Raw genomic sequence first — 239,849 nt, 5'->3', positions numbered from 1 at the left:
CACATAGCAATAGATAAAACATTCCTTATTCTAAAAGTGCAAAATAAGGAAACACTTGCTTTTGTTTTATGGGAAAGATTTAATTAAAGAAACTTTTAATTATTTCTGTAATGTAGAAAATATTTATAATTCTATCTGCATAAAATGCTAAGCAATACAAAGTAACTTCGTAGCAATGGAGATTCAGAGTAGGCAATTTTATGTGTAGTTAGAGTAAATTCACATGTTTAGCTTTGCTAATATTAGATTTCCTTCCTTCCTTCCGTCCTTTTCATTCAAGTCACCACTGTTGACCCTGGTGACTGCCTTGGCAAGTCCCAGAAATTTTCTTGGCAAGATTTCAGAGGTGGTATGCAATTGCTTCCTTCTTAGGGCTGAGGGAGAATGACTGGCCCAAAGTCACTCTGCTGGCTTTGTACCTAAGCAGAAATAGAACTCACGGTCTGATGCCTACCAAACCACTCTACTCTTTTTTTATATTTACCATTAAAGTATCATATTGGTACATGAGATCCCTTGTTTAATTTAGGAGTCTAAAATTGTAATTTTCAATTGACTGTTACATTCTGCCTAAAACTGAACTAAATCTAGACCTTCAATATTAAGTAATTTAGTAATTCTATATTACTAGATCCCATATATTAATTAAATCATTGCTAATAAATATATATGACATGTATGGGTAATCCTGGCTACCAAGACATATGTTTTTGCATATTTCCTCTCAAAATCACCCATTTTCAGCAATTATGATTAGAGGAGACTCCAGTGACTTCTGCAAAAAAGATCGAGGGCTTCAATTTGCCTGCCTTGCTCTTTATCAATTCTTTCATAGGACAGAAAGCCTTTTATTGCTTTAGAAATGATGGACAACGCAAAAACATGGCAACACAATATAAATAGAATCATGACTGTGAAACAGAGCCAGGCATTGATGATTTTATATTTAAATGATTTACAGCATTTTGGCTAGGGGATGGAGTTATTGCTACAATGAGTGTGTTTGCCTATTCCATCAAGAGCAGGCCAACATTGGAATCTGAGTCTGATTTAGAGTGACAGAAACAGAGCAAAATGTACAAACAGAAACACCCCTTGTTATTAAATTAAAAGGCAATATTATGCCACAATGATAAAGATGTAAAAGATGCTTCAGAAAGCAGAATCAGCCAGGCTACTAATGTGGATGGACCTTAATAAAATTGAAAGTAAATTGAGTTACACTTGCAGCTTCATTATGTGCTCCTGTCTAGATTTTTAGGCTACCTGAACACAGACGAGTTCAAATATTGACTTTTTCAGTTTATTATAACATGCTATCCTGAATTTTTCAGCTATATCAATATCGCACTACTACTGTATTCTTAATAATTAAAATGTTTTCATTCATTTTGTGAAGCATCACTTATTTTTATTCTTTTACCAAATGGAATATTTAGCATGCGCTGAATAAAGTTTTGATTTTGTTATTTGATCATAGCATCTAGAAAAATCTAATTTTCTTACTATATGACCAGGTGGAATGTAACTAGAATTTTCTTTACAGAAAAAAAATGGAATTATTCAGTATAACATTTCAAATGACAGATAAAACCTGCGAACTCATTAAAATGTATAGCTTATCTCCTTTATATAAAAATGTTCAATCATTGTTATCTATAATAAGAATCATATCAGAGGGTGATATAGTTACATATATGTTGCCATACATCTACAGTATTATTTTGGTTTCTGTTATACAATCACTTGTGGAAGAATAACTTCTATAGTAGTGCTTTCATTGATGATAGTTATTCCATTTCTTAAAGGCAATATTCAGAAGTTATAAAATAGGCTTGTGTACAATTCACAAGCCTTTGTGAATTGTAGTGGGTTACAAGAACTATCACCTGTGCCTAAAATAAGAAAGGTTATATTTGCTATTCAAAATTATATTACTTTTGAGTGTGAAATGTCTATGTAACAATCAGCCCATTGGCAGTTATATGAGTTTGTTTAAGAATCTCTAAATCAGGAACCATTGCCATATAGAATGGTAGTTAATTATAGAATTACCTGCTGTTTGAATGGTTTTTTAATATTCAATGATAACCCAAATTGTCAGTATATTTATTGATTTCAAGTGTATTCTTCGGTTCTATAGATTAAATGCAATAAAAAGGGCAAGATCTGCTTTATCTCTGAGAAATAATGATCCCAGATGCAAGAATCAGGGTGAGAAAATGGTTCATTTTGAGATTACAGTTCACTTTATTTTTTCAACAGTTCAGCTATTTAAATGCAGTTGTAGAAAATGTTTGCCAGTTTCCTCAGAACATTATAGATTCCATTTGACATTTATGATATTGCGATGATGTCTTTTTTTCCTTCATATCTCTACGGCAGAGGAATCTGGAGAATTTATGTGGTCTAGGAGAAAAGACATAAAAGAACACATCTTAATTAGATGTGCACAATTCCATAGATTTGAGAACCACATTCCAGAACCAAAGGCTATAGATGGGGGTGTTTGAGGGTAAAATAGATGTTTTAAGTTTCTGAAAGATTTATGGGACCAAGAATATTGTTTATGCTTCCCAGAAAGCTACAAAAATGTTCCCAAAACCCACAATTTTATTTGTACAGTACCTTCTCTAGGAGACATTAGAAGTTTAAAAAGAGAACCATTCCTGACATATGGATTGATGTGACAATTTTTTTTCATTGTAATACAGTTAAGACAGGGCTTATCCTCACATCCCTATAAATGCAAGATGAGTATACCCCAATAACCAATTTTTAAAAAATTTGTTGTATTTATGACTATCAATTTCATCTCCAGTTGAGAATTGAGGTAGATTAAAGTTGTCTTTAACTGTTCTGGTTTTAAAGTTGGCCTTCCTTCTTCCTTGGTACATTTTTCTCCAATGGATGCAATGAAGCATGCATGAACAATATGGTTGCAGCCATTGCAGCATCCCTGTGGGTATTCAATAGGTGTTTGAATACCTGGCAATTGACTTGCAATTATGATACTTGCAGTATCCCACAGTTATGTGATTGTTTCTGATCTTCCCTCCTGGCTTCCTGCAAGTCACTCCTGTCCCTGCCACTTTTCTGCTCACTTGCACACCTGCCTGCACTCCAAAGTGCCTGCTTGTAGTACCTGCCCTCCCACCCATGTTTCTAAGTACCCACCCATGTCACCCACCCATAGTTCTCATCTTGCTGGCCTGCTTACCTGAAAGTCCCATGTGAAGTCTTCAGTTAACCTGCATGAGTTAACAGTTAACAGTTAACAATAAGAGCCTTGGTAGTACAGGGGTTTAAGGCACCCTGTTATTAAGCTTATTAAGACCAGCTGCCTGCAATTATTGCAGGGTTCGAATCTCGCCAAGGCTCAAGGTTGACTCAGCCTTCCATCCTTTCTAAGGTAGGTGAAATGAGGACCCAGTTGTGGAGGCAATAAGCTGACTTTGTATAAATATACAAAAGGATGAAGGCTATTGCTGAGCACATTGTAAGCCGCCCTGAGTCTTCGGAGAAGGGCGGCATATAAATCAAATTAAAAAAAAAAAAAACAGTTGTGTTAGGTTGACACTTGGCAGAATGGGAAACCAAGCCAAGGAGGTCCATCAATCATTTTCCTTAACTTGTAGTGCATTAAAATAAAATGGACAGTGCCTCTTGCCAGGCTTGTGAGGGCAGTGCAATTTATGTCAGCATACTTTTCTTCAAACTCATAGATTGGAAGATAAAACTTGGCCATCTTACTGGTGGGCCTTCATGTCATGTGTAGACACAGCTAATTATTCAAGTATTTGACAGAGTAGCTGGTGTAGTTTTGAATACACTATTGTATTCAAAATTGCACAAGTACAATTTTGAATACAGTAATGAAGTGTTTTTCTCTCCTACCCTAAACTTGTGTTGATAATGGAAATGTCTCTTCCAAGTTGATTGAACCTAAAAAAAAAATTGCCCATTTCATTTGTGGAGTAATATCTTCACTTTAGTAGGTCTTAAATCATGATCTGCATATAAATTCAAGGTTGACTAAGCCTTCCATCCTTCCGAGGTCAGTAAAATGAGAACCCAGATTGTTGGGGACAATATGCTGACTCTGTAAACTGCTTAGAGAGGGCTGTAAAGCACTATGAAGCGGTATATAAGTCTTAAATGCTATTGCTATTGCTATCTGACTGCTAAAAAGCTACCAATAGTGTGCAATTCAAAGTTGGTTTGTTGTTTTACATAGTCTGTTTTATTTTCTGCGTTTCATTTGGTTGTGCTTTGATGAATTAAGGCTTTGGATTCTTCCAGGGTTTTTTGGATTCTTTCAGTACATTTTTAGTTTTTATAGCTGCATGATACTTTATTTCACACTTTCTTAATGCTAAATCTGGATTATTACCAAGGTGTAAAATTAGTTTTTGCAACATCTATTTGAAAATGATACCTTGGTTGCAGATATATCTGCTTAGCAATTCTGTCACTGGAGCAATTCTGTTAAAGAGAGATGTATCCTCTCTCTTTTATTGGAGCCATAGTAAAGATACTAAATGATTAAGATGATGATGATCCAGCTACTGTTGGAACACTTCAAGTTGATTCCTTTTCTTGCAAAAGCAAGAAAGTGTTCCTACAAGGAGTAACAAGTTTGCAACCCTTTATTGATGCCTGTTATTATGCACTTACTAATACCAGAAAAATGTCTTGCAGTAACATATAGAATATTGTAAATAAACAGATTTGAAAATAGTGTTACAATAAAATGTGTGAAATATGTGAAACTATATGTGAAATATGTGAAAATATATAAAAATCCAAACAAATTGTTTAGAAGTTGGAAGACTAATAGCTATAATAATGTTAACAAATAATTTAAAAGTCCTGATGATTTTGTTAGCAATTAAAAATTTGTGATTAGCAATAAAAATATTACTTTCTTTTTCTTATTGGAGTATCAATTATTTTCTAATTCGATGAGTTTCTCCTGAAGCTTTGAAACAACCCTCCAGATCTACTTTCTAGATATATTAATCTGATATTATTTTAAATTGAAAGAAGGGTCAACAGAGAGAGGGCTACAGAGATTTTAATATATTTTTATTTATTAATTAAATTTATTTGACACCCCTCTCCATATTGTGTGCCTCTGGGAAGCTTACAATACTGTATCCATTCATTCTCTAGAACAGGGATGTCAAACTCGCGGAATGCGGGCCAGATGTGTCACGTGCTGGCCCCACCCTCACCCAGTTTAACGAAGGGGGGGGAAAGTCCCGATACGTCACGTGACACCGCCATGACAACGTGAGTTTGGCACCCCTGCTTTAGAAGTTTCCTGATTCCGTGAAATATTAAAAATTGGATCATCATTCAAAGCAGAATTTATAGTCAGAAAAGGTGTCTCTGCCCACTGTATACAATCCTTCCCTTTGCTCCACAAATCATATCATATCCAGGATGATATTCCAAGTCCCCAGGAGTGACTTATGTATTTTATTCACTTATTAATAACATGTATATAGTCACACTTTTCACAAAGGGTGAAAAGGGGGGGGGTTGCCTGAAGATGAGCATGTGGAAGGTCTAAAACTGAATTCCTTCCACTCTTGCTTCAAATGAGCTAATATTTTTGCAGATTTCATGGTAATTATATTCAACAGGGTGCAGTAACTACTTGTTATTATTATTTTGACAAGTTTTTTAAAATGGGTGAAATATGAATCTGTCTTTTCCAGCTAATACTTTTACATGCATTGCAAATTGATCTCTGGTGGGATCCTACAGGAGGATGAATGCAGAGGAGCTGGAGCTGCTGGGTGATTCCAAGTACAGGAACTATGTAGCAGCTGTTGACAAGGCTCTGAAAAGCTTTGAGTACTCTAGTGAGTGGGCTGATTTGATTTCATCTCTTGGAAAGCTAAATAAGGTATGATGGGAAAGGCCCTCTGATCAAGGGGGAAAATATGCATTGGAATAAAAAAAACTTGAAATTCATTTTATTGTTATAGGCTGTTGTTTGATGAAATTGGAGTAAAATGTTCTGTGTAGTTTATATATGTCATTTTATAATTGTTACACCAGACAAAATCTGACACTTGTTTTTATATAGTACATATTTATTTATTTATTTATTATTTATTTATTTATTATATTTCTATACCGCCTTTCTCCCGTAGGACTCAAGGCGGTGTACAGTCAGGAAAAATATAGACACACAAACATCATAAAATTGCTAATTAAAATTATTACTTAGTTTGGTCAATTAAATAAAACCCAGAATTAGATCACATTTAAAAAATCATTAAAAGGAAAGTAAGAGCAGAATTTATGCCTGATCTTTGGGGGTGATTCTTTCCACTCAGTTGCCACAATATAGTGTATTCTATTCAGGAAGAGGTCTTACAGATGCTTTAATGCACTGGGCAGGGAGCCTGAGGGGGCGAGGAAGTTAATGAATGCACTTCTGCTAGCATGACATTAGTGTAAGTAAAAATCCTACCTCTGTACAGATACAGATCTCAAATAATAGACTATTTTTGCATATTATTAATATGTAAATAAATATTTGTATGTAAATGTGAAAGAAAGGAATGAAAGCCAGTTTGCTAAATAAGAACTTTTGAGCATCTACAGTCAAGAATTGGTTTTCTTACTGCATCATGATTTGCTTGATACCATATATTCAGAAAATTTGCTTTCAGGCTTGTTAATCCGATAAATCGTTTTCTGACTAAAGCTTTTGCAATACCTTCCAAGAGATCTAACAATGTTTCTTGTCAGGTTCTTCAAAATAATGCGAAGTACCAAGTTGTACCTAAAAAGCTGACCATAGGGAAGCGCCTTGCACAATGCCTTCATCCTGCCCTGCCTGGTGGGGTGCATCGGAAGGCCCTGGAGACATATGAGATTGTTTTCAAAATCATTGGCCCCAAGCGCCTGGCCAAAGATCTCTTCTTGTACAGGTAAGTAAAATTACATTTCAATCGAGGTCTTATTTTAGTCAAACAGCTTTTACTGTAATAAAATTTTCTACATACTCCATATTCCATACTGCATACTCCATACTGTAAAACCACATTCTCAATGTGTTTGATTACAGTTCCCATTGTACTGAACTGACAGTTATATAAACATCAACTAGAAATTTACAGATTGAAGCAAGCTCTCTCTCTCTCTTCCTTCCTCCCTCCCTCCCTCTCTCGATTTACCAGACCTCATTCAGTGAACCACTTTTTCACTGTGATTCATATCAATTATATAATTGCACAAAAGTATTTGCCTGGAATTATCATATTGTACACTTTGATTTAACAGATATTTCAAACACATCTTCTCCTTCCAATTAATCCACTTTTCACTCTATAGCAGTGGCCCCAAACCTTTTGGGCATCAGAGACCAGTTCTGTGGAGAGAGGTTTTTCCACAGACTGGAAGGGGGTGGGTGTGGTTTCAGTGCTGCCTACATCTCGCAGATGGGGCTTCACTTGTTTGCGTGTCCCATGGCATGCCGCCCTTTTGCATGCTGCAGACCTGTGTCGTTCACGAGCCAGGGATTGGGGACCTCTACTGTATAGTATATTCATATATTTTGTGTGTCGGTGACTATATTCATATAGTACTCTTAACCAGAGCAGTTTAAATTGCTGCTCTCAACCAACAGATGAAATTTGGTTAATGTTAAACTTTCGGGACTTTATATGGCATGTTGTGCATCTTATTCATTAGCTTATGATTTAATATATTGTGCAAAATATAAAATATGAATTTTTCAATAACTATGTATTATGCAAGCAATAACTACTAATATGGCTATAAAAGAAAGCAGCCTAATACATGATTTTATAATTAAATGATTCTACAATTCTACTATTAAGTGAGCTTATATGATCAGTTACTGTGTAGCGATTGTCTAACAGAAAAAGAAAATTGAGAGGTTGTTTGTAGTCTTTTGCACTGCAGTTATTATTGGAGTTACTCAAATGGATCTAAAGTTGCACCGTATGCAACTAGAAGCTCCATTCTATGTACGGACTGCACAACCACAATACACGTTACAATATATCAATGAACTGGTATACAAAGCAGTTTTGTGTTTCATACCTGTGACACTGACCTCTGTGTTTTTTGTTTTGTTTTGTTTTGTTTGCTTGTATATTTCTACAGTTCTGGCCTATTTCCTCTTCTTGCTAATGCTGCAATGTCTGTTAAGCCAGCATTGCTCAGCTTGTATGAAATGTATTACCTTCCTTTGGGCAAAACATTGAAACCAGGCCTGCAAGGGTTGTTAACCGGGATCCTTCCTGGTTTGGAAGAGGGGTCTGAGTATTATGAAAGGTAAGGCTGAAGAATAATGGAATGTTATTGTTACCAAAACTTATCTTCCTTGTTTTAATTGGTTATGATATGAAACTTAACTTTCTGAAGGAAAAAAAATCAAAGATTTTGGTGCATAAGTCTTTAAAAAACTATTGGAAGTTCCAGCTTCCACATCAAACTGTTTTCCTTCTTTCTTGTATTCAGATTCTGTTTGATTGAACTGGGAAAAATCTGTTGTGCCTAACTTTTATAAGAAACAAAAGGTTCAGTCCCGATTCATTATAATTGATGCAGGACCAGCCAAGCAAGAAAAGCCACCTACGTGTAGTTACTTTAGCATTCTATCTGAATCATAATTCATAGTGTATTCCACCTCGATATCTATTGTTTAGAATTCTGGATTATTCTAACATTTAAATTGGTCACAGATTTGTTTCCAATAAGAAATAGTTCTTAATCCTCTCAAATAAAATACATTATGCATCTGGTTCTAAAAAGATACAGGAGAATTTCAAAGGAAGAAGTTAATATTAGCCCTACCTTCCCAATACATTCCACATGAAAAAAGCCTTCTCTAGACGCATCATTTCTTGTTTGCTTTGAACCTTCCTGGATTTTTATTTTGTCCTTTATTGTTGCTTGTGTTCCAGAACTAACACTTTACTAGAGAAAGTTGCTGCAGCAGTGGACCAATCAGCTTTCTACAGTGCATTGTGGGGTAGTCTTCTTACTAGTCCTGCAATTCGGCTGCCTGGCATTACTTACGTCCTCTCCCATCTAAACAGGAAGCTTTCTATGGAGGATCAGCTCTATATCATAGGCAGTGACATTGAATTAATGGTAAATGTTTATGAAACCATAATGATAACTCTTGGTTCTTTGCCTTCCTAATTTTTTTGATGTAATCATTGCATAAAGAAACAATGTCTATATAGGAGCCGTGGTGGCTCCTATATAGACATAGTAATATTACTAATGTTATAAGTGAAAGGCCACTCTCAAAGCAGTTTCATAGCTGGAGACTTGTCACAAATAACGCCTTCTTCTGTGCTCCCTCCTGCCAAATCCCCCAGTAAGTGATGGTTTCCTCTTCATATATGTCCCACGGATTACTGGGCAATTCCCAATACTATTCCAAGAATGCAAAGGGCTTATTAAGGACCTATATTATACAAATTTTGATTACTTTGTTCCTTGGTTATATTTGACTCATTATTACAAAACTGAAGAGTAAAAAATAATTGTTTATTTATTGAGTGAGACTCATGTTTTAGCTCACACTTGTACAAGGACAGGAGCACTTCTTATGAATTATTTTCAAATTGTGCATATCTTATTACTTATAGTATTTTTGGTCTGAGAAGGGGATACTTCTAATAGTTCATATATTTTCCTTGCTGGTGAAATCTCCGTTCCTTCTGAATCAGACCTTTGGCACTGAGCCAGTTCAGTTTATTGATTTCTCTCTTACAAATGGCTTATTTCCTGATTTATGTAATGCAGCTATCCTTTTCCTCAACAGCTTTTGGGCATCCATGTATAGGTTTATATACCGGCATTTACAAGCCAAAATACAGTCTACAGAAACAGAGGAATGCACAATTAGGTGTATCATTCCATGCATAGAGAGAAAATTGGAAGAAAAAATTGTCTGAATAGGGATTACAAGTATCTAATGTTTGCGTAAAAGTGCAGTTTTTAGAAAAGTAATTAAATAGCATTATTAATCTGTGCTCCTTTCTAATGGCAATTTCATTTCAGGTAGAAGCAGTAAGCACTTCAGTGCAGGATTCCAGTGTCTTGGTACAGAGGAGCACACTTGATCTCATATTATTCTGTTTTCCATTCCACATGAGTCAGGTAAAGTACTTCCGAATCTTTATTGAGTGAAGTACTGATATGTTACCCACAAATAAAAATTTCAGTTTTCTTTTGTTCAAATTTCCCAAATCTGCATAATATTCTAGTGGGAAACAGCAACTCTTCAGTTGCTAGACTTCTATCTCCTGTATTTAAAACTTCCTTTCAAAATTCTATAGATGCATAGCATATTGGAAATCAAAGAGTTCCTTCTTCTTCTGGTGGCAATCCATTGTATCTTAAAGAAGACAGCTCTCATAAGACTGCTGTGCTTTGGAAATGGCATTCCAGAGCCATGCTTTTTCATGGAAAAATATAATCCTGTTTACTCCAGCCATCCTGCTTCTTAGTCACATTTCTAGTATAAAAATGACACTACAAATTCTTCAAAATTGATGCTTCATAATGTACAGAAAAACATGGGAAATGGCTCTTATCATTAAAGCAGATGAATCTTTTTCTAGGTTGCTGTGGCTGCTTCAGTAGCTGCTTCTTATATAACTGAGCATGTTCGACCACTTTACATTTTATAGCACGTTGTTTAATTTCATTTCTGGAAATTTACTGTTGAAAACTGCTTTTGGTATTTTGAATCAGTGTCTGTGCTTAGATTATGTAAACTTGACTATTCAGGTTTGCTTTAACCTTGTGGGGTAAGAAGAAAAATATGTCTTTTCTCATGCTAATTATTTTTAAGTCTTGTACTTGGGGGCTATGATATTTTCATCTATATCTTGTTACTAAAGATAAAAAAGATGCATTCATATTTCAATTGTAGCCCATATAAATTTCTATTGGTACTTGAAAGTGAAGTAGAAAATCATATTTCCATCATATAATAAAGTTTTTGAATGCGACACTTGTTTAAATGTGACATTCCCAATTTTAGGCAACACGCCCAGACATGATCCGAATTCTTTCAGCATCTCTTCATGTAGTGCTACGCAGAGACATGTCACTCAATAGGAGGCTTTATGCCTGGCTTCTAGGTAGGTTATAGGATTTATATATTTATTTATATCTATGCATATATCATTTGTATTTGAAATGTGCAATCTGCTTTTCAATCTGCAAAAAATCCTAAACAAAAGTACGGGATTTTAATGAAAAATCAAAGAATACTATTTAACATATGAACACTAATGCAAAATAATTGAATCAATAAGAGCCATTGGTATAGTGGTTGAACAATAGATCATGAGGTCTAGTCCCGCCTTAGGCACAAAGCCAATCACTTTGTCTGAAGCCTAGGAAAAAAGAGATGACAAGCCACTTCCAAAACTTTTGCCAAGAAAACCATATAGACTTGACTTGGTAGTCTCCATGAGTCAAAAATTGATTCAAAGGCAGGCACATGTGCACTTCCACACAAACACACACACACACACACACACACACACACACATATATACACACACCAGTTTTTGTTACTAATAGAAAATATAATAGGCCACGTAATTTCTAATCATCTTATTGTTGGGAGATGGCTGCTGTAACTGTTTGCAATTGGAGCTACATATTCTGCAAATTTTCTGTTTCATTATTTTCAAAATCAAAAATAGTTTAAAGAATGCATTTAAAATTTTCACAAAAAAATCATCATTAACATATTTAGTTATCTTCCCAAATTAAATTTGTGCAAAAGAGACCTTATTAATAGTGAAAAACTTGCTTGATATGGTAATTATTCCAGTTCCAGGTTCTGCTTTCTCTACACAGACTTTAGAGGTATAATTTTTGGATACTTTTATTAGATTAGCCTTTCCCAGTCTGGAATCCTCACAGAAATTGACTATGCTGACCGGGAATAATTCCAGCATATTTGGTGGGTGCTAGGTTGAGTGAAGTCTCTTCCAGATTTAGAATTGTTCCTAGCTTTTAACTGGGAGACCAACATTGTCAGGTTTGTTGGGGAGTCCCAATGGTCCTCAATACTCTGTCAGTATCATTTCTTACTTTCTTCCCTCTGACATGCCTGCTTCTTACCCTCCTCTACCACTTCATTTACTGAGCCTAACCTTTTTAATAGAGACTATTGGGTTTGCTGTTCAGACATAAATTTATCCCGTTCCTAGAGGGTTCCCCCCCTCCCCCATTCAGAAATAACAGGGGAGTGTCACTGCAGCTGTGTGGGTAGTTAATGGCTCAGATTGTTTGGTGCATGTAACACCATTGCTCCCATAGTTGCATTGGCTACCAATTTGCTTCCAGGTGCTGGACGTCACCTTTAAAATCCTACATGGCTTGGTACTTACGGGATCATCTCTTCCCACTTGGGAGACTTCAGTTCATTCAAAATGCAGTCTCTAATTTAATCACAAGACTGAACCAAAGGAGAATAGAACTCTTGGATTGAAACAACTCAGAATTTCTGAGCTCATTTCTGATGACAAATCTAAACAATAGTTTTAAAGATTATAAAATGAGGCCTTGTTCTGTAACCATGTAAATTAAATGCTTTCTCATGTTCAGCCATTTCATGCACAAAGACTTCCAGTTTCGAAATACCAATCTTGTATTGAATTATGTATATGGTAGCTAGATTGATTTTGTCAACAAGATTTCCATTAACTGGCAATAACTTGGAAATTGTATGTGCTTGTGAGACAATATACAGGTAGTCCTTGACTTACATCAGTTCATTTAGTGACTGTTCAAAGTTACAACAGCACTGAAAAAAGTGACTCCTCTTCACTCTTACTACTACTACTGTTGCAGCATCCCTGTGGTCATGTAATCAAAATTCAGGTACTTGGCAACTGAGTCATATTTATGACGGTTGCAATGTGCTGGGGTCATGTGATTATCCTTTGCGACCTTCTGGCAAGCAAAGTCAATGACTAAGCCATATTCATTTAACAACTGTGTTACTAAGTTAACAGCTGCAGTGTTCACTTAACAACTGTGGCAAAAAGATTGTAAAATGGGGAATAACTCACTTAACAACTGTCTCGCTTAGCAATAGAAATTTTGGGCTCAGTTGCAGTCACAAGTCAAGGACTACCTGTAGTTTTATAGTTTTGTAGTTTTACTGTGGTTGTAATGCACCCAGAGTTGTGCTACAGAATGAATTGCCATACAAATATATTAAATAAATAAATACCCCACAGTTCAGCTGCCAAGAATGTCATGAGTCTCTGTCTCTCCCTCCCTCTCCCTCCCTCCCTCCCTCCCTCCCTCTCTCTCTCTCTCTCTCTCTCTCACACACACACACACACACACACACACACACACACACACACACACAAAGAGGGGAGATGTCTTATGGACTTATGTACATGAACAATATCACCTGTTGGGAAAGATGACAGTGGATTTAGCTCTTCTCCCCAAACTATTTTTTATTTGATGTATTGATAGCATTTTTAACTTACCTTACTCCAGAGGCTCTAGGCATCATGTAAAATAATATAATACAAAGCAATACAATACAACAATATGATTTTATATTCATATAATATTTAGCAGTGTAGTTCCTTAATTTGTTGATCTGAAGCAGTTCCCCATTATATGTCATCTACAGTCTTATTATTCTCTATAGTACATTTACATATTGCAGGATTTTTGTAAGAGTTAGGGCAAAGTAATCCACAAAGCACCTTTAGAATTCAGATACTTTACATGTTCATAAATATATGGGTGCATGTGCATTTTGCAAAATTGCTACTATTTCAGTGACTTGAATCCTTGTGAAATAAAAGCATGGAGTCTTCATAAAATTAACTTTGGCATTTGGGAATCTTTATAGATAAAAAAAGCCTTATATTTTGCTCTTATTAAATTGGTTTCCTTTTATTAAATTTAACTTAAAATGGTCTTTCCTCTTGCCAACATTATTTGGACGGCAAAATGGTGAGTTCTCATAACTCAGATCTTGTGCTCCCTGTTCCTTGTTCTTGGTTTGCCTAAGCATAGCATTGATTGGGCTTTTGTTTTTATTTGCTTGAAGGTTTTGATAACAATGGGGCTATTACAGGACCTAGAAGTACACGAAATAGTAATCCTGAAGAGCATGCAACATACTACTTCAATACATTCTCTAAGGAAATGCTAGTTCAGGTAATACGTTTATGTATGTTGGGCAGACAAAGATATATCTGTGTTGTATTACTTTCTGTGTGCTGAAGTTGTTCATCGTGTGCTTTTTTGCTATAGCATCAGGAATAAATCTTGGCAAATCAGATTAAACTGAACATGGATTGTCAGTTATGTAATGTGATATATAAAGTATCCTTCTCCCACAGAATAGTCTTAGAGTTGTTGGGATACACTATACAGTTCAGTCCCCAAGAATGCCATGAGTGTATTCAAAATACACCTACACCAAAGAACAGGTTCTATAAACAGAAAAGATGAACGCACAGCAAGATCTCCTACTGAGGAAGATCATGATGGATTTTGCTCTTCCCCAAATATATTTGTTAGATTTATAAACTGGCTTACTGAAGAAGTTCTAGAGTAGACACTGCATAAAATAACCAGACTACAATAAAAATAGCAATATAATAGTATTGTAATAACTATTACAATAACAACAACAGTACCAACAATAATGGTGCAGATCTTTGTGTAGCTGTTTAAATATCATAGGACTACTGGAAAATCCAGATCTTAATTATTCTATAGGAAACCATGAATGAGGGCCAAACTTTCCTGGGGAGTAAGTTGTTTCAAGGGAAGGGAGCTGTCAAAATGGCCACCTTCTCTGTCTCATGTAACTTTTAGCAGGCACTTTATTCAACCAGATTGGGTGGGCAGAATTCACTTGGAATAGGTAGCTTCTAAATTACACAGGCCCTGAGACATTTAAGACTACAAATATTAATCAGTACTTCATATTGCACTTGGAAACAAACAAATAACCAGTGCAGCTCCCAAAACCGAAAGATAATGTGGCAATGCCATGATTATCCAGTAAGCATCTAGGCAACTCCATTTTGCACCAGTGGTAGTTTTAAGGTGGTCTTCACTGACAGCCCTGTGAAGTGTGAATGGCAGTAGGGGAGGCACAAAGGAAAAAGGGAATAAGTAACTGTCTTCCACAACCCTTTCTTATGTCATATTCCTTCCATGGATTTCTTCCCATTAACCAGATTTATATGTGACCTTGTATTTAGCCTAAATTCTCATAAATGCATAAAAATGCTTTGATTTTAAAGTATCTTCTCTTACAGGCTATGGTGGGAATTCTGCAAGTCAATGTGCATAGCGAAGAGAGCACATTGATGCAAGATCTAAAGCCTTTTCGGATTCTTATCAGTTTACTGGACAAACCTGAGCTAGGTAACTAAATATTAATTTGTGTGTTTGAGCATATGGCAAATGTGGAATTAGACTGGATCCTAGATAAAAAAAAACTAGCTTGGTCTTTCCAAGTACATGTGTTCATACATTATAAATGAAACAGTAATCCTGATTTTATAGTCAGCCTTTCCTCCTAACCTCTTGTCGTCCAAATTACTGCTCCTTTTGTCCTGTCTTCAAATGCTGTTGCCAACCTATTACCGTGTAAATTGGTGGTGCAGAGTTATTGTCATAGAGTAGAGTAGAAAAGTTGATGCTAGTCCAGGGGAGTGCTGGGAAAGATTAAAACTGTGCTTATGTAACAATCATGGGAAATTATTAGGGGATCTAACAACTGTCTAGCACTGTAGGGATGTAAATGAAGCGAGATACATCAGCAGGAAAATTTGGGGTAAACTCTCAGTAAAAATACACATCATATAAGTAATACAAGAAAAATGGCACTAGGGATAACCAAGATTGTAGATTAAGTACTGATGGTAATATGCAAATGTTAAGAATTCATAAAACAAACACAATGATAGGTATCCTATTAGTGCATTGTACTTCCAATACCAAAATATCAATTTTCAACAGTTTTCAGAGCATTTTTATTCCAGCTATTAGTGTAAAAATTATTTTGCCCAGTCATTTAGTATCATAGGTATCAAGGTTGACTCAGCCTTCCATCCTTCCATGGTCAGTAAAATGAGGACCCAGATTGTTGGGACAATATGTTGACTCTGTAAACTGCTTAGAGAGGGCTGTAAAAGCACTATGAAGTGGTATATAAGTCTAAGTGCTATTGCTATTGCTATTGCTATTGCTATTGCTATAGTATTAGTGACATAAGTGCCTGAAATAAAATGTATGTAAACACTTTGCAATTATGTCAGTGGACCCTTTCACTTAGCACACTTAGTAATTACATTTAGTAATTGAAATCAATGAGACATAAACTAGTAAATATTCATACAGTGAATGCACAATTATTTGTTTTCCTTGTAAGAATCAACTTTATAGTGCAAATATTCTTTTCTCAGCACTTCAACTGCAGTAAAAGAAAATATGCTGATCAAATCTCTTCAGGATTTCCGGAAATTTGTTAATAACAATAAAAATACAGATAGTTTATCAATATAATTGCAATTCTTTCCCTTGTTCTTTAGGACCTGTAATATTAGAAGATGTATTGATTGAAGTATTTAGGACATTATACACACAGTGCAAAGCGGAACTGGATCTTCAGATGGAGTCTTCCTTCAGTAAGGATCATACTCAACTAAGCAGGTGATTAGGAGGAGGGGGGTAGAAAGAAATTGCTGCCATAACCCTAATCATTCAGTTTCTCCCAGGAATAGAATGCTGCTGTTAATTAGTTTTCTGCGAATAGCCGGCTTCCATGCTGATTTGGAGTGGGGGGAGGAAGTATGCTGAAAATTGGGGAGTGATCATTGTGGATTTTGGACAATTTTTCCTGACATTTTTCCTCCTTGGCCCACAAGGAGATTTGCCATTGCCTTCTTTTGAGATGTGTTTTGATTTCTTACTTGAGTCTGCAGCTCCGATATTTCCAGGTGGTCCCCAATCCAGATATTAACCAGACCCCAGTTAGCTTCTGAATACAAACCAGATTAATCAGGTTACACTTACACAGTAATGGTTGGCTAATATTATAAAGTACCCTAAGTCATTAGTAAGGATCCTACTTCTCTCTGGTTTTCTGCCACCTTATTGTGCTCTTTTGGGCTTTAATGCTTTGCTACCACTGCTGGTATTTCCTTTACTTCTTGTCACTTTCATGAAGTTAAATGAATGTGGGACTGCTGAAAAATTGTTATCAGCAAAAGAGTATTTTTTTTCAACTTCTTCAGCCACTTTCTTACACATGAGTTCCAGGAAGTTCGTGGCGGACAGCAGACATTTTTATTTTGCACACTTTATTCAATGCTTTTTTTTAAATATAGAAGTATTATGAAATGTCCTATGTGGAAAAGATGGTAAAAGTGAAAGAGAGCCAGAAAACTCGGAAGGAAAGGATGGTGATATCATGAAACTTTGCTGTTAAGTAACAAAGAAATACATTTGAATTAGGAATATAGATGGTTGACTATGTACATATTTCACTGAGCTGTTGTGCTTTTCTTTCAGCAAATTGAGGGAAAATAAGAAAACAGCAGAGCTGATTAAAACTGCCAATCTTCTGTTTAATTCTTTTGAGCCTTATTATATGTGGGACTATATAGCCCGTTGGTTTGAAGAATGCTGTAGGTAAGGTACATTTCATAGAAGTGTTTTTATATTACTGTTGAAAATGTATATTTTATAAATCATCATCTCCATTTTAGCCATTGTCTATCTACTGTAGCATGAAGGCCTCTTCCGCATGTTTTATAAATAGGGTTTCATATTCGTTGAGAAAATAAAATAATTGGTTCATTTCTTATCTGAAGGAAAGAAAAGCTGCATAATTCCAAATATTCACTGTGATCTGTCTTTTAGAAGGGACTGATGCAGAAGGTGTTACTTTATTCTTTTGAGAGAGTGTGCACCGACCATGCTATCACATAATTTCTGTCTTGATGATCTTCAAAATAAACTTGACTCTAGTGAAAGGCATTGGTTTTAGGATATGTGAAAGTCTGTTTGTCTGCTTAATCTACAATGATCCTTTCAGATGCACAAGTTAGCAATCAGTGCTGAAGGTTATGAAGCATGATTCTGTATAGGGATCTTTTTCCTGGGGAAAAAAAATGACAGGAGGTGATTTTTAACTTCCTGCTAAAACATTTATTTATTTATTTATTTATTTATTTATTTATTTATTTATTTTTATTTTTTTTAATTTGATTTATATGCCGCCCTTCTCCAGAGACTCAGGGCGGCTTACAATGCGTTAAGCAATAGCCTTCATACATTTGTATATACCTGCTTAGTAGGGCTTTCGGCCCCCCCTAAGCGGTGTTCTTTTCTATACAAAGTCAGCTTATTGCCCCTACAATCCGGGTCCTCATTTTACCTACCTCGAAAGGATGGAAGGCTGAGTCAACCTTGAGCCTGTTGAGATTTGAACTTGCAGTAATTGCAGGCAGCTGATTCTACTTAACAGCACTTTAGTCTGCTGCGCCACCAAGGTGCAGCATTTTGCCCTTTGAGAAGTTGTTCTGGAAAGTTAGGGAACTCTGCAAAATAGTGAGTTTGTAAAGGGCAGGAGATTCAGCCTAACCCTGGAAAATAATAATAATGATTAAACAGAAACACAAACTCTCGTGTTGCTTGTTTCAAATTCTGATTTAAAGAAATATATTTGAAGAGTTATTTTTCTGTTTGAAGCTGAAATACAGTTCTGTTATTTACACTGCTGCTTTATCGTCGTTTATCGGTTGATTTGATTTGTAGGGCTGTCCATTTTACCTAAGTGACTCTGAGTACCTTACAACAACTAAAACAACAATCCAATAAAAAAACAAGTTAAAAACTATAATGCAAATACATAAATAAATATGCTATTTAGTATACTGTCTTTGGTGTAAACCGCCCAGAGTCCTCGGAGAGTGGACAGCATAGAAATATGAATAATAAATAAATAAATAAATAAATAAATAAATAAATAAATAAATAAATAAATAAATAAATAAATAAATAAAACATTGATAAGCCTTTTAAAACAAAAATAACCATATTTATAACATAAAGAGTTATATTTTATATATAAGAGTATATACCTTATATACCTTTTTTAGTCTTTTTTAGTTTTTTAGCTTTTAATTTGTCAATGGGTTTTAATTCGAACTGTTTTAAATTTGGGCCAAAGTATGTAATTCTTTTAATAATTTTAAATTTTGTATTGATATGTGTTTTAGTTCTGGCTGTGCACCGCCCTGAGTCCACTAGGAGAAGGGCAGTATACAAATTGAATAAAATAAATAAATAAATACCATGTTTATTACATTATAAAATAATAGTTTAAGAAATCATTAAGACATCTACTTACAGTTTCTAGTCCTGCAGATGCTGTGCTACCAATGCCTAAACTCTGCTTGAATTCGTAGGCGGACTCTGCATGCTCGATTACAGGCCGTGCCTGGAGGTGCTAGTGAACCTGCTGAATTCCCTCTTACCAACTTCTGCCTTCTGGTTGATTTTTTGTTGGATATAGTCTCTTTGGTAAGATTCCCTTTGTTCATTTTGACTATAGTCTTCCTAATAGTTGTCTTTTGTTTTATAAAATAGATGGGCTGGAGAAGTCTTTGACTTTAAATCAGATAATAAACAATATTGCAGGCTCTGAATGCATTAACAATTAGAGATTATAAGGTGGAGACTAGACTTCTTTACATGTAGTATCTGTTTCACTTCTTGTCACGGTAATTTCTCTTTTTCCAAATTTCTCATTACTATTCTGCTTTGACTGTAGATTAATTTTTTGTTAAATCTGCTAGATAACAGTAGTTCTTTTGCATGTATCGCAAATACCTGTTGGATAACACTATATATTAATGGAAGTTCTTGAAAATGCTTTTTCCCTATTATCTTTCTTTTATCTTCAAATTCTTTGCTTTTTCATTTCAAAGCCTACTAGAAGTATGAGAGTGCTTTGTCAGGTACGGAATTCTTACTGTTTTTTCAATTAAAAACAATCCTTTGCATGCACCTCTGACAGTATACATTTTGTAAAATTCCTTGTGAGAAAACGGAAATTGCTGTATCAGACCATCCTTCCTGAACTGTCAATTTCCATTATTAACCTGTTTTCAAGTGATTATTATTAACAGAATAAATAAAATATTTATAATATGTGAATAATTTTTCATATTTTCAATGAACAATATATTGATTTGAGAAGAAAGAATCAGCCAGATAATGTTTTCATTGCTTTAAAGAAAGTCTAAGAAATGCATGAGAATTACTCAAAAGTCATCACTTCTAAAATTCTTTAAAAGGTTGTGCTGATTTCTTTTGTGTGCTAGAATATGTTTATTTATGTATATTTATCTGTACATAGATGTGAAGAATGTGTGTAGGATATACAGTAAGTCTGTATTTCATGTAAGTTTTCTGAAAAGAAATAGAATACCTTATGCCACCAGACTTGAAATTTTGGACTTAGACAACTTAGAACTACGCCACCTTCGATCTGATCTAAGCGTAGTACAAAAAATTATCTGCTACAATGTCCTACCTGTCAATGACTACTTCAGCTTCAACAATACACGAGCACACAATAGATACAAACTTAAGGTAAACCATTCCAAACTCGATTGCAGAAAATATGACTTCAACAACAGAGTGGTCAATGCCTGGAATGCACTACCTGACTCTGTGGTTTCTTCCCCAAACCCCCAAAACTTTAACCTTGGACTGTCTACTGTTGACCTCATCCCATTCCTAAGAGGTCTTTAAGGGGCGTGCATAAGCGCACCAGTGTGTCTACCGTCCCTGTCCTAATGTTTCTTTTTATTTGTATCCATTTCATGTATTCATAATTATGTTTATACTTATATCTGTTATCTAATACATGCTTAATAAATAATAAATAATAAATAATAAAAGACCCTCCCTTTCCTTTTATTCTTCTGACATTTTCTCAGTTTTCACCTGGCTCCTAAAGCCTCCGTCAGTTCAGGAATTTTTTGAATGAACTAAACTGTGTTGAGTGGAACTGAGAGGGAAATCAGTCAAAGCAACACAGCATCTGTTTCTGTTGCTCTTAAAGTCCCTGTTTTGGAAGGTGTCCATGCCTGTCTATTTGCTTTGGCCCCTCCAGTCCCCAGTCCCCCTTGTTATAACCCATCAGATTTAGTGGGGTTTTTCTATATTAAAGAGAAGTCTGGAAATGTTATCTGTCTTCTGGATTAAGTTATTAATATAATTTAATATATTACTTCTTTTTTAAAAAAAAAACAATTTCTGGAATTTGCACATTTACATTGTAGTTACAATTCACTAGATTAATAAAAGAGGGATGATTTAATAATGTGCTTTTTATTTTGTTTTTAGGAAACCTATATTGAAATACAAACAGAACACCTGCCTCAGCTTTTACTTAGAATGATCTCTGCACTGACAAGCCATCTTCAGACACTCCACTTGTGTGAGCTGACCGATTCCTTGAAACTCTGCTCAAAGATTCTTAGCAAAGTTCAACCTCCACTGTTATCTGCCGGTACTGATGGTATTCTACAGTTACCAAACAGACACAATGTTCTCAAAGAATGGGAAGAGAAAAAGGTAACTCTGCAAATGTTCTTGCTTTGCTTAAAGATTACAGAGTAGCTTTATATATATATATATATATATAAAGGTAAGTTGTCAATTTAACTATTATTCTACTGTTTGAAAGTCAGTGATCTTCCAGAGCAGAGATGTTAAACTCAAGGTCCGTGGGCTGGATCCGGCCCGCAGGGTGCTTAGATCTGGCCTGCAGGGCCACCCTGGAAACACCAAGGGACCGGTCCACAATGCCTCTGCCAGTGGAAACAGAGCTTCGTTTTCACTGGCAGAAGGTTGCAGGAGGCCCTTGCAGCTGGAAACAGAGCTCAGGAGCCCGTTTTTGGTGGCAGAGCGCTCGGGCTGCCACAGATACCTCTGACACAAGTGATGTTGAGCTGGCCACGCCCCCTGATCACACATACCCCGCCCCCCTGAAGTCAAACAGAACCCTGATGCGGTCCTCAATGAAATCGAGTTTGACACCCTTGTTCGAGAGGAATAGGTAGGTTATCACTATCTCTGAGATCTTATCTTGTTTGTACATTTTCTGTGCTAAAGCCTGTCTTGGGTACTCTTATGTTCCCCAGCAACATAGCTTGGAAGCTTGTTTTCACTGTCTCTAGTAACAGAAGAAAGTTTAGAAGTCATTGCCTGCCCTTACAGCCAATAGAGCAATACCACATTTCCTTGAAGCTAAAGATAACGAAACCTTAGTATTGCTAACCTCTTCGGTTTTCAATGTCTAACATTTTGAAGTTACAGGGAAAAGTAGGAGAGGGGAGATAAAAATAATTTGGGGGGGGGATTTGAAGTGTATACAGAATTTATTTTGTCAATAAAAATTGAAAATAACATAATAACAGCAACAACAGTATGCATAATCTGACTTGCTCATAATTATTTTATATTTGAACTTATTAAATATAAATATCTAATTTAGTCAGATAACAGTTATGATTACTGATGGAATATATTTTTAAATGTTAATTTTGTTATAAATGGAACCATAAGTACAGGCCTGGCCTATTTTAATTTTGTCAATTCATAAGTTGAAAAACAAAGTTGAAGACAGAAGAAACTATTAGCAGGAAAATAAGACAGAATTATATCATAGCCAAGAGCATTTCATTTAGTCTCTAGGCAAAAATCAGATCAGGCTCTGAATCATTTTTTTTTCTCTGGAGAAAATGTCGATGGCTCTGAAGCCACAAATATATCTGGTTCTTGAACTGCACCACTACTTGTCCTCTGTGTATAGGAATTGTACTGCTCTGCTGTATTATATAAAGGCCTTCCTTTTATTAGTTAATATGAAACCTTTTCCAAAAGCTTGTTTTGGCAAGCTTTGTTGACAAAGTGGCCTGCAAAACCGAAGGCAAACTACATAAAATTATATGGAGAGATAATCACAATAATGCATTAGTACTAAACAGAACAGAAAAGCTTCAGATTTAGTAAATGAGCCATGATGGCACAGTGGTTAGAATGCAGTATTGCAGGCTACGTCTGCTGATCATCAGTTGCCAGCAATTTGGCAGATCAAATCTCACCAGGCTCAAGGTTGAATCAGCCTTCCATCCTTCCGAGGTCGGTAAAATGAGGACCCAGATTGTTGGGGGCAATAGGCTGACTCTGTAAACCACATAGAGAGGGCTGTAAAGCACTATGAAGCAGTATATAAGTCTAAGTGCTAGTGCTAAACACTTCTGTAGATTCAAACATATAACTTTAGATGTAATTTGCTATCAAGGTGCATCGAATAATTTAATAGTCATATTCAACTTGATTCAAATAGTTCAGACTCAAAGTTTCTCATACACTAGAATTCAGTGAGATTTTACTTAATTTATGAGCCATTAACTTCCTTAAGGAAATGTTATCAGCCTACTTCATGTTATTCTAGAATGCAGAGACCACATAGTATTGAACAGGATTGCCTCAGTCTGAATTTTATGTGGGACTTGTAAATTGAAAGTGAGGATCATTAAAGTTCTAAAATAAGTTGTAGAAGTATACAATAAGAAAAAAAATAGACTTTTGCAGTTGCCTTTTACTTGTGATCTAAAAAGAGAGAAGGACCACTTTATCTGCTATTTAAATCTTAATCTTCTTCTGTCTTGAGTAGATGCCCCTTGTTGCTGTAGAAAATCCCAATGATGTATTTGAGGATGGAGAAAATCCCCCAAGCAGTCGATCATCTGAAAGTGGATTTACTGAGTTTGTACAATACCAAGCAGATACAACTGAAGAGATTGACAGGATGTTGAGTGGGGGTCCCGGAGTACCTGCCATCCCCCTTATGGGCAGTGCCTCCTCCGAGACAGAGTCTGCCTCAACAGTGGGTTCAGAGGAAACCATCGTACAGCCTCCGTCCAAGTTGACCCAAGGGACAGGATCTCGAAGTGGGAAGACAATGACAATTCAAAAGACTGCAATGCAGTGCTGCTTGGAATATGTCCAACAGTTTTTAACCAGATTTATCAACCTCTACATCATTCCAAGCAATTCATTGTCTCGGCCTTTGGCAACAGGGATTCAGGAGGACCTTGTAAGAGGGAAAGGAGAGACTGCACAGTGCACAAGAGAGTCCCAAGGAGATGCATCCAGAGGGAAAAAAACAGCTAAGAAGACAACACCAAAAGAGTACCTCTCTGCATTCATTGCTGCATGTCAGCTCTTTCTTGAATGTTCAAGTTTTCCAGTTTACATTGCAGAAGGAAACCATACCTCTGAAATCCATCCAGAGAAAGCAGATGTTGGTGAGTAATGATGTGTATGATAGCTAATGTTTTTTTTTATATATATTTGACTGAACCTTGGGATTTGGCGGGAAGAGGGAGATTATTTCTACATTGCTTTTCCCCCCTGCTTTATGTAAACAAAGACAAACAATGTTTCCTTTGAATGGAAACTAGAATAGAAGAGAGATTCTGAGGCTTAATTTTGAGAATCAATTGGAAGTCTGCTCCAGACTAATGTGTATTTAGCATATTAGCATCCATCAGAGTTCACATGACATGACATTGAGTTAAGTGCACATCTTTACATTTTAGTGCATGTTTATGACATACTGACATTGGTCAGATTTGCATAACACAATTAATCAAAGAAGTATGTTGTTTGGACCTGCTAATCCACTCAAGCATAATTTAATCTAATTGTTAATCAAACTGTTTTCCCCTGTTTAGGGCAAACCCAGAAACCTAGTCAACCAGTTATTCAAGCCCCAGACACTCAGGTCTCTCTCTAGAAATGAAACAAGGTGCTATATTACAAACATTGCTGCCACAACATAGTAGCTACAAATTATGCCTTGCAATAGACTGATTGGCTGCAGAGTCCAAGCTACACTTTTTAAAAAAATATTTGAATTTATAAGTAGCCCTGCTGTAGTGGAATCTGGATGGCATACATCAACTGCTAATGGGTGACCAATGAGTAAGGGTTCGTTCACATAATGAAAAGCTTTTGGGTGATACACTTGAAACTAAAACTTTTCAATGGAGAGGAGGAGACTAATAATAGTACAGTTTTATTAATCTTTAAGAAATCTAGGAGTTTTTCTTCTTTGATCATGTTCTAGGTTAACTTCAGGGATTTCCAGATGTGAGGACTTCTTTTATAATTTTCCATGTTGACTTAGAAATTCTTGTGGTTGAATCTACACAGTCTCTGAATTGTGGAAAGCTGTTCTAGAGTCTTAAAAATGGCTACAGTTTCTTCTCCAAGTCCATTCTTATATGTGACATCTGATTCTGTTTTTAATACTATATAATCAGTCTGGGTTTTTCTTTGAACTCATGTTCAAGTTTTAACATCAGTATTTTCGGCCATTTAAGTTTGTATACTTTTTGCTATACAGTATATGTTGTGCTTTGCTTTATTATCCAATATTGGCTTTGCTTTTTCCAACAGATTATAGTTGCTGTATTTGCAAAAGCTCAATGCACCATAATGTTATGTGTCCATCATAAACCTGAAATGAAATAAAGGCATTTTATGCCTAGGTCTGAAAATTCATATAGACCTATTCATATAGGTCTGAAAATTCAGACACAATCCCTCCCCCAGCTACACTTTTGTTTTTAATAGCATCTGTAAATCAGAATGCAGAATGTCTTAATGATATAAGTAGAATAGTCCTCGAGTACATTCATTTGCCCCATTTTACTTCTCTCTTCTATATTGTCGTTTCTTCTATGTTTAATCTTTACATATCACAAATTTAGATGCTGGTCACATACTAAGAAGCTATTTTAGATAGGACAACATGTCTAATGAATAGTTAATAAGATTTTTTTTTCCCTTTAATTACTATCACAAATGGTTTTTGGGTCGTGAGTTTCAAAACCGAAGATTTACGTGTTAAGGTGCTAGCAAAGGTACTATATGAAAAAGGCATAATTAACCGTAAACAAACTATTGTCTGATTAGAATTCTCTAAGCTGAATGCCCTTTCCATCTTGCCCTTCATTAAAGGTTACCAAACTGAAAAATTATGCTGCTTCTTTCATCATCCATCCCATTAGGTATCCCAAAACTATAAATGAAGTCATATAGCGGTGGTGATAGTTGAGTAGATAAGCAAGAGGGAAAGAATATTATCCAGATGTAAATGAAATATAATAAGATGTAAATATATATATAATGCATTTATATTTGTATACAATACAAATATATTTCTTTTTTTTTCCAGATTGTGAGCAAGAGCAGCCCCTTTTGTGGCTCCAGACCCTTATGAATGCTTGCAGGCAAGCAAATGATTTTGGTGTCCAAAGCATTACTATTTCTTTAATAATGGACTTAGTTGGATTGACTCAGTCAATTGCTGTGGTCACTGGAGAAAACCGGAATGGTGTAGAAACAGCGCAGCCTTTGAGTCCAAGCCAGGGAAGAGTAGCCGTCGTTATCAGACCTCCTCTTATTCAAGGCAACCTCAGATATATGGCTGAAAAGACGGATTTTTTCAAGGTAGGGGAGATCATTCATAACGTTTTTTTAATAGTTAAGAGCTGATTTGGAGTGCTTGTATTATCAGCATCAAGAACAGTACAGGTAGTCCTCAACTTACAACAGTTCATTTAGTGACTGTTCAGAGTTACAGCGGAACTGGGGAAAAAAATAACTCATGACAATTTTTCACAGTTATGACCTTCGTAGCATTCCTATGATCATGTGATCAAAATTCAGATGCTTGGCAGCTGGTTCATATTTATGACCATTGCTGTATCCCAACATTATGCGATCACCTTTTGCGACCTTTTGACAAGCAAGGGAAGCCAGGTTCACTTAACAACCAGGTTACTAACATATCAACTACAGTGATTCATTTAACAATGGTGGCCAGAAAGGTCGTAAAATGGGGCAATACTTATTTAACAAATGTCTCACTTAACAACAGAAATTTTGGGCTCAATTGTGGTCGTAAGTCGAGGACCACCTGTATCTGTACCATTAGGTAAACAAAATTTCCCTTGGTTTTTCTCCCTCGTCCTGTCCTCCCACTTTCCATCAGAATCTCCAGAACAATTTCTGAGGATTCATGGGGAGCTGGAGGAGAAAGGGTCAGGAGGAGAATCACTCTGATCTCCTGTTCTGTGGAGATGATGATGATGTGGATGATGATTAAAGCTGTCCCTTTCCTTGATAGTGCACAATTTTATTCTATTTTTTTCTCCACATTAAAAATTATTACTATTTTACTGACTAGATTTATCAGAATAATGTTGCTGAGATTCAGGATTAAGTATAATTCCCTAAGAAGTTTAGTTGGAATACAAAACTTTCTAGTTTGAATTACCATTTCACAAAGTTTACTTCTGGGCTTTATATAGGCTTGGGTAAAAAAACATATGTATTGGGGCTTTTTCTTCCTCTGCTCTTTGAAAAGTCTTGCCTCTGAATTGGCAGTGGGATTGTGGAATACTATAGGACAGTGATGGCTAACCTTTTCTAGACCGAGTGCCCAAAGCATGCGTGCGCCCGCAAATGCACGCGTGCGCACCCAAACCCCCAAAATGCAATGCACATTCGGCCCACCGCATGCGACCCATGCATGCACATGTGCTCCCCGCACATGCCCCGACACCCTCACGTGTTTGTCCCCTGCATGCGCCCCGTGCATGTACACAGAGGCCCCCTGCATGCACCCCGTCCCCTGCGCATGTGCGACAGAGTCCCGAAGATCAGCTGGCTGGCAGGAGGCGCGTGCACATGTGCGGTGGTGCTGAACTGGGACGACGGCTCACGTGCTCACAGAGGGCACTGTGTGCCATCTCTGGCACATGTGCCATAGATTCGCCATCGCGGCTATAGGATGTGACATGAGGAGCTGAAGTAGGAGGGAGTTGACTGAATTATAGATGCTGAATATTTATTGTTTGTTTATCTGTTTGTATCTCACTCAAGACATCATACATGAGTATCTTATCATATGCAATCTTTATCACATCAACTCTGCTTGAAAAATGGCTAAGGAAGAAATGGTTTGTCTGAAGTCACAGAGAGCTCTATAATCGAGTGAGACTTTCTCCTGATCCTTTGAGTTACCTTAGCCATTATGCTGGTTTTAAAGCATTGTATCAAAAGTGCTTTCCCCTTGTGTCAAAATGCAAGGATGCATTTAATGTATAAGAATGCATTGCGTTCAAGCAGAAATGTTTACCACTTTTATCAATAGCTGAAATAGAACATCCAAAGGATATCACTAAATGGTTACTCTGATGAAACTTTTTTTAAAAACCAAATAGTTATGTGATTATTCCGTTTTACTTTCCAAAGCACGTGGCATTAACTTTATGGGACCAACTGGGTGATGGGACACCCCAATACCATCAGAAGAGTGTGGAGCTTTTTTTCCAGTTGCATAATCTAGTTCCATCTTCTAGCATTTGTGAGGATGTTATCAGTCAGCAGCTGACCCACAGAGACAAGGTAAATCTCTTTTTTTTTCTGAGTAGTATCCTCTTCTAATTTCCTTTCCCATGTTTATTTTCTTCTTGCAACCTTGATTGCTCTTCTAATTTTGTTCTGCTACAGCATTTAGTTTACTTCTTAAATGGATAATTCATGTCATTTCTCTCTTTTTTTCTCTTCCCCACTCCAGATGGTATCTGAATAGTTTTATTCATTGTTTATATCATGGTATGTTCAGTATGAAATAGTTAAAATAACAGTCTAATTTTTTATGTATTACAAGATCTCACCCTTCTCGTGTGGCAAAGTACTTGCAATCTGAGCTGAACAGTTTATAATGTCAGTCTCACAAGAGTGTCTGAACATTCTCACTTCAAATTTCTTTCTGAATAATATATTTAGAATCATGTACTGCTGAAATGAAATTGTGATAGTTATTTTTTTATTAGGATTAGTGTTGGAGTTGTTTAGAAATGCCTTGATCATTGTATTAATGCAACTGATAGGAATCTTATTTTATTCATTTATTATTATTTATTATTATTATATATCCTGCTTTTCTAAGAGTTTGAGATAGCACCCATGTCTGTATTCAATTTCTGCAACAATCACTCTAAGTATGTTCTACTGAAATAGGGTTATTGGTCCTAGCTTGTTCAAACTCTAGTAAATTTTATCATCTAATGAGTCCTTTATGAAGGCTATTGCTTAATGCATTGTAAGCCACCCTGAGTCTCTGGAGAAGGGTGGCATATAAATCAAATAAACAAAAACAAAAACAAAACAAAACAAATGAGAGTTGGACTTGGATTGTACCTGTCCAGATCTAGCACATTGACTGCTATGTGAGACTCATTGTTTTCTGTCTTGGAATTTTAGGTGGGCATTTATTGTACGAGCATCCATCCAACCTTCCTGTAGGTCCCCATGTACCCTTTGACTGGATCCTCCAGTCCCCTTCGGAGCAGGTTTTTGAGGGTGCACGAGGGGAAGAATTAGCTCCTAGTTAAATATACTGATGTCAGAAATTCTTTCAGCATAAATCAGGGTGGATTTGATTTAAATCAAGTTGATTTAAATTACAATTTAAATCATGATTTAAATCACTAGTAAAAAGGCTTGATTTAAATCAACTCGATTTAAATCATAATTTTTAAAGAGCAACTGTCATCTCTGCTACTCCTTTGACCCGCTGTTGACTCACCGATAGTCCCAGTGTTGCAGAATATACAGCCTCATGCTACATAACTAAGCTCCATTTCATGCTGAATAAACTAAATTATTTATGTATCTTAAATAGAAAACTATCTTACGATAGATTTTTACTCCAAAAGTTTTTTATTAAAATAAATTCAATAAAAATAAAAAAATCCGATTTAAATAAAAAAAATCCGATTTAAATTAAAAAAATCTGATTTTTTTTATTTTTTTAAAAAAAATCATTGATTTTTATCCACCCTGGCATAAATGGACCAGTTGAATACTGTGTAGGTCTTAAAATTGTAAAAATAGCTCCTCAACCTTGGGAGGTAGTGAGGGGGCAGGGGGTGATGTCAGTCTGAAATGTGTATAGTGTACCTTTCTTCTGCTTCAAAGATAAATTGCTGCTTGTGATATAGTTTTGCTCCTTGCCATTTCATGAAATTGTAATTTTTAAAATTCTTGATGACTACAGCAAGTAAAAATTCTTTTTGCGTTTCATAGAAATACAGTTGTAAACCACCAACAATGCTCTGGATTGGACAGTTTAAAATTATTATTGTTCTTGTTATTCTTTCAGACTGATAATGAGGAAAGAAATACACTACTGCTATATTGATTGTTACTCATTTAGACAATTTTCTCTTTACCCAATTTGATGGATTATATTAAGAGTGAATTTATTTGTTCCTTCGTTTTGTAGAAAATCAGAATGGAAGCTCATGCAAAGTTTGCAGTCCTTTGGCATCTCACTAGAGACCTCCATATTAACAAATCCTCATCATACGGTCGTTCATTTGACAGGTTAGTTGCATAGATAGTTGAAATAGAAAATTATTAACTATTATGTAATAAAATCATATATTTATTTTTCTCTAATAGCGAGTTCATGCTTATAGAAGTTTCCAGAATAGAATAGTTTTGAAACTTTAAAAAATTATACTCTGATAAATTGATATTGTAGTGAATAAATATTCTTGGGAAAACAAGAAAAGATAAAGTTGATGGCCAAATTCAGTTTCAGCTTATCAGAAATAATATTTATTATTTACATGTACATAACAGTATATGGAAGTTTGGCCCGACTTGAAGTAGAAAAAAATCTGTCACAATACCTGTTTTAAAATTGCTCCTATATATGACCTGATAGAGAGAAAGAAATAAAATATTTTATGACAAACTAGCAATGACATATAAAGTGACTTCATCTGATCTAATAGTACATGATCAAAACAATTTCAAAGTTCACTCGTCAAGTTGCTATTTAAGTTTTAGAAAATATTTAATATGAAATTAACCTGTATTACTTGGGGAATAATTTCTGAAAAAAATGTTAACATGGGTAGCCAACTGTGAGAATTTGCTGTTAATTTAATTTCATTGCCTCTCCAACAGCATGATGCTTTCTATTCTTACCAATCTTTTTTACTGGTATTCAATAGATCTGATTCTTTTCTGAATAAGACATAATCTAAGATGTATTGAAAATTTTAGTACTGATATTAATACCTCTTTGTCCAGGCAAAACAGTAACATTTCTTTATTTTTTGAGACATTAATTGTTGCATATCAAATCATATTCAACAGACTTTTATTAGGAGTAATTTTTTGTGTAACTGGATCTAAAAATATTTATAGTAAATTAAGTGTTTCTGAAACTGATACTAGCCAATAGAAATGCAATTTTTTTTGCATTTTTCAAAATTTGGAAAAACAATTTTCCTTTAATAGAAGATTGCACCTCATACAAAGATCACCTCATACATTTACACAAAAATTACCTTTTTATAATGTTTTATAGATATGTACAGTATATAGGAATTGCATTTATTTTAAGACTATTAACCTTACTCCCAAAGGTAAGATTTAAGGAATGTCATCTATTGACATGGAAAGAGATCTCCTTACACTTTTTATTCATATTTCAAGCTTACTTAAAATATAAAAGCCTCTAATGTTGTCTTTGTCATGTGACATACATCTGGCATATAGAAATGTGCCCAGTGAGTAGTGGAATATAATTTAATTTGTGTTTTAAATTTTGTGTAACATTACATATATTGAATTTCCCTTGAATGAAATTCCCTTATTTTTTAAAAAAATAGTATATTTTAGTTATTCTCCTAAATAGGCAGGTGACAGCCACTGAATATATCTGGAACTTGCCTCTCCTTACACTGAACACCATTGGCTTGACTAATATATTCATTAACTGATCTCATCCATGAAGTATCTAGTACAGGGCTGTTAAACTATGGGCCCATGGGCCAGATGCGTTACGCGCTGGCCATACCCAATGACTGGTTTAGCAAAAGGGAAAAAAGTCCCGATACGTCATGTGATGCCGCCATGACAACATGAGTTTGACACCCCCGATCTAATAGGTCTGTCCCCATTTCCCTGTTGGAAGGGGCGGGGGGGGGAGTTTTCCACTAGATTAAGGACTGACTTTGACGCAAAAGAGTGGACCCCAAGAGCGTTAGTGTCATCAGGTCAAGAGAATATTTGGCTTTCCCAGCTGGAGAAATTGATCATAACAAGAGTTTCAAAGCTTGTATTTTTTTTTTCTTTTGGCCTGTTATTTTAATATGGATTTTTCCCCCCCTCCTCAGGTCCTTATTTATCATGCTGGATAGTCTTAACAGCTTAGATGGCTCCACCTGGTCAGTTGGACAGGCCTGGTTAAATCAAGTCCTCCAAAGGCATGACATTGCAAGAGTCCTGGAACCTTTGCTTTTGCTGCTTCTCCATCCAAAAACCCAACGTATTTCTGTTCAAAGGGTACAGGCTGAGTGGTACTGGAATAAATCTCCCTGTTATCTGGAAGATGAAAATGAAAAACATTTTATGCAGAAATTTAATAGTAGTGGTTGTAAGTACCACCTCATTAAGCACTGATTTATCATGATATCCTCAATTTGTTATTATATTTATATCTTCAGTTTTGGTATTATATCGATATAATGTAGCATAAAATAGCATTTTATATTTTATACTGTGTTTAATAACATTTTGTATCATAGTTTTTTATTTTACATTAGTGTATTCATGTTGTTTTATTTTTTTACATATAGACTGATATAATTATATAATTTGAATAGTTTGGTTATCTGGAGCTAAAAAATACCACAGGATGACCTGCCAAAAGTGTGCAGTTGCAAGTATGATAATATATAAATAATACCTATTATAAGGCAATATCCTTTCATATCCTTTTGTTCACTCTTCACACTGGCAGAGTTTTCTGTGGATTTTCTCTTTTTATGTTGGATATAATCTCATATTTAAACAGATGTTAGATCCAAAGTTCTACAGATCTTTCCTATATCCGTAGCAATCAAGGATTTCTCTTTCATTTCAGAAATGAACACTAATACTGTCCCTATTGCAATGCTTGAATCAACAGAGTTTTACTCTAGACTCAAAATACCTACTGAAGTGTAATTTAAACACTTCATTCCTGTTGGGCTCATATTGCAATATTAACTTTTTAGTTTACATCAGAATGAACAGCTTAAAGGTGTCTTGCAGAAAAAGGTATTATATGATTTATGATAATAACTTCTAAATGACTATCCAATTAAGAAAAATACTCATAACTACTTGTTTTTCTTTTTGTTAAGCATTCATCACAATACCATCAAGTCAAGAACATGGGATGGCAACTAAAGAAAACACTGAAAAGCAGCTGGGTTTAGACGAAATGGAGAATTTTAGTCTTACGGTCAACCCTTTGAGTGACAGGATCTCTCTCCTGAGTACTAGCAGTGAAACTATTCCTTTGGCTGCCTCTGATTTTGACCTTCCTGATAATCAGATAGAAATAATGCAAAGTTCAGACTCTGGCTGTTCCCAGTCATCTGCTGGGGATAACCTCAGCTATGAAGTAGACCCCGAAAGCCTGACACCCCCAGATAGTTCTCAAAATTTGAAAGGAGATTCATTAGATGAAATAATACAGCAAGTGGTCCTTGACCTGATCTGCAAGGTAGTCAAGGAGCTTGCAGAAGATCCACGGTCAGACAAAGATGTATATCCAGAAGATACTTCAACTACATTAAACACTTTAGATCTCATTGAAGAGGTATCCAAATGTGAAGAACCAAACCTTCTGGACAGCCAGAGTAGTTTGCTTAGCAATGACAGTACTCAGCTACTATCTCTCTCATCTGAGACTGGGCTTGAAAGCATTTCTAATGAAATCTCCAGAAACAGTTCATCACCCTGCATCTCAATAAGCCAACAGTCTCTCAGTGACCAGACTTTCACTGCCCCAGAAGAAAAGTCAAGGCAACGAAGTCACAGTAGCATCCAATTCAGCTTCAAAGGGAAATTGCCGGAAAAAATGTCAGAAAAGGAAACCATTGTGAAAGAATCTGGTAAGCACCCAGGAGCAAAGCCCAAAGTCAAAATAGCAAAAAGGAAAGATGAAGAAAAGAAGAAAGCACAAGCTGAGAAGCTGAAGCAAAGCAGTGTTTTCTTCAGTGATGGCCTTGACTTGGAAAATTGGTATAGCTGTGGAGAGGGTGAAATCTCGGAAATTGAGAGTGATGCAGGGTCACCGGGGGCACGGAAATCTCCCCATTTTAATATACATCCTTTATATCAACATGTCTTATTGTACCTCCAAGTATATGACTCCTCAAGGACCCTGTATTCTTTCTCTGCCATTAAAGCTATCTTGAAAACCAACCCTTCTGCTTTTGTAAATGCCATTTCCACCACCAGCGTCAATAATGCCTACACCCCCCAGCTTTCTTTACTCCAGAATCTTCTGGCCAGACATCGCATATCTGTCATGGGCAAAGACTTTTACAGCCATATCCCAATAGACTCAAACCACAGTTTTCGAAGTTCCATGTACATCGAGATCCTCATCTCTCTGTGCTTGTATTACATGAGGAGCCACTACCCGACCCACGTGAAAGTCTCTTCGCAGGACCTGATAGGGAATCGCAACATGCAAATGATGAGCATCGAAATCTTGTCCCTTCTTTTTGCCGAGCTGGCAAAAGTGGTGGAGAGCTCCACCAAAGGGTTCCCCAGTTTCATTTCAGACATGCTGTCCAAATGCAAGGTCCAGAAGGTGATCCTGCATTGTTTACTGTCCTCTATCTTCAGTGTCCAGAAGTGGCACAGTGAGAAGATGGCGGGGAAAAATATAGGGACTGTTGAAGAAGGTTTCTCCGAAGACAGTCTGATCAACTTTTCTGAGGACGAGTTGGATAATGGTAGCACTTTCCAGTCACAGCTTTTAAAAGTCCTCCAACGGCTCATTGTTCTGGAGCACAAAGTGATGACTGTGCCTGAGGAGAACGAGGCAGGTTTTGATTTTGTGGTAACCGACTTGGAGCACATCAATCCTCAACAGCCAATGGCTTCCCTTCAGTATTTACACTCCCAGCCCATAACCTCCCAAGGCATGTTTCTTTGTGCTGTAATAAGAGCATTACACCAGCATTGTGCCTGTAAAATGCATCCCCAATGGATAGGATTAATCACTGCTTCTCTGCCTTACATGGGGAAGGTGCTTCAAAGAGTGGTGGTTTCGGTGACCCTACAGCTTTGCAGGAACCTGGATAATCTGATTCTGCAATACAGATACGAAATGGGTTTATCCGACAGTAGGCATGTATTTCGCTTTCTCTTTTTTTTCTCTTGGCACTTTTTTTTTAAGGGAATTTTGTGCATTCCAAAATTTCAACAGATTCATTGTTGTTTTTAGGCCTCTTTGGATGGCATCGGTTACTCCACCAGATATGATACTCACTCTATTGGAAGGCATCACAACAATTATTCATTATTGCTTACTTGACCCATCCACACAGTATCATCAGGTAAACCTCCTTAGATTTTTCAGTTAGAATTTTTTTTTTGTTCCAGCTATCAACGTGCTCTTATTTATCCTCTGCCCTCGTTAATAACTTGTTTCAGCCTGTGCATTGTGCAAGCCAGTCCATTGACCCTGAGAAATAACTCTTGAAACAGAGAACCTTATTTGGCATATTCTGAACTCTTTATGTCATTATGCCATTGATTATGTATGTGCAATTTATTACTACATTGCGAGATCTTGATCTCACACCAAATCTTACAAGAGCAATTTTCATTTACATTTTGAGTATATAAGTAGCGTTATGAATACAGTTTGATATTAAAGCATTCTTTTATGAATTACAGAATTTGAGACATTGCTGAACCCTATTTCAACCTTTAATTGAAACTGAATTCAGAATTTCAGTAAATTATAAACAGATAATTTCTCTTGATAAGATCTGTTTTGATTTGGAGGAAGTACTTCATTTTCCAATTTAAACTTGGTAACAATTATTGTTAGAATTGCATTGCATCTGTATCCTACCAGATCTTGAAACTAATTTCATACTATTGTTACAAACTGGCCTGAAAATAATTCTGGTTAGCATGTACTGTAGTTCAGTGATGGTTTAATGCTGCCTAAAACAGAATGTGGGGAGGGGGAATCAGGTGGGAAGAGAGTGTGAAAAGGGAATAGGATTCCTGTAAATTAATATCCTTGATGATAATTGATTATGTTTTCATCTTCCTTTTTACTAGCTTCTGGTTAATGTTGATCAGAAGCACATGTTTGAAGCACGCAGTGGGATCTTGTCTATCCTTCACATTATCATGTCCTCCGTCACACTTTTGTGGAGCATCTTGTACCAGGCAGACTCTTCAGAGAAAACAGCTGCAGCAGCTGCTGCATCTGTAACCACAATTAATCTTGGGTCAACAAAGGTTAGAGCACCAGAGTTATGTGTACAAATGATTTTGTTTACTAGTGTATGTAATACTTGAATAACAGAGGCAGTTTGGTATACTGGTTAAAATATCAGATTGGAGGCAGGAAGTTCTGGGGTTTAGAACTCGGCACAAAGCTGAATGACTGAATGACTCCAGACGAGTCACTCTCTGCTCTAGGAAGAAAGCAAGGGCAGACGGCTGCTGAAAAATCTTGTCAGGAAAACTCCAGGGACTTCTCCCAGCGCTCACCAGGAGTCAAAAACCTGCCTTGAAGTCACATGCATATTTTCTTTTTAATCCTTGAATGATCAGTGCCAGGATCTTGACAGGATCACAATATTTAATCATTCTTCCAGCAAACATCTAATGTCCGTATACTGTACAATGTAGTTTGTGTATGTACAAGAGAGGACTACCAAGTGATCCAATAATGGGATTTTGTTTTTCATTTCTAAAACAGTTGTAACAGATATTTCTTCTTATGATAATCTACATAGTAAACCCATTTAAAGGCAGATGTTAATATAGTTGATCAAATAGCCCCTATAGGCAAAACTTCCCTCAGTTCCATATAGAGACCTTTATGATTCAAGGGCTACAAAAGCTAAAAGTACATATGCAAAAAAAAAAAAAAAACACTGACACATTTCACCAATAAAAGAGAATATTTGTAGCTCGGGATTGAAATGAGGAGTCCTTGGTGATCTCTGAGCTTGATTGTTTTCTCGCAGACGTTTCATTACCTAAAGGACTAGCACTGATGATGTTACATAGTTTTGGTAATGAAATGTCTGCAAGAAAACAACCAAGCTCAGAGATCACCAAGGACTCCCCAGACATTTCACCAAACTGTACATTTGTGTTAACCATACTTTACCAATATAATAATGATTTGAGCATAAAAATCTCTCTCATGGTTTTGACCCTCTGGTACACTTCTACTTTCTCATAGTGTCTTTTCTATTTTATAGGAACAAATAGCAATAGATATTATTTTTTTTAGGTGTCATATCAAATTATAATGCAAAACATATTACCAACTGTCTTCTTTCTGATCCTGATTTATTTCTAACTGCAGAACATGATTGTTCATTAAGACTTCATGTCACATCATGGTTAAATTTTCTCAAGTATATTTTCAGGAGGCACTTGGATTGTGCCAGAAAATTCATCAGATTTGCATAGCAATAAAGAATTCAAGACTTTTAAAAAATAGTGCACAGAAATAGCTTGCCCTAAATTATTTTCCTCTCTCATGTTCCAAAAGAGAAATGGTCCAAGTTACATTTCTCAGTATTTTCTTTCATTGTATAACTATATTGCTTTGGATGAGCTGTTAGGTTCTCGTTTTGTTTTGCTTTAAATTTAGTATACTTTATGTATTACAGAATTTAAGACAGCAAATACTTGAATTGCTTGGTCCAATTTCAATGAACCATGGTGTTCACTTCATGGCAGCTATTGCATTTGTGTGGAATGAAAGGAAACAAAATAAACAAGCTTCAAGGACTAAGGTATGTTAACTGATTGACTTGTTTAAAATGTATTCAGCTTAAGAGTTTCCTAAGTTTTATTTAGTAGGCTTATTTAGCTTTGTTTGTTTGTTTGTTTGTTTGTTTAGCTTAGTACACAGATTGAGATACTGTGCCATACTAAAATAAAACGTTTGTGATCTCTGGGTATGAAACTATGAATCTGTTGGGGTTCACTGAACTGTTGTTAGGATCGCAATTATTGAATACAATCAAATGCATAACAGTAAAGTTCCTTCTCTTTACTAGGTCTATACTAGGGGTCTCCAGACTTGGTAGTTTTAAGACTTGTGGACTTCAACTCCCATAATTCCTCAGCCAGTTAGAGCTGTTAGAGTTGAAGTCCACAAGACTTAAAGTTGCTAAGTTTGGGGACCTCTGGTCTATACCGCCCAACCCAGACAGGTGATGCCACTTCTTGATTCCACAAGTATTTGCTTCCATTAATTTGCATCATTTTTAAAAAAGGAAAATTCTTTCCACTTTTTATGACTTGAGAAATGTCAGGATACTTTGAGGTAGTCAGTGACAGCCAATCTGAAGAAGTCTTACAAGACACAAAGAGACAAAGATGCCAATTGCCATAAGACGCACAGAATAAAGGAAATTCTGTTATAAAATGCCACAGAAGTGAGTGAAGTTATGCTAAAGAGAAACATAAAACAGGTTGTCTGGTGGAACAAGGAAGTAGAAAAGACTGCAAGTGAGAAAAATGCATGTAAGAGAATGACTGCTTCAAAAAACAAGGATGAGAAAAAAGTGTTGTATAAAGTGTGTTTAAAGAAAAAATAGTTGCAAAAAATGCACACAAAGAGAGCCAGGAATTAAGAAAAGACAAAATACAGAGTTATTTTGATGGAATAAAACATTTGTTTTGGGAGTGGGTGAAAAGGGTTAAACAGGGAACTTCTAGAGGAGTGAATCAAATTTAAAAATAAAAGTGTTAAATGATTCAAGATGAAATTTAGAATGACAAATGTTGGAAGGAGATTTATATTGGAATAACAGTGATATGGTAAACTATGGAGAAAAAAAATGAATGCTATAAATCAGTGATGGCTAACCTTTTTCTGGATCGAGTGCCCAAAGCACTCGATCCAGAATGCAATGCGCATGTGGCCCCCACCCCCACGCATGTGCCCTGCCCCCCGCATGGCTGCAGTCTAATTCTTACAAGTGTCTTTGAAATGGTCACTGAAATTCAATGTCAGTGGTGGTATTTTACTTATCAGGTGATTCCTAGTGCCAGTGAAGAACAACTGCTACTAGTGGAGCTGGTTCGTTCCATCAGTGTTATGAGAACTGAAACTGTAATGCAAACAGTGAAAGAAGTCTTAAAGCAACCACCAGCTATTGCCAAGGACAAGGTATGACACCAATAACAATATTTTAACAGTTCACACAATTTAAGTATAGGTAGTCCTCATTTAGCAACCACAATTGGGACTAGTGACTCAGTTGTTAAGCAAAATGTTCATTAAGTGAAGAATCATGTGCTTGCAACTGTGCTTAGGCTTTTACTTCAACTTTGCTTTACAGCATCAGAAGGATGCAACCCCAAGTATCTGGGTGAGTCCAAAGACCAGGGAAGGTTTCCATAATTCAACTCATAAGGAAGCTGTATAAAAGGACAAAACGTAGAGCCCTTTTCCCCCACTTCCCTGTCCTTTGGAATGCTCTGGGATAATTAGAAAGAAAAGACTTGATGTTTGTAGTTAGATTCATTGGAGAGGAAGGGATTACAAGAGAGTAGAAGGCACACAATGAATGCACATCAAAAAGAATGCACCAGTATCAGCTATTTGCCTAATAGGCTTCTAGCTGCCAGCTACAAGCTGCTTTGGAGGAAAACTAAAGCCTTTAATGTGAAACTGTTTAGAGTCTTGTTAATTTCAGGCAGCAGCTGGGAGGATTCTAATCAACTAATTAAGGTCACAGAACTGATCTTGTTATCTTGCTAGCACTTTCTAGCACTATAACGAGGCTGTCAAACTCCTGGCCCGTGGACTGGATGTGTCACGCGCTGCCCATGCCCATGCCCGGTTTAGCGAAGGGGGGGAAGTCCCGATACATCACATCACACCCCCGTGACAACATGAGTTTGACACCCCTGCTATACACATACATGCAGGAAAATGACTTTAATTAAACTTTATATTAGCTGTTGTAATTAATTAGTTAAATTACTATTGTAACTACTGTTTCTTGCATTAAAAATTCATTAATGAAGAATAAAGAACCAGTTGTTTTTGTGTTTTGTAATGAAAATGGGTTTTATTTTAAAAATAACATATTATTTTGAGATGAACATGGTTGTTCTTCTAGTTTTCATAAACCTCTTGCTTTGTTAATAAGTATAATCTCCCTTTGCCTTTCTCCTGAGAAAATTGTCTGTTTTTGAAAGAATACATTGATTCGTAAACCCAATTTTCTGTAGACAACATTAATATTACAGTTCCAGAAAAAGAAGAAACTAAGGAGAAAATCTCTTTAAAATATTCATAATTGCTCATATATTTTCTTCCGTTCAAATTTGACAAAATTGTGCTCATTTAAAAAAAAAGTCACCGCAAAATTAGTTATCTTTTAATTGCAGATTGACAGCTACTTGTAGACTTGGAACAGTAATGTGTATTTCTTAACTTTTTTTTAACAAAATTCTTTCTAGAAGCATCTTTCATTGGAAGTCTGCATGTTGCAGTTTTTCTTTGCGTACATCCAGAGGTAGGTTTTCTATTCTAACATCCCTTTTAATAGTATCAAATTATTTTTAGAAGGTCACATTTGCGCAACTGTTCTGTTAAAAGTCAGAGAATTCTGAGACATTTGATTAAAGCATTAAGGAAGGAATTGAACTGCCGAATTCCAGATTTTAGAATATTAGATACTTGTTTAAAAATCAGAACGTCCATCTGACTAAGGAGCTTCATGTATTTCCTCCTTAGCTCTGTATGCTGACTTTATACTTTGATCATTAACTGTAAAAGTACTTTAAAGCAATTATGGCAACATCATTTCATTTACTCGACCCTAGACAGCCCTTCTAAACATAATAATGAAAATCCTTTGGATATAATTCTATGACTTTTTCTTTCCTGTAGAATCCCAGTCTCCAATTTAGTAGACAGCTGGGCCTCTTTGCTGCTCCTTCTAAAGGATTCCATACCCCTCGGCCTTCCAGCACCAGGGCAGTTTCTAATACTTGGGTGAGTCATTCTGTGACCATAGAGACCGTTGATTTTTTTTTCATTTTGAAAAATGCTAGGCAAAAAGTATCTATTGAAAAATCTTGCAGAAATGTTGGTCTTTTGTATTGAAAATTAGATCACTACTTAATAATTGAGTGCAGTTTTTAATCTTTCAGTTGTAGGGAGGACTAGAAACTTTCAAGACATTTGAAATCTTGAAAGTGTCATGGATATACTTATCACTATGGCTAACTATAGTACAAACCTTTCCAATGTTCAAAGTGAGAATGGCAGGGCTGAATCTTGTTGCTCCTTTAGCTTAAAACCTGTTCAATTTCATGAGTTTAAATATGAGTTGAAAGCATTTGTCATAGGAGCAGGCAGAAATCCAAAATAGCGCTAGTCAGAATTGATTTAAGACCAGTTTTTTGAACCCAAATTATTTAGGGAGTAATTTTTTATCAGGTTATCCCAACCTTTGCCAAAAGGAAGGAAAGGTTGAGAACCACTGGATTAAGTTATAAAAATTTATACCCCACATTTATTGCTAAAATCAATCACAGCATCTTTTCTTAAGTTATAGCTTCTTAAAGATGTCCAAGTGTGGAAGCTAAAGGGCTGTAAATATGATACTTGGCTTAACCCTAGCCGTCTTTCTACGAGTCTTCCCTTCTATTCATAGGCTTCTGAAGCCTCTCTTCCCTTGAAATCCCTCTTTCTAAAACTTGAAGCAAGACATTTATGTTTCCCTTTTCTTTCTTGTTCTTTTAAAGTGTGTTAAATGAGTTTATTATGAAAAATCCAAATCTGGACAACAAGAAGGACCAGAGAGATCTACAGGTAAGAAATCTATAGAAACAGTGATTATTGGATTCATGTATGATATGAAATATAGGGATGTATAAGGAGCCTGGTGGTGCAGTGGACTAAACTACTGTTAAAGTAGTATTTATCTGCCAGCTGCCTGCAATTACTGCGAGTTCAATTCTCACCAGGCTCAAGGTTGACTCAGCCTTCCATCCTTCCGAGGTAGGTAAAATGAGGACCCAGATTGTGGGGGCAATAAGCTGACTTTGTATAAAAAAGAACGCTGAAAGTCCTACTAAGCAGGTATATACAAAAGTATGAAGGCTATTGCTTAACGCATTGTAAGCCGCCCTGAGTCTCCGGAAAAGGGCGGCATATAAATCGAACCAATAAATAAACAATAAAATAAATAACAGCGGTCCGTGCGCCTTTGGCGTTTAGTCATGCCGGCCACATGACCACGGAGATGTCTTCGGACAGCGCTGGCTCTTCGGCCTTGAAATGAGATGAGCACCGCCCCCTAGACTTGGGAACGACTAGCACATATGTGAGAGGGGAACCTTTACCTTTACCTTTTATGATATGAAAAAGAATGTAAAGTCTGGAGGCTAATTACCAAGAAAATACTTGTTTTGTTTTTCTCACCCTGTTTTATTTTTCTGAAATCCTGAATCGCTATTGAGTTCTCTTTTTCAGAATAGCTATCTTCTGTCATAAAATGCTTGCTATGCTGATGCTGATTTTTTGTTATGTTTCAATTTCATATGTCATGTGATTTATTTTTATTTTAGAAAAGATCACTGTGTCAATGACATTGTCAAAGCCTCAGTTAGGTTTATGTATATTTCTAGTTTACTGTGCCACAAAGTAGGTTTTCACAACTTAATTGAATTGGTTTTCTTTAGAGAGTTCCAGACACTTTAAATCTCTTAAGCATTTAATATTCATAATTGTGTTAGATTTTGTAATTAGAAATAGAGACTCGGGATGTTACCAGGCAGCAGCACATAATGGCATTCCACAAAGGACAGTATTGTCTCACTGAGATTATTCATTACTTTGAAGAAGAGAGAGGCACTTGTTAAATCAAGGTATAATGTATATTATTCATAAGAATTTTTCTTTTACTTCTGTTTATTTGCCACCTCACCAGGATGTAACACACAAAATAGTGGATGCCATTGGGGCAATTGCAGGCTCATCCCTGGAACAGACTACCTGGCTGAGGCGAAATTTAGAGGTTAAGCCTTCTCCCAAAATAATGGTTGATGGAAACAACCTGGAGTCTGATGTTGAAGGTGACTTTTAGTTTTCTTTGTTCATCTGAATTCACCTGACTGGAATTACAAAAGCTTTAACTAAATATAATTTGGAGCAGGAGTGTTGTTCATTAAAATAACTTATCACTATGGTTTAACTCTAATACAAATCTTTCCAATATTCAAAATGAGAATGGCATGGTTGCATCTTTGCAAACAGCATTTCTTTCTTTTTCATGTGTTTAATTTAGATATGTTGTCTCCAGCTTTGGAAACCTCAAGCATAACTCCATCAGTTTATAGTGTGCATGCCTTAACGCTGTTGTCAGAAGTAAGTGTTTTTGTAGTTCCTGATTTTATACATAATGCAACAATAGATAAAACATTATACATTTCTTGAATTTTTTTGCAAATACTTAGTATCAAATGGATCTTAGAAGTATTTATGTTGACTCAAGGGAAAATTATTCTATGATTCATAGACATGAAAATACTTTCTGTCCTTCATTCCACCTCTCTCTCTTTTATGCTTTTTTTGTCTGATTTTGGATGTTAGATGTACCCTGGAGCAAAAACAAATGTTTCCTGTTTTCATTATTATGAACAGAAAGAGATGAAATAGGAATGTGAAGGCGTTTATGCCATCAATGAAAATAATTCTGCAATTATTATTTTTTTTGCTTTGTGTGAAATTATGCCAAAGGATAATTGTGCTTAGTCCTACTATCATTAGGATATTTATATGCCTTTTATTCCACATCAGTCCTATAACTGGGATTAATAATTAACACTTTCTGTTTTAAAGATGTTAGCTATAGAAACCATGATTGAAATTGATTTAATTGAAACCAATCATAAAAAAGTAAAATCTTCTTTGACTCAAACTCATTTTTGGGTGGCTTCATGAGTATGCCCATGTAATTTCCCCAGCAGTGGTTGGAAGTGACTTACTTCTGCCTTCCAGTATTTTTTGTAATTCCCCAGTCTAGCTACAGCTCTGGCATTTCGGTCTTCATCCAAGAAAAGGAGTTGGACAAGAAGATCTAAGTCCCTTCCAACTCTATTATTCTGTGACAAGAACTGACTTAAATCAATTCCTGCTTAGATTTTAAGCCCATAGAAGTTATTGTTAAGGATGGTTGGGTAGTTGAGATGGCACAACAAACATTCATTAATGCCAGCAGAATCTAAAGTATACATTTGGGAAACAGTTTGTTTACATTCTCCATGTTTTCAAAAATTTTAACGTATCTGGCATCTTCTCTAAAATGCATTTACCACACATTCTATTTCCAAGCTTTGTAAATACATTCTCATCTTTATAAAACAATGCAAGGGGAAAATAATACATATTAGGGACTAATTTAGGTCAGTGCCATGCCTGTAGGTATATGGTTGTATATTCATTGACATGAAAATGAAGTAGGCTTTTACATCATTTGTGTTGTATATATAATTCTATAAATTCACATTTTGAAGTGTGTGTGTGTGTGTGTGTGTGTGTGTGTGTGTAGAATATTGGAAATCATCCTTAATCTGTGTTTTTACTGAAAGAATGAAAACATTCTAAAGAGTAACTCATAGATTGATAAGGAAAGTTGTGATGTTTTTTCTGTCCTGTTTTAGGTTTTGGCTCATCTTCTGGACATGGTTTTCTATAGTGATGAGAAGGAAAGGGTTATTCCTCTTCTTGTAAATATAATGCACTATGTTGTGCCTTATCTTCGCAACCACAGGTATTTTTGCAAAGTATTACAAAAAGTCGCACAGTCCCCCTTACCAGGGGGTGGGTTGTACTTATCTTTACTACCAGTTCGCAATGGGGCTGCGCGCGTTCTTTTGCTTTGCTTGCACGTGCGCACTTCTGCGCATGCGCAGAAGCTCCCTGATGATGTCAGGGTCAGTGGGCGGAGCCTCCTGTCAGTTTTACTACCGGTTCTTGCAAACGGGGCAACCTACCACTGCCCCTTACCCTATATTTTGTCCTCTAATCCAGAAATAAATAAGATCACATGAGGCCCCAAGATGAGCAGAGGAGAAGTGCAGAAGAAAGTTGGAAGCAAGGGAGGGAGGAGCTATTAGTGACAAGCCATAGTGGACAGGGCTGCCTTGCATTTTATCAGCAACAATAATTCTGAAATCATGTAAAGCTGGTGTTTTCAGATTGTTTTTCACAGAAACATTCTGTATTTATAGTAACGTGAGATGGGGGGGGGATTTCTTCTTCCAGTGCCCATAATGCACCCAGTTACCGAGCCTGTGTCCAGCTCTTGAGCAGTCTAAGTGGATATCAGTATACCAGGAGAGCATGGAAGAAGGAAGCTTTTGATCTCTTCATGGATGCCAGTTTCTTTCAGATGGATGCTTCTTGCGTAAATCAGTAAGGCTTGTTTGTTGCTCTTATTTGAAATCAGTATCAGGGAAATAAAACTAAATATTCCTATGAAACAAATAAACACAAACCTGATGGTTGTAAAATCGGGTTAGTCACATGGGTAACCTATTTTATGACTGTCATGACTTAGGCTGTAATGGGATGACTTGTAAATTGAACACTACTTGTACACTTGGGTACCTTCCCTCCTATTCACGACTGCTGAAGCCTTAACTTTGTACAGTCCAATATGTTTTTCTGATACATAGTGCCAAATTCTGAGAGAAGGTTGTAACAGTCATTCTTTCTTTTTGTTTAACCAAAAATAAATAAAATACTACACTTTTATTTTTTAAAAAATTATCATTTTTTTCTTCTTATACTAGTTGGAGAGCCATTATGGACAATCTGATGACACACGACAAAACCACTTTTAGAGATTTGATGAGTGAGTTTAACTTTTTTTGCTCTGTGTAAGATCCACGGTTAGTTTTTGAGCGGTGAAGTTTGGTTCCTTTGATGCTCGTGCAACAGTCTAGTTCAAAATTCAGCCAGGAAGCAAGTATTGTGGTGATAGTTGCTGCAAGTTTTCCTTCTCTTGAAATGTTAGCAAACACTTGACTGAGCATTCACTCTAAAGTTATGTTAATTTCCACCCAATGCCCAATTGATTATTGCCATTTGATTGTGGGTGTTTGATACTCTGTTATATATAAGACCACGAGTAGTACTGTATCTAGGCAATGATTTAAAGTATTCTGATTAGTAACATTCATGTAATACCTAAAATGATCTTCCAAAAGCTTATCTCTCTCCCAAAGCATTGCCAAAATTGCATCTTTTCTTTTTTAGCTCGTGTGGCCGTAGCTCAGAGCAGTTCTCTCAACCTGTTTGCTAATCGGGATGTTGAACTAGAACAGCGTGCTATGCTCCTGAAGAGGCTGGCCTTTGCCATTTTTAGCAGTGAAGTGGATCAATATCAGAAATACCTTCCAGATATACAAGGTAATTGCAATAGCAATAGCATTTAGACTTATATATCGCTTTACAATGCTTTTACAGCCCTCTCTAAGCGGTTTACAGAGTCAGCCTATTGCCCCCAACAATCTGGGTCCCCATTTTACCCGCCTTGGAAAGCTGGAAGGCTGAGTCAACCTTGAGCCGGTGGGACTTGAGCTGCCAAACTGCTGGCAATCAGCAGTCAGCAGAAGTAGCCTGCAGTACTGCACTCTAACCACTGCGCCACCATGGCTCATAGGACCACCATGGCTCACAATCAAGCTTGTAACTTCATGAATAAAAACCATGGAGTTTTATTGGCAATATTACACAACTAGTTTGCCCATGTCATCTTCGAAGGTGTGTGTGTGTGTGTGTGCGCGTGTGCGCGCGCGTTTTAGTTTCATATCTATTTTACTGAACTGATGCTCTTTGATAATCTTCCATCCAAATACCAACCAGGTCCAAGTCTATTTAACTTCTTATCCCAAACACGATCAGCCATGTGCTGCTACTTGCTTAGGCAATGTGGGATAAATAAAACTCTAAAAGGCTTCATTCCAGCTGGTCACTACAGTAAGCCAGTGATGCAAGTCAAATGGATTTCCTTTCTATTCACAAATCCGGTTCAGTGAGTTTGAAGACTTTTGAGAGCAGGGGACCACAGATCAGGAAGGGGAAATTCATTGCTGCTTTTTTGCAACAAATCTCTTGTCTCAATCTGACATTTAAAAAATAATAATAATAATGCAAATTTGTGTTAGAGTAGGCCTATTTTGGAGCAAAGTGTCCTGAATCACAGTTTTAACTTTTGTTATCTTTTTGCCTCATAGTTTAGATCCGTGAGTATTTAAGCTTGGCTAAAGTCTGTTGCATCTTTAAGTGTTCCACTGCGTGAAATTAATTTATATCATTAAATACAGATTCTTAATGGATTACAGATATTTGAAGCAGGTTGCAGCTCTGGATATTAGCCGTGGTTGTTTTCTGACAGATCCTTGTAACCTTTTCTGTTTTAGAAAGACTGGTTGAAAGTCTCCGCCTGCCCCAAGTGCCTACCCTTCACTCCCAAGTATTCCTGTTTTTCAGAGTTTTGCTTTTAAGAATGTCTCCACAGCATCTTACCTCACTTTGGCCTACTATGATCACAGAACTGGTGAGTTCCGCTTTGTATCCACAATTGGGTAAAGAAGACCATTTTTTAAGAAGACCTAAGAATTTCTCCATATTGGTTTTAAGCTATCCAGGAGATTGTTAAAGATAACAGCCCATAATTTCCCCTGAATCTGGGCTGCTTCTTCTTCTTTCCCTTCTGAATCACTAGGGTGCTTTCATCAATGAACTTCTTGTTATTATAGAATGTAGCCATTTCTATATGGATCAATATCATTACCTTATCTTAACATTTATGTTCTGCTTTCATCCGAGAGTTGAAAGCAGCTTTGCTGGATTCCGTTGTCTGCTCATTTTATACCCACAAGAACTCTGTACAATGAGTGTGCCGAGAGTGACCAACTGATCTAACATTCCCCCCTCTCCCCCAGTGAGGTCCTGTCAGTGAGAAAGGGCTTGAACTGAGCAGTCAGAATGTTAAACATTATGCAGTTCATCCCTCTTGCACAACATGACTTGATCTTCAAGGTAGCGCAGTCCAAGGGCTGCCTTTCACAACTGGGGACGTGTAGGGTTGCATTGAATGGGGCAATGATGTACAGTGGTTTAGTGGTTGACATTATATTTAATGCTGATATCTCCCTTTAGTATCCCAAAGATGGAAAGACAGAATATAAGGTGGGCTTTTTTTCTGTTTATAAACAGTATGTGCGCTTTGTTCTTTTTACCTTCAGGTCCAAGTATTTTTACTTATGGAACAGGAGCTCACAGCTGATGAAGATATCTCAAGGTAAAGTCACTGTGATTTGCTCACTCTTGTTTGCATAGTAAGTTAAATGCTATTGAAGGATTTTCTGATATTTTACATGAACTTTATTTTATGCTAAATAGGTGGAAAAAACTTTTCCATCCAGACTGAATAACATAATCTGTGCTAATGATAAACCACAATAAAGAAGTCGTTCATCCCATTTTCACATTACTCAACCAAATCTGACTCGTGCCCGGATTACAGGGGCATCCTGTCAGAAACATCAGGTTATTTTTAGCCAAGGACTCCGTATTATAAAATGAAGAAGAAAAGCTAATTAATTGAAATGTATTTATTATAGTTATTTGTGATCTTTGATAAGATTATAAAAAGCAAGGCAAAAGCCAGCTATGTGATGGGTCTTTTTTTTCTGTCTGGTTTAAACTCTTCTGCAGATTGCTAGCATTGTTGATTCAGAGCCATATTCAATGTCTGAACATTAGCAGTTTTGTCAGAGTTTGTGCTTGCTTGCCTCTTGCCTGTCTTCCCCAGAAACAGAAATAGTCATGCAGCCAACATAAACACATATTCCAAATACAATTTATGGTTTTATTTTGTATTTTCATTAAGAATTTGGGAGTGATTCCTCCCACTTCCTATCATTCGAACCATTTTGTATTTTGATTCATTTTGCTTGGCTCCTGACTTGTGGAGTTTTCTTTTGTATATAGAGTTCTAAAACCTTGTCTGTGACTTGCTGCTGCTTCTAAAACTCATATAGTTTTGAACAAATTAGTAGACAATTACCCCTTTGGTTTGTGCTTATGATTTTTAAGCAGATGGTTAGCAGAGATGCCTGTCTTAAAATAATTCATTGGGCCAGCATTTCTCTATTCATTTGTTCCCTTATTTTATTAATTTGTAAGTTCATCTGCCTTGCCAATGGTAACATTTCTTCATTTTGTGAACTCCTTTCCCATATGTTCAACTGCGAAGTGATATACCAAAATTCATTTATCAGTAGTATTAAAGCTCATTTACCCAAAGGAGAGTTCAAATATAACATAGGCTTACTAATTTTGTAAGGAAAATACTGTTATGATGTAAGGCCGGTATTCATTTGTAAAGCAGGCCAGCAGCTTTTATATATTAATTTCATTTGGTTGCAGAACTTCTGGTCCATCTGTTGCTGGGCTGGAAACAACATATACAGGAGGCAATGGATTTTCTACATCCTACAACAGTCAGAGATGGCTGAATCTTTATTTGTCAGCTTGTAAATTTCTGGATTTGGCCCTTGCGTTACCTTCTGAAAACCTTCCTCAGTTTCAAATGTAAGTAAAACCCAGAAATGCTAGAAATATGTTTGATGGGAGAAAACTGTTCTGAAAGGGATGCTTCTTTTTGTGGAGTCATGAAAGAAGCTATCTTCTGCCTTCTAAGGATGTCCTCTTTTTCTGTAAAGTAATATTAGAAAAATAATTCCCAATAGTTAGAAGGCGAATTTCAAATGAATGTTAGAAAAAATTCCCATTAGTAAATAACTGCAATCAGTTATTGGGGTAAATGGCACACATCTTTATTCACCATGTTCAAACAGAGGCTTGACAGCTATCAATGGGGATACTTTAATTTGGTTTTCTTCACAGAGAAGGGGATTGCATGTAGTGGCCCAATTGTCCCCCTTCAATTCCACGATTGTATAAAGCCCCAATAAGCACAGCTAGGGATACTTTTGAAACAAATCCTTTACTGCCATTTCACAAGAGATACAAAATGTTGTCTTGAAAAATAGATCTTCCAATCTGATAAAAGTTGTTACGTATTAATTAAGCGTTATATTTTTCTCTGCATGTTAGTGCCCTGGGTATCAAAATAAGCCTGGATGTAGCACTGGATATGAATACTTCCAGGAATACAGGAGTAGGGATTCTTTCCAAATCTTGCTTGCTGAATATGCAAAATAGTTCAGAAGTGGATTTGTTTTTCCTCTTAACAGGTACCGGTGGGCCTTTATTCCAGAAGCCTCAGACGATTCCGGGTTGGAGGTGCGAAGACAAGGCACCCACCAGAGAGAATTCAAACCATACGTTGTGCGATTAGCAAAGCTATTACGAAAAAGGGCAAAGGTATTCCATTTTTTTAAAAAAATCTGGTTCAGGTACTAAACTATGGGTAAATTATAACTGCTGTTCAGATTCTACGGAAATTTTAGAAAACTAGAATTTACATCCATGCGCACCAACAAGGCTGCTCTTCCCCCTTACAGGCTGAAAGTTAGACAGTAGCCTGAGTTATTGTAGGGAGATGTATATAAAGGATAGGATAATTCAGGGCCAGGTGTGATTTTTAAGCCTTGTAGTATTTAAGACTTACACTACACAACTTCATTCCCCCCTTCCCCCATCATTTAGTACTTCATTAAAATAAGAGGAACAAGTTTAATTGAACCATTCAGTGGTCTCAGTTGGAATGATTTGCTTTTTAACGATTAGACGAGTAAGTACTACTGACTTCGATGAGAAAATTCAGTTAAAGATGTTTCGTTATCTTCATTTGCAAGTTGGTAAAATCAATAAGTGCTGGCTTTGATGGCTGGTGAAAATGTGTAGAGGCTTTAATTTGGAAAAACGTACCAAGTCTGGTCCTGACTCTTGTCTTGCTGCTTACAGAAAAATCCAGAAGAGGACAGCTCAGGGAGGATTCTGAACTGGGAACCTGGCCACTTGCTCCTGACCCTCTGTGCTGTCCGCAGCATTGAGCAGCTTCTCCCCTTCTTCCATGTCCTGAGCCAAGTCTTCAACAGCAAAGTCACCAGCAGGAGCATTGGCCATTCAGGGAGCCCCATGCTTTACCCAAACTCTTTTCCCAACAAAGACATCAAAATGGAGAACCAAAAGACACTCTCTAGCAAAGTGAGGCAAAAAATTGAAGAAATGGTTGAGAAGGACTTTTTGGAAGGGGTCATCAAGACATGAAATGTAAATGGCAGAATCTTTTATCTTATGTAATGTTCATTTCAAACGAAACCACTCCATCCTTCCAGAGTATGTAATTTCCTTTTTCATACTTTGTATGTAATGTAAACTTCAAGGTTGTATTTAATTTAAATACTGTAAATAAGTTCTGGATGTGGCCTGAATCAAGTTGAAATATCACTGGCACATATTGATTATGGTGCCTAATATTTATGGTACATTTTGTTTTTGTCATCTTGAGGTCTGTCTTTAAGAAATCTTACAATAAAGTTGCACATTTTTCTAGTTGTATGTCTTTCTATGCACCTAGGCCGCTGCACAGGATTTACTTTCTAAAAATGGAATGAATAAGTAGTTTGAAAATAGTAGTTTGAATATTTTCATGAAGGCATTAATCATCAAGATTTTCTTTTTACTAAATTATCTTCACCAACAATGCTGGGTTCCTGGTTCACAAGCAAATAAGTGTGACATGGCAAACATCTTCAAACATGCACCCAAAATATTTGAGTGCTTCTACAGAATGTTGTTTCTCTGGGAGATCTTGGAATGCTACACATCTTCATAACTTACAGCAAACAAGCTTCTTTGCTGTAGCTTTCTTTCTGGTTGTTGTATATGGTGGAAATTGAAGTCTGCTCTTAAAATGGTACAACATTTACTCCAGCAGCCGCTTTTCCAGCTGGCTTAAACTGAAAGTCCCGTCAATCTCAGCCAGTCAGTCCACATTTTGCCTAGGGATTATAGGAACCTACAATCCAACTCTAGGATTGCCCTGTTTGAAATTTTCTGAAAAGCATTTTGAAGTTGAAATTTCCAAGGACAGGAAGCAGAAAACTCCTAGTGGTTTTTTTTTTTTTTTTTTACAATAATAAATGTTGAGTATGTCTCAGCTAATAAAGATTTTATATGACAGAATTTCATGATTCAGATCCAAGTGTGATGCTTCATCAAACAGCCTTGGGTGGGTCCCCGAATCCGCCAGCTAAATGGTAGACAGCCAAGCAGACTTCATGGGCGAGTTTATCTGCATTCTCCTAAAGAAAAAAATATGAGACTAAAGTAAATATAAAATAATCTTAGCTAAGGGAACTTTTAGATGTACCAGACCTGTAATTCAGATTTTTTTTTCTGAAAGAATCTGTTTTGCTCGCTAGTTCAGAAACCACATATGGCACAGTCTCTCACTGCTCATCACTATTAAGGACTTGGAGTCAATTTTAATTTTGTGCTGTAGTGAAACAATTCTAAATAACTCATAATCCTGGGATACATTCCACTATGAAGAGCAGATTTTAAAGAAGGATCTTTTAACCAAAAATGAAGCTTTGAAGAGAGGCGTTAAACACCCTGTTCCCCCATCTGTTTTTATTCCATGTTTGTATTTTTTTTTTACAAAACGTACTTAAATAGGAAGATAACCTTCATAAAAGTAAATGGAGAGTATAAATAAGGACAGGTTTCTTTTTAGAAATGTCCGTATTGTGCTCCATTACAGTTTTCTGAAATTGTTGAACTTGACAGATTATTATCAAATTTCTCTCCGGGTTCCCAATTTTTCCATCAAAAAAGCTGCTAGAAACAGCAGATCTTTCATAGCCTGAAAATATTTCAGAAAACCAAGGAAAGGAAAATAAGATTTTGAGCAAGCAACAAAACCGTCTTCATTTCTCTTTTCCCCAATAAACTTGAGAAGAAATGGAAAGGAGGATGGTAAAACTTCAAGAGGACTATGTATTGTTGCTTGCATACCTATAGATTATATTAATCCATCTAGTTTGAAACTTTCTGACAGAAAAGGACTTCCTTGCATGCTCTAGAAATATTTCCCAATTTACTGCACAAAGACACTAAATCAGGGGTGTCAAACCTTGAAAACTTTAAGACTTGTGGACTTCCAACTCCCAGAATTCTGGGAGCTGAAGTCCACAAGTGTTTAAGCTGCCAAGGTTGGACATCCATGCTCTAAATGAATCACATCCATTCTGACCTGGGAGTCAGCTTCGGCATAGACTCTGACTATGTCTTCTGTTCCAGATGGACGAACAAATGCCCGAGCCAATTTAAACTTCTGAATCAGATGGTCGATTTTTTCTTGCAGCCTTGGAGGTGCAATTGCTCGTCTTTCAGCATCTATCGTGCTGATGACCCGTCTATCAGCAACCTGCAAGTCAAAGTAAAACCAAGCAACATCATCTGACCTGCTAAAATTGCAACTGGTTGTATCAATTCTCCACCGAGGAGAAACCAGGAAAGAATTAAAATGAGCCGTGGTGGCACAGTGGTTAGAATGCAGTACGGCAGGCTACTTCTGCTGACTGCAATTTGGCAGTTTGAACCAGGCTCAAGGTTGACTCCGCCTTCCATCCTTCTGAAGTGGGTAAAATGAGGACCCAGATTGTTGGGGGCAATAGGCTGATTCTTCAGCTGATTCTAAACTGCTTAGAGAGGGCTGTAAAAGCATTGTGAAACGGTATATAAGTGCTATTGCTATTCAACTCTGAGGAGTGCTACGACCTTTTAATCAGAGGTTCTATATTGCTCACATAGCAGCTGGCTATGCTTCTATATCTCCTTCCCGATGGTAGGAGGACCAGGGTGAGAGTCGTCCCTGACAATTTTCCTCACTCTTCTAAGGCAGTGAGCCCTAGCGATCTCATCTAGTGGTATCGGGACAGCCCACAATGTTTTGTGCTGTGCTCACCACCCTCTCTAATGTTTTTCTATCTGCGGCTGTCAAGTCGGCATGCCATACTGTGATGCAATAAGTGAGGACGCTTTCTATTGTGGACCGGTAAAAGGAGGTCATCAGTTGTTGTTCCACCCTGTTTTTACGCAAAACCCTAAGGAAATCTAAGGAACCCTAAGGAGTCTTTGTTGGGCCTTCCTGGCCACCTGGATCGTGTTGTTTTTCCAGGTGAGGTCTTCGCTGAGATGGATTCCCAGGAATTTAAAGGAGGAACTCTCTCTACACAGCCCCCCTTGATGTAAAGCGGGGCAGGTTCCTCTCTCTTCCTCCGGAAGTCCAACACCATCTCCTTGGTCTTGCTGATGTTCAGGTGCAGGTTGTTTTCTAAGCACCACGTGGACAGTTTTTAAACCTCCCCACTGTACGCTGTTTCGTCTCCACCTGTAATAAGACCCAGTAAGGCTTCCAGGTGATAATCCCACAGTAGATTCTGTCATTTCTTTTTGTCCATCACACCGTCTACTAGACTGCTGAGATGAGTAAGCTATTCAGAGGACTTATTAGTTCAACTTCTCACCTCTTACAGGAAATGTACCATGGACTTTATTTCTCTTCCTCCCTGCAGCCACAAATGACATTAGTGGGTTTTTTTTTCCTCTGCTCTTTCCATCTCTGGATCACTTCTTCCCAGAATTTTTTTTCCCAATTTTTTTTTTTTTTTTTGAACAGATGGTTACAACCCGTTTAATTCTGATTTCCAACTAACCTTCACTTTGAGCTGTCGGTTTGGGAGATCCGTGTACAGAGCATCCCACTGTGCAATTGTGAGGTTCTTCAACACCAAGATGGCTTCGATCACAAGCATGTCAGAGAAACTGTCACCAACCGTCTAGTGCATAAGAAAAGAAAAAAAAGGAAAGAAAAACAGATGGGAAAAATCAATCTCTTCCACGCTTGGATAATTGAAAATCTCTCATACAGGTACTTTGTAAAACATTAATGATTCTAACTCTGGTCCTACTGTCAGATCTCACTGTTTTCCTAGTACTAATTACTGGATCTTGCTTTGCAAATGAGTTAAACTGGTATTAAAACTGGCTCAGATTATGGTAAGAATAATGCATGTAAGGAGCTTTTGCCTCTACATAATCTATTCCTTAGGTCAAAATAGCAATAGCAATAGCACGTAAACTGCTTAGAGAGGGTTGTAAAACACTGTGAAGTGGTATAAAAGTCTTTATATTACCGCTTCACAGTGCTTTACAGTACTCTCTAAGCAGTTTACAGAGTCAGTCTATTGCCCCCAACAATTTGGGTCCTCATTTTACCCACCTCAGAAGGATGGAAGGCCGAGTCAACCTTGAGCCTGGTGAGATTTGAACTGCCAAATTACAGGCAGCTGACAGTCAGCAGAAATAGCCTGCACTACTGCACTCTAACCACTGCACCACCGAGGCTCAATGATACTATAGATTAGAGTTGTTCTTTCTCCAATTTGTTTTGTTTAACTGATTATGCATGTCTGCTTTGCTTATTGTTCACAAAAAGTTTTTGTTTGAAGGAACCTAATCTACAGCAAATGCTTCTGAGACTAAAATCCATACAAAAGTCTTTTAGATGCTGGCTTTTCCTGATCACCAAAGTGTAACCATGCTCCCGTATTGTTTCTCCCACTTCTGCTTCAAAGATCTGCTGAATCTGAAACCAACTTTTGAAAATATAGTCACCCTTTTAATCGATGGAACAGAATATGGTTTAAGTCAGTTAACTGATTCAAACCACACCAGTATTGAAAAATGGCTACGAAGCTATTACAGATAATTTCCAATACTTACTTAGGGGAAAAAGAACCCTAATACCTATGGGACCTTACCCTGTTTTAAAAATAGATCCTACCATTCTCTCCAAAATGGTTTCTTCGAGCCATTTCCCTTACCTTTACAAAGTTCTGCAGTACAGTAAAAGCCTTGCAGATTCTCCCAATAATAATCTTCAACTGAATAGGGAACACTAAGAATTTTAAAAATTAAGTCTGCACTTATATAAGGCATCCCAACTAAGGATGGATATATAGGGGTATAAGAACAAGGACAGGTTTTGTCTAAATGGTGATTCCCTATTTGCCAACTGGAGATGGTACACTTTTGAGAATTTTAACTGATTTTTTTAAAAAAAGTAATATATACTCCATAACTCAGATGGAGCCTAGATTGTTAATTTACTTCAAAATACATCCACGGGGATCTTTTCAAGACTAAAGACTTGGAACAGCTTTGAAGTGGTAGTAGTGTCAAGCTAGCTTTGCTGATTGAGAAAGCTAATCAGGATCTTTCCTTGGTGCGTATCTGAGAAGACAAGAAGTATAGACTAATTTGGGAAACAAACTTACATCTGGGAAGAGGACAATAGGAAATCTCTATTTTTACCAAGGAAACTCTATGAATAGATACTGGTGTGCAATTAGGAGCCAAATTTGACTTCAAGACAACTATAGACAAGCTTCTGTAGTTAGTAATAGACCAACATTCCTACCTGATTTATCAGATCAATTGTGTTTTCAAGCATCTTTGCAGCTTCTCTTTTTTGGATATCTTTTTCTTCTTTTGCCTGGAATCTTATCTTATCCTCTGCAGCCTTACTAAACAATACCTTGAAAGAAAAACACAAAGGACAATCAACAGAGGAAAAAATGGAAGAGAAACACAATCAACATTCTCTCACACGCCTTGGGCTCAAAAAGAAATGCTTCATTGGTTTAAATTTAAACTCTGATAAATGGCTCTAGAGCAGGGGTGGGCAAATGTGGCCCTTTTACAACCTGTGGACTTCATCTCCCAGAATTCCTGAGACAGCTTGGCTGTCTCAGGAATTCTGGGAGTTGAAGTCCACAGGTTGTAAAAGGGCCACAGTTGCCCACCCCTGCCTTAAAGGGAGTCTTCTTCAAGAAGAGGAGGGAGAGAAGGGGGATCCGGGTGGGTTTTCGTGACCGCGGTGCAAAAACCGACTTGCATTTTCTGTTATCCCCCCCCAAAAAACTTGGACTTTCCCAGCGAATCCTAAAAGCTGAGCTTTTATAATAAACCTGCCTGGTTTATTGTTTTCATGCCAGCGGGAAGAAATGCTTTGGCTAGCCCAGTTCTTTGATCCGCCTTGGCTGTCTCAGGAATTCTGGGAGTTGAAGTCCACAGGTTGTAAAAGGGCCACATTTGCCCACCCCTGCTCTAGACTCCTTTGGGTCAACAAATGGCATACTTACTGTGCCATGACCGTTTGCTTCAAAATAAATTCCAATATCAAATTCCTGGGCCTTGTGATGCAAATGTTTCACTCCTGTTTTGGCACAGTGAACAGGCACCTAAGAAAGACAGACACGATGTGATGGGTGTATAATTCTGCATTACGAGCAACATAATCTTTGAAAAGTTGGAACACGGAAAGACAGCATTCCCTCAAGGCTCAAAAGAGAAACGCCTGACAGATGATAAGAAGCGCATTACACCAGTGAAACTGATCACCAACAAGGGAGCCTTGGGTGGATTCACACATTCCAAAACTATTGAAACAATAAAAAAAAGCATTTAAGAACAATAAAAATCTCCAAAAGAAATATACACAACAGCCAAGATAGTTAACCGGTTAATAATAAAACCAAGAAGTCAGTCCTTTAACACATTCAGGGTCCCAGGATCAGGAACACAGCCAAGTTTTTAAAGCTTTAGGAAAGGCTAACAGGATTAGGACTGAATGAAGGCAAATGTCCCAGGATTCAATAAGGGTCGGTCACCGGGACCAGAGCAGGGGTGAAATGCTACCAGTTCGGGTGAACCAGTAGTAAAAAAAGTAAAAAAAAAAAAAAAAGGTTCAGACGATCACCACTGTGCCGCACAATCGTCAGAACTTTTTTTTTATTTTTTAAAGCATTTTTTTTACCTATTCACCCGAACTGGTAGTAAAAAATGCTTTAAAAAAGTTTTTAAAAGGTTCCGAAGATCACGTGGCATAGCTGATTGACAATTGACAATCAGCTGTGCCATGTGATCATTGGAACCTTTTTTTTTACTTTTTAAAGCATTTTTTTACTACCGGTTCAGGCGAATAGGTAGTAAAAAAAAATGCTTTAAAAAGTAAAAAAAAAAGTTGACCATGCCTACCCAGTCACATGACCCTCCCGCACCAAGCCACGCCCACCATGCCACAGAACCGGTAGCAAAAAAAATTTCATTTCATCACTGGACCAGAGGTTTAGTCTTCCAAGCTTTCAGACTTGTGCTGGAGCCCATCCTCAGGGAACTTCTCTCTAGCAGACTGTGTTAGAGAGAGGTTCCCTGACAGGGTCTCTTTCTCTCTCTCTCTCTCACTGGTAAAGGAGAAATTCCCTGAGGAAATTCCCTGGGCTCCAGCACATGAGTCTGAAAGTTCGGAAGACTAAACCTCTGGTCCCGGTGCCCAACCGAGATTGGATTCTGCAGGATTAGGACCATTCTAATCTCCAAGGGGAGGATTTTCCACAGAGTAGGGGCTACTGCAGAAAAGGCCCGCCGACACTTTTTGGCTGAGGGGATCAGTCTGCCAGATTGAATTGGGGTAGATAAAGATCTAGCAGAAATGTGCAATAGGGAAAGCATGCCTAATGCCAGCGTTGATTAGGTTTGCAGGTGGATAGCACTCTGTACAAATCCAAACCATTTGGCTAGTTAAGGGTTAGTGGCATAACCAGGTTAAGTGTGTTTTATGAATGCAGCCACAGAACTTTAGAAAGATAGCCAGCAAAAAGAGAGGGGATTTCTGTTATCCTACTTAAATAATCAAATAAAACCAAATAGAACTGATTTTCTAGTAAGTAATTGTGCCCAAGCGATGGCATTCTCATTGTGCTGCCTTCTCATCAAGGAACAAGCCATGTTTTTGTTCCAAACTCTCGGGTAGTCAAGAGCGCGTGAGTAAAAATGGAAGCAACTTTTGGGATTTTTTTCCTAAAACTTTTCCTAAAACTCCAAATTATCAGAAAGCAGCACACATAAGGATCGGTTTAAAATATATTACATACATTTTTTTTATTTTTATTTTTTTATTTTTATTTTTACAAAAGTGATACTCATGAAATTCAGGGCTTGGAATACACAGGGAAAAATCAACAACATCAATGTTTTATTTCTTTTAAAAAGAAAAAAAAAAAGCACCCCAGCTGTCTTCCACCTGCTGTCTTCCAGATGTGTTGCAAAGCATCGCTGCCAACCCCAGGCTACTAAGAGTAAAGCTGCAAGTCCAGCACATCTGGAAGGTAGCTTGTTGGAGGAAGCTCTTCTAGGTTCTCTCTAGGTAAGCATTACACAAAAATTGGTTGCAATTAAAAACCTCCCCACCCTCACCCTATCCCATGTTGATGTTTCAGCCATGGTCATTTTGTTTGCTTGCTTAAGACTGGAAGAAATCAAATTCATACCTTCATGGTTTGTTCCAGATAACCAGTAGAGCTCCCATTGGCATACGCTGTTTGTATTACTGCAAAAGATAAGGTTTGTCCGGCCTGAAGAAGCAGAAAAAGGAACATTCCACAAACAAGACTCAACTTCACAAAAACTGCATGGATCTTTTCCTTTGAAGTTTAAGAACTTAAGTTTACAAAGAGATGGAAATATTTTCTCTCCTGATCTTGAAGATCAAAAGCAGTGCCCCTCCCTTTTTGGGTGGAAAAACATGTTAATCATTAACCAAACCTACTTTTAACATCAAGATTATGCAAAGAACTATTCCATCATTTATTAATAGTACAAGCTAGGTTTCAGGGCATACATTAGATTCCTTTTTACAATTAACATTGTTTTTAGATTTTATCGTAAAACTATGATTTAATAAGGCCATCTGGAGAGGAAGTGTGTCATGAAAGCCAACCACTTGTGATTATATAATTTAATACCATTAATACTAGTGGTATTGATTGAGTGGTGCAGTGGCCTAGAGGTGGAGGTCTCGCCCCACAATCAGGACGCTGTGAGTTCGATCGTAGGTAGAGGCAAATATTTTTTCTCTCTGGGCATGATGAGAATATATCTGCTGAATATAACTCCAGATTGGTGACAGGAAGGGCATCCGGCCAGTAATCACTCAGCTCATTCAGTTGCCCAGACTCCACCCCGCAAGGGATTATGAGGTCATTAAAAGATGATGATGATGATGATGAATACTAGTGGTATCGATTATGTCAAGTGCATGTACTACTTCAGAAAATGATTGACTATTATTTGTGAAGTGAAGCCCCAGCTACAGTTTAGTCTGCTCCATCCAATTTCCCCTGAATGAGGGACTGTAAAATTAAAGTTTTACTGCAAGTTGCCTGTGAAATAAACTAGTCTGAATTTATATGTATAAGGTGGATTGTTTGGTTTTGGTTTAATGCAATTTATAAATCTGTTTTTAATCAGCTGAAGAAATGGCCTACCTGACCCCATCAATAATTCTGCTATGCTTAATTTTCATTGAAAACTAAGAAGCAGCCAATTGTTGCCTTTTGCAAAACACAACACAGCTCCCACCTCCCATCCAAATAGTAGTACTATACTTTGAGGGGAAATAATTTACTGCATTTTTCTTAAAATGAATTCTCAATAATTTACTGCACTTTTCTCAAAAGGAATTCTCTTATCTCTTTTTGAAAAAATAGGCAACTGTAGAAATTGTTAATCACCATACAGTTAATATTATACTGCTATACTATGCTATGCTATGCTATGCTATGCTATGCTATGCTATGCTATGCTATGCTATGCTATGCTATGCTATGCTATGCTATGCTATTCTACTATACAGCTACGTTTAGGAAAAAGAAATAAGAATCTTTTACAATGGCATTTCATTTGCACACTCTTTCCACATAGAAGATATCTCAAATATACAAGTGTTTGTGTTCACTGTGCACAGGGAAGCTCTATTTGTTCATCATAGTAGAATAGAGTAATGCTATAACCAAAGGAAATCGATTACCTTTATCAGAAGTTCTTTAAGAAAAGTGCTGATTAGAGTTGCTATTTTATCTCCATCCAGAAGATGGAAATGGCCAGCAGTGTCTACATAGTAGTAAACAATTCGGTCAGCATCACCATCCAACGAGCAGCACCTCTCACCAGGATTCATTTGTAGTCCTAACAAGCAAGACAGCAATGCAGAAGTGTTCATTAGCAAGAATTTGGAGGGTAAAGGCTATGGCAGGGGTCTCCAAACCCTGGTCCATGGACTGGCATCGAGCCAAGGCATTTTAGAAACCAGGCCTTACAAACAAGCGAAGCCCTAACCAGGCAGCATGCAAAACCACAGCCTTTCCGGTCCGTAGAAAAACCGCTCTCCAAGGAACCAGAACCTGGTACCCAAAACGTTGAGGACTACTGCGTTATTGTTTTTACATACTTCCAAAATAAGCTGCCAAATTAAATCAAGAATGGGCAATATATTTAGATGACATTCAGCATCTATCTGCCCTACCCAGTGTGGTCAATGCAAACAGGTGGAGTTACAACCAAGCAACCTTTAGAGAAATGTTAACTGGTCTCTTTTGAGTTGTATAGATAGTCAGGCACAGATATTCTTCGCACTGCAAAATAACAATTTTAAGTTTCTCCTTCTACCACAAATCTACCAAAGGGTCAGAATGTTAATAAAGGGGTACAACTGATCTATTGAAGGAGTTTGCCTCCTTTGCATGCCCAGAAGGGAATTTCTTCAGCAGGATGCATGAATGGAGATGGCATTTTTAGGATTTTACTTCCACTTCAGTCTCTTGCCAAAGAAATTCAGCTCCCTTTGGCAGGCAGCTTTTTCATCCACCCCCAGAAACAAGGAGGAGTCCTCTTCAGGAACAGTTTGCAACTTTTCCTGACAGTTTCTCCACCGACTTTCTGGGGAAGCCAACAGAGAAGACTGCAAATAGTAATCACATGATCACCAGGCGTTTTGATGACCAGTCATACCTACCAACAGGTTGCCGAGCAACCAAATCATGGTCATGTGACCAGGAGATAGTAGTGCAATGTTTTGCAATGGCTTTCCAGAGCCACTGTAATCCTGGACCTTTGTTAAACATTAAGTCAAGGACTACTGGGTTTATAATTAAATAGGTTCATTTTCATCTGGCATTTTCTGGTATCTTCTTGGCCAAAGAAATGAATTGAACTCGCATCTAGCAAGGAGGACAAGTTGACTTTTTCTGGGAAAGGCTTCTGACCAAAGCAAAAGGAATCTGCTAAGCCTGTAACTCTTTCCCCACCCAAATTCTGAAAACAATTGGGGCTTGATCAATTTTGCCTCTTTAGGCAAAATATATTGTAGAGAAAAATCACTTTGGGGGATAATGAGATTGGATTGTTTTCTGAGTTTCTTACAAACCTTCTTTCCTTCAAGTTATATTTTTAGACCTTTTTTTCCCATCAGAAATAAGTTACAATTTTTCTTTCCAGTTTTGGTATTCATTCATTCATTCATTCATTCATTCATTCATTCATTCATACATACATTTGTTTGCCACTCGTCCCTCTTTGAGGTGACTTTAGTTCAACACTGTCAAACTATTTACTAAGTCTGCACTACTATTAATCTTCTCATCGTTCCTATCACCTGTCTCCTCCCACTTATGACTGTATGACTGTAACCTTGTTGCTGGTATCCTTACGATTTATACTGATTGTTTCCTAATATGATTCAATTACTTATTTGTACCCTATGACTATCATTAAGTGCTGTATCTTATGATTCTTGACGAATGTATCTTTTCTTTTTTATGTATAGAGAGCGTATGCACCAAGCCAAATTCCTTGTGTGACCAATCACACTTCGCCAATAAAGAATTCTATTCTATTCTATTCTATTCTATTCTATTCTATTCTATTCTATTCTATTCTATTCTATTCTATTCTATTCTATTCTATTCTATTCTGCGGATAGATTTATTTAAACCATTTTAAAAAGGCCTAGTCTTCTAGTAGCTTACCTACAGGAGGCTTCTGATGAACTTTGACAAAATCAGCCCCGCACATGTGGTTGAGCTTCCCTTCCCTGCCATCATTGGCCAAGTGTATTGTAAGGCTCTCTGGAAGGTGGGGTTCCATTTCTCTGAGTTTTAGGGCTCCTATGCCATTCGCACAATCGATCTTCAGTCCTCCACGGCCATCTGTCTGGGAAGCAGCCTACAGAAAGAAACCAAAAGGAAGTTCAGGAAAGAAGGTGGATAGATCCCAGCAAGCTTTGAGGAAATGAGATTTCCAACTCCCAACTTTCACTTTACAGGGTCTGTCCTGCCACTACAACTTATTTTCATTGAACTATATTCATTGAATATAGGTCAGTACATCTATATATATAAAAGCCAAATACCACTCATTCATCATGAAATCTCCAGAACAGTAAAGCCTACAAACTTGAAATTTGGCACGTATGTTCCTCTTGGCTTCTAGGTGTTCGCTAAGAAATAATTTTTCGAAATGACCATCAGAGCATTAATATTTCAGATACAGTATTATATTAACACACTCTGATGCTAAGGAGTTAGATGTTAGGCAGTTGGGAACTCTGTCCCAACTGCCAGTTGCCTTTTATTAATACACTCTGATGCTAAGGAGCTAGACATTCTATTCTCCCTCCGTACCTGAAAAGAACTCTTTTCCAACTTCTAGTTGCCTTATATTAACACACTCTGATGCTACCCCTTTGCTAAACCGGGCGTGGGCGTGGCCAGTGCATCACTCATCCAACCTGCGGGCTGGGACATTCTACTCCCCCTCTCCCTCTGTTCCAACTGCCACTTGCCTTATATTAACACGCTCTGATGCTAAGGAGTTACACATTCTACATTAAGTTTCAGGCTTTAAGTGTTAATTTATCACGCCCGATCACATAGTTTCATAGCGAAGCACAGGTGTCCAGCTTGTATTTTATAAAAATAACAAGTACAAGTTAAGAATGTCATAAATGAATTTCAGAAGTATAACCTTGGGCACTATAAATAAAAGATGTAAGATGGTTCATTTTGGCTCATAGGATTATACATCTGCTTCAGGAAAAATATTTTACACATATTCAAAAGCAAGTAGGGTGAAGAACAGCAAACTTTCCTAAGAAGGTTCTTCTTCAGTAGGATAAAAGTCCATTTTGATCCATTAGCTCATGCTTTGAGAGTGCTGTTACCCTAGCTGGGGTTATGGCTAGTTTTAAAAGAACTCTCTTCTAGGGAGAACATTTTTCATGAATTTTTAATAAATGCACTTAAGAATCCAAGCCAGATCTTCTCTTTAGGGAAGATGGTTCTTTTTACCTGTGTTGTAAGCTCCAGAAAAGCCTTGGACAGCTTTTGATAATAGCCTTCCACTGTTGGCGTTCCATAGGTACCATGAGTGTTGTGACAACGGACCATATAGTGTAACTGTGGGGTTGTTACTAAGCCATAGTCTAGTAAGAGAGAGAGAGAAGAGTCAAGCATTCATTTACCCATAGCAATAGCACTTAGACTTATATACTGTCCCCCAATGCTTTACAGCCCTCTCTGGCCAGTTTACAATGTCCGCATATTGCCCACAACAATCTGGGCCCCCATTTTGGATGACCTTGGAAGGATGGAAGGCTAAGTCAATCTTGAGCGGGTCAGGATTGAACTCCTACTGTGTGGGCAGAGTCAGCCTGCAATACTGCATTCTAACCACTACGCCACCAGGTCCCCTCATTTACCTATGCACAACTAAAGCCCTTTACCAGAAAAGGGAAGTGCAATAATCCAGATTTTGTGGAACTACAATTCCCAATAGCCCATTCAAAAATCAATTCTAAGGAATGCTGGGAGTTGTAGTTAACACATTTTCAGGGCTAGAAGTTCCATTCCTGGCTTGCATTGAGCCAGGCTGCTGATTAAGTGAGACTTATATTACCAGTCCAAATAGTTCTCCAGGATTTCAATTAAAGTCTTTTCCAGCTCTATCTGGAGATTTCAAAGATGGAGTCAGAGACCTCCTGCAATATGAAGCATAATTCTGCCCCCAAGTTCCAGACTTCCAAAATAGTTTCCTTAAACCTACATGAACCAAATAGGATAAGTAACCAAATAGTGATCAAAGAGCAAACATACCCTGATATTGACCTCCAAGGACAGATACACCATCAATTACTGATTGTGAAAGCTCCTTGCTGCTTGGCCTGCATGCAGAACATAGAAACAAACAAACACTTTGTTAAAAGTACTACATCAAAATACAAGCTAATACACAAATGCTAGCCAAATAAAAGATTTCGTTCTGTAAAGGGAAGGAATGACAGCAGGTGAGCAACTCAGAGAGTTCTAGGCAGGTTTTTTTATTAGGAGCCACCAAAAAAGCCTTGGCATTTCCCACGGTGTTCCCAACGATTCATATGGCATCTATTTATTACCTCATGTATTTTATACATCTGCTTCCCATCTGCTTCTTTCTTCTTTACAGAATTTCAGGTGACTTATGTGAGCTAGTAAAGAGTGACTGCCTTCACCCGAGTAGGTGACTGCCAACAGAGCTACAGTCTCAAGTGCCATTGCTCAGAGAGGATTAAAGCCAATTCTGAGCTGGATAAAAGGAAAATGCAACTGATGCTGAGGAAGGGAGGAACTGGCTCATGTCTCATAGGGGTGGAGGCACGGTAGCTGTGCAAGATAGACCATCTCCCATGAGGAATGACCATATCATGCCCCATGGGGGAGGAGGTAGGGGGAAGCTGTGCAAGGTAGACCATGTCCCATGAGTGATCCCACTCTTCAGATCTTCAGAAGTCTTCCCAGGATTTCATCAGCAAGCTTCCTTGAGGTAGGCCGCAAATCAATAAGCCTTCAGCTTTCTAAATCCTCCCCAATCCACCTCAGCTTTTGCAGCCTGTGTTGTTAAAACCAAAGATCTTCAACAGAAAGAATTGTCTAGGCCAGGGGTCGGCAAGTTAAACACTCAAAGAGCCACAAAAGTCCTAACTGGAACCCCCGTTCAATTCTGGAGCCAACTGAAGGTCCAGTTCCCCCACCATAGTTTCCTCCTAGTGCAGCGTCCTTTTTCCTCTTCTAACCGGAAGTCCAGTTTCCCCACCAGTGTCTCATCCTAGTGCAGCATTCTTTTTCCTCTACCTGTCCTAACCGAAAGCCCTATCAATTGTGAAGCTGACCAGCAACAGGGAGCCACAGCAGAGGCATGAAAGAGCCACATGTGGCTCCAGAGTCACAGATTGCTGACTCCTGGTCTAAGCCAGGGGTGTCAAACTAGTGGCCTGCGGGCCGAATGTATCACGCACAGGCCATGTCCAACCCAGCTCCGCGAATGGAAAAAACATCACGAAACGTCACATGATGGCAACGTGACACAGCAAGTTTGACACCTGTGGCCTAGGACCATCTTAGGTACCAGGTATTGTATTACCTCAATTTCTTTTCCCCAAGTTCCCCTCCAGTTCTTGTTTTTAAGATTCCCCTTTAATGCCGATCCAACACTATAGCCACCTCCTCCCTCCTCTGCCCAGATTCTCTCTATAAGCAAAACCAGCACAAAATAGACTCATAAACAGCCATCAGGAAACCATGGATGAATACAGGCTATTATAGGACTACACCACACTATTCTCACTGTGGTGTGGAAGTAAAGTTATAACAATAATAGCCTTTATTATCATTGTACCAGTGGCCCCCGGTTTGGACCGGTTCTATAGAACCGGTAGTAAAACCAGCAGGAGGCTCCGCCCACCAACCCCAACGTCATCAGGAAGCTTCTGCGCATGCGCAGAAGGGCGCATGCGCAGAAGGGCGCATGCGCAGAAGGGAACATGCACATGGTCCCATTGCGAACCAGTAGTAAAGATAAGTAGAACCCACCCCTGCATTGTACATCATGTACATAACGAAATTGGTTGCACCTCTACTGGTGCGATCCATAAAAGAAAATACAAGACAATACAATTCCCAATTTATACAAGTAATTGTTGTAGGAGTTGAAGTTGAAGGAGATGAATGTATTTAGTCTGCCTGAAAAGACACCATAGTAACCATGGCCATCCAACACTTTCTGCCACCCTCCAAGATCACAAGTGCCAAAATTTCCAGGTGAATCTTTCTTGTGAATTCATTTGATCCCAATGAACAGCCTGATGAACATATATATATTGCCCTTTGACCTGCAAGACATGTATCAACTTTCTGGTTTACCGGGTGTCTCTACCAATCACAACGAAGGCCTTGCTCTGAAGGTCCACGGTCTCCTTCTGGCAGATCTCAGTCAGGGCACAATGTAACTGGGGCTCTTCTGCATTCGCCAAGAATGTAGCATGTTCTTCCCAGGTAGGGGCCAACATCTCCCCAGAAGGATCAATCAGCTTCACGCCATTGTCTTCCTGGAGGAAGACAGAAAATGATCACTATTAAAATTGATGACATGCTTAGAAAAAGGGTTTAGTTTCCCTGAAACAAAGAAATATATTAAAAGTGTGTAAAATTTCAAATTCAAAGGAATTCTAAACATTTGCTTCAAGCTTAGAACACAATGGACTGCTTTGACTTTAAAATGGTTCATGTGTAATAGGCTTTGCACACCTTTATCGTGTTGTAAGGAAAACTGTTTTGAACTGTAACACTTTTATAATAAATAAATAAAAATAAAATTAATTAAATCAATCATGCCAAAACTTGTAAGTAATTTTTCAAAAAGAATGTCAAAAAAGGTAAAATGATTTAATGTTTCTGAAAAATCAGAAGTGGCACACCTATTCATGTTTATATTGCAAAAAGCACCATTGAACTTAGTGAGACTTATTTCAAAGTAAACATGCATATGTTTGTGTTGTAAATAATTGAACAAAGACGACGGAGCACATTGTGAAAAAGTTCCAGGAAGTGCAAGTTATACCTAATTAATGAATCAATCAGATTTAACATGTAGTTTACAGGTAACTCTACAAATAGTTCTCCACTTACAACCAAAATTGGGACTGGAATTTCAGTCGTAAGTCATTGTGATCATAAGCTGAGGCCCCCAAATGACTGGACCCAATTTTTTGACTGTTTTTACAGTGGCCATTAAGAAACAGTTGTAAATCAAAACCACGCATTTGTTAAGGGAACCCCATAGTCATTAAGTAAATCCCTTCTCCCAAAGTTGTGGTTTTTGCCAGAAATCTGCAAAAAAAAAAAAGTCACAAATTGCAGTCACGTGATGATACACAAGATGATACACCCAGTTGTAAATTTGAGTCAACTCTCAAGCACCCAAACTGTGCCGACAGAATATTTGTAACTCAGGGCTGAATTGTGTTCAATACCTATAATGCAGTCATGTGACCAAGAGAGCATGCCATTTTATAATGGTGCTCTATGGGCCACAATCCCATTTTCTGAGGTCATTGTAACTTCAAATGGCTGTTAAACGGCCAACCATAAATCGAGGATTACCTGTATTCTAAAATGATGCTAATTTAAAAAAACATTTTCCAGTTTAAACTAAGCATCTTAACTAATCAGAGAGATAACAGTTAATAGACATTGTTTTCAAGGCCCAAATAATTTTAGAACCAGAGCTCTCTCCTCTGCAATGCTGTTTCTTACTTCAGGGTTATGAGAGGCTGTAACCATCACACCAATAGTGGATTTGGTCTTCTTGGACCTCAGGACAGCCAGCAGTCCCATATGAAACATGACATGGTTGAGGTTTTCTGCCTTGCAACGGAATCCAGCCGTTCCATATTGGAGGAAAAGTCCCAGAGGTTTAGCATGCAGTTTTGAGTATTTTGTAACTGCTTCGGAATCCATTTCTGCAGGGTACACAAGAAACGACACTAATTTATTGCCAGAAATTAGAGCTGCACATCCTGTAAAACAAAATCGTGCCATATAAATTATTAGGAAAGAAAACTGAATTTCGTTCACAGTAGAATCTATTCCTTACGCTTTATAAAAAGCAGGTTAAAAATGGTTGGGATTTTTTTTTTTACCAGAATCATTATTCACCAAGGGTAGTTATAATACAAGATTTTTAAAAGCTCAGAACAAAGTGTTGCAACTTCATTATCCGGTTTTGTTCACAAGGACTTTGTTCCTTATCCTCTGGCAATCAATCCCAGGTCGCCTCCCTGCTTGGGCACCAAAAGGGAGAAGACGGAAACTGATCTTGGGGGATTAGTTACTTTCCTTTTCCATATCAATCTTTTTCTGGATACCCAGGAAACTGCAAACTAGAGATTCAATTGCAGGAGCCCACACCGATTTCAATCCCAACACCCTTCCACAATCCAAGCTATACTTAAGCGAGGTGTTGGCAGAGATTTTTTGTTTTTCTTTTAGACTTAGAATAACTTTATTGTCACTTTGAATGTACACTGATCGACATACATTAAAATGAAATTTCACTAGATCAATATTGGAAAACAGATCAATTGCCAACAGATCAACTAATAATCCAAAAAATTTACAATTGTGCGGAAATGGATAAATTAACATTTGAGTGAAAAGATAAGGTAGACTCAAAATACTACACGGTGTGGAATAGATGGTACGATTGGATAATTCAAAAGAAAGGAGAGTAAATGTAAAATTTTGTAAGACAATAAAATTAACAAACAGGCACCTTCAACAAGATAAAGGATGTGATAAAGTGACAAAGTCACTTTCTACATTTTTTTTCTTTTTTGTTTTGTTTTGCTTTCTTTTTCTATTTTTTGTTGTGAGTAAGCAATGTTGTACGGATTAATATAAATGTATTCTGTATATACCCGATGTGGTATTTTATCTTTTTATGTTTAATAAAGTTTGTTTTTAATTTTAAAAAAATAACTAAAATGAAACGAAATTCCGTTGCATACAGCTCTCAAAGGATCACCACCTCCAACATTACACTACATAAACATAACTAAGTACATACATACACATACATACAAAATTATGCATGTACCCAGATATATTATATGACACGGAAATTAATAGTCATTAATAGTCAATTTTTATTGGCCAAGTGTGATTTAGACAGACAAGGAATTCGTCTTGGTGCATATAAAAACAAGGTTCTAACGCGCATGAAGCGTCTGCGGGCAGAAAGCCTCCCCTATCTTTTGGAACGACCCACGATCAAAGCCACCCAAGCAACCAGATTACCTGCAGAGGTCCTTGCAAAGAGAACGGCGCCCACCTCTGAAGGGCCCTTCCGGGATCGGCTCAGAACACGTTTCCTTTTCGCCTTTCCCGGATGCACCAATCAGCGGGCCGAGCGTGCGGGGGGGGGGACAGAACGAGGCGTGTTGCAACATTCGATCAACGCCCAGGCGCCATTCCAGAGCCCAGCCACTCCTCCCGCTGCCGCGGCCGGGGCTGGAGTGCGTGGCGCTTCCCGGCTCACGTCCTTCGCCTGCGGTGATGTGAGCTGGCCGGTCGGTTACGTGGTCCTCTGAAATCAAGCGCGTCGCTCGACTCCTGGGTGTTACGGCCAGCTCGGGCAGGAATCTCAGGCGGCAAAGTGGGTTAGTGGCGAGCCAGGGCTCTGCTTAGAATTCAAAACTAGTTAACGACCACGGCTTCTTTAGCCTGGCCTTTAAGACCGTTGCTGTGTCCCAGGGTAACGTCGTCACCTTTTGCTACCTTCTGAAAAGCAAAGTCAATTGGGGAAAGCCAGATAAGTATTAACTTATCCGCTGCTGTGATTCGGTTAACAACTGAGGCAACAAAGGGTCGTAAAATGGGACAAAACTCACTGAACAAAAATCTCACTTAACGAGAAATTTGGGGCTCACTTGTGGTTGTAAGTCGAGGACTACCTGTATTGGATTAGATCAAACCAAATAGAATATCAGCAACAACTTCCCGAAAGGAGAAATGAATTGATTATATGACCTGGAGGCATGTAACAGGCGTATAATAATAGTTGGGCTACCAGATGACCCCAAGATGGTGGCAAAGAGATGTAGGAGCGTCTTATTCTTTTCTGCCTTGTGGAGGGAAGATTTTTGCAGCTCAGATCTAGTAACCCTAGAAATGGGGGCTGCTTTATTACCATCTTTGGAGTTTTCCTAAACATTCAGATTTGGTGTTGCAATTATGCAGGGAATAGTGCAAGAGTGGGAGAGTGTTGGAGTCCGGAGATCCTGCCCAAAGAGGACTTCAATTGGACTCTGCCTTCTAGGAGGACCAAGAGAGGAGCTCCATTATGGGGCTCATTTTGCAGAGCTCACAGACTGAACATATGCAGACAAGCGTGGTTTATCGGTTGCTCCGTTGTGGGCTAGTAGCCAGGATTAAGAGACTAAGGGAGCTGGGCTGCTTATGAAAATCAGTGGAATTTTCTTCTCAGTTAACCTTCACGGTAAACCTGATACAGGATGACTTGAAGAGGCAATTGTTTTGATTAGGCCAACTTAGAGTCACAGAAGTTTTATACATTTTATAATTAAATATGACTTCCCTGGATTTTCAGCTCACTGTGAACAATTCTGTGTAAATCTATTTAGCAAAGATTTGTTAGTTTTTGGGATGAGGGGAGATTTTTACCATTTACGGCAGAAGCTACGAGGAAACTAGATATGTTGAGCTTCTAAATGGACTGCATCCAACAAGGACACCAAATTAAATGGATATATGAACTCTGCAATAATGAAAATGTAAGATCTCCGTTGCCCTAAACAGCATCTGACTATGAAATCTGTGATTATAACAAAATGTACCTTAGACAGCAAACCCCAGTGACAAGCCATGGTTTGTTTACAAGCCCTGATTTATTTTATTTCTCATCTGAACTCAGAACACTGACTTGTTCCTATTTGGGTTTGGCCAGTCTGCAAAGATCCAGTGCAAAAATTACTGAAAACACATTATTCTTCCAGTGTAGCCACTCTCTATTTTTTTTTCTCTCTCCATGCTTCTCATTGCTCCTTGATGGCAACCGATGGACATTTTGACGTCCAGCCAAACAACACAAACATATTATTTTTTAAAAGCAATATCCACAGCACAAGAACAAATAATCATCAAATCACAAACATGGTGAAATGGGTGGCAAACAAATCTCACGAATGAATGAATGAATAAAACATACAAATACCAAGGTATGAATAATAAAAACAAAAAACATCATGTTGACTGCTGCTAACATGTTTGAGATATCGTTGACAAAAGATCTGAAGATGAGGAATTGGCTAACAAAATCGTGGAAAAGGAAAACATTGTTCAACCAAATACTAAAAATACATTTTAATTAATTAAATTTTAATTAAATTAATTAATTAAATTAAATTAAATGTATTAATGGAGCCATTAATACATGTGAAACCTGGAACAGTATAAAAAAATAGTACCTAAGTATATACTTCAATGGTGATCGTAACCACCATTTGTTCAGTACCGTCTTAACTTCAAATGGTCACTGGACTCATGGCCATTAATAGAGGACTACTGTATCAATCTGAGGGTTGGCATCCATTTCCTTTGCCTTTTGATTAGTACCTTCCAAGCAGCCGTTCTTTCTTTGCATCTCTTGAGCAACCAGGAGGACATCTATGCTTCCACAATTTTAAAGGGCTTTTTCTATTTCTTGTTTTTATTTCTTGTGTTTCTCCATAATGTCTCTGCTGGGACTTGGTTCTACACTGTACAACCTCTTTTAACTCCTTACAACTAATGCCTAAATCTAAGGACAGATTACACATAAAGAAATGTTTGTGATAGTGGCAAATATCTGTTGCTCGGGTGTAGGATTAGGTTGGAGGTTCGTTCTCTGAGTTTGTGGGTTGGTTTCTGAATGTTTCGTTACCTAGCCTGGTACCAAAATATTCAGAAATCAATCCACAAGCTCAGAGAATGAACCTCCACCCTAATAAAGGTTTCAGCTGGAAAAAAAATCAGGCCCTCCAAACTGTCTTTTTTTTTTTTTTTGACACGATCCTGGCAAGAACAAGGAAACTTTACCTGATTTGATATCTCTTTTTTCTAGGTGACTGATGTTGCATCTGTCATGATGTCTAGCAACATAAAAGACAGTCTTGAGCTTCAAGTGGCGGAACTGGAAATGCTTTTATCTATGTTTCCTAATAAAGGAGAGATAACTCTTCAAGATGAAAATGTTTTCCAGAATATTCAGAGGTACCTGAACAATATAACTGAAAATCTCCCGCCTAAAATTGAGTATTCAGTTGCTGTTCCTATAAATGAAACCAAGGTGAGGCCATCTGTTTTCATAGGTTGTTATTATTGAGGAATTCCAATTGTACTTCAGTTTAGTAAACATTTGTGAATCAATCTCAGTAAAATTACTAATTTTAACCAATAGGCCTTAATGCATGCTTGGTTGGATTTTGCCTTAGTCATTTTTTTTTCAACTGTAGATTACATTATAGTACTGCATTTAAAGATTAAATAAATGACTATAATACCCTATCCTGTCTGCAAGGACATTGAAGATATCCATGTAGATAGCCTAAAAGCTTTTTTAGTTAACAATGCAGCTTCACTGGTCATATTTTTACAGACTTCTTTTGGGTATTTTTTTTTTAACTTATGTATCTGGGACCTCAAGATAGTCACCATCTACATGATTATTGAAGAAAATTGTTCCATTTCTGAAGTTTGTTTTTTTCTACTTTAAATCTTGATCTATGATGTAGAGCCGTTCCTCTAGAGCCATTTAGGCATCAAGTCCAGCCTATTCAATGCAGAAATCCCAGTTAAAGCATCCTGATTATCCAGTCTTCGCTTGAACATATCTAATGGTGCTTTGATTTCAGAACAGTTTTAACAATGCATTAAATAAAATAGTTGCTTGCTACAGGTTACAGTTTTTGTTTCACCTTCTCTTTTTATTTTATTTATTTATTATTTATTTATTATTCAAACTTCTATACCGCCCTTCTCCTTTCGGACTCAGGGCGGTGAACAGCCAAAATAAAAACATTTATACATAAAGTTAAAAATAGATTTAAAATAATTAAATAAATTTGGCCCGTAATTTAAAACTTATCAATTTAAAATCCGTATCAAATTTTAAAACCAACCATAAAATCAGGACAGACCGGCTAACTGAAAAAAATAAGTTTTTAGGGCCCGACGAAAAGTCCGGAGGTCGGAGATCACTCGTATCTCTGGGGGTAGATTGTTCCAAAGGGTAGGTGCCACCACAGAGAAGGCTCTCCTCCTGGGGGTCGCCAGCCGGCATTGTCTGGCCGACGGCAACCTGAGGAGGCACTCTCTGTGGGAGCGAACTGGCCGGTGGGAGGCTATTGGTGGCAGAAGGCGGTCCCGTAAGTACCCCGGCCCTAAGCCATGGAGCGCTTTAAAGGTGATAACCAACACCTTGAAGCGCACCCAGAAGTCCACCGGAAGCCAATGCAGCTCGCGCAGGAGAGGAGTCACATGGGAGCGCCCCGTCGCTCCCATAATCCCCCGCGCGGCCGCATTCTGCACCAGTTGGAGCCTCCGGGTATACCCCAAGGGGAGCCCCATGTAGAGAGTGTTACAATAGTCCAGACGAGAAGTGACGAGTGCCTGAGTGACCGTGCGTAGATAGTCCCGATTTTAAGGTTAAACATTTTTCTGTTATAGCCTGTAAGTATAGGTTGTCCTCGGTTAACTACCATTTGTTCAGGGCCCATTCAAAGTTAACAATAGCACCAAACAAGGAGACTTAGGACTGCTGCTTGAAGTCTCAACTATCATACCTTTCCCACAGTCATATGATCCCAATTTGGGTGTTTGGCAACCAGTTGCAGTTGTAAGTCACAGCGTTGCAGTTACGTGACCTTGGTTTTGACTTTCACTGCTGTCTTCTAATAAATAGTCAATGGAGACGAGGTCACAATTGGTGATCACATGACATCACAATTTTCTTACGGGATTCGCTTAATGATCGCAACTGGAACTGCTGTCCTAAGTCAGCATGGTCAAGTGATGTTGCATTTTATGGCTGTGTTGCTTAGCAACAGAGTGCCTGGTTCCAGTGTCTTGTTAACCAAAGTCTACCTGTGTGTCATTGAGTCTTTTCCCCTCAAATTGTATCCCTGTGGATTATTGCTTCAGGCCAGGGCTGTCAAACTCCCGGCCCATGGGCCAGATGCGTCACGTGCTGGCTACGCCCACACCTGGTTTACCAAAGGGGGGAAAAGTCCCGATGCGTCACGTGAAGCCACAGTGACGTGAGTTTGACACCCCTGCTCTAGGCAGTGGAGAACCATGATCTTACAGTGAAATAAACATATTGTGAGGATGAACTTATTGCAGTTGTGAATATATGATATATTCTAGATCCGTGATGGCGAAGCTATGGCACGCGTGCCACAGGTGGCACGCGGAGCCATATCAGTGGGCATGCAAGTGTTGCCCTAGCTCAGCTCCGGCATGCAAGCACATGCTGGCCAGCTGATTTTCAGGCCTTCCAGGCCCACCAGAAGTCAGGAAATAGGCTGTTTCTGGCCTCCAGGGGTGTGGGGAAGGCCGTTTTCATCCTCCCCAGGCTCCAAGAAAGCCTCTGGAGCCTGGGGAGGGTGAAAAACGGGCCTACTGGGCCCACTGTGCCATCGTATGCCAAAAGGAAGGGGAGCATGGAGGGGTCGTGTGCGCAAGCACAGGGCAGGGCGCATTGAATTATGGGTGTGGGCACGCACGCACACAACCCCCTGCGCTCCCCCCGCTTTTGGCACGCGACAGCAAAAAGGTTAGCCATCATTGTTCTAGACCCAGGAAATTGTACTGTATCAGAGGTCACCTCACTAAACAGAACATTAGAATTAGAAACTTCAGCATTGCTAAAGGCTTGTATCTTTGCCTTTGAAGTTAAGGGCTAATAATGTGTATGCTTAGATATCACATCAATTAACTAAATTGACATGACTAACTTATGTCATTTTGTAATATAACCTGATTTATATAGAAAAACAGTATCAGCTATGAAAAAAAGCTGAGATTGGTGAAAAATTGGTAGAAAAAGAAGAATTGCCACCAGGAAGACAGATCAAAGTGCCATAAGTTTAGATTGCAGAAGTAAAGGAAAATTCATATTCAATTTTATATATACAATCAAGAATCACAATAGTCATATGGTGACTGTATCTTCTATGCTGATGTTATTGCTAACTAGCTTTTTAATGTTATCACACTGATTATAAAAGCACAAACTTTACCTAATCCAGAAATAAATTACCTGCCTGCGGGCATGGGATTTGCAACTTCCTGTGGGCTTCCCCATTAATTTTGGTTGTGGGAAAGCCAACAGGATGTTGCTCCACTAATAACCATGAGATTTGGTTAACCGCAGCAACTGGGGCCACAAGGATTGCTGCGGTAAGGGATGTGGTCACACTTTATGGACAACATTGTTTAGTGATGGAAATTCCAGTCGCAGTTGCCATCTTTAGTCAAGGACTACCTGTGTCAGGGATTCAAGAACTTGTACATTATATCAGCTCTGTGTGTTGTGCAGTAATCTTAACTTGTAAGTAACCATACTTAGAGCTCTATAGTGCGAGGGCATGCATGAAAAGACTGAGTGATGGATGTACAGTATATAGAATTGTCTGGTATACTTTTGTTCTTGTACAACATGTACTGTATGCAAATGAATAAAAATTATCCTTTATGGCATATAGGATATGCAAAATATTTGTATGAAGGGAATATTTTTTTTTTATGAATTTGCTTCAGGTTTGGATTCCTGTATTTCCTTGATTATACAGTTCCCCCCCCCCAAAATTGCTTAAGTACAAAATATGTTATTTGTCTTTTTCTCACCCTTTTTAGGCCATTGTAGATTTGCAGGTGGAATTGCCTCACAGTTACCCCTACGTGACACCACAACTTTTTGCGAGATCAAATACATTGGACAGGCAACAACAGTTGCAGCTCAATAAAGACCTTAGGTCTTATATTGCTACTTTGGAGCCCGAAGAACTTTATATATGTGCAGCTGTTCGGTGGTTACAGGATAACCATACATTCAGAGTACAAAACAGTGAAGTTTGTGAAAGAACGACAAGGAAAGAAATAGTTAAAGCACCATTTAAACGCATGTGGATTTATAGCCATCACATATACCGACAAGAACTGAGGAAAAAGATCTTTGAATATGCAAAGAAATTAAATCTGACTGGTTTCTGCCTAGCTGGGAAGCCTGGGGTGATTTGTGTGGAGGGCACGAAAGAAAACTCTGAAGAGTTTTGGCGTATTATTAGATATCCCAATTGGAAACACATTTCCTGCAAGCATCTTGAGACGGGAGAAGCAGAAGGAAATGGGGAAAGTTTCCGTCTCTTTCAGACCTTTGAAGATTTACAGTTTCAAGCTCATGGTGATTATGGATTAAGGAATGACTATCACATGGACCTTGGTCAATTCCTAGAATTTCTTAAGGTTCATCAAAGTGAACACATATTTCAGATCTTGTTTGGCATCGAAGGAAAAAGTCCTGACACTTAGCACAAGTTCACTCCCTCTCTGGTTCTTGACAAGGTTTTGAAATCTTTAAGCATCAAACAAGAACAAATTTCCTAGGAGGACTGTTCTGGGTTATATTTGTATGAAATAAAGAGGGAGGATTGGTGTGATTAAAATGTATGATAAAATAAAATCCAGTATTTATACATTTCAAAATGCCTACATCTCTGGAGAGCAGAACATGACACAGAGCATAAAAAATAAGTAGTAGGGTTAAGCAACCCTTTTGAAAAAAAATGCTTTGCAACGTGTAATATGCACTTGTTTTCAAATCCATAAAGCAGCCATCATACCAATTATTTGGGCTTATATGACTACTTATAAACTGCTTCCAGATGAATCCATATCTTTGTAAGCAGAGAACCCAACTTATTCTAACAAAGCCTCCATCTGTTGGCTAAGTACATCTTTTAAAGTATGTTAAAGAAGATTCTCAGGCTTGCCTGGAAGTTGAGACATGGCATCTGGACTTTTCTTTTTTGGTTTGAAACATTTCACTGCTTATCCAGGTAAAAGTACAGTAGACTGAAGAAGCTACTTGGATAAGATGTGAAACGTTTCAGACCAAAAAAAGAAAAGTCCAGTTGCGGTGGCTCAACTTCTTTTAAAGAAGTAGCACAACCCTAGCAACACCTCATTCCTATGTTGCGCATTATGAAAGACAGAATCAGTTCGGCATTTTGAGAAGAAACCACTTCATACTGCAGATGTACCTGCTGGAGCTTGCAAGTAGTATTGGGTCACTACAACAGAACATAATCTTTGGACAGCAGTCGGCTTGAGACTCACAGAGTGTCCTGCAATTCCAAAATCTGGTATTCCCCACCTCCCCCTTAGCTTTTTTTTTTTTTTTTTTTACCGTTTTCCATTTAATTCTGCTTCAGCTGTGATACAAAGAAACATTAAAACATGCCTTCTGAGACAGGAATAGCTTGATGGATTTTTAAAAAGGGAGATTGGCATCATGAACTTCAACCTAACTCCCTCACACTGAGTAGAGCTAGAGCAGGAAAGAATTGCTAGGGATTTCCTTAAAATGCACTAGGATGGGAGGAAAATGTCTTTATTACTGCCTTTTCTATATAAAGCCATAAATGGCATCATCACCATTCAACAATGAACTGTAAAGCAGCCAATAGGATTGTCTCATGGTCAAGATTTTTAAACTTTTGAATTCCACTGAAAATTTGGGAGAGGGGGATCTCAATGCAAAAGTCATCAGTGGCAGAAAAGGTTCGCCAAATGACACTTCTCACTGATCTACAAGCTACAACCATAGATCAAGTAGGCCTAGAGTAGTCTTCTTGAATTGAGAGGGCACCATTAAACATACGTGAAAATCTTCCAGAAAGGTACACTAACAGAGAAGTTGGCAAAGGAAGGAAGACCATGCTTTAAATAATCATATTGATACATGCTTTATCACAGTATTGGTTCATCTGAATTTAATAGCAAAACTAGTTAATAGAACCACCATTTTGTACAGATACTTAATGAAGAATAACCTTTTACTGAAGGTTCCTCCTGCCGTAAATGTTGCCTAGCAGGAATCTAGGAGATACTCTTCCAAAGAACAAGGAAATTATTATACCCAAATTATTTTCATTTGCTTATATGTTTAGATTGTAGCTTAAAGTGAAAGAACATTAACATTTGTAACCCCAAACCCACAGATTTAAAACACAGTGCTGCTAAAAACTGAGTTCTGAGTTAACAAAAGACGGAAATCAACTCATTTCTGGAGTGCTCCATTGTTACAGTGTTGTGTTCTCTGCTTAAACTTTTCTTGTCTGTATTTTCATTGCTTTTTCGGGCCAAATATAAGAGTCTGTCAGAAAGCTTTCATAGTCAGTGTTGTACATCTGGGAGCGGATGAATGCTTCCTTGTCTTCTGGTTCAGGGTAGAAAGTTGCTGTCTTGTTTTTGTAGGCTAGCTCTGCAATCTAGGAGAACGAGACAAGTCCTTCATTGTTAGAATTCATAGTGGCCTGAGCAGCAGCATGATATTCAATGGGGAAAATTCAAAATTTAATAACCAGGTATCAGATTGCCATCGTACAGCGAGCAATAAATCTGTGTTGTGTCCAAGAAAAGATAAAACATTCCTGGGCATCATACCCTTTGAAAGGAAGTGTTACAAGCTGTAGCAATCATAATCTGTTAATTCACATCAACTTCATTTCAACTGGGAGTGAAAAAGTTCCAAGAAGATTCCACACCCATTTGCACTCTTGATTGAGGTGACCCTGAAAGTACAGATAAATCCCCAAAATGACCTCAATGGCTCTCAAAGAAATGGCTAATGACCAAATGACTACAAAGAAATAGGATCCTTCCATGCTTCCCCCCCCTCCCCGCCATCCTGCCAGTACTAATCCTTCCATTTCCCCCTCCCCACACACACACACACACACTTTTCTACCAGAACTGATAAAGCTTCTTGGATGAGAAGCGAAACATCTTCAAAGAAAAAGCATTTCTTCCTCAAAAAAAAAAAACATACTCCAGTTGTTTTTGAAAAAAAGAAAGCACCTTTCATTCAGATGGGAGCATTTCATATTAAAGTACTCAAATTAGAGAGGGATCTTAGATTCATTGCAATAAAGGGCCAACTCACCAAGCGCATTCAGCTCTTTACGACATAAATATGTAATAATTGGCAGTGTACTTAATCCTGTCATCCTGTTTTTCTCAGATATTGTTTCCATTCTAATGCCCAAACAATATTTATAGGACTGCCATTACAGTGTAAACTTCACTGCATTCGATGCATGTAGATTATTGTAACCTTACAGTTAATATTTCAAATAGACTGCATGTTTAATTTTCTGGATCTTCCATCAGTTATCCTAGTTCAGTGATGGCTAACCTTTTTGCCATCACGTGCCAGGAGAGGGGGGGCAGGGGAAGGGTCACGCATGCACGTGCCCACCCGCATGCGCACGCAACCCCACCCACCCCCGCTCTTGGCACATGATGGCCTGGTAGGCCCATTTTTCTTTCTTAACCTGATTCCAGATCCTTTCTATGCATCCGGGAAGGTCGAAAACAGCCTTTCCCACTCCCTTGGAGGCCCTACGGAGGCTGAAAGGGCCCATTTCCCAACTCTCGGTGGGACAGGAAGTGATGTTTTTTGCTGTCCCCAGCCTCCAGAACCTCTCTAGGAGTCTCTAGGAGCCTTTCTAGGAGTCTCTAGGCGCCTCTCTAGGAGTCTTTAGGCGCCTCTCTAGGAGTCTCTGGAGGCTGGGGACAGGAAAAAAAGTCACTTCCTGTCCCACCGGGAGTCGGGAAATGGGCCCTTTCAGCCTCCGTAGGGCCTCCGAGGGAGTGGGAAAGGCTGTTTTCGACCTTCCCAGATCCATAGAAAGGATCTGGAGCCAGGTAAGAAAGAAAAAGGGACCTTCCCCACCCCTCACCAGGCCCTCCAGAGGCAGGAAACAGCCTGTTTCCCTACTTCTGGTGGGCCCAGAAGGCCCAAAAATCAGCTGTCCGGTGTGCGCATGCGCCCCAGAGCTGAGCTGGCGTGCCCACTAATATGGCTACGCGTGCCACCTGTGGCACGCGTGCCATAGGTTCGCCATCACTGTCCTAGTTGACAATTAAGACCCTTCTGCAAACTGTCCAGTGTTAAAGCAAAGTTGGTTATTGAAAGGATTCTAATTTTGGCTCTTAGGGAACTATGTATTTATATATGTATGTATGTATGCATGTATGCATGTATATATATGTCGATACAATTCAAATACAGAACAGATAGTCCTCATTAAATGACCACAACTCGGGCCAGCAATCATTAAGCAAAGGTTGCGATTGAAATTGTGACTGTTGTTATGATCAGCTTTCCTTTGCTTTACAAACCTGAAAAGGTCACAAATGTGAGGATGGCCATAAAGTTATTTTTTCAGTCTAACTGGTGTTAAATGAGACAGTCACTAAATGAGGCTACTTGCATTATGTCTATGGAGATTCTCAGTCATCCAGGTCATGGTTGTCCCAAAGGTGCTTTTTCAAGAGACAACTGGTCTTTCTGGCTTTTCTTTGAAGATGTTTCGCTTCTCATCCAAGAAGTTTCTTTAGCTCTTGAGCTAAGAAGCTTCTTGGATGAGAAGCAAAATGTCTTCAAAGAAAAATCAGAAAGACGAGTTGCCTCTTGAAAAAGCATCTTTGGAACTACTTGTATTATGTTTACATAAAAGTCTTTGGACTTCTCCACTTGCATCCTAAGTTCTATAAAACACTGCCTTAGGAATGACAGGACAGAATGCATTTGCAAAATTATTCTGGAAAGTCTTAGAAATTCAATGTATTTCATTTAAATGAATTTAAAGAGATCTCATAAATAAAATTCCATAGGGAAAACTTTAGCCCTATTAACCCTGCAGACTCAAATAACCAAATTTTATTGTTTTTTTGTTGTGTTTTTCACAATAACTAAATACAGATATGAATTATGGGAAGAGCAACAAATATATTGAATTAGATGCACAGATGGAGATTTTAAACTATCACTTCCCATTTTTAATTCAGTTCTTCACAAGGTAGCAATCACATTCAGTTCAAAATATTTTTGCAATATTGTGGGGATGAAGTTCAGTGTTAGAATTTCAAATATGTTGTTATTTCCTATTTCATGTCAGATGATATATTGGTGAAATATAATCACACCATCGATTGTATTCTATTTTAACATTAATATTAAGAATGAAATAATATTTTGTATTATATAATACACTGTATTGTACCATTTTTCTCACTGCTTAAAAATATAGTAAACTAAGTTTTGCCATACAAAAAAATGCAGGATTTCAAACAAATTCTTTGACAATAAATTTGCTTTAAATATTAAAAATGTCTGCATTGTCAAGTTGAAGAGGATTAAATATGACAAGCAGCTTTAAAATTATTACCAGATGTGCCTGAGAGAAGCAATTCCTTACTGATAACAACAAAGCAAGAATAAAAGAATTGGCAGGCTTGTAGAAAATGAAAAATGGAGCCCAAAGAGCGAAAAAGTAAGTCAAACTACACCAAAAGCCAAAGATTTGTGGCTGAATCTCCATTTGTTTATGTTCCAACTGAATTACATCTGTACTGCATTTTACTGACCCCTTCACTGTTATTTGTCCTGTTGGATAAACTTGCATGCCTTTGTAATACTGTTGTTAGAAAGTGTGACTAGGGAAAGTCAGTTTGAATTCACTTGGGACTTCATTGACTGGATGGTCATCCACAGCCATGGAAGTTTTTTCTAAGAAAAAAAGGGTGGTAGAGAATATACATCCTACCAGAGATCCTCAAAGGAAGGGAAAGGAGAAGAAGAGGGACAAGGCAAGGCTAGGCTAACACCCACTTTTTCTGAAGTGGATGTTACAAGCCAGATTTAGACCAATCTTAAAAAGCTGCAGAAGAGAATGGATTCACATCAAAGTAGTTTCAACAGGGACTATGTCAAACAATGGTACAATGTAGGTTTGGTTTGCTACGATTATTTGATTAAAATTATTTATTGTATACATTTTGTTACTGAAACTTCTTTTTGAATCACAGCATAATGAGCTATGAGAATAACCTTGAGGAACAAAAAGAAGAGTCACCATCAAGACAAGATCAGATAAGAAAAATTGGAGTCCAGGACTTCCGGTTTGGCGTCGCGTCGATGCAGTCGGGGAAATAGCAGGCTCCGATGAGTCCTGTGAAAAACGCGACTGACGAACCGCCACCGATGGGTCTACGGACCAAACCTGTCCTGCAGGGATGGGGGAAGAAGAGGGGCACCTCAGATGGCCGAGAGGAATAGGCAAGTTCCTTGGAGGCCAGAGGGAATCCTCTGAGTCGGTGGCGGCTGCCAAGAAGCCGTGAGAAGCCGGGAAAACAATTGTGCAGGAGGAAAGAAGAAAGAACGAGATACTTCGAAGCCGGGTGAGTGACACCAACCCTGGCGGGAAGCAACACTTAAGTATGGACTTTTACTAATAAGACCCCCAGCTTTAATTAGCGGCTGTAAGTTTGTGGGGCATGAAGATCTACAAAGTAATAAGAGGAAACAAAGACCCATTAAGAAATTTGCCTTACTATAGGCTGACTTGGTAGAATTGATTATTAATATACTAGAAATTTGGGTTTCTCTTTAAATTGGAATTGATTTGAGCCTTGGGGAAAAAAGAAAAAGAGAAAAAGGAAAAAGCGATAATTATGGACTTAACACCTTTAAAAGTTAAAAGAAGAGAGATAAACAGATGGTTACATAATGGATACAAAATGGAGATTGCTGTGACTAAGCGAAAGTGTGGATTGTGCAGACTCGCCTTCTGTTTGAAAAAGAAATTTTAACTCACTATTTGGTTTGGATCTTTGAAAATAACTATGGATTTTTGGATTTTGGAGATTTCTATTCTGTCTATGTGGGATTTGATAAAGAAAGAAGAAATATAATGGAACTATTAAAATTTAAACTAATTGGCGCAGGAACAAAAGGTGTGGCGCAGGAACAAAAGAAGGGAAGCTGATGGACTTTATATGGAACAGATGTTACAAAAGAATTAAAGTGATTTATAGAGTTTCAAACATGGAAATACAGATTTTGAAGTGGAATGTTTATGGACAGATCGGGACATGAAGAAATAAAATAGATAAAATTAAAATGTGATGTTTAAATAGTCAAATGTTTAAATGACTTTAAATATTAACAGGAGGTGCTTATAGAATAATAAAGATGGAGAATAACAGAAGGTAATTAAAATAGAAAATTGATGCAAAGGTGGTAAAAATGAGATTTTTATAAAAATACAAGAGTATATATTAATATGAGAAAAACCTAAGAAAACCTATTAGATTATGAGAGAACAAGAAGAGAATATGCCTGATATAATATGTTTTAATCTTAAATTGTAAACAAAGTTGAGAATGGTATATATGATTAAATCTGAATGATTAATGTATTATTGGATGATAAAACAAGATATACAATTGTGACTGAATTTAATGTATGCTAGAAATATTAAGAAATATGTTGGGAGTTATCCTGGAAGAGTATGCTATAAGATATGCTGGATATCAGCTAAACAAAAGTTGGAGAGGTGGAGGAGAATATGCTGGAAATCAGCCAAAATAAAATATACTGGAAATCAGCCAAACAACAGTTGGAGGTATGGAGGAGAATATGCTGGAAATCAGCCAAAACAAAACATGCTAGAAATCAGCCAAACAATAGTTGGAGGTATGGAGGAGAATATGGAAAATTAAGTGTAATTGTTAAAGTTTAAGATTTAAAGATTCGTTGAAATGGGTCTAGAGATTAAGGAATACAGATAAAATTTTGATTTATAAATTGAAATAAAAATAGAGTTGTACATATTTGGGAAATAAGATTTGTGATGATAAAATGTAAGGTAAACACTTAGATCAAGTTGTTAGAATATTTTTAAAATTTGTGTTTTTGATTTTTATGTTAAAAGATGCAAGGGAGGGAATTAAGCTAGATAGAATTTTGATTGATAATTGGAAATAATGAGTAGAGTTTATTTGAAAATTAAGGTTTTGATGATACAATAGATTGGTTTAGAATAAGATGTTAGAATTTGTGTTAAAAATTTGAGTTTTGATTTTGAATTTTAAAAGATGTAATGAAAAAATTGGGATTAGAGCTTGTTAAAGGAATGTAAACAATTGTACCTATCTATGACCAGATCAAGACCTCGTTCTTAAAAAATATATTTTATGTTTATGTTTGGAAAAAAAAATAAAAAAATATATTTTTTTTAAAAAAAAGAAAAATTGGAGTCCAAAGCAGGAATATAATTTGAGAAAGCATCTCAGGCTTGACCCTCCCTAGTATTCTTGAACATAAAAGCAGAGAGAGGAAAGGTACAGTCATACCTGCAAGTTTCTGTTACCATAACCTTATAATAAAAGTAATTAGAATTCATAACCTTATCTTGAAGGGCTGACACATAATATGATTAGTCAGTAAAGAATGAACTTACTTTCACAGCAATTTTAAGAGAGATGTCTTGAATTGCAGCTAAAGGTGGATATAAACGGCCTTCATCTAAATGCTTCTTTGATACCTGTTGACATATAACCTAGGAAGAAAAAGTATATATATATATATATATATATATATATATATATATATATATATATATATATATATATATATATATATATTAGATGCATGTATTGCTGATACCTTTGTTTAAAGAAGAAAAAGTTGCCGTAAATTTAAAAAAATCAGGAATGAACATATATGGGAGTTTTAAATGACAGTAGCTTCATCTCTGATACCTGCCGGTTTGCCTACATTTTTCTGATCCAATGCTCTGATCCTTTATTTTTTTTTTTATATTATCATTACATTACATTACATTACATTATATTAATTTTACAACTGCTTCTACAGGTGTTTCCTACCAACATCCAGAATATACTAACATATCATGGAAATAACTTTGAAGACCAATTATTCAAAGATCATCTTAAAGAGCTTTATTCTTTTTTTCCTTTCATACAGATATACACTGTAGTCCAGAATTCAATGTAGAGCAAGGAAAGCAGAATTCAAGCAACTTTAGCTCTTTTTAAGCTCTCAAAAATCCCTCTTTCTTTTTATCAACTGCATCAATTGTCAGACCTAACAAATAATTTCAGGCATGTAGAAAAGGCTAGGGGAAAAAAAGAAGACATCCTTGACTTTGAAAACAAACTCTCCAATTTGAACTTGACTCCCGGTGGCTTTAACTTCATGTTCATGTAATATTCTTGGCATAATACAGACGTGATTTGCCATTGCCTTTTAGGATGCTGTTTTATCAGTTTAGCTTGGGGGGGGGTGTCTCCTAAATTGGCCACTTTAAGAAGTGTGAACTTTAAGAAGTTAGGAGACCCCTGAGTTAGTCTGTGTGGTATTTATATAGTGCCTATTTTATGTGGCTTTTTAGATGTTGATGGCTAGCTAGTAAGTCGTTGGCTGTTTGCTTGTACTGCCAAGCCCTCCCCTCCTAAGTACTTGATAAGCTGGTGGTAAATTAGCATTCCTGTTGACTGAGGAGGGGCCCGTTTCCAAGGCTTCAATCACTTCTCTGGCTGTTTTTGTGCCTGCTCGTCCAACAATCTTACTAGCTGCAAAATTGAATCTATGTCCTTGTTCATTTGTTCTGCCCCAGCTACGGACCCCAAAGAACGCAGCACACACAAAGTCTGTACAAACCTTAGTTTACTAAATTAAATCAGTCTTTTTCAAACAAAGGCTGTTAATTAACTTTCTTAACAGCCTACAAGAATCCAAAGAATAAATAATCGTAATCTTACTATGGTTGGCCCAGAAGCAATTTGCAGGAAACTGATTAAGAGAACTAAGATCCAGACGCGAAGGAGAGTGAACGAAGTTGTTCTCTGCAAATTGCCTCAGTCGTCATCCTTCCTTAAATAGGCTAAGGGAGTAGCCAATTAGCCCCAAGCCTTACTCTCGAGGAGACCTCCTCCTGCTTTTTGGCAGCTCTGCGCGCCCGTGCATCGAGAAGAGGCTCCTCCTCTTCTTCCTCTTCACTTATGGGAGCTTCTGAAGGCCCTGGCTGAATCCCCGCCTCTGGCACCACATCTTCTCCAGCCTCCTCATTGTCTGATTCGAGTGCCAGCTGCACAGGCTGCTGGCGCAGCACCACACCAGCCTCCTCACTGTCGGAATCAGCTACTAGCTGTACAGGCCACTGACAGGCCACAACATCATTGCACTGTGAGGCTACCAATGAGTTTGGGTCTCCTCATCTGACCACACATTTGTGTTCTTGCAATCTGGTGGTTAACTTCATCCTTATCTGTCCTACATAAGGCACAGAGGCAATCCATGCAGGGAATCCAACGGATTACACCGTAAGTGTCTCCCATCTCAAAGCGATCTTTACAATGCATAACCTGTCCTCATATGGTAGCCTCTGGGCAGTGTGCAATGCCCACTTGCAGATCTTGGAAGCTGCGTTCTACAGCTTCCGAAATGTTTTTGATATACGGCATGTACTAGCCCATAAAAATTTAATTTATTTTCTCTTACAGTGTACAAAAATTACTATATTTTCTTTAAATCTAAAAGCTGGAAAGTGTTGAATAAATGTTATCAAAAATAATATTTTTATATTTTGGAATCCACAAGGGGGAGCTGAAGTTGTTAAGAAAAAGCAGCACAATTTTATATTGGATGCAGCTAAGTAAGTTTTCTTTAAGCAGATCCAAGTTTTTTTAAACCAGGCGGCCTTGCAATTTAGGCAGAGTTACAATAATATTTCATTAGCTTAAAGTGCTCAAACATAATTCTGCTTGGTGAGGCACAGAAGAACGATGCTTGTCATCAAGTGAAACTGCCTATAATTAGGCATTATAGCCTTCTGGACTTAAGTGTTTCATTTCCAAACTCTACTTTATTTGGCATGAAAATAAGAACACCTGAAAACAAGACTCGTATCTTACAATGAGTAGAGTGTTTCTTTTATCAACTTTAACTGGAGAGCTTTAACAATTTATAAGATTTATAATTCTATACAGGGGGTGATGGCTCATTGGTTAAAGACACTGAGATTGTTAGCTGGAAAGTTGACAGACTGGGTTCAGGACCCAAGCGCTGTGTTTCTTAGTTACAAATAGAAACAAGCAAAATAAGAACCACTTTTCAAACTTATTTTAAAGATGCAATCTCTATGATTTTATAGTAGTATTAATCAATACCTTAGGTAGAAAAAGAACCACGGGCAAGGAAGAAACCAGAAAAATGTTCACAATACGTATTTGCCAGAAGTGATGTTTTCTACTAGGAAACCTTTGCCATTGGACTGCATTTTATACCATATTGTTGTAAATGAACAAGATCATGTGTGACTGCAACTTGCAATTTCACTTTTGCTTTCTCCATTAATTCTACTTGTTGGAAACCGGTTATGAAGCTCACAAATGGCGATCACGTGACCATAGGACACTGCGACAGTTGCAAAGGTATGCCAGTTGCGAAGCATCCGAATGGTGAACCTGTGACCATGGAACACTGCAGCAGCCTTAAATGAAAAGCTTTTTTTTCAACTGTCATAACTTAGAAAGGTCACCAAACAAGAAAGTTGGTAAGGGGCGGTGGAGGCAACCTGCATTCCCATTTATATATACAAAAAACAATTAATACCTCTGCAGTAAGGAGAAAAATGTCATCACTTATGTTTCTCACTCCACATGAAACAACGCCTAGGGCAATTCCGGGAAATACATAGGCATTGTTCCCCTGTCCAGGATAAAACATGCGTCCGTCTGGAAGAGTGACTGGATCAAAAGGACTTCCACTTGCAAAAATGCATCGTCCCTGAATAGAAACAAAAATAATATTGCAAAGCGTAATTTAATGGGAAAGGATAGGCATACATTGAAATGTTCGTGTAGATAACAGTGCTTTTATAAAGTGATTATATTAGAAACTACAGGAAGAGCAAAAGACCTATTATTTGATGTTATATATCTATAACATCTATGTGGTTTCTTCTGGATATTTTGGCAAGTTTCAGATTAGTTTGAAACCTTTCTATAATTTTATTATAATGTCCACATCTGTCTAACTGTAGATAAGAAGAATGAGTTTTCTATGTTTCATAGTTTTTAATTCTTTCTCCTATAAAAAAACATCTGGGAGAACTTTTCCAAGTTCTCTTCATCCACAATCAACTGTGGCTGAATGTTATGATCATTCGGTCTATGCATATGTGTACGTATGTTGAATGTCTCTATATCACAGAAAGTCTACGTGACAAGCTTCTGGTGAAATTTTATCTTCTATACAATTCTTTTGAATCTTGTCATCTCAGTTTGAGATGATGACCTTTCTAAAGTTGTTCTTGTTCATAACTATTGTTACAAACGGTGCAAAAATGAAACACAAGTCCAGAAAATCTATTTGAGTAATTTGCTGCACAGTTATCTGAGAAGAACAGGTCAATATTTCATTTGGTGAATGTAATACTGCTCACCTTGGAACAAGCCCAGAATCTTAACTTAAATTTTATAATACGGTTTATAATATAGGTTTATTGAGAAATTCCACTAAGATCAATTATTTCTGTGTGAATGAGCATAAAATTGCTCATCTTCATTTTTAAAAAAGGAGACTTGCTCAAAGTTTTATATGCTTAAAGCTTGTTTTACATGTTTTAATGGAAGAGTAATAATTTTGATGCATCTTTAGATCTTCCGGTCATGAGATGGAACCATATTCCATCTGCTTTAAAAAATATTTGCATTACTCCTCCATTCCTGTATTGCATCCTTATGCTTACTTTTCAATAAGCAAAAAGGACATGCTGCATTTTGTATGTATTTACACATATATATAGCGACACGGTGGCTCCCTATATATGTGTGTAAGCTAAGACACTGAGCTTGTCGATCAAAAGTTCAGCAGTTCAGCGGTTAGAATCCCTAGTGCCGCATAATGGAGTGAGCTCCTGTTACTTGTCCCAGCTTCTGCCAACCTAGCAGTTCAAAAGTGCATAAAAATGCAAGTAGAAAAATAGGGACCACCTTTGGTGGGAAAGTAACAATGTTCTGTGCACCTTTGGCATTTAGTCATGCCGGCCACATGACATCTTCGGACAGCGCTGGCTCTTCGGCTTTGAAACAGAGATGAGCACCGCCCCCTAGAGTCGAGAACGACTAGCACATATCTGTGAGGGGAACCTTTACCTTTACCTTACACACATATATAGCTAGTCCTCAACTTACAATCATTATCTCCATCTTTCCAGTATCATCCCTTCCCTCAGCCACCACCAACGTCTCAAAGTAGCATGGTAGGTACTTTGATAGCTACATAGCTCTGGCTACCTAACCCCCATCTTCTCAGTAGAGTCACTCCATCTCTCCTCTGTCACTGAGAATGTTCTAGAAGTCCTCCCACCCCTGGCCTTCCCCTAAGCCTTCCAAGCCTTCCTGCAGCCCTGCTCTCAAACCTCTAACATCACATATTCTACCAGCCTAGTTTACTCCTCCAACTAACACCTCGCCAGTAATTTTCCTCTTCTCCTCCTAGTTATCATCAATTTCCAAGTGAAGCACATCTCATTCTGCTCAAACATTTGTGTTTCCTTTCCTGCACAGGCAAATGCATTTTGGTTCATGTATGTTTCATCCAAACAGCTGTTCTGAACACCAAAATGCTTTCTGAATACTTGGTAAAATGTAACTAATTACTTCCATTTTTTTTTTACATATCAGCTATCCTTATGTTACAAATCTGAACTCGTTACTTTACAGTGAAAGGCAATTATTGTAGTACAGCGATTTTGAGGAGCTTTGCAGCGTGCCAGACTGCAATTTATGCATGTCTCTTAATGATTAAAATGGTTGCAACTTTTTATTTCTCCCTCCAGTGACAGATATTAGGGAAGAAATACATTCTACTAGTTCCTGAATATATATGAAATCCTCTATTAATTGAAATGTTGGCCATATGGTCTTATGGAGAAATATTGCTAAAAACACCCACAAATAAGTCTGAAAACTGCCAAAATAAATACACACAGAGACAATTGTATAAATATATACACTAATAATGTGCCAACAAAAAGTATAATCAATTTAAATATAATTCTTCCCTACCCCACCCCAGTACCTCAGTTAAGTAATAGCAATCTTCAGCAGAGCATTCTGCTTTGCTAGTTGGGTTACTGAGTGCGAAAATTATTGGCCGTTTGTTGAAGGAAGCCATATTCTTGATAATATTTTTTGTAAATGCACCAGCAACTGCAGAAACTCCTATGTCAGGCAGAGATATAACAGAACGTTACGGAATGAACAATATTTATCCTTCACTCTCAAAGAATATTCTGCAGATGTATTGAAAAACAATTTCATTTAATTATATTTCTGCTCCATTACTTAAAAAAGATAAAAATGACAAGACAGACAGAAGTGCTATTTTAAATTAGTTACATTACTACATATATTGTAGCATCATTACCATCTTCACCCTCACCACAATATGTTTATATCGAGACTGGAAAATAAATGATATAGGTTAGGTGTTGCCATAGTGCAGTGTTTCTCAATGTTAGCAACTTTAGGATATGTGGACTTAAACTCCCAGAATTACTGAATTACTAGCTGTTAAATAAATGAGGCAACTTTGATATAGGCATTTTTTTAGCACCACTATGTTTTCTGTAACCAGAAATGTTTTTGTGAGATTATAAAATCTAAAATAGTATGCCAGTTTACTCTTGAACAAATGTCATAGCCCTCTAGTGAAAGGCAGTCTCCATAATTGCCCAATGCATTGCATTTCTTTATTTTCACTAAGATGTTTCACTGAATATAGTAATAAAATCCTTCCATTGAGAAGTATAGAAATTCTTAAAAGGAAGGGGAATTTTTTTTTCCAAACAAAAAGCACATTTTTTTTCTCTCATGAATAAAGTATTCTGAAATATTCCTGACATTATTGGAAGTATTTTCATTGGAAACTGTAAACTGCTTAGAGAGGGTTGTAAAACACTGTGAAGTGGTATAAAAGTCTTTATATTACCGCTTCACAGTGCTTTACAGTACTCTCTAAGCAGTTTACAGAGTCAGTCTATTGCCCCCAACAATTTGGGTCCTCATTTTACCCACCTCAGAAGGATGGAAGGCCGAGTCAACCTTGAGCCTGGTGAGATTTGAACTGCCAAATTACAGGCAGCTGACAGTCAGCAGAAATAGCCTGCACTACTGCACTCTAACCACTGCACCACCGAGGCTCAATGATACTATAGATTAGAGTTGTTCTTTCTCCAATTTGTTTTGTTTAACTGATTATGCATGTCTGCTTTGCTTATTGTTCACAAAAAGTTTTTGTTTGAAGGAACCTAATCTACAGCAAATGCTTCTGAGACTAAAATCCATACAAAAGTCTTTTAGATGCTGGCTTTTCCTGATCACCAAAGTGTAACCATGCTCCCGTATTGTTTCTCCCACTTCTGCTTCAAAGATCTGCTGAATCTGAAACCAACTTTTGAAAATATAGTCACCCTTTTAATCGATGGAACAGAATATGGTTTAAGTCAGTTAACTGATTCAAACCACACCAGTATTGAAAAATGGCTACGAAGCTATTACAGATAATTTCCAATACTTACTTAGGGGAAAAAGAACCCTAATACCTATGGGACCTTACCCTGTTTTAAAAATAGATCCTACCATTCTCTCCAAAATGGTTTCTTCGAGCCATTTCCCTTACCTTTACAAAGTTCTGCAGTACAGTAAAAGCCTTGCAGATTCTCCCAATAATAATCTTCAACTGAATAGGGAACACTAAGAATTTTAAAAATTAAGTCTGCACTTATATAAGGCATCCCAACTAAGGATGGATATATAGGGGTATAAGAACAAGGACAGGTTTTGTCTAAATGGTGATTCCCTATTTGCCAACTGGAGATGGTACACTTTTGAGAATTTTAACTGATTTTTTTAAAAAAAGTAATATATACTCCATAACTCAGATGGAGCCTAGATTGTTAATTTACTTCAAAATACATCCACGGGGATCTTTTCAAGACTAAAGACTTGGAACAGCTTTGAAGTGGTAGTAGTGTCAAGCTAGCTTTGCTGATTGAGAAAGCTAATCAGGATCTTTCCTTGGTGCGTATCTGAGAAGACAAGAAGTATAGACTAATTTGGGAAACAAACTTACATCTGGGAAGAGGACAATAGGAAATCTCTATTTTTACCAAGGAAACTCTATGAATAGATACTGGTGTGCAATTAGGAGCCAAATTTGACTTCAAGACAACTATAGACAAGCTTCTGTAGTTAGTAATAGACCAACATTCCTACCTGATTTATCAGATCAATTGTGTTTTCAAGCATCTTTGCAGCTTCTCTTTTTTGGATATCTTTTTCTTCTTTTGCCTGGAATCTTATCTTATCCTCTGCAGCCTTACTAAACAATACCTTGAAAGAAAAACACAAAGGACAATCAACAGAGGAAAAAATGGAAGAGAAACACAATCAACATTCTCTCACACGCCTTGGGCTCAAAAAGAAATGCTTCATTGGTTTAAATTTAAACTCTGATAAATGGCTCTAGAGCAGGGGTGGGCAAATGTGGCCCTTTTACAACCTGTGGACTTCATCTCCCAGAATTCCTGAGACAGCTTGGCTGTCTCAGGAATTCTGGGAGTTGAAGTCCACAGGTTGTAAAAGGGCCACAGTTGCCCACCCCTGCCTTAAAGGGAGTCTTCTTCAAGAAGAGGAGGGAGAGAAGGGGGATCCGGGTGGGTTTTCGTGACCGCGGTGCAAAAACCGACTTGCATTTTCTGTTATCCCCCCCCAAAAAACTTGGACTTTCCCAGCGAATCCTAAAAGCTGAGCTTTTATAATAAACCTGCCTGGTTTATTGTTTTCATGCCAGCGGGAAGAAATGCTTTGGCTAGCCCAGTTCTTTGATCCGCCTTGGCTGTCTCAGGAATTCTGGGAGTTGAAGTCCACAGGTTGTAAAAGGGCCACATTTGCCCACCCCTGCTCTAGACTCCTTTGGGTCAACAAATGGCATACTTACTGTGCCATGACCGTTTGCTTCAAAATAAATTCCAATATCAAATTCCTGGGCCTTGTGATGCAAATGTTTCACTCCTGTTTTGGCACAGTGAACAGGCACCTAAGAAAGACAGACACGATGTGATGGGTGTATAATTCTGCATTACGAGCAACATAATCTTTGAAAAGTTGGAACACGGAAAGACAGCATTCCCTCAAGGCTCAAAAGAGAAACGCCTGACAGATGATAAGAAGCGCATTACACCAGTGAAACTGATCACCAACAAGGGAGCCTTGGGTGGATTCACACATTCCAAAACTATTGAAACAATAAAAAAAAGCATTTAAGAACAATAAAAATCTCCAAAAGAAATATACACAACAGCCAAGATAGTTAACCGGTTAATAATAAAACCAAGAAGTCAGTCCTTTAACACATTCAGGGTCCCAGGATCAGGAACACAGCCAAGTTTTTAAAGCTTTAGGAAAGGCTAACAGGATTAGGACTGAATGAAGGCAAATGTCCCAGGATTCAATAAGGGTCGGTCACCGGGACCAGAGCAGGGGTGAAATGCTACCAGTTCGGGTGAACCAGTAGTAAAAAAAGTAAAAAAAAAAAAAAAAGGTTCAGACGATCACCACTGTGCCGCACAATCGTCAGAACTTTTTTTTTATTTTTTAAAGCATTTTTTTTACCTATTCACCCGAACTGGTAGTAAAAAATGCTTTAAAAAAGTTTTTAAAAGGTTCCGAAGATCACGTGGCATAGCTGATTGACAATTGACAATCAGCTGTGCCATGTGATCATTGGAACCTTTTTTTTTTACTTTTTAAAGCATTTTTTTACTACCGGTTCAGGCGAATAGGTAGTAAAAAAAAATGCTTTAAAAAGTAAAAAAAAAAGTTGACCATGCCTACCCAGTCACATGACCCTCCCGCACCAAGCCACGCCCACCATGCCACAGAACCGGTAGCAAAAAAAATTTCATTTCATCACTGGACCAGAGGTTTAGTCTTCCAAGCTTTCAGACTTGTGCTGGAGCCCATCCTCAGGGAACTTCTCTCTAGCAGACTGTGTTAGAGAGAGGTTCCCTGACAGGGTCTCTTTCTCTCTCTCTCTCTCACTGGTAAAGGAGAAATTCCCTGAGGAAATTCCCTGGGCTCCAGCACATGAGTCTGAAAGTTCGGAAGACTAAACCTCTGGTCCCGGTGCCCAACCGAGATTGGATTCTGCAGGATTAGGACCATTCTAATCTCCAAGGGGAGGATTTTCCACAGAGTAGGGGCTACTGCAGAAAAGGCCCGCCGACACTTTTTGGCTGAGGGGATCAGTCTGCCAGATTGAATTGGGGTAGATAAAGATCTAGCAGAAATGTGCAATAGGGAAAGCATGCCTAATGCCAGCGTTGATTAGGTTTGCAGGTGGATAGCACTCTGTACAAATCCAAACCATTTGGCTAGTTAAGGGTTAGTGGCATAACCAGGTTAAGTGTGTTTTATGAATGCAGCCACAGAACTTTAGAAAGATAGCCAGCAAAAAGAGAGGGGATTTCTGTTATCCTACTTAAATAATCAAATAAAACCAAATAGAACTGATTTTCTAGTAAGTAATTGTGCCCAAGCGATGGCATTCTCATTGTGCTGCCTTCTCATCAAGGAACAAGCCATGTTTTTGTTCCAAACTCTCGGGTAGTCAAGAGCGCGTGAGTAAAAATGGAAGCAACTTTTGGGATTTTTTTCCTAAAACTTTTCCTAAAACTCCAAATTATCAGAAAGCAGCACACATAAGGATCGGTTTAAAATATATTACATACATTTTTTTTATTTTTATTTTTTTATTTTTATTTTTACAAAAGTGATACTCATGAAATTCAGGGCTTGGAATACACAGGGAAAAATCAACAACATCAATGTTTTATTTCTTTTAAAAAGAAAAAAAAAAAGCACCCCAGCTGTCTTCCACCTGCTGTCTTCCAGATGTGTTGCAAAGCATCGCTGCCAACCCCAGGCTACTAAGAGTAAAGCTGCAAGTCCAGCACATCTGGAAGGTAGCTTGTTGGAGGAAGCTCTTCTAGGTTCTCTCTAGGTAAGCATTACACAAAAATTGGTTGCAATTAAAAACCTCCCCACCCTCACCCTATCCCATGTTGATGTTTCAGCCATGGTCATTTTGTTTGCTTGCTTAAGACTGGAAGAAATCAAATTCATACCTTCATGGTTTGTTCCAGATAACCAGTAGAGCTCCCATTGGCATACGCTGTTTGTATTACTGCAAAAGATAAGGTTTGTCCGGCCTGAAGAAGCAGAAAAAGGAACATTCCACAAACAAGACTCAACTTCACAAAAACTGCATGGATCTTTTCCTTTGAAGTTTAAGAACTTAAGTTTACAAAGAGATGGAAATATTTTCTCTCCTGATCTTGAAGATCAAAAGCAGTGCCCCTCCCTTTTTGGGTGGAAAAACATGTTAATCATTAACCAAACCTACTTTTAACATCAAGATTATGCAAAGAACTATTCCATCATTTATTAATAGTACAAGCTAGGTTTCAGGGCATACATTAGATTCCTTTTTACAATTAACATTGTTTTTAGATTTTATCGTAAAACTATGATTTAATAAGGCCATCTGGAGAGGAAGTGTGTCATGAAAGCCAACCACTTGTGATTATATAATTTAATACCATTAATACTAGTGGTATTGATTGAGTGGTGCAGTGGCCTAGAGGTGGAGGTCTCGCCCCACAATCAGGACGCTGTGAGTTCGATCGTAGGTAGAGGCAAATATTTTTTCTCTCTGGGCATGATGAGAATATATCTGCTGAATATAACTCCAGATTGGTGACAGGAAGGGCATCCGGCCAGTAATCACTCAGCTCATTCAGTTGCCCAGACTCCACCCCGCAAGGGATTATGAGGTCATTAAAAGATGATGATGATGATGATGAATACTAGTGGTATCGATTATGTCAAGTGCATGTACTACTTCAGAAAATGATTGACTATTATTTGTGAAGTGAAGCCCCAGCTACAGTTTAGTCTGCTCCATCCAATTTCCCCTGAATGAGGGACTGTAAAATTAAAGTTTTACTGCAAGTTGCCTGTGAAATAAACTAGTCTGAATTTATATGTATAAGGTGGATTGTTTGGTTTTGGTTTAATGCAATTTATAAATCTGTTTTTAATCAGCTGAAGAAATGGCCTACCTGACCCCATCAATAATTCTGCTATGCTTAATTTTCATTGAAAACTAAGAAGCAGCCAATTGTTGCCTTTTGCAAAACACAACACAGCTCCCACCTCCCATCCAAATAGTAGTACTATACTTTGAGGGGAAATAATTTACTGCATTTTTCTTAAAATGAATTCTCAATAATTTACTGCACTTTTCTCAAAAGGAATTCTCTTATCTCTTTTTGAAAAAATAGGCAACTGTAGAAATTGTTAATCACCATACAGTTAATATTATACTGCTATACTATGCTATGCTATGCTATGCTATGCTATGCTATGCTATGCTATGCTATGCTATGCTATGCTATGCTATGCTATGCTATTCTACTATACAGCTACGTTTAGGAAAAAGAAATAAGAATCTTTTACAATGGCATTTCATTTGCACACTCTTTCCACATAGAAGATATCTCAAATATACAAGTGTTTGTGTTCACTGTGCACAGGGAAGCTCTATTTGTTCATCATAGTAGAATAGAGTAATGCTATAACCAAAGGAAATCGATTACCTTTATCAGAAGTTCTTTAAGAAAAGTGCTGATTAGAGTTGCTATTTTATCTCCATCCAGAAGATGGAAATGGCCAGCAGTGTCTACATAGTAGTAAACAATTCGGTCAGCATCACCATCCAACGAGCAGCACCTCTCACCAGGATTCATTTGTAGTCCTAACAAGCAAGACAGCAATGCAGAAGTGTTCATTAGCAAGAATTTGGAGGGTAAAGGCTATGGCAGGGGTCTCCAAACCCTGGTCCATGGACTGGCATCGAGCCAAGGCATTTTAGAAACCAGGCCTTACAAACAAGCGAAGCCCTAACCAGGCAGCATGCAAAACCACAGCCTTTCCGGTCCGTAGAAAAACCGCTCTCCAAGGAACCAGAACCTGGTACCCAAAACGTTGAGGACTACTGCGTTATTGTTTTTACATACTTCCAAAATAAGCTGCCAAATTAAATCAAGAATGGGCAATATATTTAGATGACATTCAGCATCTATCTGCCCTACCCAGTGTGGTCAATGCAAACAGGTGGAGTTACAACCAAGCAACCTTTAGAGAAATGTTAACTGGTCTCTTTTGAGTTGTATAGATAGTCAGGCACAGATATTCTTCGCACTGCAAAATAACAATTTTAAGTTTCTCCTTCTACCACAAATCTACCAAAGGGTCAGAATGTTAATAAAGGGGTACAACTGATCTATTGAAGGAGTTTGCCTCCTTTGCATGCCCAGAAGGGAATTTCTTCAGCAGGATGCATGAATGGAGATGGCATTTTTAGGATTTTACTTCCACTTCAGTCTCTTGCCAAAGAAATTCAGCTCCCTTTGGCAGGCAGCTTTTTCATCCACCCCCAGAAACAAGGAGGAGTCCTCTTCAGGAACAGTTTGCAACTTTTCCTGACAGTTTCTCCACCGACTTTCTGGGGAAGCCAACAGAGAAGACTGCAAATAGTAATCACATGATCACCAGGCGTTTTGATGACCAGTCATACCTACCAACAGGTTGCCGAGCAACCAAATCATGGTCATGTGACCAGGAGATAGTAGTGCAATGTTTTGCAATGGCTTTCCAGAGCCACTGTAATCCTGGACCTTTGTTAAACATTAAGTCAAGGACTACTGGGTTTATAATTAAATAGGTTCATTTTCATCTGGCATTTTCTGGTATCTTCTTGGCCAAAGAAATGAATTGAACTCGCATCTAGCAAGGAGGACAAGTTGACTTTTTCTGGGAAAGGCTTCTGACCAAAGCAAAAGGAATCTGCTAAGCCTGTAACTCTTTCCCCACCCAAATTCTGAAAACAATTGGGGCTTGATCAATTTTGCCTCTTTAGGCAAAATATATTGTAGAGAAAAATCACTTTGGGGGATAATGAGATTGGATTGTTTTCTGAGTTTCTTACAAACCTTCTTTCCTTCAAGTTATATTTTTAGACCTTTTTTTCCCATCAGAAATAAGTTACAATTTTTCTTTCCAGTTTTGGTATTCATTCATTCATTCATTCATTCATTCATTCATTCATACATACATTTGTTTGCCACTCGTCCCTCTTTGAGGTGACTTTAGTTCAACACTGTCAAACTATTTACTAAGTCTGCACTACTATTAATCTTCTCATCGTTCCTATCACCTGTCTCCTCCCACTTATGACTGTATGACTGTAACCTTGTTGCTGGTATCCTTACGATTTATACTGATTGTTTCCTAATATGATTCAATTACTTATTTGTACCCTATGACTATCATTAAGTGCTGTATCTTATGATTCTTGACGAATGTATCTTTTCTTTTTTATGTATAGAGAGCGTATGCACCAAGCCAAATTCCTTGTGTGACCAATCACACTTCGCCAATAAAGAATTCTATTCTATTCTATTCTATTCTATTCTATTCTATTCTATTCTATTCTATTCTATTCTATTCTATTCTATTCTATTCTATTCTATTCTATTCTATTCTGCGGATAGATTTATTTAAACCATTTTAAAAAGGCCTAGTCTTCTAGTAGCTTACCTACAGGAGGCTTCTGATGAACTTTGACAAAATCAGCCCCGCACATGTGGTTGAGCTTCCCTTCCCTGCCATCATTGGCCAAGTGTATTGTAAGGCTCTCTGGAAGGTGGGGTTCCATTTCTCTGAGTTTTAGGGCTCCTATGCCATTCGCACAATCGATCTTCAGTCCTCCACGGCCATCTGTCTGGGAAGCAGCCTACAGAAAGAAACCAAAAGGAAGTTCAGGAAAGAAGGTGGATAGATCCCAGCAAGCTTTGAGGAAATGAGATTTCCAACTCCCAACTTTCACTTTACAGGGTCTGTCCTGCCACTACAACTTATTTTCATTGAACTATATTCATTGAATATAGGTCAGTACATCTATATATATAAAAGCCAAATACCACTCATTCATCATGAAATCTCCAGAACAGTAAAGCCTACAAACTTGAAATTTGGCACGTATGTTCCTCTTGGCTTCTAGGTGTTCGCTAAGAAATAATTTTTCGAAATGACCATCAGAGCATTAATATTTCAGATACAGTATTATATTAACACACTCTGATGCTAAGGAGTTAGATGTTAGGCAGTTGGGAACTCTGTCCCAACTGCCAGTTGCCTTTTATTAATACACTCTGATGCTAAGGAGCTAGACATTCTATTCTCCCTCCGTACCTGAAAAGAACTCTTTTCCAACTTCTAGTTGCCTTATATTAACACACTCTGATGCTACCCCTTTGCTAAACCGGGCGTGGGCGTGGCCAGTGCATCACTCATCCAACCTGCGGGCTGGGACATTCTACTCCCCCTCTCCCTCTGTTCCAACTGCCACTTGCCTTATATTAACACGCTCTGATGCTAAGGAGTTACACATTCTACATTAAGTTTCAGGCTTTAAGTGTTAATTTATCACGCCCGATCACATAGTTTCATAGCGAAGCACAGGTGTCCAGCTTGTATTTTATAAAAATAACAAGTACAAGTTAAGAATGTCATAAATGAATTTCAGAAGTATAACCTTGGGCACTATAAATAAAAGATGTAAGATGGTTCATTTTGGCTCATAGGATTATACATCTGCTTCAGGAAAAATATTTTACACATATTCAAAAGCAAGTAGGGTGAAGAACAGCAAACTTTCCTAAGAAGGTTCTTCTTCAGTAGGATAAAAGTCCATTTTGATCCATTAGCTCATGCTTTGAGAGTGCTGTTACCCTAGCTGGGGTTATGGCTAGTTTTAAAAGAACTCTCTTCTAGGGAGAACATTTTTCATGAATTTTTAATAAATGCACTTAAGAATCCAAGCCAGATCTTCTCTTTAGGGAAGATGGTTCTTTTTACCTGTGTTGTAAGCTCCAGAAAAGCCTTGGACAGCTTTTGATAATAGCCTTCCACTGTTGGCGTTCCATAGGTACCATGAGTGTTGTGACAACGGACCATATAGTGTAACTGTGGGGTTGTTACTAAGCCATAGTCTAGTAAGAGAGAGAGAGAAGAGTCAAGCATTCATTTACCCATAGCAATAGCACTTAGACTTATATACTGTCCCCCAATGCTTTACAGCCCTCTCTGGCCAGTTTACAATGTCCGCATATTGCCCACAACAATCTGGGCCCCCATTTTGGATGACCTTGGAAGGATGGAAGGCTAAGTCAATCTTGAGCGGGTCAGGATTGAACTCCTACTGTGTGGGCAGAGTCAGCCTGCAATACTGCATTCTAACCACTACGCCACCAGGTCCCCTCATTTACCTATGCACAACTAAAGCCCTTTACCAGAAAAGGGAAGTGCAATAATCCAGATTTTGTGGAACTACAATTCCCAATAGCCCATTCAAAAATCAATTCTAAGGAATGCTGGGAGTTGTAGTTAACACATTTTCAGGGCTAGAAGTTCCATTCCTGGCTTGCATTGAGCCAGGCTGCTGATTAAGTGAGACTTATATTACCAGTCCAAATAGTTCTCCAGGATTTCAATTAAAGTCTTTTCCAGCTCTATCTGGAGATTTCAAAGATGGAGTCAGAGACCTCCTGCAATATGAAGCATAATTCTGCCCCCAAGTTCCAGACTTCCAAAATAGTTTCCTTAAACCTACATGAACCAAATAGGATAAGTAACCAAATAGTGATCAAAGAGCAAACATACCCTGATATTGACCTCCAAGGACAGATACACCATCAATTACTGATTGTGAAAGCTCCTTGCTGCTTGGCCTGCATGCAGAACATAGAAACAAACAAACACTTTGTTAAAAGTACTACATCAAAATACAAGCTAATACACAAATGCTAGCCAAATAAAAGATTTCGTTCTGTAAAGGGAAGGAATGACAGCAGGTGAGCAACTCAGAGAGTTCTAGGCAGGTTTTTTTATTAGGAGCCACCAAAAAAGCCTTGGCATTTCCCACGGTGTTCCCAACGATTCATATGGCATCTATTTATTACCTCATGTATTTTATACATCTGCTTCCCATCTGCTTCTTTCTTCTTTACAGAATTTCAGGTGACTTATGTGAGCTAGTAAAGAGTGACTGCCTTCACCCGAGTAGGTGACTGCCAACAGAGCTACAGTCTCAAGTGCCATTGCTCAGAGAGGATTAAAGCCAATTCTGAGCTGGATAAAAGGAAAATGCAACTGATGCTGAGGAAGGGAGGAACTGGCTCATGTCTCATAGGGGTGGAGGCACGGTAGCTGTGCAAGATAGACCATCTCCCATGAGGAATGACCATATCATGCCCCATGGGGGAGGAGGTAGGAGGAAGCTGTGCAAGGTAGACCATGTCCCATGAGTGATCCCACTCTTCAGATCTTCAGAAGTCTTCCCAGGATTTCATCAGCAAGCTTCCTTGAGGTAGGCCGCAAATCAATAAGCCTTCAGCTTTCTAAATCCTCCCCAATCCACCTCAGCTTTTGCAGCCTGTGTTGTTAAAACCAAAGATCTTCAACAGAAAGAATTGTCTAGGCCAGGGGTCGGCAAGTTAAACACTCAAAGAGCCACAAAAGTCCTAACTGGAACCCCCGTTCAATTCTGGAGCCAACTGAAGGTCCAGTTCCCCCACCATAGTTTCCTCCTAGTGCAGCGTCCTTTTTCCTCTTCTAACCGGAAGTCCAGTTTCCCCACCAGTGTCTCATCCTAGTGCAGCATTCTTTTTCCTCTACCTGTCCTAACCGAAAGCCCTATCAATTGTGAAGCTGACCAGCAACAGGGAGCCACAGCAGAGGCATGAAAGAGCCACATGTGGCTCCAGAGTCACAGATTGCTGACTCCTGGTCTAAGCCAGGGGTGTCAAACTAGTGGCCTGCGGGCCGAATGTATCACGCACAGGCCATGTCCAACCCAGCTCCGCGAATGGAAAAAACATCACGAAACGTCACATGATGGCAACGTGACACAGCAAGTTTGACACCTGTGGCCTAGGACCATCTTAGGTACCAGGTATTGTATTACCTCAATTTCTTTTCCCCAAGTTCCCCTCCAGTTCTTGTTTTTAAGATTCCCCTTTAATGCCGATCCAACACTATAGCCACCTCCTCCCTCCTCTGCCCAGATTCTCTCTATAAGCAAAACCAGCACAAAATAGACTCATAAACAGCCATCAGGAAACCATGGATGAATACAGGCTATTATAGGACTACACCACACTATTCTCACTGTGGTGTGGAAGTAAAGTTATAACAATAATAGCCTTTATTATCATTGTACCAGTGGCCCCCGGTTTGGACCGGTTCTATAGAACCGGTAGTAAAACCAGCAGGAGGCTCCGCCCACCAACCCCAACGTCATCAGGAAGCTTCTGCGCATGCGCAGAAGGGCGCATGCGCAGAAGGGCGCATGCGCAGAAGGGAACATGCACATGGTCCCATTGCGAACCAGTAGTAAAGATAAGTAGAACCCACCCCTGCATTGTACATCATGTACATAACGAAATTGGTTGCACCTCTACTGGTGCGATCCATAAAAGAAAATACAAGACAATACAATTCCCAATTTATACAAGTAATTGTTGTAGGAGTTGAAGTTGAAGGAGATGAATGTATTTAGTCTGCCTGAAAAGACACCATAGTAACCATGGCCATCCAACACTTTCTGCCACCCTCCAAGATCACAAGTGCCAAAATTTCCAGGTGAATCTTTCTTGTGAATTCATTTGATCCCAATGAACAGCCTGATGAACATATATATATTGCCCTTTGACCTGCAAGACATGTATCAACTTTCTGGTTTACCGGGTGTCTCTACCAATCACAACGAAGGCCTTGCTCTGAAGGTCCACGGTCTCCTTCTGGCAGATCTCAGTCAGGGCACAATGTAACTGGGGCTCTTCTGCATTCGCCAAGAATGTAGCATGTTCTTCCCAGGTAGGGGCCAACATCTCCCCAGAAGGATCAATCAGCTTCACGCCATTGTCTTCCTGGAGGAAGACAGAAAATGATCACTATTAAAATTGATGACATGCTTAGAAAAAGGGTTTAGTTTCCCTGAAACAAAGAAATATATTAAAAGTGTGTAAAATTTCAAATTCAAAGGAATTCTAAACATTTGCTTCAAGCTTAGAACACAATGGACTGCTTTGACTTTAAAATGGTTCATGTGTAATAGGCTTTGCACACCTTTATCGTGTTGTAAGGAAAACTGTTTTGAACTGTAACACTTTTATAATAAATAAATAAAAATAAAATTAATTAAATCAATCATGCCAAAACTTGTAAGTAATTTTTCAAAAAGAATGTCAAAAAAGGTAAAATGATTTAATGTTTCTGAAAAATCAGAAGTGGCACACCTATTCATGTTTATATTGCAAAAAGCACCATTGAACTTAGTGAGACTTATTTCAAAGTAAACATGCATATGTTTGTGTTGTAAATAATTGAACAAAGACGACGGAGCACATTGTGAAAAAGTTCCAGGAAGTGCAAGTTATACCTAATTAATGAATCAATCAGATTTAACATGTAGTTTACAGGTAACTCTACAAATAGTTCTCCACTTACAACCAAAATTGGGACTGGAATTTCAGTCGTAAGTCATTGTGATCATAAGCTGAGGCCCCCAAATGACTGGACCCAATTTTTTGACTGTTTTTACAGTGGCCATTAAGAAACAGTTGTAAATCAAAACCACGCATTTGTTAAGGGAACCCCATAGTCATTAAGTAAATCCCTTCTCCCAAAGTTGTGGTTTTTGCCAGAAATCTGCAAAAAAAAAAAAGTCACAAATTGCAGTCACGTGATGATACACAAGATGATACACCCAGTTGTAAATTTGAGTCAACTCTCAAGCACCCAAACTGTGCCGACAGAATATTTGTAACTCAGGGCTGAATTGTGTTCAATACCTATAATGCAGTCATGTGACCAAGAGAGCATGCCATTTTATAATGGTGCTCTATGGGCCACAATCCCATTTTCTGAGGTCATTGTAACTTCAAATGGCTGTTAAACGGCCAACCATAAATCGAGGATTACCTGTATTCTAAAATGATGCTAATTTAAAAAAACATTTTCCAGTTTAAACTAAGCATCTTAACTAATCAGAGAGATAACAGTTAATAGACATTGTTTTCAAGGCCCAAATAATTTTAGAACCAGAGCTCTCTCCTCTGCAATGCTGTTTCTTACTTCAGGGTTATGAGAGGCTGTAACCATCACACCAATAGTGGATTTGGTCTTCTTGGACCTCAGGACAGCCAGCAGTCCCATACGAAACATGACATGGTTGAGGTTTTCTGCCTTGCAACGGAATCCAGCCGTTCCATATTGGAGGAAAAGTCCCAGAGGTTTAGCATGCAGTTTTGAGTATTTTGTAACTGCTTCGGAATCCATTTCTGCAGGGTACACAAGAAACGACACTAATTTATTGCCAGAAATTAGAGCTGCACATCCTGTAAAACAAAATCGTGCCATATAAATTATTAGGAAAGAAAACTGAATTTCGTTCACAGTAGAATCTATTCCTTACGCTTTATAAAAAGCAGGTTAAAAATGGTTGGGATTTTTTTTTTTACCAGAATCATTATTCACCAAGGGTAGTTATAATACAAGATTTTTAAAAGCTCAGAACAAAGTGTTGCAACTTCATTATCCGGTTTTGTTCACAAGGACTTTGTTCCTTATCCTCTGGCAATCAATCCCAGGTCGCCTCCCTGCTTGGGCACCAAAAGGGAGAAGACGGAAACTGATCTTGGGGGATTAGTTACTTTCCTTTTCCATATCAATCTTTTTCTGGATACCCAGGAAACTGCAAACTAGAGATTCAATTGCAGGAGCCCACACCGATTTCAATCCCAACACCCTTCCACAATCCAAGCTATACTTAAGCGAGGTGTTGGCAGAGATTTTTTGTTTTTCTTTTAGACTTAGAATAACTTTATTGTCACTTTGAATGTACACTGATCGACATACATTAAAATGAAATTTCACTAGATCAATATTGGAAAACAGATCAATTGCCAACAGATCAACTAATAATCCAAAAAATTTACAATTGTGCGGAAATGGATAAATTAACATTTGAGTTAAAAGATAAGGTAGATTCAAAATACTACACGGCGTGGAATAGATGGTACGATTGGATAATTCAAAAGAAAGGAGAGTAAATGTAAAATTTTGTAAGACAATAAAATTAAGAAACAGGCACCTTCAACAAGATAAAGGATGTGATAAAGTGACAAAGTCACTTTCTACATTTTTTTTCTTTTTCTTTTTTGTTTTGTTTTGCTTTCTTTTTCTATTTTTTGTTGTGAGTAAGTAATGTTGTTCGGATTAATATAAATGTATTCCGTATATACCCGATGTGGTATTTTATCTTTTTATGTTTAAAAAAGTTTGTTTTTAATTTTAAAAAAATAACTAAAATAAAATGAAATTCCATTGCATACACCTCCAATATTACACTACATAAACTTAACTAAATACATACATACACATACATACAAAATTATGCATGTACCCAGATATATTATATGACACGGAAATTAATAGTCATTAATAGTCAATTTTTATTGGCCAAGTGTGATTGGACAGACAAGGAATTTGTCTTGGTGCATATAAAAACAAGGCTCTAACGCGCATGAAGCCTCAGCGGGCAGAAAGCCTCCCCTATCTTTTGGAACGACCCACGATCAAACCCACCCAAGCAACCAGATTACCTGCAGAGGTCCTTGCAAAGAGAACGGCGCCCACCTCTGAAGGGCCCTTCCGGGATCGGCTCAGAACACGTTTCCTTTTCGCCTTTCCCGGATGCACCAATCAGCGGGCCGAGCGTGCGGGGGGGACAGAACGAGGCGTGTTGCAACATTCGATCAACGCCCAGGCGCCATTCCAGAGCCCAGCCACTCCTCCGCCTGCCGCGCCCGGGGCTGGAGTGCGTGGCGCTTCCCGGCTCACGTCCTTCGCCTGCGGTGATGTGAGCTGGCCGGTCGGTTACGTGGTCCTCTGAAATCAAGCGCGTCGCTCGACTCCTGGGTGTTACGGCCAGCTCGGGCAGGAATCTCAGGCGGCAAAGTGGGTTAGTGGCGAGTCAGGGCTCTGCTTAGAATTCAAAACTGCTTAACGACCACATCTTCTTTAGCTTGGCCTTCCCCGATGGGCCTCCTTCCCCTTTTACAGGGAGTCCTCGACTTACAACGGCTGGTTTAGTGACCGTTCGAAGTTAGATCGGCACTGGAAAAAAAGTGACTTATGACCGCTTTTCACACTTACGGCCGCTGCAGCATTTACCATGAATGGATGATCAAAATTCAGATCCTTGGCAAGTGACTCATATTTAAGACCGTCGCTGTGTCCCAGGGTAACGTCGGCACCTTTTGCTACCTTCTGAAAAGCAAAGTCAATTGGGGAAAGCCAGATAAGTATTAACTTATCCGCTGCTGTGATTCGGTTAACAACTGAGGCAACAAAGGGTCGTAAAATGGGACAAAACTCACTGAACAAAAATCTCACTTAACGAGAAATTTGGGGCTCACTTGTGGTTGTAAGTCGAGGACTACCTGTATTGGATTAGATCAAACCAAATAGAATATCAGCAACAACTTCCCGAAAGGAGAAATGAATTGATTATATGACCTGGAGGCATGTAACAGGCGTATAATAATAGTCGGGCTACCAGATGACCCCAAGATGGTGGCAAAGAGATGTAGGAGCGTCTTATTCTTTTCTGCCTTGTGGAGGGAAGATTTTTGCAGCTCAGATCTAGTAACCCTAGAAATGGGGGCTGCTTTATTACCATCTTTGGAGTTTTCCTAAACATTCGGATTTGGTGTTGCAATTATGCACGGAATAGTGCAAGAGCGGGAGAGTGTTGGAGTCCGGAGATCCTGCCCAAAGAGGACTTCGATTGGACTCTGCCTTCTAGGAGGACCAAGAGAGGAGCTCCATCACGGGGCTCATTTTGCAGAGCTCACAGACTGAACATATGCAGACAAGCGTGGTTTATCGGTTGCTCCATTGTGGGCTAGTAGCCAGGATTAAGAGACTAAGGGAGCTGGGCTGCTTATGAAAATCAGTGGAATTTTCTTCTCAGTTAACCTTCACGGTAAACCTGATACAGGATGACTTGAAGAGGCAATTGTTTTGATTAGGCCAACTTAGAGTCACAGAAGTTTTATACATTTTATAATTAAATATGACTTCCCTGGATTTTCAGCTCACTGTGAACAATTCTGTGTAAATCTATTTAGCAAAGATTTGTTAGTTTTTGGGATGAGGGGAGATTTTTACCATTTACAGCAGAAGCTACGAGGAAACTAGATATGTTGAGCTTCTAAATGGACTGCATCCAACAAGGACACCAAATTAAATGGATATATGAACTCTGCAATAATGAAAATGTAAGATCTCCGTTGCCCTAAACAGCATCTGACTATGAAATCTGTGATTATAACAAAATGTACCTTAGACAGCAAACCCCAGTGACAAGCCATGGTTTGTTTACAAGCCCTGATTTATTTTATTTCTCATCTGAACTCAGAACACTGACTTGTTCCTGTTTGGGTTTGGCCAGCCTGCAAAGATCCAGTGCAAAAATTACTGAAAACACATTATTCTTCCAGTGTAGCCACTCTCTATTTTTTTTTTTTTCTCTCCATGCTTCTCATTGTTCCTTGATGGCAACCGATGGACATTTTGACGTCCAGCCAAACAACACAAACAAATTATTTTTTAAAAGCAATATCCACAGCACAAGAACAAATAATCATCAAATCACAAACATGGTGAAATGGGTGGCAAACAAATCTCACGAATGAATGAATGGAAAAACATACAAATACCAAGGTATGAATAATAAAAACAAAAAACATCATGTTGACTGCTACTAACATGTTTGAGATATCGTTGACAAAAGATCTGAAGATGAGGAATTGGCTAACAAAATCGTGGAAAAGGAAAACATTTGTTCAACCAAATACTAAAAATACATTTTAATTAATTAAATTTTAATTAAATTAATTAATTACATTAAATTAAATGTATTAATGGAGCCATTAATACATGTGAAACCTGGAACAGTATAAAAAATAGTACCTAAGTATATACTTCAATGGTGATCGTAACCACCATTTGTTCAGTACCGTCTTAACTTCAAATGGTCACTGGACTCATGGCCATTAATAGAGGACTACTGTATCAATCTGAGGGTTGGCATCCATTTCCTTTGCCTTTTGATTAGTACCTTCCAAGCAGCCGTTCTTTCTTTGCATCTCTTGAGCAACCAGGAGGACATCTATGCTTCCACAATTTTAAAGGGCTTTTTCTATTTCTTGTTTTATTTCTTGTGTTTCTCCATAATGTCTCTGCTGGGACTTGATTCTACACTGTACAACCTCTTTTAACTCCTTACAACTAATGCCTAAATCTAAGGACAGATTACACATAAAGAAATGTTTGTGATAGTGGCAAATATCTGTTGCTTGGGTGTAGGATTAGGGTGGAGGTTCGTTCTCTGAGCTTGTGGGCTGGTTTCTGAATGTTTCGTTACCTAGCCTGGTACCAAAACATTGAGAAATCAATCCACAAGCTCAGAGAATGAACCTCCGCCCTAATAAAGGTTTCAGCTGGAAAAAAAATCAGGCCCTCCAAACTGTCTTTTTTTTTTTTTTTTTTTTTTTTTGACACGATCCTGGCAAGAACAAGGAAACTTTACCTGATTTGATCTCTCTTTTTTCTAGGTGACCGATGTTGCATCTGTCATGATGTCTAGCAACATAAAAGACAGTCTTGAGCTTCAAGTGGCAGAACTGGAAATGCTTTTATCTATGTTTCCTAATAAAGGAGAGATAACTCTTCAAGATGAAAATGTTTTCCAGAATATTCAGAGGTACCTGAACAATATAACTGAAAATCTCCCGCCTAAAATTGAGTATTCAGTTGCTGTTCCTATAAATGAAACCAAGGTGAGGCCATCTGTTTTCATAGGTTGTTGTTATTGAGGAATTCCAATTGTACTTCAGTTTAGTAAACATTTGTGAATCAATCTCAGTAAAATTACTAATTTTAACCAATAGGCCTTAATGCATGCTTGGTTGGATTTTGCCTTAGTCATTTTTTTTTCAACTGTAGATTACATTATAGTACTGCATTTAAAGATTAAATAAATGACTATAATACCCTATCCTGTCTGCAAGGACATTGAAGATATCCATGTAGATAGCCTAAAAGCTTTTTTAGTTAACAATGCAGCTTCACTGGTCATATTTTTACAGACTTCTTTTGGGTATTTTTTTTTTAACTTATGTATCTGGGACCTCAAGATAGTCACCATCTACATGATTATTGAAGAAAATTGTTCCATTTCTGAAGTTTGTTTTTTTCTACTTTAAATCTTGATCTATGATGTAGAGCCGTTCCTCTAGAGCCATTTAGGCATCAAGTCCAGCCTATTCAATGCAGAAATCCCAGTTAAAGCATCCTGATTATCCAGTCTTCGCTTGAACATATCTAATGGTGCTTTGATTTCAGAACAGTTTTAACAATGCATTAAATAAAATAGTTGCTTGCTACAGGTTACAGTTTTTGTTTCACCTTCTCTTTTTATTTTATTTATTTATTATTTATTTATTATTCAAACTTCTATACCGCCCTTCTCCTTTCGGACTCAGGGCGGTGAACAGCCAAAATAAAAACATTTATACATAAAGTTAAAAATAGATTTAAAATAATTAAATAAATTTGGCCCGTAATTTAAAACTTATCAATTTAAAATCCGTATCAAATTTTAAAACCAACCATAAAATCAGGACAGACCGGCTAACTGAAAAAAATAAGTTTTTAGGGCCCGACGAAAAGTCCGGAGGTCGGAGATCACTCGTATCTCTGGGGGTAGATTGTTCCAAAGGGTAGGTGCCACCACAGAGAAGGCTCTCCTCCTGGGGGTCGCCAGCCGGCATTGTCTGGCCGACGGCAACCTGAGGAGGCACTCTCTGTGGGAGCGAACTGGCCGGTGGGAGGCTATTGGTGGCAGAAGGCGGTCCCGTAAGTACCCCGGCCCTAAGCCATGGAGCGCTTTAAAGGTGATAACCAACACCTTGAAGCGCACCCAGAAGTCCACCGGAAGCCAATGCAGCTCGCGCAGGAGAGGAGTCACATGGGAGCGCCCCGTCGCTCCCATAATCCCCCGCGCGGCCGCATTCTGCACCAGTTGGAGCCTCCGGGTATACCCCAAGGGGAGCCCCATGTAGAGAGTGTTACAATAGTCCAGACGAGAAGTGACGAGTGCCTGAGTGACCGTGCGTAGATAGTCCCGATTTTAAGGTTAAACATTTTTCTGTTATAGCCTGTAAGTATAGGTTGTCCTCGGTTAACTACCATTTGTTCAGGGCCCATTCAAAGTTAACAATAGCACCAAACAAGGAGACTTAGGACTGCTGCTTGAAGTCTCAACTATCATACCTTTCCCACAGTCATATGATCCCAATTTGGGTGTTTGGCAACCAGTTGCAGTTGTAAGTCACAGCGTTGCAGTTACGTGACCTTGGTTTTGACTTTCACTGCTGTCTTCTAATAAATAGTCAATGGAGACGAGGTCACAATTGGTGATCACATGACATCACAATTTTCTTACGGGATTCGCTTAATGATCGCAACTGGAACTGCTGTCCTAAGTCAGCATGGTCAAGTGATGTTGCATTTTATGGCTGTGTTGCTTAGCAACAGAGTGCCTGGTTCCAGTGTCTTGTTAACCAAAGTCTACCTGTGTGTCATTGAGTCTTTTCCCCTCAAATTGTATCCCTGTGGATTATTGCTTCAGGCCAGGGCTGTCAAACTCCCGGCCCATGGGCCAGATGCGTCACGTGCTGGCTACGCCCACACCTGGTTTACCAAAGGGGGGAAAAGTCCCGATGCGTCACGTGAAGCCACAGTGACGTGAGTTTGACACCCCTGCTCTAGGCAGTGGAGAACCATGATCTTACAGTGAAATAAACATATTGTGAGGATGAACTTATTGCAGTTGTGAATATATGATATATTCTAGATTCGTGATGGCGAAGCTATGGCACGCGTGCCACAGGTGGCACGCGGAGCCATATCAGTGGGCATGCAAGTGTTGCCCTAGCTCAGCTCCGGCATGCAAGCACATGCTGGCCAGCTGATTTTCAGGCCTTCCAGGCCCACCAGAAGTCAGGAAATAGGCTGTTTCTGGCCTCCAGGGGTGTGGGGAAGGCCGTTTTCATCCTCCCCAGGCTCCAAGAAAGCCTCTGGAGCCTGGGGAGGGTGAAAAACGGGCCTACTGGGCCCACTGTGCCATCGTATGCCAAAAGGAAGGGGAGCATGGAGGGGTCGTGTGCGCAAGCACAGGGCAGGGCGCATTGAATTATGGGTGTGGGCACGCACGCACGCAACCCCCTGCGCTCCCCCCGCTTTTGGCACGCGACAGCAAAAAGGTTAGCCATCATTGTTCTAGACCCAGGAAATTGTACTGTATCAGAGGTCACCTCACTAAACAGAACATTAGAATTAGAAACTTCAGCATTGCTAAAGGCTTGTATCTTTGCCTTTGAAGTTAAGGGCTAATAATGTGTATGCTTAGATATCACATCAATTAACTAAATTGACATGACTAACTTATGTCATTTTGTAATATAACCTGATTTATATAGAAAAACAGTATCAGCTATGAAAAAAAGCTGAGATTGGTGAAAAATTGGTAGAAAAAGAAGAATTGCCACCAGGAAGACAGATCAAAGTGCCATAAGTTTAGATTGCAGAAGTAAAGGAAAATTCATATTCAATTTTATATATACAATCAAGAATCACAATAGTCATATGGTGACTGTATCTTCTATGCTGATGTTATTGCTAACTAGCTTTTTAATGTTATCACACTGATTATAAAAGCACAAACTTTACCTAATCCAGAAATAAATTACCTGCCTGCGGGCATGGGATTTGCAACTTCCTGTGGGCTTCCCCATTAATTTTGGTTGTGGGAAAGCCAACAGGATGTTGCTCCACTAATAACCATGAGATTTGGTTAACCGCAGCAACTGGGGCCACAAGGATTGCTGCGGTAAGGGATGTGGTCACGCTTTATGGACAACATTGTTTAGTGATGGAAATTCCAGTCGCAGTTGCCATCTTTAGTCAAGGACTACCTGTGTCAGGGATTCAAGAACTTGTACATTATATCAGCTCTGTGTGTTGTGCAGTAATCTTAACTTGTAAGTAACCATACTTAGAGCTCTATAGTGCGAGGGCGTGCATGAAAAGACTGAGTGATGGATGTACAGTATATAGAATTGTCTGGTATACTTTTGTTCTTGTACAACATGTACTGTATGCAAATGAATAAAAATTATCCTTTATGGCATATAGGATATGCAAAATATTTGTATGAAGGGAATATTTTTTTTTTATGAATTTGCTTCAGGTTTGGATTCCTGTATTTCCTTGATTATACAGTTCCCCCCCTCAAAATTGCTTAAGTACAAAATATGTTATTTGTCTTTTTCTCACCCTTTTTAGGCCATTGTAGATTTGCAGGTGGAATTGCCTCACAGTTACCCCTACGTGACACCACAACTTTTTGCGAGATCAAATACATTGGACAGGCAACAACAGTTGCAGCTCAATAAAGACCTTAGGTCTTATATTGCTACTTTGGAGCCCGAAGAACTTTATATATGTGCAGCTGTTCGGTGGTTACAGGATAACCATACATTCAGAGTACAAAACAGTGAAGTTTGTGAAAGAACGACAAGGAAAGAAATAGTTAAAGCACCATTTAAACGCATGTGGATTTATAGCCATCACATATACCGACAAGAACTGAGGAAAAAGATCTTTGAATATGCAAAGAAATTAAATCTGACTGGTTTCTGCCTAGCTGGGAAGCCTGGGGTGATTTGTGTGGAGGGCACGAAAGAAAACTCTGAAGAGTTTTGGCGTATTATTAGATATCCCAATTGGAAACACATTTCCTGCAAGCATCTTGAGACGGGAGAAGCAGAAGGAAATGGGGAAAGTTTCCGTCTCTTTCAGACCTTTGAAGATTTACAGTTTCAAGCTCATGGTGATTATGGATTAAGGAATGACTATCACATGGACCTTGGTCAATTCCTAGAATTTCTTAAGGTTCATCAAAGTGAACACATATTTCAGATCTTGTTTGGCATCGAAGGAAAAAGTCCTGACACTTAGCACAAGTTCACTCCCTCTCTGGTTCTTGACAAGGTTTTGAAATCTTTAAGCATCAAACAAGAACAAATTTCCTAGGAGGACTGTTCTGGGTTATATTTGTATGAAATAAAGAGGGAGGATTGGTGTGATTAAAATGTATGATAAAATAAAATCCAGTATTTATACATTTCAAAATGCCTACATCTCTGGAGAGCAGAACATGACACAGAGCATAAAAAATAAGTAGTAGGGTTAAGCAACCCTTTTGAAAAAAAATGCTTTGCAACGTGTAATATGCACTTGTTTTCAAATCCATAAAGCAGCCATCATACCAATTATTTGGGCTTATATGACTACTTATAAACTGCTTCCAGATGAATCCATATCTTTGTAAGCAGAGAACCCAACTTATTCTAACAAAGCCTCCATCTGTTGGCTAAGTACATCTTTTAAAGTATGTTAAAGAAGATTCTCAGGCTTGCCTGGAAGTTGAGACATGGCATCTGGACTTTTCTTTTTTGGTTTGAAACATTTCACTGCTTATCCAGGTAAAAGTACAGTAGACTGAAGAAGCTACTTGGATAAGATGTGAAACGTTTCAGACCAAAAAAAGAAAAGTCCAGTTGCGGTGGCTCAACTTCTTTTAAAGAAGTAGCACAACCCTAGCAACACCTCATTCCTATGTTGCGCATTCTGAAAGACAAATCAGTTCGGCATTTTGAGAAGAAACCACTTCATACTGCAGATGTACCTGCTGGAGCTTGCAAGTAGTATTGGGTCACTACAACAGAACATAATCTTTGGACAGCAGTCGGCTTGAGACTCACAGAGTGTCCTGCAATTCCAAAATCTGGTATTCCCCACCTCCCCCTTAGCTTTTTTTTTTTTTTTTTTACCGTTTTCCATTTAATTCTGCTTCAGCTGTGATACAAAGAAATATTAAAACATGCCTTCTGAGACAGGAATAGCTTGATGGATTTTTAAAAGGGGAGATTGGCATCATGAACTTCAACCTAACTCCCTCACACTGAGTAGAGCTAGAGCAGGAAAGAATTGCTAGGGATTTCCTTAAAATGCACTAGGATGGGAGGAAAATGTCTTTATTACTGCCTTTTTTATATAAAGCCATAAATGGCATCATCACCATTCAACAATGAACTGTAAAGCAGCCAATAGGATTGTCTCATGGTCAAGATTTTTAAACTTTTGAATTCCACTGAAAATTTGGGAGAGGGGGATCTCAATGCAAAAGTCATCAGTGGCAGAAAAGGTTCGCCAAATGACACTTCTCACTGATCTACAAGCTACAACCATAGATCAAGTAGGTCTAGAGTAGTCTTGAATTGAGAGGGCACCATTAAACATACGTGAAAATCTTCCAGAAAGGTACACTAACAGAGAAGTTGGCAAAGGAAGGAAGACCATGCTTTAAATAATCATATTGATACATGCTTTACCACAGTATTGGTTCATCTGAATTTAATAGCAAAACTAGTTAACAGAACCACCATTTTGTACAGATACTTAATGAAGAATAACCTTTTACTGAAGGTTCCTCCTGCCGTAAGTGTTGCCTAGCAGGAATCTAGGAGATACTCTTCCAAAGAACAAGGAAATTATTATACCCAAATCATTTTCATTTGCTTATATGTTTAGATTGTAGCTTAAAGTGAAAGAACATTAACATTTGTAACCCCAAACCCACAGATTTAAAACACAGTGCTGCTAAAAACTGAGTTCTGAGTTAACAAAAGACGGAAATCAACTCATTTCTGGAGTGCTCCATTGTTACAGTGTTGTGTTCTCTGCTTAAACTTTTCTTGTCTGTATTTTCATTGCTTTTTCGGGCCAAATATAAGAGTCTGTCAGAAAGCTTTCATAGTCAGTGTTGTACATCTGGGAGCGGATGAATGCTTCCTTGTCTTCTGGTTCAGGGTAGAAAGTTGCTGTCTTGTTTTTGTAGGCTAGCTCTGCAATCTAGGAGAACGAGACAGGTCCTTCATTGTTAGAATTCATAGTGGCCTGAGCAGCAGCATGATATTCAATAGGGAAAATTCAAAATTTAATAACCAGGTATCAGATTGCCATCGTACAGCGAGCAATAAATCTGTGTTGTGTCCAAGAAAAGATAAAACATTCCTGGGCATCATACCCTTTGAAATGAAGTGTTACAAGCTGTAGCAATCATAATCTGTTAATTCACATCAACTTCATTTCAACTGGGAGTGAAAAAGTTCCAAGAAGATTCCACACCCATTTGCACTCTTGATTGAGGTGACCCTGAAAGTACAGATAAATCCCCAAAATGACCTCAATGGCTCTCAAAGAAATGGCTAATGACCAAATGACTACAAAGAAATAGGATCCTTCCATGCTTCCCCCCCTCCCCGCCATCCTGCCAGTACTAATCCTTCCATTTCCCCCACACACACACACACACACACTTTCCTACCAGAACTGATAAAGCTTCTTGGATGAGAAGCGAAACATCTTCAAAGAAAAAGCATTTCTTCCTCAAAAAAAAAAAACATACTCCAGTTGTTTTTGAAAAAAAGAAAGCACCTTTCATTCAGATGGGAGCATTTCATATTAAAGTACTCAAATTAAGAGAGGGATCTTAGATTCATTGCAATAAAGGGCCAACTCACCAAGCGCATTCAGCTCTTTACGACATAAATATGTAATAATTGGCAGTGTACTTAATCCTGTCATCCTGTTTTTCTCAGATATTGTTTCCATTCTAATGCCCAAACAATATTTACAGGACTGCCATTACAGTGTAAACTTCACTGCATTCGATGCATGTAGATTATTGTAACCTTACAGTTAATATTTCAAATAGACTGTATGTTTAATTTTCTGGATCTTCCATCAGTTATCCTAGTTCAGTGATGGCTAACCTTTTTGCCATCACGTGCCAGGAGAGGGGGGTGGCAGGGGAAGGGACACGCATGCACGTGCCCACGCGCATGCGCACGCAACCCCACCCACTCCCGCTCCTGGCACATGATGGCCTGGTAGGCCCATTTTTCTTTCTTACCTGATTCCAGATCCTTTCTACCTCGGGAAGGTCGAAAACAGCCTTTCCCACTCCCTTGGAGGCCCTATGGAGGCTGAAAGGGCCCATTTCCCAACTCTCGGTGGGACAGGAAGTGATGTTTTTTGCTGTCCCCAGCCTCCAGAACCTCTCTAGGAGTCTCTAGGAGCCTCTCTAGGAGTCTCTAGGCGCCTCTCTAGGAGTCTCTGGAGGCTGGGGACAGGAAAAAAAGTCACTTCCTGTCCCACCGGGAGTCGGGAAATGGGCCCTTTCAGCCTCCGTAGGGCCTCCGAGGGAGTGGGAAAGGCTGTTTTCGACCTTCCCAGATCCATAGAAAGGATCTGGAGCCAGGTAAGAAAGAAAAACGGGTCTTCCCCACCCCCCACCAGGGCCTCCAGAGGCAGGAAACAGCCTGTTTCCCTACTTCTGGTGGGCCCAGAAGGCCCGAAAATCAGTTGTCCGGTGTGCGCATGCGCCCCAGAGCTGAGCTGGCGTGCCCACTAATATGGCTACGCATGCCACCTGTGGCACGCGTGCCATAGGTTCGCCATCACGGTCCTAGTTGACAATTAAGACCCTTCTGCAAACTGTCCAGTGTTAAAGCAAAGTTGGTTATTGAAAGGATTCTAATTTTGGCTCTTAGGGAACTATGTATACATGTATGTATGTATGTATGTATGCATGTATGCATGTATGCATGTATTTATGTATATATACGTCGATACAATTCAAATACAGAACAGATAGTCCTCATTAAATGACCACAACTGGGGCCAGCAATCATTAAGCAAAGGTTGCGATTGAAATTGTGACTGTTGTTATGATCAGCTTTCCTTTGCTTTACAAACCTGAAAAGGTCACAAATGTGAGGATGGCCATAAAGTTATTTTTTCAGTCTAACTGGTGTTAAATGAGACAGTCACTAAATGAGGCTACTTGCATTATGTCTATGGAGATTCTCAGTCATCCAGGTCATGGTTGTCCCAAAGGTGCTTTTTCAAGAGACAACTGGTCTTTCTGGCTTTTCTTTGAAGACGTTTCGCTTCTCATCCAAGAAGTTTCTTTAGCTCTTGAGCTAAGAAGCTTCTTGGATGAGAAGCAAAACGGCTTCAAAGAAAAATCAGAAAGACGAGTTGCCTCTTGAAAAAGCATCTTTGGAACTACTTGTATTATGTTTACATAAAAGTCTTTGGACTTCTCCACTTGCATCCTAAGTTCTATAAAACACTGCCTTAGGAATGACAGGACAGAATGCATTTGCAAAATTATTCTGGAAAGTCTTAGAAATTCAATGTATTTCATTTAAATGAATTTAAAGAGATCTGATAAATAAAATTCCATAGGGAAAACTTTAGCCCTATTAACCCTGCAGACTCAAATAACCAAATTTTATTGTTTTTTTGTTGTGTTTTTCACAATAACTAAATACAGATATGAATTATGGGAAGAGCAACAAATATATTGAATTAGATGCACAGATGGAGATTTTAAACTATCGTTTCCCATTTTTAATTCAGTTCTTCACAAGGTAGCAATCACATTCAGTTCAAAATATTTTTGAAATATTGTGGGGATGAAGTTCAGTGTTAGAGTTTCAAATATGTTGTTATTTCCTATTTCATGTCAGATGATATATTGGTGAAATATAATCACACCATCGATTGTATTCTATTTTAACATTAATATTAAGAATGAAATAATATTTTGTATTATATAATACACTGTATTGTACCATTTTTCTCACTGCTTAAAAATATAGTAAACTAAGTTTTGCCATACAAAAAAAATGCAGGATTTCAAACAAATTCTTTGACAATAAATTTGCTTTAAATATTAAAAATGTCTGCATTGTCAACTTGAAGAGGATTAAATATGACAAGCAGCTTTAAAATTATTACCAGATGTGCCTGAGAGAAGCAATTCCTTACTGATAACAACAAAGTAAGAATAAAAGAATTGGCAGGCTTGTAGAAAATGAAAAATGGAGCCCAAAGAGCAAAAAAGTAAGTCAAACTACACCAAAAGCCAAAGATTTGTGGCTGAATCTCCATTTGTTTATGTTCCAACTGAATTACATCTGTACTGCATTTTACTGACCCCTTCACTGTTATTTGTCCTGTTGGATAAACTTGCATGCCTTTGTAATACTGATGTTAGAAAGTGTGACTAGGGAAAGTCAGTTTGAATTCACTTGGGACTTCATTGACTGGATGGTCATCCACAGCCATGGAAGTTTTTTCTAAGAAAAAAAGGGTGGTAGAGAATATACATCCTACCAGAGATCCTCAAAGGAAGGGAAAGGAGAAGAAGAGGGACAAGGCAAGGCTAGGCTAACACCCACTTTTTCTGAAGTGGATGTTACAAGCCAGATTTAGACCAATCTTAAAAAGCTGCAGAAGAGAATGGATTCACATCAAAGTAGTTTCAACAGGGACTATGTCAAACAATGGTACAATGTAGGTTTGGTTTGCTACGATTATTTGATTAAAATTAATCAATATTGTATACATTTTGTTACTGAAACTTCTTTTTGAATCACAGCATAATGAGCTATGAGAATAACCTTGAGGAACAAAAAGAAGAGTCACCATCAAGACAAGATCAGATAAGAAAAATTGGAGTCCAGGACTTCCGGTTTGGCGTCGCGTCGATGCAGTCGGGGAAATAGCAGGCTCCGATGAGTCCTGTGAAAAACGCGACTGACGAACCGCCGCCGATGGGTCTACGGACCAAACCTGTCCTGCAGGGATGGGGGAAGAAGAGGGGCACCTCAGATGGCCGAGAGGAATAGGCAAGTTCCTTGGAGGCCAGAGGGAATCCTCTGAGTCGGTGGCGGGGGGCGGCAGCCATGGCGGCTGCCAAGAAGCCGTGAGAAGCCGGGAAAACAATTGTGCAGGAGGAAAGAAGAAAGAACGAGATACTTCGAAGCCGGGTGAGTGACACCAACCCTGGCGGGAAGCAACACTTAAGTATGGACTTTTACTAATAAGACCCCCAGCTTTAATTAGCGGCTGTAAGTTTGTGGGGCATGAAGATCTACAAAGTAATAAGAGGAAACAAAGACCCATTAAGAAATTTGCCTTACTATAGGCTGACTTGGTAGAATTGATTATTAATATACTAGAAATTTGGGTTTCTCTTTAAATTGGAATTGATTTGAGCCTTGGGGAAAAAAGAAAAAGAGAAAAAGGAAAAAGCGATAATTATGGACTTAACACCTTTAAAAGTTAAAAGAAGAGAGATAAACAGATGGTTACATAATGGATACAAAATGGAGATTGCTGTGACTAAGCGAAAGTGTGGATTGTGCAGACTCGCCTTCTGTTTGAAAAAGAAATATTTTAACTCACTATTTGGTTTGGATCTTTGAAAATAACTATGGATTTTTGGATTTTGGAGATTTCTATTCTGTCTATGTGGGATTTGATAAAGAAAGAAGAAATATAATGGAACTATTAAAATTTAAACTAATTGGCGCAGGAACAAAAGGTGTGGCGCAGGAACAAAAGAAGGGAAGCTGATGGACTTTATATGGAACAGATGTTACAAAAGAATTAAAGTGATTTATAGAGTTTCAAACATGGAAATACGGATTTTGAAGTGGAATGTTTATGGACAGATCGGGACATGAAGAAATAAAATAGATAAAATTAAAATGTGATGTTTAAATAGTCAAATGTTTAAATGACTTTAAATATTAACAGGAGGTGCTTATAGAATAATAAAGATGGAGAATAACAGAAGGTAATTAAAATAGAAAATTGATGCAAAGGTGGTAAAAATGAGATTTTTATAAAAATACAAGAGTATATATTAATATGAGAAAAACCTAAGAAAACCTATTAGATTATGAGAGAACAAGAAGAGAATATGCCTGATATAATATGTTTTAATCTTAAATTGTAAACAAAGTTGAGAATGGTATATATGATTAAATCTGAATGATTAATGTATTATTGGATGATAAAACAAGATATACAATTGTGACTGAATTTAATGTATGCTAGAAATATTAAGAAATATGTTGGGAGTTATCCTGGAAGAGTATGCTATAAGATATGCTGGATATCAGCTAAACAAAAGTTGGAGAGGTGGAGGAGAATATGCTGGAAATCAGCCAAAATAAAATATACTGGAAATCAGCCAAACAACAGTTGGAGGTATGGAGGAGAATATGCTGGAAATCAGCCAAAACAAAACATGCTAGAAATCAGCCAAACAATAGTTGGAGGTATGGAGGAGAATATGGAAAATTAAGTGTAATTGTTAAAGTTTAAGATTTAAAGATTCGTTGAAATGGGTCTAGAGATTAAGGAATACAGATAAAATTTTGATTTATAAATTGAAATAAAAATAGAGTTGTACATATTTGGGAAATAAGATTTGTGATGATAAAATGTAAGGTAAACACTTAGATCAAGTTGTTAGAATATTTTTAAAATTTGTGTTTTTGATTTTTATGTTAAAAGATGCAAGGGAGGGAATTAAGCTAGATAGAATTTTGATTGATAATTGGAAATAATGAGTAGAGTTTATTTGAAAATTAAGGTTTTGATGATACAATAGATTGGTTTAGAATAAGATGTTAGAATTTGTGTTAAAAATTTGAGTTTTGATTTTGAATTTTAAAAGATGTAATGAAAAAATTGGGATTAGAGCTTGTTAAAGGAATGTAAACAATTGTACCTATCTATGACCAGATCAAGACCTCGTTCTTAAAAAATATATTTTATGTTTATGTTTGGAAAAAAAAATAAAAAAATATATTTTTTTTAAAAAAAAGAAAAATTGGAGTCCAAAGCAGGAATATAATTTGAGAAAGCATCTCAGGCTTGACCCTCCATAGTATTCTTGAACATAAAAGCAGAGAGAGGAAAGGTACAGTCATACCTGCAAGTTTCTGTTACCATAACCTTATAATAAAAGTAATTAGAATTCATAACCTTATCTTGAAGGGCTGACACATAATATGATTAGTCAGTAAAGAATGAACTTACTTTCACAGCAATTTTAAGAGAGATGTCTTGAATTGCAGCTAAAGGTGGATATAAACGGCCTTCATCTAAATGCTTCTTTGATACCTGTTGACATATAACCTAGGAAGAAAAAGTATATATATATATATATATATATTAGATGCATGTATTGCTGATACCTTTGTTTAAAGAAGAAAAAGTTGCCGTAAATTTAAAAAAATCAGAAATGAACATATATGGGAGTTTTAAATGACAGTAGCTTCATCTCTGATACCTGCCGGTTTGCCTACATTTTTCTGATCCAATGCTCTGATCCTTTATTTTTTTTTATATTATCATTACATTACATTACATTACATTATATTAATTTTACAACTGCTTCTACAGGTGTTTCCTACCAACATCCAGAATATACTAACATATCATGGAAATAACTTTGAAGACCAATTATTCAAAGATCATCTTAAAGAGCTTTATTCTTTTTTTCCTTTCATACAGATATACACTGTAGTCCAGAATTCAATGTAGAGCAAGGAAAGCAGAATTCAAGCAACTTTAGCTCTTTTTAAGCTCTCAAAAATCCCTCTTTCTTTTTATCAACTGCATCAATTGTCAGACCTAACAAATAATTTCAGGCATGTAGAAAAGGCTAGGGGAAAAAAAGAAGACATCCTTGACTTTGAAAACAAACTCTCCAATTTGAACTTGACTCCCGGTGGCTTTAACTTCATGTTCATGTAATATTCTTGGCATAATACAGACGTGATTTGCCATTGCCTTTTAGGATGCTGTTTTATCAGTTTAGCTTGGGGGGGGGGGGGGTGTCTCCTAAATTGGCCACTTTAAGAAGTGTGAACTTTAAGAAGTTAGGAGACCCCTGAGTTAGTCTGTGTGGTATTTATATAGTGCCTATTTTATGTGGCTTTTTAGATGTTGATGGCTAGCTAGTAAGTCGTTGGCTGTTTGCTTGTACTGCCAAGCCCTCCCCTCCTAAGTACTTGATAAGCTGATGGTAAATTAGCATTCCTGTTGACTGAGGAGGGGCCCGTTTCCAAGGCTTCAATCACTTCTCTGGCTGTTTTTGTGCCTGCTCGTCCAACAATCTTACTAGCTGCAAAATTGAATCTATGTCCTTGTTCATTTGTTCTGCCCCAGCTACGGACCCCAAAGAACGCAGCACACACAAAGTCTGTACAAACCTTAGTTTACTAAATTAAATCAGTCTTTTTCAAACAAAGGCTGTTAATTAACTTTCTTAACAGCCTACAAGAATCCAAAGAATAAATAATCGTAATCTTACTATGGTTGGCCCAGAAGCAATTTGCAGGAAACTGATTAAGAGAACTAAGATCCAGACGCGAAGGAGAGTGAACGAAGTTGTTCTCTGCAAATTGCCTCAGTCGTCATCCTTCCTTAAATAGGCTAAGGGAGTAGCCAATTAGCCCCAAGCCTTACTCTCGAGGAGACCTCCTCCTGCTTTTTGGCAGCTCTGCGCGCCCGTGCATCGAGAAGAGGCTCCTCCTCTTCTTCCTCTTCACTTATGGGAGCTTCTGAAGCCCCTGGCTGAATCCCCGCCTCTGGCACCACATCTTCTCCAGCCTCCTCATTGTCTGATTCGAGTGCCAGCTGCACAGGCTGCTGGCGCAGCACCACACCAGCCTCCTCACTGTCGGAATCAGCTACTAGCTGTACAGGCCACTGACAGGCCACAACATCATTGCACTGTGAGGCTACCAATGAGTTTGGGTCTTCTCATCTGACCACACATTTGTGTTCTTGCAATCTGGTGGTTAACTTCATCCTTATCTGTCCTACATAAGGCACAGAGGCAATCCATGCAGGGAATCCAACGGATTACACCGGAAGTGTCTCCCATCTCAAAGCGATCTTTACAATGCATAACCTGTCCTCATATGGTAGCCTCTGGGCAGTGTGCAATGCCCACTTGCAGATCTTGGAAGCTGCGTTCTACAGCTTCCGAAATGTTTTTGATATACGGCATGTACTAGCCCATAAAAATTTAATTTATTTTCTCTTACAGTGTACAAAAATTACTATATTTTCTTTAAATCTAAAAGCTGGAAAGTGTTGAATAAATGTTATCAAAAATAATATTTTTATATTTTGGAATCCACAAGGGGGAGCTGAAGTTGTTAAGAAAAAGCAGCACAATTTTATATTGGATGCAGCTAAGTAAGTTTTCTTTAAGCAGATCCAAGTTTTTTTAAACCAGGCGGCCTTGCAATTTAGGCAGAGTTACAATAATATTTCATTAGCTTAAAGTGCTCAAACATAATTCTGCTTGGTGAGGCACAGAAGAACGATGCTTGTCATCAAGTGAAACTGCCTATAATTAGGCATTATAGCCTTCTGGACTTAAGTGTTTCATTTCCAAACTCTACTTTATTTGGCATGAAAATAAGAACACCTGAAAACAAGACTCGTATCTTACAATGAGTAGAGTGTTTCTTTTATCAACTTTAACTGGAGAGCTTTAACAATTTATAAGATTTATAATTCTATACAGGGGGTGATGGCTCATTGGTTAAAGACACTGAGATTGTTAGCTGGAAAGTTGACAGACTGGGTTCAAGACCCAAGCGCTGTATTTCTTAGTTACAAATAGAAACAAGCAAAATAAGAACCACTTTTCAAACTTATTTTAAAGATGCAATCTCTATGATTTTATAGTAGTATTAATCAATACCTTAGGTAGAAAAAGAACCACGGGCAAGGAAGAAACCAGAAAAATGTTCACAATACGTATTTGCCAGAAGTGATGTTTTCTACTAGGAAACCTTTGCCATTGGACTGCATTTTATACCATATTGTTGTAAATGAACAAGATCATGTGTGACTGCAACTTGCAATTTCACTTTTGCTTTCTCCATTAATTCTACTTGTTGGAAACCGGTTATGAAGCTCACAAATGGCGATCACGTGACCATAGGACACTGCGACAGTTGCAAAGGTATGCCAGTTGCGAAGCATCCGAATGGTGAACCTGTGACCATGGAACACTGCAGCAGCCTTAAATGAAAAGCTTTTTTTTCAACTGTCATAACTTAGAAAGGTCACCAAACAAGAAAGTTGGTAAGGGGCGGTGGAGGCAACCTGCATTCCCATTTATATATACAAAAAACAATTAATACCTCTGCAGTAAGGAGAAAAATGTCATCACTTATGTTTCTCACTCCACATGAAACAACGCCTAGGGCAATTCCGGGAAATACATAGGCATTGTTCCCCTGTCCAGGATAAAACATGCGTCCGTCTGGAAGAGTGACTGGATCAAAAGGACTTCCACTTGCAAAAATGCATCGTCCCTGAATAGAAACAAAAATAATATTGCAAAGCGTAATTTAATGGGAAAGGATGGGCATACATTGAAATGTTCGTGTAGATAACAGTGCTTTTATAAAGTGATTATATTAGAAACTACAGGAAGAGCAAAAGACCTATTATTTGATGTTATATATCTATAACATCTATGTGGTTTCTTCTGGATATTTTGGCAAGTTTCAGATTAGTTTGAAACCTTTCTATAATTTTATTATAATGTCCACATCTGTCTAACTGTAGATAAGAAGAATGAGTTTTCTATGTTTCATAGTTTTTAATTCTTTCTCCTATAAAAAAACATCTGGGAGAACTTTTCCAAGTTCTCTTCATCCACAATCAACTGTGGCTGAATGTTATGATCATTCGGTCTATGCATATGTGTACGTATGTTGAATGTCTCTATATCACAGAAAGTCTACGTGACAAGCTTCTGGTGAAATTTTATCTTCTATACAATTCTTTTGAATCTTTCATCTCAGTTTGAGATGATGACCTTTCTAAAGTTGTTCTTGTTCATAACTATTGTTACAAATGGTACAAAAATGAAACACAAGTCCAGAAAATCTATTTGAGTAATTTGCTGCACAGTTATCTGAGAAGAACAGATCAATATTTCATTTGGTGATTGTAATACTGCTCACCTTGGAACAAGCCCAGAATCTTAACTTAAATTTTATAATACGGTTTATAATATAGGTTTATTGAGAAATTCCACTAAGATCAATTATTTCTGTGTGAATGAGCATAAAATTGCTCATCTTCATTTTTAAAAAAGGAGACTTGCTCAAAGTTTTACATGCTTAAAGCTTGTTTTACATGTTTTAATGGAAGAGTAATAATTTTGATGCATCTTTAGGTCTTCCGGTCATGAGATGGAACCATATTCCATCTGCTTTAAAAAATATTTGCATTACTCCTCCATTCCTGTATTGCATCCTTATGCTTACTTTTCAATAAGCAAAAAGGACATGCTGCATTTTGTATGTATTTACACATATATATAGGGACGCGGTGGCTCCCTATATATGTGTGTAAGCTAAGACACTGAGCTTGTCGATCAAAAGTTCAGCAGTTCAGCGGTTAGAATCCCTAGTGCCGCATAATGGAGTGAGCTCCTGTTACTTGTCCCAGCTTCTGCCAACCTAGCAGTTCAAAAGCACATAAAAATGCAAGTAGAAAAATAGGGACCACCTTTGGTGGGAAAGTAACAATGTTCTGTGCGCCTCTGGCATTTAGTCATGCCGGCCACATGACATCTTCGGACAGCGCTGGCTCTTCGGCTTTGAAACAGAGATGAGCACCGCCCCCTAGAGTCGAGAACGACTAGCACATATCTGTGAGGGGAACCTTTACCTTTACCTTACACATATATATAGCTAGTCCTCAACTTACAATCATTATCTCCATCTTTCCAGTATCATCCCTTCCCTCAGCCACCACCAACGTCTCAAAGTAGCATGGTAGGTACTTTGATAGCTACATAGCTCTGGCTACCTAACCCCCATCTTCTCAGTAGAGTCATTCCATCTCTCCTCTCAGTCACTGAGAATGTTCTAGAAGTCCTCCCATCCCTGGCCTTCCCCTAAGCCTTCCAAGCCTTCCTGCAGCCCTGCTCTCAAACCTCTAACATCACATATTCTACCAGCCTAGTTTACTCCTCCAACTAACACCTCGCCAGTAATTTTCCTCTTCTCCTCCTAGTTATCATCAATTTCCAAGTGAAGCACATCTCATTCTGCTCAAACATTTGTGTTTCCTTTCCTGCACAGGCAAATGCATTTTGGTTCATGTATGTTTCATCCAAACAGCTGTTCTGAACACCAAAATGCTTTCTGAATACTTGGTAAAATGTAACTAATTACTTCCATTTTTTTTTTTTTTACATATCAGCTATCCTTATGTTACAAATCTGAACTTGTTACTTTACAGTGAAAGGCAATTATTGTAGTACAGCGATTTTGAGGAGCTTTGCAGCGTGCCAGACTGCAATTTATGCATGTCTCTTAATGATTAAAATGGTTGCAACTTTTTATTTCTCTCTCCAGTGACAGATATTAGGGAAGAAATACATTCTACTAGTTCCTGAATATATATGAAATCCTCTATTAATTGAAATGTTGGCCATATGGTCTTATGGAGAAATATTGCTAAAAACACCCACAAATAAGTCTGAAAACTGCCAAAATAAATACACACAGAGACAATTGTATGAATATATACACTAATAATGTGCCAACAAAAAGTATAATCAATTTAAATATAATTCTTCCCTACCCCACCCCAGTACCTCAGTTAAGTAATAGCAATCTTCAGCAGAGCATTCTGCTTTGCTAGTTGGGTTACTGAGTGCGAAAATTATTGGCCGTTTGTTGAAGGAAGCCATATTCTTGATAATATTTTTTGTAAATGCACCAGCAACTGCAGAAACTCCTATGTCAGGCAGAGATATAACAGAACATTACGGAATGAACAATATTTATCCTTCACTCTCAAAGAATATTCTGCAGATGTATTGAAAAACAATTTCATTTAATTATATTTCTGCTCCATTACTTAAAAAAGATAAAAATGACAAGACAGACAGAAGTGCTATTTTAAATTAGTTACATTACTACATATATTGTAGCATCATTACCATCTTCACCCTCACCACAATATGTTTATATCGAGACTGGAAAATAAATGATATAGGTTAGGTGTTGCCATAGTGCAGTGTTTCTCCCAGAATTACTGAATTACTAGCTGTTAAATAAATGAGGCAACTTTGATATAGGCATTTTTTTAGCACCACTATGTTTTCTGTAACCAGAAATGTTTTTGTGAGATTATAAAATCTAAAATAGTATGCCAGTTTACTCTTGAACAAATGTCATAGCCCTCTAGTGAAAGGCAGTCTCCATAATTGCCCAATGCATTGCATTTCTTTATTTTCACTAAGATGTTTCACTGAATATAGTAATAAAATCCTCCCATTGAGAAGTATAGAAATTCTTAAAAGGAAGGGGAATTTTTTTTTCCAAACAAAAAGCACATTTTTTTTCTCTCATGAATAAAGTATTCTGAAATATTCCTGACTTTATTGGAAGTATTTTCATTGGAATATTGACTCTTACACTACTTTGTGCTATACCTTTTTCATTTCAAGTAAACTGATGCAAGAAAAGTTTCTAATGGATCATGTTGAGAGCAAATTTCGGAATCGGAAACAGTTACAATTTTGGCCATTTTCAGATGAGATTTTAATGAGCTATGCACTTGTTTCATTAGGAAAAATTCATGAACAATCCAGATAACTTCGCTATTTAATCTCAATTGCTGTTTGTTTGTTTTTTAAAGACATCCAGCATTTTTTCCTTCTCTTTTAATGGAAATAAAAGACAAACTTGAAATCAAATTGCAAATATTTGATGAGATTGCTCTTCTATAACTATTCTGATACTTTGATAACTTCCTTCGTCCTACATTTTTACCTTTTGGAATTACCTTGAAGAAACATTTTCAAATGCACAGAGATATTTTTATCAATCTGCTTTATAAATATATTTTAATATGTTTACATAAGAAATATGATTCAGAGACGAAGCAAATGACAACTTTCAACTGAACAATTATCCAAACTCTTACTCTCCAAGAACAATCCCTTTACTCTTATCTATTGAAGTTGCCTCATGAGTCCAATTATTAAATGTGTTATTAATGTGTTGTTGAATATGAAATCTGTTCATTGCTATAAAATAATAAGGTATTTTGAAATTTGGACTTCATTTTTCAAAACAATATGTTTTAAAAGGTTTCTTAAATCAATTCATGAAATATTTGCATATATCTATCCTAAGATATTAAAAAATAAAAAATAAAAGGAAGAGAGTTTGAGATAGATGAACATATACGTAGGAGGCCAAACATATTTCATCAGAATCTTGGTTTCTTTGCATAAAATCTTAATTGAACAATTGTATCAATGCTCAAACAAAATGAAAAAAGAATAACAGCATTTTTAAAAAGTTCACATCAGGACATTGCCTTTGACAAAAATTAAATAAAGGTGCAATGAATTTACTGTAATAAACAAATACTACAGACCCAAAGAACTTTGTAGCCTTAACTAAAGTATCACCAGCTTGAACATGTAATCTTGTTTTATTCTTTTTTTCCCTTGCTCTGACAACTTAGAACTCTTACAGAAACTGAAGTTCAAAGCTCTCCATAATTTTAAACTGATCTTACCAAAAGTTATTGTCTTACTTTTTTTTACTACTTAATGTGAAGTTTGTTTTTAAAAAGCAAACGGTACAATGACAATCATTCCTAGTCATAGCAAAATAAATTAGAAAACAATCTCACTGATGCTTTATGGCTAGATTTGTTAAAACACTGTTTGTTCTTTCTCCAACAATAACAATACTCTTTTTCCTGAGTAATGTCTAATAATATACCATACATGGCTGTCGCTGAGATTGGAGTTAATGAAAATCTTGGAGAAACATGAGCTAACTTATTTATTCCCAATTCTTCAAGCAAAGATTTTAAACAATTAATCATATGATATTTGACCAATTTTTTCTTGCTTATGGAGCACTGTTAGGTTAATACAACATCCAAATAAATATATCCTTTTCATATTCAACACTAAGCATTATATAGCATGGAATACAAAATACTATATCTGATTTTTCACTATAGAAATGGGTCTACAAAAAATTGTATATTTTAGTCTATTTGCATACGATTTTAAAAAGAGAAAAGGACTAGAGAGACTTTTATAATTTGACTCAAGGAGCAAAATCACAGAACAGACCTTGCCCACAAAGCTTCCCCCCCCTTTTTTTTTTATGATCCTATGAATCCCTTTTATAAGGGTGGAGTCGGGACAACCGAATGGAACTGAGCATTTATGAGCCAGATGCCCTTCCTGACGCCTATGCGGAGTTCGCAGCAGATACAGAAACATCTGGCGCTGCGTAAGATTGAACTCTCAACCTCCTGAGTGTGAGGCAAGCATCTTCACCTCTAGGCCGCTGTACCGCTTACCCAAGAAGCTATTTATTACATGTAAATACATTTGAGGTCATATATTATTCACACATCGCTTACAGTACAATTCAAAAATCTCTGTAACCTTACCTACTTTCCAAAACTATGAGAATTACTGTATTTGTTCTTATGCATAAAGATCACAATATTTTTACCAATTTCTCTAAAATGTATGCATATCCAGTATCTGGGTGCATGTATGCATGTGCATACATATGTATGTGTCATACGTAGGCACAGAGACAGACATAAATATCAAATGAAAGTGCAAACTTCAATATACGATCATTTATTACCTATAAGAACACTTGGTCTTATTTTGTTAACAATGTCTTCTAATTTTTTCATTTCTTCATGCTGATGAGCAAACACTTCTTTCTCAGGTGTTAATGAAACACGACCCTAAGTTTAAAAAAAAAGATTACCAGTTAAAAAAACAGTTTTAAATTTATTCTGTGTTCTAATGAAAATGTTCAGTCTTCCTTTAAAAACATACTAGTGTTCCTTTGACTTTCTCATCAATAAACCTATAAACTGCAAAACATGGCATCCATTAAATATCTATTATAGTCAAAGAATTTTAGCAAGCATTTAAATCATGTTTAGAAGCATAGTCAGAAATTTTGAGGGGAGTATAGACCTCTAAATTTCTGTGATACTCTGTATTCAGTGACACTAAAAACTTTCCAAAGTTTGTTTGATAAAATGTCATTAAAAATTTCCCAACCTGCATTTTAGAAACTATCCTAATCAAAATACATGTAGAAAGGCTATCCTCATAGGATTCAACTAGTTTTATGGGCCTGGTGACAATGTCACAAAATATAAATAAGTTGCCAGCATCACTGTTTATGTGTGTGTGTATATGCTGAGAGGATAAGAAAATGTAGAGACACGATAGAAAGACCTCCAACAGAGAAGAACGTGCTGGGCCAGAATATCTAGAAGACAAGAGCTCAAAAGAGTACACGTGTCCCCTCTCAGAAGACATGTCACCTACTGTGCCCTTAGCTTTGGCCACACAAGGAATAGCTATTTGTCCATTTTAGATTTTTCCATCTGAGAAAAATATTAAATGCCACCTCCCTGCTTGCAAAACCTTTTGAGAGAACCATTTTCTCCCGGTCTCTTTATAGCCAGGCTATCTTTTATTTTCCCTCAGAGATTGGACATTCTCCAAGTTCCCTAAAATGACAGCAGAGGATTGTTTGACTCACAAGGATAGCATGCATCGCCTCAGGCCTGGAAACTGTCTGAATCTGCTTCAACCATGGCTGCAGTTATATATGGGAGGACCCAACTGACAGGAGGAGAGTTTTCCTCCACACAGAAAGCATACCTAATCCCAAATAATTCTGGAGGTGGGGGAATATTCCTGCCTCTAGTAATTTTGTCCCATAGCTATAAATCTGAATTCTTGATGCAACCCAAAATCATAAAAAATCTTAAGTGCCACCATGATTCAAATGAAGCAGAAGGTAGAACTTTTATCAGATCCAATATATATAAAGTCCAGAAAATATGCAATTATATATATATAAAACATATTTCACAGAATTTAAAATGAATTGCAAGTCATCAGGATTATGTTTCCTTCAACTATATAGTTGAAAAAATGTATGTTACATACTAACTTTTCTTCCATTTGGTATAGTAGATGTGTCAGGTACATATTACATACATAAAGCTTAATCATGCAACAATAGGGTTTTAAAGCAGCCCCAGAACTACTATGTTATACTATAAATAACCTTACCCACAGAAAGAGTGGGGGGGAGGGAGGGAGGGAGGGAGGGAGGGAGGGAGGGAGGGAGGGAGAGAGAGAGAGAGAGAGAGAGAGAGAGAGAGAGAGAGAGAGAGAGAGAGAGAGAGAGAGAGAGAGAGAGAGAGAGAGAGAGAGAAACCAACTTGCCAGGTTTCTGCCATGGTGTAAATTACATCATTGCATTTGTTCTCTTTCTCCGTTTCTTCCTGGTCAGCAACCACAAGTCTTGTTATTTATAGAACCGAAGGCAATGTATTATCAGTGGCAGAGGGACAAGGGATTACATAGTTCTGACATGTGGCTAACAACAAAATCTCCAATATGTCACTTTTCTTGACTCATACTTGATTTATTTGGAGGGCAGAATTTAGCTATTGTTCAGCCACCTTCTCTCTTCCTTATTTAGGCACTGAATATTGTCTTCCATGAAACCAGTCCCTGGTGGCAGAAATGCTGGGAATGTTGGGGACTGCCAGTTTACAGAATTCTAGAGCCTTTCAAGATACTGACAACAAAAGCTCTGTCAGTAATTGCACCTAATTTACTGTCTGCTTTGAACCTGAGAAGGACATTTGCCCATCTTTGAAAAATGACTGCACAAACTCTGAACTTACATCTACAAATTCCATTATGTTTTAGGTGTAATTTGTCCTCCCTTTAACTGGGACTTCCTTCTTTCATCAATTTATCTTTTTCTCATATGATTGATAGTGCTTTCCTTAAGGGAAAACGATTGAGGTAAAGGAATTAGAACAGATGTGCTTTTTCTCTGTCACTTGACAATGTTTTCCCACCTATCTTCTTAGACTAACCCTAAAGTAGTCACCTCTAAACTTTCAACTCCCCTCTCCTTATTTGCTTTCCTGTTTCTTTGTTCTAGATTCTAAGCACCCCTGCTTAGGGGTATGCTGCTTACAGAATTCCTGCCAATTAGTTTAGTCACTCATATCAAGCTACAACACATGGCCCTTCTTTGCCCCTTCCACTTAAAACGCTTCTTAATATTCTTCATTGCCAATTTAAATCGCAAGAAATGATAAAAAAACAAACAAACTTAGAACTATAGATGCTAATAGATGGACACAGTATTGAATACATGATCTTGCAGTATCCTTTCCTTAGAGTAATCTTCCGTGAGTAATAGGAAGTGCAAATCTTTTTGCACATCTCAGTTATCCAGAGTGTTATTAAGGAAATCTTCTTGATAGAAATCAAATATATAATAATCTTCCCATTTGATAAGACCCCATGAAAATCTATCCCATTCAAAGTTTCATTTTTCTCAACCCAACAGCTATGCAATCCCAACTGAGCAATACACGCTTTCGTGCAGATAACAGTAACATAAATCATTATTCATCATATGAACTTTTTAAAGAGAAGCACGGAAATCCAAGAGGAATTCTAAGTTTATGTTTTGTTTCCAGTACAACCTACTGTAAGGGAGAAGACAAATAAATCAGGTAACATTTTCTTTTGAGGATGGAAATGCTAATTTGAATAAATTATTACTTTAAACTCCCTTTATTATTTTAGTATTTGAGATATACATGTGTTTTGTCTTAGCTCTGTCTAGCATATGGAAGAAATGCGGTCAGAATGCCTTGTCAGGTCTCTGAGCAACTCTGAATGTCTAACCACTGCTGATATCATAATAAACCACAGCATGCAGGACATGGTCTCTGCTCTTATTGCTATGCAATAAAAGTTATTTGAGGCAACACAGCTGAAGTTTATGTAGAGGTCTGGCATAGATAAAGGAAAATATCAGCAGGAAATTATCTTTTACATCAGCATTTCTTTGCTTATTTTAATAAACAATTTTAGGTTCATTACAAACATAAGATATTCATGATGTGTATGCATGTATGTATATACATATACACACATGTATAGATATTTAAATCTGAAGTTGCAATAGGAATTTAAATACTTCCTTAGTTTTTCGAAGAAACTTACCACATTCTCAATGGCAATATTATTATCCCAACGGATAATTATTATTATCCAATTCTTAGGGATAGTATCCAATTGTAACTTAAGTGTACAGGGAAAAATATACTAACTTTGAGAGTATGTTGCTTCTGTTATTATTATTCAATGTACCTAAAAAATTTTAAATCATAATGTGTGTTTGTAATAGAAAGGGAAATGCTATTACCTTTACAATTAATCCTTTTGAATCAACCATCCAGATCTTTTTTATGGCTTCTTTTTTAGATGTCCCTTCCTTTTCCATGCTCATAATGAGAAGACTGGCTATGCCCATTGCTGCCTGTTGAGAAAAGGAAGAATTAGTGTACAGATAATAGAGTATAACAGTGATGGCGAACCTTTTCGGCACTGGTCAGCTGGTCTTCGGGTTTCCGGCGCGCCGGCACACGTGAAAACCAGCTGGCCGGCGTGCATGTGCACACCGGAAACCCAAAGAGCAACTGGCAACGGCCCGCGTGGCCACAGAGAGGGCTCTGTGTGCCGCCTCTGGCACACTTGCCCTAGGATCACCATCACAGGAGTATAACTTCAATATACCTCTCTCTCTCTCTCTCTCTCTCTCACACACACACACACACATACAGTAGAAATCAATTCAGATCTTCCCATCTACATATATATTTATACATATGCAAATATATTTATTTTTATATGAAAATATAAAACATCACTTCCCCTTTTTAATGCTTATGCACCACTCTGAGTTGCTATATTTTCATTTCTGTGCAAATCACATACCCATTAGACACAACAATATTCACAGACATTTTGATTTTTAAAAATTTTCATTACCAAAACAAGCCAGAGGAGTAACTCATCTATTTGGCAGCACTTACACACAATCTCCATAATAGCCTCCAATTAACCTTTTCCTCTTCCCATTTCAGGTTTCAGAGATCAACAAAAGATGAACTGCTTAACAAAGCCAGTACTACACCAGCAAGCCATCTAATTGTTAAGGTTAGGACATTTCTATCTGTCATCTCTTTGGCTTTCAAATCTACCCACCCCCACCCCCCTTCAGTTTGGACAATACAGGTTGTGCAATTTTTTTAAAATGAAATGACTTAGTGATACATTAGAATTGGTCATCATGCCCTTTGAAATGTGCCTTGACTGAAAACTTGAGTTGGCCACTTTGATTCTTTGCAGTTCACAGCAGAATGAATATGCTTATTTGCTCACCTTAGGGGGAAAAATGACTTTAGAATAATCAGACTTTGAGTTTTTACTTCAGAATTGAAAGGGATTATTTAAATAACGAGACTAAACAAGGCATTATTTCTGAGTTAACATCTGTACCTATTTTATATGGCCTTGGAACATCTACAAATGCTGACATTACACTTTTTTTGGTATTGTATAACCTCAATAAAAATCTTCTGGCACAAAGTGTTAGTTAGTTTTGTACATTTGATTTATTTTGACTCTGACAGTTTCAGAATATACATAAAACATTTCATGACCCAAGTTCACAAATTATGAAGAAAAAACTCCCTGTTTATTCATTAACCAGACAAAACCTCTACATCTGCATATAAACAATGAGGTTCAAAGAAAGCAAGTCCCCATTACTAATTACTTTTTGCATCTAGATCTTGCCTTTTTATGAGCTTAAAGCACTATACTAGAGGTCACTTTTCATTTGCTTCTCAACTATGGCCCAGAGAAGGAACCTGAGCTAAAAATCTGATAATCTCCATGTTTGAGTTGAACCTGGTTCTCTCAGGTCCTGGTTTGAAAATCTAACCACTATACTACATAGTCTGTTGTTCTCATCCCTTATACAGAGTTTACTCACAACCAAATTATTAAAAGGGGGGAAAGAAACGGGACAGAGTATTTCTGCTGATGCAGATATGTAGATAGTATACCTTATATTGAGGTTTATTTATTTATTCAAGGCAGCAAACATATCCAACACCTTCCTCCTCCTATTTTCCTCAAAACAACAACCCTGTGAAGTGGGTTGGGTCTAAAGAGAATGATTGGCACAAATTCACCCAGCTGGCTAAGGTGGAACTTGAACTCATGATCTCTCGCTTTCTAGCCTGGTGCCTTAACTACTAGTCCAAACTGGCCAATTTTGACTTCCAAAGTAACAGAGGAATCCTTTAGTTACCTGACATAAAAACTCAAAGTCACTTAAACATAAAAGCATAAATATATGGTTCCATGGCTGGGGATTTTTTTTCCTGTACACACCCTGAAATTTCAGTTTGTTGGTACAAATTCCTCAGGATGTGAGGAATAAACTGAAACGGTTTTTTACTTAAACAAAAAAATAATGCACTGAGGATCTAATTGTGGTGTCAATAACAAATGGCCTACATTGATATGGCTACAAAAGCATTTCAACATTTAGACTCCCTGGCATTGTTGTATTTTAACATATTTATATATTGCATCTTGTCTGCATGGAATTCAAATAAGTTTTCTATCTAGATTCTGACTAGTCACAGACTTCATTCGGTTCAGAAAGGCCTCTGGATTCAATCTGGCTGAGCTGACTTACTAAAAATATATCTGCCCAGCCAGCAGCACCAAAGGAGGAGTAGGGTGCAGGAGTCAAAACCAGCAAGTCAGAATCTTACAATGCAAGCCTCACCCATTTTTTATGCCCAATGATGTCAGACAGGGTGGGGTGGAGCATTGCAATGCTCAGGCCAGCATCTTGTCAATTTGAACTACACAGCCACACAATTCTATGGTCATTTAAACCATGGGGATCTACTAACTGCTGCCCCTAAGGCAGGGGTGGGCAACTATGGCCCTTTTATGACTTGTGGACTTCAACTCCCAGAATTCCTGAACCAGCCATGTTAGCTCAGGAGTTCTGGGAATTGAAGTCCACAAGTCATAAAAGGGCCATAGTTGCCCACCTCTGCCCTAAGGCAATAGGGTAATAGGCAAACAGCCAATCAAATTAATAAATATTTGACCAAACTACAAATATGGCACAGAAACACCTCTTTTCTCAGAAAAGTGACATAGCAATGAAAAAAAAAATAGATAAACAAACCTCTCCAGCTCCCTGAAAGAGTATTGTATGATCAGACAGTTTATTTTGAGTTATCTGGAGTGCAGCAAGGAGACCAGCAACAGCTACAGATGCTGTTCCTGAAACAGAATAAAATAAGAAATAATGGTATTACATCGAAATAACAGCTCATGTCCATTGATAACCAATCACACATCTTTTAGGTGAACTTTAAAAACAGAATTTGTCCTAGATGCATTTTTTTTTAAAAAAAATTTAATGTTAAGCTGAAACACACACAAGCACTCATTCCAGGTTTCCTCACCCCACTTCAGTGGTGGGTTTCAATTTTTTTTACTACCGGTTCTGTGGGTGTGGCTTGGTGGGCATGGCATGGTTTGGTGGGCGTGGCTTGGTGGGCGTGGCATGGAAAGGATACTGTAAAATCTCCATTCCCACCCCACTCCAGGGGAAGGTTACTGCAAAATCCCCATTTCCTCCCAATCAGCTGGGATTCAGGAGGCAGAGAATAGATGGGAGCGGGGCCAGTCAGAATTTTTACTACCGGTTCTTCGAACTACTCAAAATTTCCGCTACCGGTTCTCCGGAACTGGTCAGAAACTGCTGAAACCCACCTCTGCCCCACCCCAAAAAAATCTGCAGAAAAGTTACATTGCACATGTATGCATTGCACATTTCACATCAATGTGAAAAAGGATCCTACAGAAGCCCAGGTCTGAAAAGATCATTTAAACCATGAAGTCCAATCCCACATCTAGCACAGGAAATCTAAAGCATGTTATGCTTTCTCATTTTAGATCAAGTTCACCCCACCAGCCCTACAATCAGAAGAAGGTTCAAGAAGGCACACCAAGAGTAGCATTTGCCTTATATTTATTTGATAATTATTGAAATAGGAAGAAAAGGCTAGAGATTTAAAATGCTAATGAATACAGCTAGTGGAAAACTACATAGAAAAAATAATTAGGAAATAATTAAGCCCAGAAAACAATACTAATTCTCCTATGATATAATATCTTATTGTAAAAACAATGGAGGGCTGAAGTTACTACTCCTTTTCAAGTAAGAGTTCATCACTCTTCTCACCCTTATTCAATTGCATCAAATGAAAAATTTGATAAAGTATTATGATAATACTCTAGATAATACCCTCCAGGAACACAATTCATTATACATAGGAATGGTAAATGTGATATTATTTGTCCATAAAAGAAAATATTTTGTTACACAATGTATTAAGAAGATCAGTGGAGATTTGAAGAATGAAGCTGCTGAACAAGCCAAGGCTATTCAACATTAGAAAATGTCACCAATACAAGAAAAGACTGTCATAAAGTATCAAACACCATGCACTGAAAATTGCCATTTTCCTGCAGGATTTCAGCATTGTGAAGTTGTAAGAGTTTGGGATTCTCAATGAGATGATGAGGTTAATGAGATTTAGGAATACAAATTCCTCACCTGTATATATATTTAGGAAATGTTAAGCAATGATAATGAGATGATTGATTGATTATATGCCATCAAATCAGTGTTGACTCTTAGCAACTGTATGGACAGATTTACTCCATGACAATCTGTCTCTAACCTGGTCCTTTGGGTCTGAATCCATCAACTTTTTTCTCTTTTCCTCCCTCTTTCCCAGCATTAAAGCCTTTTCCAGAAAGCTGGGTCTTTGTACAATGTGTCTGAAGTAGGATAATTTGAGCCTAGTACCTCAAATGGGAACTCAAGTTGTTGATATGTTCAATGGGCTTTATTTCTTGGCTGTCCATGGTATTCTAAGAAGTCTTTTCCAACACCCATGTTCAAAGGATACTCTCCCTATTCTGCTTCTTCAAAGTCTTCTTTTTGCTTTCATAGAATGTCACAGGAAATACCATTGGTTGCACTATTTTAAACTTCGTAGGTAAATGTGTCTTAATAATATTGTATTTTATCAAATCATCTTTGGTCTCCAAAGAACTGAATTAGCAGATATTTTTTTTTTATTTGATTTATATGCCGCCCTTCTCCGGAGACTCAGGGCGGCTTACAATGCGCTAAGCAATAGCCTTCATACTTTTGTATATTTATACAAAGTCAGCTTATTGCCTCCACAACTGGGTCCTCAATTTACCTACCTTAGAAAGGATGGAAGGCTGTTCTTAATAACAGGGTGCTTTAGACCACTGTACTACCAAGGCCCTTTTGATAGTCAATAGTTCTTGCATGCATATGCAAGAATTAGTAAAGGGTAAAAGCAGGGGTGAAATCCAGCAGGTTCTGACAGGTTTTGGAGAACTGGTAGTGGAAATTTTGAGCAGTTCGGAGAACCAGTAGCAGAAATTTTGAGTAGTTCAAAGAACCAGCAAATACCACCTCTGGCTGTCCCCAGAGTGGGGTGGGAATGGGGATTTTGCAATATCCTTCCCCTGGAGTGGGGTGGGAATGGAGATTTTGCAGCATCCTTCCCCTGCCACGCCCACCAAGCCATGCCCTCCAAGCCCACCAAGCCACGCCTACAGAACCGGTAGTAAAAAAATTTGTATTTCACCACTGGGTAAAAGCTGTATTCAATTACTAAAAGTGCTGGGAGTCCACAGATGCCTCATGACAAATAAGCCAGGGAAGCACCTTTAGCTCCCTCTCAGGAGAGCTAAAATGTGACAGTGGGACAGCAAAGATCAACCAGTGTCTCTCTTCAGGCCAGCGCAGGAAATCCACAAAGGGCTTGTATACTTTACCCCTATCATTATGTGGATCTACAAGCACATGATGTAATGGGTTGCCTGGATGTGACACAGAGTCTTTATAAATAGTAAGTTATTAAATCATATTGTCCTCTGCTAAACAGGGATTACAAATATTTCATTACCTTGAATATCATCATTGAAAGTGCAGTATAAGTTGCGATATTTATTCAGAAGACGGAATGCATTTTGGTTGGCAAAATCCTCAAATTGAATGAGACAGTTTCTGCCATACCTAAGGGTACAAAACATTATATATTTAAAATGATAACAGTAAAATTAAATTACATTAATAGTATATGATTGCTCCTCCAATATTTTTTCAATTCCATGTCAACATGCTTACTGTGAGCAAAAGACTTGGCATTAAACAGATTTAGATGCTTAATCGTTATTTTAAATTTATCCATTTTAAAACAAAACTGAAGCAGTGAATTATATGGCCTTTTACTAACTAGAAACTATCCCTACATGGATAATTTTCTGGGCATTTACTTCTGTATGTAAAAATAGCAGTCAGTGACAGACTCCTTGTGCTGAAAGGAATTACTTTGCTATTTCTTTAAAAGAGGAGTAGAAACAACTCAGGCTTTGAATTTCCACAGCACAAGAAAATTATTGCAGAGTAATGGACTGGGACAAATTTTGTTTGATATGTTTCATACAAAATGTTATCTGTTTTAAAGTGATCGTGAAAACTTTTCTATAAAGCTTGTAAAAGTCATTGTCAGCATTCTAAGCAAGCAATGGTGTCTGCAAAGGGAAGTCAAAAAATATCAAAATGGTGCCCCTATTCATATGATCAAAGTCTTCCTCTTTCATACATGTATCATTTCCAGATAATTTCTCTTTCAGATACTACTAGAACTATGATAGCTAAGAAAAAGTCTGTTGATTATATAATGCAGTAGCATTATTTCTATCAATTTTATGAAATATATTTTTTGGCAAACTAGTAACTTAACTCTTGTACAGATTAACCTAGTGTGTAGGGCTTTTATATTAATTTACTAAGTAAAAAAGTACAAAAGAGCGGGCCTCCTCAGGGTGCCGTCAGCCAGACACTGGCGGCTGGCGGCCTCCAGGGGGAGAGCGTTTTCTGTGGGAGCGCCGACCCTCTGGAATGGGCTGCCCACCAGTCTCAGGACAGCCCCTGACCTCCTCTCCTTCCGCCGCGAATTGAAGACGTGGCTTTTTCACCAAATGGGCTGAATCCTTCGGGGTGATTTTTAATAATTTTAATTAAATTTTTAATTAATGTTAACTAATTTGAAATTGACTGTTGTTTATGTAATTTTTTCTTCCTTCTTGTAAGCCACCCTGAGTCCTTCGGGAGAAGGGCAGCATATAAATTGCATAAATAAATAAATAAAAATAAATAAAATGTACAAAAGACTAAATTCAAGGTTTGTTTCAATCAACGGCTAAAGTTAGAATTTTCAATAAAATCAACATAAGGTATACTATAACTTAGCCATAAAATTTCATACAGCACTTATGAGATCACTTTAGCAGTATAGAGCAAAATATCCTAATTTATTTTTCAGGTTCATTTAATGAAATGTAACTACCAAATAATGATGTTAGCAAAAAACTTTGCTGTTAAATGTTTATAGCACAAACTTGAAAATGTCAAACCAAAATAGTAAAAGCATTTGAAAATATGAAATGTGCTCTTTCATTGTACTGTTATTTTAGGTTGTGAAGGATGGAAAACCTTCCATACCTCAATTAAAATGCCTTTTAATAGAATGTAATGTGAAATAATTGTGTTCTTCTTTAAAAAAAATAAAGGTCTAGAATAAAAACTGAATTCAGAGTTATTAGATAAAAACTGAATTAAAAATGTTGATAGCAATTCTGCAAGGAATCTAATTCCATTTTGGAATGTATCCTTATGTAAATTCTCTAAAAGTAATTCCATTTAGATTAAATCAATTCTGCTCACCTGTACATGTAAGTATACATGAATCAAATTATGACTTATTTGCTGGTATTGTATTCTGAAATCCCATGGAAAAATATGTAGGGACAAATGCCATTGTAGTATTTATCTGACACAAATGGTTACCAACTTGATCAAACATGAATGCTTGCTTGAAGTCACACTAAGTTTTATCAAATCAATATTTTTCTTTAAGATTTCATGTAGAAATCCATCTGATTCTATGTGAAGTTTCAAAACAAACAAACAAAACATAACTTGAAAGATACTTAAAGTGTTATTCCCTAACACACAGGAGTAACTTTAGGCCAGGTCATTTCAACAATTTAATGAAGCTACTGTGATTATCACATTTCACTAAAGCTTGTAGCTTATTGAATTGGAAAGATTATTCCTCTCTTTATGGTTTTACTGTCTTTTGCTAAACAGTTATTCCATCTGATACTCAAAGCTTTCACTTCAGCAGCCTTCCGGGCATTTGATCCTGTTGAGTTGAGTTTAGGTTCAGGTTCCTGTTTTGCCATCATCATCATCCTATCTTTTCTTTTCAATTTGTCTGAAATTTACTCAAATTGAGCATTTGAAACTTGGTGACAGTCTAGGAAATTTTGTTACAGACTAGCCACATGAGTCAGAAAACATCTGGATTCCCTGATCTCCACTGCTTCTTACTCATAATTACTGCTGCCCACTTTCCCATCTGGTCTTGTGGCTGCCTCCTTCCTTTAGCTCCAGTGAGAATCCCACGTATCCAATTTTTGTTTTCATTAAAATAAACAAAAAGGCAACCAAGTTTGAACGGTGTTCAATGTTGTTATGGTGGCCATTCCTACTTTCTAGATTCTTAGCATCTCAGTAATACAGGTCCATTTAATATCTCCTTTTTGATGTCCCAGTTTCTTTAGGGCAGGGGTGTCATTCATCTATTTATTTTGTTCTTTAGATTCTAGACTTTCATTGTATTGACCATCCATTGTCCATCAATAAAGGATAGCTTTATTGAGAAAAAATACCAACAGATCTCTCTGATCTATCAAGCTCAGACTGGCAGCAATGTTCTGAAATTTGATGCAGTGATTCATTTCATTTTCATTTTTTCATTTTTATTTGATTTATATACCGCCCTACTTCCGAAGGACTCAGGGCAGTGAACAGCCACAGATAAAACACATAAATACAAAATTTTAAAGCAAAGTAAAACCGAATTAAATGATTTGATTCAAGCAAGATTTCACATGTGCAACACTACGTATGATCCTTTAACAGGAAATATGTTTGCAACAGGAAACTTTTATTCTCAACAAGACTTTTCCAGGGCACCTGCACAGCAGAAAACAGTAGGTGGAAGAAAGCTCCATTGGGAAATGTTAGCAAAACTGTTCACACTTCTTTGCATCAGGACAAAATTACTTCCCACACAGTTGTGAGGGTAGGCAGTTCAAAATTTAAGATTAGGGACTTTAAATGCAATACACTCTGTGGTTTGAATAATAACACATCTGTTGCATAGGATTAAAAAGCTTTGAAAGGGAGCATTTTATATTTTTTGCTTAGGAAACCTAATACCTACTGCACAACAGCAGCCAGCACATTATGGCCAAGTGTTGCAGTCCACATGTGTGAGAAAAGCAGGTGGATGTTCATTTCAACAGCCCCAATTTGCAGGAAGCTCAATATAGAATAGAATAGAATTATTTATTGGCCAAGTGTGATTGGACACACAAGGAATTCGTCTTTCGTGCATATGCTCTCAGTGTACATAAAAAGACAAGATACACTTGTCAAGAATCACAAGGCACAACACCCAGTGACAGGGTGGCAGTCTGGATTTAGCTATGGTTACACATTGCAAATTGTATTTAATGATGTTTATTTTGCCACCTACATTATGAGGCCCAATTGCTGGCCCAATTTTGAACCATAATTTCATTAATCTGCAATAATTTGATCAACCCTTTTTATACTATATTAATTATTATTCCATTCTTTTTATCCCTTATTGACTATGATGCTGAAAGCAGAGAGAGCAATTTTAGCTTAAGTTAAAGATTGAAATAAGCAACTTATGTTCTTTAGACATAACATGATTTTCAGAAACCGTATTTTTATTAAGGGAACCTTGGTTTTTTCCATGCCAGAAACTTCTACAATTAGTTTATCATCTTTTGAACAAAGGAAGCATTTAATAGTAACATATTGTCTATAAGTACATTAACAAAAACAGTAGCATTTATTTATGAGAATGCATATGTTGCCTGAACCTGCCCTTGAACACTAGAGAAGGGTCATTTTCATACATTAGCTCTGCAGCATCAGTGGAAATTAAATATGATAACACACCTTGCTAGCCAGAATTTTCAAAATGTCACCTGTGTATTTTACAGTATTCCCACAATCATCTTGAAAACACACATTTTAAACATTCCAACAGTTAATTTCAAAGATAAATAAGCTGTAATTACATTTAATTTTTAAAAAGTTAAATTAGTGTTTAACAGACAGAAATTATGCATATGCATTTTTCCCCTTCAGATCTGCATGATCAGCAAAGGCATGGCAGAAACTCTGATGTAAGATTGTCAGAATCAATTCTGAATATTTCAGATGGTAAAGATATGACCATCTGAAATAACTGGTAAAGAAATAAAGCTCTTAAAATGTTATACTGTGTTTCTAAATCAGGCACATTAGTTATTAGTTCAAAATACATCGCTCTTACTTGGTTTCTTAATGATTTTTCTGATGAGAGAACTATGATCGTTTAGAGATTTGGAAAATATTCCTTTGTATTCCCCAGTCTACTATGAACACAACCCTTATGCGTGTTTTCCTCCCCCGAGATGACAATAGAAGAAGCTGACTCGTGCTGGTTCAAATTGCTATTATTCAGCTTTACTTTATTTCTGAACAAACCCTTGCACTTTGATTGGCTGCTACATTTAAGTTTGAATGCCTCTTCGCCTCTGTCAATGATAGCCATCCTGCTGCAATCTAATTTTTGCTGCAAATACTGTTAGCAAGGATGCTTCACTAGCACAGCTGTTATAACATTTGCCTGACACACAGAACGTATTCAAAACCTGGCAGAAATAATCATAATTCCCTGTTTCTGCTGGGCTTTTGTGCTTTTTTCCCCTGTAATAAAGTCACCGGGCTGAGGGTGCCTCTCCATTTGTCATGTGCTGCACTACTCTAATAAATATACTATACTGTTTACTGCAAAAGCGCAGCCAGATCTGTGGATCTTGATAAAGTTCTGCTGAAAACTGAAAATCAGCAGTATGATTAACATTTTTAACTGAATGACGCTAGGCCTTCTATGGCCTAAAAAGGACATCTTTGCAAATCAGAACTCTTAAGAGACAATAGGCAAGAACTGTCTATTAAAAAAAGAGTAATATGTTCTCTCTATTTCAAAACAAACAGAATTGAAATGGATAACGGTATGTGCATGCTTCCTTAAAAGGTTTACCTTTATGAAAGTGTACAGATTTCAACCTTATTTTAATTTTTGCAATGTGTAACTTTTTGATAAATATATTCACATACTACAGTCTGGAAAGATGGGCCGTAATAGTATCGGTCTATTCAGAAAATTTTGCCCCTAGGAACTGAATTCACAAAAACCTTGGAAATGCATTCTGACTAGTGAATGTAAAACTCATTTGATGTTGTTCAAACAGAACAATTTCCCTGATATTCAACTCTGTGTCTCATACTTTATCATTTTTCAATGCAAAACTAAGACTTCTGCCAATTTCATATTGCTGAAATTCTTGGGACCTAGAAAGTACTTAAGCATACCTTTAATTTCTGGCCTCAAATGAATTAGGCTATGATCATTAAGTATTATACGATGCTGTTTGTTAGATTCGGTGATAGAAGAGACAGACACAGTTCTTCAGTAACAACAGCTCTTTAATAGTAGACCAATACAACCCAACAACCTGCTTGTCTGGCAGTGTCCTCTTTTATAGAGGGCTGCCAGATGGCTTAGCCAATGAGATTCAAGTATTTTCCCGCCTATTTGGAGGACTTGAGTGAAGCCTACAGCTCGCTCACTTCCTTACTTCCTTATATGGTATATAACACTGTTCACCAACAGATTAAGAACCTATAATTTCAGTACAGCACGTTTAGACACTCTAATAAAGTCAAACGTCAATTTTGCAAGTCTGGATGTACTTCGGGAACTTTTTATGTCTTTTCTTCTCTTTTCTTTGACTATGTATTTCTACCAGTATTATCTTTGTGTTTTGTTTTGCTGTTTTCCCTTTTATGTTATTAATTAAAACACAATAGGTTTTTAAAAAAGAAAATAACTTGAACTTATGGTAAAGTGTTCCTGAGACTACTTCATTGGACACCAACTCATGCAAAGTTCATACTATATGCCCCTAGAAAAATAAGAATATGTAAAATTCTGAATTCTGACTTTATTAAATCTTCCTTGAGGAAAGCCAATAAAACATTTCTCCCCAATAGAGGTAAAAAAGCCTAAAAATAATTTGTATCATTTATTATAATTAAATAGGAGCTATCTGATAAAGGAATGTTTGGATGTTACCCAACTAGGTAACATCATCAATGCTAGAAGAAAATGGGGCTTGGTCTCTGTTTATATACTAGTGCAGTGATGGCTAACCTTTTCTGGACTGAGTACCCAAAGCACGCGTGCACATGAATGTGCATGCGCCCAAGCCCCCAAAATGCAATGTGCATGTGGCTGCCATGCATGCGCACCACCCACGCATGCACACGCAACCCCCACATGCGCCTTGCCCCACCGCACATGCACACCCCTGCATGCACCCCGCCCCACACATGCACAGCCCCTGCATGCACCCCACCCCCCTCATACATGCGCACACACAAACCGTGTGTGCCCCATCCCCCACACATGCATGACAGAGACCCAAAAACCAGCTAGCCTGCGGGAGGCATGTGGCATGCATAGTGAAGCTGAGGCGACGGCTCGTGTGCCCACAGAGAGGGTGCTGTGTGCCACCTCTGGCACGCGTGCCATAGGTTCACCACCACAGTACTAGTCTTGCCCTGTCAGTATTGGTGGGAGTGTTTTTGGTGGAACCACGTCCTGATGATGTTACCTAGTTGGGTAATGAAATGTCTGCAAGAAAACAACCAAGCTCAGAGACCACCAAGAACTCCATAGTTTAAACATGAACTAACAAGATTTATTTTTATTGTTAAAGGATAAAGTGGTGGGATAGGGAGAAACACTCTTTTTAAGACTGTCTTGCAGCCTCGCCGATACAGAAAGAAGAGAATACTGGGGTTTTTACTTCCTGGCATAAAATCCTTAGATAACACAATAGATACTCATATTTAAATATGCATCAACCTTTCAAATGTCCATTTAATGTTTTAAATTATATATCTTCCAACATTTTAACATTTTGAGTTAGCAGGCTTGTTTTAAATATTTATGACAAAAGGAAATGTCAGTCGAGTTTAGAGATATAATTAACTTCTTGTGTGATACAGTACTACAATCACATGTCTTTAAAATTGTTGGGCTAATTTAATGCTATTCCTGACAGATCCCAAATGCAGAAAATAAAGGTAATGAGGAAAAATAATTTTTGGAAATTCTGGATGCTTTCAGGAAATTTATGTTAAAGACACCCAGTAACAATATCGTAATATTTTTTTATGCAAGGGGTACAGAAATAATTCTTGGTATTAGGAAATGGCAAACAAGAAATCAGAAGAAAGGAATTGTCCATTGATGCATAGTTCATATATTTGACAAAAATGATTCCTTTTAAATGAGTTCAGTGTAGTGACATTAAAAGATTACATTAAAACACACTACAGATAGTCCTCAACTTACAAACGCAACTGAGTCCAAAATTTCCATTTCTAAGTAAGTGAGTTTTGCTTCATTTTATGAGCTTTCTTGCCACAAATCACTCAGTTGTTAAGTTAATAATATGGTTAAATGAATCTGGTTTCCCCATTGACTTTGCTTGTCAGAAGGTCGCAAATGGTAATCACATGACCAGGGGACATCATAGATAGATACACATCAGATGCCAAGCATCCAAATTTTGATCAGATGACCATGGGGATGCTGCAATAGTTGAAAGGGTGAAAAATGGTCATAAGGCACTTTTTTCAGTGCCGTTGTAACTTTGAATGGTCACTAAACGAATGGTTGTAAATTGAAGATTATCTGTACAACATTTTCGAGATATTATTTTCAGTGGTGGGATTCAAAATTTTTTACTATTGGTTCTGTGGGTGTGGCATGGCTTGGTGGGTGTGGCTTGGTGGGCATGGCAAGGGAAGGATACTGTAAAATCTCCATTCCCTCCCCACTCCAGGAGAAGGTTACTGCAAAATCCCCATTTCATCCCGATCAGCTGGGACTCAGGAGGCAGAGAATAGATGGGGGCGGGGCCAGCCAGAGGTGGTATTTGCCGGTTCTCCGAACTACTCAAAATTTCTGCTACCAGTTCTCCAAACTGGTCAGAACCTGCTGAATACCACCTCTGGTTACTTTGTATTATCTTCTTTGATATCTATAGGAGAAAAAGCATTTCTCCACAGAGCCATGACACCATGAAGAAAGAAGCAGAAGGACTTCTTTGCATAGGAAGTGGTTCAAGCTGACTCAGAGTTGTGTATGTGTGTTTTTCAGTATCTTAAAATATTTAAATTATAAACAGATTTCTGGTGGGAAGCAACCTAGCCTTCTTTTTCTCACATGAAGTGCATTAATCACTAACTATAAAGATAACATTTTGCTGAGTTATTTATATGCAGCCAGTAACATTATTTCAATTCAGCAAGATTCTGGGCCACGTCATATATAAAAACAAATGACTTTTCAGATCATTGGCACTATGCCTTTCTTGTTTTGCACATTTTTCACTTAAGTTTCACGTCTGAAACTTAAGTAGCAAGTTAGAATCAACATCTAGTCAATATATTTTCCCAGTCCCTGATAAATGGCTGGATTAAACTGACTGATGTTAAAGAATGACATTATTCTGTTGTGGATAATGTATCACTTTTATCCCCCTCTAAAGAAACCTACAAAAAATACACTGTTTAAGATTTCAAACCTAATTATGAGCCACTATTGTTATTATGCAAGATTTATAACTAACTACAAAAAGACAGGAAACAAATCTTTCGATTCTTATTTTACCCAAATCTGCAGTCTACAAAAATAAGACTACCAGACTGATCACTACATAGCTTCTAAGATTTTTCATAAATTGCTAATTCAGAATTGGTCACCTTAAAAAGATAGTAATTTTGGATGCCCCTTAAATTCATTTTTCATGTGAATCAATTATGAAACAGTTACTAGAGTAAAGACAATTCACTCATTACTTTCAACAGAAAATGCAAACTCTTGCATTTCTACCAACTTTGTCTGCTGCCAACTACAAGTATAAAAATACAATATAAAACTTTATCAAAACCACAAAACCACTTTATTCCTGTATCTTTCAGAAAGAGAAGGAATGCAAATATGAACACATAATATCTAAGAATATTCTGCCCTTCCCATACTGTGAACATTAAAAAACATAAAAATGTACAAGCACTTTCAGTAAGCAAGTTTTGATGTTTCCCACATGGTTCATTCAAAGTGTGCCATAAAACATGAAATCAGAATTATGGATGTAAGGAAAGGCTGCTTTTATAAGATTTTTATGACTGTTTTTCATCAGTCTCCCAAAAGATGATTGATTGACTACAGTTTCAGACTGTCAGATAACCAGAATTCTTTCCAGTGGTGTACAAGCAAATGAAAACCACAAAATGATAAAAACAAGCATGCCATAAAAATATGACAAAACTAACACCTAGGGTAAGAAAGCAACACATCAGTTCAAATGAAAAACAGGGAAGGATAAAATATTTTTTAAAAAATCCAAACACGCTAAAGTAGACCTTAAAATGTCAGATAGAATAAAAAGGATTTTTGTGGGAAAAAAATCTTTTTTGCATTGGCATCCTTCAGTCTCAAGAGACTATGGTATCGTGCTCTGGAAAGAGGTCCTAAAACAGCATCTAGTGTAACTAAAAAGGCCAATTTGAGAGTGGCAATCCCTTCCACACTGAGGGCAGATACATTCTGTCCCCTGCCCAGCCCCCAGATTTTGCTGGTTCCGGGACTACCTCTTTGCCTCAGCCTGCCGAACAAGTGTCTCTTCGAATTGGAAAAGGCCATGCTGTGTCTTTAGCCTCCAAGCTGAACGATTGGAGGTCAAGGTTTCCCAGTTGTTAATGCCCATTCCCAGGGCCTTTAGGTCCCTCTTGCAGATATCCTTATATCGCAGCTGTGGTCTCCCTCTGAGGCGCTTTCCCTGCACTAATTCTCCATACAGGAGATCTTTCGGAATCTGACCATCAGCCATTCTCACGACATGCCCAAGCCAGTGTAGACGTCGCTGTTTCAATAGTATAGATTTTTTCTATCAATCCTATAATTTTTTTCAATAGGAAAAAAATCTATAGGATTGATATTAATGCTGGCCTCTTAGGGAAGGATATTTCACAAAGGAGGTGAAAGTCTAAAATGGGCTCTCACACTGGCAATTATTCACTTTAGAAATGGCTTCTAGAATACAACTTCAAGCAGTGCCCTTTAGGTCAGGAATAACCATCCTATGTTCACCTCTTTGAGTTCCCTCCAGATTTATATCAATTTTTTTAAACTTAAAAGAGAAGTGCCTCTGGTCCCACCTAAATCCCACCAATAATTCTTAGAAAAAAATATGGACCACTGTAGCTCATATGAAGGAGCAGGAGGATGAGGAAAGATGAATGACAGAAGGTATCCAGAGGTGGATTGATAGGGAGTAGCCCATGAGTTAGCTTTGCTTCAGGGGTGAAATGCTACCGGTTCGCACTGGTTCGGGTGAACCGGTAGCGGCGTCGGGTGGTTCGGAGAACCGGTAGCAGTGGTGGGTTCCAAAATTTTTTTTTTTTTTTTATTGCAAAAGTTTTACAATTACATTTTCACCCCTTTTTTCACCCCCCCACCACCCTCCCCAAACTTCCCATCCTCCCTAACCCTCCCTAACCCTCCCCCCCCAGACTTCCCTATTACATACTCATAACTAATAACACTAATAAATAAACCTGAACCCATCCCTCCCCCTATATAATTTTTCCTCTTTGTCTCTTTACATTAAAATATTTCTAATACATTATTTTCAAATAAAAGCTATTTGATACTTTCTAGTTTGGTATTTGTTCTGAACATATTCTATCCACCTTTTCCATTCCCATTCATAAGTCTCTTGTGAACAATCTTTTAAATACGCTGAAATCTTCGCCATCTCTGCAAAACTGGCCATCTTCAAAGTCCATTCCTCGATAGTAGGCAAAGCTTCATTCTTCCAGTATTTACCTATCAACAATCTTGCTGCTGTTATCATATACAATATTAGTTTTATTTCACCCCGTGTAAAACCCTTAACTATACCCAATAAAAACAATTGTGGAGAAAATTGAATTTTTTTCTTCAAAACATTCTGCATGACCCACCAAATTTTTATCCAAAAAGCCTTAACTTTCCTACAGGTCCACCATACATGATAATACGTAGCATCCAAACATTCGCATCTCCAACATTTTGGCTGAACATTAGGGTACATACATGACAACTTTTTAGGATCTAAATGCCATCTATAAAACATTTTATAAAAATTTTCTCTCAGGTTTTGCGACTGTGTAAATTTAACATTCTGAACCCAAATTTTTTCCCAAGTTTCCAGCATCACTGGTTCTTCAAAATTCTGTGCCCACTTAATCATACAATCTTTAACTAATTCCGTTTCTGAATCTCTTTCTAACAAAACATTATAAAGCCTTTTAATATGCATTGGACCTTTCTCTCTTATATGTCTAACCAATTCTTCCTCATGCAACATAATACCAGTTTTTTGGTCCTCTTTCCATCTCATTTGTAATTGATTATATTGTAACCAGGTTAAATTAATCCCTTCGTCCAACAGTGTCTGCAATGTCTTCAGCTGCCATCTGCCCGCATCTGTAAAAAGAACCTCTTTATATAAAAACCCCCCGAGTGACATTATATTTGTATTCCACAAGGTATGACCAAGATCCAGCCATAGCGGTATTTTATAATCCCATTTGAGTCGGTGCTTCTTCCAAACTTTCATCAGGGAGTCTCTAAGTATATGACTTTTAAATACTTTATCCACTTTATTTTCATAGAATAAGTAAGCATGCCATCCAAATTCAAGATCAAAACTTTCTGCATTCAATATTCCAGCCTTTTTATTTCCAAACCAGTCACTTGTTAAAGTTAAAGCTGCTGCATCATAATATAACTGTAGGTTTGGGAGTTTAAGGCCTCCTCTTTCTGGAACATCTTGCATAATTTTCAATTTCACTCTCGGCTTTTTCTCGTTCCAGACAAACTTATTCACACCAGACTGCCAGACTTTCAGTTGTTTATCACTTTTAAGCACCGGAATCATTTGGAACAAAAACAGAAATCTTGGCAAAATATTCATCTTAACTGCTGCTATTCTTCCAAGTAAAGACAGTTGCAGCTTTTTCCAAGTCTCCATGTCTTTCTGAACCTCTCGCCACAACACCTCATAATTATTTTGAAACAATTTCATATTTGATTCTGCAACCTGAATTCCAAGATATTTTACCTTAGGTACAATTTCAAAACCTGCCCTCCTTTCAAGCTCGTGTTTACGATCTTGTGTCATATTCTTAACTATCATTTTAGTCTTTTTTGAGTTCAGTTTAAAACCTGAAACTCTACCATAGTCTTGTATAATGTCGTTCATCAGGATTATTGATTCCATTGGTTGTGATAGGGTAACAACCAGATCATCTGCAAATGCCTTTATTCTATAATCCTCTTGCCTTATCACTATACCTTTCAAAATTTTTGAGTCCCGTATTGTATTTAGCAAGACTTCCAATGTTAATATAAATAAAAGTGGGGACAACGGACATCCCTGTCTTGTTCCTTTTTCAATTTTAAACTCTGTCGTCAAACTTCCATTAATAATAATCTGTGCTTTTTGCTCTTGATAAATTGCTGAGATCGACTGTATAAATTGGTCCCCAAAGCCCATCTTTTTTAAAGTCTTTAGTAGAAAGTTCCAATCCACTCTATCAAAGGCTTTCTCCGCATCCAAAAAAACCAGCACTGCAGAAATCTGTTTATTCTTATCAAGATATTCCAATAAGTCTATTACTTGCCTTACATTATCCTTCATATATCTGCCCTCAATAAATCCCGCTTGGTCCTCATGAATTACTTTTTGGATTACTGGCATCAACCTGTTGGCTAATACCTTCGCATAAATTTTATAGTCTGTGTTCAAAAGAGATATTGGTCTGTAGTTCTCTGGTTTTTTAGGACCAACTTGTTCCTTTGGTATCAGAGATATATAAGCAGTTGTCCAAGATGGGGGTATTTTACCCCCTTGTTGAATATTGCAAAATAAATCTCTAAGTTGTTCCACCATTTCAGCTTGTAAAGTTTTGTAATACACTGCAGTCAAACCATCCGTGCCAGGAGCTTTGGCTGTTTTTAGCTGCTTAATTGCTGCTATTATCTCCTCCTCTGTTATAGGATAATTCATTCTTTCCTTTTGTTGATCAGTAATTTTTGTAACTCTCTTATCCTTTAAATATTTTTCTATAAGTCCATTCTGCACCTCTTCTTTGGCATATAATTTAGTATAATAATCCACAAAAGCTTCTTTAATTAATTTTTGTTGAAAAATTTCTTTCCCTCCAATGTTAATACTATCAATAGTCCGTATACTTTGTTTTTTCCTCAGTGTGTAAGCCAACCATCTGCCCGGTTTATTGGCATTGCAAAATGTATTATGCTTCGCGTATTGTAAACTTGTTGCAACTTGTTCCGCCATAAGCATTTGAAATTGGTCTTTCAAAAGTTTTATAGCACTTCGTATTCTTTCATCTGTTGGGTTTTTAATAAGTAATTGTTCCTTATTCTTTATTTCCATTTCCAACTCAGATCTTTTCTTTTGTCGGAACAGTCTATGTTTAGAATTCATGTAGATAAGTACCCCTCTCATATAAGCTTTACTAGCGTCCCAAACAATTTCAATTGGGGTACCTTTATTCAAATTTATCTCAAAAAATTCTTTCAAATGCTTTTTAAGTTCTATTGTATTTTTTTCATATCTAAACAAATTCTCATTTAATCTCCAAGAACGTCTCTCAACCTTATCCATCTCAATTTCTATCCATACAGGGCTATGGTCAGTCAAAGTTCTTGGAAAAATCTTTGTTCTTTTTGTCTTAATAAGTAGATCATTTGACAACAGGATAAAATCAATCCTAGAAAAGGATCTATGTCTATCGGAAAAGAAAGTGTAATCCAATTCATTTGGATTATGTATTCTCCAAACATCTTTTAGTTCCATATCTTCTTTCAAATCAAAAAAAGTCTGCGGTAGTCTAATTCTAGACTTTGCCAAGCTCTTTTTGTCTAATTTAGAATCAATTACTCCATTCCAATCTCCCATAAATAAAATAGATCTATAGTCCCATTGCACTATTTTAGTATGTAACATCTTGTAAAAACAATCCTGTTGTTGGTTGGGAGCATAAATTCCAATCAAAAGAATTTGACCATTTGCTGTAAGCAATTCAATTGCTACAAACCTACCATCTTGATCTACTTCTATAACTTTTGCTGTTAATTTTTTATTTACATAAATAACCACACCATTCTTTTTCTGCGAAGTTGAAGATATATAATGTACTCCTAATTTTGAATTTATCAGATATTTCTGATCTTGAGTTGTAATATGCGTTTCTTGTAAACATATTATATCATTATTAAATTGTTTCAAATATGTAAATAGTTTCTTCCTTTTCTGTGCTGAATTCAACCCATTAACATTCCAAGATAAACACTTAAGGGTCATCGGCCTGTTTCTGGAGCGCAGAGCAAAATATTTGAAGTTCATCCAAGAGCTTCGATCTTGCTCCTCCCATAGCTCCACTCTCTTGTGGGGTACTCTTTGCTGCCTTCTTGTCTTGTCTTTCCTGTTGTTGTTGTTGCTTTTGTTTAAGTAATTTGGATTGAGCTCTAGTTATACGTTGATCTTTAACTTCAGTCAACTGAATCAAATCCAAAATTGGAGAAGAATCCAGCAAGGGCTCACTCAGAAAACCTCCTTCTGCACCTTGCACATTTTCTAATTCCTGCTTAGGCTGTTCTTCCAATTGCCTCTCTTCACTCTCCTTAATCTCCAAAACTGTAGATGTACGTGGAGATGGTGTTCTTTCCTTAAGAATAGTACTATAAAAATGTTGTGCCTTCTCCACAGTATTCAATCGATATCCTTCTCCCTTATATCTAAAAATTATCCCAGCTGGCGCATCCCACCGGAAGGGTATCTGTAAGTCTTTCAATTCCTTAACAAGAAAACCAAATTCTTTTCTAGCTTTCAGCATTTTAGGAGGTAATTCTTTAAAAATTACAAGTCGTGAGCCCCCCACTTGTACAGAGGTGTGAAAAGATTTTTGGAGGATTTCATTTCTAATTTCTCTCTCAGTAAAATATATGACCACATCTCTAGGCAGTTGTCTTTGTCTGGCCACCCAAGAGTTCACTCTGTAAATTTTATCTATTTTGTGAAATACCAGATCAGGGTTAACTTGTAAGATCTTAGCCAGGGCTTCAGAGCAAACTTGTCTCAAGTCCTGTCTCTCCTCCTCTCGAATTTCCCGAAGCCGTATGGCAAATTCCATCGCCCGGAATTGTATCATGACAATCTCATCTTCAATTCTCTGCATTTTACTATCAGCTTCTTCAATTTTATAGTCATTATCTTTCATCCTAACATTAACTTCTAATTTGAGTTCTTCAACTTTAAAATCAACTTTCCCAATAAAATTTGCCAGGCCAGACGCCACTTCTGATATTTTTTTTGGTCACCATATTTTGATTCTGCTTCACCATATCTTTAACTTCATTAATTTCCTGCAGAAATTCCTCATGTGATTTTTGAAGTTTATGATCTATTTCCTGTTGAGATTCTTGAAATTTTTCATCCAAAGTTTTAGAAATAAAGTCTTTTAAATCTCCCACATCAATTTCTTTTTTCTGAGTTTGTAACTGTTGAGCAGGGGGAAGTTGCGTTTGATGTTTATGTGTGGGGGATCCCCCCCCTGATGCCTTCCCTTCCTGCTTCTTTGAAGCCATTGTGCCACGTAAGCTAATTTTTCTAAAGAGGGAAGTTCTTTTTCCTTTCCCTCTTCCACAAAAGCTTCTAAAAAAGTCCCCCAGATTTAATCAAGTGAAGCTGAAGTAAAACAAAGTCAAATTTTAGAAAAAGAAATTTTTTCTTTAGATAGAGCAACTTTGTAGCAGCTTTATAACTTTGTAACAAATCTGGAAGGCTTCACAAATCCACTTTCATTAGCTCGTTAACTCAAATGCTGGGCGCCATTTTTTTTCAAATCACTTTCACTCACTCACTTTCTCTTTTAAATTAGAAAGTCAACAAAGCACTGATACTTGCAGTTTTCAAGTTTCTGGATTCAAGTTGATATTTCCGTTGTTTGTTAAAATTAGTTCCTTTCGCTTTAAGAGTTTGCTGCTGCCGGCTTGTTCTGCTAATTAGCAGAAACGTCCCACGCCGCCCGGTTTGCGAGCCTCGGCGACGGCGGTGTTTCTTTAAAGACCGCCAGCCCCGCCGCCTGTAGAGCCGCCCCGCGATCGAGGAGCGGCTCGAAAACTCCAAAATCTTGAAGATTGAAGGAGAAGAGATAGCAGGGTACAGGTTGAGCCCCTGTAACCCCCCAGGGAACTGTTTCTGGGGAGGAAACAGGCGTGGCTCCCTTCCAACCTGCTGAAACTCCGGGTTCCAAAATTTTTTACTACCAGTTCTGTGGGTGTGGCTTGGTGGTCGTGGCATGGTTTGGTGGGTGTGGCTTGGTGGGCATTGTAGGGGAAGGATACTGTAAAATCTCCATTCCCTCCCTAATCCAAGGGAAGATTACTGCAAAATCCCCATTTCCTTCCAATCAGCTGGGACTCGGGAGGCAGAGAACAGATGGGGGCGGGGCTAGTCAGACTTTTTACTAGCGGTTCTCCGAACTACTCAAAATTTCCACTACCGGTTCTCCAGAACTGGTCAGAACCTGCTGAAACCCAACTGTGACTGGTAGCTATGGCAGTGTGAGGCTCCGCCCATCCACCCAGATGTCATTATTTCCTGGTTTTAACCATGAAGTAACCTATTTTTTACCCTCTGCGCATGTGCAGAGGGTCCAAAATCGCATGTGATGTGCGTAGCGCACGCACTTCCGAACCAGTAGGGAAGGTAAGTAGATTTCACCCCTGCTTTGCTTAATCATATTTGTTGAAAAAGCAAGCTTCCCAGGTGGTTAATATATGAGACCAGAGCATGCTCTTAAAATTTTAAGTCTAAAACCTACAGATTTGTCTATCCCTATGTTAGGGTCTCTGCAGACATAACAGAGATAACCCTAAGATAGTTTGAAAGCTTTAAAATTAAAGACAGTTACAGTCTAGTCACTCTTGATGTGAACCGAGGTCCCCAGACTGCTTTCAAAGGCAGCTTCATAAATAACGCATGCAGAAACTCAAGCAGGAGATTATCAACCTATTAATAAATGTTACCAGGCTGTCTCTTTTCAGACAGGTTGCAGTTGATCTATTTGTCTGAATTCGTAATAGGCATCATGAGTCACATCTCTACAGAATGTGCAAGATCTCAAAACCCCTCAAGCAAATACAGTGAGGAATGGTCCCTTCCAGAACAAGGTGAGTACCGCTTACCCAGGCAGACGAAACATTTTTTACTCTTGACTAGATGAAGCTTTGGTTTATTAGCCCTCATTCAGCCCCTTATCAAGCCCAGTCATTACTTCAGAATGTCAACTGAATTAGATGAAAAGCTGAAGAATATATGCATTGCATTGACATGGCACAGTCAACCTACTGTTAACTTCTCATAGCACAATGAACATTTTTAAGATAAACCACTGATGCATTTGTACTGATTTAACATTAAAAATCTACAAAGGGCAACACACTATTGACTCCAGTTTAATGCCTATTACTCCAAGAGTACAATTAAGTAAAGAGATCAGTTTAAGACTTTTTACAAAATATTAGCAAGTCAGCTAATTGCAAAATGCAAGCAGCTGGATCATATTTTAAAATCTGATTTGGAAAATATAAAAAAACAGATGCACTTGGTTAATTTAGTCTGCAAATACTATCCTTTAAAAATACTTTCCATCCATAATTTACAGCTTCTATGGTCTCCTGGCAAACTCTTTAAGAAGAAGGAAAAAAAAACATCCTGTGCTGAATAGTCAATTTGGCTTCAGACCAGAAGATGCAAAACCTTTTCTAGGCTGATCCTGATATTGCTCTGCAAAATTAATTGGGAGCTCCGAAATGCTATGTGGAAAAGCTGCCTTTCAATATTGCATATTGAAAAAAATATCAGCAGTATATTCGTAAGTTGCTGTGTTCATTATTATCAAAATCTTATCTTGATACCTATTTTACAGTCAACTAAGGGTGATTCTCCAAAATCTTCATCTGACCTGGGAAGTCCAAATGGAAATTTCTCCCATTCCCTTTAAATCAACTCTATTTCTTTTCTCAACACTACACATTTTCTTCTTTTATCTGTGTACAGAAGAACCTTACTCAGCTTCAATCAGAACTCAATCAGATCAGGAAGATACAAATGAAGTCTCTTTTCTTTCGGATAGGACTGCTAAAGGAAAAATTAAGTAGATGATATTTTCCTGATCTGAAAATATTAACTAGCATTGCAAGGCTGAATATAAGATCCCAGGCTAACAAGCATACCATTAAAAAGATTAAAGTCTCCAAAAGAATCAGGTTTAAAGCCCAGCATTTTCAAGCATAAATTAATTATTTAAGAGCTAAAATAAGCCATGGAAAGAGATGCATTGCTTATGCATCTGGAAAAGCAATGGAAGCCTATAAATGTGTCAATGGGAGTAGAGGCTGATTGAGGGAAACTTTAATAACAGGTAGGGAATTTGATATTCCTGATATTCTGCTTAATTTCAGAACTTTTACTTATTACTATGTGTATATGGTATAATTTTGAATTAGTCCCTAGATTATTCTCAGACTGTAGACTGGAACGCCTTTGAAGGGATTTAAGCTGAAACCTGAGCATAGAAGCAACTGAAAGGAAAAAAGAATAAAAACCTTCTGTTTTGGCGTCTTTCTTTCAGATATATTCTGGAATAAAAAGAAGTCATGCTTGGTGACAATCTTAAAGCATTTCCTAACAAGATTTTAATAAGAATAAAAATTAAGTACAAAACATTATGTGTCTGACTAAAGAATTAAAAACTGAATAAACTATATTTTCTTTTGTGAAAGTTGAATTGACATTGACAAAGAAGAATGATGACTAATATGAAAACAATAAATCAAAGGAACAACTCATCTAGGAATCTTGGATTTGATTTTTCCAGATGGATACATTTTGACAAGAACTTCCATATGTCCTTTATTCTTAATTACCGGTACTTGGGGTTTTTTCTTATTGAACTCTGCCAAGGCTTGATGGTCAGATATGGGCATGCGCACATGGTGGCAATAGCAGTTTCCACAAAATCGGCACTGGGAAAACATTAACAATGTTAAAAGTTATGAACACAAGAGTTTAGGAAATGATTGTTGCAATCCTAGTGTCAGAACTCTCCTAAAATGCCCACTCTCAGAATGGAAAATAATGGAAGACTGAGATTACTGTAGTTCTGTTCTGGCATCAGACCTCCAATTTTACAGATCAGAGAAAGAAAGACTAGCAGGGAGACGTGTGGGGAAGGGTGTAGGATGGGCTGATATTGGGACTGGCAGATTGGCAGCCCGAGACATGCTTTGAAACTTCAGGCAGCCTTGAAACTAGCAGAACAGATTAAAAAAAAGTAAGAGAAAGGGAAACAAAACCAAAAACACAATTTCTCCTCTTTCTTTCTAAAAATACAATCTGAAAGAGCTAACTGTCCTATATATTAGAGATACAACATGTATATACAAACACAAGACAGAGTATGGTAGCTTGTTTGTTTATTTGTTTGTATAGTTCCTGTCTTAATTATTTTTACAAATAACCCAAGTCGAGGAACATATCCAACACAACTTAGTCTTCCTATTTTTCCTACAACAACCCTGTAAGGTGGATTGGGCTGAAAAAGAATGTCTGGTCCAAAGTCATCCAGCTGCCTTTCATGACTAAGGCGAAATTTGAGTTTCTTGCTTTCTAACTTGGTATGTCAACCACTAGACCAAACTGGATAAAAATAAATAAAAATAAAAACAAAGCTTATAAATATAAATAGAATCATTAATAATAAACTGTATTAAAATTATTTTGCAATCTGTCCAGATGTACATACAAGATATAAAATAATATTTTGTGGGAAATAACGCTAGTCCTTGACTTATGACCACAATTGATGTTAAGTCCAGAATTTGTTAAGTGAGAAATTTGTTAAGTGAGTTTTGCCCCATTTTATGACTTATCTTGCCACAGTTGTTAAGTGAATCTCCATAGTTGCTCAACATAGTTGCTCAACATATTTAACATAAGTTGTTAAGTAAATCTGGCTTCCCCACTGACTTTGCTTGTCAGAAGGCCGCAAAACGGGATCACATGACCTTGGGACATGGCAACTGTCATAAATATGAACCAGTTGCCAAGCATCCAAATGTAAATCATGTGACCATGGGGATGCTGCAAATGGTTGCAAGTGTGAAAAATGGTTATAAGTCACTTTTCTCAGTGCCGTTGTAACTTCGAACGGTCACTAAATGAACTGTTGTAAGTTGAGGTCTACCTATATAACAATGATTTTACTTTTCATTAGGTAGGTCCAATAAAAAACACAGCAAATAAAATGACACTTCCAACTGCTGAAGCAAATTCTTGATTTTATAGCCTAACAAATATAGGCAATTTTAAATATTGTATCAATTTTATAAGGTCCAAATCAGTTTGGCCAAGAATTTAAGTGAGCACTCATATTTCAAATTCTCACTAGCAATAAGAATTTGAGTGGTCTTTATTATTTACCTTACAAAAATTTATGAGACATAAAAAAAACTCTGTATGGATTTGAGTGCTCTTGAGTTCCTACTCAGGTGTAATCATCTTTTCCTGTTCAAATCACAGTGCAGCATTAACTTTGCATTATAAAGAGTTGTCAGAATTAGGGTTCCATCTTAATTAGAGTTTGCTGAACCACTTCAAGCACAGTTGAAATCTTAAATAGGAATATTGAAGTCCGCACAATTTCAGTTTGATTATGCCTTTTGAGATTCTAAGACTACATATTTACTCATAATAAATTCTGAGTCATAAAAAAATAAGTCTCAGTAAGTGAGCTTAGCATTGCTGGGAATCTTTCCAGTGAAAAAGCTGCTGGCAGGAATCAAATGGATCTACTTTAAAAAAAAAATCAGTAGTTGTGGATGCTCCATTACTGGAATTTTTTAAGAGATTGGACCAGGGGTGATTGCTTGATTAGATGCATATATAACTGCTCTTTGCATCTTCTGGCTAAAACCCAATCCTGTTGATTGACCAGTTCAAAACTGGTCTCTTGAGTCAAATAGTAAACTAGGCTACAAACTGGATATGATATCTAGGCTTTCTAACCAGTTTGTTGCAGACACCCATTGTGGGTGTCAAATGAGTATTACATTTGTAAAACGTAGCAGGTATAATTATTTTACAATGCATTTTCCAGTATTTCAGGTTTAATCTTCTTTACAGGCGTGCATAAATCATACTGATTATAAGTATAGAAGCAGGGATTGATGGGTAATTTTTTTAAGTGTTAGAAACAATACAGATGCTGACTAGTGCTAGAGAATAAATCAATCAAATGGTCTTAGGAAAAAAAGATTTGGCTTCACTCCAAGAACTGCCAGGTGATTGAGTTGAACTCTTATTTTATTAAAAAAATAATAAAAATCTCTTCTCATCCCTATTGATGGTCACTTGTGTGAGCTATCTTAACTTGACTTCCAGTGTTATCACAGTATGATAAATTCTTGAGGAAAAACCTTAGTATCCTGTTGCCTTTCTATAGTGCCAGGCATTCACAGATCCATGTGTATTGTATGACTTCTGGTAGTGAATTCAGGCTGTGCTGCAATTGGTCTATCTAGACCCTGAGTCTTTGGGCAAGACTATGAGCTTTATCTATGAGCAACTGGTGTTTTGACTATCACTATGGACTATCACTAAGTGTTGTACCTTAACGAATGTATCCTGTCTTTTTATGTACACTGAGACAAAGACAAATTCCTTGCGCGTCCAATCATACTTGGCCAATAAAGAATTGTAATTCTGTAATTGAGCTTCTGACATTGTTCCCAACACCCTTCTAAGCTATGCTCATGCACTAGTCCATGCAGTCCTGTAGCTTGGTACTTACAGGACTGTCCTTGTTGTGGGGAGGGTGGTTATTGGCCAATGGTACTTTCATTATCAACTTTGTCTTTCTTTGTCTTAGCCAGTCTGATTGGAAACCTGCTGCTAGCAGCTAGTGGTGTGTGTGTGTGTGTGTGTGTGTGTGTGTGTGTGTGTGTGTGTATGGGAAAAAGAGAGAGACAAAGAGAGAGAGAGAGAGAGAGAGAGAGAGAGACCACATACTTTCCCCCAGTAATTTGGCAATCTGAAATTCTCTTTATGTTTACTTGCACTAATGTGCATAATAAACAATAATCTACTAAATTTCTTTAAAGATGAAAACTCCAGGTAGTCAATATTCTCAACCAATCTACAAAATAGATTTCGCAACCCATTCTCAAGCTCCTACTGTAGCAAACTCCTAAAGACAAAGAAACCATCAACTGTAATCTGACTGTAGATCAGCAAAGCTTTTCAACATTTATTTCTTAGTGCAAAGTAAGAAATTTTCTTTGCTAAATTGTTGAAATACAGAAACAAAATTCAGTATTATGTCCCTAAATTCTAGTATTTAAAATTAATTCCTGCGTTAACATCTAGGCAAATCATCTCACAGAGTATTGTTCCAAATTGTAACTCATTATTACCACCCACCATTTAATTGTGATTTTGTATCTGTTCCCCCATGTTTTTTCAACCTAGCTTGCAATCCTAATTCTGCTAGGTAGACCTTAAATTCTAACATAAGAATTCATGCATGAAGTAAATCTGCTTATCCCTGATTAAGTAAATTAAGTAATTAAGTAAAAAAAAAAGGGCCACCATACCTCAATCCTTGTGGTTTTGTTAACTCATTAACACACCAAAATGTTAAAACGGGGCGGCGGGGAAGCACAAACTATTTGTAGAGCACATTGGACACAGCAAATTTAAACCTTATTTTTTTAGAAGACTAATCTGATTTGTTTGAATGTTCATCATAAATTGCATAGCTTGGGGATCCTAGACATACAGTATAAAGAAATGCGTTCTGTTGGATTGGCGCAGGGACGAGAATACGCGAGCAGCGAGAGGTCCGTTCAGCACTTTATTTAGGAGAATCAGAACTGCCAGCTGTGCTGCCGGGCTCGCCTTATAAAGGGAATCGGCAGTCAAGCCGGCCAATGACAGATCTTCAAATCTCCCACCGGTGGACTAGCCAATCCGGCAGGGATGCCCATATACGGACATAACACCCCTCCCCTCCTAGTTCTTAGTCCATCTCTCCGTTGGTCACATATGTGACGTAGTCGTGCAGGTAGGCGGGGCACCTCCCCGTCCTATCTGACCTGCGCAGATCACTTCTTGCCTCGCTGTTGACCCATGCAGACGAGACTCTTGTCTCTCCCGGTTAGCGCCTTGGAACTGTCTGGAACTCGGCCGTCGAGTGTGCGGGCTCCAGACCAGTACCTCCGGCTGGGTTCTCAGAACTCCCTGGCAGCCCCAGGAAACGATGCCTCAGCCGCCGCAACTCGCCGCTGATCAGGACTGGACGCCAGGGACCCGGTAAGTTGATGGTTCTCTTCCCTTCGCTCTGTAGCTGGTTTTCGGCACAAACAGCGTCCGCTGTCGTTCCGGTACTTGGTCTCGGTTGTCGCTGCGGCTGTTGTGGGTAACGTTGAGGGTCCTCGCGTTCCGGTAGTGGCAGTTGGCCTGCTCCCCTGGTGTGGAACGGCCCGACCTTGCCGGGGTGTCGGAGGTCTCCCTCGTCTGGGTGTTGTAGGCCTACCTCGTCTGGGTATGGTAGGTCTACCTGGACTGGGTGTTGTCGGCCCACCTCGTTGGGGTGGCGCAGGCCTATCTCGTCTGGTTGTGGTAAGCCTACCTCGTCGGGGTGGCGCAGGCCTACCTCATCGGGGTGGCGCAGGCCTACCTCGTCGGGGTGGTGTAGGCCTACCTCGTCAGGGTGGCGCAGGCCTGCCTCGTCGGGGTGGTGTAGGCCTACCTCGTTGGGGTGGCGCAGATCTACCTCATCGGGGTGGCGCAGGTCTACCTCATCTGGTTGCGGTAAGCCTACCTCGTTGGGGTGGCACAGGCCTACCTCGTCTGGGTGGTGTAGGCCTACCTCATCAGACTGCTTTTTGCCATTTCTGCCGCTTTCCCTCCACCTTTTCCAGAGTTGGTCAACATGGCATTTGACGACCTGCCCGTTTCCCAGCTCCACTTGGTACGACCTTGGGCCCGTTGTTCTGCTGATTACTCCCTTCAGCCACTTTGGAGGCTCATGGAAGTTGAGCGCATAGACCGAGTCTCCCTCGGTGAAGGTGCGCAGCAGACGGGTTGCGCTCGCTGGTTCTTGGGGGTTGTACTGGGGGTGTAGCCGGTCCAATGGTGTCCTCAGCTTCCTCCCCATGAGTAATTCGGCCAGGCTTCTGTGTGTGGTGGCGTGCGGGGTGATATGCTGCGTGAAGAGGAATTTATTGATCCTCTCCTGCCAATCCCCGGTACCCATCTTGGTGAGAGCTTCCTTGGTGAGCCTCACCATCCTCTCAACTTGTCCATTTCCCACCAGCCTGTAAGGGGCAATGAGGGCATGGCGGATGCCCAGCTCGGCCAGGAACGATTCCATTGGCTTGGCGGTGAGCTGTGGCCTGTTGTCCAACACCAGGACGTCCGGAATGCTGTGAGGACCCAGAACATGACTTGCCTGAGGATCTTTTCCTTCTTTGTGTGAGCTGCCACGTCCGTGGAAGATACTGGGCACTGCAGGTCTCCGTCAATGTGGAAAAGGCCGAGGGTGGGTGCGGGGTCTTCCACCGGTTCCTGCGTTGGGCACCTACTGAGGGCATCCGCGTTACTGATGGTTTTGCCGGGTCTGTGTGTGAGAGTGTACGAGTACCCGGCAAGGAAGATGGTCCAGCGCGTCATCCTGGGCGACATGTATGTCGGTGTTTGTTTGTAGCCTGCGAAGAGTCCGAGGAGGGGCTTATGGTCAGTGACGATTTCGAATGCCCTCCCATAGAGGTATTCATGGAAGCGCTTGATGCCAGCCATGATGGCCAAGGCTTCCTTGTCCAGCTGGCTGTAGTTGCGCTCAGCTGCTGCCAGAGTCTTAGAGAAGAAGGTGATGGGGGCTTCTGTGTTGTTGGGCAGTCGGTGGCTGACGACAGCCCCGACTCCTTATGGGGACGCATCGCAGGTCAATAGCCCCTTGATGTTCTTGAACGCGGTTTCCTCGGCTCTACCCCAGTTCCAAGGGGCCGCTTTTCCCAGAAGGCGATGGAGTGGCTCAGCAAACGTGGCTTTCTGTTTAAGGAAGACGCTATAGAAGTTTAGCTATCCTAAGAAAGCCTGAAGCTCTGGCTTGTTTTTGGGGGCCAGAGCTTCATGAATCGCCTTGACCTTAGATTTGGTAAGGTGTATGCCAGTGCTATCTATTAAATAGCCCCGGAATTCGACCTCCTGGACCCCAATGATGAACTTGTCTCTCCTTACATGCAGACCCTTCTGTTGGAACCGCTTCAGGGTGAGCCTCAACCGTTCCAAGAGTTGCGATCTGGAGGTGCCGGAGATTAGTACATCATCAAAGTACGGCACCACCCCTGGAATGCCTTGGAGAAGGCGCTCCATCATTGATTGAAAAATGCCAGGGGCTGCACTGACTCCAAATTGGAGGCGGTTGCATTTGAATGCGCCCCGGTGGGTGACAATAGTCTGAGCCTCCGCAGCTTTTTGGTCGACTGGCAGTTGCTGGTAAGCCTGGGCCAGGTCCAGTTTTGCAAATATGGTCCCACTCCCGAGTGAATGCAACAGATGTTGCACCACTGGGATTGTGTATGCGCTCTGCTGTAATGCGCAGTTAATGGTGCATTTATAGTTGGTGCAGAAGCGCACAGATCCATCATGCTTCATTGGGGTCACAATGGGGGTCTCCCATACAGCATGATCAATTGGTTCCAATATGCCTTGGGCGATCAGTTTATCCAACTGCGCGTCTACCTTAGGCTGCAGTGCAAATGGAACCCTGCGAGGCTTAAGCTGAATTGGGGTGATTGAGGTATCTAAATTGAAAGAGATGGGTTTCCCCAAGAATTTACCTAAGCTGCCATCGAAGACATCCTTGAACTCTTCAAGGAGCTTGTCGAGTTCGTCCTGCCGAATCTGATGGATTCCTCTGATTGAGAGCCCTAGAGGCTCGAATCACTCCACTCCCAGCAGGGTCGGGTGGCTGTCCTTGACGATGGTGATGGGTAGGTCGCCCTTGAAACCGTGGTAGCTGATATTCAGTGAAGCTCTCCCCAGGACCCCGATGGGGTTTCCGCCGAAATCAACGAACCTTGCGTGTAGCGGCTGCAGTTGGCTCTTTGAGATTTGTGGTTTCAGCTTTTTGAGCTGCTGCCAGTCCATAATGGAGTAGATGGAGCCTGAATCTACTTCCATGGCACATGGAGTTCCTTCCATGTGCACAGTCATGATGAACTTTGTGGCATTGTGGTCATCGGTGTGGGCAATGGTGGTTTGGTGGACCGCTCTGTTTCATGTGTACCCATCTCCTTCGCGCCTTGGTTGATAGGACTGTCTGGATGTCCTCTGGTGATCGCGGTTTTCCGGCTTGGCTTTCTCCCGGACTGGTTCTGGAACTCTGCAGGCCTCAGCGATGTGGCCTTTTCGCTGGCAACGGTGGCATGTCTCATCTCTCCACCGGCATCTGGCTCTCACGTGGTCGCTGTTGCAGCTGGCACAGCTCTCCTCTCGGCCGCCATTTTGTGTGGTCTCGCACCTTGGTGGTCTGGAGACCTTATGGACCGCCATTTCCTCGTCCGACTCGGATCCCGCGGTGGATTCCTTGGATGAGGTCTGGGGAGCTTTCTTGATTCTGTGGACTGCCTTGGCTCTCTGCATTGCTGCTGCTGCCACCTCTGATGTTTCTGCAGCTGTGGCCTCTTTGATCACGTCTTTAAGCGAGACCTTTCTCCTGCTCAGCAACTTTCTCTGCAGGGAAATGTCCCGCATCCCAAAGACGATGCGATCTCGGATGGCGTTGTCCACGTGATCGAACTCGCAGTTGGCAGCCAACTTCCATAGTGCTGTCACGATGTCCTTTATGGATTCGCCCTCCTGTTGGTTCCGTTGGCTGAAGGTGAATCTGTTTGCCATCGGTGTGCCAGTTGGTGCGTAGTGTTCCTGGAGAACGTCTTGGAGGTCGCTCCATGCCATGGTCTCGATGTCCTGGGGTGCCACGAGGTCGATGGCCATCTTCAGGACTGCCGATCCGCAATGTGCCAGGAACAAGGCTCGTTTGCGGTTGTCCTCCAGGTCTTCATAGCCGTTGCCAGTCAGGAATTGGCGGAACCTAATCATATAGGCTTTCCACTTCTCCTGATCGGGGTTGAATGGTGCCAGCGAGATTTGTGGCGCTGCCATGGTTCTCATGCTATCAGCTCTAAGTGACTACAGCTCACTGACTTGCTCTGTTGAGTCGGGCTGGGTGACGATCGTGCCACGAGGTTCTTCACTGTGGTTCTTGAAATCCTTCATCGCCAGTGTTTGATTGGCGCAGGGATGAGAATACGCGAGCAGCGAGAGGTCCGTTCAGCACTTTATTTAGGAGAATCAGAACTGCCGGCTGTGCTGCCGGGCTCGCCTTATAAAGGGAGTCGGCAGGGAAGGTGGCCAATGACAGATCTTCAAATCTCCCACCGGTGGTCTAGCCAATCCGGCGGGGATGCCCATATATGGACATAACACGTTCTGTACATTTACTTGCTCTGCTAGCCATTTTGCAAATTGCCATGTATGTTCCTTGTCATCTTTATATAATAAAGGCTTTTCTCTGCTGCTAAAGGATACATAAAGCTTAAAATAACTCATAGAAACAAAATGTATTTTTCTGAGAAAAAAAGATGCAACCTTTTATAATTCATATAATAGAATACCAATTTTATATGCCTCATCTATGCTCAATCCATAACTGAGCCCAAACTGCTATAGTATAAAATACTCTATTCTTAGAAATCTAGCAACTTCTTTTGTCCTTACTATGGAACAAACATCACTTCATTGTTTAGTTTCTAAACTTTCAAGTCTCTTTGTAAATAAGACTTGTCATGAAGTGACTATATCACACATTTTTAATATTTTAATGAGAAAAAGCAAAATCTTTTGGAAACTGACAAACATATAACTTTCCAAAACAAACCCCAAGCATAGCAGATAGATAAAAGGTACAGAGGTTTCTACTTTATTGTGTAAATAATGCTTCATTTTATCAGATATAAAGATTTACCCTGAACTCCTAGCCTGATATAATTTCACCCCATTCTGGATGAGTTCGCTAATTTGCAAACAGACAACAATATAGATTCTTTCCAACAATGATTATAAACACTGGAATAACTTGCAAAAGAATTTCTATAAATAAACAACTATAGATGGGCCCATTGGCAGTTAAGAATTAATCATAGGCCAAGAATTGATTAAATTAAGAATACTAGACTTAAATTTTCCTATTAAAAGTTTCAGTGTGGCCCAACATTCTTTCATAATTTCCAATTAGTGTCACAATTATCTGGTTTCTTCCTAATGTATTTCTTTGTCAAAGAAAACAACTGTGCCAAATAAATATGCTACCAACAAGTTTTAACAATATTCTAATGAAATGGTAAGCAAAACCATTGTTCTGTTTTTTTGTTTTTTTGTTTTGTTTAACTTGGAACTATATAGAGTATATATGTCTGTAAGCAACTACAGAAAATAAGCCAGGACTGCACTTCGCTTGATCAAGCAATGGTAACCAAAAAAAAAAGTTTCAATGTTATAACTGCGGGACAGTTTCCCCAGTACCTGGATGAAGCGTTGTATCTGGATCCGTTCCAGTCAGGTTTCAGGCCTGGGTACAGCACGGAAACGGCATTGGTCGCATTGGTTGATGATCTCTGGAGGGCTCGGGACAGGGGTTGCTCCTCTGTCCTGGTCCTGTTAGATCTCTCAGCGGCTTTTGATACCATCGACCATGGTATCATGCTGCACCGGTTGGAAGAGTTGGGGGTGGGAGGCACCGTACTAAGGTGGTTCTCCTCCTTTCTCTCTGACCGGTCGCAGTCTGTGTTGACGGGGGCAGAGGTCGACCCCAAGGCCCCTTATATGTGGGGTGCCGCAGGGATCGGTCCTCTCGCCCCTTTTGTTCAACATTTATGTAAAGCCGCTGGGCGAGATCATCCGTGGTTTCGGGGTGAAATACCATCAGTATGCTGACGACACCCAGATGTACATCTCCACCCCGGACCACCCCAACGATGCCCTTGAAGTGATGTCTCAGTGCCTGGAGGTCGTGCGGATCTGGATGGGGAGGAACAGGCTCAGGCTCAACCCATCCAAGACCGAGTGGCTGTGGTTTCTGACGTCCCGATATAGTCAGCTGGTGCCATCGCTGACTATTGGGGGCAAATCATTGGCCCCCACGGATAGGGCTCGCAACTTGGGCGTCCTCCTGGATTCACGGCTGTCTTTAGATGAGCATTTGACGGCCATGACCGGGAGGATTTTTCATCAGGTTCACCTGATCCGCCAGTTGCGTCCCTTTCTAGATCGGGACTCCCTACGCACAGTCACTCATGCCCTCGTTACCTCTCATCTGGACTATTGCAATGCTCTCTACATGGGGCTCCCCTCGAGGTGCACTCGGAGGCTCCAACTGGCGCAGAGTGCGGCCGCGCGGGTGGTTATGGGAGCGACGTGGAGTTCCCATGTAACACCTCTCCTGCGCGAGCTGCACTGGCTCCCGGTGGTCTTCCGGGTGCGCTTCAAGGTTCTGGTTATCACCTTTAAAGCGCTCCATGGCTTAGGACCTGGTTATTTACGGGACCACCTGCTACCACCAATAGCCTCCCACCGGCCAGTACGCTCCCATAGAGAGGGGCTCCTCCAGGTGCCGTCGGCCAAACAATGTCAGCTGTCGGCCCCTAGGGGGACAGCCTTCTCTGTGGGGGCACCTACGATCTGGAACGAGCTTCCCCCGGAGATACGGAGGATCCCGGATCTGCGCACCTTCCGCCGCGCGCTTAAGACTCTTCTATTTCATCAAGCTGGCCTGGCCTAAATCTTCCCCCTTTTAATATGGAAATTTTAAATTTGTTTTAATTATAGGGTTATGGGTAAGCCGTTTTAAATTGGGGAGCCATTTTGGATTTAATTTTATTTTAAATGTATTTTAATGTTTATATTGTATGTTTTTTAATCTTGGCTGTTCACGGCCCCGAGTCCTTCGGGAGAGGGGGCAGTATAAAAATTTAATAAATAAATAAATAAAATTTAATAAATAAATAATTACTGCTGCACCTAGCTGTAAATGCAAGCCAGCTGCTTTTTGTTGTAAGCCACCCAGAGTCTCCTCAAAGCAAGATGGGCAGCAAACAAATCTAATAAATAAATAAAATAAATAAGAATAAACTCTGATTCTTAAATTTAAAGTAACTTTGAAAACAGATAGATTTCTTTGAAAAGAAAGATTTCCTAATATAGAGAGAGATTCCCCAACTTCTTCTTACTGTTGTGAAATGGTAAATCCATTCACAACAACTTAACATTATAAACCAATGAGCTACAAGTACAATCTGTATTTGTAAGCGTGTAAAAAGTATGCATCTTAGCTTCTAAGTTAAATTGTTGTTCCAGTTCTCAATAAATCCCTAAAACATCCAGTGGTACAAAATGCAGAAATATTACCGGGAAACTGCAGCTTCCATAAATTCATCTAGAAGATCATCATAAGCCTGGCCTCGGATTCGTTTGTGTTTCAGACCTATGTACAAAGGATCATTTATCAACTCCTGTTCAAAAGAAAAGAAAGAAAATAAATACAATTGTTATCATTTGTGGCACCTGAATCCAAATATATTGTATGTGTATACTTACAATTTATAATTGAAAAAATTGTTCAGTCTTCCAGGGAATTATGGGATAGAAAAATGATGGGAAATCTCTGCCAAAAAATTTAGGTTTTTTATCCCTCCTTTATTATTTTTATAAATAATTCAAGTCAGCGAACATACCTAGCACATCTTCTATAAAGTATCTTAGGCTGAGAGAGAAGGAATGGCCCAAAATCCCCCAGTTGGCTTTCATGCCTGAGGTGACACTAGAACTCACAGTCTCCTGGTTTTTAGCCTGGTATGCCTTAGTCACTACTGTTTATTTTATTTATTTTAAGTATATTTTAAGATTTTAAATGTCTATTTTAGTATATTCATTGAGCTATCATTCCTTTGATAAGTTATGTGAAACATAAAACTAATATGTACATATGGTGTCGATAGATTTGGAAAATAAACATGAATGGTGATTGGTCTGAGATTGGTTACACATAAAATTAAGTGAATACACTTGTAAAAACAAAAATATAAGCAGGGTCAAACCTGGGTAGTATAAGTATGACAAACTATCAAGAAATAAATAGATAGGGAAATGGGAAAAAAAGTTACAGAAGAAAACAGTGGCAAATCACTTTTTCATGATTGCCAAGAAAGCAATATTTATATCTCTGCGTAGTTTCCAATAATCCACACAGTGGGTTGGTAGGATTTTAAAGTAAAAAGTAAACTCTTTAAAATTGCAGATAACATTCTACATAACTTTTTAAAGTCATTTATACCTGAAAAAACTTCAATTCATACATTTCTAAAATCATATTACATAATCAAAAATTTCTTGTGAGAAGGAAAACATGATGCTTTTATAGAGTAGATATTATAGCCTTTTTGAGACTAAATGTTAGCTTTTAATTTCATGTATCAAATTATACCTTATAATTTTCAAATCCAAATTCATGCAATATCCAAAGCAAAAATAAACAGAAATGAATAAATGAATCCCTGACCACATCAAACCACAGATAATTTTTATACTTCAGAGCTTTCCACAAAGTATATTTCAGGAGGAAGATATGGTTTTGACCATTCTACTATTAGTTAAGTCTAAGCTACCAATTACAACAAAATCAAATACTATCTTCCAATTTCAGGAAACCTCTTTGTGGGATATACACACGTAAGCCATATCTTACTAAAGGACAACACGGAATCATTTTTTTCCAGTTCTTATTTGAAATTGTGCCAAAGTGTTGTCCTTAGACTCTTCAGAAAAATCAATGGCATGAGACAGTAAAATGCAGCATAAACCCTAAACAAAACTGAATTTCAGGTTTGATTAGAAACCAGCCTAACATGCCCTTCATACTGAATCCATTGTAGAGACAGACATGCCTCGACAGGCTAACTGCTTTATTGAGAATGATCAGAAAATAGAAACTTAACATGCTTTAGAAATGGGATGCAAGTAAATGATGGATAGAATAAAACAGTTATGTTTAGAAAGGATCAAGGAATCAGAAGGAGAGAATAACAACAGATGAAATGGGTGAATGCCCTTCAGAGAACTAAAAATTATTACTGGAGACCAGCTGAACAATAAACACTGGTCTCTGCTAGGAGTATCAAACTCAGGACGACACATTGTCATCATGTGACATATCGCAACTTTTTCCCCCTTTGCTAAAATGGGGGTGGGGGTGGCCAGCATGTGAAGCATCCAGCCCACAGGCCGTGAGTTTGACACCCCTGGTCTATGCAGTCAGAATCAAATCTGAAAGCACTTAACTAACCTGTCTCCAGCTAACAACTGGTTTTACCATATAACACATTGTTTCAAAAAATATTCTGAACCTCAGTATCAGTTTTTTTACAGAAGGAATAATGATAATAATGAAGCTTCAATAGAAATTAGAAAACACTCCTGGTCCACCTGAGAAACAGTAATAATCTGGATCTGAAACTATAATCAACTATAAGGAATCACAGTTGGTTCATATTATTGTTCCGACAAATGACAAGTTTGTTCTACAACACTATATGAGCCATATGCTGTCATTTTTCATTACCTTCATTAAACAAATATTTCAGGACACTTCATCTAGAGATTATCTGTACTTATTTTTCTTTAAAAGTATCCTGCTAAACTGGGTGAGTTATGAATTTTTAATTGTAAATAATTCGCAAATACCTCATTTATGGATCAGAGATGGATATTGCTAGCTTAGCGGATGTTCAGCAACATCTATAGGACCTTAGGTATAGTGTTTTCCCAGACCAACACTTGAACTAGAAAGTTTGCAATCAGACATTCAGTGAAGAGCTCTTATAAGATACTTGCATTGCAGATATCAGAAAAACCTTTAATAAGGAAGAGAGACACCTACTGCAGACTATGACACATAATATAGTGGTGGACTGAGAACCATTCATCTCTCATTTGGAGAAGTGGTCAGTGCATTGTTATTGTAATTAACCATTCTGGTCTGAGGCCCTTTGTTAGCTTTGGTCTTCAGATTAGTTCCTCCCATATAATATTGATGAAATAAAATGCAATGGCAACTTTAGACAGCCAGTTTGATAAATGGCATAAGGAAGACTTCTAACAAACATGGACTGCCATTCTGAGTCCATAATCTACACAAACTATTTGACAGATCTGAAAAACAGGGCAAATGATGGGTACTCTACACCAAGAATGTTTTTCAATCCAAACCACAGTCTCAAAATTCAATTTCATCAGTGCAAAACATGATTTAATACTACAACTGAACTACTTCATACTTCAAACTGTCATGCTGGGGCTGTTGTTATGAAGAAATATGAGGAGGCAGTACTATGCATTTGAGATATACAAAAAAAACTATTAAATGATGAAATGCTTAACAAATGAATAATTAAGTATACTCAATATTTTCAACACCTATATAACTATACCTGTATTGAAATAGCAATAGATGGTTGCTGATATGAAACCAGGACCCATTATTCAGAAATTTTCATCTAGAAGCATCAAAGTTATCTTTTCTCGTTTATTGGAGTTGCCAGATAGCATATCACCAATTTTTTTCTGAATCAGAGTTCGATCACACCAGAGACTGTAGATTAGGGGTGTCAAACTGGATTTCTTTGAGGGCCAGATCAGCATTGTAGTTCTCCTCTGCGGGCCAGCAGGGTGGGGGGACGCCTCCTGCAACACTCTGCCAGCCAAAACAGGGCATTTTGGCCAGCAGACTGCTGCAGGCCGAAAATGGGGCACACAAGGGCCACACACGCCCCCCCCGCCGTGCCCCGTTTTGGCTGCCAGAGGCACTGCAGGCTGGTACTTTGCTATTTCTAGGCCAGCCCCACGGGCCAGATTTAAGCACCCCGTGGCCTTGAGTTTGACATCCCTGCTGTAGATAATCTGTAGAGTTCTTCATAGATAATTTGTAAACTGAAGAAGCCCCAAAAAATATGCAACAATAAGTTCAAAGTTTCAATGATCTAAACCTTTCTCATATTTATGTGGTTTGAGGCATGGCTTTTTGCCATTTTAACAAGCCCACTCAAGCTTCAGACTAATAAGCTTCAACCTCTACTTACATCTGCCAATGGAGGAAATAGAACACCACTCTTTTTTTAAATCAAGGACATTTTCTCACAGTCAATTAGTTCTAGGATAGATTACTCATCATTCTTAGTTGATAGTATTGGCCATGTATTTCAATAAGCAGGTCAAATCTAAAAGCATCTCCTGCATACAGAAATAGTGAGAAGTAAAATATGTGGAGCAAAGTAGAAGAGAAATAAGTTAATGACTATGTAATATAGAAATTTGCAACTGAAAATATTAAATCAGTCTAGAAATTGTTTACAGAGAAGTGTTTAGCGCTAAAAAATTAAATGTGAATTGCTGGCTTAATAACGCCTTCCTTGATCTATAGAGAACATTTACCTTAAAATGCTATTTACTATTCAAACTATTGAAATTCAGCTAACTTAACAAAAAAGGGTTCCAGAAACAATGTATAATTACAGTTCAGGAGCGTAAGGTAGCTATTGCAGAAAAGCCTCAGGAGGTGGCAGCACTTAGCTGACCTTGTCAAGCCTGGTTAGTGCTTTCATGAAAGGCTATCAGAAAATCTCAGGACTTTAGGTTAAACAGGAAGTCAAAAGTCACCCCAGAAAAACACTGAAGCAAATCACCTTTGTATGGCTGCCAAGAAAGTTACACATCCATGTCCATGAAGTCTTCAGCAGTCTAGCTCACCTCAAAGGACACATAACTTTAATTAACAAAGAAAAAAGGTAACGTGTCTTTTCTAAATGTACCTGCTTGAGCCTATATTCAAGCAACCTGAACTTGAGAAGATCGGTTTGATACTCAGATCTTGGAGCATTAGAGCCACAGCCACATTGGTAATGAAATGTATTTATCGTTTCTTTGTTTGGCTTCAACGAGACTCTTCCAAATCAATTTTACTGAAAGAGCAACTTTCAATTTTACTGAAAGAGTGACTTCAGAATAAGGCCTGTTCGTGCTTCTGTCTAGCACATGCTTGAGGCTAGTGGTACAGGAAGAGGCAGAATCTTTTATCGGGTGGGAAAAGAGTTAGCATTTTCAACCCCTGAAATCCTCCAGTCATAGACGCACAACTGTATAATGTTTCTCTGACAAAAACACTACTATTTTCTTCCAGGAACCCCACTTGATGGAAGAGAATATGCTACTTTTCATTAGCCGATTTTATTTCTGCTTGTGGGATCCATTAAATAATTCCATTCCTCAGCAGTCTCTTATGACTAGAGCAATTTTAAGTGTGCTGAATTTTCACTCATTAGTTATATCGCTTTTCCAACAGTTTTCAAATGCTGGAAAATATTTAGCATAAATAAAGCCAAACTTTCTTTTGAGCTTTATGATCATGATTTCTTTTGAGAATCAGTTTTTTCCACAAGTGTCAACAATAGTTGACTGTCCTTTTCAAAAACCTTCTGTCAAGTAATATATCAAACATTATTATTATTATTTGAAAAGCATACTTCTTCTCTCCCTTAAGTAAAATCTTAAATAGATCCTACATAGGCCCAAACAATACACTCCCAGTTCTTTGCAAAATCCAATAGTGGAAGTAAAACTAGTAACAGCAGTAGTAATACCAGTAGTGCCAAATATCTACCTCAGGTTTTCATTTGCAAATCTTCCGTATCTCTAATATATTTACTTGTCTAATACAAACAGCTAAAGCTCACTAGCAGCTACTATTTCAGATTCAGTCTTTATCTGAAGATAAAAAACTAAAAATACATGATGAGCTTTGAACAGAAACATGCAGTTAGGCTGTTCAGTAAATCAAAACTGTAATAATACAGCCAAGCATTGTCAAATTGTTCTTACTTCTCAGAATAAAAAAAAAGTGCTATTATTTCAGAGTTTAGAATATCTAGTGATATTTCATGGTTTCAATAAATCCCCCATAGAATTCTGATATCTGATCTGGTGCCAGAAGTACCAGGAAAGAGCCATACGTTTTCTTATTTATCTCTTTTTTTTTTTTTATTTGATTTATATGCCGCCCTTCTCCAAAGACTCAGGGCGGCTTACAATGTGTTAAGCAATAGCCTTCATACTTTTGTATATTTATACAAAGTCAGCTTATTGCCCCCACAATCTGGGTCCTCATTTTACCTACCTTAGAAAGGATGGAAGGCTGAGTCAACCTTGAGCCTGGTGAGATTTGAACTTGCAATAATTGCAGGCAGCTGATGTTAATAACAGTACTTTAGTCTGCTGCGCTACCAGGGCTCTCATACTCTTTAAATGAGTTTTCCCCACCGTTTAAATAGAATTTCAATGCAGAATCTTCAGGGATAGAAATTCTAAATCTACCCCACTGCCTTCTCCTTCCCCCCACAAGAAATCGCCCTCTATAGCTTACACAGTGACAAGATCTGCGATGATTTCAAGTGAGTCAGGGAAGCCTAAATTTCTCCAAATTTGTGATTCCTCTGAGCAGAGAAAAGTGACATCAATGATTTAATTCCACACCTAGATCCTCTCTAGCTCTTTTTGCTAATGTGTAAGTGGGAAATAATGACACCAATGAAAGAAAAACAGAAGAAAAAACTTGAAAGCCAATTTTCATAAGCCTTCACAATCACAGCATTTAGGAAATATACTAATTTAGTTAGTCTAAAGGGCAAACAACTGTAATTATAGATACTAAAAGTTTAAACATTCAGTTGAGAACAAACACAAGTTTCATTTATTTTAATGCCCAAATTCTAAATAGTGTTGCAACAAATAGAAATGCATGATTCTAGTGTGGTCAACATATATTCTGGTTGAGACTCTCACTAACTAGCACTTGACTTTAATTTATAACAGCGCCTTCAAGTTTTTATTGAAAAGGCCTGCCAAACTAACATAAGTACTTTTGTTATTTTTCCAAAATACTTAAGTACACAAGTTCCCCTCTCAACAGTCACATGAATGCACTTCAGTTGATTGGCAACTGAACAACAATTACAGCTGTTTGTAGCATCCTTACCAGTGTAAGATGCGATTGCATCTTATGCTGGTTTTGCCAAAACTGGGCATTTTCTTCCAGGCCCATAGCAAACCACTGGTTCACTTTGTCATTAAGCGAACCCAATGGTTTGCCGTGTTCACTTAATGACTTCTGCATTCACTTAATAACTGCCACAAAAAAGGCTGTAACTCTGTTGGTTACTCTTCAAGAAAAACAGCAATTTAATTTTAATTTTAAGAGATTATTAATTTTACAACTATCATTGTAAAAAGTCTAAGAGTCCATTAGGGTCATAATTTGAGGACTACATGTACCAAAAATAAATTATGTAGCGCTCTTGTTTTATACAGCTCTTTAAAACATTCTGCAAGGAGTCCTGTTCAAAAGGCACTCAAAAATGAAGGAAGCAGTTAAATAGCCATAATCATTATCACATGGTAGTTTTTGCTGTAATAAAAGATAAGACTGTGATATCTAAAACATGAATCTTTGCCATGATTTTTGACAGTTTGGCTAATAATACTTCAAACCAGTAAAATATGTTACTTTTAGACTTTATCATGCAGTTTCTCCTTTTTTCTCCCATTACATGCTTCAGAAACAGTGAATGTTACTTTATATTAGATTTACAGCAGTTAAAAGGTATGGATTCCTAAAACAAATCTTGATGGCTTTTTAAAAACAAAACCACCCAAACAGAACCCGGTCAAAGACTGTTTTCAGCACGGCATTTCTGCTCATAAAAGACTGGTTGTTAGAGTGGACTTAACATGGAATTGAGATGTATTCAGGTTATTTAATCGAAATTTACCACTAAGCTTTGAACATTCTGATGCCCCAAAGCGAGGAGGAGGAGGAGGAGGAGGAGGGTGGGGGGGGAGGAGGGGGAGGGGGAGGGGGAGGAGGATAACCATTTAGTGCCCTGTAATTGTAAATATTTTAGCATTTTTCAAGAAATATGACACTTTTATTTTAAGAGATTATTAATTGCCAGGAAAAAAATAAAAAAATGTTTAATTTTCAAACCAAAAAATGTTTAGTTTACTGAAAACTGTCAGCTGCCAAGTTATCATCAAATGAAATATGTCAGCCAAATGTTTTCAGTGTACAGTAATAACAAACAGCATCAACATAACTTAGCCAATGCAACTGTGAGTCAGGAATCTCTTACCAAATTTGTCACTCTTCTGGCATGTGTATAAATAAATACATGCTACTACAGAACAGATCTGTGCTGCACAAGGAGAAAAGTAAGGGAATAGAATGGACTAAACTTCTTTAGGCTGCTACATTACAAGTAATGGTTTACATGTGAAATACGTATTTTATATTTTAATGCAACATCCAGACAATTTGGCCAAAGAATCTATTTTTCTTCTGGAAGGAGCAGCAAAAGCAAAAGTCTTGAAGGATGCCAAGAGCAGGAAAGCCTCAACATGGGGAGGCCTATTTGATGTTTCTTCTTCACTGATTAAATTTGAAATTGTTCCTACGGAACTCCAGATAGAAATGCAGACATAAGCAAATGCCTATATAACCCCCAATCACTCCAGAGTCAGGCAATTCACAAGAACACACTGTACCGTTCTAGGCAGTCCAGAATCTTGGTAGGAACTATGGCTGAACCATTCCTATCCCAAGGTATTTTATGCTTCTGAAAGGTTTAACAAAAATGTTAAAAGAAAAATTGATCTGGGTGAAATGGTAGCAAAGGTATGTATCACAGCGTCCCATTCTATGCCATTGTGTTGAAATTCTTTGAACTTTCTAAGTTGCTGCTGCCAGTAATAGAATACTTTTTCATTTATTTAATGCATGAAATATTAATGTATATTTATGTTCTTGCCAACTTTTTTTCCTGGCTAATCCACTTATAATCTTCAACAAGTCATCAAGACTGACTAAAGTTCCTAGTCCAAAAACTTGACTAGACATACTAAACGTGCCAGTGACTAAAGAGATCGTTATAGTATTCTACAAAGTGTTTATATTAAAAAATAATATCCATAGTATTATTAATTATTTCCTTAAGCTACATTAACTCATTTGAAGTAGTCTCTCATCACGTCAAAGCTACAATATGGTTTAATTTGAAGTCTGCTATATGCTAGTATAAGGGACGCAGTGGCTCAGTGGCTAAGACGCTGAGTTGGTCGATCGAAAGGTTGGCAGTTCAGCAGTTTGAATCCCTAGTGCCGCGTAAGGGGGTGAGCTCCCGTTACTTGTCCCAGCTTCTGCCAACCTAGCAGTTCGAAAGCACATAAAAAATGCAAGTAGAAAAATAGGACCACCTTTGGTGGGAAGGTAACAGTGTTCCATGAGCCTTTGGTGTTTAGTCATGCTGGCCACATGACCACGGAGACATTTTCGGACAGTACTGGCTCTTCGGCTTTGAAACAGAGATGAGCACCACCCCCTAGAGTCGGGAACGACTAGCACATATGTGCAAGGGGAACCTTTACCTTTATATGCTAGTATTCTATTTTCTCTATTTTAATAGATTTTTAACTAAAAGAAAGCAATTTACAAAAGCTTAACTATTTTTTAATAAATGTTGGGAGGTTAGGAACAAAGATGATACTTAAAAATACATTATCATCTTTTTACCCAAGGTATTTTTATATGATATCATGATTTTATTTTGCTATGAATTCTCAGAATGGTAACAGGGTGAAAGAAGAATGAGATTGCTTATACTAAAAAGAAAATGAAGACATTTTATATGACAACTACAAGGACAAATTGACCAGCTTAAAAGAACCAGTTGTAAATATCTAGTTCTTTTTTCTTTTGGAAACCTCTGTGAAAGATTCCTGCTCCTCATCTTCTAAACCCATGGCATCTGTACATGGAAAAGTTCCAGAGAAATCTCATATATCTGCTGTTTATCATTTTAAAGGCTCCTTTGTATAAAATGACTGCAAATGTTTCAACTGTTCCCTAAAGTATTATATTTAAGTGGAGAAAGAGGCCTACCTAAAGATTTGCTGATTCTTGCAAAATGGCAGACATGCCTATCCAAATCTGAACCAATACTTACTTCATTTTAAGAATGTGGTGTTTCAATCATATGCAAATATATAAAAACACAAAAATCAAGATGGAAGCCTCAAAATACAAAGTAAGTTAGAAAACTATTCTTTACAAACACATCACATCTGTCACACTTAAGGCATTTTAATAAGCAAAATAGTGTGTGAGCATCTGGATGTAGTTGATCAACTTCATGCAGTATAAATAAAATAATAACAGATATAATCAGCCAAGAAGAAAATGAATGATGCCTCCTTTAAAAAAAAAAGGAAACATAGCAGGAAAGCATTTAAACTCTTGACTTCCTTACCACACAAATATTTAATAAAACACATTCCAAGTGGCATGTTGAATGATGTATCCATGTGCTATTCTGCTTAGTTCATTCGTAACTCTTATACTTGTGATAATTTTATATATTTGATTTTTTTTGTAAAATGATGTATTTGGATCATTTTTATATACTGGTGTTAAATTGGTATCATATGCTCCAAATATGAAAAGTTCAAAGTTAAATAATATATGAAAGAAAGGAAGGAAGGAAGGAAGGAAGGAAGGAAGGAAGGAAGGAAGGAAGGAAGAAAGAAAGAAAGAAAGAAAGAAAGAAAGAAAGAAAGAAAGAAAGAAAGAAAGAAAGAAAGAAAGAAAGAAAGAAAATAAATTATTTGGAGTTATTAATCTCATCAGGTACCAACTAAATGAGTGGAACAGGAGTTTATTTTCAAGAAGGTTGATTCTGGAGAGAGGGATTTGAAAAGAAAAGTAGCAGGGATGAGAACAAGAATGCTATATCAGCAGAACTGATAAATACTCATAAGGAACACTGAATGTTGTCATAGGGAGGCATCAGGGAAGAAAAAAGAAGCTAATAGAGGTCATCCTTGACTTATAACCACAATGTAGCCCAAAATTTCTGTTGCTATGTGAGATAGCTGTTAAGCAAGTTTTGCCCCATTTTATGACCTTTCTTGCCACAGATGTTAAGTGAATCGTTGCAGTTATTAACATCTTAATATGTGAATATGCTGCCTCCTTGGTGGCTCTAGGCTCCTAAATCAAGACTGCCATAATCACCCTGAACAAGAAACAATGGGCATAGTTTCTCAGCTCCATTCTAGCTGAAATACATAGGTTTTGTCCAGTTAGCTGCCTCATCAAACTGTAACTTTTAATAAACTTCACTGTTTGGCATTCCAACTGATTATTTGATATTAATCCAATAACACTATTTCACTCCAGCTAAAATACAGAGATGGAATTTTATGGCCATACAGTAACACAATTCTGTATTTTCAGTTCTAATACATGGTTAGCTACATTTTCAAGAGTTCCAAGACAGAGGTTAACATAATTCAACATTATATACTGGTATATATATTTTTGAACACATACTTTCTTGAAGGAAAAAAGGAAAACATGGGGGGTGAGGTAGGTTGCCATTTTTCCAATTTGGCTCATAATTTAGAAATAAAAACGAGATGGAACTTGGAGGAAAATAAATTATGCTTCTTACATAGTCTACCACTGAAAGCAAGGATTTCAAAGTACTTCCAGCCATCAGGGCGGGGAAATCCTTCTGCAAGGAATTTTTTGTGTCAGCTAATGAACAACAGGTTGTTCTAAAGTGTGTGAAAATGCTGTACAGACACAGCCTCAGAGCAAATAGCCCTTTGACTAAGAACAAAACTAAACAGATCTGTCAGGTGCTGGAAGTTCTGAGTGACATTTAAACCAGCATTCCATTTTTTCCATTAAAAACAGCATTTAACACAACAAAAAGTTTCCATCAAGTAATTCACCTAACAATTTCACCTAACACATTTAATTTCTAAGGATCTTTTTAACTTCAATTGACAGCAGGGTAATTAGACTGTATATACTAATAGGTTCTGCTTTTCAAACTGATTCCAACCTTGTCTGTCTTTAAATCTGGGGAATAGACTGTGCAGTAACTTAATATTCCTTCAGGATTTCTGGAACAGTGGCAGTAAATGATTATGTCTATTTAGTAAATCATGTGATGTTTTTAATTTCTTCATATTTCATCGTCTTCCTTTTCTACTACATTCTCCTTATGCAATTAATATTGAAGCTCATTTCAAATAACCCTAAAACAATACAGAATACTTGTGATCAAACAGAACCTCAGTGTTAGTATGTCTGTTTTTATTATAAACCAAATATTTCGTGAGACTGCAGCCTGCCTAACTTGCTATGCATTGAAGTCAATCAGGACCATTTCCTGATTTTCAGTTTCAGTTCATTAGTGTAAAAAGGAAAGTCAACTTCATTTTCAGTTTTAGAATTTAGTATGTCTTCTTGGGATGAATATCAGTAATACATGTAGTGGCTACCAAATATTATTTCCCTATAGGACCCAATTCTACATGAGGAGAACTAGAGAAAGGACTGCAATGTTGATATCCAGCATGTGCATGAAATGTGAACCTGGTCTCTTATTCCATGCCAGAATAAATGGAACCCAGTTCCTACTTTTTAAAGTAACAAACTTTGTAAGAAAATCGTGCAAGGAATAAAATTATCATTATGCCCTAACACAGTGATGACGAACCTTTTAGGCACTGAGTGCCCAAAGTGCACGCGCGCACCCAAACTGTAAGACAAGGGCACATGTGCTACTGCACCCCACGCATGAGCGCGCACCCCACACATGTACGGCAGAGACCCAAAGATCAGCTGGCCTGTGGGAGGCATGCACGCATGCACACAGACCCGAAACAGAGCTGGGGCGACAGTGCACGTGCACACAGAGAGGGCTCTGCGTGCCACCTCTGGCACATGTGCCATAGGTTCGCCACTACTGCTCTAACACATCACATAGGAGTCACTACCTTGTTAAAAGTTGCACTGATCTTCCTTTCTATTCACTTTTGTCCCAACTGCACTACTCAGGATAGTATGTTGGAACAAAAGTCTCATTGTTTACAGGCTGGAATGAAACTGGGATAAACACTAGGAATTAACAAATTACACCTTTGTGTTATTACTAGAAAAAAAAAATTCTGGGGAAAATGTTAAACACATTGTACCTTTTTTTTCTGAATAGGCAAATATTACTGCACAGTTTTGCCTATTTCTCTCTTGAAATATGTCAAATATTGACATCAGCATGAAAAAACAGTTACCTCATTGTCAGTTCCCACATCGAGCATAACGGGCAGACACTCCTGGGGCTTTACTCCTCCACACGCTGTGTAAAGTGCTAGTTTACCCACCGGGATGCCCATTCCATAACAACCTAGGTCTCCAAGGCCAAGAATACGTTCTCCGTCAGTCACCACAATCGCCTGTGGAAAAGTATGGTAAACATTATAAAACTGCAAAGGTATCCTGAATTCTTTGTTATGATCAGTTTTAAGCTCTGTCATGATATTAATATTTTCCAAATAACATGAATGAATGAATGAATGAATGAATGAATGAATGAATGAATGAATGAATGAAATACTGCATTATTAAAGTAAATAAATCTTTGGTCAATCAATTATATGGGCTAAGTGAATTCAATCACTAAATGAGAAACAACACATGACAAACAAAGTGAGCACGCTAGATTCCCTTTAATGATGCCCTTTTATTAATCCTACTAATAAAAGAGAACAAGGTTTTTTTTTAACCATTTTCCTTTCCCTCCTGCTATTCCAGGGAGTTGCCTATTCTCCCAGAGCAGATTTGGCAGAGAATACAAGACAGTGAAAGAAATGGGCAAACTTTATATATTTTTTAAATTTGTCAATAGCCTCACAAATATAAAATATATTTTTGATAAAAGAAAAGATACCAGTGGGTATAATTTTCTTCCTTAAGGGTTTAGATAAAGCAAATAAAAATGTAACTCTCTGATACAATGTGTGTGTTTAAGACAACAATTGGCATCTGCAGTTTCTACTGCCCAATTAATTGGAGAGTTCTGGCTAATGATTTCTTTTTAATAGATGCTCTAATGAATTCGTTGTTGAAAAATTGCAATATCTTGCTGTGATGCAAAGAGGAAAAAACTTAGTAATCCTGTTACTTAAACAACCTATGTGATTGAACATGAATAGCCCAGCACCATAATCCTGAACATTTGCACTAAAAAATGTAACTGTTTAACACATTGTTTTAACTCCTCTGAGTAATGATTCATTCTTTGTGGTTTACATTTCCATCTCTGAGTAATGATGCAGTGCTATTTCCAAGTTTTGTTTTCCAATTTAAGGATTTAATTTCTGACAAAAGGCTATTGATTATCAACCAATTAGGTATAGGGAGCCTTTATCAGCCCAACTGTCACATTAAAGTCCCAGGGACACATCCTGTGCCAGCCCCTTCATTCTCCCTTCCTCTCTCATGTAACAATTCTATATTAATAATTTCATCTCCTCAAATTGGCATCTACCCATAGATTATCCCCCATTGCTTTTCATATTTACAGAAAAGGAATCCTGCACAGGCACTTCTGTTTTCAGAAATGTCCAAAATGTTGAAATCTGAAGATGTTTTCTTTTACCTAGTAAAGCCTTCTTTCTCCTTTTATTTAGTAAACCTTAAGAAAGCAATCCAGATAAGACTGGAATATGGATGGCTGGAGGGTGAGAAAAACCCCAGTAGGATGACTACTCAGTTGTAGCAGTGGGTCAAAAAAGAAAAACAGCTGGGGCAAAGGGTCTCTTTGATATAGCCTCCCAACCAGCAGGATTTCCTGGAAATTAGGACTGGCAGCAAGGATTGATGCAAAAAGAAAGAAAAAAAGATGGCCATGCTGTGACAATTACAAAGCAGTCTATGTGAGACTATAGTACTAGGGGAAAAACACAGGGTTTGTTAACAAGACTCTACAAAGACATTAACAATATGTATTAAATATATCTATGTTGTTTTTGCTATATCTACAGAATTTGGAATTTATCATGGTATCAAGAATTACAGATCGAGAGGGCAAATGAGAGTTGGCTAGAAGAATTATTATATAACACTTATTCTAATCTACACCTTCATCACAGCAACGTACTGTGGTCAATATCCAAATTGGTCTTGGACAAGAAGAATATGTTCAATTAACATGGATAAAATTTTTGGAGGTGTTCTAGTAATCACATTATTTCTAGGAATTTTTTCTTTTTTTTATTGCTATGTTTATCATTTTTGAGGTGGCGTCAATCCTTTAATATTGTTGGGTTTATTTATATTTAATTGGTCAGCTAAGCACAATGAAATACAATACATACTGATAAATGACTGGGAATTGCAACTGGTTTAGAATATTGTTATTAGGCTACTAGTAAGTACAAAGTACAGTCTTGGTGTTAGTATGTCAGACTTTAGGCACAATTTAATGTATTGGTACAGACCTCTGAAATCCTAAGTGGCTTAGATCCTCATTGTCTAAGGGAATGCCCATCCCAATTGTATGGATATATTAATCTGCAGGAAGAGCCCTTCTAAAGAGACCCTGCCATCTACAACTCATCTATCTCACAGATGGAAGAAGGTCTTCTCCCGCATTATTCCTGGACTGTGGAATTGCAAACTGCAAACATCTCCATTTTAGAAGATCTGTCAAGGCACATGCCTTTTTCCAGGTTTTTAAAGTTAATTACTATTAGCATTGGGTTTAATTTTTTTTTAATTGTTTGCATTTCACATTTTACTGAATATTAGCCACCTGAATAGTACAGCAGAATATAATCATATAAGTAAACAAGCAAATATGATGGAGGAGATGAAGACATACATAATGCAGATGTGCAGATAAGAAGACCCTAGGAATCCCATTCAATAGAGTTTCCCTGCTGCTGCTTTAAAAATATGTGTAGAATAGTGCAAATAAGAAAATTGTTTAAATTGCAGATAAATCATATTCATGAATCATCCTGCCAAATCAGCTGCTATTTACCAGATTTTTTTTAAAAAGCAGATAGCACTTCCAAAGTTCTTAGAGAAAGAATCTCAGCAACCCGAAGCTTCTGCGCCAGGTATTTTTCACTGCAGTTTCAACATTTATAAACAAAAATAATCTGTTTCTGGTTTTTCTGTGCTAATCCTTTGAGAATACAACCATTGTTGCTTAAGAAACAGGTATTCAATGCTACATTCCACAATGATTACATATTTCTGTCCTGGCCCCAAAAGAAAATATCTGTAAGCTGGTGAGTGGGGTAAAATCCATCGGTTATTGCAACAGCTACTTCCCAATTGACATAATAGGGAAGGATCTGGCAATGGTGTAGAAGCAACTGGCAAACCACCTGCTCTACCAACCCTGCATGCCTTTATAGATAGCACATATACCTGAAAGGGCAGCCAAGATCTAGAGAAGATTATACATTCCACTGTAGAGATGGTGCATACCAAGTATCCAAATAATTTCAGTGCTCCCATTCAGAGCTCACTGAATCAAAGGGAAATCTTTAATAAGCTGACAATGCTGTTCTCACATGAAATGTGGATTTAATCATATTAGCCTGCTATTTTCATAAAAGTCAAAAGGGAAAAAAAACAATGCATTCTCTTAGAAATATAAAATTAATAAACAATGCTGGTCACATTATTGCTTAGCAAACATATTTATAGAAAAAGCTAAGTAGGCCATACTAGCAGGATTTTAAGAGTTGTAAAGGTAAGTAAGTTGTTGTTTTTTTTTTGTAAAAAGTTTTTCTTTATTTTTTACACATACACACACACAAACATACAATGTATTTTTGCCGAACAGAGTATTTGGCCGGTTAACAAATTTAAACAGTTTTTGATCCTTACAACTAAGATTACAATTTCTATACCTCCTTTTTGCCATGGTATTTATTTTCATCTATTTTTTACCAATATTATCCTTCATTTTCATCCCTAATTTTAACCAAATTCCAATTTTCCCTTCTATTCTATATTAAACCCCTTCTCATTGTCAACTATTTTTATATCCATCATCAGAATAATTAATTTTGTGATGTTACAATTGTTCAATTCTTATAGGAATAGTGAACCCACTTGTTTTATAACTTACATTTTCTTAAGTAATACAGTCCAACATTTTAATATAATCAATTACTTATGTAAATGTCTTTTCCATTTATATATTCAAACAAGAAAAAAAGAAAATAAACGTGGCTATTCCAATTAATTCCATTTTCATACATGTATGAAGGTAAGTTTTATGTAACATATTTAACACTCTAATATCCCACATCTTCCAATATGTGTTACTATAAACGATGACATCAAAATGTGTGTCCTATACTAAAATATTATAAATCACATGAATAGTTTTATTCCTCATATATAGTATGTTGGAATTTTTAAAAATCCCAAAAAGCTTTTTTTTGCATAACAATTTTAACTTCAACCTTTAAAGTTATTCTTTGTAGTGTTTTTGAAGAAAAAAAGCAGGCTAAAACTATTTTAAATAAGCCTCAAGGTATTTTACTATTTCAGATCCAAACTGAATAAAGGTACTTTTATTAGTTTTAATATCTAATACTATGGTCAAAGGGTTCCATGTTTGAATATTCCCTACATTTAAAAAACTCTACCATGTTAGAAAAAGTGCCAGCATGCTTTCTCTGAGACATGGTGCTAGATTAATGGAATTTTCATGGGACATTCCTATATCAAAGCAAAACCCAACACTATTGTTTATGTCAGTAACTTATAGATATGATTCTAAACATGCACATACATCTGAGAGACACCTACCTTTATATTAGTTTCAGGCCATGCTTTAAACAATGTTTCGATATGTCCTCGATCATGGGAAGTGATGAAGAGTCCTCTGTAAGGAAGTAATTCAAACTTTAAATTATTTTTAAAACATGAAGCCTGCCTGCCTGCCTGCCTTCCTTCCTTCCTTCCTTCCTTCCTTCCTTCCTTCCTTCCTTCCTTCCTTCCTTTCCTCCTTCCACCTACCTACCTACCTACCTACAATTATATCTTAATTTGACATACAACTTTCAGTATTAATTTAATATATCGCTTAGTGTTTATAGTTTTGTTAGTGATTTGCACTGTATTAACCTATCACATTTAGCTTATAATGCAATGACACTTAAGTTTTGTTTAGAGAAGGTGTATTAAATATTTTACAGTATACCTTGGAAGATACCAGCCTTTTCCTCTATTTAATCACCATTTTTTTTTAAAAAATCTCTCATTTCATCTATTAATTCTTGTTCTTTTTCATTCAGTTTTTCTGTATTTCAAGGACAATGTTCTATATGCCATGCTAATCACCAAATGAGCCTTTGGCCACTCATGGCTTTGATCAATTAAAGCTTTCATACAATGTTTTTAGTAAGCTAGAGAAGAAATAGACTAGGCTACTAGCTTTAGTTGTATCGGTAGCAACAATATGCACAATATCAGACAGTTCACACATATTTTGAAATGATTCCCACCAGCATAACAAAAGCCCAGTTTACCCAAAGGATGCTCATGCTGTTCTAGGCATGCTAAATTCCCTAATCTAAAGACAAGTTTATGTGGAAACCAACTCTTGCCTAAATCCTATCATGGAGGCTTCTGCAGTGTAGCAATTTACTCAGGATGGATAAGTAGAGGATGATTACAATTGTGAAATGAAGGGATTTTAACATTTTACCTCAAACCTGTAAACCTAGTACATAAAATGCACCACTTAACACCATCCTCAAGAATTGTCTACTTACATATCAGTGCTGTCAATGTATTTGTGAGCTGAACGGTGAACTACATGCAACGCTATTGAAGTGTATTTATTGTATTTACTGTGGGCAGCTCACAAGAAAGGAGGAGGGGGAATAAATGTAACAAATATATGGCAAGATGACAGAAACTGGACTGGTATGGAAAAAATAAACACACCCACACAGTGCAAAGGAGATTTTATTATCCCTCATTAAAGGCCTGAGATGACAGCCAAGTCTTTAAGCCCCTTCAAAACAGCGGGGGGGGGGGGGGGCATCAGGTTTTCTGGTACAATCTCAGGATTGTACCAGGGGCCAGTCACTACCATAGAGAAGATGTGCTTCCAGGGAACCAATAGATCACATTATTTATCTAAAGAAACCCAAAATGTGCCAACTTTCCTAGATCAAACTGGGCATGACAGAGGATACTATGGGACTAAGGCAGAACCTCAGTTAACCAAGTTCAAATCAGTTAGACTCCATCCTGATTTAATGAACATGAATTCTAGAAAAATCATTTTCCAACATTATAAACTAAGATTAGAAAGACCGGCATGGAAGATTCAATAAATGTTATACATATGCCCATAGAGGCAGTTGGGAGCATTTTGTGAGTGTGGAAAATGATACGATTGGTTTAATGGTTCAAAAAAAGCTGTGGCCTAAGTACAGTCACATATTCCAAAGCAGTTCTTTCCCAAAAATAAAAATAAAAATTGAACAGCTTTAATTATAATTACCAGTCTTGACATCAGTTTGAATTTTCTGGCTGGCCCTATAATATGATCAACTGCAGAGAGGGAGATGCAAACTACTTTTAGAATCGTGCAAGTCAGAAACAGAATCTCCAAACCAAATTTGGCTATCTTTGGGCACTGATGACATATTTAAGATAGTTAAAGTGTATATTCCCATGGTATCCCGTTAAGCAGTTTTCTATAACAGCCTAAAAGTCATAGGACTAAAGATATGTCATTCCTAAATTGTTAGAACATGAGATATTTACAATATGGTTTTAAAAAATTCCTTACATTTTTTTTAAGGATTAAAGATCAAGCTTGTCGTGACTTTTGGATATTTAACTTAAATTACTAACATTAAATTATTAAGCTTGTCATTTTTAAAAGATGTTGCAAAATATAAACACAATCTAGGTTGCCCTGTCCTGCTTGGGGTACTTTGTTCAAGGAAAGTCAAATGTAAAATAAATCCTTATAGTAATAGGTACTCTATTTTATGAGAAAAGGGTCAAAATAACATGGATCATTTATCCTGGGAAGAGACTCCAAAGTTAATTATATTGTGCAATTCACAGAGGGATTAAAATACTTTAATCAGGATATTCCATGGATGTTTCATGGAAAAAATATTAATTTGGATACCAACATTAAAAAAATGTAGTTTTAAAATAATTCCTTAAAAATGGCTACAAGGTTCCCGATTGAAAAATAGTATTCAATTTTTGCATTCAGACGATGGAGGATTCAATTTCAAATATATTCAAAAACACTTGAACTAGTAGTACCAAATTATTTCTTGCTTCTATGTTAAGATTGTTCTAATGGAAAAATAAGAACATGACAGAAGAGAAGTAAACATATATATATATATACACATACATATACATACATACATACATACATACATACATACATATGTCTTCTCAAGTTTTCGCGGGTGTGTGTATATAAAAAGTTAAAATTTCAGGTGTTTTCCCGCGTCATTAAAAGTCTGTTAGTTAAAATGCTTAAAATCTTAAAATCCTGGCTAAAATCCCAGCTCAAAATCCTCTAAAATACTAACAAAACACTTTGTAAGGTTTTTTAAAACTTTGGCTAAAATCCTAACCAATGCCTAGCAGATGAGGCACATGTACAAACAGAGCTTCAGACTCTCACAGAGGTATTAATGGCAAATGGGTTCCACGAAAATAAAATTAGAAGTATAATTTGGCAAGGGACATTAGGACAGAGCGAAACCCAAGAAGAAGAACAGAATATGGGAAAAGCCATCCTGCCCTATATAAAAGGGACCACTGATAAAATTGGTAAAATACTACAGAAACAAAAAATAAAAACAGTGTTCCGCACAGATAGAAAAGTATCGATGATATTGAGAAACCCCAAGGATAAAATTGAGCTGGAAAATCAAGGGGTATACGAAGTGCCATGTGCCTCCTGTCAGTCATCTTATATTGGACAGACGAACAGACGAATAAGTGTGCATTTAGAAGAACACAAAAAAGCAATGAAAAAGGAAGAACAAACTTCTTCTTTGGTACAACACATGAAGGCCACCGGACATAATATCGACTTCAACAATACTAGAACAGTGGTGAAAGAGGAACATCTTAATAAGAGAATAATTAGGGAGGCTATCGAAATTGAAAACAGGCCCCAGAATATGAATAGACGAGATGACACTTCTAGGTTATCAAGTATTTGGAGATCTGCACTGAGGGAAACTCGAGTCTTAACATCAGAGGATAGGCAGAGATCCCAACAGGCAACCAGTGGTGTTGTAATGCCTGCCAGAATCCTTCCCTCTTTGCAGATGATAGCTAGCAATAGGGAGAGGGAGAGAACCAAGCCAGAAGATAGGCTGAGATCTCAACAGGCAACCAGTGGTGTTGTGATGCCTACTAGAATCCTTCCCTCTTTGCAGTTGACAGTTAGTAATAGAGAACCGGAGAAAGCTGGGCCTTTAACACGCAGTCAGGCTGCAGCTAGGATAATGAAGCAGGAGGAAAAATGGCTGCCCTCCAATCAGGACACAGAGTTGCAGGCTAACCAGCATATGTCAGCAGCAGCGATCAGAGAAAAGAGACAACTCCGACCTCGCAGCCTACCCACAGCTTCTAAACTGAAAGTAGGGGCCCGATGATGACAAGTTAAAGACCTTGTCAAAACGTTGCCAAAAAAACCTTTAAAGTGTTGGTTAGGATTTTAGCCAAAGTTTTACAAGACCTTAAAGTGTTTTATCAGGATTTTAGAGGATTTTGAGCTGGGATTTTAGCCAGGATTTTAAGATTTTAAGCATTTTAACTAACAGACTTTTAATGATGCGGGAAAACACCCGAGATTTTAACTTTTTACATATTTCTCTTCAGCCAGGTTCTTCCTACGTAAACCAAGATTTTTATGCAGCCCTAGTTCAGTGAAATCACAATCCACTAGTTTCTAGGCTTTTTTTCTGGCAGCCAGCAAACACTCTGCTGCCCATTGGGAGACTACCCAATGCTACCCATTGTTTGCTGGCTGCCAGAAAAAATGCCTAGAAACTAGTGGATTGTGATTTCACTGAACTAGGGCTGCATAAAAATCTTTGTTTACGTAGGAAGAACCTGGCTAAAGAGAAATACACATAAAGCCTACAAAAAAGAAAGAAAACATATATATATACACACACAAAACACACACACACACACACGTATAACTAAAAGAAATAAATGGTTGTTATTCTGACCTCCAAATTAAACATCAAATTCCACAAGATAATTCCATAAGATTTCTGGAAAATTGTGCAGTATATACATCAAATCTCCACATCTGCTTCTAAGAAGTAATCTGAACCAGAAAAGTCTGTTTCCTACATTGTTTAACATCTACTGTAGATGAAACCATTGGGTGAGGTCATTCATTGATTCAGAGTGATGTGTCATCAATGTGAAAATGATACCGAGTTATATCTCTCTGTCCCTAACCAGGGAGAGGATGTAGCGGAATTTCTGACATGGTGCCTGAAGATATTTAGGTTCTGGGTGGGACTGAACTCTAACCAAATGAAAACGGCTGTGGAGTCAAAAGCCAACTGAGTCTGAAATTAATTCATCTATAGTTCCGGATGAACTCATCCTGCTCTGAACAAATCTGGTTTATAGGGGTGGAAAGGGCTCTTTCATAGCTCCTACTTGAATGTAAATGGAGGTTGTGTTGAAGGGAGCCTTTGCACAGCTACATGTGATGTGCCAAACAGCCACATTCCTGGATTAGGAGATCTGTGCATGGTTATTCATGACGGTGTCAGCTCATGGTGGGACTTCTGCAATTTGCTATACATGAGGCTTGCTAGAAGGCCATCTCAAGAAGCTTCAGATGGTCCAGCATGCAGCAGTGTAGGTAGATTCCAGATACAGGTAGTCCTCGACTTACGACCACAATTCAGCCTAAAATTTATGTTGCTAAATGAAACAGCTGTGACTTTTGCCCCATTTTCCAATCTTTCTCACCACCGTTGTTAAATTAGTAACACAGTTTGTTAAGTGAATCTGGCTCCCCCGTTGACTTTGCTTGTCAGAAGGTCACAAAAGGTGATGACATGACCCCAGGACACTGCAACCATCATAAATATGAACCAGTGGCCAAGCATCTGAATTTTGATCACGTGACCATGGGGATGGCTGCAACAGTCATAAGGGTGAAAAACAGTCATAAATCACTTTTTTCAGTGCCATTGTAACTTCAAACGGTCACTAAATGAACTGTTGTAAGTTGAAGACCACCTGTACTTTATCTTTGGGACGTTATCCTGCTGGTCTGATGCTGGATGCATTTCACAATGTTGGTTGCCACCTTTAAAGCCTCTATGGCTCAGGGCCTGAATACCTACAGTATAAATCCGCATCTCATTTGTTGCACCTATATCTAGCAAATGAGTTAGTCTTGAGTTAGTCTCAGTCTGTTTCAAATGTTAATCATTCTGTTTTATTTCACAATATCCTTCAGTGTTTGACAGACTCCATTTATATACAGGAGAAAATAATTAAAATATGAATTATTCCTGTTGACAGATAAACATGAATGCTAGTTGGGATCAACTATGGAAACCACAAGAAACATTAGATGAAAAGGCTCTATTGGATCATAATGGGTCAGGTAAGTAAGCTAATGGGGGAAACAATTGTCTTCCAGGAACTCTGAAGAGAAGGGTTAAGGGCTATTTAGAGAAGCTGCAGGAACAAGTGCTGACAAGATTTGGAGACTGGCCCAAAGTACTATGCCCTTGTGTGACTACAGAGATTTATTGGAAATCTTCCAAGCAACTAGAACCTGAGCAATTCCTGGCATCGAAGGTTTGAAAATGTGCTGACATCTGAATTTAAGACTCAAAGCTAAGGATGTTACTGGAAAGCTAAAGAAGGAGAGCTAAAGTTTATTCAGACAAATAAAGAAGGGACAAAACAGGAGCTAAATTCAGGAAGAACAATATTTCAGCAAAGTGAATTGCAATGCAACAATGAGCAATGATGCCCTCAAACTTACCACTGGATGAAGAGGCAAAAGAAAAAACAAAAACTATCTGGCATTTTCCATCTGCCAGAGGTCAAGAACCATTGGATGTTTAGTAGTAAAGTATTTTTAGTAGTAAGGTATTTTGTATTGTGGCTTGTGTTTTTATTATTGTGAGACGCCGTGAGTCCATTGGGAGATAGGGCAGCATATAAGCCGAATAAACAAATAATAAAATAAAATAAAATAAAATAAAATAAAATAAAATAAAATAAAATAAAATAAAATTATTATTATTATTATTATTATTATTATTATTATTATTATTATTATTATTATTATTATTATTTTATTTCTATACCGCCCCTCTCCCGAAGGACTCAGGGCGGTGTACATCCTATTAAAACAAAAAATATACAAATATCAAAATTTAAAATTATTAAAAATATTACACAATTTTGGCCCAGATTAAAAACCCCAATTTAAAAACTCCCAATTTAAAATAATTACATAATTATCCCTGCCTGGCGAAACAGCAGGGTCTTAAGGGCACAGCGAAACACACAGAGGTCGGAGATCTTGCCTATTTCCAGGGACAGTTCGTTCCAAAGGGCAGGAGCTCGCACAGAGAAGGCTCTCCCCCTGGGTGTCGCCAGTCGACATTGCTTGGCTGACGGCACCCTGAGGAGTCCCTCTCTGTGTGAGCGGACTGGCCGGTGGGAGGCTATTGGTGGCAGAAGTCAGTCTCGCAAGTACCTGGGTCCTAAGCCATGGAGCGTTTTAAAGGTGGTAACCAACACCTTGAATCGCACCTGGAAGACCACTGGGAGCCAGTGCAGCTTGCACAGGAGAGGTGTCACATGGGCGCAACGAGTCGCGCCCATAACCACCCACGCGGAAGCATTCTGTTGGAGCCTCCGAGTGCTCTTCAAGGGGAGCCCCATGTAGAGAGCATTACAGTAGTCCAGTCGTGAGGTGACAAGGACATGAGTGACCGTGCGCAAGGCATCCCGATCCAGAAAGGGCCACAACTGGCGTACCAGGCGAACCTGATAAAAAGCCCCCCTGGCCACAGCCATCATATGCTTTTCTAAAGACAGCTGTGCATCCAGGAGGATACCCAGATTGTGAGCCCTCTCTGTGGGAGGCAAAGATTCACCCCCAATAGTCAGCGATGGCACCAGCTGACTATACCGGGATGCCAGGAGCCACAGCCACTCGGTCTTGGAAGGGTTGAGCCTGAGCTCAACCCTTCAGTAAAAGTCTGCCATTTCTTAGCTGCTTTAAAGATTTCATAAGAAAGCAATGATAAAAGAAAGGTGATAATTTTTAAAAATACATACAAATTTAAAAAAAACAGCTTTACACTATAGAAGGAAATGATTATATGGTGTAATAACAATATATCATAATTTCTTTTTACACAATATATCATAATTTGTTTTTACACATACAAATAATAAAACACATGAAAATTAAATCAGAATTTTAAGAGGCTGTAAATCTTAAGACTATGAAAGATGCAAACATATTTAATTTGAATTGCCATGAATAGTCTCCAATAATTCCAGCTAAAACATTTTCGGTGCCAAAAGTTAAGCATATGTATAACTGTTCAGTGAACTACACATTGTCAAACTTTACTCTATCAAACAAAAAAAAAATTGTTATGACTGAAGCAAACCCTACTAAAGCCAGACAGTCTCTACAAAAAAGAAAAACTATAAAATGTTACTAGCTGTGGATGAATTTCCAAGAAGCGTATTGATAAATATGAAATCAATACTTTATTCTAAAGTGAGAAGTCATTATATTAACAAGTTCCAGCCCTGTATTCCCATTAAAACTTAGAAAACAGCAGGATATTGGTACTATCCAATTAGAATCAGAATTCACTTTGAAATGCAACATTGTCCAAGAATGCTAACATGATGACTACAGTATGTTCTACATCTTGCACCCAAGATGTCTGTATTTCAAAGCCCGTATGAAATAAACTGTGAATGGTTACATACTTTACAGAGACAGTAATGGCTAAACAAAGAATGGGTTACTGACAGAAAACAGTAATATCTGACAAAAGGATAATGGCGAGACTAGCTCATGCTGATGAAAGGCAGAGTATGGTAGAACACAGAGAAGCAATTGTAAATTGCTTCTCTGTGTTGCAATTGTAACACTCATAAAATACTTCATTTTCCTTTAAGCCTAGGATAAGCAACAAGAACTCTCCAGCTTCATTTCTCTGCCCCAGGTTTGTGCTGCTTATATTTTCATGGTGGTTTTTTTTAAAGATGAAGACTTAAAAGAAACAAATAAACAAAAATAAAACTTAATGGAAACTCAACCCATCTACTTTGGGGCAAATAAAAGCCAGAATACCTCCCCTCACATACCATTTATCTGTCTTGGGGGACATCACTGAATCACTGCCAATGGGATGCCTACAGATTCTCATGCCTCCCCCTTCAAAAGACCCTTTGAAACAGAAACAACCACAGCCATTGACCAACAAAAATTGTCTATGCTCATGTTGAGGCCCAAGGAAACTTTCCAAATGATCTCTTTAAGAGTAACCCAACTATATGTACAAACCAGGCAGTGCCAAGTTAAGTAGACAACAGAATATTTAGGAAAAAACAACAAGTTAAAATATACAAATATGTTTTATTTGTATGCAAATATGTCTTTGACACAAATATGCAAAGAAGAGCAACTAAAACAATTAAAAGGCCTGGATTCTAAAACATATACAGAACGGTTGCAGGATTTGAGTTTGGCCAGCGTAGAGAAAAAAAAAAAACTAGGAGGGACATGATAGCAGTATTTCAGTATTTGGGAGTCTGCCACAAAGAGGAGGGGGTCAACTTATTTTCCAAAGTACCAGAGGGCAGGACAGGAAACAATGGATGGAAATTAATTAAGGATAGAAGCAACCGGGAATTAAGAAGAAACTTCCTAACAGTGGGAACAATTAACCAGTGGAACAACTTGCCATCAGAAGTTGTGAGTGCTTTATCTCTGGAGGTTGTTAAGAGACTGGACAGCCAGCTGTCTGAAATGGTATAGGGCAGTGGAGGTATTCAGCCGAACGAACCGGTAGTGGTGTCGGCAGGTGCACACGCTCACATTTGCGAACCGGTAGCGAAGGTAAGTGAATACCCCCCCCCCGGTATAGGGTCTCCTGCTTGAGCAGGGGGTTGGACTAGAAGACCTCCAAGGTCCCTTCTAGCTTTATTCTGATTGATAGATTGATTTTGGAGTCCAGATGTTGGTAGCTCATGTAAGGCCTCCACTGCCTTCATAGAAACTAACCTAGCACAAATATTTATATGCTGGATTCACACATTTTGATGAACTATACTCCATTAGCATTTTGGTTAGACTAGCATACTATCCAGCTCACTGTGATATGTTCAATAAGCAAAATCTGAAAACAAGGACATCTTTTAAACTAATAAGAACAGTCACGAAAATATAAGATTTCATGATTTCACTCCTGCCAAACTACTAACCATGTTTAAGAAAGTGGGAAGAAGAAACAATATATCCCATGTCTACTAGTTTCATTTTGCTTTAAGTTAAGAAGGATTTTCAACTAAACAACTATTACATTTTTAAATTTAAAATGATTCCACCTATTATATTTTAATTATCATTCAATTAAAGTAACTAGTGAGGGTCTAGCTAAGAAAGACCTACTAAAAGCTACATATGGAAATTTTAAAACAAGAATGAAATCCTAAAACCACATTTGAAAGGCTAAACATCTGGACTTCACCTGGCTCAGCATCAATTTTAAAAACCCTATTCTACTTCATTAGGGAAAACTCATTAACGTCACCATTCTTTTTCAAATATATTACTATCTCTGCATATATAGTTTTCCTTTGTCAACCGTTAAAACTTTTCCTTCGGTTACAAAAAGTTCCACTGAAATATATAAATCATATACTATAGTAATAGCATGCTTGCTGAATACTGCCTGAAACATTTCACATAAGAGAAATAGGATCCACCAGATTTACAATAAATACAGTAAGCCCAATAACGATGGCACATACTCAACATATCCAGATACCTCAGATTAGAAAATATGCCTCAATATGCTATGCTGTTATGAAGTGAAGTAGCTCTTGGCATCTTCAAAAGAACCCCAATGCATATGCTTTCTGTGTGCTGTGCGAAGTTGTAAGAAATGCACCCGGTTTCCAAAGAATTCCTTCCCCATAATTAACCTAGCCCATACAATTCTCTTGGAAAGGAGTAGGATCTCAGAAGCACACCATTTCCTCTACTTTTTCTGAGCCCAGAAATACATTGAAGATTTATCTTCATGTTAAATTAATAACACAGTTCCCAAATAACATGGATTGCTTTTTTTTTAATTGAGGTTAGCACACTGACAATACAAGCTTTCCTTTCCTTTAGTAAATTCAATCGCAGCATTGGACAGAGGGATTTTCATCAGGATTGCACCTCACAATGGAAGAGTTAAACCTTTGTTCCCTATGTTCCCTTTGTTCTACAGTTCTCGTAGAAATTGCTACTCTCCCATATTTTCCCCTTTATTATGACACTTACCTACAACACCTGCAAGTTGGGTAAAATCTATTACATTTTATTACCCATGATTTTGGAGGGAAATCAGGTGACTGACAATGACTGGAGATAGCGCCAAGAAGAACAGATAATGGAAACAGCAAAGTATAGTCTTTTCCCAAGTCACGAATGGATGGAAAATATTAATTCAGTAGTGGGAAAAGCCCTATAGACTAAAAGTATCATCTGCATTTAAAGTAGCCTGATTTTTTAAAAAATCTGTCCCATATATTTCTAAGTAAAAATTGACTGATTTATGCAAATGCAATTTACTTGCTCAATAGTATAGAAATACCATTATATGTGCCGCTGTATATTAAATCAAATTGAAAAGTCCTAGTTTTGGGGCTGAAAGAGAATGATTGGCTCAAAATCATCTAGTAGGCTTCTGTTGGTGAGTGTAAACATGAACCAGGATCTGCCTGTTTCTAGTTTAACACTTTAACCAAACAGATTAATTAGATCTCTTTCCGACAGATTTCAGATCTAGGCCTAGTAATGAAACTATATTGATTGTTTTGGTGAATGAAGAGAGTGTAGTCTTCCTGATTCTATTGGATCGCTTAATGGCATTCACAGTAATTGATTATAGCATCCTTCTAGATCACCTAAAGGACTGACAATGGCTGGGAGTGTTTGCTTTTCAAATTGGTCAAATCTATAGTGGCACATATAATGGCATTTCTATACTTAACAGTCAGTCCTAGAGGAGATCAAACCCTGGCTGCTCTTTAGAAGGCCAGATCCTGAAGATGAAACTCAAATACTTTGGCCACTTAATGAGAAGGAAGGACTCACTGGAAAAGAACATAATGCTAGGAACGATTGAGGGCAAAAGAAGAATGGGATGGCAGAGAATGAGGTGGCTGGATGGAGTCACTGAAGCAGTTAAGTTTAAATGGTCTCCGGGGGATGGTAGAGGACAGGAAGACCTGGAGGAAAGTTGTCCATGGGATCGCAATGGGTCGGACACAACTTTGCAACTAACAACAACACTTAAGTAAATTGTTCCAATTGGTGATAATGGGGAATGAGTGTTCACACCATTGTATAGGATGCTGCAAGACTGGACTCTTCCCTGCAAGTTGTTTAACTTCTCTATGGAACTATTAGGTCAAGTCATTTGTTGATTCCAGATGAAATAACATCAGTATGCAGATAGTGTCGAGTTATATATTGCCTTTCCCAAGTCAGACAGGAAATATAGTAGATGTTCTTACTGTCTAGAAGCAGTAAAAGACTGGGTGGAATGAAACAACTTGAAACTGAATCTTAGCACTATGAAGTTGTGGCTTGTCCAAAAACCGTCTGATTCGATTATAAGCCCTATGTTGGTTCTGGAACGAATTGCATTCCTCCTGAAAGTTGCAGGGGGTGGTGGCTGAAGAGATTCTTCTGGATTCATAGCTTTTACTTGATCTAGGAGAGGAGGCTGTGGCCAGGGATGTCTCTGCCCAGCTTCTGCAGCAGTCACTCATTTCCTCAAGGTTGGATTGCTGCAACACGCTCTATTTGAATCTGTCTTGGCAGAATACCTGGAAACTTCAGCTGGTGCAGAATGTAACAGCCCAAATGCTGGTGAGAGAGAGCTGTTTCAGCTGTATTCTGCCAGCTGCACAGTGGAAGTATTGCATTGGTTATGACCTGGAGTCAGAGGAATTAGTCAGGCTATAAAACTTATAAATAAATAAGCAAACAGGATCTACTAATATAGTAGATCAGTGGCGCCCAACCTATTGGGCACCAAGGACCAGTTCTGTGGAGAGAGGGTTTTCCGCAGACCAGAAGGGACATGGTTTTGTGTGCTGCCTGCATCCTGCAGATGGGGCTTCGCTTGTTTGCACGGTCCGGTTTCTGGCGTGCTGTGGCCCAGTGCCGGCCAACGGACCAGGGTTGGGGACCCTTGTATTAGATTATCCCTGGACTATATGCTACTATGCATAAAGCAGTGTTGATTAATTCAGAGATAATGTTCATTCAAAAGACAATCAAATCAATTTTGCTTTTAATTCATCATAATATTTTCCAAAAGACTTCAGGGGAAATTATATACTTTACAAGCTTTTCTATATAATTTTCTAGTTATATAGTTTCAGGAATAAAAGTAGGGTTATTTTTTGCATAAAAATATAACAACTTCTCAAAAAAGAATGTGTAGGCATTTGAGATTTGTTTTGATACTAAATAAGTAATTAAGTATGTGCCTGGATGAGCAAACATAACCTACAACCCAGAAATTCATAGATATGTGGCTGTTGCCAATTTTCATTATATCACATAAGTCATTGCTGCCTGTATCCATAAATGTCAGGGCTCTGTACAAGAATGTCAAGAGAATAGCTAAAATAAGCCAAATGAAATAAGGAACATCTGAACTGACTGTCACCCTTACCCTTTAACTACAAAAAATATCCAGTTTCACTCCATTTCTATAAGGCAGACCACCTGCAGAAACTCACTGGCATAGAAGTATCTTTTGGAATCTAATACTTTTAAAAGACATTTTAAAAAATAAGCCACTAGGAAGAACATAAATTTTCAAACAAATTATATTAGTTTAGCTAAAAACACTGGCTTTTATTTGTCAAAATTAACTTTTTTTCTTTTTTTTAACCATTTAAAAATGAAAGCAGAGATAGATTACTATCAACTTTCAGGCACAAAAGATTACTGTGTGATAGTGCTTAGTTATTCTTTGCTGGTGTAACTAACCCCACTCTTCTTTGTATAAACTGTACTCTACGAAAAAGAACAACAGATATTTGCATTTAAAATAAATCCAGGTTTCCATGAAAGATATAATCATTTATGAAAAAAAGAATCCACCAGACTTCAAGAAGTACTTTTGACAAAACAATTACTGTATGGGGATTTTTTAAAATCAGAGTACAGGTAGTCCTTGACTTACGACCACAATTGATCCCAAAATTTATGTTGCTAAGTGAGAAATTTGTTAAGTGAGTTTTGCCCCATTTTATGACATTTCTTAACACTGCAGTTGTTAAATTAGTAGCACGATTGTTAATTGAACCTGGCTTCCCCCTTGACTTTGCTTGTCAGAAGTTCGCAAAAGGGGATCCAAATGTAAATCATGTGACCATGGGGATGCTACAACAGTCATAAGTGTAAAAAAATGTCATAAGTCACTTTTTTCAGTGCCCTTGTAACTCTGAACAACAGTAAATGAACTGTTGTAAGTCAAGGACTACCACCACCAAGATAGTGTGGAAAGTGTACTCAGTATACCACAAAAAGAAAGAGGAAATGCAACATGTGTTATGTGGAAAACATGCACACCTACACTTTGTCTTTGTAAGGCTCTGCGCCAAAACAAGTCTAGTAACCTGTTGCATTATCACACAATACCCAGAATGGGTAAGTTTCCACAGAACAATGCTTTCTAAGTAAAAAAAAAAAAAAGTTAATTACGTGCATGCATCTCTAATCATACCACATATCAGTACAACAATCTACAATATTTTAGGAAGGAAATTAGAAATGGATTGCCACAGCATATGAGAAACCAAGACAGACAGCCCAAAATCCCATAAAAAGACAACTTTGCTCACGGCAATTTTATACACATTTGCTAAAACAGAGGACATGAAGTGGAAATCAGCACACTATGAATGATTTGCCTTCTGGAATCAAACTTGAAGAAAAATGGAATGAAAAGAATGGATTAGCAATAGCAGCCCCTGCTAGGAATGCAGCGATGTTTATAGAAATCACAGAGCGTATTAAAAAAATGTATAGGTATATTAATATATGATACATAGCTGCATGCTAACAGGGGGCAAAATTAAACATTTCAGTAGTACACAGTTACAGATATACAAATCTATGTAAATATTATGGATACGTTCTGGTGTGATGCCTATCCTAACTTCTTTAGTCAAAGGCATGCCTGTATAAAACCAGAAAACATGTAGAAAAAGAAGCTGCTTCTGAACTTTCAATTTCTTCTTTAAAGACATAACAGAATGTAAAAGAAAAACATAACTATGCATGACTGCCATATTATGTTTACTAAAATGGCAGACTAGTTTAAAAATGATAGTCCAAAAAAAAAAAGATTAGTCAGGAAAAAAAACCTATATATAAACTTACAAAAGGTTTTTGAAATGCCCACCTTTCCTTCTTAGTTAACTTAAAATCTGCCAACATCAGCTAAAATCTGTCCTGAGGGGGGGGGGTTGTGGGGTTGTGAGTCTATGTATATATGTGCACACCTACACAGTAACCACAAAACTCCCAAAAAATGCAGAAGCAAGAGGAAAAATAATATCAAATGAATAACAATTCATTAAAAATCATTACAGATAGTCCTTGAGTTATGACCATAATGCAGCCTGCCAGTTACAGTCCATAAGTCATGATGGCTGTTTAGCAATGTGCTCACATGATAACTTTGCATAATGACCCCCAATCCTGCTCTCCCCAAATGCAGTCATTGAGTGACCCTGGATATTATTAAATGCTTCAGTGTTAGTGGAGGCCCTAGGCGGCCTGCTCCAGGCATCTCAAGGCCTTCCCCACCTTCTGAGGCAGCCTGTACTCTGCTTCCCACTCTTCAGGGTGCCTGCAGGCCTTAGGCTTGTAACCCCCACCCAGGTCCTGCAGGCCTTGGGCCTGCTTCCCACCCAGCCATTCCTCAGGGCAGCCTCAGGCCAGTTGCAGAAGCTATCAGTGTGTGTGAAGCAGATGATAAGATACGTCACTAATTCTAAATTTTATAAAGCTTTATGAATCTAGGGGGATGATAATATCATAAATACTCTTAGCAAATTATACACTTAGCAAATTATACAGCGGAGTTTTTATTCTCATTAGATAGTTATTCTGCCATTTTTATACTACATTTAAAAAAAAAAACAGAAACAGCTTGTTTATAATTTAAAAATACATTTTTTTTTCTTCAAATGATTCCAAATCATTTTGGAATCCTAAGATTACATAAAAATTAGTATGAGCTATTGTGCTGACATCAATTTTTCCTACTCGGGGATAATTCAAGAATGCTCAGAGAGAAGCTTCAATGTCTTTCAGTGCTGTATGGATGGGTGGTCTGAATGGGTTATTGGTTGTAATTTTTCTTACTTTTGGATATAACACAGAAAGGTGAAATCTGAAAAACATATTATGTCATTTTTTTCCCAATAAAGCTAAATACTCAGAATATGCTATAACTATATTTTTAGTTTAGCAACCCAGCTGTAACTTCATTATTGATAATACAGTGGGGTTCATTATGTTATTAGGACCAACGGATCTATTGAGTAAATTATCTATTAAGACTGTAAAAGATATTCTGGAAAAAGGCAAGTATCTTTGTGTCTTATTCACATTCATGATTAGTCCCTTAGGCTGCATGTAATATTGGAAAGAAAGTAAAGATTTCAAAGTGGATGAGATTACTTCAGTGCATTTGGACTTGGGAGGAGTTTCATGTTGGAGGGGATGTTTTTTGATTACAATATGTCTACATTAGGGCTTTCACTATAGGTTTCATGCGATCCCGTTGCGAACCAGTGGTAAAGGTAAGTAGAACCCACCCCGGCACACACCCTCATTTAACGAAGGAAATTCCAGTCCCAATTGCCAACTAAGTCAAGGACTACCTGTATTAATTTAGCCTATTTCCCTTTAGGTTAAAATCTAAAAATCCTGACTTGATATAGATAGTTCACAACTTACAACAGTTCATTTAATGACCGATGTTACAATGACAGTGAAAAAAGTGACTTATGACCATTTTTCACGCTTCCAACCATTGCAGCATCCTCATGGTCACGTGATCAATTCAGACGCCTGGCAACGGACTCATATTTATGAAGGTTGCAGTGTCCCAGGATCATGTGATCATTTTCTGCGACCTTCTGACGAGCAAAGTCAATAAGGAAGCCAGATTAATTTAACAGTCGTGTTACTAACTTAATAACGGCAGTGATTCACTTAACAACTCTGGCAAGAAAGGTCGTAAAAGAGGGTAAAACTCACTTAGCAAACACCTCACTTAGCAACAGAAATTTTGGGCTCAATTGTGGTCATAAATCGAGGACTACCTATAGTATTTTAATATTAGGAAGGGTCAAGCAGTTCAGTAAGCTTATCGCCCTTTAAAAAGCAAATCAAGAGAATTGCTATAAACACTGATGTTAATCAAATAAACGCTGAGAAAGCTCTGGAAAAGAATTGGCTATCATTGCAACTGGAAGAAAAATAAATGTGAACTGCAGAGACTGCCTGATCTTGCCAATGGTAGTAATAGCGTCTAACTGCCTTTTTAAATTATGTTTTAATATTTTTACTGAAAAATACATTATAAAATATGCTCCAGAAATTTTTTCTTTGTGATTAAATCCACTCTTATATGATGTTAGCATATTAAAAATATTAATATATTTTCAATTTTTTAAATCAAAGTAGGATTGGATTTTTCTTGTTTTTTTATTGTTATCATTAGGCAATTTTAGTTTCTCTGCAAAGCCATCTAAACCAAACATTTTTTTATTGTAAGTGTTTAAAAAAAAATAAAGTATTGATTTATTTTTGCAAAGTGTACTTAACATAGTTTGAATTATTTTAATTATTCCAGGCTTAGATTACATTCAATTATGCTGAAAAGCAGAAACTTATGAAGCAAGAAAAAATGTACAATTACTTAAAATGTGAAGTATAACCTTACATACCTTGGTCTCTGAAATGCTATACCATATTGTTGGCATGCCAGACCCACAGTGGGAGTATAAACAATAGGCATAAATCTTTCAATGTCAGAAGTCAGCACTTTATAAAAGAGTTTTTCATTTCGATCCAGAAGACCCATTAGCAAAATATACCTGTGAAAAATGAATTATAAATTAGACAGATTTCCATATGTAGCTCTGAAGTAAATTAAGTGTAAAAAAGGTATAAAACAGAGACTGTTTTCCCATTAGAGTTATTTTTACCTATGGAAAATGCTTCTTTCTGGTGGAAAGCTTATTACTATATCACCAGTGAAGCTAGTGAATCTGTAGCAAATGTGAAATTATTTAGCATATATATCATTTATTTTGTTATTCATTCTACATCTTTAGAGACAGAGTGTCTTAGATTAAGAATATGAATATTGTTTGAAAAATGAAACATAACATTGTAGTGCATCAAACTGTAACACACTTCTAGAATCTAAAAAACTGTGAGGGGGGGGTTTATTTCTGTGAGAAAGTCAAGGATTCAGTTTTGAATGGGCTAAATAGGTTATTCCCAATTTGATTGAGAAGGTGGACCACAAAAATAAGTAAGAGCTGTGCTCCCCACATAATCTTATTTTTACTTTTATGATCTGATTGAAGTAAAATATGATAAAAAGGTATTCCGTAATCCTAAATAATACTTTTGAATCATTTTTTTTACAAGCCACATCAACGTAAAGCTAGATATAGTTTCATGTGAATATTTTATCCATCTACAGAAGCTTAGCATTGTTTTTCTGTTCAGAGGAGGAAGTACTGTTGCAATCTATTAAAATAGCCCCCAAAGGATTACTCTTCCACAAGCAGCTCCACATATGTAGTCTCCAGATAAATTACCTGATCACAGAGCAAACTAAAGAAACCTGCTTCTTCCTGTGCCTTTAAATTCCACTCCTAGTAGTGAAGAAGATCATACGCTAATCACAACTCACAATAGTTACAAATGAATCCTAATGTTTATAAATCTAGATACCTCGGCTTAAAACAGTTCATTTAGTGACCGTTCAAAGTTACAAAGGCAATGAAAAAAGTGATTTATGACCATTTTTCACACTTAGGACCTTTGTAGATACCCATGATCATGTATTCAAAATTCAGGTGTTTGGCAACTGACTCATATTTATGACTATTGCTGTGTCCCAAAGTCACATGATCGCCTTTTGCAACCTGTTGACAAACAAAATCAATAGGGGAGCCAGATTCATTTAACCATTATTTATGTTACTAACTTATCAACTATGGTGATTAGCTAACTGTGGCAAGAAAGGTCATAAAAAGGGGCAAAATTCACTTAACAAATGTCTGACTCAATTTCAGGAGGATTATCATTCTAAAGTACCTGAATTTAATAATCCCTGGTTTTGAATGCTATACCATTTGCTGGTCAAACCTTTTTTTTCTTTAAAATCTACATTTCATTTCATTTCATTTCCAAAGGAAAGTAACAGGTGGAAAATATATTACCCATCGCCTAATCTAAAGTATGCCAAACTGTTTAAGCATGCATGGCAGCCAGAAATCTGAAACATAGACTTTTTCTGAACAATTACCCTTTTAAAAAAAAATTCTTCATTCTCTATAACCAGCTGCTTCTGCTTAAAGGTCTCATTTTATTTTCTTCTTCTGTTCATTTATTTGATGGCAGATTCTGTAAAAACGATGTTTTGAGCAAGATATGAGGAAAAAGTCTACTAAATGATCTTTCTACTACCAGAAAGCCATATATGGAGTTAGGAATTTTATTCCATTTCTTAACTTTAAGTGGGGTATTTTTATACTGGAAATGTGGGGACTTTCCACAGGGGCAAAACATGTGCTAAACTTGTTATATAAGATCTGAAATTGTACTCCAGGGACATGCTTGTATCCTGTACGGTGTAACGATGTAATCTGAAAACTGTATATAAAATGGTAAGAAAGAGACCATAATTTGCCTTCTCTCTTTCTGAGAAGGACCTTTGCAAAGAATAAAACTAATCTTATCTTGTCTATCAACTGTCTATCGTTATTTTGAAGGTAACAGGTTTTTCCTGTGTATCACATCAAGTCTACAAAATACTTTGGGGATAGGTATTGGGTATATAGCATCCTTTCCAAACCAGTTGATGTGGCTTGGCATTTAAGCAAAGGGACATAGGCTCTTCACATCCATCACGATATCCCCATCATTCCTTTTGTTATTGGTTTTGCGGAAGTACCAAGAGAGAAGAGCCTGAAGAATAGTTGAAAATCCTATAACAGAACCCTGGGGCACTACATTCTGCTTCCAGAAAGGCAATGGCATAATATGTCTTTAAGATGTCTACATATGTAATGTCTCAAGACCAAGCTACCCATGGATATCCTTCAGTGGTGAAATGTAAAATTTGTTATACTGGTTATGTGGGCGTGGCTTGGTGGGGGGGGGGAGTAATGTGACTGGGTGGGCATGGCCAACTTTTTTTTTTTTTTAACTTTTAAAAGCATTTTTTCTACAACCTCTTCGACCAAAGAGGTTGTAGAAAAAATGCTTTTAAAAACCTCTGAGGATTCCAGCTGAGCCGCGCAATCATCAGGGGCTTTTTTTTTACTTTTAAAAGCATTTTTTCGGCCAAAGAGGTTGTAGAAAAAATGCTTTTAAAAGTAAAAAAAAAAAAAAAGCCTCTGATGATCGTGTGGCTCAGCTGGGCATGGGGGGGAGGCAGGGATTTTTGCTACCAGTTCTCCGAACCACCCGCTGCCACCCCTACCCGATCAGGTGATCCGGTCCGAACTGGAAGCATTTCACCCCGATACCCTTTGTCCTTGACAACGGATCTTTTTTTAATTAACAGTCCCCACTTAAAAAAAAAAAAAGCAAAGAGTGAAAAATATGAGTAAAAATTGTAAGGCAGGATTCCAACTCATTTAAAAAAATATTTCACAAGGCTCATGGAATCATTTTCCTGATGTGGGAGTGGATGTTTATAAAAGCAGAAGCTGATCTCAGAGCAGTGCTTGCAACCAACAAGAAATAGAAGCGGAAGTGAAATTCTGGACATGCCAATCTAATTTAGCACAGCTGAGTCAGCTAACTAGTTTTTATTAATAGTAATAAAATTGCCTGCCCTTCCTTATTCTCTTTCAAAACTCATATCTCTATGGAGGAGAGGAAATATATTTGAGAGAGAAAAGAACAGACGTGTGATTATTACTTACGCTAATAATAACTATTATTAACTATTGTTGTTTCCAGAGCTTGGAATGGAATCAAATAAAACAGAAAGTGAGAAATTCCAGCTCTTTCATGCTTGCCCTTGCTTTTCCCCACCAGTCCTGCTTTTGGAGGTAAAAAGGTAAAAAAAAAGAAACAAATATTCATGAACTTGATCAGGGGAAATCTGCTGCTCTTTCAGAAGTTACATTTAAAAGCTTTTAAACTTGATTGAAGGAAGTGTGCAACTTTGATTTTAGTTAAGTTTGCTATTTATTATAATCATATCAAACACTTGGGAGGTCCAATCTGTGTGAGGTCTTTCACAGTAAATCATTTTAAAGACATAAACTTTTGCATCTCTAGTTTATGTCTTATTAAATGTTATTGCACTAATGGTTTTCTGCATGTTACATATTTAACTTGCATTACAATCACAAATAATCTTTCAGCTAATTCTAATATTTCCCTATGGGGTAGAAAATTAGCAGGCAAAGTTTCAAATGTTTGGTCAGATTCCCTTATCACTAATTATACTTTCTCTTGATTGTCATACTTGACTCCTCAATCAAAAATATGCATGTGAAATTGGCATATGGCTTGGGAATTTTTTGTTTGCTATTTTTGGCTGATCTGTATGTTTAGATTCAATTTTATAGGAACCATTTTTTGCTTTTGGAATTAATCTAGATCTTATGTACTAAACCTGATGGATAGATATTTTTAATTATTTTCTAAAATGGGCTAAAAAAATCAAAGCCTTTTACAAATACTTAGTATTATTATAATATACCACATGCATACATACAATTAGCCCTCAACCTATCATCATTCAATCAGTGATGATTCCCAGTTATGACAGCACTGAATAAATGGTGATTATGATTAGTCATCAGATTTCTGGCTGTCCAAGCACCTCCGCAATCTCATGATAGCAATCTGGGTGCTTGGCAACCTGTTTGCACTTATGACTGGTTGTCAAGTGCTCCAGGATCACATGATCATTATTTACAAACTTCCTGCTGGCTTCCCCAGAAAATCAGTGGAGAAGGTAACAGGGAAGGTTGCATGTCTCTGGGGTAAGTCTCTCCACCCACTCATCCCTCATCCCTTCTACACTCATGCCACATTGGCCACTCGCACATCTTTCTTGATTTGCACAGTACCTCTCAAACACTTCCTCACACACTGGCTTCTGGTGGTCCTCCGGGTGCGATTCAAGATGTTGGTGACCACCTTTAGAGCGCTCCATGGCTTAGGACCTGGGTACCTACGAGACTGTCTTCTGCCACCGAGAGCCTCCCACCGGCCAGTACGCTCCCACAGAGAGGGGCTCCTCAGGGTGCCATTGGTCCCAGGGGGAGAGCTTTCTCTGTGGGAGCACCTGCCCTCTGGAATGAGCTCCCCCCGGAGATACGGAGGATTCCGGATTTAGGTACTTTCCACCGGGCCCTCAAGACTTTTTTATTTCAACAAGCCGGGCTGGCCTAACTTCTGCAATTGCTTAATTTGAATTTGAATTTTAAAAGGGGTATTTTAATTGTTGGGCCAAAATTGTTTAATATGTTTTTTAAACTGTTCTTAAATTTTTGTATTTTGTGTGTTTACCTTTGGCTGTTCACTGCCCTGAGTCCTTCAGTAGAAGGGTGGTATATAAATTTAAATAAATAAATAAATAAATACCGTCACGCAACCTCTATGCAAACATGCAAAACTGATTGCGATTAGTTATAAACTGATTCATCTGTTCAGGAATTAGTGACACAATGCTTAAAGATGCTTCTCCCTACTTGACCACAAAAATTCCTTCTGATTCTTTGAAATTTAATTCTCAAAATGGACAGCCAATAGTATTTCAAAGAGGAAATATATCTTCTAATAATTCGCTTTTATTTGGCCTTATATCCTGTAGAGGCCCCACAAAGCTATAGAGTTTATCAAGATGTAGAAATGGTGAATGAAACACATCTTGTTGCTTCAAAGAAAGAATAGACCTATTGTATTTTCATAAAAAAGGATGCAAAAATATCCATTTAAATGAAAAAGGGGGGAAAAAAGCCTGAAAGCAGGAAGGAAGAAAATATGGGAGGAAATGAAGGATGAAACAAAGATGTCACAACAAGCATGACAGGCAAAAGCAGGAAAACAGGCATGGTGCAGTATATTTGTATATATGATCCTGGAAGAGAACCAGAAATTAAGATGCATAAACCTTGAGTTCTGGAACTGTGAATGAAAGAGAGGGAAAGCATGAAAAATTTGTAGCTAATTGAATTGAGGTGTTTATAAAAACTCCCCCCATAGTAGAAAGGTAAATAAGCATGCCCCTTGAAGACTTCACCTATCCAGGTCAGTTGCTTGTCTTTCAAATTTTTTCAGTTCGATTAAAACTTGCATGTCTTGACTGAAAAAACAGGGAGGTAGTAATCCATGAATATTAAGCTGCTGTCTCTCTTCCAAAGTAAAAGCCATGTCCTGTACAGAAAAACAAGCAAACAAACAATAATCACTTTAGTGAATAACTATTTTAAAACATTATGGAAGTCAATTTGCTAGAGAAATCAATACTGTTCCACAGTGCCTCTTTCTATATATATATATATATTTACTATACGATTATGTTACGCTTCTAAAATATATACTAAATCCCCTTCCCACAAACACATTTTACATGTAAATTCAATATTGTTTACTATATAAATGTACACAAATATACTGACTTAAAAGTTGCATTACTCTTTTGTTTATAAAGCAGACAATTCTGCTGTACATCACAGAAAAACTGTCTCTGGAATACACATTAAAGTGATAAATAAAAATTAACACAAAACAGCAATCTATTTTGACCAGACATATAACAGTCATTCTATATGAATCAGAACTATTATAACAGCTATATTGTATAGATAATACTTAAGTGAAGCTGTGTTTAGAACATTACCTACAAGTTATTGAATAAAAAAGAACTAAAATTGAAATATACTGTACATTATTTCAAAGTTTATTTCTATCTAGGCATATTCCACTTTCTTCAGAACCAGAGCAAACCTATTCACCTTCAACAAACTGTAGCAGCTGAAATAAGGATATCACTGTGCAGCAAGGAAGCTACTACAAGAGCGAAAAACCGAAAGTTCAGAAAAAAGGGAATCTAGTTCCACATTCAGTTTTCTGTGGGGCAAATTGTTTGAGTCATCAGGCCTTCCTGGATGACAATTGTCACTATGTTATTGCAGGGTGACAACCTTTTCAGGCGCCAAGAACTATTAGGTGACATTGCATATTCCTGCACACAGGGACACCCAAAGACACAATAAGAATAAATAAAATGACAGATTGCTTATTTATTTCCCTTTTTCTGTAACAGAGGTCAACGCTTGCTCTTCCTATTTCCAATAGCAACTCTGTGAGGTAGATTGGGCTGGAGAGTAAGTGATCCAAGCTGCTCGATCACCTATAATGGTCAAGGGTTGATATAAATCTGGTTTTCCCTGCTTAGTCCACTACTTTAGCCATTATACTACACCCACTATCTGGGGTCCTTCAAATGTTTAAGCTTTTGGTTTAATATTATTGTGGCAAGAGAATGGATAAGTGTCCATTCTAATGTGACCACATCAAGAAAGTTAAACTAATGTTCCTATAGTATCTGTTCAGTTAATTGTTTCTCCAGTACCTCAAATACAACCAAGAAGAAATGGGGAAAATCAGAAGAATATGAAAATTGCAAGTGTTAAAGCTATTTTACAAAGTTTTTGTGACTGCAGAAAGATTTGATTCGTTTTAAAGAAAGCAAGTGTATTTAATTCAAACCACACTGTGAAAGTTTGTGCCACTTGCAGCCAAATCAGAAAACTGAGCTCAGAGGTAAACATAATTTCCAAAGATCACTTGAATTTGTATGTCAAGTATTCATTTGTTTTGGCCAGCTCCACAACAGTCCTGAAATCTATATATTATTGATTGGACCACACATTATTTGTTCTCACATCATGTGAAAATAAACAATTTTTACATCTTGACTTATTTCATCTTTTTCTTGTTTCTAAAAAATATAAACTACATTCTTTCTTTTCTGCTAAGTTAAATAAATTTGTGCAGGATATATGGAAGGAAATGTGAGATAGGTAGCATCACAGAAAGAACTATTCTTTCATAAACAGAGTTTATACATGAGCTTTACTTTGTGATTATTGCTACTAGTTACAAAGAGATGTAGTTCTTAAACATGTCAAATCTGCCTTAAAGAGTTTTTTTTTTTAATTTTAGGGTTTTTTTTACACAATATTGAAAATTAATCTGCTGAATTACTGGATTACTTTCTATTGCATACTCTATGACAAAAAAGCTGAAAAATATTTTAAAATGTAATATGTTACCCTTACGTATTTTGTTTGTGGTTAACATCAATACAATGGTAGTCAGAAAATCTAACACGAATATAGAACTTATGACCACAACTGAGCCCAAAATTTCTGTTGCTAAGCAAGACCTTTTTTATGTGATTTTTGGCTCATTTTACGACCTTTCTGGTCAGAGTTGTTAAGTGAATCACTGTAGTTGTTAAATTAGTTACACAGTTGTTAAGTGAATCTAGCTTGCCCATTGACTTTGCTGGTCAGAAGTCACTTTTTTTCAGTACAGGTGTAACTTTGAACGGTCACTAAATGAACGGTTGCAAATCATGGATTACCTATAATTGATTTTTTAAAAGTAGAGGAAAAGATTCTACACAAATAAATTCGCTGAATATTATTCAATTGGCTCTTCCTTACAGTCCTATCTAGGACTCATTTAGCATTCCATTCAAACATTGTACTCTAGGTCATTTGCTCATTTCTTTAAAAAGTTAATTTCCTAATCAAAGGCCCAGTTAACTGACTAATAGCTAACAGGTGTAACTCCATCAGAATATTTTGAGACAAAAAGCATTAAAAAGAGAAGGCTCTATTTGTATCTACGTCTATGTATATGATGTAGTACCTAAAACAATGGCCCACACCATTAAGTGGATCATTTTAAAATAAATGGCAGGCTCTTCATTTTATAAACTTTGCCTGGCTAATGCAAATGAACCAAAATAAAGTCCCGCTTCTTTTACAAGTGAGATTGAATGCTATCTTGCATTTAAAAGTCACTGATATTGCAGCACATTTACAACTCATAAAATTAGCCATTTAATTTGCCCTCAAGCATTATCAACTGCCCAACAAGACATTTAAATTTAAGTACAAAAGATGGAACAATAGTCAGACTAAGGGATAAAACCCTGCTATAAGAACAACAGATATGGGATGAAAAATGGCAAAGCTCTCTTCTTAATCTGAGAATAAACTGTAATGTCCTTGGCTTTAGATAAACACTATAAAAACTTAGAGAGGAAATAATTATATTACCACAAATTCCTCCCCCATCTAGTGCTGATCATAAGTCAATCATGCTTTTAAGGCCGCAGCTAGTGGCCATATGAAATGATTTATATTCTTCTGAAAATATTATGATTTTCATAATATTTTAGGAATAAGAAAAAAGATTCCCACAAGTCTGTTATGTTAGTTATGATATCTATAATGGAACATGTAAGAGCCAGACAGTAAAACTGTCTGAGAAAGAGACTTTTCTCTCCTGTGAGTGTCTTCTGAGATTATTTTGCTTTCCGTCTTTAAATGTGATGGATTCAAGTTACTGGTTAATGAGACTAGGAAAGAATTCTATACTCTTGTAGTAATAGATAGTAAACACATGAGATTTTCATATTTGATCCTCTTTACTAACATATGACAAGTGTGAACTGAGAGGAAATTCTGTTATGGGCATTCACTTCCACCGTTGGCTCAGACTCATTTATTTTGTCTTATCATATTTTCTACACTTATAACAGCACAAAGCTATATTTCACTACAAAACGCTCCTTTTTGCTTAGGTTATTTACATAATACATCAAAATATTGTACAATGTTTGAAATACCCAGAAGTGACCTACACTGGAAATTGTGACAGTATGTATTACAGAAAACTAACAACTTTTACTATTAAGGGCCTTCCCTGGTTATATAGTTTATCTTGTCTTCTACAGATATAAAACAATCAGAATACTGAAAAGAAGCCATTCATACCACTTATTACTGTTTTGCATATCCCATACTCTGGACTTAAAAGAGAATGTGCGTCAACCAAATACAACCTTTTGTATGTTTTTCAAAACCTATTTGAAACCTGGGAAAGAAGATAGAACTCATCAGAGACCTTACTCATCCACCCAGTAATGCTGCCTTTTCAACTTCGTGCAGATAGTCCAAGATCAAATCCAGCCTCCTAGTTTATATATTATTATTGTAATAGTTCGTTGTACAGTCAGCCAGATGTTCAGACCATATTTGGCATTTTTGTCTACCCATCGGGTCCTTTTCAAGGACCTGGGATAGACAGATGTGGATGTTGATGGTGTTATAGATATAGTCACAGGATGTAAGATATTCCAAGTAAAGCCATCTTTTGCAATTGGCTGATGGCGAATTTCTCAATGCTGATGGTGTTCAAGTGGTACTCGAGGCTATCAACTATTGGGACTACTGTTGTGTGCTTTTGCCACAGTTGTTCTATTACAATTTGCAGGTCTTTGTATTTTGTTATTATTATTAAATTTATTTGTCACCTATCTAGTGCTATGTAGTCCAAATTAAGAACTCTACTGGAGATTACAAGCTGAAGCATCCCTCCTACTAATTCTGGATTTACTAGAAGATTTTGCACTATGCCACTAAACGGCAGTCTTGCAGTTAACAGAATTCAGGAATTCCAACTGGCAAATGGTCTTAGCATTCTTTAAAACAAGAGAACGTAATTTTGCCTCCCTCAGACATGCAACTTTCTAAGAATAGGTATTCTAATTATACTCAATTTAACACAAAGAACAAAAGGATGTTCAAACCTGCAAATGCACACAATGTTAAGTTTTCAGTTTATTTAACGTGATGGGAAAACACTAAATAGGACAATATTTACTGTGCAATGTGGAAACAATCTTAGTAATATATTTGACTTACATTTTGGGTTTCCTTTTCTATAATATTTAGGAACAAAATAGTTTTTCATGTAATTCAGTTTTCCCCCATTTCCAAGAATCGAGTGAAATCTCATTCGTTATTTAAAAGAAGCAGAACAATGGCAAGCACAACATGCCTTGCAGTTGAAAGCAAAATTTTAGGCCACTTTAGTCAAAATGTATGCTTCAATGAATCCCTAATTGACCAATGTTGATAAAACATCTGCTTAAAAAAATATTTGTGCAACTTTGAGTCCATCCAAACAACTTTTGCATGCAATTAAAGGTGCCTATTCTTAACTAGAAAATAGTTGACTGAAAAATAATTAACAACATTTTCAAAAGGCCTGAAAGTCTGAAGTGAAATTAAACAAGGAATTTTGTTCATGTGTATCCCAACCAGATTTTAGACATTTCATAAAAAGGGTAATTTAAATAATTAATTTGTAAATTCAAAATGTGTATTTAAAACATTGGAATATTATTACATTTAGAGTTCAGTGAAATAAATCAGACCTTCAGTGAACTAAAAAATATTTGTAGTTGCAAAAATTGTGAGAAACAGAGGAACCATCACCTTTGTCATCACATTCCCTCTCAATTCCAGCATTAACCATGAATCAAACATAGTTATGAATTCCAATAATTCCAGAAACTATTGGTCATGTGTAATGTACTGAAGATTGTAACTGATATACACAATGAAATAATGTTTAATAAGAAAAACTCTATTACCTAGTTTACCAACCCATAAATGTTATTGGCATTTTGCCTGCACTATGAGATTTTGGTGCTCTTGCCAAAAATTATGCAAGATGTCAGATGGAAATACCAACATCTCACAATTTTCAAATCAATAAAAATTTCAGCTACTAAAATAATAATAAGTCTTTTTTATTAATGTGGAAATTGTAGACACTAAATAAGGAGTATCATACATTCATGACACTCATAGGAATTGATCACCTCTAGATTTTATGTATAAAAGGAAAGCCTGGTGTGAAAAAAACAACTGTCGCTTTTTGAATGGCACATTGCTGTTAAAGCATCAGACAAGTTGGCTGAGAGGTGTGAGCAGATAGAATTAACTTTTGTTTCCTTAAAAAAAAAAGCTTCCTCCATACAAATGGCTTTATACAATGGCATAGTTGATGGAAACTAATCAGCACTTTTATCATTTAACCAAGATAATTTGGAAAGTGGGTTCCACTAGATAAAGGTTGATGAACTAGTAAATTTAATAACAGAGACTAAGCACGGAAGGAAGGAACCAATGAGCAACCTCTTCAAAGATTACCTTTGTTCTTCCATTATTCTCCACATTCCATAAAACTGATATTGCTCAAAAAAATAGAAAGCAGTAGCAAGAGCAAGGAAGGCCTGCATAATAACCAACCAATTTCTCCCCAGACATTCCCTCTACAATGAATTTTGAACAAATTCTGAAATTAAGATATTATAAACCCATAATAAGTAAATACTTATTTCAGTTCAGTTCTGAACTTAGTTCAATTAAGCTAACAATGTGGATTTTGTTTGGAATTCTGTGGTTGCTATCTTCTTTGTATTTCTTTTTTTTTAAAAAATAAAGATTTGGCCTTAATAAGGGAATTTCTTATTAAAAGTTTTCTCGCCTACAAAACTGCATAGTTACATGTCTACCTTTTTTTGTTTCTTGACTAGCACAAACTTTGTAACAGGCTATATTTCAAGTTTTTGAAAAGGATGATTCAAAGCACCTTCCTTTCTGTTTTTCCTGGGATTTGGCTTAAATGAAAAATGTATAATGAAGGACTAAGCATTCTCTGCCAGACAGACTAGCATATGTTAGAGGTTCGGCTTAACCAGACTTTGCTTATGATTTTTTTTTGGGGGGGGGGCTGGGGAACCCTTGGAAACATTATGTGATTGAGGCAATAAATTATCCCTATTCCATTTCCACTTTAGCATGCCACAACAAAGATAATACTGTATAAAAGATCTTCAAATCTCTTCATCAAAGAAGATGTTACAAAAAGAAATGGGGAAACAACAAAGAGAGGAAACAAACAAATAAGGCTGGTTATTGATACTAAAATTATGAACTCTAAACAGTCACAATCACTGACATATTGGAAAATGAGGCATAAACTCAACTAGTATAAACAATTCCCAGATGATTATAATATGCTGATATTATCTTACTACAACAGATGGAGCTATGGATACTGTGATGAGATTTCTACCCCCTTTAGTAAGTAATGATACAAACAGATTAAGCTCTTTTCCCAACTAGGATCCACAGGATCCATTACTACATGTTATTCTCAAAATATCATGGAAGATTTTTTTTAAAAGCCAAACTGGCACTCTTCTATCTAATGAAAGCCAATGCAAAGTTCCATTAATGTTGCATTAATAATACTCATATATGTAATGATTTATTTCCTTCTTTAGTTCTTAACAAAAATTAGAAATGGGAGATACATTTCTAGCTTCCTGCTGAATTTTTATAAGCTCCACATGAGATCAGAAAATATTCCAGAACAACTAAGAATAGAAAGTCAGCCAATGTTGCTATTGGAATAACAAGGATTTAACCTATGTTTTATGGGACCATAATATTATGGGTGCAAAGAGGATAATGGGAAAATATTTGTTAGACTTTCAAATCACTGCTGCAATGTGGTAGTAAACCCAAAACCTCCTTTTCTCTATGAAGATCCGGATGCTGCTTCTACCATCGGCAAAGTCTGGCGGGGGGAGGGGGGGAGCCAAACCTATCTGCTCCACCACATCCTCTGCAACTCACAGAATCCTTGGAAGAGGGGGAGGTCACCTGATTGGGCAGGGTGGAGGGAAATGTGTTGCCATGGGCAACATGGCAAAGAGAGTGATAAATTTTAGCATCCCCAAAAAACTGAATCTAATCCCTAAGAGAATGTTTCCCTAGGTATCAACAAATATGTCCTGCTGTAAAATAAAATACATAAATCACAATGTTTCTAACTTATTTTGTTAAAGCATCCTCATAAGACCAAATGACATTTATCTGTTTCACAGTAAGGAACAAACAGTAAGGCACACAGAGTCAGCACATTTTGGAGGATTCCTTTCTACATTTGTCTTCAGAAAATCGTATTCAATTACACACACAAACATACACCCACAAATGCACATATTACACTTATGAGAAACAATATCCTTGGAAATACTAACTTTCTGGTATAATCAGGTTGCAGATGTGAAATCAAAATACAATACAAATGTATACAATTAAATAGCTTAATTTATGGTATTCTATGAACAAAAATGCCAAATAAATTAACACATGACATAATTTATTTTGAGGACTGATAAGGCTAAGGACCTATCTTAACCGCTAAATACATTACTAAAAACTGAGTCTCATTCGTGAAATCATTATTTTCACTTTAATTAATTAAATTGTAATTAATTTGAATTTAATTTCAGAATACAGTTTGAAGGGCAGTTGTGTACAGTTTGAATTCAAAACTGAAAATAATATGCAAAAGATTCTTTGAAAAAATATTACAGTAATAGCATTTAAAATGTACAGAAGGCCAATAATCTGAATATTTTTAAAAGATATAATACCAGCCAAGAAACTTTAGTAAAAATAACAAAATAAATAAAAAAATTGTTACTCTCTTTTGGTTTTAGGAATTCAGCTGGTATATCTAGTCCAGCACATGTGGCCCAAGAAAGATTTATCTATAGACATCCCTCAAGAGTTGTTCATGGACCAAGTCCAGACAGCTTTTAAAAGTCAAACCTACTTTATGCTCACATTAATAATCTCCATGTGCAATTCTTTTGTGTTGAAATCAAAGTAGTTGAAACATAATTAATAAAATAAAACATAATACACAATTCTTTTCTAGGTCTCTGTCTTTTGTTATAATTATTTGACTAGAAATCAAACCTTCTAATAAATGTATCAACTATGGTTTTCAGAAAAAAAACCCTTTAGTTTCTGAGCATCTTGAAAAGATACAAGGAATACATCCTAATTACACTGATGCATTTCAAATGTATACAGAACCATATGGCTATAACCTTGTAAAATATCAAGACTCAAACAATATGTTTGAATTATCGTACTTAATGACCACGTATCACTCTAAGCCATCTTTTATTTAGTAATGATTTCTTGAGTCAATCAAAATTGGATGGATGCATCTAAGTCATGGTTTATAAAGCATAATAGCAAAGTTTAATGTATTAAAGCAAAACCAAAACAAATTACTTAATTTAGAATGATGCGCAAATGCTTATTCTCCCACCCACCTCTCCTCTTCCCTTCCCTTCCCTCCCCTTCGCCTCCCAGAAGACATGTAAGTGGCTGCTACCTGGTAGGGAAGAGAGCAAAGGACACAAGTGACCAGTGTAGTGTGAGTACAGAGGGACCAGCATAGAATCCATAGGCGGGGGAAACTGACTAGTCTGCCAGATTTCCCATTGACTTTCTCCCTGCAAGCTTCCTAGGCAGGAAGTTGCACATTCAAAGCCAGCAGACAGGAAGTGGAGGTGCAAGGTGGAGAAGCTGCAAGAGAATGTGCAAAGAGACTGGCAAAGGGCGCACTTGCAACTTTCCCTGCCAAGTTGTCCATTGACTTTCTCCATGCAAACTTCCCCATCGACTTGAGGGAAGCTGTCAGGCAATGTTGAAAATGATAAACATGTGAGTGCAGTTGGGCAGCAATGGTCCTGAAGCAGCAACAACTTCCCCAAATTTAATTCCCACAGGAGTCATGGATCCTAGCTTTCTGTAAATTAATCCACTGAGTTACCTTGGTTCAATAATTTTTGCCATATGGTTTCCAATATTGCCCAATTGAAGGTTATGAATCAAGCAAAGACAAGAGTTTTAGTAGTATACAGATGGTCAAAACCTTCTCTCTATTTGACAGTAACTAATACAGTAGAGATTGCTTGAACTTTGTCCTTTTTTTTTCATGCTTACTTATATAGATTACAACCTATATGGAACCCATAAGAAAGAACATGGGAACTCTTTCATCAATTTCTTTGGTGGGCATGAAAGATACATTACAGAAGCTTGCAAAAAACAACAACTTCTCGATTCAACACAAATCCTTCTAGGCCTATTTTTTATTACTGGAACTCTAAACATCAATATTATGGAATGATAAGCATCATTTCTGTCTAAAAATGATTAACAATTCACTATATTCAGCTATAGGTGCCTACATTCCTCTCAAATTGTATAATTTAAATGCACGTTTCCATCACTTCATCTCTACATGAAGTAATTTGAAATGTAGAAATATCTCCTTGCCTCACTAACAATAAGAAATATAATTTTATTATAGTCAGAAGTGAAAGGCATGAGACAAGCAAAAAACAAGATAACATTCCTACTACGGATATTTCAAGGAATTGATAGGGCACCTTTCTTTCAAAGAATTTAAGATGATATTATTGTTCTGCCTCTCTATTATCTTCACAATATGATACATAATGTTTTTATTCCAAAAGAACAAAGACTGTAGAATAAAAGGCTACATGGGCAACAGTTGAAATATACACTCAATGTCCCACTTTACACATGCAATTAGCTTCTTCTCCCTCTGTCCTTCTCAGAAACCATGGCTAATGACTAGTATTCTGTAGAGTTTAGTAAAAGCAGTTTTCAGACAGCTGGTCATCTAATTGCTAGTTACATGACGGACTACGGCAAAGTAGCCCAGTTAATTTTGTGGCAAACCAGTGATTTATAAAGGAGGAGCAGGAAATAATAGGTATTGTTGAGGTACAAATAACAACTTTTCTGGTATTAAAATCACTAGGTGTTCTCATGGCACTCTATCAACTTTCATGCCAGGTTCAGTTTGACACTAACCTACTTTTAGCATTATTTCATCTTACATGTCAATCATGTCTGGTACAAACAGACATTCATATGATTATGCAATACGGTAGTATCATATGATTTACATGTGTTGACAATATAATGTACGATTTTAATTCTGTTGCGCTGAATCAACCTTAGAGTCAAAGAACAAACCATCAAGAGGTAATTACAGTATCTGTCACTCCTGGCTAACGTACTAGAGTAGGTACACACCCCAAAGGAAAATGCTACTGACAGATCAGAACAGAAGCTCAAGGATGATTCAGAAATGCTGGTTCCCTGTTTGTTGCTAAGATTTCAATGAAGAAAAACTGTTCATCAAAGAAGCATTTGAATACAGGGTGGGTCAGCTGCAAATCTTAACATATATAGATAATCTTCAATATATGAGAGCAACTAGGACTGGAATTTCCATCACTAAGCAATTCTGTGGTAAAGGAAGAATGAATCAGGTTAGCAATGACAATCCTTGGAGTTCTGGTTGCCGGTAACTGCATCCCACAGTCATTAGGCTAGGCAGCTTCCTGCCAATTTCCCCACAACTGAAGTCTGTAGGAAAGCTGGTAGAAAGCTGCAAGGCCCAGGTGTACAGGCAAGTAAACAGCTGCTGCTGGGCAGCGAAGGGAAAAAGGGTATGTAGGAGGGTCAGGGAGAGTGCACAAAAGTTGCAGCAAGGCATGTGGCGGGTGCAAAAGAGTGTGAGGAAGAGCTAATCAAATATATTTGAGGAAGGGCTAATCAAATATATTTTCAAATATATTTGATTAGCACTATCCAATTCCAAATGACTCTGGGTGATTCACAATACATGCATGGGAGATGCAAAATGCATCTCAATGGATATAACTTCTAAGATAGGGGAATTTTTGAGCCCTACCTTCATATTCTATAAACAAAGAAGAAACTAAAAATAAACAATACAAATATCTGTAACAGAAAGGACTTTTTTTTTTTTTTGCAGTTTTGCAGTGTGGCTCCTAATGATGCTGAGGAAAATAATCTGCACATAAGTAAAATTTTTAAGGATCCTTGAAAAGTTAAATGTGGTTTCCCTAAATTTTCCCTAAATTATCTTGCATATGTTGTAAAAAAAATAAAGTAGATATAACCCAATTTTCTATCTTTGGAACTAGAATTCCTGTTTCCAAATAAGAATGAATCTTAATTATAATTTTCAAGACTGACAGAAAATAAGCAGTGCATATGCCAATAACCTCCAAGGAAAATAAAAGGTTAAATATCATTTTTACAGCATTTACTTAAAATAGCATCACCAAACTTTCCTGTTATTTCCACAAGGAAGTAGAGTTAGCCTTGAAAATGTTCTATTTAACTAATCTACTGATAGTTTGTCTATCTTCCTTTCTCTGCAAAAACACTTAGCCTCATATTTAAATTTTAGTTGTCGACTGAAAAGTATGAATGTTATAAAGAGGTTTAGAAGATTAAGTTCCATTCTGCCAGATTGTTAGATGTTAAAGATCAGGCCTTTGCAGAATTTTTACAAAGTGACATTTATTCCTACATTTAATCAAGGGCTACAAGTACATACTATCTTTTAAACTGTATGCAAACATGATGGAAATATTCTCTTCACATTATCCTTACAGACTCACTATGGACACCTGCACCATCCATCCACCCAAACTACAAATTTCTTAAAGAACAAACATAGGTTTTAATAGTTAATGTTCAAGACCAGTTCTTGAGAAATAATTTCTCACTCCTATTCTTTTTTTTTCTTTTGCTTTAATTTATATGCCGCCCTTCTCCGAAGACTTAGGGCAGCTTACAATGCGTTCTTAATCTGATATCCCAACTCATAAAAGAAATCATATGAAGCAGAGCCAAAGAAATTACAGAATAGATTCTAGGAATAAAACTAAAAAAAATAAAGGTAAGAACATAATATTAATATAAGTTCAACACACCAATATGTAATGTTCAAAAGATCAACCTTCCTCAAACATTTTGCCTGGATGAACCCTTGAAATTATTTTCATATCTCAGGGAAACCCTACATGAAAATGTCATAATACAATCACTACTACAATAATCTACAAAACTCATGTTTTACAACATATACAACAGCAAAGTGGCAGCTGGCAGCTGAATCACACCACATAAAAATTCCCACCACTATGAGAGGTAGCACCGTGCAGCAGGAGAAGTTCAAAAATACATTTTTTCCCATCACACTCTCTCTTGGAAGCCCTAGTAATTTCTCATGAAACCCCAGTGAGGCTGGATATGATTGATGACATTCTTCCATTGCCAAATGGAAATATAGTACTTTCTCTTCAGCACCTTTTGCAACAACTAGGTCAGATTTAAAATCCGACCTCCAAAACTAAAAAAAAAGAGCTTTAAGAGAAAAGCAGGAAATAAAGATGGAGCACAAAGCGTAACCTCTCCAATTTTCCGAGTTCACAAAACAACACAGGTTGAGTTTGTTAAACATGCTAATCTGAAACATGATTAACTAGTGGCTCAATGCGTTATATAAGCATACTCAGTAGTTTAATATCCTTGCAATACATTGGCAACTTGGTAACTCCTTTTTGTGAAAGACTGTTTATTTTTCACTATTATGTTTAAGCAGAAATATGCTTAAATATGGATAAAGATAAGTACAGAGGAAAGGGATAAAGTTGACTAAGTGATCATATACAGCAGAGTATGCTCCATATTATTTAATTTACGGTACCTGTAACATCTTAGCACTACAGACACAACTTATTATCACAGCAGGTGGCAGCATCTACCTGACCTTGTCTAATCTGAGACTAAGTAGACGTGGATATGATTTAGAAACAAGACTACTATACAGAAAATCCAAGGGCTCTATGTAAATTAGATTAAAAAGGTTGTTTTAGTGGCAAACTATGTCCATATTTTTCTCAAACATTCTTCAGGTAGTCATTAATAGTCAAGTTCAACATAATGGGAACTTTACTTGTTTCCATTGTTATATTAGGTACATTTATTTATCTATTTTAGAAATGTATAAGGTTGCCCAACTCTGGGCGACATACAGTAAAAAACATTATACAATATATTTAAAAAATCCAAAATTCCATTAAAAGTTGGAAAAGTACAACCTATGGGAAGAGCACTGGTGAAAATTATATCCAAATTACTGCCATTTGAGCAAAAAAGCTGAAAGAAATTAGTTGCACAATAACAGAGGTTTCATTTCCATTATTCTAACGTAATACAAGATGACTTGAATTTTTCCTCATCAACATAGATTAGAATTTTTTATTGGCCAAGTGTAATTGGACACACAAGGAATTTGTCTTGGTGCATACGCTCTCGGTGTACATAAAAGAAGAGATACATTCGTCAAGAATCATAAGGTACAACACTTAATGATAGTCATAGTGAACAAATAAGCAATCAAATATTAGGAAAGAGTCAATATAAATCGTAAGGATACCAGCAACAAGGTTACATTCATACAGTCATAAGAGGGAGGAGATGGGTGATAGGAATGATGAGAATGACTGCAGTCCTATGATTACTTCTTCCAGAAATAATTCCCATTAAATGCAATGGGAAATCATTTCTCCTGATGAAATCCTTGTTTTGCTTTCTACATGAAAGAAGCCCTAACCAAGGGTTTTATCATGTCGTTGATGGACCAAGTATTTTTACCATTTTACTACATGGCGGGGTATTATGAAGGTTTTATAAAGCTATATAGTAATACTCCTCAGTTTCCGCTCTCAAAAACAAAAATTTAAAAATATAGTAATATCCATGTAGATTCTAAGTTCAATGTGAATTTAGCCAGTTCAACAGGGCTTTAACCTGTTAGTCTTTTTTCTGCAAATTTCACCTTCATCCCACATTAAGTACCTTTTTTATTGCACTGCATTCCATCCCCCACCTCTTTGTGGCCTTATCCACAAAGTCTGGTAGTTTAACTCTAATCAGATGAAGCTGAAGCACTATGGAGAATGTTGCTTGGATTGTTATAGCCAGTTGAGTTAGTGTAGGAATAGACTTTTTAAAAAAATGAAATAGTGCACCCTGACAGGAAAAATGAAACAGCACAACATTCTCATGATAAAGACACTGCTTAGTCTTGCTGAAAAAGCCAGATACTGTTGATAAGAACGAAAAGCTAAAATAACGATTGATATTATCGCTCATATGTTTATGTATATATGATTATGATGATGATGATGATGATGTTCATATGTTAACACTTTGGCCACCTAGAAAACAGACTGTTCACCATAGAAATGGAATAGGTGGTATAAAACAATAAAAAATATATGTACTGAGCTGCTGATCACTGCCTCAGAGTGAGCAGTCAGCCTTTACTTCCCCCCCCCCCCAAAAAAAGAACAAAAAGCTAAGGTTTGATTATTTGTGTACAGTATACATGCACTGAAAAGGTTCACACAGTAGACAGCTACGGTAGTTCCCCTAAGAAAGCAATGTGGATGGGTGGTACAAGGTTGACTTAAGAAGGTACACTGTACAATATGGCAGTCCTCAACTTACAACAGTTCATTCAGTGACCGTTCAAAGTTACAACGGCATTGAAAAATGTGACTTATGACCATTTTTCAGAGTTATGACCTTTGCAGCATCCCTACGATCGTGTGATCAAAATTCAGATGTTTAGCAACTGGTTCATATTTATGATCCTTGCTGTGTCCTGGGGTCATTTGCGACCTTCTGATAAAGCAAAGTCAATGGGGAAGCCAGATTCTCTTAACAACCGGGTTACTAATTTATCAACTGCAGCGATTCACTTAACAACGGTTATGCAAGAAAGGTCGTAAAATGGGGAACAACTCAGTGAACAAACACCTCACTTGACAAGAGACGTTGGGCTCAATTGTAGTCGTACCTCGAGGACTATCTTACTACTACTGCTTACTACTACTAAGAGCTGTCAGTGTCCCTTTAACAACGTGTCCGCTTCACCTGCTAGTTTCAGCATTGCTTTTAAAGCAAAGTCTTTAAGCCCCAAAAGCAGCAGGTCCCCACTTTCCTCTTGTACGTGAAGTGCTATCTTGTTTTTGTTTCACACACTACACGCACAACCCCATCCAGTCTGCAGTTTAAACTCCAGCTGAGATCGGTGTGGATGATCCTGCCAAGAAGAGCCCAACCAATCGACGGAGCCTGGGTTCAAATTACTGGGGAAAGCGGCTTGGGTAGGGGCCGCTTCGTTCCTGCGCCGGGCGGCGGTAGTTGTTGTTTTCCTTTTAGCTGACAGGGCGAGTGCCAAGGCGGAGCCAGCGCAGAAAAAATACAAGCCGGCTCGGCTAAGCCAAAAAAAAAAGACACCACCACCAAAAAGCGTGGAAAAAAAAAACGTCATGCCGCCGAAGAGTCTCGGCGCCCAGAAAGAAAACTCTCCTTGCTTTGGAAGCCCGTCCCGGGGAAAAAGGGGCTGGAAGCGAGCCGGACCTGGGCTCTCCCGTTGCTCTCCCCCACCCAAGACAGCCGCACTCGCCCCGCCGCACCTCGGCGGAGCTCCTTCCATTCAGCCACCCTGCCCGACCCGCGAACCTTGTTGAGGGCAGGGTCGCGTAAAACATCGCAGCCCCTCTTGGTGGTCCACCTAGGTTTCCTCCCGGCAGGTGCGGCGGCTTCCATGCTCGGGGCCGGCCGGTTGCTGAGCAGGGGAATCGCTGGTTGGGGCCGCACTGGTCGGCGGATGAGACGCCTGTTGCCGGTGGTTGGCGCTTATGGCCGGGGCTGGTGAGGCGGCCGCCTCTTGGAGGAGGAGGAGGAGGAAGAGGGAGAAGGAACAGAGCTTCCCCAACTGCCTCCTCCTCCTCCGAGGTCAGTAGGGCATTGGGAGTCGCTGAGTCATTCCGGAGGAGTTGTTGGAAGCGGCCGCGGAGGCATTTAAGGTGTTTCCCCGGCGGAGGGCATTAGCCGTGAGGGGCGCAGACTCCCATCGATCCGGGTGGCATGGCATCGTTTTCCTTGGCCGCACCTTAGCTTCACACCTGCGGCAGATTTCCCAGTCTGTGGGAAATCTAGGATAATTGCAAAGATAATTTGAAATAAGCCCCTTGAGCAAATATTCAAGCGAGGTTGAGTGCATGCTGGTGTATAAAAAGGTAGCTAAATTAGTTAAGAGTTACCATAATTTTAGGATAGGGGACTAGGAAAGAACTGGCCGTTGCAAGCCACCCTGGCTGCAGAATCCAAGAGTGTGATTTCTTGCTATGTTGAGATAGGAAGCAAATTAAAAAATATAGGCCCTAAAACAGGTTTATGTCTTAAAAAACAAACAAACCACAGATACTCTCAGAAACCTACTCTCACCCACAATTGAGCTAGTCTTAGCTATTTCGTGATCTTATCCCCATCCCACCATGGTTACATCTGTCATAAATAGTAAAATATTTCCAGGCAAATTTAAGTTCTGTATACAAAATGGTGGTGATTTTGGAACAAGAACTCTGTGAGAAAGCTATTTTTAGTCACGTTTATTAACTCATGAATAAAAAAAAAAAACAATTGTAGACATTTAATTGCTTTACAATTTGAGCATATTTTTTTCATTGCACTTAATGCACAACACCACTGCTTGCAAATTAATACGGTAACAACATAATCTCTCCAAACGTGTTAAATATATTGCCCAGCCTATTTAATAGTCTATAATACTTGGCAACCTCATTCAGTTTGGATCCTGCGTATTTAATCTGTGGTCAGCATCTCTTCATTAGCTAAAACTCTTGAGCTTTAAGATGCTAATATTTTGTAATATACGATATTTTTGTCAAGAAAAAACTTTCACAAAAGTTGTTTGGGCCAACTTTACTTTAAACTTCAAGGATCAGCCTTGAGAACTGCATGGATGTTTGACTTGTAGGTATCAGGAAATACCTCTTGTACTTTCTGGAAAACATTTTCTGTCACATCATTTTATAATTTACCTAAAATGGTGTCAGTTTACATTTTAACTATGTGCTGTTGAGTGTGCTAAGCTTGCAGAGACATCAAGGACATTCATGAAAGTATAGATTCTTTGGCACACATATAATTTATCTGTAAGAAGAGCCTATAGTATTGCTAGTGTAATTTAAATATAGTTTATCTTATTTAATTCTGTCATTTCATCTATTTCCCAATTTCCAGCAAAAACAAAATCTGTTGTTACAAAGAAAATCTCTTGCCTTTTAATTAGAAGCAGTTCTAGAATCAAACACCTTTTTTCCTTTAGTAAAAAGTAAATTAAAAGGATGAGGTAAGAATACTTTTACAGTCCAGTGTTTAGTTGCTTATCACAAAATAGATCACAGTCTTGATGTATTTGTTTGTATTTCTACATTAAATTCAATACTCCAATGCAACAATTGCTGAGAGACAGAGGATGTTTCTGGCTATGTTCTATGCTATAAAAGTAGAATGACAGTTTGGTTGAGTCAGCTTTCTAGCCATATGAGATAATGTGTGCCAGGCTCAAACTCTTAATCCAGCAATAATTACCATATAACATGGGGTTAGACAGTACTTCTAGAGTTAAGAGAAGCAAAAAAGTAACACTCTGAGGTAGTTCATTTAATCTTGTACCCTGAATCGTTACTCTTAATCCCAATAGTAAAAGGATGCCTTGTCCCTTGAAATCAAGGTAGATAATCTCTCAGCATATTGCATATTCTTACCAATATGCAAGCAAACCTTCCCTAGATCAGCAAATTGTACAGACTTTAACCTTCAAGTCCAAAAAGGCAAAATGTTTTCTTTTTCATGACAAGGTTTTCAGATGAAATGGCCTCAATCTAGCACAAAGGGCAGGTTATTGCTGTTGTGAGCAGCCCCTTCTATAGTCAGTTGAGTACAGTATAAATAGGTCCAGCTATTTTCTTAGTTAAACTTCATTAAGAATCAGGATTATGTAATTTCATTTAATGAATCAGCAGAAAAGGTTGTCTTTCTTAGGAGAGCTATTGTTGACAAGAGCAATTTAATATTAACATGGAAATGAATTCTTATAAGTGAAAGATCTACTGAGAGTTGATTGTGTTAAAAATAACTACATTGGTGTATGGTTAAGGTGCTAGCTAGAAACCAGGAGACTGTGAGTTCTAGTCCCATTTTAGGCATGAAAGCCTGCTGGATGATTTTGGGCTAGTCCTTCTCTATCAGCCCAGTCTACCTCACAGGGTTGTGAGGAAAATAGCAGGAGGAAGGAGTCATATATATGTTTGCCGCCCTGAGTTACTTACAAAGTCAGAATAATAAATATTAAAGTATTTTGCAAACCACATAGATCTTTTTTTAAAAAAAATAAAAAGTGAAAACCTGGATTTTTTTCCTGGTTGAGTAGTTTATTTTTAATAAAATACCTTAATGGTGTTGAAAAAAGGAAGATCTTGGAGACCGCAAAGCTGGATTTACTGTTGACAGAGACTGACCAAAAAGGAATCAACTATAGAAAAATGTTAAATCCAACATTTACTTCAAGAGGATTGGAGGAAAACTATGGCAGGAACTTCAGTATATACATTGCAGTCTTCACCAAGTCACAGAACAGAAGATTCAAAAGAAAACCTTTCCTAAAGGTGTCACTTAATTTGTCTTGAAAAGTAGCCTGGATATAGGTCCCAAAATGAAACAATAAAAAAGGGCTCAGAAAGAAAATAATTACAGTGCAGCAAAACTCAACACTGTCTTCTACCTTTCCTCAACTGATAGAACATACCCGATAAACTTCCTCTGTTTTATTGTAGCAGTCCTGCTTACTTATCAGACTCAAAAAAGGACTACAAGAATACATGAAAAGAATGTAATGGGTAAAGAACCACAGCAGAGCTTAGACTTAAAAACTGAGCTAGCTGACCTATATCTTCCTGGCAGTGCTGAGAATGACCGAGAATGCTTCAGGGATGTTGTCCATTCATGTGCACTGAAGATATTAGGACTCTCCAGCAGCACGACTGGTTTGATGAAAATGATGAAATACAGGCTTTACTTGTTGAAAAGCATCCCTTTCATCATGTCCATCAGGACAGCTTATTGTCAGCTGCCAAGAAAAACGCCTTTTCCATTGCTCGTAGGATAGTCTAGAATTAAAATGCATAAAATGCAAGATGCCTGGCTGGGCACCAAGGCAGACAAAATGTAGGGATATGCGAATAGAAAAGACTTGAAATGGTTTTATTAAGTCTTTAGCACTCCCTGGAGACCTCAGTGTGTTGGGAATAGCAGTACAGATGGTACACCTTTTCATTACGGAGAAGACTCACATCCTGCAGAAATGGGCTGAACAACTTCTAGCCCTCCACAAACAACCATCGTTTATTAGTAAAAGATGATGGACAGGATTCCCCAAGTTGACACCAACTGCACCATGATTGACCTGCTGGTAATAGCATCAAGAGCTGAATTGCACACTTTATGCAACCAGTGTTGATTTCATGAAAGTCTTCAATACTGTCAACCAAAAAGGGCCCATGAAGGGTCCATGTCAAAGTTTGACCAAATTCAGATGATATGTCAGTTCCATGTTGGCATGATGGCCAAGTGCTGGAAAAGAGAGAATCCTCTAAGGCAGGGGTGCCAAACTTGCGTCATTATGTGATGTATCACTACTTTTTTCCCATTTGCTAAACTGGGCATGGCCAGCGCATGACGCTTCTGGCCCGTGGGCTGCAAGTTTGACAGCCCTGCTCTAAGGCGTTCACAGTTACCAATTGGGTTAAACAGGGCTGTTTGCTTGCTCCCACACAGTTCAGCATGATGATTATTGTCATGCTGAATTATGTCTTTCAGAACAGTGATGCTGGAATCCGCCTCAAGTTCAGAGAGGATGGAAAGCTATTGGCAAAGTGAAGGAAATGGTTCTGGGACAATTTGCTGCCGACTGAGCCCTGAATGCTGGCTCAGAGCCGGAGTTGCAAGTCAATATGAATAAATTCTCTATGGCTTCTGACAACTTTGGATTCACCATCAATATGCAAAAGACTGAAGTAATGCACCAGTCTGCTCATCATGTACCACACAGAATACATCACAATCAAATGGCAGAAACATAATGGACCAGTTCAATTATTTTGGCAACACTCTGTGACCATTGATCCATAAGTTAACTATAGAATGACAAGAGTGTATTCAGCTCTCAAGTATCCTGCACTCAATTGTGCGGGAATGTCAAGGAACAAAATAGTCCAGCAACAAAATTGAAGTTCTGCAGAGCTGTGGTACTCACTATCTCTCTATATGCCGGTGAAATATGGACTGTGTATTCAAAGCATGCAAAACCACTCAACTATTTCCACATGACTTGTCTTCTCAGAATTTTAGGCAACAGATGGCTTTTGTTCTTCACACTTCTTTCCACTTTCAGGAATTCATAGACTTATTTTTAATCTTCCTTTACTTCTTCCACCTCATTCATTCTTCTTATATTCGTTCGGCAATTTAGTCATCATTCAATGTATCTGTATGACCAAATATTGTCAGTGTACCTCTGTCATAATGCACAATCACTTTTGTATTCATTCAGCAACCATATATTCTTGACCCAAACACTTTTTTGCTTTAGAACACAACACTTAAGTACCCATTTCTGCTGCATTCATCAACTTTGATGTTTCTCTTGACAGACATAATTCTCACTTCTATATAAGAAATCAAGCAGAATTAGAATATTATACATGGCCATTTTCCAATTCTTTCAATAAGCATTCATTTTCTGAAGCACACCATGTATATTATCAGAAAGCCTTCCATCCTTCCAAGGTCAGTAAAATGAGGACCCAGATTGTTGGAGGCGATATGCTATGGGGCGGTGTGTAAGTCTAAATGCTATTGCTATCCACTACATTTCTACCACATTTTTCCACCCATTTTTTTTTTAGTTAGCATTCTACCAAGGTATACAGATCCACTGACTTTCTCCAATCAGTCCATTTTCACTATAAAGCTGAGTAACAGAAATCTGGAGTAAAACAACCAAAAGTGGATCATTTGAACAAAGATGTATGTATTTGTTAAATCCAAATGTCAGTTTAATCCAAAATTATATAATCGATGTCAATTACATAATTAAGTAGTTGAACTTTAATGTTATTTGTGTCACTTTATAGCAGTTGCAACATTAAAAGACATAACTGGACATAAACATGTTCCTTATAATAAAAAAGGTGACTAGCTTCTATATCTCCCGTTCTTTCAGCAATTGCTATTTTGAAGTCCCATTTGGTCAATATCATGGAATGCACAGAGAAAAACAAAGTATTTTTGCTTATCTGCTGTAATTATCCTGCCATGAACCAATTTTATCTCTATGTAAACCCAGTAGCTGTATACTGCAGATACAGCCTACATAGATAGTATTTAGGCTGTATCTGCAGTATACAATTCAACAGTATTATTGTTTTAACTTTGTATGCCACTCAAAGTTACTGTTGTGAGATGGGCAGCCATATCAATCATGGTCCTGATTCTTGGATGGGAGACCAACAGGAAATCACTGTAGGCTGGACTGGAAAGCTGGGAGGGGGGGCGGGAATCCTGGAAGAAAATGATGGCAAATGGTTTCCTTATTTGATTGATTAATTGATGTAACTACTCAATTCAGATACATCAGGCTGAGTGGCTTACAATAAAAAAAATACATACATATAATCAGACATCTTAAAACAACCATTAACATAATCAGAAGAGAGCTGTTGCTTTTGGAAACCATCATGTTACCAATGTTGGTAACCAACATGACAACAGAATAAAATAAATTCTACAAATGTGGTAGCAACCCTAAAAATATATTTTCAGTTATTTGACAGATTTATTTTTATAAAACTTTTTGAAAAAAGCAGGTGAAAAAGATTTAAGTCAATAAATCACATAACAGTCAAACTTAACCTAAGAGAGCAGTTCATTTTATTCCTGTTTCTCAGCTACATATTTGTTGAAGACCTTTGTATTCCATATACTGGTAGTCCTCCACTTACGGCCACAATTGAGCTCAACATTTGTGTTGTTAAGTGAGACATTTGTTAAGCGAACTTTGCCCCATTTTACGACCTTTCTTGCCACCGTTGTTAAATGAATCACTGCTGTTGTTAAACTAGTAACATGGTTAAGTGAATCTGGCTTCCCTGTTGACTATGCTTGTCAGATGGTTGCAAAAGGTGATCACATGACCCCGGGACATTGCAATCATCATAAATATGAGTCAGTTGCCATGTGTCTAAATTTTGATCACATGACTATAGGGATGCTGCAATGGTCCTAAGTGTAAAAATATTTATTTATTTATTTTATTAAATAAAATATGGTCATAAGTCATTTTTTTCAGTGCCATTGTAACTTTGAATGGTCACTAAATGAACTGTTGTAAGTCAAGGACTACCTGTATAAGCATCTCTTCAGTCTTATAATTAAATTTAATATCTGTTGACTTTATGTCAGTATAGCTGAAGTTTTTAATAATGTTATTTCATATTTTCCAGGAGTTTGGATGCTTTAAGCTAAAGGTAATTATGCAATCCTGAGATTCTGATACTTTTTCCTGGCAAACAGCTTTGCTGGTTCAGCTTGTTCTCCTTGTTTTCAATCTGCACTCATAGGTAGGACAAGGTCAGCCGGTTGATCTGGGGAAAAAAAAACACCCTGGCCTACAACTTGTCCTGCTTCCACATATGGCCTACTTTACAATTTCCATTTATGTATTATACATAATGAATCCAGGATTTGCTTCAAAAGAAACAAATCTCCTATTTTCTGTTTGCACTTAATTTTAAGTGATTGCTAATAGCTGTTTACTCTTGTGGTTGTTTGTTGATTTTCATGATTTCTGATTACATGCTGAGGAACATCCATCCTTGCCTCTTTTACCTTGCCTGCATATAAGTATACCATTGACTAAACGTCTGCAGAGATTCTTAGTCATCCAGGTCATGGTTATTATTATTATTATTATTTTATTTCTATACCGCCCTTCTCCTGCGGGACTCAGGGCGGTGTACAGCCAAGATAAAACATTGCATATAAAATTTAAAAACAATTTAAAAAACAATTAAATAATTTCGGCCCAAGATATTAAAAACAACCCAATTAAAACCAAATTCAATTAAAACTGAGAGGATGAGATCAAGCCAGCCCGGCTAGATGGAATAAGGGTGTTTTCAGGGCCCGACGAAAAGTCCGGAAGTCTGATATCGTGCGTATCTCAGGGGGTAGGTCATTCCAGAGGGCAGGTGCTGCCACAGAGAAGGCTCTCCCCCTGGGGGTCGCCAGCCGACACTGTCTGGCCGACGGCACCCTGAGTAGGCCCTCTCTGTGCGAGCGAACCGGTCGGTGGGAGGCTATTGGCGGCAGAAGGCGGTCTCGCAGATAACCCGGCCCTAAACCATGGAGCGCTTTAAAGGTGGTCACCAACACCTTGAAGCACACCCGGAAGACCACAGGTTGTCCCAAAGGTACTTTTTCAGGATGAAAAGCTTGGATGAGAAGTGAAACATCTTCAAAGGAAAAACAAGAAAGTTCAGTTGCCTCCTGAAAAAATACCTTTGGAATACCATTGACTACCTCCAAATTGTTCTCAGACAGAGGTGGGTTTCAGCAGTTCTGACCAGTTCTGGAGAACCCGTAGCGGAAATTTTGAGTAGTTCAGAGAACCGGTAATAAAAATTCTGACTGGCCCCGCCCCCATCTATTCTCTGCCTCCCAAGTCCCAGCTGATAAAGGAGGAAATGGGGATTTTGCAGTAACCTTCCCCTGGATTGGGGTGGGAATGGAGATTTTGCCATGCCCACCAAGCCACGCCCACCAAGCCATGCCACGCCCACCAAACCACACCCACAGAACCGGTAGTAAAAAATGTTGAAACCCACCACTGGTCTCAGAGGTTGAATTTAAAAAAAAAAAATTCATGCACACCCCAAAAGGATGCCCGCTCCTGCTACATATGCTTTTACTTTTGGGTTTGTGATTTTTATCCTTTGCTTCTATATTCTCCCAATTTTTTGAGGAATGGTTGTCTTCCTGAAGTGATTAGTCAAAAGGGACCCTGGATTTGTTTTATAGAAGGAAAACACAAAGACGGGAGGAATTCAAACTGAGTTGCTTCATGCTAGATTCAAGGAGTACTTTCCAAGAAATTCATCCTTACCGAGTAAATACACATAGGGTCAAGCTGCAGAAGATATAGGAGTTTAAAGCACAGATTAAGGTGAAAAGAGTTTAAAAGGATAAGCAAACTAATATTAGTGCAGAAAATTGGGTGGACCTTGTGCACTAGTTGGAAACAATCTAAGCCAAGTGTGCATTGTGGAGGAAAGTTTAATTGCACAATATAATGATGCAATAGTGAAAGATCTCAAGAACATTATGTGAATGGTGAACCTAAGAAACAGTGAAAAAAAATCCATAATATATGTAGCAAGGTAGTGATTAATTAAGGTAGTGATGAGTTATCTGCTCAAAGGGTATTATTAAGGGTTTGGTAATTTTAAAAGCAAGCATATGCCTTACGTTTCTGTATAAATGATGAATACCAGGAGTGGCAGGAGTGGAACAATTCAGCAACATAAAAGAAGTTAGATTTGTACTGTATACTGTATATTGAATATGTGCCTAGTTTTGTAGGGAAGAAGTCTCCATCCAAGGTCCTTCTCATATTTCAGGTTAAGACTGGGAAATGCTTAAAAATGCTGCTAAGATAATTTGTATGAACTGTGTTGAGTTACAAAAGATAATGCAGCTTGCTGAGTGGCATGCTTCCTTCTCTGTTTTTGCTGGTGGCAACTTGGAAAAGGATTACAAAATACACAACAAGTGCTTTGTCTTAAAACTATAGTGCAATACTGTTGGTGAGGAAGAATTTGGGGAGCAAGAAAAGAAAGCAAACATGAATAAAATTGCACAGTTGTTAAAGTTAAAAATAATATCCATTTAGGCCTTGTTCATGTAAATATCCTGAGGCCTATTCTGGTAAAGTTATTGGAGCATATTAAATGTGGAAGTAGGGATTTACTTCAATGTTCAATCATCTCTTTCAGTTTCTTAGAGAAAGGTAAGATTAATATATTTTGTAACTTCATAATGTGACGTTAATAACCGTAATTTCGTAATGTGAATAGGCATATTACCAATAGTCTCCTGGGTGAGCAGGAAAATTTGCATGACCAGAATATGTTTAATCCATTATTTTATTGGATTAATCCATTATTAATCCTTATTTTTCCATATAAGAAGCTCTTCTGAAAATCTGAATCCAGCTTTTCTGGATTCTTAACATCCTTAATACTATGTTGTCAATATCAATTCAAGATCCATTGTTAACTAGAAAACAGATAGCTATCCATAAATTTGGTTTGCAATAATGCCTGAAAGTAATTTGTAAATTGTTGCCAGCCAAGTGATTGGCCTGTAATTTTCAGGTTTATTTCCCTTTTCTGCAACCTTCTGAATCAAAAAAGTTCTTCCAGTTGTTAACCATGTTTCACTTTCTGGTGTTTCCAGAACCTGATTCATCTGGTTTGCTAATCTTGCATGCAAACTTGTTAAGTGACTTCAACCAGAATCCATGCAGCTGTTCTAAACCAGGGGCACTCTAGTTCTTGACCTTCTTTGCTTGTTTTTTTGCACCATTTCTTTTGTTATGTGAACATCTTCCGTTCTATTAGAGGAGCCAGTGGTCATATGTGAAATTCCTAGAATAAAATGATAAACAATTGTAGCTGTATTCATGTACTATTACTCGCTGTTCAGAGTCATTTATCTGAGATGGGTGGCTATAGATATTGAATAAATAAAAGTCAAATAAGCTGCTTAGTTTGTATTTTTCCACTTGGTTATATGTAGGGCCTAGCTATCTTCGAGACCGCCTGCTGCTACCGACGACCTCCCATCGACCCGTGCGCTCCCACAGAGAGGGCCTCCTCGGGGTGCCATCAGCCAAACAGTGTAGGCTAGTGACCCCCAGGGGGAGGGCCTTCTCTGTGGGGGCACCTACCCTCTGGAATCAGTTGCCCCCAGAGATAAGGAGAATCCAAGACCTCAGTGCCTTCCGCTGTGCCCTTAAAACCCATTTTTTTAAGCAAGCCGGGCTGGCTTAAGAAGAAATTTTTTAAATGTTTTAATTGATAGTGAGTTTTAATTGGGCCAAATGTATATATCTTTTAATTGTTTTTAATATTTGTACTGCATGTTTTTTAATTTTGGCTGTACACCGCCCTGAGTCCTCAGGGAGAAGGGCGGTATAGAAATTTAAAAATAAATAAATAAAATAAATAAATAAATGCTGATCTTTGTTGACTATGAAGTAACTGCAGATGGACTTTTATAATGAAACAAGTACAAACATTTGTTATTCCAGGTCCGATGGACTCATAGAAACATAACATCTCTATTTATACAACAGCCAAACCATTTGTTTAATGGTAATTTGTTGGAAAAACCACAATGCGCTAAATTTGCAAAGCATGTTAAGCCATAAACATATAAACCACAGTAGCTGGTACATATAATAAGTTAAACCCAAAAAAAGCCACATTGTTATCTAAGTGTGCTGAATAAATACAGCTAGCATATTAGTATTTGTTTATTTATATCAATGTAAATCCCACATGCCATGGGGTACTCAAGTTAGCTAACAATCCAAACTATAATATAAACCATAAATATTTTTCATTAGGACTTGACATGCTCCTCTCTTCTGTTCAACATCTGCATAAAACCACGGGTAAGGTCTTCTGCCAGTTTGGTGTGTGGTGTTAGCCATATGCTGATGATACCCAACTTTATATCTCCATCTCAAGTGCCCATATGAAGCTATCAATGCATTGATCCGGTGCCTGGAGGCTTTTGGGTCTGGGTTGGGCAGAACACACTTTAGTTGAATCCTAACAAGACTGAGTAGTTGTGACTGTATGAGCCCCCTGAGTGGAGGATGCCTCTATCTTGGATGGGACTGCCTTTCCCCAGGCAAGATTGGTTCATAACTTGGGAGTCCTGATTTGCAGCTACTGTTCAAATAGCAGGCGGCAGCTGGGGCCTGGAGGGCCTTTGCACAGGTTTATCATGTACATTTTTCCTTGGTTGAGGAGGGGGATTTGGTTACCTGGAAGCTACACTGGGTCAGAATGCAATGGTGCCAGGAGTTACTGCTGATGTGCCCATGTGTCACCACTGCTATGCAAGCTGCATTGCCTGCCAGTTGGCTGTCAAGTGTAACTCAAGGCGATAGTTATTACCTACCGGTATAAAGCCCTGTATGGTATAGGGCAGTGATGGCTAACCTTTTTGCCATCGCGTGCCAGGAAAGGGGGGTGGGGGAGGGTCGCGCACACACGTGCCCACGCCCATGCGCTC

General features: G+C 37.8%; 7 protein-coding genes across 10 annotated transcripts; 3 read left to right on the top strand and 4 right to left on the bottom strand.

The window, feature by feature from the left end:
• Nucleotides 1-8,173: 8,173 nt before the first annotated feature.
• DOP1A (DOP1 leucine zipper like protein A) lies at nucleotides 8,174-51,829 on the top strand. Its single transcript, XM_070932877.1, has 35 exons — nucleotides 8,174-8,325; nucleotides 8,958-9,147; nucleotides 10,069-10,167; nucleotides 11,057-11,156; nucleotides 14,117-14,226; nucleotides 15,342-15,450; nucleotides 16,620-16,740; nucleotides 17,602-17,721; nucleotides 19,503-19,617; nucleotides 20,025-20,054; nucleotides 21,451-21,681; nucleotides 23,789-24,422; nucleotides 26,360-26,634; nucleotides 28,444-28,596; nucleotides 30,482-30,582; nucleotides 32,391-32,650; nucleotides 33,402-35,406; nucleotides 35,504-35,615; nucleotides 36,355-36,537; nucleotides 37,932-38,057; nucleotides 39,308-39,442; nucleotides 40,744-40,799; nucleotides 41,177-41,281; nucleotides 42,037-42,103; nucleotides 43,224-43,368; nucleotides 43,581-43,660; nucleotides 44,956-45,065; nucleotides 45,560-45,709; nucleotides 46,090-46,151; nucleotides 46,556-46,708; nucleotides 47,722-47,858; nucleotides 48,550-48,605; nucleotides 49,736-49,900; nucleotides 50,566-50,695; nucleotides 51,239-51,829. The coding sequence occupies exons 1-35, from the start codon at nucleotides 8,189-8,191 to the stop codon at nucleotides 51,542-51,544; spliced, it is 7,068 nt and encodes a 2,355-aa protein (XP_070788978.1). The 5' UTR covers nucleotides 8,174-8,188; the 3' UTR covers nucleotides 51,545-51,829.
• Nucleotides 51,811-69,012, bottom strand: PGM3 (phosphoglucomutase 3). Its single transcript, XM_070932876.1, has 12 exons — nucleotides 68,809-69,012; nucleotides 67,417-67,601; nucleotides 65,335-65,402; nucleotides 64,531-64,664; nucleotides 63,211-63,406; nucleotides 61,215-61,372; nucleotides 59,677-59,760; nucleotides 57,490-57,588; nucleotides 56,766-56,882; nucleotides 55,000-55,122; nucleotides 53,535-53,708; nucleotides 51,811-52,581 (listed from the first exon to the last, which is right to left on the bottom strand). The coding sequence occupies exons 1-12, from the start codon at nucleotides 69,010-69,012 to the stop codon at nucleotides 52,495-52,497; spliced, it is 1,629 nt and encodes a 542-aa protein (XP_070788977.1). The 3' UTR covers nucleotides 51,811-52,494.
• Nucleotides 69,013-70,564: 1,552 nt separating this feature from the next.
• On the top strand, nucleotides 70,565-77,762 carry LOC139324589 (RWD domain-containing protein 2A-like). 2 transcript variants are annotated; one of them, XM_070954308.1, is made up of 3 exons: nucleotides 70,565-70,712; nucleotides 73,175-73,399; nucleotides 76,969-77,762. In XM_070954308.1, the coding sequence occupies exons 2-3, from the start codon at nucleotides 73,196-73,198 to the stop codon at nucleotides 77,641-77,643; spliced, it is 879 nt and encodes a 292-aa protein (XP_070810409.1). In that variant the 5' UTR covers nucleotides 70,565-70,712; nucleotides 73,175-73,195; the 3' UTR covers nucleotides 77,644-77,762. The 2 variants fall into 2 exon arrangements, with proteins under 2 accessions (XP_070810409.1, XP_070810416.1); XM_070954315.1 differs by lacking the exon at nucleotides 70,565-70,712 and adding an exon at nucleotides 71,784-71,846.
• A 1,332-nt stretch (nucleotides 77,763-79,094) lies between these two features.
• Nucleotides 79,095-93,008, bottom strand: LOC139308558 (NADP-dependent malic enzyme-like). The gene is made up of 5 exons (XM_070932158.1): nucleotides 92,894-93,008; nucleotides 91,292-91,434; nucleotides 88,820-88,993; nucleotides 85,644-85,742; nucleotides 79,095-79,604 (listed from the first exon to the last, which is right to left on the bottom strand). The coding sequence occupies exons 1-5, from the start codon at nucleotides 93,006-93,008 to the stop codon at nucleotides 79,437-79,439; spliced, it is 699 nt and encodes a 232-aa protein (XP_070788259.1). The 3' UTR covers nucleotides 79,095-79,436.
• Nucleotides 93,009-93,465: 457 nt separating this feature from the next.
• On the bottom strand, nucleotides 93,466-105,740 carry LOC139324579 (phosphoacetylglucosamine mutase-like). The gene is made up of 9 exons (XM_070954299.1): nucleotides 105,535-105,740; nucleotides 104,143-104,327; nucleotides 102,061-102,128; nucleotides 101,257-101,390; nucleotides 99,937-100,132; nucleotides 97,935-98,092; nucleotides 96,402-96,485; nucleotides 94,214-94,312; nucleotides 93,466-93,606 (listed from the first exon to the last, which is right to left on the bottom strand). The coding sequence occupies exons 1-9, from the start codon at nucleotides 105,736-105,738 to the stop codon at nucleotides 93,466-93,468; spliced, it is 1,269 nt and encodes a 422-aa protein (XP_070810400.1). The 5' UTR covers nucleotides 105,739-105,740.
• Nucleotides 105,741-107,274: 1,534 nt separating this feature from the next.
• On the top strand, nucleotides 107,275-114,668 carry LOC139324558 (RWD domain-containing protein 2A-like). Of its 3 annotated transcripts, none has more exons than XM_070954279.1 (3): nucleotides 107,275-107,418; nucleotides 110,082-110,306; nucleotides 113,875-114,668. In XM_070954279.1, the coding sequence occupies exons 2-3, from the start codon at nucleotides 110,103-110,105 to the stop codon at nucleotides 114,547-114,549; spliced, it is 879 nt and encodes a 292-aa protein (XP_070810380.1). In that variant the 5' UTR covers nucleotides 107,275-107,418; nucleotides 110,082-110,102; the 3' UTR covers nucleotides 114,550-114,668. The 3 variants fall into 3 exon arrangements, with proteins under 3 accessions (XP_070810380.1, XP_070810389.1, XP_070810374.1); XM_070954288.1 differs by having other exon boundaries at nucleotides 107,275-107,422; XM_070954273.1 differs by lacking the exon at nucleotides 107,275-107,418 and adding an exon at nucleotides 108,776-109,188.
• A 1,313-nt stretch (nucleotides 114,669-115,981) lies between these two features.
• Nucleotides 115,982-228,409, bottom strand: ME1 (malic enzyme 1). Its single transcript, XM_070932875.1, has 14 exons — nucleotides 228,078-228,409; nucleotides 211,961-212,094; nucleotides 206,400-206,549; nucleotides 188,910-188,985; nucleotides 184,364-184,525; nucleotides 171,530-171,633; nucleotides 140,536-140,645; nucleotides 137,700-137,797; nucleotides 134,844-134,957; nucleotides 131,214-131,319; nucleotides 128,171-128,313; nucleotides 125,694-125,867; nucleotides 122,563-122,661; nucleotides 115,982-116,505 (listed from the first exon to the last, which is right to left on the bottom strand). The coding sequence occupies exons 1-14, from the start codon at nucleotides 228,162-228,164 to the stop codon at nucleotides 116,338-116,340; spliced, it is 1,725 nt and encodes a 574-aa protein (XP_070788976.1). The 5' UTR covers nucleotides 228,165-228,409; the 3' UTR covers nucleotides 115,982-116,337.
• Nucleotides 228,410-239,849: the final 11,440 nt, after the last annotated feature.

This window comes from Pituophis catenifer, unplaced genomic scaffold, assembly GCF_029215685.1.
Source record: "Pituophis catenifer annectens isolate HBS135680 unplaced genomic scaffold, rPitCat1.0.hap2 SCAF_1, whole genome shotgun sequence".
NCBI classification, from domain to species: domain Eukaryota; kingdom Metazoa; phylum Chordata; class Lepidosauria; order Squamata; family Colubridae; genus Pituophis; species Pituophis catenifer.
Note: the sequence above shows the minus strand (reverse complement) of the source record. Positions and strands in the feature narration are given on the sequence as shown.

What these genes read in the sequence shown, in the direction of transcription:
- DOP1A (XM_070932877.1), top strand. Translation starts at nt 8,189, where the DNA reads ATGTCTGTTAAGCCAGCATTGCTCAGCTTGTATGAAATGTATTACCTT. An exon ending in TTCCATTCCACATGAGTCAG is followed by an intron (nt 10,168 to 11,056) that starts GTAAAGTACTTC and finishes TCCCAATTTTAG; the next exon opens with GCAACACGCCCAGACATGAT. An exon ending in CTACTATGATCACAGAACTG is followed by an intron (nt 47,859 to 48,549) that starts GTGAGTTCCGCT and finishes TTTTACCTTCAG; the next exon opens with GTCCAAGTATTTTTACTTAT.
- LOC139324558 (XM_070954273.1), top strand. Translation starts at nt 109,165, where the DNA reads ATGGAAAAACATACAAATACCAAG. An exon ending in AAAAACATACAAATACCAAG is followed by an intron (nt 109,189 to 110,081) that starts GTATGAATAATA and finishes TCTTTTTTCTAG; the next exon opens with GTGACCGATGTTGCATCTGT. An exon ending in TTCCTATAAATGAAACCAAG is followed by an intron (nt 110,307 to 113,874) that starts GTGAGGCCATCT and finishes CACCCTTTTTAG; the next exon opens with GCCATTGTAGATTTGCAGGT.
- PGM3 (XM_070932876.1), bottom strand. Translation starts at nt 69,012, where the DNA reads ATGGATTCCGAAGCAGTTACAAAATACTCAAAACTGCATGCTAAACCT. An exon ending in GTGATTGGTAGAGACACCCG is followed by an intron (nt 65,403 to 67,416) that starts GTAAACCAGAAA and finishes TTCTGCATGCAG; the next exon opens with GCCAAGCAGCAAGGAGCTTT. An exon ending in CCTTGGAGGTCAATATCAGG is followed by an intron (nt 64,665 to 65,334) that starts GTATGTTTGCTC and finishes CTCTCTTACTAG; the next exon opens with ACTATGGCTTAGTAACAACC.
- ME1 (XM_070932875.1), bottom strand. Translation starts at nt 228,164, where the DNA reads ATGGAAGCCGCCGCACCTGCCGGGAGGAAACCTAGGTGGACCACCAAG. An exon ending in CAAGCAACTGACCTGGATAG is followed by an intron (nt 206,550 to 211,960) that starts GTGAAGTCTTCA and finishes CATTTTTCACAG; the next exon opens with GTATATTTTGCTAATGGGTC. An exon ending in GGCCTGAAACTAATATAAAG is followed by an intron (nt 184,526 to 188,909) that starts GTAGGTGTCTCT and finishes ACTTTTCCACAG; the next exon opens with GCGATTGTGGTGACTGACGG.
- LOC139324589 (XM_070954315.1), top strand. Translation starts at nt 71,784, where the DNA reads ATGGACTGCATCCAACAAGGACACCAAATTAAATGGATATATGAACTC. An exon ending in AACTCTGCAATAATGAAAAT is followed by an intron (nt 71,847 to 73,174) that starts GTAAGATCTCCG and finishes TCTTTTTTCTAG; the next exon opens with GTGACTGATGTTGCATCTGT. An exon ending in TTCCTATAAATGAAACCAAG is followed by an intron (nt 73,400 to 76,968) that starts GTGAGGCCATCT and finishes CACCCTTTTTAG; the next exon opens with GCCATTGTAGATTTGCAGGT.
- LOC139308558 (XM_070932158.1), bottom strand. Translation starts at nt 93,008, where the DNA reads ATGCCTTATATAAGTGCAGACTTAATTTTTAAAATTCTTAGTGTTCCC. An exon ending in TTTTTCTCCTTACTGCAGAG is followed by an intron (nt 85,743 to 88,819) that starts GTATTAATTGTT and finishes TTTTCTTCCTAG; the next exon opens with GTTATATGTCAACAGGTATC. An exon ending in CTCTTAAAATTGCTGTGAAA is followed by an intron (nt 79,605 to 85,643) that starts GTAAGTTCATTC and finishes TCGTTCTCCTAG; the next exon opens with ATTGCAGAGCTAGCCTACAA.
- LOC139324579 (XM_070954299.1), bottom strand. Translation starts at nt 105,738, where the DNA reads ATGGATTCCGAAGCAGTTACAAAATACTCAAAACTGCATGCTAAACCT. An exon ending in CCTTGGAGGTCAATATCAGG is followed by an intron (nt 101,391 to 102,060) that starts GTATGTTTGCTC and finishes CTCTCTTACTAG; the next exon opens with ACTATGGCTTAGTAACAACC. An exon ending in TTAAAGAACTTCTGATAAAG is followed by an intron (nt 96,486 to 97,934) that starts GTAATCGATTTC and finishes CTGCTTCTTCAG; the next exon opens with GCCGGACAAACCTTATCTTT.